Source organism: Mustelus asterias, chromosome 24 (genome assembly GCF_964213995.1).
Source record: "Mustelus asterias chromosome 24, sMusAst1.hap1.1, whole genome shotgun sequence".
NCBI lineage: Eukaryota > Metazoa > Chordata > Chondrichthyes > Carcharhiniformes > Triakidae > Mustelus > Mustelus asterias.
In genome coordinates, this window is record NC_135824.1 from 58,118,482 (window position 1) to 58,406,839 (window position 288,358).

General features: G+C 49.0%; 5 protein-coding genes across 18 annotated transcripts in view; 1 reads left to right on the top strand and 4 right to left on the bottom strand.

Moving 5' to 3' along the window:
• Positions 1-55,361, bottom strand: part of sipa1l3 (signal-induced proliferation-associated 1 like 3) — a 254,121-nt gene extending 198,760 nt beyond the window's left edge. Inside the window, exon 1 of one of the 3 annotated variants that reach the window (XM_078241797.1) lies at positions 55,092-55,361. The gene's annotated coding sequence lies outside the window, so the exon portion shown is untranslated. Of the gene's footprint in view, positions 1-54,173; positions 54,417-55,091 lie in introns of those variants that run through there. The other 2 variants (XM_078241799.1, XM_078241798.1) reach the window with 2 other exon arrangements.
• A 31,522-nt stretch (positions 55,362-86,883) lies between these two features.
• On the top strand, positions 86,884-167,867 carry map3k10 (mitogen-activated protein kinase kinase kinase 10). Its single transcript, XM_078241802.1, has 10 exons — positions 86,884-88,505; positions 144,666-144,846; positions 146,649-146,797; positions 146,920-147,095; positions 151,186-151,426; positions 152,980-153,102; positions 157,625-157,763; positions 159,963-160,075; positions 163,353-164,069; positions 165,082-167,867. Exons 1-10 carry the CDS (start codon positions 87,338-87,340, stop codon positions 165,498-165,500), a joined length of 3,426 nt encoding a protein of 1,141 aa, XP_078097928.1. The 5' UTR covers positions 86,884-87,337; the 3' UTR covers positions 165,501-167,867.
• Positions 167,868-192,955: 25,088 nt separating this feature from the next.
• LOC144511112 (tetratricopeptide repeat protein 9B-like) lies at positions 192,956-221,979 on the bottom strand. Its single transcript, XM_078241088.1, has 3 exons — positions 221,595-221,979; positions 197,854-198,036; positions 192,956-193,050 (listed from the first exon to the last, which is right to left on the bottom strand). The coding sequence occupies exons 1-3, from the start codon at positions 221,977-221,979 to the stop codon at positions 192,956-192,958; spliced, it is 663 nt and encodes a 220-aa protein (XP_078097214.1).
• A 13,864-nt stretch (positions 221,980-235,843) lies between these two features.
• c24h19orf47 (chromosome 24 C19orf47 homolog) lies at positions 235,844-276,006 on the bottom strand. Of its 12 annotated transcripts, none has more exons than XR_013500808.1 (10): positions 275,931-275,997; positions 269,702-269,789; positions 259,131-259,245; positions 249,379-249,460; positions 247,404-247,532; positions 245,267-245,338; positions 244,790-244,860; positions 238,672-239,575; positions 236,996-238,103; positions 235,844-236,404 (listed from the first exon to the last, which is right to left on the bottom strand). XR_013500808.1 is itself a non-coding variant. In XM_078241726.1 (8 exons), exons 1-8 carry the CDS (start codon positions 275,947-275,949, stop codon positions 239,030-239,032), a joined length of 1,122 nt encoding a protein of 373 aa, XP_078097852.1. In that variant the 5' UTR covers positions 275,950-275,997; the 3' UTR covers positions 235,844-239,029. The 12 variants fall into 12 exon arrangements, 2 of the variants coding, with proteins under 2 accessions (XP_078097852.1, XP_078097851.1); XR_013500807.1 differs by having other exon boundaries at positions 236,996-238,087; positions 238,569-239,575; XR_013500804.1 differs by having other exon boundaries at positions 245,192-245,338.
• A 6,150-nt stretch (positions 276,007-282,156) lies between these two features.
• The window catches only part of ccdc97 (coiled-coil domain containing 97), a 15,300-nt gene continuing 9,098 nt past the window's right edge, over positions 282,157-288,358 (bottom strand). Inside the window, exons 3-4 of the mRNA XM_078241089.1 lie at positions 288,158-288,287; positions 282,157-284,468 (exon numbers count right to left, since the gene is read on the bottom strand). Of these exons, the coding sequence (XP_078097215.1) occupies positions 284,348-284,468; positions 288,158-288,287 (251 nt within the window). The 3' untranslated portion in view covers positions 282,157-284,347. The remainder of the gene's footprint in view (positions 284,469-288,157; positions 288,288-288,358) is intronic.

Below are 288,358 nucleotides of genomic sequence, written 5' to 3' on the forward strand. Positions count from 1 at the left end.
TACATTTGACTAGTTAATCCATTTTTGGAACAATAGGATTATCCAGCTAATTGGGAGAACTCTCCGCTCCACTTTCAGTCGAGTAGCAGGTTGTTTAATGTCCCCGAGCCATCAGAATCTCAGATTACCTTGTGTTCTGATCAAAAGATCATTGACCTGAAACACCAACTCTTGTTTTTCTCTCTCTACAGATGCTGCCAGACCGGATGAACATTTCCAGAGCTGTTTTTATCTCAGCTCATCCACTCATCTGTAAACTCGCAACTCTAACAAAGTAGCACTTCCTCAGTCCTGCACTGAGGCATCGGCCTGGACCAGGCACTGCAGTACGTCATAAATAGTTTCCAAATGTCACTACATTCAACTTGGTTACAGTGCACCCAACTCATTTTCACTTTTAAATGAGTCATTTTCTGACTTTACACCTTCAACAAGATGCACCCACTGATGCAGCAGAAAGCAGTCAGAAAAACATAGTAGCCCACGTATGAACTCAGGTGGTGCAATCCGACACACGAATTGGAAAATTATCCTCCACATTCCATCCTTTCAGATTATCCTTGGATGAACCTTCATGAAAGGCTCTAACACATTTCACAATTGAACAGCAGAGGACCACATATCCCCAGCCTCCCTCTATTCCTACCCTTTTCACATCCAATTCTTCAAGTAAATTGATAAAAGCATGTCTAATTTAAATAAACCGTTTGAATATGCAAAATTGAAACGGCTTGACTGGTCAGGCCTTTAGCAACACGAACAATTGGCGCAGAAACTGACGATTTCTATAAATGGAAACTAAGTTGTCCTATTGAGTTTAGTTCAATACAATAAAATATAATTCCTGTTTTTAATTTTACAAAAGTCAGTTTCCAGATAACCATCCTCAGCTCTTCATACTTAACATTTGTAGTTTAGAGGCACCAAGCAGATGCTGAGGTCATACAACTTTTTTTTTTTAAAAAACAAAAAGTTTGCACATTCTCCCCGTGTCTGCGTGGGTTTCCTCCGGGTGCTCCGGTTTCCTCCCACAATCCAAAGATGTGCAGGTTCGGTGGATTAGCCATAATAAATTGCCCCTTAGTGTCAGGGAGATGAGCAGGGTAACTATGTGGGATTACGGGGATCGGGCCTGGGTGGAAATGTGGTCAGTGCAGACTCGATGGGCCGAATGGCCTCCTTTGGCACTGTAGGGATTCTATAAAAATGACTTGTGCATTGGCAAGTCAAAAAAATCAGCACCAGTGCTAACGATAACTGTCTTATATCATGGACACTATTACTTTTATGAATAGAACAGTAATAAATGCTCAAGCTATTGATACGCCCTAAACAGAAAGACCTGAAACTTGCAAGATCACATGAAGTGCCAAAGTTTTATCAGCTTTAAAATAACATAAAATTAAGGCTACTGCTTTGTTCAAGCCCAATTTTACAACTCAAAACATAGGACAAAAACATGACTAGAAAAACAAAAATCAATTAGTGCCCAAGTTATGTTAACAGTCAGACATAACCAAACTCCACCCTTCCAATTACTGAGCAAAGGAGGGAGGACAGAGACCACTCAAATTACAAATTTCAGCATGGTGTTCAATCCATTCATAATTCTTCACATAACGAAACAGGCCACAAATACATGCAGCAAGATCTCTACAGCATGCAGACATGAACTGATAGAAACTACAGTAAGGTATCTCACAACACCAGGTTCAAGTCCAACAGGTTTATTTGGTAGCATGACCTTTTGGAGCACTACCCCTTCATCAGGCGAGTGCAGGGTTTGGTTCACAAACAGGGCATATATAGACACAAACTCAATGACAAGATAAATGGTTGGAATGTAAGTCTAAACAGGTAATCAAGTCTTTACAGGTGCAGACAACGAGAGTGGAAAGAGGGTTAAGCACAGGTTAAAGAGGTGTGAATCGTCTCCAGCCAGGACAGTTAGTGAGATTTTGCAAGCCCAGGCAAGTCGTGGGGGTTACAGATAGTGTGACATGAACCCAAGATCCCAGTTGAGGCCGTCCTCATGTGTGCGGAACTTGACTATCAGTTTCTGCTCAGCGATTCTGCGTTGTCGTGTGTCGCGAAGGCTGCCTTGGAGAACACTTACCCGAAGATCAGAGGCTGAATGCCCTTGACTGCTGAAGTGTTCCCCAACAGGAAGAGAACACTCCTGCCTGGTGATTGTCGAGCGGTGTCCATTCATCCGGTGTCAGAGCGTCTGCATGGTCTCGCCAATGTACCATGCCTCGGGACATCCTTTCCTGCAGCGTATCAGGTAGACAACTTTGGCCGAGTCACAAGAGTATGTACCATGTACCTGGTGGATGGTGTTCTCACGTGTGATGATGGCATCCGTGTCGGTGATCCGGCACATCTTGTAGAAGTTGCTGTGGCAGGGTTGTGTGGTGTCATGGTCACTGTTCTCCTGAAGGCTGGGTAGTCTGCTGTGTACAATGGTCTGTTTAAGGTTGCGCGGTTGTTTGAAGGCAAGTAGTGGTGGTGTGGGGATAGTCTTGATGAGATGTTCGTCTTCATCGATGACATGTTGAAGGCTCTCGAGAAGATGTCATAGCTTCTCCACTCCAGGGAAATACTGGACGACGAAGGGTGCTCTGTCCGCCATGTCCCGTGTTTGTCTTCTGAGGAGGTCGGTGCGGTTTTTCACTGTGGCGCGTCGGAACTGTCGATCGATGAGTCGAGCGCCATATCCTGTTCTTACGAGGGCATCTTTCAGCGTCTGTTGCAATCCTCCTCATCTGAGCAGATCCTATGTATGCGGAAGACTTGTCCGTAAGGGATGGCTTCTTTAACATGTTTAGGGTGGAAGCAATGATAAAAAGCAATTCTTATTTGCACCACACGAGACAACATCCATCGCCAACATGAGAAAGTCTAATCAGTGTCCTTGAACAGCCATTGTTGAATCCATCCTCAACATTCTGGTCCACTGACCAGAAACTGATCGGCTAAAGATCCTGTGGCGACAAGAGCAGGTCAGAGGCTGGGCACTCCATGGTGATTGATGCACCACCTGATTTCCCAAAGCCTGCTCTCCACCTACAAGGCACAAGTCGGGAGTGTGATGGAATACCCTCCCAGTTGTCGAGATGGGTGCAGCTCCAATAGCACTCAAGCAGCTCAACACCATCAAGACGAAACAGCCCATCCACATTTCAAGAGTTAAATATTTACGACACCAGCCCAGCGCTTGTGCCATCCACAAGATGCAGCGAATCGCCATGTCGTGACCTCTGCCACCTTGAAGGACAAGGGACGTGGGAACACCACCTCCTCTCAGTCACATGCCACCCTAACCTGGAAATGCATCGCCATTCCTTAATCACTCTGGGTCAAAATTCTGGAACTACTTACCTAACAGCTCCATGACAGCATCTTCACCACAGGTAGAAGCAGTTCAAGGCAGCAGATCATCACCACCTCCTCGAGGACAATTTCGGATGGGGGAATGAATGCTGGCGTTGCCAGTAACACCCACATCCCATGCAAGAATAAACGTTAAAAAAAAAAGACTGGCAGAACATATTTTACTCACCGGGAAGCTAGTTTTTGGAGGAGGTCCAGATGAGTCTGTTCTTACTGTTAATAAGATTCTCTTGAAGTTCAATTACATTGCTGCTGGGCAGGTTCCTCCCACACCCACAACAAAGCGTAGATTTCTTCTCCCCCCCCTTTTGTAAGGCTTTTAATTGCAACTTGATCCACTCTGTCAATGAGAGCTGGCTTTATAAACTTCAGATATGGGATAGTGAATTTGCCAGTTACTTTATCCTTGAACTGCTTTCCAAGTCCCCTCAACTTCAAAGGTTTTTCACTCAAACATGAGCACAGAAGAAATAACCATAACCATAGAAACCCTACAGTGCAGGAGGCAGCCATTCGGCCCATCGAGCCTGCACCGACTGCAATCCCACCCAGGGCCCTATCCCCGTAACCCCACATATTTACCCCGCTAATACCTCTAACCTATGCATCCCGGGACACTAACGGGAAATTTAGCACGGTCAATGAACCCAACCCACACAAGCTTATATCAAATCACTTGGGAAGATTTAGAAAGGGATGGCAGTATGCAGCGCCAAGCAGCTAATGGACCAAGTCTAACCGGAATTCATTTCCTCGCAGTCAACATGGCCACGCACGCAAAAATTACAATTTTTAAATAAAAATCAAAGCTACAACAGCTCAGACGATCAGCAAGAAGTGGCACAGTGATTAGCACTGCTGCCTCACTGCGCCAAGGGCCCCACCCGAGTTCAATTCCGGTCTCTGGTCACTGCCTGCGTGAAGTTTGCACATTCCCCCCGGGTGCTCCGGTTTCCACCCACATTCCAAAGATGTGCAGGTTAGGCGGATTGGCCATAGTAAATTACCTCTTAGTGTCCCAAAATAGAATCATAGAATCCCTGCAGTGCAGGAAGTGGCCATTCGGCCCATCGAGCCTGCACCGATAACGATCTCACCCAGACCCTATCCTTATAACCCCATATTTTTACCCTGCTAATCCCCCCGACACCGATGGACAATTTAGCATGGCCAAATCAACCTAACACGCACATCTTTGGAATGTGGGAGGAAACTCACGCAGACACAGGGGAAGACACAGACTGTAACTAGAGGCTGGAATTGAACCCGAGTCCCTGGCGCTGTGAGGCAGCAGTGCTAACCACTGTGCCACCGAGCTGCCCAGATGTGTAGGTTAAGGGGATCTGCGAGGTAATTGTGTGAATACTGGGATAGAGCCTGCGTGGGATTGTCATCAGTGCAGGCTCAATGGGCTGAATAGCCTTCTTCTGCACTGTGGGGATTCTATGACTCTTGAAAGCAGAGCAAATCCATCCACAATGCAGTACAACATTCTGCCTCATGCCCATTTCAACAGGGTGCTCAGCAGAATACCTCAAATATATTTATCTTTGGAAAAGAAGGTTTAATAAGAGTTTGAAATCTGCACAAGGAAATGTATGAAGATGAATCCTTCCACAAAAGGTACATTACAACTCTTCCAAAACAGCAATTGCCAAGTGTAAATCATGGCTTGTAGATCCTAATTTGAGAACGTGTTCTGTGCTAACTTGCTGATTTCAGGCAGTCAAGGGAAGAGGTAGACTGATCCATCATAATACTTGCTGATCACTATCCATTATCCCAGACATTTATATGCACGAAATGGCTGCAATGTTCACCTGATGTTCACTGTGTGTTCACAGGTGAAGCCTGGATATGTGGGCAGCGAGCACCAAAGGACCCCTAATAGAGAAACCATAGTTAGTCCAGCATAGCATTTTGCAGAGTTAGCTAGCCTCGTCAGGAAATAAAGAGCAGGAAGACAAAATTTAAAAAGCTGTCACTCTGTGCCAAACTACAGAGCATTAGGTGAAGGCAGTGTTGTCAGTAACATTTCAGTTAGGTGTCAAGGTGGGCGTGTCAACTTTTCACTGTTGAACAGAGGTGTCAAGCAGTCCAATTATAGGTTTTGTCTTACCATTATTGTGTTGCATCTGGAGAGAACATACGGAATTGTATAATAGCACACGGACTGGTGGTTACACAGGTGCTGATTAATAGAAGGAGCATTCTAAGATATTGATTTAGGAGAACATTCAAACATTTGGGCATTAGCTACCATTGTTCCTCTAGGTACCAACTGATTAAATACATCTGTGGGTAATATTGCAATGGAGGGTGTCCATGTGAGACTTGGGATAAATATAACTGGATATTCATACCTTTCTGAAACAAAGAATTCTGCTAATTCCCACAGTAAAAAAACAAAGACCAGCCACAAAGATAAATAAATCATGATTCATCATAATAAAATTCTACAGGGCAGAGAAAATAGATAAGAAGTCCTGATACCCTATTAAAGTTAAAGTTTATTTATTAGCGTTACAACTAAGGCTTACATTAACACTGCAATGAAGTTACTGTGAAATTCCCCTAGTCGCCACACTCCGGCGTCTGTTCGGGTCAATGCACCCTAACCAGCACGTCTTTCAGGATGTGGGAGGAAACCGGAGCACCCGGAGGTAATCTACCAGACATGGGGAGAACGTGCAAACTCCATACAGACACTGACCCAAGCCAAGATTTGAACCCGGGACCCTGGCGCAGTGAAGCAGCAGTGCTAACCACCGTGCTGCCCCCATCCTCAATATCCATTGATAAGCGGGTAGTATTGAAAGATAGTAAAATGCGATAAATGGACTGGTGTAGAAGACCAAAGTGTGTGACTTTAACACTGCAGGTTTCATAAAGACATGGAAACTGCTTTCTCAAAGCATCATTTTAAACGTTGCATTACAGTTAAAAGCATTCAGCTGCTTTTTATAAAATTATAAGTTAAAAGTGAATTGAAAACCTTAAAATTAGGCTTTGTCCTGATGGTTTAAGCAAGTAGCTGATATCAATCTGAAGGTCTGTGAAGTCAGACCTCAGCCTAGATACTCATCCTGCTGTATGTACTGTGAAACTTTTTAAAGGTTAATCAGAGCAGAAATGATTCATACCACAAACCCCAGCTTACCCACAGGAAACGGTTCGGTCAAACTTCATAACACTCCATTAATCTGCTTGGGGTTAGAAAGAGGAAGGAACAGAACACAGACTCTCACCACATCAGTTTCTTGTTAAAATGGCAGGCAACGCGCAGTCCTCCCTACACCGTGATATCAGCGGTCTGGCGATTCCACACCTTTTTCAAGGTGTCATGAAAACATCCCCCGGGGTGGCACAGTAGTTAGCACTGCTGCCTCACAGCACAGTAAGAAGTCTCACGACACCAGGTTAAAGTCCAACAGGTTTATTTGGTAGCACGAGCTTTCGGAGTGTCAGGCTCCTTCTTCAGGTGAGCGACACTCCGAAAGCTTGTGCTACCAAATACACCTGCTGGACTTTAACCTGGTGTTGAGAGACTTCTTACTGTGCTTATCCCAGTCCAAAGCTGGCATCTCCACATCATGGCCTCACAGCACCAGGGAACCGGGTTCGATTCCTGGCTTGGGTCACTGTCTGTGCGGAGACTGCACATTCTCCTCGTGTCTGCGTGGATTTCCTCCGGGTGCTCCGGTTTTCTCCCACAATCCGAAAGACATGCTGGTTAGGTGCATTGGCCATGCTAAATTCTCCATCAGTGTATCCAAACAGGCGCCGGAGTGTGGCGACTAGGGGATTTTCACAGTAACTTCATTGCAGTGTTAATGTAAGCCTTACTTGTGACATTAATAAATAAACTTTGACCTTAAAGGCTGTGAGCATGCCTGACACCAAATGGCAGTCACCTTCCTAGGAAACACAGTCAGGATGAGGCAACAGGGAACTTCTGGAGTTGCAGTGCACGCAATACAACACGCCTGACAACCAAAGCTGAGAACACTGCATGAGACTCAGCAATTCAATATCCTAACCAGTTGTAATGCACAGTTCACGAGTGACTAACTAATCTGGTTCACTTCTGGAACCCAAAAGGTTGACCGATCATTGGAGACTATGGTAGCCCCACAGAGAATTCTACAGGTCAGAGCGTCACTTGGCACAGTGGTCCTGACAAGAAATGCAGAGAGTATAAAAGTTCCACATACTGGCAATGTGTGATGATTAAATGGCAACAGTAACATTGGTGCTTGCAGGTCCACAAGCCTCAGCTTTGCCAATGTGGATCAGTTAACCAAATGGGGAGACACCCCTTGGGAAGGGAGCACTCACGATCAAGAAAAGCGTGCACAGATATCTAGATTCTCTGCTCAGAGACTATACCGTTAACTGCTTGAGTTAGTCAACCAGCCAGCCACCGTCTCTTTATCGGTGCTATGCGGATTTACGAAATGTAAAAAGCTGTTCCTTTCATGAAGGAAACAAAAAATAAACATTGCTGCAGTCTGACCAAAGTGTTTTCGTCCACGCCCTCATATCAGGCGAGAGGAGTTTCAGGATCACAAAGGAAGGTGAAACAAGACATTTCATCCAAGATTGTCATACAGGTCAGCATAAGTTCCTCCGCTATCAATACACATCACATTTCAAATTACAATATGCAGATATCTCAACTGCTCAGTAAAAATGATGGTGGAGCTGCCGGTGTTGGACTGGGGTAAACACAGTAAGAAGTTTAACACCAGGTTAAAGTCCAACAGGTTTATTTGGCAGCAAAAGCCACTAGCTTTCGGAACAGGCTGTCCCTTCGAAGGGACAGCCTGTTCCGAAAGCTAGTGGCTTTTGCTGCCAAATAAACCTGTTGGACTTCTTACAGTAAAAATGACACAGACACTCAAGTATTTATGTCCCAAAGACTCCCAGTGAGTCAGTAACGATCATATCCGGGTGCATTCCCACATTCCAATTGGTTCTGAATCACCCTTTCACACTTTACAACGAGTGCTCCAAGAACAGGGGCTGTATCTCACACTGCACTTCCCCAAAGCACTTTTCTTTTTGGAAAAAAAAAAGTATTTTTCAGTCTTTCAAGTACAGAAACAGTACAAATTGTGGGGTCATGAAGTATTCAAAGGTCAGCTGGTTGAAAGATTCCACTAACCGTCATTCAGTGCTTAATTTCATGGTCTAGCATGGTGCATGCATGGTGATTTCATGTAATGGTATATACTTACTCTTTGCAGTTGAAATCGAAAACAAACGCCACAATCTTCAAAATCTAAGAGTAGGCAGGTTACACTAGTGTTGGATATGATTGTACTGGAGAAGATAAAGGAGAGACTTGGGATGTTGCTGGAAATGGAGAATGCCAGCGACAAAGAAAGATTGGACAAGCTGTGGCTGTTTGCTTTGGAAAAGAGGTTGCGGGGAGCTTTTTTCCCCACCCAAACATGGGCAACACAGTGGCACTGCTGCCTCACAGCCCCAGAGACCCGGGTTCAATTCCGGCTTTGGGTGACTGCGTGTGGAATTTGCACGTTCTCCCAGTGTCCGCGTGGGTTTCCTCCGACAATCCAAAGATATACAGGTTAGGCAGACTGGCCATGGTACATTGCGCCTTAGTGCCCAAGATGTGTAGGTTAAGGGGATTGGTCGTGGGAAATGTGGCGGGTTACTGGGACAGAGCAGGGGGTGGGCCTGTGTAAGATACTCCGTCAGAGGCGGTGCAGACTCACTCAATGGGCTGAGTGGCCTCTTCTGCATTGCAGGGATTCTATGGGGTTCTGGAATAAAGTGTGACAGAGGCAGAAACCACCATCACATTTTGTTTGGCTATGAACTTGGGAGTACCAAGAAGAAAGAAAGAGAGATTAGGCTGGACAGCTCTTTTTAGTTCAGCACAGATAATTAATTTAATGGGCTCTCTCTGTGCCCAAAGTTTTCTATTTTTAAACGAACAGTTGAGAACCGGATGTGCATCATCATGAATGCACAATTTAGTTTACGGAGGCATCGGAGCATCGAAAAACAGCTCCTGATGTCCTCCAGACATAAGTTGAGAGTGGTCAGAAACATGGAAGTCAAAAAACACACAATAAAGAGGGATTTAAAAGACTAATATGGACCACTGCAGGGTGCTATTCTGCCAGCCTGGGCTTGAACATAATTCACTCCGAATCATGGATGGCCAATTAGTTACAATTTCTAAAAATTGTAATTATCATCGAACAGAATCATAGAATCCCTACAGTACAGAAGGAGGACATTCATCCCATCGAGCCTGCACTGACAACAATCCCACCCTATCTCCGCAGCCCCACATATTTACACTGTTAATCCCTGCACATCTTTGGACTGTGGGAGGAAACCAGAGCACCCAGAGGAAACCCACGCAGACACGGGGAGAACATGCAAACTCCACACAGTGACCCAAGCCAGGAATCGAATCCAGGTTACTGGCGCTGTGAGGCAGTAGTGCCATTCCAATGTATTATAAAACATGGTAAATATAATTGTATAACTGTCTCAGCACAGTTACACCAGAAATGGGGGAAATCTAAGTTTAACAATGCATTTGTTCAGTTTCCTGAGTCTATCTTAATTTTGCCAGATTTGTCCCCTCCAATCATGAACGTGTTTGGTGGCCTCATGTTTGTTAAACCATTCCCAAAGAACTGGGAGCCCTTCAGTAACTCCCTGCTTGAGAATAGAGCAATTGTGTCATTGCCAAAATATGCTGTGTTTGTGAAACCTACCTCTCCACTCACCTGATGAAGGAGCAGCGCTCCGAAAGCTCGTGATTCCAAATAACGTTGGACTTGAACCTGGTGTTGAGAGACTTCTTACTGTACCCAACTCCCAAATAGTCATTATTGAGGTATGGATTGCGACAGTAAATGCTAAAGGCCACTGAACTACAACTGAGCCAAATCCTATGCTGACATTATACCCTCTCACACGTTTTCCCAGCAGAGTGCGGCAGTGATAACACTAGCCCCAAAACACTTCTGCTAATCGCCAGGGTGCTCAGACCAGAAGTACCAACCAACATCACCCAACTCAAAGACCAGAGATTAAACCTTCGATCGCCCTGGGCTGTCAGCTCATCTACAAAATGGATACACTCAAATATTCATCTGTCCACGCAATTTATTCATGAATACTGGTAATCCTGCAGTTCTGCTCATTTTCAGTATGATATATTAAATGTTACCTTTCACGGGATTACTCAGCCTCAATACGCATTAGGAGTAGATCCAGTTGCTTTTTTCCGACAAAGTGTATCGCAGACTTGAATGTTGAACGCATACGCATTACAAGCTCTGCGTCATTAGAAAACATTTAAAATCTCATAGATCAACTAGATTGTAAAGCAATCTGCAATAATACCACTACTCTCGTATCAGATACTTCAACAACACTGGGCGCGCAATGCAAATCTGAGTTGCTCCTTGGTAAAAGGCAAGATGGGGTATTGAGCTGGAGATTTGGGGGGTGGGTGCAAACAGCGCGACCCATGGCATGCTGCATTTCAGCTGAAAGCCTTCTCACTTCTTGGTCAGAAGGCCATGGGTTCCAGTTCTATTCTGGAATGCAATACAAGACCTGGCATTATTGTGTTTCAAGTTAAACCATTTTTCTCCCAAGAGCAAGGAATGCTCCCTTTGGCTTGGCCAATATTCCATACTCAAAACTATCACCACCAAAACAGGATTAACTCGTCCAATGGCTCATCTGAGTGGTGTTCAAATTTGCTGATGCATTTGTCAATGTAAGATTAGTCACCCGACATTAGGTCTAATTTGTTGCGGAATATTTTAGGGATTTGATATGAAAAGGTTCTATTTAAACACAAGTCTTTCAATTAGACATTGCTAATTGACATTCAAATGCCAAGAAAGAAATCTGTTGCGCACATCCCGACAGTACAGAAGTGGGTGAACTCGAACCTTCTCTGATTTCTGAATTTATGCTTGAATGCACTAGGATTTTTATATATAATTCTTATTCTACTGACCTCGTGAATGGGCCCTGTTGCGCACCCCACACACACATTTCAGGCACAGTCATGGCTATCTTGCATTTTTGTTAACCTTGTCACATGATTTCTAAAAATTTCTATGTTGATAATATATAAACAGTTCCTGCTCAGAATATATCGCGTGACATTCAGACATTGCACTGTTTCCTTATTCCACAAGTGATAACCCATACCAATTCAGTGTTTACACTGTTCTTTGAAAGGGAGGGTTCAGTATCCCAAAATTGCAACCCAATAGTCAAATATTTGCAGGACTGTGATGCAATTGTTCACCCAATACTTGCAGGGCCCTGGCAGAATCATAGAACTGTAAGAAGTCTCACAACATCAGGTTAAAGTCCAACAGGTTTATTTGGTAGCACAAGCCACTAACTTTTGGAGCACTGCTCCTTCATCAGGTGAATCCCTTAAACACGGAAAACAGCCATTTGGCCCATTGAGCCTGCACTGACAACAATCCCATCCAAGCCCAATCCCCATAACTCCACGTATTTACCCTGCTTAATCTCCCTGACATTAAGGGGCAATTGAGTATGGCCAATCAACCCAACCTGCACATCTTTAGAACGCAGGAGGAAACCAGAGCACCCGGAGGAAACCCATACAGACACAGTGAGAATGTGCAAACTCCGCACAGACAGGTGACCCTGTCGAATCTGGGTCCCTGGTGCTGTGAGGCAGCAGCGCGAACCACTGTGCCACCGTTCTGCCCATAAAGATGAATATTTTGCACACAGCTCACACAGCATAGAAACAAGCGGATAATGCTTTTTGCCAAAGAATTCAGTTCATGGACAGCCTTCGTAAGCCACCCACGCTTGCTCACCACTTAGAAATATTCAAGTGGCTGGGATTCAAAGCAAGAATCCAAAGACCCTAAACCAAAGATTTGCGCAGTCACAAAGTCATGCATTCTTTCTCGAAAATGGAATTGATTTGTTTGCATTTCATTAGTCATCAGGGTTGTGCTCATTTAGACAATGAGCAAGGGGAATGGATGTAAAATGGAGATTCGAGTTGGTCTTCCAGAAAATTAAATCTTGGGAAGGAAAGAGATTGAGGAAATGAATGGAGAATCATGTCAAACAGGAATATCTTGGGTCTTAGCAACCTTGGAGAGCTTACTTTTAAGCTGGAATTTTATATAAACTTTTATTCTATTTCTCATCCCTGTAGGCTTAATGCTGGCGAAAGCTGAACTGAAATGAATGGTTACTAAGGAACAAATAAGAAGTCAATCTACGCAACAAAGGTATTTCCAAAGCCTTGCAAAGATTTTGATAAATTCCTACAGAGATTAAGATCTGTAGGAGGCAGTTTGGTATCTACACATCTGACCTTCACCCACAAATCGAAGAGTCAAGGACATGATGGAATCATGCACATGTTCAGAAAACGACTGAGCGAGCAAATGCATCATTTCAGAACCCTTGCCCCAGCACGAGGGGCAGCACAGTAGCACAGTGGTTAACACTGCTGCTTCACAGCGCCAGGGACCAGGGTTCGATCTCCGGCTCGGGTCACTGTCTGTGTGGAGTCTGCACGTTCTCTCCGTGTCTGCATGGGTTTCCTCCGGGTGCTCCGGTTTCCTCCCACATCACCAAAGACGTGCTGGTTAGGTTCATTGGCCCGAACAGGCGTCGGAGTGCGGCGACTAGGGGAATTTCACAGTAACTTCATTGCAGTGTTAATGCAAGTCTGACTTATAATTAATAATTTGGATACAAAAATATTTAGCAATGATTTTTAAATGAAAACCAAAGATACTGAGCAGGGCAGGCAGCAGATATGGAGAGAGAAACAGTTAGTGGTTCAGATGCATGATGACCCTGCAGAGTTCTGACGAACAGGTCACAGGCCTGAAATGTTAACTCTTTCTCTTCACAGATGCTGCCTGATCTGCTGAGTATTACCTGCATTTTCTGTTTCTAACCCAGATTTCCAGCATCCACAGTATTTTTGCTTTTTGAAGCTTTTTTTTTTACTTTGACCCTCTGAGCTTTAATCGTAAAAGCACATTTGCATTGCCAAAATTGTATCTTTGAGGCAAGAACAAGAGCGTGTTGAGGACTTGCTTCCATCACTCATACTAATGGGAGAGTGAGCGAGGGAGAAAAGTCAGATGTCTGCCTCAGGGACTCCGAGAGCATCTCTCCTTATTCAATACGAACCCTACAATTTCTGCCTCCATTGAGAAATATGCACTCGCCTTTCAACACCATCAAGGTGGAAGGTAGCCGAGAGGCTGCTTTCAAGATTCAAGGACTAGTGCAACCAAGTGGGAAATGTTATTTCCAGGACTCAGATCCAGCCATGTTTCCAAAAAGTGACCAACCATTGGGTTATTGATAAAGGAATGGCCATTCAGCCCATCAAGCCTGCTCCATCACCATTCAATAAGATCATGGCCTGGACTCAATAACGCTCAACTCCAAAAATCTGTCCAACTCAGCTTTGAATATATTCAACGGCCCAGCCACCACTGCCCTCTGGGGATGAGAATGCAACAGACCAACAGACCCTCAGCACCATCTTAAATGGGGGACCCCTTATTCTGAAATTGTGCCCCCTAGTTCTAGATTCCCCCAGAGAGGATACATCCTAACTAGTCAAGTCCCTTTACAATCTTATACTTGTTTCAATAAAATCATCTCTCGTTCTTTTGAACTCTGAGTACAAGCCCAACCTTTCTGCACAAGATAAACCCCTCAAACCAGGCGTCAGCCGAGTGAACCTTTGCTGAACTGCTTCGGATAAAAGTATATTCTTCCTTAAGTAAGGAGACCAAAGCTGTACACAGCACATCAGGTGTGGTCTAACCACTATCCAAAACAGTTATAGCAAGCCTTTCCTTCTCTTCCGTCCCCTGCAATAGAGGCCAACTTACCATTTGCTTGTCCAATTACAAAGAAGGCAGTCACATCGATTGGTTGGAGACAGATAATGGAAAAATTGATGGCTCTCTGTAAAATGACACTATTAATCAGACAATGTCAGAGCTTTATGGGCGGCACGGTAGCACAGTGGTTAGCACTGCTGCTTCACAGCTCCAGGGTCCCGGGTTCGATTCCCGGCTCAGGTCACTGTCTGTGTAGAGTTTGCACATTCTCCTCGTGTCTGCGTGGGTTTCCTCCGGGTGCTCCGGTTTCCTCCCACAGTCCAAAGGTGTGCGGGTTAGGTTGATTGGCCAGGTTAAAAAAAAAAAAATTGCCCCTTAGAGTCCTGGGATGCGTAGGTTAGAGGGATTAGCGGGTAAAATATGTGGGGGTAGGGCCTGGGTGGGATTGTGGTCGGTGCAGACTCGATGGGCCGAATGGCCTCCTTCTGCACTGTAGGGTTTCTATGATTTCTATGATTCTTTATAGCGTTGTGACAGTTGAGTGTCTCATGCTTGATGTAGCATGCAGAATTTCTACAAAGTGCTCCAATGTGAGAATGCTCACAACGGAACAAATGTGTGATGACAGCAAGTTTATTTTGCAGTTAGTGGCCTACATAGCTTGGTAAATGATGCCACCTTCCCGCTGTTCCAAACCCCTTCTCCCGACCAAGAACACAAGATCTTATTCTTTAACACGAGCAGTGGGTTGGCCATTGGCTTAGCAATTTACAGATTGAGAGTTCAAATCCCACCATGCCAAGTTACAAAAGTGAACACAAAAAATGGGCAGGAACTTGGGCATAAACACAGCTGATCACCGGTGCACTTCAGGAAGGGGAACCTGCTGCGTGTGACTGGTCTGCTTCACATATGCATCTGATTCCGTCTCCTATGAAACAGTCCAGACATTCAGTGTCAGTTAAACTGGACAACCAAGGATAGAGAATAAAATGTAGCCAAGCTGATGCTGAACAGGTAGTTCATGACTTTGGTGAGTTAGCTACACCTTCTACAAATGGGGAAGGCAGTTAACCTCGTTTCACTTAATCACCTGTGTCAAAATTCTCTTCTCGGACTTGTACTGAACGCTGGTCCGTGCGCCTTTGGGCACCAATCAAAAGAGGATACTCAGTGTCTAGACATGTTGAACTTTTCGGAAGAGGCAATTCTGGAGAATGCAAAGCTTGTGTACTCTCACCTCTGACCTCTCACCCCAACATTTCCCCAGCATTCCCACCAGACAACTGGAACATACTCGGAGGAAAGTTTAGACCAGGAGGCGGCCAGTCCAACTGCCAGCTACCGTAATCCTGGACTGCACCAAAATCTTTCTGTAACGTTTAAAATCTAATCCCCCATAAATACAATGTCTGATTTGGCTCCAACAAGCACCAATGGACTCCATATTCAAAATAACTTTTTCTGTAAGCATTTCATCTGACCTTTCTCTTTGTGCTTTCCGTAGAAATACTGGATTGATGGCCCTTTGTTACACATTCAAAACAGAAATCACTTCAACCCAAAAGCCCTTTGCTAGTTTTGAATACTTGTACTGGAATAAATCCCTTTATACTACACTGCTCACATACCCTGGCTTCCTTACCCACCTCACACCAGGAATCCTCCAACTACATAGTCTCATGTTGAAGCAAGGAAGAAAGGTCACAACTGCTGGCCAATCTTCCGAGTACCATAGAAACCCTACAGTGCAGCAGGAGGCCATTCCGTCCATTGAGTCTGCACCGACTCTGCAAAAGAGCATCTTACCCACGCCCACCCCTCCGCCCTATCCCCATAACCCCACCATGGCTGATCCACCGAACTTACACATTTGGGGACACAAAGGGACAATTTAGCATGGCCAATCCACCTAACCTGCACATCTTTCGACTGTGGGAGGAAACTGGAGCACCCGGAGGAAACCCCCAAACACGGGCATAACAGGCAAACTCCACAGGCGTCACACAAGGCCAGAATCGAACCCAGGTCTCTGGCACTGTGAGGCAGCAGTGCTAACCACTGTGCCACCGTATTTTCTGTTTTAATTGTAAAATTCTCATGCCGTGGTCAACATTTATTGCAATTTTTCAAAACATTTCAATATCCTTTCTATATTGGACACCCAAGACTGCGAAGAATGATCTAATCACTGGCCACGATCACATTGCTGTTTGAGGGAGATTGACAAACTGGCTGATGTGTTTCCTACAGTGGCCATGCTGTGAAGCACTTTGGGACGATCAGAAGTTGTAAAAGGCACTTTATAAAGTTGAAGTTTATTTATTAGTGACATAAGGAGGCTTACATTAACATTGCAATGAAGTTACTGTGGAAAATCCCCGAGTCGCCACACTCCGGCGCCTGTTCGGGTACACTGAGGGAGAATTTAGCACGGCCAATGCACCCTAACCAGCACGTCTTTCGGACTGTGGGAGGAAACCGGAGCACCCAGAGGAAATCCGCACAGAAATGGGGAGAATGTGTAGACTCCACAGGGACAGTGACACAAGCCGGGAATTGTACCCAGGTCCCTGGTGCTGTGAGACAGCAGTGCTAACCACTGTGCCACCGTGCAAAGTTTAAATGAAAGTTTACTTTCTGTGACCCAACTGGAGTTTATACATTTTCTTCAGCACCGTAGCTTTATACAGAGGGGCACAGAGTAGAAAAAGAAAGACTATTCTTTGACCGAGTGGTTCCATCTGCAATCCTGCTTTCAAAGACGTTGGGCTTTGATCGACCATTGACAGTTGCAGGTAACATTAAACACTCTTAAGTTTTCATTTACAGGCTGATCGTTCAACAGTTTCATAAATTGCCAGGATGCTCAGTGCTGCATCAGCCTCTTCAACTGATGATAGCTATACTCAATGTGCTGCCTCAGCCTCCTCCACCCACCGCCATGCAGCAAGAGGAAAGTAGGCTAGCTTTTATGTGGCAGTACATTTTAGCTGATTTAAACTTTCACCTCCCACCACCGAGCCCCGGTGAGAATTGTGATGAGTCGACGGAAACAGCGCATTAAGAGCTTGGTCTCACCGCTGCAATGTGGAGCTAAAGATGTGAAACCAAACCCTTGGTTAAGTTGGTCACAATTATTGCAGCTCATAAAGTCTCCAAGGGCTGAACTGTCACTCAAATTAGATCAACAGAGGATCATCATGGTGCTGATAGATGTATAACTGTCCAAGCAAATTAATACCTTCAGGAGGCATAACAGGATTAGCCCTCTGTACAGGTCGCTGCAACTGGCTGATCTGACTTCAGACGATTCAGCTATCAGTTGACAGATACCCCAGCAGAGGATCCATAATTTAGTCTACAGAGTTCAAAGCAAGCCTAGCAAATCCAAAATCCCAGTATACATTAAAAAATATACAATACAGAAGTGAAACTGAGCAGATCATCTTTCCACATAGGATTACAATGGCGTACTTTTTGCTTTAAAGTAATAAAACTGGGCGTGGGGGGGTGGAAATATTTGAAGAAACAGGGTGGCACAGTGGATAGCACTGCTGCCTCACAACGCAAGGGACCCGGGTTCGATTCCCAGCTTGGGTCACTGTCTGTGTGGAGTTTGCACATTCTCCCCGTGTCTGCGTGGGTTTCCTCCGGGTGCTCCGGTTTCCTCCCACAGTGCAAAGATGTGCTGGTTAGGTGGACTGGCCATGCTAAATTGCCCCTTAGTGTCAGGGGTACTAGCATTGGGTTTTGGGGATAAGGGCCTGGGTGGGATTGTGGTCGGTGCAGACTCGATGGGCCGAATGGCCTCCTTCTGCACTATAGAATTCTATGATTCTAGGAAACACTTTCCAACGCCTACTCACAAAAGACAAACCCAACTGTCCATTCTCCAGAGATATAAACATTCAAGGCACTAACTATTAAATAAAACCATTCAAACTCCACCAATTCTACTGAAATATTACTCAGAATAAGACCAGTGATACGAGCAAAGGATTCCTCTTTTTCATACTATCTTTTGCCGCAGAATAAATCTTGGATAGGCTGTCTTAAAACAATGCATATTAATTACATTATTAACTTGAATGTTGCATAAATTGAAGTCAGCCAGGAATACTATAACAACAGTTTAAAACTATTTTTTGATCTTATTTAATGCCTGGGTGCTGTGAAAACAGAGGTGCACATTAAATACTGTACAAGGTGCCAATTTTTCAAATCCAAATATAGGTTTGAGCTTGCTGGAGGCTTAACAAGGTACACAGTTTGGCTTCCAGGTAACGTCAGCTACAAGCTTAATTTTGGAAATAACGATCATATCGCAAACTAACAACCTGCCATTAAAGGCGCCAGGAATGCTGGTTTGCCAAGACAGACAACTTTTAAACACTCCTACACTGAACACCACCTCACGAAAAGACAGCCATCGCTCATCTTGAATGCTCTCCCAAAGAAACTGCATCATAAATCATAAAAACCCTCTAGTGCTGAAGGAGGCCATTCAGTCCGTGGAGCCTGAACTGACAACAATCCCACCCAGACCTGATCCCCGTAACCCTACGTATTTACCCCACTATCCCCCCGACACCAAGGGGCAATTTTGCATGGCCAATCGACCTAACCCGCACATCTTTTGAGTGTGGGAGGAAACCCGCGCAGACACGGGGGAGAACGTGCAAACTCCCCACAGTCACACAAGGCGAGTGACTCACCACTGTGCCGCCCTCAGTCATCAATAGGTGGACACTGCCATGGACTTGCAAACCATAGAGAGAATACTTTTCTACAAGTATTAAACAAGTATACAACTGCTCTGAAGGGGTTCAGCACATCCAGAGGTTATGAAAGGCTATGTATACTGTAAACTGTGTTATCCAGCACTCTTAACTGGCACCACCTATGCTGGAAAAAGATTTTACTGTACAAATGCCAGTTACTCTGTTTTATTTTAATCAGTTCAGGTTCTGGATTAGCATTTGGCCAATATTCACAAATACTGGGGCGGCACAGTGGCAAGCACTGCTGCCTCACAGCGCCACGGACCCAGGTTCAATTCCAGCCTTGGGTCACTGTCTGTGTGGAGTCTGCACGGGTTTCCTCCGGGTGCTCTGGTTTGTCCCCACACTCCAAAAGATGTGCGGGTTAGGTGGATTGGTTCTGTTAAACTGCCCCTTAGTGTCCCAAGATGTGTTGGTTGAATATGTGGGGTTACAGGGATAAGGCCTGGGTGAACGCTTTGTCAGAGAGCTGGCGCAGATTTGATGGCCCGAATGGCCTCCTTCTTGCACTGTTGGGATTCTATGATTCTCTCAATGCTGCCACTTCCCAATTCATTCAAAGAAACGCTTTCCATTTTAAACATCAATGATTACACTTACACATTTTAACTCTCAATCAATGCTAAGTATTTGGAGCAACACAATTTAACAAATGGCCAAATGGTCAGATTTGCCATTCTCCGGCAGAGAATCCCCTATTTTGGCCACATCGCAGGAGGGAACCTACAAAACAGAGGGCAGGCACACTCAGTCAAGAGGACAGTACAAGGATTAATTCCACTGTTATTTTGTACTTTTGAAGCTGCTATCTTGTACTACTATGTGCCATTTGCCAACATGCAAAAAACTTGTGAAGCCAGCTGCAGCCGAAAATAAACTTCTCACGGCAATTCGTTAAATATAGTTCTTTCCAACTTCAGGCTGCAACAAATCTTCACAGGTTTACTTTCAGATTGAAGCCAAGAGACACATATTGAAAGTCAGTGCCACTAGCAGTTTATAGGGCAGTAACAATGCATCTAACTTTGCAGTTAGAGAGGCAACAGTCTGGGTGCAGTTTAATCTGGAAAACAGAAAGAAACAGAAAAAAGGGAAGAAACGCCAAAATAAGATTATAAACAGAATAGCCAAAGCAAAATTTCCGACTAAGTGAGAGAGGTGCACTCAACCTGCTGTCTGACAAAAGGATTAAAATGACAACTGGTTACTAAAATAAAGACCAATTTTAGAAACATATACTGCAGTGTGGTACGTACAGCAACAGTTCCCGTGGCATCCAAATGCTGCTGACAGTTATGTTTTTGTGCCCAGTTGGTTCATGCCAATTAAAGTGCCTTCCTTCCCCTGCCATCCTATTAGCATACGCTGCAGTGCACTTGACAAAACCGGTCTGAATTATACGCAAAGCCCACTTTCATTATTTACAGCGGCAAGAAGGGCAATTTAAAAAAAGGACTGCAGTTTGATCAATATGTTTAATACTACCCTGTAACTTGCTAGCCAAAAGAAGTATTACAACACAAAATTCCTGGATAACTTAATTATACTTTATTAAGCCTCGAGTCTTCAAGGGCAGCAGTGGTTAGCACTGCTGCCTCACACGACCAGGGAACCGGGTTCAATTCCCAGCTTCGGTCACAGTCTGTGCGGAGTCTGCACCTTCTCCCCGTGTCTGTGTGGGTTTCCTCCGGGTGCTCCGGTTTCCTCCCACAGTCCGAAAGATGTGCTGGTTAAGTGCATTGGCTGTGCTAAATTCTCCCTCAGTGTAGCCGAACAGGCGCCGGAGTGTGGCGACTAGGGGATTTTCATAGTAACTTGATTGCAGTTCATAGAATCCCTACAGTGCAGGAGGAGGCCGTTCAGCCCATTGAGTCTGCACCGACCACAATTCCACCCAGGCCTTATCCCTTTAATCCCATGTATTTATCCTGCTAGTCTGCTTGACACTCTGGGGCATTTTACCATGGCCAATCCACCTAACCTGTACATCTTTGGACTGAATGTAAGCCTACTTGTGACACTAATAAATAAACCTTAAACAGTCATGAAAAACATATGCAAAGACTTCTTTAAAAGAGAGAGGAAGTACCAAGCGAGAAAGAAACAATGAGGGGGACAAAGGAAAAAAATTTAGACGGTAGTAAAAGCAGACAAAAACACAGGTATTGTTTTCGACATTATTCGGGGAAAGATCTTGGTGGTTTTTGGTTCAAATAAACTATAAATCACCAAAGGTAGCTTTCACCAGAAAGACTTTTCCAAGGGAAACTGGAAGAAATACAGATGAATTTTAAACACAATTTATTGCTGTGTTAGTACATTTATTGTACTCTATTAATTGAGAATGAACCTAGAAAACACTTCAATCTCACAATTTTGATTTGATTTATTATTGTCACATGTATTAACAGTGAAAAGTATTATTTCTTGCGCGCTATACAGACAAAACATACCGTTCATAGAGAAGGAAAGGAGAGTGCGCAGAATGTCGTGTTACAGTCACTGCTAGGATGTAGAGAAAGATCAACTTAATGCGAGGCAAGTCCATTCAAAAGTCTGACAGCAGCAGGGAAGAAGCTGTTCTTGAGTCGGTTGGTATGTGACCTCAGACTTTTGTATCTTTTTTCCGAAGGAAGAAGGTGGAAGAGAGAATGACCGGGGTGTGTGGGTGTCCTTGATTATGCTGGCTGCTTTGCCGAGGCAGCGGGAAGTGTAGACAGAGTCAATGGATGGGAGGCTGGTTTGCGTGATGGACTGGGCCACTTCAGTTGTAATACCGTTACCTTTGAGTCAGTCAGAAGGCTTCTGCTGTAGTTCCACTCAAGGGACTGAGCATATAATGGAGGTTGGTGCCAACACATTGCAGAGGTGCCATCTTTCAGATGAGACATTAAACCAAGGGCCAATCTGCCTGTTCAGTGAGGCATAGATAATTCCCTGCATAATTTTCAGAGAAAAGGAATATTCCAAATGCCCGTGTCAACATTTCACCCTCCCACACCAAAGAGGTTTAACAGGCTATTTGTCTCCTGGGTGTTTGAGGGACACTGCTGTTTGCGTATCGACTGTTTACCTACAAAACAATAACAGTTCAAACATCACTCACAGGCTGGAAACAGCAGCCAGAGTGGAATCGATAAAGCATCTTTTGATTTGATTTGTCACATGTACTAATATACAGTGAAAAGTATTGTTTCTCACACACTATACAGACAAAGCATACCGTTCATAGAGAAGGAAACGAGAGAGTGCAGAATGTAGTGTTACAGTCATAGCTAGGGTGTAGAGAAAGATCAACTTAGTGCAAGGTAGGTCCATTCAAAAGTCTGACGGCAGCAGGGAAGAAGCTGTTCTCGAGTCGGTTGGTTCGTGACCTCAGACTTTTGTATCTTTTTCCCAACGGTAGAAGGTGGAAGAGAGAATGTCCGGGGTGCGTGGGGTCCTTAATTATGCTGGCTGCTTTGCCGAGGCAGCGGGAAGTGTAGACAGAGTCAATGGATGGGAGGCTGGTTTGCGCGATGGACTGGGCTACATTCACGACCTTTTGTAGTTCCTTGCGGTCTTGGGCAGAGCAGGAGCCATACCAAGCTGTGATACACCCAGAAAGAATGCTTCCGATGGTGCATCTGTAAAAGTTGGAGAGAGTTGTAGCAGACATGCCAAATTTCCTTAGTCTTCTGAGAAAGTAGAGGCGCTGGTGGGCTTTCTTAATTATAGTGTCGGCATGTTGGGGGGAAACCATGAGAGCTTCACACACAGTAAAGTACTTCTGAAGTGTAGTCACTGTTGCACATTTGGAAACATGGGTCAATTCGCACAGTGCCAAACTCCCAAAGTGCAGAGCAGTTGGATTAACTGATTAGCCCGGCCAAAGAGCAGACATAATAGGCTGTATGATACAGCAAAGGAGGAAGCTATTCTATAATTCCACAAGCAGCCATGTGATAACAGCTAGATAATCTGTATTTTTGAGTAATGTTGATGAGGGATAAATATTTTTCAAAGCACCGGGGAGAACACTGCCCCTCTTCTTCAGAATAGCACGGTGGGATTTTTTTAAAAATTGACCCGAGGGGGTAAAGTGCCCCTCAGTTTAATGTCTCATCTGAAACTAAAGCAGTTTGTGACGCCCCAAAGGACATGAAGAGAGAGTTATATAAATGTTAGTTACTTGACTCGTGGAAGGCAATTAGGGAAGATTGCACACCATTTTAAACAGTGTTGGCAAGTACAGCACTTTATCAGCAGAATGTATAATCCTTAAGCCCTGCATTTTCACTTAACCTTGATACTGGTGTTTGTGCTGCTGGATTCCCAAATGTCTTTTCAAACAGTAAAATAAACCCATGATAAACTTTTATTGTTAAATACCAGTCTCAATCCTGTGGGATTTTGTTGTCTTTTAAACATCCAGATCGGAAGAACTCAATGTTCAGGAAGTTAAAAAGATAGAGAGAATACGAGGCAAATCAAAACATAAATTTATCTGGACGACTCGAAGCTGGAGGCTCGGGAAGACACTCAAGTCCTGGGAAAGAATAAATGAGAGCAGGAGACTGCAGAGAATTCAATTCCATAGGGATGAAAAAGGGAATTACAGCTTGCGGAAGAATGTAATTGGAATTCAGGAGGAACCAGGAGAACAATTCAAACCATAATGGCAAATACGAGAAAGATTCCAAACAGAGTTTGCAGCTTTGGCAGGGACAAGGAAGGATTGCCCATCTGTGTTGTGTCCATAAATCAGACAGTGGCCACATTGCACTGATTTCGGATTTACAAAGAGCAACAAGGCATCAAGTGGACTCTTGTGACTCGGCCAACATTGTCTATCTGATAGGATAAGAAAGGATGTCCCGAGGCATGGTACATTGGCGAGGCCATGCAGACGCTACGACAAAGTTGTTCCTTCCACGAGTCAAGTAACTAACATTTGTATAACTCTCTTTTCATGTCCTAAGGGGCATCACAAACTGCTTTCGTTTCAGATGAGACATAGAACATAGAACATAGAAAGCCACTGCACAAACAGGCCCTTCGGCCCACAAGTTGCGCCGATCACATCCCCACCTCTAGGCCTATCTATAGCCCTCAATTCCATTAAATCCCATGTACTCATCCAGAAGTCTCTTAAAAGACCCCAACGAGTTTGCCTCCACCACCACCGACGTCAGCCGATTCCACTCACCCACCACCCTCTGAGTGAAAAACTTACCCCTGACATCTCCTCTGTACCTACCCCCCAGCACGTTAAACTGAGGGGCAGTTTGCCCCCTCGGGTCAATTTTTAACAAAATCCCACCATGCTATTCTGAAGAAGAGAGGCAGTGTTCTTCCCCAGTGCTTTGAAAAATATTACCAACATAACTCAAAAATACAGATTATCTAGCTGTTATCACATGGCTGCTTGTGGAATTATAGAATAGCTTCCTCCTTTGCTGTATCATACAGCCTATTATGTCTGCTCTTTGGCCGGGCTAATCAATGAATGGACACCGCTCCACAATCATCAGGCTGGAGTGTTCCCTTACTGTTGGGGAACACTTCAGCAGTCAAGGACATTCAGCCTCTGATCTTCGGGTCAGCGTTCTCCAAGGCGGCCTTCACGACAACGCAGAATCGCTGAGCAGAAACTGATAGCCAAGTTCCGCACACATGAGGACGGCTTCAACTGGGATCTTGGGTTCATGTCACACTATCTGTAACCCCCACGACTTGCCTGTGCTTGCAAAATCTCACTAACTGTCCTGGCTGGAGACAATTCACACCTCTTTAACCTGTCCTTAACCCACTCTCCACTCATTGTCTGTACCTGTAAAGACTTGATTACCTGTTAAGACTCACATTCCAACCATTATCTTGTAAGTAAGTTTGTGTCTATATATGTTTTGTTTGCAAACCAAACTCTTCACCCACCTGATGAAGGGGCAACGCTCCGAAAGCTCGTGCTACCAAATAAACCTGTTGGACTTTAACCTGGTGTTGTGAAACTATTTACTGTGCCCACCCCAGTCCAACGCCGGCAACTCCACATCATCAAGTGGAAAGGTAGTGTCCGGCATAGATCAGAAACGGAGCTTACTGGATGCAGCTTTTGCAAAAGAGGAGATAATGGGAGGTCCAACAAGTTGGAAGACATATCAGAAATTCTGTTGTGTGAAGGAGGACCCAGGTTGGGGCCAAAGGCATGACAGCTGTACTGTAAGAGGTCAGAAAGAAAAAGAGGATGGGGAGAGAGAGATTTCCCTCATTCTGACGAAGAGCATGAACAAAATGGTCTGGATAGAGTGCCAATGAATGGAGTGTAGAACCCTGACAAGTGATGATATTAAAGCTGGCAAATAAAAGTAAAGTTTATTTATTAGTCACAAATAAGGCTTACAATAACACTGCAATGAAGTTACTGTGAAATTCGCCTGATCGCCACATTCCGGCGCCTGTTCGGGTCTAGCACGTCTTTCAGACTGTGGGAGGAAACCCATGCAGACAAGGGGAGAATGTGCAAACTCCACACAGTGACCCAAGCGGGAACTGAACCTGCGTCCCTGGCACTGATGCAGCAGTGCTACACACTGTACTACCGTGCCGCCCCCAAATGATCGCAGTTCAGCGATTATGAAGGAGAAACGGAATGGCAGAGAAGATGACGCCTGTGAAATACAAGCTATAGAGTCTCAGCACAGAAAATGGCCCATTTGGAAAGTTCATGTCAAAGGAAGAGAGTGAGGCATTAACAGATAGAAACATAACCATCCAATATAACACGAGATAAAATGCAAGTTTGGTGGGAGCCAGGTTAATTTGATGCCAGGAGAAAATGGTGGCAAAATAATGGCAGATGATTATTTAGAGAACACGGTAGCACGGCGGCACGGTAGCACAGTGGTTAGCACTGCTGCTTCACAGCTCCAGGGACCTGGGTTCGATTCCCGGCTTGGGTCACTGTCTGTGTGGAGTTTGCACATTCTCCTCGTGTCTGCGTGGGTTTCCTCCGGGCGCTCCGGTTTCCTCCCACAGTCCAAAGATGTGCGGGTTAGGTTGATTGGCCATGCTAAAAATTGCCCCTTAGTGTCCTGAGATGTGTAGGTTAGAGGGATTAGTGGGTAAATATGTAGGGATATAGGGGTAGGGCCTGGGTGGGATTGTGGTCGGTGCAGACTCGATGGGCCGAATGGCCTCCTTCTGCACTGTAGGGTTTCTATGATTCTATGATTCTATGAATTGTAACCTCAGTAATACAAGAGTATTCCTCCTCTCCTACCTAATGGTCAGTTTGGATTTCCAGTTTGCTTTTACTGGCCAAGTCTTTGAATATTTCATATGGATCCTGGTCTAAAAATAGTATTAATGCCTCAGGCGAGCCAAGGTGCCTCACCACGACTCAAAAACAACCACCCATTTTAAATATTTAAAGTTCTATCTATTACTCCCATTTAGTAGCCAATGAATTTTAAATCACCTGCAAACCTAACACTGAGCCTACAGAACATCTTGTACACTTTCATTGTGGTTTAGCAGGTTCAATTCTCTCGTGTGTACGAGCCTTACAAAGAAACATTCACAAAAGATTCCAGTACGTTATTTACATGGGTATTCACGACTGGTTAGCAACCAGAAATTGCTGTACAAAAAGATCAAATTGGTGGCTGGTTGACTGGCCCAATACAAATCTGAACCTCAAATCCTGAAGGATTGAACCGTAAGAAATAGGAACAGGAGTAGACCATTCAGTCCCTCGAGCCTGTTCCACCATTCAATAGGATCATGACTGATCCGACATTCCTCACATCCACATTCCTGCCCTTTCCCCGTAACCCTCGATTCCCTTACTGATCAAAAATCTATCTCAGCCTTAAATATACACAAGAACTCTGCCCCCACAGCTCTCCATGGCAAGGAGTTCCAAAGGCACAATCCGCAGAAGAAATTCCACCTCATCTCATTCTTAAATTGGTGCTCCTTTAGTCCGAGACTACACCGTCTGGTCCTAGACTCTTCCACGAGGGGAGTCCCAACCTGTTTAATCTTTCCTCATAAGACAATCCCTCCGTACCAGGGATGATCCTACTGAACCTTTCCTGAACTGCCTCCAAAGAAATAATTCCTTTCCTTAAATATGGGGACCAAAACTGCTCTCGGTACTCCAGATGTGATCTCGCAAGTACTTTATACAGTTGCAGCAAGACTTCCCGACTCTTAGATTCCAACCCCCTTGAAATAAGGGCCAACATTCCATTCGCCTTCCTGAATACCTGTTGCACTTGTGGGTGAGCTGTGTGTTTCATGCACAAATAACGCCCCCACCCTTCCCGTGTTGCAGCTTTCTGTAGTTTTTTTCTCCCCCCATTTAAACACTGTTCTTTTGTTCTCCCTTCCAAAATGAACGTCACATTTTGCCGCATTAAACTCCATTTGCCAACTTTTTGCCCCCTTACTTAACCAATCTCTTTGTAAACCGTTTGTATCCCTCTCACAACTTGCCTTTCCACCAAATCCCTTCCTGACTTGACGTCTACAAATATAACCTGAACAGTATACCTTCATATTTAATTAATTTAGAGTTTAAAAAGCTTTTACTTTGAGAAAAACAGTTCCACATCCCAGGTTAATTTGGGACTCCCCATTTGCCCAGTTATTTGATAGAACCCCTACAGTGCAGAACAAGCCCATTCAGCCCATCGGGCTTTCACCAACAACAATCCCACCCAGGCCCTATCCCCGCAACCCCACGTATTTACCCTGCTAATCCCCCTGACACTAAGGGTCAGTTCAGCATGGCCAATCCACCTAACCCGCACATGTGTGGACTGTGGGAGGAAACCGGAACACCTGGAGGAAACCTACGCAGACACGGGGAGAACGTGCAAACTCCACACAGACAAACACAAGGCCGGAATTGGACCGGTGTCTCCTGCACTGCGAGGTAGCAGTGCTAACCACTGTGCCACCGTGCTGCCACGGTGTTCACTTTGAACTAATTATCCCATGATGGAGTATTCTGCCTGTGTATTGGTTTAGAAAGGGATGGAGGAAAACAGAGCAAGGGATTGAGAGAACTGGTCAGGCCAGTGGACTGCATATCCTTCCATACAACAAGGTTTGTATTTATGTAGCATCTTGCACATACTCAATGGACTAAAGTCTCTGACTGTTCCAATCCACTGCTGGTTAGCCTCCTACACACTGCCCTCCACAAACATGAGGTCAACCAAAACTCTGCCCCCCCCATGTCCTTTTTTAAAATTCCTTAATGGGACATGGGTGTTGCGGGCTGGCCAGTGTTGCTGCAACGGCCTCAGTGCTCAGCGCCAACAACTGCCAGTTTCCAGATGCAATTTTACATCTCATCCGCTTCATCCTGGACCACAATATCTTCACCTTCAACAACCAGTTCTTCATCCAGACACACGGAACAGCCATGGGGACCAAATTTGCACCTCAATATGCCAACATCTTCATGCACAGGTTCGAACAAGACTTCTTCACCGCACGGGACCTTCAACCGGTGCTATACACTAGATACATCGATGACATTTTCTTCCTTTGGACTCATGGTGAACAATCACTGAAACAACTCTATGATGACATCAACAAGTTCCATCCCACCATCAGGCTCACCATAGACTACTCTCCGGAATCGGTTGCATTCTTGGACACGCGCATCTCCATTAAGGACGGTCACCTCAGCACCTCACTGTACCGCAAGCCCACGGATAACCTCACGATGCTCCACTTCTCCAGCTTCCACCCTAAACACGTTAAAGAAGCCATCCCCTACGGACAAGCCCTCCGTATACACAGGATCTGCTCGGATGAGGAGGATCGCAACAGACACCTCCAGACGCTGAAAGATGCCCTCATAAGAACAGGATATGGCGCTAGACTCATTGATCAACAGTTCCAACGCGCCACAGCGAAAAACCGCACCGACCTCCTCAGAAGACAAACACGGGACACAGTGGACAGAGTACCCTTCGTTGTCCAGTACTTCCCCGGAGCGGAGAAGCTACGGCATCTCCTCCGGAGCCTTCAACATGTCATTGATGAAGACGAACATCTCGCCAAGGCCATCCCCACACCCCCACTTCTTGCCTTCAAACAACCGCACAACCTCAAACAGACCATTGTCCGCAGCAAACTACCCAGCCTTCAGGAGAACAGTGACCAAGACACCACACAACCCTGCCACAGCAACCTCTGCAAGACGTGCCGGATCATCGACACAGATGCCATCATCTCACGTGAGAACACCATCCACCAGGTACACGGTACATACTCTTGCAACTCGGCCAACGTTGTCTACCTGATACGCTGCAAGAAAGGATGTCCCGAGGCATGGTACATTGGGGAAACTATGCAGACGCTGCGACAACGGATGAATGAACACCGCTCGACAATCACCAGGCAAGACTGTTCTCTTCCTGTTGGGGAGCACTTCAGCGGTCACGGGCATTCGGCCTCTGATATTCGGGTAAGCGTTCTCCAAGGCGGCCTTCGCGACACACGACAGCGCAGAGTCGCGGAGCAGAAACTGATAGCCAGGTTCCGCACACACAAGGACGGCCTCAACCGGGATATTGGGTTTATGTCACACTATTTCACATAAATATTTCTGCTTTTTTCCTCCTGAGTCTTTATCATGCGATCCTAGAATCAGAATTTATGTCACACTATTTGTAACTCCCACAGTTGCGTGGACCTGCAGAGTTTCACTGGCTGTCTTGTCTGGAGACAATACACATCTTTTTAGCCTGTCTTGATGCTCTCTCCACTCCCATTGTTTTGTTTCTTAAAGACTGGATTAGTTGTAAGTATTCGCATTCCAACCATTATTCATGTAAATTGAGTCTGTGTCTTATAAGTTCTGTTTGTGAACAGAATTCCCACTCACCTGAAGAAGGGGCTCAGAGCCTCGAAAGCTTGTGTGGCTTTTGCTACCAAATAAACCTGTTGGACTTTAACCTGGTGTTGTTAAACTTCTTACTGTGTTTACCCCAGTCCAACGCCGGCATCTCCACATCAGTGTTTATTGCCCATCCCTACTTGTCCCTTGAGAAGGTGGTGGTGTGTTGCCTTCTTGAAGCGCTAGAGTGATGTTCCCATGTATCTCACACATACTCTCTTCCACCTTCTTCCGTCGGGAAAAAGATACAAAAGTCTGAGGTCACGTACCAACCAATTCGAGAACAGCTTCTTCCCTGCTGCTGTTAGACTTTTGAATGGACCTGCCTTGCATTAAGTTGATCTTTCTCTACACCCTAACTATGACTGTAACACTACATTCTGCACCCTCTCCTTTCAGGGGGACTCAGTTTAGGACAGAGTTGAGGAGGAACTTCTTCTCTCAGAGGGTAGTGAATCTCTAGAATTCTCTGCCCATTAAAGCAGTGGAGGCTACCTCGTTAAATATGTTTAAGTCACAGGTAGATAGATTTATGATCAATAAGGGAATTAAGGGTTATGGGGAGCAGGCGGATAGATTTGAATGGCTCCACCATTGGTTCGTATAGGCTTCAAATGTCAAGGCCCTAGGCTCTGGTTCTTTCACATCTCATCTGAAAGACAGCATCCCTGACAGTGCTGTACACCCTCAGTGCTGCACTAGATTTGTGCCTTCCACTCTCGCTCGAGTGGTACTTGAACATACTCTTCTGTATTGGGGAGAGGGCTTATCATGGCTGGTATTCTTGTGACGCACATACAGCTAAACACATTTGAAATGCAGGCAGGTCACTAAAAGTCAAGCAAAATACTGCCGGTGCTGGAAAAGCTGAAATAGAAACAGCAGGTCTGGCAGCATCTGTGGAGAGTGGAACAGAGTTAACGTGACTCTGAAGAGGTTCATATTGGACCCTTAACATTTCTCTGTCCACAGATGCTGCCACACCTGTGCGTTTCTCCAGCACCGTTTATTTTCAGTCAGTCAATAACATTGACTTCGATACGCCGTCTTTCCGCACAGCATCGCACTAACTCTTCGCCAAGTGATGCATATTGTCTAAATATTGACAATGATGAGTCCACTATTACTCCCACATCCTTTCTACAACTTAATGTGCTGCTTGCAGCACACAATCTAGCTGCTGAGGAAACTCTGCGCTGTTGGAGACGTCAGCTTTCAGATGGATATTGAGGCTTCTCGCGTGGAAGTAAAAAATGAGAAAGTTATGGCGAGTTCCCGTGTGCTGGTTCATTCCGATTGCACAACCGACATCAGGAAAGCAGATGCTCTGGCCATTGTTTTAGGGGAATTGCGTGCAAATTATGGTGCATTTCCGACAGTACAGCACTGACTACACTTGTAAACAATTTGCAGTTATACTGTGCCTTCAACACGGTTTAGGAACTTCACTGACCGGAAAGCATTCTTGTGGGCCTCTAGTGGAACGGACTATATAGCTTTAAAAAGAAAGCAATGATCAGGCTCTGCTGTAATACTCCATAACTGAATCGTGCACCAGCACTTTAACTGAGCAGTAAAGAGCAGGGCAGCCCAGCGAACAACGCTTTCAAATCAGGAAGAGGAGAAAAGTCAGGGAAAGAAAAATGCTCTTAACATTTCAGACTGCAACAGAAATACAACACACAGCGTCTGACTGTCCAGAAGCAACACTCAGCATTTATATGGGCGGCACAGTGGTTAGCACGGCTGCCTCACAGCGCCAGGGACCTGGGTTTGATTCCCTTCTGTGTGGAGTCTGCACGTCCTCCCCTTGTCTGCGTGGGTTTCCTCCGGGGGCTCCGGTTTCCTCCCACAGTCTGAAAGACGTGCTGGTTAGGGTGCATCGACTCGAACAGGCGCCGGAGTGTGGCGACTAGGGGAATTTCACATTAACTTCATTGCAGTGTTAATGTAAGCCTTACTTCTGACTAATAAATACATTTTAGAAAGACTTTTGTACCCATCAAGAAACAAGTAAACTCCAAGTCACAAGTCATTCATAACAATATCACGCTTAATCAAATGTTACTTCCCAAATTTCAGAAAGCAGAAGGTTTTTAAACAACTCCCACAGTACAGTTTGTCCTGAATTATTTTTCTCATCTACCCAAATACTGTATTCTAAAGCCAGCACAACAAAAACACCAAGTTACATGCAGTCTACAATAGGGAGTGCATTTCACTGAGAATTTAACATCAATCCATCTAATGTCGGAGACAGTCATAGTTTCACTTTGCAGACACCAATACAAGGGCAGGAAGATCTCCAAGTCAATCACAAAACATAATCTCACATGTGGAGTTATTTTAGCATCTTTACAAGATATTCTCATTCCTGACCCCATCCTGTCACAAACCGTTGTCGAGATTAATGCTCCTCTTACCTCAGTCCTCCTAGCTGGACGGACAGAACATAAAGGCACAAAATTTGATGCTGTGCAAGGGTACCACTTCTGCAGGGCTCCTGTTCAATTTGCCAGCCGCCCACTTCCCTGCACAGAATACTGATGAGTGACAATAGCAAACCATCATTGTCACTCAACTCCCACGCCAACACCTACAGCACTTAATCCAAGACAATTGCTGCATCCTGACATTCCAGGGCTCAGCTGAGTACTGTTCTCCTTTTCCCTTCTTCTCTCACCAGCACCTCTCCGCCCCCCTCCCCCTCCTTCCAACCTTCCAACAGTTTGACGCAATCATTACACAAACTATCCTCAGCCTAATAGCATAAGTGACATCTAAAAAACATTGGAGGTGGAGAATGTGAACCAAAATGACACATTTGATACTGCACAAAATATCACAGCATCAGGTTAATTACCAATTGGTTCACATTCCCTGAAGAAAATTCTCAAATCAGGAGAATCAGCACTATAAAATCTCAACTGACAAAGTCAGTATTTTTTTTAATAAAAAGGAGCAAGGAATTATAGTTTAAAAATCCTTGGATTTGCACTGGAATGCAGCAACCTGTAGGGCTAACGGAGTTGGAAAATAGGATTTGGCATATTTCTTTTTCAGTAAGAAGTCTCACAACACCAGGTTAAAGTCCAACAGGTTTATTTGGAATCACAAGCTTTCAGAGGTGAGCGATGAAGGAGCAGCGCTCCGAAAACATGCGATTCCTGATAAACCTGTTGGACTTTAACCTGGTGTTGTGAGACTTTACTGTGCCCACCCCAGTCCAACGCTGGCATCTCCACATCATTTCTTTTTCAGGCAGCACAGACATGGTGGGCTGAATGGCCTCCTTCTCTGCTGTCAACTTCTTTTATTTTCCAAGCTTCCCTCGACTATGAACATACAAATGAGGAGGTATGGGCCATTCAGACCTCAAGCCTGCTTGAGGTCCACATGGCCCACACGGGAGAAACATCCTTTCAGCATCCACCTCGTCATGTCCTCACATGATCTTACAAGTTTTATGAAGATCACCTCTCAAAGTCCAACGGATACAGATTTGACTTGTCCAACCTTTGCTCACAAGATAAACCCTTCATCCCAGGAATCAGTCGCGAAAACATTCTCAGCACTACTTTTAATGCAATTATATCACTCACAGGAAATCAAAACTATACCCAATACTTTTGATATAGTCTCACCAACATCCTGTGCAACTGCAGCAAAACCAACCCCTTTTTATATTTTTCTTTCTCTTTGCACTAAATAAGATCCGGTTTGCCTTCCTGATCAATTGCTGCATCGGACCTGGGCATCCAGATAGCTCCCTTTGTACCAATGGACATGTTACCACCTTATACCCCATTTGCCAAATTTTTGCTTACTCACTTAACATATCTGTATCCCTCTGGAGACTCCTCATCTTCTTCACAAGTTACTTTCCTCCCTATCTTTTTGTCGTCAGCAAATTTTGCAAACGTACACGTTTGGTCACTTCATCCAAGTCGCTGAAAATAATTCAGGTTCTCACCATGGCATGCCACTCATGACATCTTGCCAACCTGAAAATGACCCTTTTATGCCAACTGTGCTCCCTGTTAACTAACATATGAACATATTCATAATGTTTCCCCTTACATCATGAGCCCTTATTTTGCAGTCTCCTTTGTGGCATCTTGTCAAAAGTCTTCTGGAAATCTACACATCTATATCCACAATGGAGTTCAGTCAAACACAATTTCCCTTTCACAAAACCATGTCGACTCTGCCTGATTACCACAAGATTTACAAAGTGACCAATTATAACTACCAGAATGATAGATTCCAACGTTTTCCCAGTGCTAGGCTAACCGGCCCATAGTTTCCTGCTTTTCGTCTCCCTCCTTTCATGAATTGAGGAATGATATTCACTATTTTCCTAAACAAATTCAGACCTTCTGCAGAATCTAAGGAATATTGGAAAATCAAAACCAACGCATTTACTATCTTAGCAGCCACTTCTTTTCAGACCCTGGGATGCAATCCATCAGGAACAGGGAACTTGTCAACTTTTACTTCTAATAATTTTCTCAGTATACTTTCTCCAATGATTGCAACTAAGTTCCCCTTCCACCTCTTGATTTATTTCTGAGTTTGTACCCTCTACAGTGATGACAGATGACAAAATAAATGCCATTTCCTTATTTTCCATTATTAATTCCCCTGACAGTCTCTCTAGGGAACCACTGCTCATTTGAGTTATTCTCTTTTTTAAACAGTTGTAGAAATTCTTAGCACCTTCTTTTTAAAGCATACTTGTCTCGTCCTCATTCTGTTAGCTTTTAATTCTTTGCTGTTTTTATACATTTGGCCATTCTTCTGATCGGCCACGAGGCTTCATGGAATTGTATGCAGTTTTTAAAAATTTGATACTCTCGAACTGCCTTAGCCACAGACGATACATCCATCTCCTCGATTATTTCTCTTACTAAAATGCACCCTGATTATTCTGAAAATATCTCCTTAAATGCCTTCCACTGCATCTTTACTGACCTACTCCTGATCTGAATTTCCCAGTTCACTTTAGCCAGTTGTCTTTATGCCCTCATAATTGCCTCTTACTCAAGTTTAAAAATATTAACCTTAAATCTACTCATCTCTCCCTAAAAATGAACGCAAAACTGCAGCATGTTATGATCATAGAATCCCTATAGTGCAAAAGGAGGCCATTCGGCCCATCGAGTCTGCACCGGCCACAATCCCACTCAGGCCCTATTCCTGTAACCTCATATATTCACCCTGCTAATCCCCCTAGGGTCAATTTAGCATGGCAAATCAACCTAACCCGCACATCGTTGGACTGTGGGAGGAAACCGGAGTACCCGGAGGAAACCCACGCAGAAACGGGAGAAAGCGTGCAGACTCCACACAGACAGTGACCTGAGGCCGGAATCGAACCCGGGTCCCTGGCGCTGTGTGGCAACAGTGCTAACCACTGTACCACCGTGCCAAAAGCAACTTTCCCAAAAGATTAATTAATACTGTCTCGTTGCACATCACCATATCCAGAATATCCTGCTCTCTGGTTGGCTCTAAAACATGCTGCTCCAAGAAACTGTCACAAAAACCTTATGAAATCACCACCCAGGCTACCTTGGCCAATATGCAAATTAAAATCACCCTCGGTTAGCACCATACCTTTCTCACAAGTCCCATTTCTCCTCTCAATCATGTTCTGTAGTGTGCTTACCATTAGGAAGCCTATAAACAACTAGCACAAGTGACTTCTTACTTTTGCTATTTCTTTTCTTGACCAAAACTGATTTGACGTTTTGAATCAAGGTCATCTCTCACTATTGCACTGTCATCCTCAATTTGCAGATCTCCTGTTCCACCTTTTCCGAGCTCACTTTCTTCTGGAATATCAATAATCTTTGAGCATTCAAGTCCCAGCCCTGGTCACCTTGGGGCCACATCTCTTTAATGGTTATATGGGCTGATAATTCATCCATTTTGTTATGAATGCTGTGCATTCAGTTACAGAGCCTTTAGTTCTGTTTTTTTTTAAATAACCTCTGGTCTTAATAACTGTTATAGTCATAGAGGTTTACAGCATGGAAACAGGCCCTTTGGCCCAACTTGTCCATGTCACCCACTTATTAACCATTAAGCTAGTCCCAATTGCCTGTGTTTGGCCCATATCCTTCTATACCAATCTTACTATGCAACTATCTAAATGCTTTTTAAAAGACAAAATTATACCTGCCTCTTGCAGCTTGTTGCAGACACTCACCACCCTCTGGACCCTTTTTTATCTCTCCCCTCTCACCTGAAACCTATGCCCTCTAGTTTTAGACTCCCCTACCTTTGGGAAAAGATATTGATTATCTAGCTGATCTATGCCCCTCATTATTATATAGACCTCTACAAGATCACCCCTAAGCCATCCATCACACAAACCAGCCTCCAATCCATTGACTCTATCTACACTTGCGGCTGCCTCGGCAAAGCAGCCAGCATAATTAAGGACCTCACGCACCCAGGACATTCTCTCTTCCACCTTCTTCCGTCAGGACAACGATGCAAAAGTCTGAGGTCACGAACCAACCAACTCAAGAACAGCTTCTTCCCTGCTGCTGTCAGACTTTTGAATGGACTTACCTTGCATTAAGTTGATCTTTCTTTACACCCTAGCTATGACTGTAACACTACATTCTGCACCCTCTCCTTTCCTTCTCTATGAATGGTATGCTTTGTCTGTATAGCACGCAAGAAACAATACTTTTCACTATCTTAATACATGTGACAATAATAAATCAAATTAAAAGCCCCCTATGCTCCAGGGAATAAAGTCCCAGTCCATCCAGCCTCTCCTTAGATATAACTCAATCCATCAAGTCCTGGGAGCATCCCAGTAAATCTTTTCTGCACTCTTTCTAGTTTAATATCCTTTCCATAATAGGGTGATCAGAACTGTGCACAGTATTCCAAGTATGGCCTTACCAATGTCTTGTACAACTTCAACAAGACGTCCCAACTCCTGTATTCAATGTTCTGATGTGGAGATGCCGGCGTTGGACTGAGGTAACACAGTAAGAAGTTTAACAACACCAGGTTAAAGTCCAACAGGTTTATTTGGTAGCAAAAGCCACACTTTGTGTGGCTTTTGCTACCAAATAAACCTGTTGGACTTTAACCTGGTGTTGTTAAACTTCTTTCAATGTTCTGACCAATGAAACCAAGCATGCTGAATGCCTTCTTCACCACTCTGTCCACCTGTGACTCCACTTTCAAGGAGCTATGAACATGTACCCCTAGATCTCTTTGTTCTGTAACTCTCCCCAATGCCCTACAATTAACTGAGTAAGCCTGGCCCTAGTTCAATCAAAGTGCATCACCTCGCATTTATCCAAATTAAACTCCATCTGCCATTCATCTGGCTCACTGGCCCAACTGATTAAGATCCCACTGCAATCCTGGAAACCTTCTTCACTGCCCATTATGCCATCAATCTTGGTGTCATCTGCAAACTTACTAACCATGCCTCCTAAATTCTCACCCAAATCATTAATATAAATGACAAATAGCAGGGTCGCAGCACTGATTGCTGAGGTACACCGCTGGTCACAGGCCTCCAGTTTGAAAAACAATCCTCTACAACTACCCTCTGGCTTCTGTCATCAAGCCAGTTTTGTATCCAATTGGCTACCTCACCCTGGATCTCGTGGGTTTTAACCTTATGCAACAACCTACCATCTTGAACTCTTCGTACACGGTCCCTTCCTGCCACACTCTGGTTATCATTACTCTTAGTGTTAACTTGCTCTCCAGCCTTGTCCTCTCCCTTTAAGGTATCACAACTTCCCTCACTTGATCCTTTGCAGCCACTATTTAGTTTGAAATTTGCTGTTATATCCAGGTCAGAAACTCCAGTGTTTTATGGAGCCCGTCTGGATCACAAGTTTTGAATTTGGCTAGGATAAGCATGATAGGTTTCACCTCAGATATGATTCAAATGACCCACTAGGGAGCTTTTACCAAACAAGGTTTATTTAAGAATATAGCTAACATGTATGGAAAGAAAATTAGAAGTAACTTTCAACAATTACAAACAAAACATCCACGATAATGTATTTAGCAAATATATCCAAGATGTCCCAATCAAACAAAAACTTTGGCAAAAAACAAACCCTTTTCACAGGTTTAACACAGCAAAGACTAATGCTCACGTGACACTGGAACCGAGTCCTTTGGTTGGAGAATTGAAACTCCTGACTTCTCAGTTTGTAACTTCTAGCAGGCCTCTGGATACACCCAGAACAGTTTGAAGTCAGAACAGCTTCCCAGAACACCAAGCAGTCAAGTCACCAACAGCAGATTTTCTAGTGCAGGAAGGCAAGATGTCTTGCTTTCAGCTAACCGGCAGAATTTCCCAAAACCAGGGAGAGAGAGAAAGACATTGCTTTCAGACTGATATCCCTTCTAAAACTAAAACCTGTTGCTCAGAACTGAAAATGAAAGAGTTCTTGTCACCTGACCTGCAAACATTGTTCCTCCTGACAATGCAGAGTCATAAAACTAATTCAACAAGTAAAAATAAACAACTGCCATTTGAGCCACTTAAAAGCAACAACGGACTGCTCGGAGACAGCTTGGCAACAGTTACATCAGCAAAGAGTTAGAGAATATGATATTTTTCAAAACTCAAACGTCACATCTCTCTATCGCCCTAATTATACGACTCACCAGAACACAGGTTCCTGCACAGTTTCGGTGAAGATGGTCCCAACGGTACAGCTTCCACTTTCCCCAGTACAGGTGCCAGCGCGCCAGCGATTATGTACCAACTTGCTTCCAACCAAAGATTTAGGAGGAGATGATCGATTTAACATTGGAGCCCATGTTGTATCAGCAAGGTTTTAGGAACAACTCTTGAAGCAGGATGACACAGTGGTTGGCATTGCTGCCTCAGAGTGCCAAGGACCCCCGGTTCGATTCCGACCTCGGGTCACTGTGCGGAGTCTGCACGTTCTCCCTGTGTCTGTGCGGATTTCCTTCTGTGCTCTGGTTTCCTCCCACAGTCCAAAGATGTACATGTTAGGTGGATTGGCCATGCTAAATCTGCCCTTAGTGTCCAAAGATGTGGTTAGGTGGATTAGGCATGGTAAATGCATGGGGCTACGGGGATAGGGTGAGGGTGCACCTGGTAAGATGCTCTTTCAAAGAATCAATGCAGACTCCGAGTCAAATGGCCTCCTTCGGCACTGTAGGGATTCTATGGTTCCAAGTCATGACGAAATGGCACAGAACTCACATCCTTGGGTGGTAAATGCACATTAGAGAAAGTTAAACAATTTTGCATGATGTTAACCAACAATTTGACTCGGGTGTGTCTCAGCTTAATTTGATAAATTGCTGCAATGCTTGTAAATTGGAGAGAGAGTAAGGGCATCGGTATATAAATTAACATTAGCTGAACCAGTACTTACATAATTGACTGCTGACGAAAAACAAATTCGCAAAGTTTTGCCCAGCAAAGACGCAACATGAAGAAAGTAACTTGCAACAAGAAGCTGGTTAAGATTAACAACTGCTAAGTTAATACTATGCTTCACTTGTTCGACTGTTCCAAGCTCACTGGCAAAAGAAGCAAAGACACAAGGAGGCACTTCTTCACACACAGTATGATTGGGATCTGGAATACACTGCCCGAGAGTGTGGTGGAGGCAGGTTCAATTGAGGTATTGGAGGGGCAATTGGATTGTTATCTGAAAAGGAAGAACGAGCAGGGCTACGGGAATGGCCCCAGGTAAATTGGAGAGCCGGAGCAGGACAGGCCGAACAGCCTCTTGTGGTATTATTTTGAATCAATATATTTGACAGTTCAAACTCTAAACAAGCATTACAGTAGCATTATTCATTTGTGTCTCAACAACAAGCATGGATGCCAAGGAGAGCATCAGTTTCTTTAAGAATAAATCTTGCATTGGCAGCTTAGGATCTTACCCAGGTATACCAAATGATGCAAAAGCTGGGACTCATCTCCAAGGGCCATCTGAAAGTAGCGGCTAGTGTAAATAGGGTAAGTGAACCCCACGAAACAACAATTCACCAGGACAAACCATGCACAGTGGACTCTCGAGAGGTCTGATGGGCTGATTAGCCTTTCCTCATTCTCAGGATTGCTGATTTGCAATGACTGAAGAAATTGAATTCCTCTATCTTGCACGAAAGCCCAAGAGTTTATATTGAAGCACATTTACATTCCACTTTTTTTTTTGTCTGTCATGCAATAACAAACAAAAACTACTGGCCTTTGTCATTCTAAATTGCTTACGTGTTTTAAATGCCATTTTGACTTCATATATTACAATGTGCTCACAGGCTTTGAGGCACAGTGGCACGCACCGCTGCTTCACAGCACCAGTCACCCGGGTTCGATTCCCGGCTTGGGTCACTGTGTGCAGTTTGCACATTCTCCCTCCGGAGGCAACCCACCCTCTCTGCTTGGGTTGCCTCCGGGTGCTCCGGTTTCCTCCCACATTCTAAAAGACGTGCTGGTTAGGGTGCATTGACCCGAACAGGCGCCAGAGTGTGGCGACTAGGGGAATTTCACTGCATTGTTAATGTAAGCCTTACTTGTGACTAATAAATAAGCTTTACTTGACACTTGTAACGAAGGAGGATTGTGGGCATCAGGAGGCAGTGAGTGAGAGGAATAAATGAGAAATTAATCTGGAGAAGGGACCATTACCACCTGAGGAACAGTATGCAGCAAAAAAACTAATGAAAAACCTCAATTTTTAAATCAAATTTCAAAATATTTTGATGGTTACAATTCTGTGGGTTAGAAAAAGACATTCCTGAAGTTCGCTTTTTTTAAATAACGTTCTAATTTTTATGCTGCTAACTCTTCCTGATCCAGGAGTATTCAATTTGCATAACAGTCATTCTACCAGAGTAGATGTACTGGGTTGGCTGCATTATAGATAATTATACACTCACACCCTCTAATAACTAGGGTCCCTAATTCTGCGTCTCAAACACACATGCACATGCTTCAGCAACAAATAGCAAAATGGAAAGGTACTTGTCTGACTCACGGTACACTGATATTAAGACTCTTCTACAGTGAAGTACTTGAGAGTCACCAGCACACCATTGTTATTGCTCACTTGCTAACAACCTCCTTCATTACAGCAACCATTTGATTTAGAGATCTCTTGAAACGTTACCAGCCATGGCCCAAGAGTGGAACAACAAACTAAATTATACGGCTGGATGCTTTTCACAGTTCAACTGGACACAGGAGAGCAAGACGCTTTGTACTATTATCCTTTAGTGACATCTTAACCCAGACTCCACAAGAGGAGCAGGAGGCAAAGCCCAGATCCCTTCCTTCCAGGGAGAAAGCTTCTGCTCGCCATTCTCGAACATGGCATACAAGAAAATGGGATAACGGATCACACCCAAAAACAGAAAAATGTTGGAAAACCTCAGCAGGTCTGACAGCATCTGTGGAGAGTGAACAGAGCTAACGTTGTGAGTCTTATCGTGATCCTGACATGAAACTCATACAAACCTAGCCACCAATGAGCTGACTGCAAGATGACAGTGTTTAAAAAGTACATGAGTCATTTTCTGAACCATTATTTTCAAAATGGATGGAGCATTATGTCTGAAAGATTAAAATCATTTTTTTTTATTTGTTCGTGGGACATGGGCGTCGCTGGCTGGACCAGCATTTATTGCCAATGCCTAGTTGCTCGAGGACAGTTGAGAGTCAACCACATTGCTGCGGCTCTGGAGTCACATGTAGGCCAGACCGGGTAAGGACGGCAGATTTCCTTCCCGAAAAGGACATTGAATTCAAACTATAAGAGCCACTTCAACAGAACATAAAAGGTACATATCCCTCCTGATAGCAGCACCAAGTGACAAACATTCCAAGGGATCAGGTATTCTATATTTAGCTGGCACTCCTTAGAACTTGAACCTTAATGACTGCACAGCGAATAATCCTTTTCACGTGGTAGCAAAAAATAAAATGGTACTTGTGACCAATTAAGTTGATCTCGCTTGCCCACCTCAAGGGCCTCTAACAGTTTGGTATAACACAACCTGTGTGGCACAGTGGTTTGTCCTGCTGCCTCACAGCACTAGGTTCGATTCCGGCCTTGGGTGCCTGTCTGTGTGGAGCTTGCAAGTGCTCCCCATACTTGTGTGGGTTTCCTCGGGGTGCTCTGGTTTCCTCCCTACTCCCAAAATGTGCACATTAGGTGGACTGGCCATGCTAAATTGCCCCTTAGTGTTCCAAGATGTGTAGGCTAGATGGATTGGCCATGGTGAATGTTTGGGGTTATGAGGATAGGGCAGGAGAGGGGGCCTGGATCAGACACACTGTCAGAGATTCAGTGCAGACTCAATGGGCCGAATGGCCTCCTTCTGCACTGTGGAGATTCTATGATCTGGTTTTATAAACACAAACTATCCAATACTGTGTGAGCATATAGGGCGGCACCGTGATTAGCACTGCTGCCTCACAGCGCCAGGGACCCGGGTTCGATTCCCAGCTTGGGTGACTGTGTGGAGTTTGCACGTTCTCCCCGTGTCTGCATGGGTTTCCTCCGGGTGCTCCGGTTTCCTCCCACACTCCAAAGATGTGCAGGTTAGGTGGATTGGCCGTGATAAATTGCCCAATCGTGTCAGGGGGACTATCTAAGGTAAATGCATGGGGTTATGGGGGATAGGGTGTGGGTGGGATTGTGGTCAGTACAGACTCGATGGGCCGAATGGCTTCCTTCTACACTGGAGGATTCTGTGATGTGTAAGCAATGTTGCTTCAACACTCTCAAAGCAGCCACTCCTCTTTCATCCAACCTCTCAAATATAACGCAACATTAGAACAACCCTCTCACCAGAATGTAGTCTGAAGTTTGGACACCCAAAATGTTTTGTACAACTTTCCAAAAAAACTCATTCTATACTTGTAAATTTTAGCTGGAATGTACAATTTACAACAAACAGAAATAATTACACCCTTTGCTGGGCGCGATAAGTTGACAAATATATCGCAATGAACAGCTACTGCCACGGTGTACCAGCAATGTATTGGATGACTTTGAAACCCGAATTCAATAAATAGTCAAACAAGCCAAGTTATTATTCATTTCTAGACCAAGTCAAAGTGGCCGCAGTCACTCGCTCAGGTGACAGGAATGTTCCTTTGACTTTGAACAGTATCAATAGCGACAAGACTGAACTTGGATCTTATTTTATCATCAAGAGCAATAAACAACTGCACTGTTGGGAGCTGCAAAGATATATTCGGTGAAGAATGAAAAGCTTTGTATGGCAGTTTACAGAACGTGTTTTACAATGCGCTCTTTATGCACAGACACGACAAAAGCTCCGGTTTCCTCCCACAGTCCAAAGATGTGGGCATTAGGTTAGCCATACTAAATTGCCCCTTAGTGCCAGGGAGATTAGCAGGGTAAATATGTGGGGTTACGGAGATAGGACCTGGGTGGGATTATTCTCGGTGCAGGCTCGATGGGCTGAATGGCCTCTTTCCGCACTTGTAGGGTTTCTATGATTCTATGAATCAGCTTGTACCATGAAAACAACCCGACACTGTGGTTAGGGCTGCAACAGAATTCAAAGCAGCACACCAGACAACAAAATCAAATTAGTCTCAGGTGTCAGATCAACTGAGAAAAGAGCTCGCAGGGTGCTATGTGTGGAAACTGGCACTTTGCTTCAAACCACCAAGGCAATGTCTACAATTTAAAGTAAAGTAAGTTTCAGCATGTATTCCAAGAGCGCACATTGTCCTCCATGTGTGTTTTGAGGGTCATTGACCCTGGAAGTCACTCCATGCTGCAGTATTTAGAAACTGAATCAAGGTGGTGCATTATTTAGACCATAAGACAGGAGCAGAATGAGGCCACTCGGCCCATCGAGTCTGCTCCGCCATTCAATCATGGCTAACATTTTTCTCATCCCCATTCTCCTTGCCTTTCCCGCATAACCCCTGATCCCCTTATTAATCAAGAACCTATCTATCTCTGTCTTAAAGACACTCAATGACCTGGCCTCCACAGCCTTCTGCAGCAAAGAGTTCCACAGATTCACCACTCTCTGGCTGAAGAAATTCCTCCTCATCTCTGTTTTCAAGGATCGTCCCTTTAGCCTGAGGTTGTGCCCTCGGGTTCTAGTCTTTCCTACTAGTGGAAACATCCTCTCCACGTCCACTCTGTCCCGACCTCGCAGTATCCTGTAAGTTTCAATAAGATCCCCCCTCATCCTTCTAAACTCCAACGAGTACAGACCCAGAGTCCTCAACCGATAAATCACTGGTGCAAACTGGGAATACAAGAGAATGCTTCCTGTTTTTGAATCACACCAGGGGCGGAGCACATTTCGCAAGGGGATGTATTCGTTGGTCTGCATGGTCACTCACACCCCTGCATTCCCACGGTTACAGGTTCATTACTCAATTTACTTCAATCCACAAAAATCAATTCCTATCTGCTTCACAAAGCAATGGTTCAAGCCCCAGCCACAACATATTTGACCCATCACCCACAAGGGAAGAATTCTACTACTTCAGTCATTCAACTCACAGAGACAAGCTAACACACGCGAGTGGATGTCTCCTAACATCTTGATGCTCGCTGTGAAACGCGCTCTCTGCCCTGAGCTGGGAATGGAGGAGGAGTAGATCTGTCAAACCTCTTGGAGAAAGGAGGTCAGCATCTTTTGATTTTTTTTTTGGGGGGGGGAGGCAGAGAGGAAAATTCCATGCCCGACTAAATGTCACCAGTTACCCAATTCACTCGACACTGCGAAATCATAACTAGCGATTAAAAATCACGATTTTTAAAAAGAATTGCTGTTTTGTTGAGAGTTGATGTATGCCAAGTCTTAAAAAGAGACTCAATTCTCACGAGACAGTGAGAATGAATGCATCACAGTCTAATCATAAAATATACAAACAGTACTCCTTTGAAGCAGTCATCATTTGCTGGATCTTTTGGTGTGTGTGGACCAGATGTCAGGAAGCTCTTTTGTTAGAAGTACTGTATGCATCACAGATTTGAACTTGAATGGTTTAGTAACCCACCCAAACACCCCCCCCGCCCCACCTCCTCCGCCCCTCACCCACCACCATCTTGAATCTCCCCAACCTTTTCTGGGAATTTCAAGTATGTTTTTAAAAGAAAGCAGATATTGCTTGCTCACAGCCAGAAAATCCCCCTCCAGCTTGTCCTGAATTACCCCAGTTCAACAAGTTGGCAAAAAGCATGCGATCAGTGACCTCAGTGCTTCTCAGCCCTTTGTTGTGACCCGATACGGTTTTGGTAGAGGAGACAGAGAGAAAGAAATTCCCTCAGATGAGTAGGTTCATAACTGGAGATCATAGATTTAAAATCATTGGCAGAGAGAGCAAAAAAAAAAAAAATCAGACCAGAGGTCAGGTGCAACATTTCCACTCCGGTGCTTGGAATGCTCAACTTGGAAAAGATGGTGGAAGCAGATTCCAAAAACAATTTTCAAAAGGGAGTTGGACAGGAGGAGGAATTTATACGCAATGTGTGGGAGTGTGGTTGCGACTGCTCTTTCAAAGAATCAGTACAGGCCGAATATCATCCTCCTTTCCTGCAGGTTTCCATGACTCCAGCTGGAAGGAGAGGACAATCAGGGAATATAGACAGCATAGAAGGGGGGAGTCGGCCAGTAGATCCTTCGAGCCTGCTCTACCACCCAATGAGATCACAGCAGATCCACCTTTCCGCACTCTCTCAATGTCCTGCAACACCCCAAAATCTGGCAGTCTGTATCTGGGAAATAAACAGGAGGAGAGGTACAAGCTTGGCTCAGGTTCCCTCAGAGATTCAGTGCCCCACACAAAAATATCAGCTGTCTAGCTTACAGATGGAGGATGTTACTGAACTCTACCAACTAACTTAAGATTCTCTGGAGAGGTAGGAAAAAAAAAAGACACATTTTGAAGTGGGGGTAGGGAGAGAGAGAAGCGCTCTGGTGGAAGGTGGTGCCTGAAAGCTTACTGGATTCTGATCTTTCACACCATAGCCACAAGATTCTGAAACTTCAGCAATTCAAGAAGGAAGCCCACTGCCATCTCAGGAAAATAATGGGTGGACAGTAACTTTATAAGGGGCACGGTGGGCATGTTGTCCGACTAGTAATCCAGAGACCTGGGCTAACGCTCTGGGTTCAAACCCCACCACGGCACTGGTGGAATTAAAAATTCAGTTAACTACTAAATCTGGAATTTGAAGCTAGTCTCCGTGGTAACCATGACGATCATTGTCAGTTGTAAAAACCTATCTGGTTCACTCATCATAGAATCCTACAGTGCAGAAAGAGGCCATTCGGCCCATCGAGTCTGCACCAACCACAATCCCACCCAGGCCCTATTCCCATATCCCTACATATTTACCCTGCTAATCCCTCTAACCGATGCATCCTGGGACACCAAGGGGCAATTTAGAATGGCCAATCAACCTAGTCCGCACATCTTTGGACTGTGGGAGGAAACCCACGCAGACACAGGGAGAATGTGCAAACTCCACACAGACAGTGACCCCGAGCCGGGATTCGAACCCAGGTCTCTGGAGCCGTGAAGCAGCAGTGCTAACCACTGTGCTACCGTGCCGCCCTTTCCCTTTCGGGAAGGAAATCTGCCGTCCTTATCTGGGTCTGGCCTACATGTGACTCCAGGGCCACAGCAATGTGGTTAACTGCTCTCTGAAATGGACTAGCAAAGGCAATTTGGGACGGGAAACCAATGCTGACCTTGGCACTGACGCCCACATCCCATGAAAGAATAAAACACAACTGTGGCTTTGCCAGTAGTGTGCACATTCCAAAAATAAATGTGCAGAACTGCTTGGGAAAGCGTCAGAAGTTCAGCTTGCATTTTACACAACTACAACTTTTACAATCATCACGTGCCTGGGTGTATTGCCAGAAATCAAGATCATGATTTAAAACAAATGTCACTGTCATAGGGCCCCTCCAATCTCCCCGGCTGGCTAACCCACCAGCACAGCAAACCAGCAACCTCAGTGCTCCACAGAGACAAGACGTGATTGTTTAAACCAATTTACGTTCAAACCCTTGAGAATCGGGGCGAGAAATATTTGATATTAATGACAAATCTTTGGCTGAAAGGAGGGCAGTTCAAGGTAGTTATTATATCCTGCAGTCTATAGTAAGCGTCTAAGAGGCCAGTTTGATGCCAATCACTGCTGCTGGCTTATTTATTCATTTGAAATCCCAACGGGGGCACCTTTCAATCAACACCATGTGCAGAGCTATATTATTTTTGTTTTATAAAGGAGGAACCTGATGGAGCCAATATATAGCCATCAATCACTCGGCAGGTACCACAGGAAAGTGATAAACATAGACTCGACCAAGACTCTTGAAGAATGCCAGCCAAACACTGCTCAGCAGCCGTGAAATTCCCCTGTGTGAAGCTTCTGTAAAACAGTCGGGTCAAATCCTCTTTAAATTACAGAGCAGCAGGGGTTAGGCACCCCAACCGAGGGGGGGGGGGGGGGGGGGGGGGGGGGGGGGGGGTTACCATCCATACAAAGGCAAAATGGTGCGGATGCTGGAAATGACACCATCTATCACTGCTTGTAACTGCAGAGTAAGAAATGCTGTGTTGGCAGGTGCAACTGTGCAAACAGCATGCCATTTGTACTTGGTTTTAAAAGAAATCTTTGCAATTCATCCGTTGCCCCTTTCCTGCTTCACCAAAGCACAAGCCCCACCACAATTCGGAGGGGTGCAAGCAGATCTTCAGTTCTCAAACCAGCAGCGGTGCTGCATACTAACCGAACATCTGCAACCTCCCTGCGTCATCCTTACTCAGCACCTTCTGAGCAACCAGTAAATCAATCTTGTGTTATTAAAAGCTCTGGCCACAGAACTGAAGCCTGCTGTACAAATTCATTTTCATAAATTACCCATCATTTACTTAAAGGGATGTCAGGAGCTTGGAATAAATACCACAATGTCAACACTCGCAGCTTATATATGGCATGGGTTAAACGCAGAGCGAAGCCTTCTCACTTTGTCCTACAACATGTCTCAACCCCAACCTCAAAAGTACATCATTTGCTGCCCGCAAATGGTTTCCATTTCCCACACTGGCCATCCTTGGTGTGCTCCATGAATGATGGTACAACGTCAACTGCGCAAAGCGATTCCTTATAGGTCAAAAATCATGGTGATTACAAAGCTTGTCTCATAATCAAAATGCTCCTTTTCCAGAATGAACTGATTCTCTCCATACCTGCAGCAAGAGGCAAGCTAACGAGCCCACCGGACCAAAGAATCCCCAAGAAATAGGGCTCAAGCGCAAGAAATCAGCTCAGCTTATCCACACAGTCACGGCTATCAAAAAATGTATCCATGGACTTTTAATTTTATCCCCAAAACACATTTTTTCATTCATTCCTTGGACCAACGCAGTAGCTGAACCCAACCTCACAAACCAAAGAGCCTCAGCACCCAGCAAGAGAACAGGGTTTGATGTACAACACCATTAGGGTGCACTAAGCAAGGATGCAGCATGCTGCTGTGCAGAGGGACCTGGGTGTCCTTGTGCAAGAATCAGAAGGAGTTGGCTTGCAGATGCAGCAGGTAATTAAGGCGGCAAATGGAATTTTGCCCTGCATTCCTAGAGGGATGGAGTTTAAAAACAGCGAGGTTATGTTGCAGCTGTATAAGGTGCTGGTGAGGCCACACCTAGAGTACTGTGTACACTTTTGGTCTCCTTACTTGAGAAAGGATATACTGGCACTGGAAGGGTGCAGAGGAGATATACTAGGTTGATTCCAGAGTTGAGAGGGTTGGCTTATGAGGAGAGACTGAGTAGACTGGGGCTATACTCATTGGAATTCAGAAGAATGAGGGGAGACCTTATAGAAACATATAAGATTATGAAGAGAATAGGCAAGATAGAAACAGGGAGGTTGTTTCCACTGGGCAGGTGAAACTAGAACTAGGGGACATGGCCTCAAAATAAGGGGGAGCAGATTTAGGACTGAGTTGAGGAGGAACTTCTTCACCCAAAGGGTTGTGAATCTGTGGAATTCCCTGCCCAGTGAAGCAGTTGAGGCTACCTCATTGAATGTTTTTAAGGAAAGGATAGATAAATTTTTGAACAGCAAAGGAATTAAGGGTTATTGTGAGCGGGCGGGTAAGTGGAGCTGAGTCCACGAAAAGATCAGCCATGATCTTATTGAATGGCGAAGCAGGCTCGAGGGGCCAGATGGCCTACTCCTGCTCCTAGTTCCTATGTTCTTATGAATTTTCTTCCCCTCTTTTAAATGCTCTGCTTCTTTGTTCAATCGATCATCCACACAAGTCAAGAAGCAAATAAGAGACAACGGGATGGGAGGAGAAAACTACATCAAAGCCTAAAGGTACTCCTCACCCAATTTCCAACATCACTCACTAAATCTGGTCGACTTTACGTCTTCTGAACCCAAGGGCTTGAGAGCTAACTGTAGCATTGCGGCTGCTGTGAATGCTACTCGTATGCAGGCCTTGTCAAACTGGCAGCCCAACCTGCAAGGGTGAGCAAGGGGACCCCACAAGACATGCCCATTGCCCCACTCCAACCCCACCAAAGTCAGCAGCATGTCATGCATTATCTTTGCTACACTGGCTCTTGTTCAAAGCAAGAAGTCTCACAACACCAGGTTAAAGTCCAACAGGTTTATTTGGTAGCAAATACCATAAGCTTTCGGAGCGCTGCCCCTTGTTCAAAGTCCCACACCTCCAATGCCTCAGCTCTACTTGCTTAAAATCCCTTCACACCCTCCCTTTCTCTAATCCCCTCTTGCATCGCTAACCCTCTCCCAAACCCTCCCCTCATCTAACTCCGCCACTGACAGCAGCCACCTCAGCTCCTTAAACCTGTCCATCTTCACATTTCCACAGGGCCGCCTTCTCCACCTTGCCCTTCACCTGATCCTCAGGTTAAACACCACAGTCGGCTCTCCCCTGCTCAAAGGGGACAGCAGCCCTTTGGTCATCTGGGATTGTGGTGACTTTTACATATCTTTTGCTTCAACATTTGCAAGGATGTCCCAGAGCCCAGCCCTGCACAAAATACTCACTCAGTTTCAATGCTGGAGTATGTCCTCCAGACAGTGACAGCTGGAGAGGATTGGAAGGGAGAGAGATTTCAACACCCTTAGAGACAAAGCCAGTACTAAACAGAAACAACTTCAGCTTTCAGGTGAATTCCTTGTGTTAATAATTAACTATTGTAGCATAAATGCACTGAACCTTAGGGTTGCAATAATTCAGATATAACCAGTACACACTGAAACCAGTACAGTCCAACTTTGGGTAATGCAGCAAGATATTTAAAGACAACCTTTCAAGGAAGCGTCAGAAAATTATCCACATAACTCTTTAAAATGGCTAGACAGCAAGATGGTGCCTCTAAAGCAGGACAAGGTAACAAACAGATGGTCCTCCTACACCTCATAAGCAGCTCCTGAAATGGGGTCCGAGGCTGTTAACGTTCCTGTTCAAACAGGTCATAAATCACAGATCCTCTGAAACATGAAAAGCTTCAGGATATGAAACCATTTGAAGGTGGCAGAGTGAAACTCCTTTCACATTTAATAATCCTATCAGATGATTGCACCGTTCCCTCCTTTTGAAAGAAAGCGACGGCTATTCAATTTGTCGGCATGTTTTGGTGGGCTAGATGTTCAGTAGTTCAGGCCGAGATGTTTGCCTGAATGTATTACATGTCCAGTCAAATCTTTTTTTTAAAAAAACACAAATGTCTAATACTCCTTTGGCATTTAAACCATAGTCAAAATATCTGAGCAAGATGACGCTAATAGGATAATCCTGCACCTGAAGCAAGGTTACAAGGCAGAGTAACCTTGATTTGATTTATTATTGTCACATCTATTAACATAGTGAAAAGTATTGTTTCTTGCGTGCTATACAGACAAAGCATACCGTTCACAGAGAAGGAAAGGAGAGAGTGCAGAATGTAGTGTTACAGTCATAGCTAGGGTGTAGAGAAAGCTCAACTTAATGCGAGGTAGGTCCATTCAGAAGTCTGACAGCAGCAGGGAAGAAGCTGTTCTTGAGTCGGTTGGTACGTGACCTCAGATTTTTGTATCTTTTTCCCGAAGGAAGGTGGTGGAAGAGAGAATGTCAGGAGTGTGTGGGTCCTTGATTATGCTGGCTGCTTTTCCGAGGCAGCGAGAAGTGTAGACAGAGTCAATGGATGGGGGGCTGGTTTACGTGATGGGATTCCCAGCTCAGTTAGAAAACCCAGCAAGTAGCTGGCCTAAACAGAATACAAAGGCATCATGCCCAGCCACCAATCTACTCGGAATGAAAAAACCTGCATTAACAGCGCCTTCCACAATCTTGTGCCATCTCAAAACACTTTACAGCCAAATGAAGTACTTCTGAAGTGTAGGTACTGTTCCAATGTGGGGAAACGCAGCAGACAATTTGCACACAACAAGATCCCATATAAAACAATAAGATAATGAGTTTTAGTAAAACGGGTTGAGGGATAAACATTGACCAGGACAGCTGGGAGAACTCCTCTGCTTTTCATTGAATAAAGTTTATTTATTAGTCACAAGTAGATTTACATTTTACTGTGAAAATCCCCTCGTCGCCACACTCCAGCACCTGTTCAGGTACACTGAGGGAGAATTTAGCACGGCCAATGCATCTAACCAGCACGTCTTTCAGATTATGGGAGGAAACCCACGCAGACACGGGGAGAACGTGCAAACTCCGCACAGACAGTGACCCAAGCCGGGAATCGAACCTGGGTCCCTGGTGCTGTGAGGCAGCAGGGCGAACCACTGTGCCACCATGACCATAATAGTGTTATGGGATCTGGAATTCAGCTCTTGTTCCATTTAGGATTCACACAGGAGGCTGGGAAAGTGCAAAATCACAGACTTGCAATGATAGCAGTGGACAAGCATGGGTGGTGCTCATCTCGGAGACCTGGGCAGAACAAATCACTCAACTGATATATTGAACATTACACTCTCTCCATAGATGGTGCTGGTCTGAGCAGTATTTCCTATTTTTATTTAGGATCGCTATTGACTGCGTAGTAACGTTTTTCACTGTCAGTTCAGCTCAATTGGTCACACTCTTGCCTTTAGACAATACAAAATTTAGACTGGCAGTGCAAAACGCAGTGGATCAAGTGATTCATTCCTGCAGATGAGACGTCAAATCGCTATCCTAGTTGAAGGGTGAAGAATCTTGTTGCATAACTACGAGAGCAAGGAATGCCGTGGCAAACATTCTTCTACCAACAGCACCAAGAAAAACAGATTCAATCACATTCCTGATTGTTGGGTCTTGCTGTGCATAGAATAAATGGCCTTTTTCCCGACATTATAGTCACTGCACTCCAAAGAAATGTTATTGACACAAGTGGAGGCGAACTTTGGAGTCTTGCTACAACCTCACTTATGCACATCTTTTCTTTAAACAAGATCATGTCACGTCACTATCCAGGTGAATGAGGGGAACACAGCTGCCTTGCCCTCTCCAAGTTCCCTACCTCCAAGCCAAGCTCCTGGTTGGTGCTTCTCCCCAATAATGAGCATCTCAGATCAGGAAGCAGCGTGCGTGATCGTTCATTGTGCGCACACTAGCATAATGTGAAAAATTTAAAACTAATCTTTGAAACTGAGTCTAAATCAATCATTAAGTTTATAAACACCAAGTTCAAATTCTCAAACATAGCAGTGAACAAATAAATCTATATGGGTGACGTTTACTTTGCTTCTACACCAAAAGATACAAGTCTGAAAATATTTACCCACACCTTATCCTTGAGTTGTGTAATAAAGGCAAGGCTGAAGTTTTCGAGCTCTCATGTTAGATTACACAATAAGTGTATTGCTGGGACAGGCAACTTGATGTAACAAGCAAAAAGAAACATTTCAAAAGTGATACTTTCCGACTACTGTAAGAAAAATAGTTTGCCACAACCGACCAGGGTCAGTGATCTCAGGCATATTTCCTTTTGTTTATTTCCTACACTACAACAGTGACTACACTTCAAAAGTAGTTAATTGGCTGTAAAGGGTTTTGAAATTCCTGAGGCTGTGAGAACTTCTATAAATAAACAGAGAACTTGTATTTATATGCCAGTGAATAATTCACACTGACATTTTCTGGCTTTGAAATCTTTTAGCTTTTGAAGGGACTTCTAAAGCAAATTAATTTACTTGGTCAACTCTGTAATAAAAGCTTTACAAAAGTGCGCAATAATGGGAAAAGGTGAAGCTACAAGTTACTGCAGCAGTTGTAAAAAGATGAGCAGTGTTTGTTAAACACAGCTTCAAACAAAAAAAGACCACTACCCTAAATGCAAGTCTAAACCAGAGGTGGAATTTCAAAATTATTTTCTCAGCTGTTTTACCCTAATATTAATCCCAAGTCTATTATTTTTCACTGTCGCTACTTAGTCTCCAACAAAAAGGTATATTCCCAGTGATTTTCAAAAACATAGCTAAGCAATCTTAGAAAAATATTAATCTTCAATGTGTGCATATTCTTTTGTAATTGCTTTTACAATTACAAAATTGTAATTGCTTTTGTAAGATTAGAATCCAGACAATGAGTTCGATACCCCAGAGTTAAAGGGAAAGCCCATTTATTAATTCTAACAACAATATATCCTCTTCAAATTTTACCACTCTGCACAAAAGCCGGAACCACAAATCGGCACACGTCAAATTGCCAGGCAGCATAAACGGAAAGAGAATTTAATTGCTTCCCCCAGAATTATGTAATAAGTTAGTGATGAAGGTCCCATCCCACTCATTTGACACCACCTCCCTGTTTATGCCTTTAGGAATATCAGATGTGTTGTGCTTAAACAAAAAACAACAAAATTGACAACAATTTCGATAAAGTTAAAACAGTTTGGGGTTGCTTCAAAAGGTTATCCTTTAGCAAGGTTATAAAAATCACACACACATGTATGTGTGTGGCAAGCAGAATAAAACACATGGAAACAAACTTTACATGTGCAACAGTTCCTGGGTTGAGTTCATTGCCACAGGAGTTGGGAATTTTGAGTTAAGTTAACTTTTAAAGAAAGGTTGAAGTGGTGACTTTTATATTATTTTGGGTTTTATGTTCATTGTGGCTGTCTTTGGGATTATGGAGAGTTTGCAGCAGCAGGGACTGAGGGATGAAGGTTTCCCTTCTTACCTTCGCCTGTCACCACCCGAGGCGACAACCACCACAAGCTCTGGACCAAGGGAGCTGCTCCCTTCCACAGGCCCCAAACCAGGGACCTCCACCTTTTACACGGCGCCGCCAAACACTGGAAACTCTATGGGAGAAACTTGCTCACCTCCAACCGCCCCGTCTCAGCCGTTTTCGGGACTCTCCGCCGTACCTCAGCAACAGACCGCCTCCTCTCAATGTCACTCCTCACCCGCCTCCAACTGAGCCCTCCTGTTGTTCGACGGCTCCACCTCATCGCCCGGCCGCCCAAGGCAGCCCGGGGTTTGTAGTCCAGCGCGCCTCCGCCCGCCCATCAGAATACGCCGCCCATGGCGGGGAATAAACTACAACTCCCGGCAGCCCGCGCGGCGGAGGCAAGGACGGACGGCCCGCAAAGATGGCGCCGCCCACACAGGGAGGATGTCGGGTTTTGTAGTGCAGCGCGTCTCCGCCGCCCATCCGAACATGGCGGCCATGGAAGGTAACGAACTACAACTCCCGACAGGCCGCATGGAACATGGCTGGGGGAGACAAACGACAACTCCCGGCAGCCCGCGCGACGAAGACCAGTTTCCCCCCAACTAACGGCTCATGATGGCGCCGGCCACGCCCGGAGGATGCCGGGAGTTGTAGTGCGTGGACTGGTCAGACACCACTCTGTAACAGGGAGGCGGGACTACAACCCCCAGAGTACACCGCGCCTGACCGCAGGGGCGCAGGCGCACTCTCACTCGCTCCTTGGAGACGACGGGCAAGCTCGAGTGGGAAGAGGGGCCGTCAATATTTCCACATGAATTGAAAACTCTTCAACCTGACCAAACGAAAATACTTTGAACATGATGATCACCGACAATGATATATTATGATCATTTTTTTAACTACAATACCATTACCACATACCTTTTGTACCACAACACTGACAATAGGCGTCCAGACCAATGCGGGAATATCATTCACTGGGGCCTTGTCGGAGGGTTTAAGGTAAATCCCAAATATTTTTTGTGTGGATGTGAAGCTGGGAATGCGCGCGCAGCTTTTTCAAACGTCTCCCCTCTTGCGTCCTGCGTCATTACGTCAGTCCCCGCCCCTTTCCTGGCCCCGCCCATTCGGTTGCTAACAATACATCGGTTACCTAGCAACCCAGGAGCTGCGCCAGGCCACTGCCTGTGTCCAATGCTGTAACAAAGGGAATCCCCCTGGGGGTGTGTGTCAGTATTTACAGGGGGTCCCCGGGGGGAGTGTGTCAGTATTTACAGGGGGTCCCCGGGGGGAGTGTGTCAGTATTTACAGGGGGTCCCCGGGGGGAGTGTGTCAGTATTTACAGGGAACCCCCTGGAGGGAGTGTGTCAGTATTTACAGGGGGTCCCCAGGGGAGTGTGTCAGTATTTACAGGGGGTCCCCAGGAGGAGTGTGTCACTATTTACAGGGGGTTCTCAGGGGGGAGTGTGTCACTATTTACAGGGGGTCCCCAGGGGAGTGTGTCAGTATTTACAGGGTGTCCCCAGGGAGAGTGTGTCAGTATTTACAGGGGGTTCTCAGGGGGGAGTGTGTCAGTATTTACAGGGGGTCCCCAGGGGGAGTGCGTCAGTATTTACAGGGGGTCCCCAGGGGAGTGTGTCAGTATTTACAGGGAGTCCCCAGGGAGAGTGTGTCAGTATTTACAGGGTGTTCTCAGGGGGGAGTGTGTCAGTATTTACAAGGGGTCCCCAGGGGGAGTGTGTCAGTATTTACAGGGAGTCCCCAGGGAGAGTGTGTCAGTATTTACAGGGAGTCCCCAGGGGGAGTGTGTCAGTATTTACAGGGGGTCCCCAGAGGGCAGTGTGTCAGTATTTACAGGGGGTCCCCAGGGGGAGTGTGTCACTATTTACAGGGGGTCCCTGGGTCCCTTTAGTGTCCAGATATGCGAAGGTTAGAGTGATTAGCGGGTAAATATGTTGGGGTATTGGGGTAGGGCCTGGGTGGGATTGTGGTCGGTGCAGACCCGATGGGCCAAATGGCCTCTTTCTGCACTGCAGGGATTCTATGATTCTTTCTATGATTCGATGAAAATTTGGGTGTCAACTCACAAGGTGTGGGTTCCAAATCCTCTTAACTTGCGTCCAGTGGGACAATGATGATATCAATCTTTTTGACCAACATAATAAACTAAATCAAATGAACTCAAGGGCAAATTAAAAGGGGCAGCCCCTAAAAGGAGGGGAACCATCTGAAACAAAGGACAAAGTAGAAAGGAAACTTAAAACATCAAATTAAAATGTGATTAAAGGGGTTGATTAAAGGTTTCTCTGCAGACGAAGGAAATTTGCCATGTCCGTTACGAATCTCACCAACTTTTACAGATGCACCATAGAAAGCATTCTTTCTGGTTGTATCACAGCTTGGTATGGGCTCCTGCTCTGCCCAAGACCGCAAGGTACTACAAAAGGTCGTGAATGTAGCCCAATCCATCACGCAAACCAGCCTCCCATCCATTGACTCTGTCTACACTTCCCGCTGCCTCGGCAAAGCAGCCAACACAATTAAGGACCCCACGCACCCCGGACATTCTCTCTTCCACCTTCTTCCATCGGGAAAACGATACAAAAGTCTGAGGTCACGTACCAACCGACTCAAGAACAGCTTCTTCCCTGCTGCTGCCATTAGGCTTTTGAATGGACTTACCTCGCACTAAGTTGATCTTTCTCGACACCCTAGCTATGACTGTAACACTACATTCCACACCCTCTCCTTTCCTTCTCTATGAACGGTATGCTTTGTCTGTATAGTGCGCAAGAAACAATACTTTTCACTGTATGCCAATACATGTGACAATAAATCAAATCAAATCAAAATCAAAAGATAATGCACCCCAGCCCCTGCGGTGCCCAGCGGGCACGGAAACTGTTAACAGTACCCTCGGAGACAATGATGATTTCTGGGAGAGAGATTACATGGCACGGTGGCACAGTGGGTTAGCACTGCTGCCTCACAGCGCCAGGGTCCCAGGTTCGATTCCCGGCTTGGGTCACTGTCTGTGCGGAGTCTGCACATTCTCCCCGTGTCTGCGTGGGTTTCCTCCCACAGTCTGAAAGACGTGCTGGTTAGGGTGCATTGACCCGAACAGGCCCGGAGTGTGGCGATTAGGGGAATTTCACAGTAACTTCATTGCAGTGTTAATGTAAGCCTGACTTGTGACTAATAAATAAACTTTTTTAAAAAACTTTTACACTCCGAAATTGTATGTCAGAAATACTGAAACATATTGGGGGCTGCAGAGTTCGCACGGCATGTTGGCTTTTCCAGCTCACAGCTTGTTCACACAATTAAACAAGAAGTGTTCGTTCAAGGATGTGAAGTTCTCGCAATGTGCAGAAGCGCAGGGGCATTGTGAAACACAGTAAGCTTCCCAATGTCCGTGTCACGCAGGCGAAGGTGGTTCATTAGGCAAGTGTTGACCGGATTTTAAAACTCCGAATTGTTTCAACTCAGGAGGTGTTTCTGACGAGTGAGGCACCGGGAAAGTGGCTGGGTATTTTCGAGTGGGAAGGAGGGAAGCAGGTCTGAGCATGCGTCCCAGACACAGCCGCTGCACCAATTAACGTTCTGAGCGGACTCCCCCAGACACCACACTGCCAGACTATCAGACACAGGGGGTGGAAACTGGTGTGTGCGGCACCCATTTTCCTGGGGAGGGAGGGCTGGGGGGGGGGTGGTGACACATTGCCAGTTAATGGTTCAAAGTTTATTTATTAGTGTCACAATTAGGCTTACTTTAACACTGCAATGAAGTTACTGTGAAAATCCGCTAGTCGCCACACTCCTGTTCGGGTAACACTGAGGGAGAATTTAGCACGGCCAATGCACCCTAACCAGCACGTTTTTCGCATTGTGGGAGGAAACCGGAGCACCCGGAGGAAATCCACGCAGACACGGGGAGAAGGTGCAGACTCCACACAGGCGGTGACCCAAACCGGGATTCGAACCCAGGTACCAGGTGCTGTGAGGCAGCAGTGCTAACCACCGTGCCACCCCATCCTGCACTCAGTCTTGTACAGGCATTCACTCACAGGACCAATGGAAATCTGGGACAAGATTCACTCAGTTCCAAAGGTAATTGAGATCCCACCCAGATAAGCAGAAAGACACTCATAACAACTTGGTTGTAAAGCAGGATTAGGCTATTGAGTTGGATGATCAGCCATGATGGTGATGAATGGCGGAGCGGGCTCGAAGGGCCGAATGGCCTCCTCCTGCTCCGAGTTCTTATGTTCTTATTAGATCGGGAATCGCGGATGGCTCATTTTGCCCCCTCAAAGCACCATAGTCAATTGGAGCAATTCTTTTGGACTATAGTTCATTGAATTCATCACCACAGGAAGTAGTTGAAGCCAAAACATTGAACATATTCAAGAGGCGGCTGGATACAGCACTTGGGGTGAATGGGATCAAGGGTTATGGGGAGAAAGCAGGATTAAGCCACTGAGTTGGACAATCAGCCACGATCGTGATGAATGGCGGAGCAGGCTCGAAGGGCCGAATGGCCTCCTCCTGCTCCTATCTTCTATGTTTCTGTGTAATTTTACGAGGCTCTGCTGCTGAATTTAGGGAGGACACACATTGCAACATCAGTCTGCCGGTGGTGTAACTTTTCCGATCCATCTAACAAGAAATTAAAACAGAGAATGCTGAATCCACTCAGAGGGTCTGGCGGTGTCTGCGGAGAGAGAGAAGCTCCCTGAAACCGCTGGGCGTATCATTCTTTCAGATTTCCAACATCCGCAGTATTTTGCTCTCGTCTAACAAGGCCACAACTCGCACCCCCCAACCTTCAGGTGGAGCCCCAAGGGAGACAATGGTTCAGCTTTCACTCAGTGAGGAATCACGCACTGAGGTGACACAATCTTCAAATGGTAGAGAATTCTGAAAGACGTGCTGGTTAGGGTGCATTGACCCGAACAGGCGCCGGAGTGTGTGGCGACTAGGGGACTTTCACAGTAACTTCATTGCAGTGTTAATGTAAGCCTTACTTGTGACTAATAAATAAACTTTAAAAAAAAACAGCAATCGCTGGATTACAGAGCAAGTCGCCCCGCTTTTCTTTCATTTCAAACGCTACATCCAATGCAACTATGAAGTAGTTTAAATGGGACAAAGGGTTAGAAAAGATTTCCACTTGCAAGGGAGACCGGAACTGAATAAATGTCAGTGCCTCGGGAATTCAGGAGAGACATTTTCACCCAGAGAATGCGGAGCTCACTACCACAGGATGTGGTCGAGGTGAATCATAGATCCCTACAGTGCAGAAGGAGGCCAGCTTGGTATGGGCTCCTGCCCTGCCCAAGACTGCAAGGAACTACAAAAGGTCACGAGTGTAGCCTAATCCATCACGCAAACCGGCTTCCCATCCATTGGCTCTGTCTACACTTCCCGCTGCCTCAGGAAAAGCAGCCAGCATAATTAAGGACCCCCACGCACCCCGGACATTCTCTCTTCCACCTTCTTCCTTCGGGAAAAAGATACAAAAGTCTGAGGTCACGTACCAACCGACTCAAGAACAGCTTCTTCCCAGCGGCCGTCAGACTTTTCAATGGACTTACCTCGCATTAAGTTGATCTTTCTCTACACCCTAGCTGTGACTGTAACACTACATTCTGCACTCTCTCCTTTCCTTCTCCATGAACGGTATGTTTTGTTTGTATAGCACGCATTCACTGTATGTTAACACATGTGACAATAATAAATGAAATCCAGCCCAATCAGTCTGCACCAACTCTTACCCAGGCCTTATCCCCATAATCCTATCTTGATAGTCACAAGTATTTTAGAATCCCTACAGTGCAGAAGTAGGCCATTCGGCCCATCGAATCTGCACCGACCACAATCCCACCCAGGTCCCATCCCCGCCACGCCACTAATCCCTCTAACCTACGTATCCCAGGATACTAAGGGGCAATTTCACACGACCAAACAACCTAACCCGCACATCTTTGGAGTGTGGGAGGAAACCAGAGCACCCGGAGGAAACCCACGCAGACATGGGGAGAACGTGCACACTCCACACAGACAGTGACCCGAGCCAGGAATTGAACCCGGGTCCCTGGCGCTGTGAGGCAGCAGTGCTAACCACTGGGCCGCCGTGCGGCCAACATTTCTACATACGGAGGGCGGTAGAGAGTTGGAACTCTGAGATAGATAAGGTGGCACAGTGGTTAACACTGCTGCCTCACAGCTCCAACGGATGAATGAACACCGCTTGACAATCACCAGGCAGGAGTGTTCTCTTCCTGTTGGGGAACACTTCAGCAGTCACGGGCATTCAGCCTCTGATCTTCAGGTAAGCGTTCTCCAAGGCGGCCTTCACGACACACGACAGCGCAGAGTCGCTGAGCAGAAACTGATAGCCAAGTTCCGCACACACGAGGACGGCCTCAACCGGGATTTTGGGTTCATGTCACACTATCTGTAACCCCCACAGCTTGCCTGGGCTTGCAAAATCTCACTAACTGTCCTGGCTGGAGACAATACACATCTCTTTAACCTGTGATTAACCCACTCTCCACTCACATTGTCTGTACCTATAAAGACTTGATTACCTGTAAAGACTCGCATTCCAACCATTATCTTGTAATTGAGTTTGTGTCTATATCTGCCCTGTTTGTGAAACAAACTCTTCACTCACCTGATGAAGGAGCAGCGCTCCAAAGGCTTGTGCCACCAAATAAACCTGTTGGACTTTAACCTGGTGTTGTGAGACTTCTTACTGTGTTTACCCCAGTCCAATGCCAGCATCTCCACATCATGGCCTCACAGCGTCAGGGACCCGGGTTCGATTCCCGGCTCGGGTCACTGTCTGTGTGGAGTTTGCACGTTCTCCCCGTGTCTGCGTGGGTTTCCTCCGGGTGCTCCAGTTTCCTCCCACAGTCCAGTGATGTGCTGGTTAGGTGGATTGGCCATGCTAAATTGCCCCGTAGTGTCCCGGGATGCGTAGGTTAGAGGGATTAGTGGGGTAAATATGTGGGGTTACGGGGATAGGGCCTGGGTGGGATTGTTGTCGGTGCAGGCTCGAAGGGCTGAATGGCCTCCTTCTGCACTGTAGGGATTCTATGATATGATCCTCTGCGATGATAAATTATTAAGCTAAGGTATTAAGGAATATGGGCCAAGGGCAGGTATATGGAGTGAAGCCACAGATCAGCCATGATCTTATTAAATGTTGGAACAGAATTGAGGGGCTGAATGGCCTCCTCCTGCTCCGACAATTACAAGTTCGCAAGGGGAAATCTGACAGTGTTCCTCTGTTCAGGTGCACGTAGTGTGACAGGTCTCTGGAAGGAACGCTGTCCCTTTCTCTCTCAGCAAAACTTTTTGTCTTCTGTTATTAGCTCGTCCCACAAATGAAAGGTTTGGAGCGAATGTTGCACCAGAAAGCAAACAATAAAAGACATCAATCAGGGTGCAAAAATAGTCCATCATTCAGCCATCACCTGCCTGAGTAACATGGGCCATGCTGAGGTCAATCATAATGTCTCTGACTGACTGATGGCATGTCCTGGGATTCTGGTTGGAAAACGCTCCCACGTACAATCCTGGCGTTGTGTGACATGCTGCCCTCTGCTGGTTCTCTTGCTAGTGACCTATTCTTCCCACACTCGGAAGGTGTGGGCAGGTTAGGGGGATTGGCCGTGCTAAATTGCCCCTTAGTGTCCAAAGATGTGCGGGTTAGGTGGATTGGCCATGCTAAATTGTCCCTTAGTGTCCAAAGATGTGCAGGTTAGGGGAATTAGTGGGGTAAATGCATGGGGTTGTGAGGATAGGTCTGGGGTTGGGACTGGGTGGGATCCTCTTTCGGAGAGTTGGTGCAGACCCAATGGGCTTCCTTCTGCACTGTAGGGATTCTCTGACCATCTTTTTCTTTCCCATTTGCAAGGAATATTTCGGAAGAAAAATAAAATCACCCAAAAAGTTCAACATTTCCATGAGTTTTCACTGGGGGCATCGACCCCGTCGCTTGATCATCTTCCATTGATAAAACGTCGACAAACATAGGAATAGGTCGAGGCCATTCAGCCCCTCAAGCCATGTTCTATCATTCACTGAGATCATGGCGGATTTGTATCTTAACTCCAACTCTCCAGCCTTGGTTCCATATCCTTTAATTCTCCCGAACCAACAGAAATTTATCAGTCTCAGTCCTGGAACTTTCAAACCATAGAATACCCACAGTGCAGAAACAGGCCATTCGGCCCATCGAGTCTGCACCAACAACAATCTCACCCGAGGCCCTATCCCCAAATCCCCACACATTTACCCCACTGATCCCTCTAACGTACACATCCTGGGACACTGAGGGGCAATTTAGCATGGCCAATCCACCTAACCAGCACACCTTTGGACACTAAGGAGCAGTCTGGGGTTGTGTCCTCTCTTGTTTAGAAGAGTGAGATGAGGGTGACTTTATTGTGCTGCACCCATTTTCCTGGGGAGGCACGGGGTCACACATAGTCAGTCAACAGTTTAAAGTTTATTTATTAGTGTCACAAGTCGGCTCACATTAACATTGCAATGAAGTTACTGTGAAAATTCCCCAGTCGCCACACTCCAGCGCCTGTTCGGGTACACTGAGGGAGAATTTAGCACGGCCAATGTATATCTTTGGAGTGTGGGAGGAATCCGGAGCACCCAGGGGAAACCCATGTAGACACGGGGAGAACGTGCAAACTCCACACAGTCAGTGACCCAAGCTGGGAATCGAACCTGGTCCCTGGCGCTGTGAGGCAGCAGTGCTAACCACTGTGCCACCCCACAATGGCACAACTGACCTCCCCCCAGCTTCAACAGCTTGTGGTGGGGGAAACAGTTACAGATTGTCACTAGTTGTTTGGAGGGAGGATGTACTGGCAGTTTTGAATAAACTGAAGGTCGATAAGTCCCCTGGGCCTGATGAAATATATCCTAGGATTCTTTGGGAGGCAAGGGATGAGATTGCAGAGCCTTTGGCTTTGATCTTTGGGTCCTCACTGTCCACGGGGATGGTAGTCATGATGTGGAGATGCCGGCGTTGGACTGGGGTAAGCACAGTAAGAAGTCTCACAACACCAGGTTAAAGTCCAACAGGTTTATTTACCTGGTGTTGTGAGACTTCTTACGGGGATGGTGCCAGAGGACTGGAGAGTGGCGAATGTTGTTCCTCTGTTTAAGAAAGGGAATAGAAATGACCCTGGTAATTATAGACCGGTTCGTCTTACTTCGGTGGTTGGTAAATTGATGGAAAAGGTCCTTAGGGATGGGATTTACGACCATTTAGAAAGATGCGGATTAATCCGGGATAGTCAGCACGGATTCGTGAAGGGCAAGTCGTGCCTCACAAATTTGATAGAATTTTTTGAGGAGGTAACTATGTGTGTTGATGAAGGTAGGGCAGTTGATGTCATATACATGGATTTTAGTAAGGCGTTTGATAAGGTCCCCCATGGTCGGCTTATGATGAAAGTAAAGAGGTGTGGGATAGAGGGAAATTTGGCAGATTGGATAGGTAACTGGCTATCTGATCGGAATTAAAGGATATGGAACCAGGTACACGGTACATACTCTTGCAATTCGGCCAACATTGTCTACCTGATACGCTGCAAGAAAGGATGTCCCGAGGCATGGTACATTGGGGAAACTATGCAGACGCTGCGACAACGGATGAATGAACACCGCTCGACAATCACCAGGCAAGACTGTTCTCTTCCTGTTGGGGAGCACTTCAGCGGTCACGGGCATTCGGCCTCTGATATTCGGGTAAGCGTTCTCCAAGGCGGCCTTCGCGACACACGACAGCGCAGAGTCGCTGAGCAGAAACTGATAGCCAAGTTCCGCACACACGAGGACGGCCTCAACCGGGATATTGGGTTCATGTCACACTATTTGTAACCCCCACAGTTGCCTAGACCTGCAGAGTTTCACTGGCTGTCTTGTCTGGAGACAATACACATCTTTTTAGCCTGTCTTGATGCTCTCTCCACTCACATTGTTTTGTTTCTTAAAGACTTGATTAGTTGTAAGTATTCGCATTCCAACCATTATTCATGTAAATTGAGTTTGTGTCTTTATATGCTCTGTTTGTGAACAGAATTCCCACTCACCTGAAGAAGGGGCTTAGAGCTCCGAAAGCTTGTGTGGCTTTTGCTACCAAATAAACCTGTTGGACTTTAACCTGGTGTTGTTAAACTTCTTACTGTGTTTACCCCAGTCCAACGCCGGCATCTCCACATCATATCTGATCGAAGACAGAGGGTGGTGGTGGATGGAAAATTTTCGGACTGGAGGCAGGTTGCTAGCGGAGTGCCACAGGAATCAGTGCTTGGTCCTCTGCTCTTTGTGATTTTTATTAATGACTTAGAGGAGGGGGCTGAAGGGTGGATCAGTACATTTGCTGATGACACCAAGATTGGTGGAGTAGTGGATGAGGTGGAGGGCTGTTGTAGGCTGCAAAAAGACATAGATAGGATGCCAAGCTGGGCTGAAAAATGGCAAATGGAGTTTAACCCTGAGAAATGTGAGGTGATTCATTTTGGTAGGACTAATTTAAATGTGGATTACAGGGTCAAAGGTAGGGTTCTGAAGACTGTGGAGGAACAGAGAGATCTTGGGGTCCATATCCACAGATCTCTAAAGGTTGCCACTCAAGTGGATAGAGCTGTGAAGAAGGCCTATCGTGTGTTAGCTTTTATTAACAGGGGGTTGGAGTTTAAGAGCCGTGGGGTTATGCTGCAACTGTACAGGACCTTGGTGAGACCACATTTGGAATATTGTGTGCAGTTCTGGTCACCTCACTATAAGAAGGATGTGGAAGCGCTGGAAAGAGTGCAGAGGAGATTTACCAGGATGCTGCCTGGTTTGGAGGGTAGGTCTTATGAGGAAAGGTTGAGGGAGCTAGGGCTGTACTCTCTGGAGCGGAGGAGGCTGAGGGGAGACTTAATAGAGGTTTATAAAATGATGAAGGGGATAGATAGAGTGAACGTTCAAAGACTATTTCCTCGGGTGGATGGAGCTATTACAAGGGGGCATAACTATAGGGTTCATGGTGGGAGATATAGGAAGGATATCAGAGGTAGGTTCTTCAGTCAGAGAGTGGTTGGGGTGTGGAATGGACTGCCTGCAGTGATAGTGGAGTCAGACACTTTAGGAACATTTAAGCGGTTATTGGATAGGCACATGGAGCACACCAGGATGATAGGGAGTGGGATAGCTTGATCTTGGTTTCAGATAAAGCTCGGCACAACATCGTGGGCCGAAGGGCCTATTCTGTGCTGTACTGTTCTATCTATGTTCTATGCACTTTACATGAAAAAGTGCTTCCCAATGTCTCCCCTCGAGTTGCCTGCCTCGGACCTTCAGTTCCTGCCCCCCCTTTATTGTGGACTCTCCCCTCAGAAGAAATTGTTTCTCTCCATTGCCCCAGTCCATTCCTTTAAAACACTTCTGCCAGATCACCGTTTAGTCTTCTGTATTGAAAGGGACGCAAGCTCAGTTTAATGTAACAAAAAAACTGATTGTTTCTGTTTGATCAGACCAGGGCAGCAATTCCACCTGAAAAGCATCCCCTCCAAAGCGAACACCGTTCCCATGAGGAGGTCAGAATCCGAGAATATCCTGCCTCCCTCCCTAACAGCGCTGTGTGACCACATTCCCCACACATCATCCCAGCATTTATTGCCCATCCCTAATTGCCCTTGAAAAATTGAATGAGCTGCTCTCTCTTGAACTGTTGTGGTCTCGTCCCTGCCACTGCAGAGGGCAGTAAGGTGTTCGTCACATTGCTGTGGGCACGTTTGTGTGAGTGCGTGTGCGAGCACGTTTGTGTGAGCATGCATGCGTGTGTGGGTGCATACGTGGGTGCATTTGCATATGTATGTGACGCGTATGAGTGCGAGCGCAGAGGGCGGCACGGTGGCATGGTGGTTAGCACTGCTGCCTCACAGCGCCAGGGACCCTGGTTCAATTCCGGCCTCGAATGACTGTGTGGTGTTTGCACATTCTCCCCATGTCCGCGTGGGTTTCCTCCGGGTGCTCCGGTTTCCTCCCACAGTCCAACGGTGGATTGGCCGTGCTAAATTGCCCCTCAGTGCCAGGGAGACGGGCAGGATTAATACGTGGGATTAAGGAGAAAGGACCTGGGTGAGATTTTTCAAAATCCATTGGGCATCGCTGGCTGGGCCAGCATTTATTGCCCATCCCTAGTTGCAGTTGAGAGCCAATCACATTGCTGTGGCTCTGGAGTCACGTGTAGGCCAGGCCGGTTAAGGACGGCAGATTTCCTTGTCGATGTTGTCAGTGCAGGCTTGATGGGCCAAATGGCCTCCTTCAGGAGTGTAGGGATTCTGTCATATGTGTGTGTGAGTGCATGTGCGTGTTTGAGTACATGTGTGCATGTGCAAATGTGCATGTGTGAGCACGCACATGCACACGCGTACACGTGTGTGGGTGAGTGCATGCGAATGTGTGCGTGTGCGCCTCTGAGAGTATGCTTGTGCATGTGTGTAATGCAAGCACGTGTGTGACTGCACACGCGTGTGTGTGTGTGTATGTGTATGTCAGTTGATGTCCTTGTTTCAGTCCTGATAGACCCTCCTTTTGCCAGTTTTAGCAATAATCTGCGCGAGGAGTGGGATTTATTCTCAGCGAGAGAGAGACCTCAGCAACAAGTTGTCAAACTTCAATGTTGTATCTCTGCAGCTTTTCTGAGGACACTAAATCGCCAGATTGTGTTCCAGAAATGGACTCGATGGGCCGAATGGCTTCCTTCTGCGCTGTCGTGGTGCTCTCTGACTCTATAAATCCTGCAGCAAGGTCGGGGGAGGGTGGGGTCAGTGAAGATTCTGCCTCTCACTCCCATCCCCACAGTCTGTGACTCACTGGACTGATCGCAGCGGGGGGGCACAGGGAGCTTTGTCGGCTGCTGGGTAAACATTGTCCCAGATCTGTGTTCTGGAGCCTCATTCTCATTGTGGCATTTGCTCGCAATCTGGAACCCCGCAATGTTCTCTCGTCCACATTCGCTAAACAGAGGTGTATTGCTGGAGAGAATGCTGCCCCTCCAACTCCACCCCTTCATTCCTGCCCCAACCCCCACCCCCCCCCCCCCCCCCGGATCCCCCAACCAGACCCCCAAACCCTGGGGTCTCACCTCACTCACAGGCAGGCGCCCTCACTGAAATAGCTCCTTGACACTTGCAGATGAACATTTCCCCTCCGTCTCACCAGGCTTTACTGTCACCCAGGGCGGGGGATTTGGCCTCTGATTTGTCCCCACCTTTGACCTGCCCCCCCAATTGTTGTGTCACCATCATCAGCGGACAAACAAAACTCTCGAGTACAAAGCCTGGCTATGAGTCTCATTCGAACTCCCTCTGCTTTAGCTCTGCCCCGGGATCAGAGGCCCCGGACTGGGAGACAAGTGGGTGCGACACTGCGGGTTCCTGTTTTTGAGACACCCCCCCCCCCCCGCATCCACCTGAAGATTTACCAATTCCACCCCCCCCCCCCCCCCCCCTCCGCCAACTCCAACCCAGAAGTGTCGGTCAGTGTTTCAGGAGAGGTTGAACAGTCTGGGGTTGTGTCTGCTGGTGTTAGGAACAAGTGAGGGTGACTTGATTGAAAGACTCTGAGGTTGAGAGATTGAACAAGGTGGACGTGGAAAGGATGCTTCCTCTTGTGGGTGAGTCTGGAACTGAGGGAGGTGTTTTCAAATTCAGGGTCACCCTTCTCGGACGGAGCTGGGGAATTTTCTTTTCCCTCTCAGAGGGGGCTGTGGAACTCTCCGTCTCAGAAGACGATGGAGGCTGGGGCCAGTGAATATTTTCAAGGTGTAGGTGGATGGATTGACCCGGGATCGATTCCCGGCTTGGGGTCACTGTCTGTGTGGAGTTCTCCCCGTGTCTGCGTGGGTTTCCTCCGGGTGCTCCGGTCTCCTCCCTCCCGCCCGAAAGACGTGCTGGTTAGGGTGCATTGGCCATGCTAAATTCTCCCTCAGTGTACCCGAACAGGCGCCAGAGTGTGGCGACCAGGGGATTTTCACAGTAACTTCATTGCAGTGTTAATGTAAGCCGACTTGTGACTAATAAATAAACGTTAACTTTTAGATCCTTGTTCAGCAAGGGAATCAAAGGTTATTTTATTTCCCCAGAGTTTTTCCGTGATTCTATTGCCCATCCCACGGAATTACAAGACTGCGGAGTGTAAGAGAGAGAGAGAGTGATGTGTCATGATGTTCTTGCTGTTGTGAAGTGCCCTTGCCTGGCAATGCCACATGTGCATTTGTGTAGCGCCCCCGAACCCTCCCGCCAACAATTCCCACTCTGTGTCTGAAAACCTCTACACAGTCACCGGGTGGTAGAGGTGGCAGGGTGTGGTTTTTCTGGGTCAGATGTTGTCACTGAGAGAACCAAATCCAGGTCACCAGATTCTGGGAAGTGACGGTGGGGGTGTGGAGGGGGGGCGGGGGGCGGGGGGGGGGCGGGGGGGCGGTGAGGAATTGAACGGAATTTATTTTCTCTTGCATCAATTTCTGTTCTATTTCCATTATCCGAGGAGGGTTTTATGTGAGGTTTCGATCGGATAGCTGCAGAGAGGGCGACCAGAACTAAGGAGCCCTAAACATAAGACAGCCATAAATAAATCCACTGGAGAATTCAGGAGAAAATTCCTTAACCCTGGGAGTGCTCGGTATGTGGAACTCACTAACACAGCTGGAGGTGTATGTAAGGGGGGAAGCTGGAGAAACACACGAGGGAGATAGGAACAGAAGGATATGGTGATCGGGGTGAGGTGGAGAAAGGGTGGGGGAGGAGGCTCATGTGGAGCAGAAACCAGCATGGAGAAGATGGGCCGAATGGCCTGTTCCTGCACTGTAAATGTTAGGAATGGGTTAACAGACGTTCCAATTAAGTCCTAATTTGATGTCAATTATCCAGAGGAAGTCACTGATATCCAAAGGGGCTGCAGGTGGCACCGCGTTGTTGATGGAGAATTGTACGCGGAGTTGGATCAAAGAAATAAAGGCAGTTACGAAGAAGCAGAACTCGTGTCTTCTTCACTGAACTGCAACCGGGAGGTTCTTACAGTAGATGCAATTTAATTCGAATTAACAGAAACGACTCAGTCTCAGGGAGTGGTATGGTGGCACAGTGGTTAGCACTGCTGTCTCACAGCGCCAGGGACCCAGGTTCAATTCCCGGCTCGGGTCACTGTCTGTGTGGAGTCTGCACATTCCCCCCGTGTCTGCGTGGGTTTCCTCCGGGTGCTCTGGTTTCCTCCCACAGTCCAAAGAGGTGTGGGTTAGTTGGATTGGCGATGCTTAAATGTGCTGCCCAAGGAGGTGGTGGAAGCTAGCACATTAGCAATACTTAAGAGGCATCTGGATGGGTCATTATTAAGGAGGGAATGGGGGGATATAGACTTAGTAATGGCAGAAGGTTTTTTTTTTAGTTAGGGCATCATGACGGGCTTGGAGGGCCGAAGGGCCATTTCCTGTGCTGTACGGTTCTTTGTTCTAAATTGCCCCTTAGTGTCCAAAGATGTGCAGGTTAAGTGGATTGGCCATGCTAAATTGCCCCTTAGTGTCCAAAGATGTGTAGGTTAGGTGGATTGGCCATGCTAAATTGCCCCTTAGTGTCCAAAGATGTGCAGGTTAGGTGGATTGGCCATGCTAAATTGCCCCTTAGTGTCCAAAGATGTGCAGGTTAAGTGGATTGGCCATGCTAAATTGCCCCTTAGTGTCCAAAGATGTGCAGGTTAAGTGGATTGGCCGTGCTAAATTGCCCCTTAGTGTCCAAAGATGTGCAGGTTAAGTGGATTGGCCGTGCTAAATTGCCCCTTAGTGTCCAAAGATGTGCAGGTTAAGTGGATTGGCCGTGCTAAATTGCCCCTTAGTGTCCAAAGATGTGCAGGTTCGGTGGATTGGCCATGCTAAATTGCCCCTTAGTGTCCAAAGATGTGCAGGTTAGGTGGATTGGCCATGCTAAAATTGCCCCTTAGTGTCCAAAGATGTGCAGGTTAGGTTGATTGGCCATGCTAAATTGCCCCTTAGTGTCCAAAGATGTGCAGGTTAGGTTGATTGGCCGTGCCAAATTGCCCTTTAGTGTCTCAAGATGTGCGAGTTCGTGGGATTGGCCATGGTAAATGTGCGGGGTTACAGGGATAGGGCAGGGGAAGAGTGCCTAGGTCTGTCAGAGAGTCATTGTGAATGGCCTTCTGCTCTGTCGGGATTCTATGATTCTGTGAGTCTTGTGTTGGTATTTATGCCCTATATGGGGTGAGGTCTGGGTGGCCCAGACTCCCTGTATTCGATATCACTGTCACCCCCCCCCGTGCTGTCTGCATCTTTTCAGGGCTGGATTGAAGTTGAAGGCCCAGTCGCAGGATCTGCCGGCTCCCTCTGCGACACCAGCCATGGAGAATTTGAAGGCCAGCGGGGCACACGGGAATACGGTCATGCTGATTCTGTTCACAGGCGACCCAGCCACTGCTGCCGACAATGCGGCCTCGCCCACTGAAACCAGCCACGAGGAACAAGGACGTGTCCATCCCTCCGTGACAAACAGCCCAGCAGCTGCAGGTATTCTAACAGTAAGGTCAGCAGTTTATCTTATCTGTGCTCCCCGAAAACTACACCAGGTCAGAAATTAGAAACTGAATTAGACTGTTTCCTCCTTTTACAGGATGTGGGCCATTGCTGGCCGGCCCAGTATTTATTGCCCATCGCTAATTGCCCCTTGAGAAGTTAGTGGGTGAGCCACCATCTTGAACCCGCCGCAGTCCCTGTGGTGTAGGTACACCTGCCTGGCTGTTAGGGAGGGAGTTCCAGTATTTTGCCCTTGAACTGAGTGGCTTAGAATCATAGAATCCCTACAGTGCAGAAGAAGGTTATTCGGCCCATCAAGCCTGCGCCGACAGCAGTCCCACCCAGGCCCTATCCCCACGTATTTGCCCTGTTAATCCCCCTGACACTAGGGGTATAATTTTAACATGGACAATCCACCTAACCCGCACATCTTTGGACTGGCTTGCTCGGCCATTTCATCAGGGCGGTTAAGAGTCAACAACATTGCTGTGGGTCTGGAGTCACATGTATCGTAGAATCCCTAAAGTGCAGAAGGAGGCCATTCGGCCCATCAAGTCTGCACTGACCACAATCCCACCCAGGCCCTATCCCCTTAACCCCATGTATTTACCCTGCTAATCCCCTGACACTAAGGGGCAATTAAGCACAGCCGATCCACCTAATCTGCACATCTTGAGACACCAAGGGGCAATTTAGCATGGCCAATCCACCTAACCTGCACATCTTTGAACTGTGGGAGGAAACCGGAGCACCCGGAAATCCTGCTGCTGCCAGACGTTTGAATGGACCTACCTCGCATTAAGCTAATCTTTCTCTGCACCCTAGCTATGACTGTAACACTACATTCTGCACTCTCTCCTTTCCTTCTCCGCGATGTACTCTATGAACGGTATGCCTTGTCTGTATAGCACGCAAGGAACAATACTTTGCACTGTATCCCAATACATGTGACAATAATAAATCAAATCAGACACGGGGAGAAACGTGCAGACTCCACACAGACAGTGACCTGAGGCCGGAATCGAACCCGAGTCCCTGGCGCTGTGAGGCAGCCGTGCGTGCCACCATGCCGCCGTGCCACCCCAGTTAGTGGGATGAAAGAGTGTAATAGGCCGGAACTCTACCACCTCGCCCGCCACAAAATCAGCGCGGGCGAGGGTCCGACAACGGGAATCTCCGTTGACCTCAGGCGGGAATTTCCAGTCTTGCCTGAGGGAGATCGGAAACCACCCCCCCAATAGTTTCTGCAGAACATCCTTCGCTGTGCTGAAATGTGATATGCCGCTGTATCCATTCATTTTCAAAAAAGAGTCTCACCCATCCCTTCTCCCTTCAACCTCAACTGAAACCAGCTCAAGACGTTCAGAAGCGGACAGCGACCGGCGAGAATAGAAAATCGCCCAAAGACCGGCGATTGAGGTGGTCCGCGGGTCTAACTACGGCCAGAAAGTCGTCCTCAGCCCCAGCGTTGCTGTCCGCGAAGAGTCCAGTTAGAGACGGTCGGAAGGAAATTTCGAGAGGCGGTCAGAGGAAGAATTTGAAGGAGATAGTGAGCACCAAGAAACCAAACCGTGAGTGGATGCCAAGCCCGCTTTTATTGAGGAGGGACAAAGTGCCTCATCGGGTTAGCCCGGTTGACGCAAAACCGTACATCATCGGCTCGAAGAATATTGGCAGCAAGTGTGGGCTTGGGCGCAGAACAAGTCAGCAGAACCTAGGAGACACAGACTTTAATGTTTTAAGCCTAATGAATAAACCTCTTTCAAAGGAACATCAAGGATACACGGTCAACATTGTTGACAGTCCAGTTGGCAGCGACAAGAATTTAACTTGTTCTCTGGTGGATTATGACGAAATCCAAGACAACTGGCGAGAATGTCTTTATGCCTTAATCAGATTTTATGGTTTCAGATCCCTCAAAGGGAGCAAAGCAGCGGCGAACACGGCTGCTCAGAGAGCCTTTGTCACGTCCAAAAGGCCCACCCATAACCGCGTCCAAAGGATCTCGCACGGACAGCGTGTCCTGAACACGATCGCCATCCGGAGCCCCAGGAAAGCACCGGATGAAAGGATCCGACACGTGTTCCCGATGCCATGGCAACAGAGCTTCCTGACCGTGACACCAGCCGGCGCGAGTCAGTTTGGCGCTTTGGAATTGAACTGGCTGGTCCTCTGAAGTAAGTACCGGGAGCCTGAGGATTGCAGAGCCTTGGTGGCCTAACCCCTTGCTCCAGCCACAGCAGAAGCAGTGAGATATTGTTAATAAAACACACACATTTAAAACCAAAACGGCCTGTTAAGATCCTGTGCTGGTTGAAGGGTTGTGGTTTGGGGAATTGGGACTCCTGTGGGGAAAACACTTCTCTTGTTAAACTGTCAACGGTCTCCTAAAGAGCTGTTATAAAGCTTTAATTTAAACACCTTCCAAGCATTCCAGTTTAATAAGGCAAACAAGGGCAATAATTCAATTATTTCTTTATTTAACACTTCCAGTCGCAACTCAAACACAAACAGTTGCAACTCATTAACTCTACTCAACTTTAACTCTTAAACGGAACATCAACTTTAACTTTTAAACTGCACATTAACTTTAATTAAACATCAACTTTAACCACTTAACAGAAAATAGATACTACCGAGTTTAGGATAACCTTGGCCAAGAAATATCCTCAATGTAGAATCTATCTTCTCCTTCTCTGAAGCATCCTTCAGGGCACAAGTCTTCTTGCGATGGTCGGTCTCTTCGAGTTATCGCCGCCAATCAAAGGACTTACATGTCTTTTTATCCACAATTCTCCACTTGCTTCAGGAAGATTCTCTGTCATCCAGCCAACTGTGTAACCAGAAATCGATCACATGGCTCCAACATCCAATGAAATTACTTGCGAACGACACCATTACACTTAGTTCATTTAACATGTCCCACACAAAGCAGCCATATAAATCGAAGTCACATTATCTTGGTTAATGTAAACAACTTCCCTTATCTGGGAAGCTTCAGATCACAGCTCCCAGATTAGAGCAACTTTACTCCCTGCATCTGGCTTTAGTCTATAAATTGACCAAAAATCCCAGCATGCTTAACTCTCAGTCAGAATAGCCATTTTAAAGCCACTATTGCCATTATTGTTGTTAAATTATTGTTGCAGCCGTTCTCTCTCCGTCCACAGAGCTTCATAGTTTTCCATACTGTGGTTTCAACAACAACTTGCATTTATATAGCAAGTTTATGTGGTGTTCTCTGGAGGCTAGGTATCGCCAATTCCAATAAGAAGACTCACGAAAGCCGGTGTCCCGATTAAAGACGTTTATTAACTAATAGTCGATGGGAGAATGAGCATTGGGTAGTCCAATGCCTTACTACAAGAAAAGACCTTGAGCATTCCAATAGCACTCTGAGGTTACAATGCATCGGACAGGTCTGTGTCTGTGTGGAGTTTGCACATTCTCCTCGTGTCTGCGTGGGTTTCCTCCGGGTGCTCCGGTTTCCTCCCACAGCCCAAAGATGTGCAGGTTAGGTTGATTGGCCATGCTAAAAAAATTGCCCTTAGTGTCCTGGGATGCGTAGGTTAGAGGGATTAGTGGGTAAATATGTAGGGATATGGGGGTAGGGCCTGGGTGGGATTGTGGTCGGTGCAGACTCGATGGGCCGAATGGCCTCTTTCTGTGCTGTAGGGTTTCTAAGATTTCTAAGGTCATTTATACATTTCTCAAGTTGACATTTCCTGCCTTCCGTTAGTTATGAACCAGTCATTTTCAATACAAATCAATCATTGTTAATACCTGTCATATACTTTAGCCAATTGCATTTTAGCTTCTGACATCATGGGATTTCATTGGTCCGTAGACTCCCGATGCTTCCTCCCCCTGTTGCCTAGCAACCCCTGATGCTTAGCTACAAAGGTGAAAGTTAATGTTCCCATCAACTCTTGCTTTCGTAAATGACCGAACCAGACAGATGTACATTCTTAGACCTGCTTATCTGGACAGTGTGAACAACCCTATTAGAAACATAGAAGATAGAGCAGGAGGAGGCCATTCGGCCCTTCGGGCCTGCCCCGCACTTCATCACGATTCATAAGGAGCTCTGAGAACCTATTGTTTGTAACTTTCGTTGATAAGAACTTGCACATTCTGTAGTTTCATTGTTCGAAAGAATGTGGTTCATTTCAATATGCCTCTTATCCCATTAGGCTTTGTGGTAACCTGCTTTTGGCTAAAGTGTACAGATTTCTTCAACATACAGCTAAAATACACAAAAAATCCAAAATACATGTTTAAATCAATTCAAATCTTGTACTTAGTTAAATCTCTTACTGTGTTAATATGTGTCTTCGTATAGACCATTCCCCTGTTGGCTTGTAAGTCTGACCTAAGGTCATTTCATTCATTGCTAGTATTTTATTCATGTTTTAAATCCCTGATTATTTGAAATTTCTCTGATCTACTATGAATTTCTCCAACACTTCCTGCACATGGTAAAACATTGCCAGATGCTTCATGTGCTCTGACAACAACATTATGTTAGGGACCAGATCAGAATCTCCAGGGTATGTTCACCTAGACCCCCAAATGTTTTTGATTTTGGCATTAGGGTGAGCATAAGATGTTTCACTCCAGGCGTGATTCAATTGACCCACTCGGAAGCTTTTATCAAAACAAACTTTATTTAATAACACAGTTAGAATATAACAAAAAGAATGACAAAATATAACACAAAGCATAAATTATAGCAATTGGAAATACTTAAACATGATAAGGTATAATTCTTAACAGCGAGCAAACTCTATAGTTCCAATGTCAGTAGTATCCCCATAGACATAAATTCCTCTGCAGAATAAGTTAGCACAAAACAAACATATCAGTTCACGCTAGATTTCCAGCCTTTTAACCCCTCTGGATAGACACAGAAAGTCACCTGTCTTTTGACTCCCATACAGCAGCCTCCAGTTTCTTTCCTGGCAGATCCCAGGTTTCCAAATCAGCACTTTCCTCTCACAATTCCAAGCAGCAACTGAGCTGATTTCTCTGGGTAAGTCTAGTTCCACCTAGTCACATAACTTTTCCTATCAATCAACCTAATCAAACCCTACTCTGAAAAACCCCATGGGAAAACACTAAACTAACAGAACTGCATTATTCCTGATTGAAACAAACATTCTAACAATTAGGACCAATTATGCTGCTGCAGTATCAACAGGGACTACCTGTTGCAGACAAAGCGGCACCAGTTAATAGAACAGACTGCTAAAAACAAACCTGCACAAGAAACATGACAGAAACACATTTCTTAAAGGCGATCGTCAAACAATTATCAAACAACATTTGACACTGAGTCACTTGAGGAGATCTTGGGGCAGGTCAAAGGGGTAGAGAGAGAGGTGGAGAGGTTTAGAGGAGGGGGGGAATTCCAGAATTTGGGGCCACAGACAGCTGAGGTTACAGCAAGTGGAGCAACAGAGATTGAGGATGCAGGAGAGAACAGCATTAGAAGCATTGCAGACATCACAGAGGGTTGTGGAACCGGAGGAGATTATATAGGGGAAGCAGAGTCCATGCAAGGATTTAAACACAACGGCCAGAACTCTCCCATGTTGTTCACCCCGTCACCCGCTGCTGCCAGTGAGAATGGAAAATTTGGCACTCAGCCAAAACTCAGTTCACTGCAGCGGGACTGGAGAATCCCAGCCGCAGGTGAGGTTGGGGATTTGTGGCCAACGTCAGCGAGCACACTGGTGACGATGAGGTTTTAGCCCCTCACCTGGACGACTTTGCTTTGATTAAAAAGCAGCGAGCTGTTCGATATGCGGTCTGACATTCAGCAAAGGCCAGCGACTAGGTTTCACATCAGGAGCGGAACTCACCTGTTTTAGTCCGTGCGGGATTCACGTTTGGGTCTCGCGGTATGCGTATCGCGCTCGCAGTAAATGCTGCCCTATCCTAGCCTGTCATAGCGTGGCCAATCCCAGATCCTCACACTGCACATTGACCTGTCAGACTGCTACCTCCGCTAATAGGAGGAGAATCTCGGTGTTAAAGGGCCTCTCGTTAGACAAATGTGGTCAGACATTGTCCCTGCACCCCCGCCATCCTCAACCTGCTCCCCTTCTCTCCCTCCCCACATTTTCTGTCTTCCTGTATCACCCGACACACTACTGCCTCCATTGCCTCCTCAGGATAAAGCCTCATGTCCACCGTGGCCAACCCTCCAGCGCTGGTCGAAGGAATGAAGATGAGCGACACTCACACTCATACACACACTCACACACACACTTTCACACACACACACTCTCACACTCACACACACTCACACACACTCTCAAACTCACTCACACTCACTCACACACACACTCTCACACACACTCTCACACTCACACACACTCTCACACACACATACACTCACACACTCTCACACTCGCACACACACACACTCACACACACACTCACACTCACTCACACACACACACTCTCACACACACACTCTCACACTCACACACACACTCTCACACACACACACACACACACACTCTCACACTCACACACACACTCTCACACACACACACGCACACTCTCTCACACACACACACTCTCACACTCACACACACTCGCACACTCTCACACTCACTCACACACACACACACTCACACACACACACTCTCACACTCACACACACACTCTCACACTCACACACACACACACACTCTCACACACACACATACACTCACACACACACACTCTCACACTCGCACACACACACACACTCTCACACTCACACACACACTCACACACTCACACTCACTCACTCACCCACCCACACACACTCACTCTCACACACACACTCACTCTCACACACACACACTCTCACACACACACACCTACACACACACACACACATACACACTCTCACACATGCTCAGACACACACTAACACACACTCACTCACACATTCACACATAGACACACACACACGCTCTCTCACACACACATTCACACATACACACACACATTCTCTCTCACACACACACACTGTCTCTCACATACACACACACGCTCACACTCACACACACGCACCCACACACACTCACTCACACACACACTCACACTAACACACACAAACACACACACACTAACACAAGACACTCACACATTCTCTCTCACAGACACAAATACACAAACACACACATACACACATACAGATACCCACAGCCACACACGTACAGATACATACAGACACACACACAAACGCACACACATACACACACTCTGTCTCACACACACAAGCACAGACACATACAGACACAATCTCACATACACAGATGTACACACACACGTTCAGGTGTGCACACAGACATGCACACAGACAGATACGCACACACAAATAGAGACACTCTCACACAAACACACACACACTCTCACACACAGACAGAGAGGCACACACATGCACACATGCACAGATACATGCACAATCACACACACACACACGCACAAATACAAGCACCACCCCACGGCATCCCCAATGAGATAACACAAATACATTTCTTATACGCCACAGTATCATCACAATTACCAAACAGCATTTGACACTGAGCCCATAAGGAGATATTGGGGCAGGTGATCAAAAGCTCAGTCAGAGAGGTAGGCCCCAGGCCTAAGAGAGGGAGAGAGAGAGAGGTGGAGAGATTTGAGGGGGGAGTCCAGAATTTGCGGGGCCCCAGGCAGCTGGAGACACAGCCGCCAAAAACGAAGTGATAGCAATTGAGGACGCGGGAGAGAGCTGCTCTGAGCTGTCAGGCAGGATGCTTCACAAGCCTGGGAATGCAGTATGAACCCACAGCCTGGCTCAGAGGCAAAGGGGCGGGGGGGGTTCGAGCCAAGCTGCCCCTCCGCCCATCAGGCCCCAGCATCGCGACAACATCAGCCATTGTTGATTTAGTTGGAGAACAAGGCTGAACTCTGTTCCCCGGCCTGTGGTGGGACTGAATGTTTTGCACAGTGATGCCTGGGGGCAGCTTTATACGTATCAGTGGAAGCTTTTAATATTTAAAAAAAACTATGCTGGTGTAAGGTTAGGATTGCAGCTCAACAGGGAAGAGGATTTTGACAGTTTGGACAACTCCAGCTCCTATTACAGGAACAATAATCTGTACTGTACGGTTCTGAAATATTAGACACATGTTAAAGATGCCCTTGTATTTCACAAAGGGCACAGAGTATTGAGGATGTACTGGAACAATTCATAGACTAACCACAGGGTGGGGCTGTTTATTAGATTCTGCTCCAGCCACAGAATAACATCTTGTCAAGCTTTAGAATGGGTGGGTTATTAACCTTCCAAAATTTATTTACTATCTTTCCGGGGAGAGAGAATTCCACAGTTTCACGCCTTCCAGCCCCAAAGACTGGCATTCCCAATCCAGCAACCACTCACCCGCTGATCCTTCGCCATTTGAGAGTGTCTGTGGGCTATCCGACTGTGGAAGGCAGCCTGTCGACACACAAGCAGGAATATGCCATGTGGGGACCTTGTCAAATGCCTTACCAAAGCCCATGTGGACAACACCCACTGCACTACCCTCATCGATCCTCCTTGTCACTTCCTCAAAGGTGGGTGGCACAGTGGTTAGCACTGCTGCCTCACAGAGGACTACGGCCTCACAGCACCAGGGTCGCGAGTTCGATTCCGGCCTCGGGTCACTGTCTGTGCGGAGTCTGCACGTTCTCCCCCGTGTCTGCATAGGTTTCCTCCCACAGTCCGAAAGATGTGCTGGTTAGGTGTTAAATTCTCCCTCAGTGTACCCGAACAGGCGCCGGAGCGTGGCAACTAGGGGATTTTTACAGTAATTTCATTGCAGTGTTAATGTAAGCCTTACTTGTGACAATAAATAAAATTTGTAGAGTATGACCTTCCCGTAACAAAGCTGCGCTGACTATCCCTGACCAGTCCATGTCTTTCTAAGTGACGGCTTATCCGATCTCCCAGGGTAGATTCTCACCATTTGCCCACCGCTGAAGTAAGACTAACCGGCCTATAATTGTTTGGCATTTCCTTCAATCCCTTTTTAAACCCCAGAACCACGTTTGCATTCCTCCAATCCCCTGGCACCTCCCCTGTGTCTCGTGAAGATTGGAAAATAATCCTCAGAGCATCTGCTATTTCCCCCGACTTCCTTCAACATCCTCGGGAATATTCCATCCGGCCCTGGCGACTTATCCACTCTCAAGTATTTCAACTCCTCTAACACTTCCTCTCTCGTCATGATTATTTGATCCAATATTTCACACTGTTCTTCTTGGATTACTATATCCGCATCATCCCTTTCCCTTGTGAATACAGAGACAAAAAAATCATTTAAAACTCTTCCCATATCCTCTGCATCTTCACACAAGTTCCTTTCTTCATCTCTGATAGGTCCCACTTTTTCTTTAACTGTTTGTCTGCCTGCGTGTATAGTTTTGTCTCTCTCCCTCTCTGTGTCTCTCTGTAATAATCTTTCTCTCAGTATATCTCTGATCTCCCTGTGTGACTGTTTCTCTCTCTCCCCCCCGTGTTTCTCTCTCTCTCTTTCTCTTTTCCTGTGTATCTAGTTCTCGCTCTATAACTCATAGTCTCGCTTTCTGTATATCTGTCTCTCTGTCCCGATGTATATCTCTCTTTCTCTCACTCTCCTTGTCGCTCTCTCAAACACTCTCCCTGTCTCTCTCTCACCGTCCCTCTCTCTCACTTTCCCTGTCTCTTTCTCTCTCAGTCTCCCTGTCTCCCTCTCACCATCTCTCTCTCTCTCACTCTCCCTTTATCTCTCACTCTCTCACGCTCCCTGTCTCTCTCTCACACTCTCCCTGTATCTCTCACTTTCTCATTCTCCCTATCTCTCTCTCTCTGTCTCTCTCTCTCTCTATCTCTCTCACTCTCCCTGTATCTCTCTCTCTCCCTCTGTGTATCTCACTCCTCATTCTCTCCTTTATGTATCTTGCTCTCTCTCTCTTCCTCTCTCTCCTTGCTTTCCTGTATCTCACTCCCTGAGCCTCTCTCTCAATCTGTCTCTCTCTCTCTCTCTGTCCTTCTCTCTCTCTCTCTGTCCGTCTCTCTCTCTCACACTCTCTGTCTCACTGTCTATCTCTCTCTCTATCTCTCTCTCTCTCATTGTCTATCTCTCTCTCTCTGTCTGTCTCACTCTCTCTTTCTCTGTCTCTCTCTGTCTCTGTCTCTCTCTCTCTGTCTCTCTCACTCTTTCACTGTTTCTAACGATATTTGTCTTAACAATAAGTTGATGCTTTGCGCTTCAGCCAATGTGTGAGAGCTCACTCCTGAAACGAAGACTCCTGTCATTGTCTGACCCTCGGGTACAACTCAGCATCTGCGCACATCTCAAGGTCCAAATGTTCCAAAATCAGCTTCAGCTGAGAATAACCAGGATGATTCCAGCTGTGCACTTGGTCCCGATCCTTGTGACGAAAGCCATTCTACTCCAAGGACAGTTTGCTGACTACACTCTTCCCTCGGGGTCACCACTTCCAGAGAATCTGCTTGTATTGACTCAGACTCGTTGGAAACTCAGCAATAAACCTATTCATCTACAAATGATGCCCGTTAATGAAGAGAAGGAATGTGGCTTTGTCATCGTCAGTAATAAATCTCCGACAATTATCCATGTTGTGTTGTAAATTCCCAATAGTCGGTTTTAATCTTGAGTTTTCCAAGCCATCAGAAATAGCAGCAGGAGTAACTATTTGCTCCATCGAGCTGTTCATGGAATCCCTGCAGTGCAGAAGGAGACCATTTGGCCCGTCATGTCTGCACCACCTCTCCAACAGATCATCCTACCCAGGTTCTATCCCTGTAACCCCACATATTTACCCCACTAATCACCCTAACCCGCACATCTTTGCACACTAAAGGGCAATTTAGCATGGCCAATCCACCTAACCTGCACATCTTTGGACACTAAGGGGCAATTTAGCATGGCCAATCCACCTAACCCGCACATCTTTGCACACTAAAGGGCAATTTAGCATGGCCAATCCCCCTAACATACACATCTTTGGACACTAAGGGGCAATTTAGCATGGCCAATCCACCTACCCCACATATCTTTGGACACTAAGGGGCAATTTAGCACGGCCAATCCACCTAACCTACACATCTTGGGACAGTAAGGGGCAATTTAGCATGGCCAATACACCTAACCTACAGAACTTGGGACACGAAGGGGCAATTTAGCATGGCCAATCCACCCAACCTACACATCTTTGGATGTGGGAGGAAACCGGAGCACCCGGAGGAAATCCACGCAGACACGGGGAGAACGTGCAAACTCCACGCAGGCAGTGACCCAAGCCAGGAATCGAACCCGGGTCCCTGGCGCTGTGAGGCAGCAGTGCTAACCACTGTGCCACCGTGCCACCCTGTGACCATTGTCACTGACAACTGTCACTCATCAACATTTAAATGTCTCATCCCAGGGATGGCACCTTCTGTCAACACAGTAAGAAGTTTAACGACACCAGGTTAAAGTCCAACAGGTTTATTTGGTAGCAAAAGCCACACAAGCTTTCGGATCTCTAAGCCCCTTCTTCAGGTGAAGAAGGGGCTTAGAGCTCCGAAAGCTTGTGTGGCTTTTGCTACCAAATAAACCTGTTGGACTTTAACCTGGTGTCGTTAAACTTCTTACTGTGTTTACCCCAGTCCAACGCCGGCATCTCCACATCATGACCTTCTGTCAAAGCAGCACTCCCACAGACTTGTTATGTGCTCACATCCTACTGTGAGAATCGAACCTACGGCCTTCTGACTCTGATCTTTTATCCATTCATGGGACATAAGTGTCACTGGCAAGGCAAGCCCCTCTGAGGGTAGCCTCTGTCAGTACCACGGCATCTAATGCCCATCTCTAATTGCCCTTGAGAGGTGGCAATGAGCCACTGATGACTGTGTGGTTGGCTGGGCCGGTTCAGAGAGCAGTTAAGAATCAACCACATTTAATTGGAAAGGAAATCAAGGGTCACGGGGATAAGGTGGGAAAGTGGACCTGAGGATTATGCCAGATCAGTCATGACCCCGTTGAATGGCGGAGAAGACTCGATGGGCCGAATGGCCTTCTCTGCACTGTATAACTCAAGGAGAGGGATTTTCCAGCCGCCCTTACCCCAAGACTGGAAAATCCCACCCGAGGTCAACGGACCTTTGCATGGACCGTGTCACGCCCGCTACGATTCCCGTGGTGGGCGGGACAGGAAAACTCCGCCCTATGACTCGATGAATTGAAGTTCCTCTCAGCTGCCATGGTGGGTTTTGCACTCTGGATCACTAAACCAGGCCTCCAGATCACTAGTCCAGCAACTTTGATGAGAATGCAGGGAATGCTGAGCAAACACTGTGTGTGTGCGTATGGAAGTGCTCCATACTCCCATTCCATCAGTAAAAGTTCTCACTTGTACCACAACATCTCCAGTCAGGAACGCACCCTGCACTCCACATTTAAGAACATAAGAACGTAAGAAATAGGAGCAGGAGTAGGCCATCTAGCCCCTCAAGCCTGCCCCGCCATTTAATAAGATCATGGCTGATCTGATGGTGGGTTCAGTTCCACTTACCCGCCCGCTCCCCATAACCCTTAATTCCCTTAATGGTTAAAAATCTATCTATCTGTGACTTAAACACATTTAACGAGGTAGCCTCTACTGCTTCATTGAGCATTTAAAAAGTAACAAACACTGACAGAACTTGGGGATAGCCCGTCTTTTGTTTAGGCACCTTCTGGACTGAGTTCAACAACCTTAGACCTTGAACTCACAAGAACACAAGAAATAGAAGCAGGAGTAGGCCATTCGGCCCTTCGAGCCTGCCCCGCCATTCAATATGATCCTGCTGATCTATGTCGACCTCAGCTCCCTCTCTGTGCCATTTCCCCCTGCCCCTCTATTCCTCGATCTATCAAATATTTATCCATCTCCACTTTAAATACTTCCAATGATCCGGCCTCCAGCAGCCTTTGGGACAGAGAATTCCAGAGATTCACCATCCTCTGTCAGAAGAAATTTCTACACACCTCGGTTTTAAATGACTGGCCCTTTATCTTGGAGTGATGTCCCCTTGTTCGAGACTCTCCCCCGGGTGAAAACATCTCACCATTTCCAGGTTTCACTTGCACCTCTTTCAATTTGGTCTATTGCATTCGCTGCTCCCAGTGTGGTCTCCTATATATCGGAGAGACCAAGCGTAGACTGGGTGATCACTTTGCTGAGCACCTTCAGTCTGTGCGCAATCAGGACCCTGACCTTCCGGTTGCTGCCATTTTAACCCACGATCCTGCTCCCCGTGCCCACATGTCTGTCCTTGGCCCTGCTGCAATGTTCCAGTGAAGCTCAACGCAAACTGGAGGAACAGCATCTCATCTTCCGGCTGGACACTTTACAGCCTTCCGGTCTCAACATCGAATTCAACAACTTCAGATGATTTGCTCGACCCCACCTTCACCCCTTTCTCTACCTTTCTGTTAACTGTTCTCTAACTTTTATTTCTTTGCTGTCTTTCTTCATTTTTCTTTCCCCCCCATTCTTTCCCCCACTTTATCTTATCTCCCCATTTGCTTCCTCTTTTCTAAATTTTACCTCTGTCCCATCCACCCACCCCCCCCCCCCCCTGCCATGCCACCCCCCTCACCCCAACATCTTCATTTTAGCTTCTCTGCCGTTTGGCCATTCACACCCTTTATTCTCTCTGTGGGCTGCCATTAGCAGCCTTTCCCTTGGTTTCTGTGGCTATGACTCATCTTTCATTCCCTCCCCCTGCAGTATAAATATCTCCCACTTTCTCTGCCTTTTAGCTTTGACAAAGGGTCATCCGGACTCGAAATGTCAGCTCTTTTCTCTCCTTACAGATGCTGCCAGACCTGCTGAGATTTTCCAGCATTTTCTCTTTTGGTTTCAGATTCCAGCATCCGCAGCAATTTGCTTTTATTTTTTCGCCCTGTCAAGCCCTCTCAGGATCTTATATGTTTGAATAAGGCCATCCCTCACTCTTCTAAACTCCAAGGAATAAGGACCCAGACTATTTTAACTCAGGACTCAGACCTCTATTTTTATTTTTTTCACCCCCTCCTCCCCCCACCCCCCTCCTTTTAACAATGATGTGGAGTTGTCGGCGTTGGACTGGGGTGGGCACAGTAAGAAGTCTCACAACACCAGGTTAAAGTGAGTCACCCGATGAAGGAGCAGCGCTCCGAAAGCTCGTGATTCCAAATAAACCAGTTGGACTTTAACCTGGTGTTTTGAGACTTCTTACTGTGCCATTAACAAGTTCTGCTATCTTGCTTTCAGACAGTGTTGACCTTTACACCGCTATTAACACCTGCTTTCATCTTTAATACTGTCACTTCCTTTGTCTTATGCCCATGACATCTTTGTCGTTTAATAACTCCTGATCTCCAACCAGTCCCTGACCTTCCATATTGTACCACCTGTTCCAAACTCTCCTTCCCCCCTCGCTGCCCAATTTCCAACAACAGAAAGCCCAGATTTCTCCCCTTTCTTTAGCTCTGAGGAAGAGTCATACAGACTCGGAACATTAACTCTGTTTCTCTTTCTCCACAGACGTTGCCAGATCTGCTGAGAGTTTTTTCCAGTGTTTTCCATCTTCTATTTCAGATTTCCAGCATCCGCAGTACTTTGATTTTATTCATTGTGATATCCCGGTTGGGTTTACTCCTAGATAGACATGACATTAGGAAGTTCTGAGTAATAAAGGAACCTTGACGTGTTTATCCAGAGATCTCTGAAGATGGAAGGGCATGTTAGTAGGATGGTGAAAAAGACATATGGGACACTTGACTTTTGAACGGACCTACCTCGCACTAGGTTGATCTTTCTCTGCACCCTAGCTATGACTGTAACACTACATTCTGCACTCTCTCCTTTCCTTCTCTATGAATGGTATGCTTTGTCTGTATAGCGCGCAAGAAACAATACTTTTCACTGTATGTTAATATATGTGACAATAATAAATCAAATCAAATCAAAATCAATCGAGGCATAGATTACAAAAGCAGGGAAGTCATGTTGGAGTTATACACAACTTTGGTGAGGCCACAGCTGGAGCACTGTGTGCAGTTCTGGTCGCCACATTATAGGAAGGATGTGAATGCACTGGAGGGGGTGCAGAGGAGATTCACCAGGATGCTGTCTGGGATGGAGCATTTAAGTTATGAATAGAGGTTGGGTAGGCTTGTGTTGTTTTTGTTGGAGCTGAAAATTCTGAGGGATGACATTGGCACGGTGGCACAGTGGTTAGCACTGCTGCCTCACAGCGCCAAGAACCCGGGTTCAATTCCCGGCTTGGGTCACTGTCTGTGTGGAGTTTGCACATTCTCCCCGTGTCTGCGTGGGTTTCCTCCGGTTCCCTCCGACACTCCAAAGATGTGTGGGTTAGGTGGATTGCCCATGCTAAATTGCCCCTTAGTGTCAGGGGGACTAGCTAGGGTTAACGCATGGGGTTATGGGGATAGGGGCTGGGTGGGATTATGGTCAGTGTAGACTTGATGGGCTGAATGGCCTCCTTCTGCACTGTAGGGAATCGATGATTCTATGATTTGATCAAAGTGTAGAAGATTATGAGGGACATGGAGAGAGTGGATAAGGAGCAGCTATTTCCCTTAGTTGAAGGGTCAGTGACAAGGGGACAAGGTTCAAGGTCTGCAAATCTGCAATTTACTGAAGCAGCACAGAATGTGAGATTTGCCATTTTATTCAGCAATGTAAAATATTAAACTGAAACCAATCTTTCCTAATATCTGAGCTAGAGGCACAATAACAATCAGTGTTTGATTCTGTTTTAATCATTGATTTTCCCCCCAGGCAGCAGAGTGCCCGCCCCCTTCCTCCTCCTCCTCTCCCATTGGCGGGCCGCGCAGGGGAATGGGATGTTCCTATTGGGCGGCGGGGTGTCAATCAGCGTGGCGCGCTGCAGTGTGGGAGTTGAAGTCCGGGGCGGGGCTCCGGCTCAGCGTGGGGGAGGGGGCGGGGACTACAACTCCCAGCGGGCACCGCGCGGCGGCGCACTGTATCCATTGGAACAGCTGAGAGAGAGAGAGACTGTGACAATCCCGGGGACCGGAGCCCAGAGAGCCCGGGGAGAGGGAGCAGCCGGAGCCCGAGGACAGAGACAGGGAGCCCGGGGAGAGGAGACCAGAGCCCGAGGAGAGTGAGCAGGAGCCCGGGGACAGGGAGCCCAGAACCCGGGGACAGGGACTGGGAGCCCGGGGAGAGGGACTGGGAACCCGGGGACAGGGAGCAGCCGGAGCCCGGGGAGAGGGACTGGGAGCCCGGGGACAGGGAGCAGCCGGAGCCCGGGGACAGGGACTGGGAGCCCGGCTGATCAAGGCGGCCCTGCCTCTCCGTCTCTGCCCGGGAGCGATGCTGTTGTGTGGGGAAGATGCAGGGGCGGGCGGGCAGCGGGCAGCCTGTTAGTGACTGCCGGGGAAGGCGAGCCCTCCGCCGGGCGATGGTGGCCACACGGGCAGCGGTGCCAGCCTCTCCCTGAGCCCGCAGCGGGCAGCCTGCTGCATGGATGCACAAGCCCGGCTTCTCTGCAATGGAGCCGCTCGGGGGCACCGAGGCTGCCGCTTGCAATGGGGGGCCTGGGGAGCCTGCCTCCATCCAGCCCCTTGGAGGCTGCCAGCTGCTGCTGCTGCCTCTCCCTCACCCTCCCTCATCCCCAACTCACCCTTCCTCAGCCTCAACCCAGACTCCCCCTCACCACCCTCCCTCATCCCCAACTCAGCCTGTCCTTCCTCACCCTCTTCACCCTCACCACTCTCCCTCATCCCGTCTTCACCCTGACCACCCTCACACTCTTCATTCTCCCTCATCCCCAACTCACCCTCAGCTTCCTCACCCTTCCTCGGCCCTAACCCAGCCTGCCCTTCCTCATCCTCTGTACCCTCCTCACCAACCCCCCTCACCCCCTCCTCACCCACCTCCCCCAGCCCCAACTCACCCTCACCTCCCTCCCCATCCTCTCCTCCTCCCTCAGCCTCTCCCAGCCCTCCCCCCGCTTGCCCCTCTCCCCCACCCTCCTGCCCCCGGCTGCCGCAGCTTCTGGACGGTGGTGTTTGATTACGAGTCGGCAGCGGACGAGGAGTTGAGCCTGCGGCGGGGCGAGCTGGTGGAACTGCTGTCCAAGGACTCTCAGGTTTCGGGGGACGAGGGCTGGTGGACGGGCAAGGTGCGGGACAAAGTGGGCATCTTCCCCAGTAACTATGTGAGCAGCAGCGGGGGCGGTGACGGGGGGGATGAGGGGCAGTGCCCTCAGCATCCCGCCCTGCCACTCATCCCCTTCACCGAGCTGCGGCTGGAGGAGATGATCGGAGTGGGCGGTTTCGGCAAAGTGTACCGGGCCGTGTGGGGCCAGGACGTGGTGGCGGTGAAGGCGGCACGGCAAGATCCCGACCAGGACATCAGCGTGACGGCCGACAACGTGCAACGGGAGGCCCGGCTATTCGGCATGCTGAGGCATCCCAACATCATCCTGTTGAAGGGGGTTTGCCTGGAGGAGCCCAACCTGTGCCTGGTCATGGAGTACGCCCGGGGGGGAGCCTTAAACCGAGCCCTGGCCGGCAGGAAGGTACCCCCCCACGTCCTGGTCAACTGGGCAGTGCAGATCGCCAGGGGTATGAACTACCTCCACAACGAAGCGTTGGTGCCAGTCATCCACCGGGACCTCAAATCCAGCAACAGTGAGTAGGCAGCACCCGCACCCACCTCACACACAGCCCACTTCAAAACTACCCTTCGAAAAGTACTCAGTTGCTTGTTTGGAGTGCTTTGGAATGCCCTGGAAAGTAAAACATAAATTATATCTATTAGTGTCACAAACCGGCTTATATTAACACTGCAATGAAGTTACTGTGAAAATCCCCCAGTCGCCACATACCGGCACCTGTTCCAGGAACGTGTGTTCGATTTGGGTCACTGTGAAGTTTGCACGTTCTCCCCATGTCTGCGTGGGTTTGCTCCGGTTTCCTCCCATAGTCCAAAGATGTGCAGGTTAGGTTGATTGGCCAATGCTAAAATGCCCTTTAGTATCCAAGACGTGCTGGTTAGGTGGGTTGGCCGTACTAAATGCCACTTAGTGTCCAAAGATGTGCGGGTTAGGTTGAGTGGCCATGCTAAATTGCCTTTGTGTCAGGGGGATTAGCAGAGTAAATATGTGGGATTACGGAGATGGGGCCTGGGTGGGATTGTTGTCGGTGCAGGCTCGATGGGCCGAATGGCCGCCTTCTGCCCTGTAGGGATACTATGCTATTCAGGTGCACTGAGGGAGAACTTAGCACGGCCAATGCACCCTAACCAGCACGTCTTTCGGACTGTGGGAGGAAACCGGAGCACCCGGAGGAAACCCACGCAGACACGGGGAGAACGTGCAGATTCCACACAGACAGTGACCCAAGGACAGGAATTGAACACGGGTCCCTGGCGCAGTGAGGCAGCAGAGCTAACCCACTGTGTTGCCTCGGCTGCACTGTCAGTTGGGAAAGAGACTCTAATTGTCATTGGGTATACCCAGCTAGCAACACTGGTGAAATCACGTCATTAGCTGGACAAAAGGGTGGGCACGGTGACACAGCGGTTAGCACTGCTGCCTCACAGCACCAGGAACCTGGGTTCAAATCTGGCCTTGGGTCACTGTCTGTGCGGAGTTTGCACGTGCTACCCGTGTAGGCGTGGGTTTCCTCTGGGTGCTCCGGTTTCCTCCCACGTCCAAAGATGTGCGGGTTAGAGTCAGAGGTTTACAGCATGGAAACAGGCCCTTCGGCCCAACTTGTCCATGCTGCCCTTTTTTAAACCCCTAAGCTAATCCCAATTGCCTGCATTTGGTCCATATCCCTCTATACCCATCTCACCCATGTAACTGTCTAAATGCTTTTTAAAAGACAAAATTGTACCCACCTCTACTACTACCTCTGGCAGCTTGTTCCAGACACTCACCACCCTCTGTGAAAAAATTGCCCCTCTGGACACTTTTGTATCTCTTCCCCTCTCACCTTAAACCTATGCCCTCAGGTTTTAGACTCCCCTATCTTTGGGAAAAGATATTGACTATCTAGCTGATCTGTGCCCCTCATTATTTTATAGACCTCTGTAAGATCACCCCTCAGCCTTCTATGCTCCAGAGAAAAAAGTCCCAGTCTATCCAGCCTCTCCTTATAACTCAATCCATCAAGTCCCGGTAGCATCCGAGTAAAACTTTTCTGCACTCTTTCCAGTTTAATAATATTCTTTCTATAATAGGGTGACCAGAATTGCACACAGTATTCCAAGTGTGGCCTTACCAATGTCTTGTACAACTTCAACAGGACGTCCCAACTCCTGTATTCAATGTTCTGACCGATGAAACCAAGCATGCTGAATGCCTTCTTCACCACTCTGTCCACCTGTGACTCCACTTTCAAGGAACTATGAACATATACCCCGAGATCTCTTTGTTCTGTAACTCTCCCCAACGCCCTACCATTAACTGAGTAAGTCCTGCCCTGGTTCAGTCTACCAAAATGCATCACCTCGCATTTGTCTAAATTAAGCTCCATCTGCCATTCGTCAGCCCACTGGCCCAATTGATCAAGGTCCCGTTGCAATTGGAGATAACTTTCTTCACTGTCCACTATGCCACTACCTTGGTGTTATCTGCAAACTTACTAACCATGCCTCCTATATTCTCATCCAAATCAATAATATGAATGACAAATAACAGTGGGCCAGCACTGATCCCTGAGGCACACCACTGGTCACAGGCCTCCAGTTTGAACAACAACCCTCTGGCTTCTGTCAAGAAGTCAATTTTGTATCCATTTATCCCGGGCTATGCTAAATTGCCCATTAGTGTCAGGGGGATTGCAGGGTAAATACATGGGGTTACTGGGATTTTATTTTATTTTATTATTGTTACATGTATCGGGATACAGTTAAAAGTATTGCTTCTTTCGCGCTAGACAGGCAAAGCATACTGTTCATAGAATACATGGGGGAGAAGCAGAGGGTGTAGGATATCATGTTACAGAGATAGCTAGGGTGTAAAGAAAGATCAGCTTAATATATGGTAGGTCCATTCAAAAGTCTGATGGCAACAGGAAAGAAGCTGTTTTCCCCGTGTCTGTGTGGGTTTCCTCCGGGTGCTCCGAGTCGATTGGAACGTGACCTCAGACTTTTGTATCTCCTTCCCATTGGAAGATGGAAGAGAGTATGCCCGGGGTGCCTGAGGTCCCTGATTATGCTGGCTGCTTTTCTGAGACAGTGGGAAGTGTAGACAGAGTCAGTGGATGGGAGGCTGGTTTGTGTGATGGATTGGGCTACATTCGCAACCTTTTGTAGTTCCTTGCAGTCTTGGGCAGAGCAGGAGCCCATACCAAGCTGTGATACAACCAGAAAGAATGCTTTCTATGGTGCATCTGTAAAGGCTGGTGAGAGTTATAGCTGACATGACAAATTTCCTTAGCCTTCTGAGAAAGTAGAGGCGTTGGTGGGATTTCGGTATGGGGGGGACCAGGACAGGTTGTTGGTGATCTGGACACCTAAAAACTTGAAGCTGTCGACCATTTCCACTTCATCTCCGCTGATGTAGACAGGGGCATGTTCTCCTTTACGCGTCCTGAAGTCGATGACAACCTCCTTCGTTTTGTTGACATTGAGGAAGAGATTATTGTCATCACGCCAGTTCACCAGATTCTCTATCTTATCCCTGTAATTCATCTCATATTGTTTGTGACCTGACCCACTGCGGTGGTGTCCTCGGCAATCCTGAAAATCGCATTGGAGGGGAATTTGGCCACACAGTCAGAGGTGTACAAGGAGTATAGTAGGGGGCTGAGGACACAGCCTTGTGGGGCACCGGTGTTGAGGATGACCGTGGAGGAGGTGTTGTTGCCTATCCTTACTGATTGCAGCCTGTGGGTTAGGAAGTCTCGGATCCAGTCCCAGAGGGAGGAGCCGAGTCCCGGGCCATAGAGTTTGGAGATGAGTTTTGTAGGCATAATGGTGTTGAATTGGAAATGGGCTGGGTGGGATTGTTGTCGGTGCAGGCTCGATGGGCTGAGTGGCCTTTGCACTGTAGGGATTCTATGATCTAAGACATAGAAACATAGAAGCATGAGTTGACCATTCGGCCCATCGAACCTGCTCCACCATTCAATATCCTGATCCCACCACCTTACCCCCTCCCCATATCCCTTAACCTTTAGCCCTGAGAGACAAATCTAATTTCCTCTTGAAATCGCACATTATTCCTTTTTTTTTTTAACATTTGGTCTTGGGGTACACAGGAATTAGGAACAGGCCGTTCAGCCCCTCGAGCCTGCTCCGCCATTCCTAAGATCATGGCGTTGTGGTCTCTCAACTGCACTTCCTGGTCTGCCTGCCCCCTCCTCCCTCACCCCATCACTTTTATCAATCAAAAATCTGTCTAACTCAACCTTGAATGCATTCAATGACACCCCCCCGCCTCACTGATCTCTCGGGGTTGGGGGAGGGGGGGAATTTCAAAAAACTGATAACCTTCAGAGAAAAATGTCTCCTCATCTCCCTATTGGGCAATCCTTTATTTTTAAACTGGCCCCTCTCCGCATCCACCCTATCAAATCCCCTCGGACTTCTATATTTCAATAAGATGAAATAAGACTTGTCTTTCTCAGTCAGGACATTGGGTACAGGAGTTGGGACATTCTGTTACAATTGTACAACACAGTAAGAAGTTTAACAACACCAGGTTAAAGTCCAACAGGTTTATTTGGTAGCAAAAGCCACACAAGCTTTCGGAGCTCTAAGCCCCTTCAGGTGAGTGGGAATTCTGTTCACAAACAGAGCTTATAAAGACACAGACTCAATTTACATGAATAATGGTTGAAATGCGAATACTTACAACTAATCAAGTCTTGAAGAAACGAAACAATGTGAGTGGAGAGAGCATCAAGACAGGCTGAAAAGATGTGTATTGTCTCCAGACAAGACAGCCAGTGAAACTCTGTAGGTCCACGCAACTGTGGGAGTTACAAATAGTGTGACATGAACCCAATATCCCGGTTGAGGCCGTCCTCGTGTGTGCGGAACTTGGGTTCATGTCACACTATTTGTAACTCCCACAGTTGCGTGGACCTGCAGAGTTTCACTGGCTGTCTTGTCTGGAGACAATACACATCTTTTCAGCCTGTCTTGATGCTCTCTCCACTCACATTGTTTCGTTTCTTCAAGACTTGATTAGTTGTAAGTATTCGCATTCCAACCATTATTCATGTAAATTGAGTCTGTGTCTTTATAAGCTCTGTTTGTGAACAGAATTCCCACTCACCTGAAGAAGGGGCTTAGAGCTCCGAAAGCTTGTGTGGCTTTTGCTACCAAATAAACCTGTTGGACTTTAACCTGGTGTTGTTAAACTTCTTACTGTGTTTACCCCAGTCCAACGCCGGCATCTCCACATCACAATTGTACAAGACATTGATAAGGCGACATTTTGAGCACTGCGTACAATTCTGGTCGCCCTGCCATAGGAAGGATGTTATTAAACTGGAAAGGGGGCAAAAAAAGATTTACAAGGATGTTACTGGGACTGGAAGGTTTGAATTATAAGGAGAGGCTGGATGGGCTGGGCCTTTTTTATTCCCTGGAGCGTCGGAGGACGAGGGGTGACCTTATAGAGGTTTACAAAATCATGAGGGGCATCGATAAGGTGAGTAGCCAAGGGCTTTTCCCTCGGAGGGGGGGGTCCAAAACTAGAGGGCATAGGTTAAAGGTGAGAGGGGAAAGATTTAAAAGGGGCCTGAGGGGCAACTTTTTCACACAGAGGGTGGTACGTATATTTTTATTCAACCGTGGGATATGGCTGGGCCAGCATTGATTGCCCATCCCGACTTGCCCAAGGGCAGTTGAGTCAATCTCATTGCTGTGGCTCTGGAGTCACATGTAGGCCAGACTGGGTAAGGACGGCAGATTTCCTTCCCTAAAGGACATTAGTGAACCAGATGGATTTTTCTGACAATCGACAATGGTCATCAGTAGATTCTTCATGCCGGGTATTTTTTATTGAATTTCAATTCCACCATCCGCCGTGGTGGGATTTGAACCCGAGTCCCCAGAGCATTATCTGAGTTGCTGGATTAATAGTCTAATGTTAATACCACGAGGCCATCGTCTATCCTATATGGAATGAGCTGCCAGAGGAGGTGGTAGAGGTGGGTACAATTACAACATTGAAAAGACATGTGGACATGGATGGGAAAGGTTTAGAGGGATATGGGCCAAACGTAGGCAAATGGGACCAGTTCAGTTTAGGAAACCTGGTCGGCATGGACGAGTTGGGCCGAAGGGCCTGTTTCTGTGCTGTGTATCTCTGTGACTCTTGTTCTTGTAAACTCCAGTGAGTACATACCCCACCTGCTCAACCTTTCCTCATCAGAAAATCCTTTTGTTGTTGTGTCAGATAGAAGCATTTGATGTCTGTCCAAAGATGTCTTGATTCTGGCTGGCTGGGTTTGTGAGCCGTAGCAGTCAGCATGAAGTGTTAAATGTGTCGTGTTGATCAAATACATATGGACCGGACAGGGAAGAATGTCAATACGGCCTTGATTGGGTCTGAGCAGCTCCATGGTCACATTCCCTCGTGCGTGTGGCCAGGTTGTTGGGGGTGAAGGAGTTCAGTTTGGTGGAGAGATTGGAGAAACTGGATCGTTCTCCTCAGAAGAGAATAGATTCACGTTTTGTGGTTTGGATAGACAGAAGCTTTCCACAGGCAGGAGGGGCAGGAACTCGATGAGATTATCGACCAGAGAACTATAGAGAGAGATGAAGGTAAATATTTTTAACGCAGCGAGTTGTTGTGATCGGAGAGGCGCTGTCTGAAAGGGCGGTGGAAGCAGATTCAACAGGAACTTTCAAAAGGGAACTTGGAGAAAGACTTGAAAAGGGAACATGTGGCGACAGGGGAAGAGCATGGGGAGTGAGATTCATTGAATAGGTCTTTCAAAGAGCTAGCACAATGGGCCGAATGGCCTTCCTTGGACTGCAATATTCTGTTTCTCCTCCAATTCAGGGAGCCGGGTTCAATTCCGTCCTTTGGTCACTGCGTGGAGTTTGCACGTTCTCCCTGTGTCTGCGTGGAGTTTGCACGTTCTCCCTGTGTCTGCGTGGAGTTTGCACGTTCTCCCTGTGTCTGCGTGGGTTTCCTCCCACACTCCCAAGACACGCTGGTTAGGTGCATTGGCTGTGCTAAATTGACCCTTAGTGTGTGTCAGGGCAATTAGCAGGGTAAATATGTGGGGTTACGGGAATAGGGCCTGGGTGGGATTGTGGTCGGTGCAGACTCGATGGGCCAAATGGTCTCCTCCTGCACCGCAGGGATTCTACGATTCAGTTGCCATTCTATTCTGATCAGTCAACTGTCCACTCGAACAGTAGAAAGTGTCTTAAAATAGTCACCCTTCCCGCGAAGGAAGTATTTGACACCCTTTCCGAGCATCAAACTCGAGACCAAATAAGCCTGACAAGTGGTCACATATCAGAGTTCCATCCAACTACTGTTTTGGAAAGAAATGTAAATACTTCCCAAACCAGCAAGCTCTACCACCTAGATGGACAAGGGGAGGCAGCGGACTCCTGGGGAACACCACCGCCTGCAAGTTCCCCCTCCCAAGCCACTCACCATCCTGATTTGTAAATATATCGGCCGTTCCTTCACTGTCGCTGGATCAAAATCCTGGAATTGCCTCCCTAACAGCACTGTGGGTGTAGCTACACCACAGGGACCGCAGCGGGTTCAAGAAGGGGGCACTCCACCATCTTCTCAATGGGCAATTAGGGATGGGCAATAAGTGCTGAGCTAGCCAGGGCACCCGCTTCCCGTCAAAGAATAAATGTTTTTAGCATTTTTGAGCTCAGTATATGGCACAGTGGTTAGCACCGCTGCCTCACAGCGCCAGGGACCTGGGTTCGATTCCCGGCTTGGGTCACTGTCTGTGTGGAGTCTGCACGTTCTTCCCATGTCTGCATGGGTTTCCTCGAGATACTCCGGTTTCCTCCCACAGTCTGAAAGACGTGTTGGTTAGGTGCATTGGCCGTGCTAAGTTCTCCCTCTGTGTACCCGAACAGGCACAGGAGTGTGGCGACTCGGGGATTTTCACAGTAACTTCGTTGCTGTGTTAATGCAAGCCTACTTGTGACAAATAAAATAAACTTTAACTTCATTTAGCGTGGGACTCCACTCCTGAAAGCGCAGGGTTTGAAATTAACCCTGGTTTGGTTCCTTCTCATCACTATGGTCCCAGGGTAAGAGACATGAGTATCTGGAATATAGCGGGGCAGAGGAGGATTGGATTGACGATTGTAGCAATTTAAAGTTCTTTGATAACATGAGTAGAAACAGTTTGTTTGTGGCAGAGCCTCGGACAAGGCGTTGAAATCAGAGCCAAAGCATTCGGAAGTGAAATTAGGAAACACTTCATCACACAACAGGCAATGGAATTGTGGAATTTTCCCACAAAACAGCATAGACTCGAGCCCGGTTTCCTCCGGGTGCTCCGGTTTCCTCCCACAGTCCCAAGATGTGCAGGTTAGGTGGATTGGCCGTGCTAAATGGCCCCTTAATGTCCCAGGATGAGTAGGTTAGAGGGATTAGCAGGTAAAATATGTGCAGTTACAGGAATAGGTGGGATCGTTGTCAGTGCAGACCCGATGGGCTGAATGGCCTCCTTCAGCACTGCAGGGATTCTATGAAATCCGAGATCAATAATTTTTCTTTTTCTCTAGACAAGGGTATAGATAATTTCTTTTGAAAAGACTTGCATTTTTCTAACACCTTTCACAATCCCAGAACATTCCAAGGTGCTTTCCAATCCATTTTAAGGCTTTCCTGAAGTTTCGTCAGTGTCGTAATGGAGGAAATGTGGCAGTCATTTTGAGCACAGCAAGATCCCACCAACAGCAATGTGGTAATGGCCAGGTCAGCTGTCAGTGTGATGTTGACTGAGGGACTAAACATTAGCCGGGGCACCGGAGAGAACCTTCCTTTGAAATTGTGACCATAACATCCATCTGAAAGGGGGGGCCTCACATCAGCATCTCACCCTCACCTCCCCTGGTGCTCCCTCAAAACCACACAGTGTCACGTTTGGGCTTTGTACTCGAGGCCTTCAGTGGGATTTGAACCTTCTGACTCGGAGGTGAGAGATGCTACCCGCTGAGCTGCGGTTGACATATTGATTTTATAATATTTGATTTATTGTCGTCACATGTATTAACATACAGTGTAAAGTATTGTTTCTTGCGTGCTATACAGACAAAGCATACCGTTCATAGAGAAGGAAAGGAGAGAGTGCAGAATGTAGTGTTACAGTCATAGCTAGGGTGTAGAGAAAGATCAACTTAATGCGAGGTAGGTCCAATGATTTCTATTATAGCGGGTTATAGGTAAGCCTAGTCATCGCTAATGTAGGGACATGTTCGGCACAACTTTGTGGGCTGAAGGGCCTGTATTGTGCTGTAGTTTTTCTATGTTTCTAAAAGTCTGACAGCAGCAGGGAAGAAGCTGTTCTTGAGTCGGTTGGTACGTGACCTCAGACTTTTGCATCGTTTTCCCGACGGAAGAAAGTGGAAGAGAGAATATCCGGGGTGCGTGGGGTCCTTAATTATGCTGGCTGCTTTTCCGAGGCAGCGGGAAGTGTAGACAGAGTCAATGGATGGGAGGCTGGTTTGCGTGATGGATTCATGACCTTTTGATTTGATTTATTATTGTCACATGTATTAGTATACAGTGAAAAGTATTGTTTCTTGCATGCGATACAAACATAGCATACCGTTCATAGAGAAGGAAAGGAGAGGGACATGATGAGTTTGGATAAAGTTTAAAGTTAAAAGTTTTATTTATTAGTCGCAAGTAAGGCTTACATTAACACTGCAATGAAGTTGCTCTGAAATTCCCCTCGTCACCACACTAGGGTCTGTTCGGGTCAATGCACCCTAACCGGCATGTTTTTGGACTGTGGGAGGAAACCGGAGCACCCAGAGGAAACCCACGCAGACACGGGGAGAATGTACAGACTCCGCACAGACAGTGACCCAAGCCGGGAATCGAACCCGGGTCCCTGGCGCTGAGAGGCAGCAGTGCTTGCCGCCGTGCTGGCCACAAGCCTTCATCTCATTGAAGGCAGGATGGGCTGGGTAGGCCTTCCCTGATCGCGGTGTGATGGGAAAGCAGGAGACAGAGAGATTTTGTCTGCCGACCCTTTGATTTTCAATGGAACCACGATCAGCACTGCATCCGGAGAGCGTTCAGACAGATGACCTGTGGGAGTCTCCTGCTTTCTCTGCAGTTTTACTTCACCGTGCGGAAACTTGCTTCAGAGCACAGGAAGGAGGCTCAATTGGGATGGTTGCTGCCCTTTGGGGTTTAGGACCTGGAGGATGTGTCACTCAGTGTTTGCATCAAGCACTCCCAGGTCAGACGGAGCTCCGATAATAACCCTCCAACCTGATCTCGGAAAACTGCCTGATGCCATTGCCACATTTCGATACCTTGGAGCATCTCCTAGTTGTCAAATTGGTGCCAAATTATCGTGTGCTTTAGGTGACAGACACAAAAAAAACTGGGCCAACGCTGTCCTCAACACACTTTGCCCAGAATCCTGAGATAAAACTCAAGTCAACAATTCCCGGCTTTGGTCACTGTCTGTGTGGAGTCTGCGCGTTCTCCCCATGTCTGCGTGGGTTTACTCCGGGTGCTCCAGTTTCCTCCCACGTTCCGAAAGAGGTGCTGGTTAGGTTTCTCTAAGTGCTGACAAGTGGGATTAGGTGGGCAGGTCAGGGCCTTCCATGCGTCAGTGCAGATTCGATGGGTCGAAGGGCCTCTTCTGCACTGTAGTATTCTGTGATTGGCCATGCTAAATCGCCCGTCAGTGTCAGAGGGACTAGCTGGGGTAAATGGGGTTACGGGGATGGGGTCTGGGTGGGATTGTGGTCCGTGCAGTCTCTCAGAATCATAGAATCCCTACAGCGCAGAAGGAGGCCATTTGGCCCATCGAGTCTGCACCGACCACAATCCCACCCAGGCCATAATCCCTTAACCCCATGTATTTACCCTGCTCATCCCCCTGACTCATGGGGCAATTTTAGCATGGCCAATCAACCTAACCTGCACATCTTTGGACTGTGGGAGGAAACCGGAACACCCGGAGGAAACCCACGCAGAGACGGCGAGAATGTGCAAACTCCACACAGGCAGTGACCCGAGGCTGGACTTGAACCCAGGTCCCTGGCACTGTGAGGTAGCAGTGCTAACCACTGTGCTGACCTCGAGGGCCAAATGGCCTCCTTCTGCACTGTAGAGATCCTATGATTCTATGAACGTGCAGTTCCTGGTAAGTACAGTATCCTTGAGTACGTATAGTTTCTAATGTTACACTCGACTAGATTATAATCAAATCATATTTAATGTAAGTTACAAACTCTTAGCTTCCCCACGCTGCACATATTTTGACTCACAACACAGGTTATGTTGTCCTTTGCAAGCTGCCGCCTCCTCCTGCTCTGACAGTGGATAAAACTCAGACTCATCAACAACTTGCATTTCAGGAGCATAGTGCTGAAGTAATACATGGCATTTACAGCACAGGAACAGGCCATTCAGCCCATCTGGTTTGTACTGGTGTTTATGCCTCACACGAGCCTCCTCCCACTCTTCTTCATTTTCACCTAGCAATCCTTCAATCCCTTCTCCCTGGTTTAAACCCTTTGTACTGTTCACCTCAGCCAGTCCCTGTGGGAGCGGGTTCCACACAGAGGTTACTCCTGAAATTGTTACTGGATTTCTGAGTGACTATCGTATACCTTCTTGTTCTGGTCTCTCGACACGAGTGGAAACATCTTCTCTACGTCTACTCTGAAACCCTTTCATCTTACAACCCCTTACAGGCCACCCTTCAGTATTCCCTTTTAGAACCATAGAATCCCTGCAGTGCAGAAAGAGGCCATTCAGCCCATCGAGTCTGCACCGACTGTTTCTACACCACAGAATGTAGTTGAGGCCAAAACGTTGTGTGACTTCAAAAAGAAACTAGATATAGCTCTAGGGGCTAAAGGGATCATAGGATATTGGTGGGGAGGGAATCAGGGTGGCACAGTGGTTGGCACTGCTGCCTCACAGTGCCAGGGACGCGGGTTCAGTTCCGGCCTTGGGTCACTGTCTGTGTGGAGTCTGCACGTTCTCCCTGTGTCTGCGTGGGTTTCCTCCGGGTGCTCCCAGACTCTGAAAGGTGTGTGGGTTAGGTTGATTGGTCATGGTAAATTGCCCCTTAATGCCAGGGGGATTAGCAGAGTAAATATGTGGGGTTATGGGAATAGGGCCTGGTCGGGATTGTGGTTGGTGCAGACTCGATGGGCCGAATGGCCTCTTTCTGCATTGTAGCGATTCTGTGATATTGAATTCGATGATCAGCCGCGATCGTGATGAATGGCGGAGCAGACTCGAAGGGCCGAATGGCCTCCTCCTGCTTCTAGTTTCTATGTTTCTAACTTTCAGAAAGAGCATCCCACCCAGGCTGCCCAGCTTTACTGCCCTATCCCGGTAAGGCTGCAGCATTTAGCACGGCCAATCCACCTAACCTGCATATATTTGGAGCGTGGGAGGAAACTGGAGCACCCGGAGGAAACCCACGCAGACACGGGGAGAAAGTGCAAACTCCACACAGATAGCGAACCGAGGCCGGAATTGAACCCGGGTCCCTGGCACTGTGAGGCCGCAGTGCTAACCCACTGGCTGTCTGAGTTGAATGAGGCCTGTCCGAGACTTGTGGGCAGGATAAGGCACTGAGTGAAGAAAGACGTTAGAAGGGTTTGATGAAAGATGTGAAGTTTGAGCAGAGTCTTAAAGGAGGAGAGAGGGCTGGAGGGTTACAGCACAGAAGGAGACTGTTCGGCCCATCTCGTCCATGCCAGCCCGAGAAAACTGAAAGACCTGGATAGAATGGACGTGGGAAAGATGTTTCCATTAGTCGTAGAGATTGGGATCCGAGGGCACAACCTCAGGCTAAAGGGACGATCCTTTAAAACAGAGATGAGGAGGAATTTTTTCAGCCAGAGAGTGGTGAATCTGTGGAACTCTTTGCCGCAGAAGGCTGTGGAGGCCAGGTCATTGAGTGTCTTTAAGACAGAGATAGATAGGTTCTTGATTGGTGAGGTGATCAAAGATTACGGGGAAAAGGTGGAAGAATGGGGATGAGAAACATATCAACCAGGATTGAATGGCGGAGCAGAAGCGATGGGCAGAATGGCCTCATTCTGCTACTTTAGAAACATAGAAGATTGTCCAACTCAATAGCCTAATCCTGCTTTGTCCCCATAACCTTCGATCCCATTCGCCCCAATGCTATATCCAGCAACCTCTTGAATACGTTCAATGTTTTGGCATCAACTACTTCCTGTGGTAAGTCCACAGGCTCACCACTCTTTGGTTGAAGAAATGTCTCCTCATCTCCGTCCCAAATGGTTTACCCCGAATCCTCAGACTGTGACCCCTGGTTCTGGACACCCCCACCATCGGGAATATCCTCCCTGCATCTACCCTGTCTAGTCCTGTTAGAATTTTATAAGTCTCTATGAGACCCCCCCTCATTCATCAGAACTCCGGCGAAAACAATCCTAACCGAGTCAATCTCTCCTCATACATCAGTCCCACCATCCCCGGAATCAGCCTGGTAAACCTTCCATCGAGAGCAAGAACATCCTTCCTCAGAAAAGGAGACCAAAACTGCACGCAATATTCTAGGTGTGGCCTCACCAAGGCCCTGTATAATTGCAACAACACATCCCTGTACTCAAAACCTCTCGCAATGAAGACCAACATGCCATTTGCCGCCTTTACCGCCTGCTGCACCTGCATGCTTACCTTCAGCGACTGGTGCACAAGGACACCCAGGTCCCGCTGCACACTCCCCTCTCCCAATTTACAACCATTCAGGTAGCAATCTGCCTTGATGTTGCTTCCAAAGTGAATAACCTCACATTTATCCAAATTATACTGCATCTGCCATTGATTTGAGCACTCACCCGACCTGTCCAAATCATGCTGATATCTTATGGATACCAAGGTGCCCTTTCCAGGAAATATGGGTGTGGTTGCTGAAGGCATGACTGCTGAGGAAGGAATGAAGAGGCGGCCTTGATAAGGCCAGAGTTGTTGGACTGCGAGAGGTCAAAGTCGGTTGAAGGGATGGGGGGTGGTGGGGGTGAGGAGGAGGAGGAGTGAAGGTACATCGAGGAATTGATTTTTGATTGATTTATTATTGTCACATGTATTAACATACAGTGAAAAGTATTGTTTTTTGCGCACTATACAGACAAAGCATACCGTTCATAGAGAAGGAAAGGAGAGAGTGCAGAATGTAGTGTTACAGTCATAGCTAGGGTGTAAGAAAAGATCAACTTAATGCGAGGTAAGTCCATTCAAAAGTCTGACAGCAGCAGGGAAGAAGCTGTTCTTGAGTCAGTTGGTACGTGACCTCAGACTTTTGTATCTTTTTCCCGAAGGAAGAAGATGGAAGAGAGAATGTCCGGGATGCATGGGGTCCTTAATTATGCTGGCTGCTTTGCCGAGGCAGCAGCGGGAAGTGTAGACAGAGTCAGTGAATGGGAGGCTGGTTTGCGTGATGGATTGGGCTACATTCATGATCTTTTGTAGTTCCTTGTGGTCTTGGGCAGAGCAGGAGCCATATCAAGCTGTGATACAACCAGAAAGAATGCTTTCTATGGTGCATCTGTAAAAGTTGGTGAGAGTCGTGACGGACATGCCAAATTTCCTTAGTCTTCTGAGAAAGTAGAGGTGTTGGTGGGGCTTTCTTAACTATAGTGTTGGCATGGGGGGGCCAGGACAAGTTGGTGATCTGGACACCTAAAAACTTGAAGCTCTCGACCCTTTCTACTTCGTCCCCATTGATGTAGACAGGGGCGTGTTCTCCTTTAAGCTTCCTGAAGTCGATGATAATCTCCTTCATTTTGTTGACATTGAGGGAGAGATTTTTGTTGCCGCACCAGATTCTCCATCTCATTCCTGTACTCTGTCTTGTCATTGTTTGAGATCCGACCCACTATGGTGGAGTTGTCAGCAAACTTCAAAATCGAATTGGAGGGGAATTTGGCCGCACAGTCATAGGTGTATAAGGGATATCGTAAGGGCTGAGAACACAGCATTGTGGGGCACCGGTGTTGAGGATTATTGTGGAGGAGGTGTTGTTGCCTATCCTTACTGACTGTGGTCTGTGAGTTAGGAAGTTCAGGATCCAGTCGCAGAGGGAGGTGCCGAGGCCATAATAAACCAACCTTTGCATTGCCATTTTAGTTGGATCCGGTTGCGTGGAGCAGGAAAGTATAACTGGTGGCATGGCGGTTCGCACTGCTGCCACAACCCGGGTTCCCGGCTTGGGTCACTGTCTGTGCAGAGTTTGCACGTTCTCCCCGTGTCTGCGTGGGTTTCCTCTGGGTACTCTGGTTTCAACCCACCGTCGGGAAGACGTGCTGGTTAGGTGCATTGGCACAGTAACTTCATTGCAGTGTTAATGTAAGCCTACTTGTGACGCTAAACTTTAGTTCTCAGGGTGAAATTTACACAGGAACGTTATGGTTGATTGTAATGTTACACCATTAAATATCTCAGTTAAAAGCTGAACTTGGATAAAATGCAGAAATATAACTCAAATGTACAACTTTAATGCACAACATTAAAGGTGAAACATCCCAGGTTTGTTCACATTATCAAACCGAATCTGTCACCGAGACTCACAAGATGACATTAGGACAGGTTTCGGATTACAGGAGCAAGTCTGTGTTGTTGCAATTACAGTAAGAGTTTTAACAACACCAGGTTCAAGTCCAACAGTCCTGTTGGACTTTAACCTGGTGTTGTTAAAACTCTTACTGTGTTTACCCCAGTCCAACGCCGGCATCTCCACATCATTGTTGCAATTATACAGGGCCTTGGTGAGGCCACACCTAGAGTATTGTGTGCAGTTTTGGCCTCTTTTTCTGAGGAAGGATGTTCTTGCCCTCGATGGAAGGTTTACCAGGCTGATTCTGGAGATGGTGGGACTGATGTGTGAGGAGAGATTGACTAGGTTAAGTTTGTTTTCGCTGGAGTTCAGATGAATGAGGGGGAATCTCATAGAGACTTATAAAAGTCTAACAGGACTAGACGGGGTAGATGCAGGGAGGATATTCCTGATGGTGAGGGGAGTCCAGAACCAGGGGTCACAGTCTGAGGATTCGGGGTAGACCATTTAGGACGGAGGTGAGAAGACATTCCTTCACCCAAAGAGTGGTGAGCCTGTGGAATTCATTACCACAGGAAGTAGTTGATGCCAAAACATTGGATGTATTCAAGAGGCGGCTGGATATAGCACTTGGGGCGAATGGGATCAAAGGTTATGGGGAGAAAGCAGGATTAGGCTATTGAGTTGGATGATCAGCCTTGATTGTGATGAATGGGGGAGCAGGCTCGAAGGGCCGAATGGCCTCATCCTGCTCCGATCTTCTATGTTTCTGATCAATAAGTCTGTTTTAAAAAGCATCTTGAAGGAGGAGAACAACATGGAGAGGTTTTAGGAGGGAATTTCAGAGCTTTCTGAATAACAAGAATGTAAAGGGTTATGAGGAGAAGAGATTGAAGCATCCAATCAGCCATGGTGATATTGAATGGAGGAGCAGGCTCAACGGGCCGAATGTTCCTCTGTTCGGGCCCAGGCAACCAATGGTGGAGTGATTGAGGCTTAGCCAATCAAAGAAGCACAGAACACCCAGGGGAAACACACGCAGACACTGGGAGAATGTGCGGATTCCACACAGACAGTGACCCAAGCCGGGAATCGAACCCGGGTCCCTGGCGCTGTGAGGCATCAGTGCTAACCACTGTGCCACCGTGCGTATACTTACATCAGCATTGCAATGAAGTTACTGTGAAAATCCCCGAGTCGCCACACTCCAGCGCCTGTTCGGTTACACTGAGGGAGTATTTAGCATGGCCAATGCACCTCTTTCGGACTGTGGGAGGAAACCGGAGCACCCGAAGGAAACCCACGCAGACACGGGGAGAATGTGCAGACTCCGCACAGACAGTGACCCGAGCCTGGAATCGAACCCGGGTCCCTGGTGCTGTGAGGCAGCAGTGCTAACCACTGTGCCACCATGTGACTCGGAGCCAGTATAGTTCAGCAAGCACAGAGTGAACTGGACAAGGTGTGAGTGCATGATATTTGATAAATACACCGGGAAATTGACACCTGGTAAATGAGTGTGCTTTCAGTGAAGGGTTCCAGCCTTTAAACTGTCTCCATTAATTGTGTTTCACTCCTGACCCTGCCGTGTGGAATCCAGTAAGAGTTTTAACAACACCAGGTTAAAGTCCAACAGGTTCATTTGGTAGCAAATGCCATTAGTTTTCGGAGCCCTGCTCCTTCGTCAGATGGAGTGGAAATCTGGTCCAGGTCAGTGCTTGGGGTGAGGTCAATGCTTTTCTGCTTTGGATTGACGTTGTTTTCACTCCCACACTCGTGCCTGCCCCAGAGGTGCCTGTGAATATCAGGATGTCGAAACAGTGGGAGGCCATTCCGCCATCATGCCTGTGCTTTGGAAAATATTAGTCCCACCACCTCTTGCCCCATACCCCTGCAAAATTTCCCCTTGTGCAAGTTCCTCTCGAATCTGCTTCCACCGCTTTTCCGAATCACAGCAACTCGCTGCACTCTTCAATGTTGGAGTTCAGTCTCCAGGCGGCACAGTGGTTAGCACTGCTGCCTCACAGCGCTAGGGTCCCAGGTTCGATTCCGGCCTCGGGTCACTGTGCAGAGTCTGCACGTTCTCCCCCGTGTCTGCGTGGGTTTCCTCCCACAGTCCAAAGATGTTGATTTGATTTATTATTGTCACATGTAGTGGGATCGTGAAAAGTATTGTTTCTTGCGCGCTATACAGACCAAGCATACCGTTCATAGAGAAGGAAAGGAGCGAGTGCAGAAGATAGTGTTACAGTCATAGTGTAGAGCTACAGCTAGAGCGTAGAGAAAGATCAACTTAACGCGCGGTAGGTCCATTCAAAAGTCTGACGGCAGCAGGGAAGAAGCTTTCGTGGAGTCGGTTGTGTAGGTTCGGTGGATTGGCCATGCTAAATTGCCCCTTAGTGTCAGGGGGACCAGCGAGGGTAAATGCATGGGGTTATGGGGATAGGGCCTGGGTTAGATTGTGGCCGGTGCAGACTCGATGGGCTGAATGGCCTCCTTCTGTACTGTAGGATTCTAAGAGACACACACACACACTTCCCATCTTTGTTGTCTTGTTGTCAGCTCATACGATCTGCAGGATTTGATGGCTGCTGCCAATACCCTACAGAGTGTTTCGGGTGAGCTGTGTTTGGGTCTGAGTGCGTGTTTACCTGCCTCGTTAATGAAAGAAATAAATTAATGGAATATTTGACGGCCAGCTGTGTGGGGCGTTGCATTGAAACATGATCCTTCCAATGTTTACATACAAGCAGCCTCTTGCTGCCAAATGCCCAGGCCACATCACCAACCCGTTCACTGCTTCACCCGCTGCTGCGATTGCCTCCCGCCGCCTTCGATCACATCCCTCGCTTTGCCAAGTTTGCCCACCGTTTGTCGGCTGCTGCAGAATGAATCTTCCACCAGGCGCATTCGCCGCCGCGTTTGGGGGTTAAACGTTTTCGCGAAACAGCGACGAGTCCCATCCGAGCTTCCCGCAACGATAATCATTAACCACTAATTGTCCATTAACCGAGTGCCATTTCCCACTCGCGATTACACTCTGCCGAGAGGTGAAGGTCAGGTTAATCACTTACTGTCGCATAGTTATAGAATCATAGAATCCCTGCAGTGCAGCAGGAGGCCCATCGAGTCTGCACCAACCACAATCCCACCCAGGCCCTATCTCCATAACCCAATGTAATTGCCCTAGCTAGTCCCCCTGACACTAAGGGGCAATTTAGCATGGCCAATCCACCTAACCCACACATTTACCATTTATGATGTGGAGAGACCAGCGATGGACTGGGGCGGGCACAGTAAGAAGTCTCTCAATACCTGTGGACTTTAACCTGGTGTTGTGAGACTTCTTCCCTTGCATTTACCCGAGCTAGTCCCCCTGACACTAAGAGGCAATTTAATATAGCCAATCCACCTAACCCACACACCTTTGGGCTGTGGGAGGAAACCGGGGCACCCGGAGGAAACCCACGCAGACACGGGGAGAACGTGCAGACTCCGCACAGACAGTGACCCAAGCCGGGAATGGAACCCGGGTCCCTGGCGCTGTGAGGCAGCTGTGCTAACCACTGTGCCTCCGTGCCGCCTATTACTTTATCCCCTGGTCATTATAACACAGTGCATGGCTTGATGTATAATGGGATATTCTGCGACTTTCCATTGGCTAAGAGGTGGTAGCCATGGCTCAGTGGGTAGCGCACTTTCCTGTTCATAAGAAGACTCTGGGTTTGAATCCCACTCGAGCCTTGAACGCAGATTCCGGCCTAACACTCCCTAATGCCATGAGGGAGTGTAACACTGTCTGAGGCGAGGAATTACAGTAGCATCATGGGGAAGGTCATGGCTGAGTGGTATTATCGCTAGACTGTTAATCCAGACACTCAGCTAATGCTCTGGGGACCCGGGTTCGAATCCCACCACGGCACCTGGTGAAATGTGAGTTCAATAAAAGAAATCTGGAATTAAGAATCTACTGATGACCATGAAACCATTGTCGGAAAAACCCATCTGGTTCACTAATGTCCTTCAGGGAAGGAAATCTGCCGTCCTTACCCGGTCTGGCCTACGTGACTCCAGAGCCACAGCAATGTGGTTGATTCTCCACTGCCCTCCAAGGGGAACTAGGGATGGGCAATAAATGCTGGCCCAGCCAGCGACGCCCATGTCCCAGGAATGAATTTTTAAAAAAAGGATCTGTCCTCGGGGCAGATATAAATGATCCCATTGTTATTTCAAAGAAGAATTTGTCCCTCAACTAACATCACTAATGAGACAAAAGCAAATTACTATGTATGCTGTAATGAGTGCCACTAATGAGTGGTACCATGCTGCCTCACAGCGCCAGGGACCCAAGTTGTCCCCGTGTCTGCATGGGTTTCCTCCGGGTGCTCCGGTTTCCTCCCACAGTCTGAAAGACGTGCTGGTTAGGGTGCATTGGCCGTGCTAAATTCTCCCTCAGTGTTACCCGAACAGGCGTCGGAGTGTGGGCGACCAGGGGATTTTCACAGTAACTTCATTACAGTGTTGATGTAAGCCTACTTGTGACACTAATAAATAAACTTAAACATAAACTCAAGCTTAATTAAAAGCCTTGATTTCAGAATTAAATTTGAATCTGTGATGGTGCTTTAAGGCATTGGATTTCCGATTAAACCCAGTCGGGGGATCGATAAATAGGCAGGGAATTTATAGTAGGGCGTTGTAACTCAGACTGCTGCTTGGCTGGGGTATTTTAAAAAAAAAATCCCAAGGCACTACTCGAAGAAGAGCAAGAGTGTTCTCTCCCTGGTGTCCCGACCAATATTTATCCATCAAACACAAGGTCAATACTTGTCATCCATCGCCTCGCTCTCCAGGGAGCCCTGCCGCTGCTGACTGTCTGCACATTTAATTTTCTTATGGGTCAGCATTTTGACCTCTTGAATGAGTTGAAGTCCTCCTCCAGGGACAGTTGTGGGCGGCACAGTGGTTAGCACTGCTGCCTCACAGCGCCAGGGACCCGGGTTCGATTCCCGGCTTGGGCCACTGTCTGTGTGGAGCCTGCACCTTCTCCAAGTGTCTGCGTGGGTTTCCTCCCACAGTCCGAAAGATGTGCTGGTTAGATACATTGGCCGTGCCAAATTCTCCCTCAGTGTTACCCGAACAGGCGGCGGAGTGAGGCGACTGGGGGATTTTCACAGCAACTTCATTAGACATAGAATCATATAGAGCAGAAGGAGGCTATTCGGCCCATCGAGTCTGCACCGACCACAATCCCACCCAGGCCCTATCCCCATAACCCCAAGCATTTACTCTAGGGAGTCCTCATGACACTATGGGGCGATTTAATATGGCTGATCCACCTAACCTGCACATCTTTGGACAGTGGCAGGAAACCACATTGCAGTGTTAAAAAAGCCTACTTGTGGCAATAATAAAATAAGTAAATACGTAGTACACGCTGACATTCCCGCCACAGGACTGAGGGAGCGCCGCACTGTCAGAGGGTCGGCGCTGAGGGAGCGCCGCACTGAGGGAGCGCCGCTCTGTCAGAGGGTCAGTGCTGAGGGAGCGCCGCTCTGTCAGAGGGTCAGTGCTGAGGGAGCGCCGCTCTGTCAGAGGGTCGGCGCTGAGGGAGCGCCGCACTGAGGGAGCGCCGCACTGTCAGAGGGTCAGTGCTGAGGGAGTGCCGCACTGTCAGAGGGTCAGTGCTGAGGGAGTGCCGCACTGTCAGAGGGTCAGTGCTGTGGGAGTGCCGCACTGTCAGAGGGTCAGTGCTGTGGGAGTGCTGCACTGTCAGAGGGTCAGTACTGAGGGAGTGCCGCACTGTCAGAGGGTCAGTGCTGAGGGAGTGCCGCACTGTCAGAGGGGTCAGTACTGAGGGAGTGCCGCACTGTCAGAGGGTCAGTGCCGAGGGAGTGCCGCACTGTCAGAGGGTCAGTGCTGAGGGAGTGCCGCACTGTCAGAGGGTCAGTACTGAGGGAGTGCCGCACTGTCAGAGGGTCAGTGCTGAGGGAGCACCGCACTGTCAGAGGGTCGGTGCTGAGGGAGTGCCGCACTGTCAGAGGGTCAGTGCTGAGGGAGTGCCGCACTGTCAGAGGGTCAGTACTGAGGGAGTGCCGCACTGTCAGAGGGTCAGTGCTGAGGGAGCACCGCACTGTCAGAGGGTCGGCGCTGAGGGAGTGCCGCACTGAGGGAGTGCCGCACTGTCAGAGGGTATTGTCTTCCCAATGAGGCCTTAAATTAAGGCCTCGTCTGCCCCTTCGGGTGCGTGTGACAGATTCTATGGCATTATGTTACAGAGCTGCAGGACGAGTTCTCCCGGGTGTCCTGGCCAAAATTTGTCCCTCAATCCGCAGCACTATCACGAGATTAATACAGAAAATGCTGGAAAATCTCAGCAGGTCTGACAGCATCTGTGGAGAGAGAGAATAGAGCCAGTGTTTCGAGTCCGGATACCCCCAAAAGGATTTGAGTATAGGGATAGGGATGTTTTACTGCAGTTGTACAGGGCGTTGGTGAGGCCACACCTGGAATATTGTGTGCAGTTTTGTTGTCCTTATCTGAGGAAGGATGTCCTCGCTATAGATGGAGTGCAGCGAAGGTTTACCAGGTTGATCCCTGGGATGGCAGGTCTGTCTTATGAGGAGAGACTGAGTCGGTTAGGATTATATTCATTGGAGTTTAGAAGAGTGAGAGGGGATCTCATAGAAACTTATAAAATTCTAACAGGGTTAGACAGGGTAGATTCAGAAAGAATGTTCCCGATGGTGGGGGAGTCCAGAACTAGGGGGTCATAGTTTGAGGATAAGGGGTAAACCTTTTAGGACTGAGGTGAGGAGAAATTTCTTCACCCAGAGGGTGGTGAATGTGTGGAATTCACTCCCACAGAAAGTAGTTGAGGCCAAAACATTGTGTGATTTCAAGAAGGAACTAGATAGAGCTCTTGGGGCTAAAGGGTTGAGGGATATGGGGGGGGCGGGGAGTGGGGAATCAGGATATTAATTTTGATGAGAATGAATGGCGGAGCAGGCTCGAAGGGCCAAATGGCCTCCTGCTTCTAGTTTCTCTGAGACATTTGGCTCTATTCTGTCTCTGCAGACGCTGCCAGACCTGCTGAGATTTTCCAGCATTTTCTGTTTTTGTTACAGATTCCAGCATCCGCAGTATTTTGCTTTTATGCTATCGCAAGGTGACCTGGTTGTTATCACGTTGCTGGTTGTGGGAGTTTGCTGTGCGCAAGCTGGCACCCACACTTCCTACATTCCCACAGTGACGACACAAACACACCTCACTGGTTTTGAAATTGTTTAGGATGTCCCGACATTGTGAGAGGTGCTATATAAATGCAAGTCATTCTTTCTGCCAAAGGTGCCATACATTATCGATGAGGGTTTAAGATAGGATAGAAAGATGCCTCCAAGGATTTAAGATGTTCTCTCATTACAGCTGCCTTCATTCTGACCAGCTAAGTGAGTAATTTCTCTGTCAGCAGCCTGGGAGATGCGGACTTGTAATTTAATATTAATAATGAAACATTAAACAGCTCCCTTTCTCATTAGACTGAAACCGAGAACCTTTGCTCGACTCCTCCTGTAACCCGTTCATCCCCAGGAGTTTGGAGCTCCGAAGTTAACATGGGTGGCGGAGTGGCACAGTGGTTAGCACCGCTGCCTCACAGCGCCAGAGACCCGGGTTCGATTCCCAGCTTGGGTAACCGTCTGTGTGGAGTCTGCACGTTCTCCCCGTGTCTGCGTGGGTTTCCTCCGGGTGCTCCGGTTTCCTCCCACTGTCCGAAAGACGTGCTGGTTAGGGTGCATTGGCCATGCTAAATTCTCCCTCAGTGTACCCGAACAGGCGCCAGAGTGTGGTGACTAGGGGATTTTCACAGTAACTTTATTGCAGTGTTAATGTAAGCCGACTCGTGACACTAATAAATAAACTTAAAAAAAAAAGGTCTGTCGGGTAAGGAGACTGGCACAGTGGGTTAGCACTGCTGCCTCTCAGCGCCAGGGACCCGGGTTCAATTCTGGCCTCTGGTTACTGTCTGTGTGGAGTTTGCACCTTCTCCCCGTGTCTGCGTGGGTTTCCTCTGGGTGCTCTGATTTCCTCCCACACTCCAAAGATGTGCAGGTTAGGTGGATTGGCAGGGTAAATAAGTGGGGTTACGTGGATAGGGCCTGGGTAAGGATGCTCTGTCGGAGAGTCAGTGCGGACCTGATGGGCCGAATGGCCTCCCTCTACACTGGATATCCTATGATTTGGTGGTTTATCTTTCCGCGTATCATGTGTGGCCATGGGTCTTGGGTCGTTTGTCTATCGGGTGGAAGTAAAGGATCCCAAGGTAAAGAAGAGAAAGGGAGTTCTCCCCGGTGTCTCAGCCAATTGTATTCCTCAACTAACACCACATAAAGAAAGTACCCAGTCATTATCATGTTGCTCTGTGTGGGATCTTGCTGTGCACAGATAGGCTGCCATGTTTCCTACATTGCAATAGTGACTGCACTTGCAACAAAAAAAAATCCCAGTTAATTGACTGTAAAGGACTTTGGGACATCCAGTGACCGTGAAAGGCAAGGCTTTCTTTTCTTAATCTTTTAAGATTAGGATGTTTGGGTGGGTCTAAGGTGCGACACATCAAAGCAGGGTGGAGGCAGAGATTAGATAAAAGCTGGGGAGCTGGCTTCAATTTTACATTGCAAAACCTCAGCGACTGTGATAAGCGGTTATGGCTCCGTCCATAAGCACTCGCTGACGTGGAATGTACATTGTTCAGGGTAATTCCTGGCCGCAGAGGTTCTGGGGGATGATTGTGAGCGACTCGCTCACGGTCAGGAAGGCAATCGATGGGGAAAAATGGGAGAGATGTTCAGATGAAATGGAAACAGTGGTCAAAGCATTTAAAAAATGTTTCATTTTGATTTGATTTATTATTGTCACGTGTATTAGTATACAGTGAAAAGTATTGTTTAAAAGCAAATTACTGCGGATGCTGGAATCTGAAACCAAAAGAGGAAACACTGGAAAATCTCAGCGGGTCTGGCAGCATCTGTAAGGAGAGAAAAGAGCTGACGTTTCGAGTCCAAACGACCCTTTGTCAAAGCTTTGACATCTGGACTCGAAACGTCAGCTCTTTTCTCTCCTTACAGATGCTGCCAGACCTGCTGAGATTTTCCAGCATTTTCTCTTTTGAAAAGTATTGTTTCTTGCGAGCTCTACAGACAAAACATACCGTTCATAGAGTACATAGGGGAGAAGGAAAGGAGAGGGTGCAGAATGTAGTGTTACAGTCGTAGCTAGGGTGTAGAGAAAGATCAACTTAATGCGAGGTAGGTCCATTCAAAAGTCTGACGGCAGCAGGGAAGAAGCTGTTCTTGAGTCGGTTGGTACGTGACCTCAGTCTTTTGTATCGTTTTCCCGACGGAAGAAGGCGGAAGAGAGAATGTCTGGGGTGCGTGGGATCCTTAATGATGCCGGCTGCTTTGCTGAGGCAGCGGGAAGTGTAGACAGAGTCAATGGATGGGAGGCTGGTTTCTGTAAAATCTCAGCAGGTCTGGCAGCATCTGTAAGGAGAGGAAAGGGCTGACATTTCGAGTCCAGATGTCAAAGCTTTGACAAAGGGTAATCTGGACTCGAAACGTCAGCTCTTTTCTCTCCTTACAGATGCTGCCAGACCTGCTGAGATTTTCCGGCATTTTCTCTTTTGGTTTCAGATTCCAGCATCCGCAGTAATTTGCTTTTATGGCTGGTTTGCCTGATGGACTGGGCTACATTCACAACGCTTTGTGGTTTCTTGCGGTCTTGGGCAGAGCAGGAGCCATACCAAGCTGTGATACAACCAGAAAGAATTATTTCTATGGAGCATCTGTAAAAGTTGGTGAGAGTCGTAGCGGACATGCCAAATTTCCTTAGTCTTCTGAGAAAGTAGAGGCGTTGGTGGGCTTTCTTAACTATAGCATCGGCGTGGAGGGACCAGGACAGGTTGTTGGTGATCTGGACACCTAGAAGCTTTCGACCATTTCCACTTTGTCCCCGTTGATGTAGACAGGGGCATGCCCTTCACTGCACTCCCTGAAGTCGATGATTATCTCCTTTGCTTTATTGACATTGAGGGAGAGATGTGGGCATTGCTGACAAGGCCAGCGTTTGCTGCCCATCCCTAATTGTCCTTGAACAGAGGGGTTTGTGCAACGATTTCAGAGGGGCAGTTGAGAGTCTGGCCTACATGTGGCTCTGGAGTCGCATGTAGGCCAGACCGGGTAAGGACGGCAGATTTCCTCAGTGAACCAGATGGGTTTTTCCTTGACTTGACGATAGTTTCACGGCCGCCATTACTGAGACTGGATTTCAATTCCAGATTTTATTCACACAATGACGGAATTGTCACTCTGCAGAAGGAGGCAATTTGGGCCCTGATTTCTGTCCTGGCTCTCCAAATAAGCATCGTGACTTAGTGCCATTCCCCTGCCTTTCCCCCAGTATCCCTGCACATTGTTTCTACTCGAATAATCATCTACCGTCCTCTTGAATGCCTCGATTGAACCTGCCTCCACCACACGCAAGCTCTCGCTGGGTGAAAAAGTTTTTTTTTCCACACATCACCTTTGCTTCTTTCGCAAATTGCTTTATATCTGTATCCCTCTCGTACTCCATCGTTTTTACAATGTGGAGATGCCGGTGTTGGACTGGGGTGGGCACGGTAAGGAGTCTCACAACACCAGGTTAAAGTCCAACAGGTTTATTTGGAATCACGAGCTTTCGGAGCTCACCTGATGAAGGAGCAGCGCTCCAAAAGCTCGTGATTCCAAATAAACCTGTTGGACTTGAACCTGGTGTTGTGTGAATTCTTACTGTGCGTATCCTTTTTTGGGAGTGGGAACAGTTTCTCCCTGGCACTGTGAGGCAGCAGGGCTAATCTCCTAAGGAATTATTTTGCTTTTCCCAGTTTCGGACGGGATTGTTTTTATCACTGAAGCATCCGGCTTGTATCTTTGAACTTGCCCTTTTCATTGAGTCGTCTCGGGGCTTTCAGGTGTGAGGGGTTCAGGACCTGCCTGAGGGAGAATTTGCGCTTGTCCAATACCCTTGACCACTCACCACATCTGGCCGCCTGGGCAAGCCAGATGTGGAAAATCACCGCTGATATTAGTAAGTTCATAAGATTTAAGAGCAGAATTAGGCCATTCAGCCCATCGAGTCTGCTCCGCCATTCGATCATGGCTGATATGCTCCTCATCCCCATTTCCCTGCCCCCTCCCCATAACCCTTCAACCCATTCCCAATTAAAAATCTGTCTAACTCCTTAAATTTACTCACTGTCCCAGCACCCACCGCACTTTGGGGCAGCAAATTTCACAGATTCACAGCCCTTTGGGAGAAGTAGTTTCTCCTCAACTCTGGTTTAAGCCCACCAACTTTCTCAGGAGACGAAGGAAATTTGGCATGTCCGCTCTGACTCTCCCCAACTTTTACAGATGCACCATAGAAAGCATTCTTTCTGGTTGTATCACAGCTTGGTATGGGCTCCTGCTCTGCCCAAGACCCGCAAGAAACTACAAAAGGTCGTGAATGTAGCCCAGTCCATCACGCAAACCAGCCTCCCATCCATTGACTCTGTCTACACTTCCCACTGCCTCGGCAAAGCAGCCAGCATAATTAAGGACCCCACGCACCCCGAACATTCTCTCTTCCACCTTCTTCCGTCGGGAAAAAGATACAAAAGTCTGAGGTCACGTACCGACCGACTCAACAACAGCTTCTTCCCTGCTGCCATCAGACTTTTGAATGGACCTACCTTGCACTAAGTTGATCTTTCTCTACACCCTAGCTATGACTGTAACACTACATTCTGCACTCTCTCGTTTCCTTCCCTATGAACGGTATGCTCTGTATAGCGCGCAAGAAACAATTCTTTTCACTGTATCCCAATACATGTGACAATAATAAATCAAATCAAATCAAATAAATTTGCCAGTCCTTATCCTGAGACTATGACCTCTCGTCCTAGAATGCCCCACAAGAGGAAGCGTCCGCTCCACGGATGCTCCAATAAATCTAAGCAGTGAACAATGGACAGCACTGAGGGTGTGCTTGTGAACATTAACCTTTGTCCGATGTTTGTGAGTGAGATAAAAGACGGGGTGGTTTTTTTGATTTGGTGTGAGTTGTTTGGTTACTGAATAGTGGATGTTTGTGAAGTAAATGTCCACCGGTTAAGCACATTTAGCTGCTACTGTGAGAGTGCACGGAGACATGTTCCACTGAAATGAGCCGTTGTAGCCAAGGTGACACCATTTTAACCACATCTGTCCATGGGCTAGCTGGCGCTTCCTATTGGACAATGCTGCTTTAAACAATGCTGCAACTCGGGAATCTGCCCAAAACGTGAAAACTTTCGGCAGTGGAACAGTAACAGTTAGCCGTTAGTGACTTGTGCGGTTAAATCAAGGCCTCTTGCTAGGGTGTGGGCCAGATCCTGGCCATCTGCGTTGCTCAGAACCGGGTATTTGAAAGGGGTGGGGGTGGTGCAGGAACAGTGGCACAGTGAAGGGCAGCACAGTGGGTTAGCACTGCTGCATCACAGCGCCAGGGACCCGGGTTCGATTCCCGGCTTGGGTCACTGTCTGTGTGGAGTCTGCACGTTCTCCCCGTGTCTGCGTGGGTTTCCTCCGGGTGCTCCGGTTTCCAAAGATGTGCGGGTTAGGTGGATTGGCCGTGCTAAATTGCCCCTTAGTGTCAGGGGGACTAACTGGAGAAATGTATGGGGATCGGGCCTGGGTGGGATTGTGGTCGTGCAGACTCGATGGGCCAAATGGCCTGTAGGAGTCTGTGATTCTCTGAACATTGGAATTAGGAGCAGGAGGAGGCAAATTCAGCCCTTCGAGACTGCTCCGCCATTCAATCTGATCATGGCTGATCTCTCCCTGGGCTCAAATCCACCTCCCCACCTGTTCCCCATATCCCCTTAACCCATTTTGTATCAGAAATATATCCATCTCCTCCTTGAAACCATTCAATGATTCAGACTCCACCGCGCGATGGGGCAGCGAGTTCCACAAATTCACCACCCTCTGCGAGAAGTAGTTCCTCCTCATCTCAGTTTTAAATCTACCGCCTCTCGACCTATACCTGTGACCTCTTGTTCCAGATTGCCCCACAAGAGGAAACATTTAGTCTACATTTACTTTATCAATCCCTGTTAGAATTTTATATACCTCGATCAGATCCCCCCCTCATCGTCCTAAACTCCAGTGAGTACAAACCCAAACTGTTTAATCTCTCCTCATACGTCAACCCCTTCATAGAATCCCTGCGGTGCAGAAGGAGGCCATTCAGCCCATCGAGTCTGCACCGACCACAATCCCACCCAGGCCCTATCTCCGTGATCCCACATATTTACCCTGCTAATCCCCTGACACTCGGGTCAATTTTTAGCATGGCCAATCCACCTAACCTGCACATCTTTGGACTGTTGGGGGGGGGAAACCGGAGCACCCGGAGGAAACCCATGCAGGCACTGGGAGAGCGTGCAGACTCCGCACAGACGGTGACCCAAGCCGGGAATCGAACCCGGGTCCCTGGCGCTGTGAGGCAGCAGTGCTAACCCACTGTGCCAGCCTGGAATCAATCTGGTGAACCTCCTCTGAACTGCCTCCAATGCCACCACATCCTTGCTCAAATAAGGAGACCCAAACTGGACGCAATACTCCAGATGTGGTCTCACCAACACCCTGTACAATCGCAACAACACTTCTCTACTTTTATACTGACACCCGATAGCATCATTGAAGCGCATGGAGCCTGCAAGGGCTGAGGGTAGATTAGTGTGACCGATGGGATAGAGAGGGGAGGAACCCACAGAGAGTGGTAGCGCTGGGGAAGGAGGGGGTGCGGGGGGAGAGAGGGAGGCGGGGAGTGAAGGTGCCACAGACGTACAGTATGGACCCGTACCTCAAATAGACGCACAGTGGGATAATCTGAGACAAGAGATTCCCAGCTTGAGGAAAAATACATCATAACTGAGCTCCTTAAACAGAGAGAGAGTTGCTTCTGCTTGTTCTTCGTGGAGTGGGGCAGGGGAGCCGGGTTCCCCGGTCGGTTTAACACATTCCACTTGGGCTTGCAGTGTGCCGACCTGTCACATGTTAGGCACGGTGCTTTGCACTGCTGCCTCACAGCGCCAGGGACCCAGGTTCGATTCCCGGCTTGGGTCACTGTCTGTGTGGAGTCTGCACGCTCTCCCCGTGTCTGCGTGGGTCTCCTCCGGGTGCTCTGGTTTCCTCCCACAGTCCAAAAATGTGCGGGTTAGGTGGATTAGCGGGGTAAATGTGTGGGGTTACGGGGATAGGACAGGGGGTGCTCTGTCTGAGAGTCCAGACATGATGGGCTGAATGGCCTCCTCCTGCACAGTAGCGATTCTATGCTTCTATCTGTGGACAGAGAATTATAGAGTTAATGTTTTGAGTCGGTCTGACTTCCTCAGAGACTAAGCTTGATTCACTGGTGTTAATCGCGTTGCTGTTTGTGGGAGCTGCCACATTTCAGACATTCCAACAGGGACTCCACTTCAGAAAGTAGAGTATTGGCTGTCAGGCACCTTGGGGCATCCCCCGTGAAAGAGGCTGTAGAAATGTAAGTATTTGTGGGGTTTCTTTCCCCCCCTCTGAAGGTGTAAATCTTTTATCAAGCGTTTGGTCTGAATGCTGGGACTGTAGAGGGTTTACATTGGGGTAATTGGATCCTGTATTGGATATGCTGTGTGACTCCCTGCCAACCCCCCCCCCCCCACACACACACACACACACACACACACACACACACACACACACACACACACACACACACACACACGGACTCGACACCGTTCCCGCTCATTGCGTTCTCAGTACAAACTCCCATTGGCCGCCTTACTTTCCATTCAAAATCGATTGGCCGCCTCACACCCAATAACTCTCTCAGAACCGTACGATGACCTCGAGTGAGGAACGCACACTTGTGCACAAGATTCTAGCTGGCAGCGTTCCCACCTTCCTCAAGACCTGGGCAGCTGCCAACGTGACTGGCGATCGCAGGAATTTTCTGAATTCTCCGCCTCGGTGCCAGGGCTCGGTGACCTCTGTCCCCAAAGGTCGTGGGTTCAAGTTTTTTTTAAATTCATTCGTGGGACATGGGCGTCGCTGGCTGGGCCAGCATTTATTGCCCATCCCTAGTTGCCTTTGGAGGGCAGTTGAGAGTCAACCACATTGCTGTGGCTCTGGAGTCACATGTAGGCCAGACCGGGTAAGGACGGCAGATTTCCTTCCCTAAAGGACATTAGTGACCCAGATGCGTTTTTCCGACAATCGGCAATGGTTTCATGGTCATCAGTAGATTCTTAATTCCAGATTTTTTTTATTGAATTCAAATTCCACCGCCTGCCGAGGCGGGATTCGAACCCGGGTCCCCAGAACATTAGCTGAGTTTCTTCTGGATTAATAGTCTAGCGATAGTACTAGGCTATCGCCTCTCCAAGTCCTGCCTCTGGAGACTGGATCTGACCCTGGTGTATATGGTATCTTGATATGCTGCGTGCAAATTGGTCACTCTGGAGGCATCCTGAGGTCGTGTTAGGTGCTATAGAAATGCAAGTCTGTCTTCTTCTCTCGGTTTTCTTTTCCGTCCCCCCCCCCCCCCCCCTCTCCCACAGACGTCAGTCGCTCCCGATATCTTTATGATATCAGGACCCCGAGTGCCATCAGGCTATTCGACTGTAGCAGCATCCATTCTGTGCTCACTATCCACATGCCCGCACCTTGGGCTAATATTGCCCCGCCCTTCCCCTCCACAATGAGGGGCAATGAAGACCATTGGCAGCATCCCAGCTGTCCTGGTGAGGTCAACAAACAGAGGGTCATGTCGCTGCACTGGGAATCTTCAAATCGGGAACTAATCTTGGTCAGCGAACACAGGAATGATGGACGAACAGGACTTCATAGGATCCCTACAGTGCAGAAGGAGACCATTCAGCCCTTCGGGTCTGCACTGACCACAATCCCACCCAGGCCCTATTCCCATAACCCCATGCATTTACCCTGCTAATACCCTTACACTAAGGGGTACTTGCGCATTGGCCAGTCAACCTAACCCGCACGTCTTTGGAGTGTGGGAGGAAACTGGAGCACCCGGAGGAAACCCACGCAGACACGAGGAGAATGTGCAGACTCTGCATAGACCGAGGCCGGAATCGAACCCGGGTCCCTGGCGCTGTGAGGCAGTAGTGCTAACCACTGTGCCACCGTGCCAGCCCTATAACCTAGTGTGAGGATACAGTCATGCAGAGTTTTGGGGATCTCCTGTTTGTAGAATATGGGAGGCCAGCAAGGTGTGTGTCAATGAGTAACAAAGGTATGAGGGGGGTTTCAGACATAGAGATGGAGGTTCTGACGTGGGAAGCAAATGGGGATTGGGAGAGAGAAACAGACACATTAGGAGCGAAAGAGAGTTGTGGAGAGATTTTCATCCAGTGATGAATTTCTTTAGCCAGTCCCTTAGGATAGCACGGTGGCACAGTGGTTAGCACTGCTGCCTCACAGCACCAGGGACCCGGGTTCGATTCCTGGCTTGGGTCACTGTCTGTGTGGAGTTTGCATGTTCTCCCCGTGTCTGCGTGGGTTTCCTCCGGGCGCTCCGGTTTCCTCCCACAGTCCCGAAAGACGTGCTGGTTAGGGTGCATTGGCCATGCTAAATTCTCCCTCCGTGTACCCGAACAGGCGCCGGAGTGTGGCGACTCGGGGATTTTCACAGTAACTTCTTTGCAGTGTGAATGTAAGCCTCCCCGTGAGACTAATAACTAAACTCAAACTGGTAAATAAGTTTGAGTTTAGTCATTAGTGTCACGGGGAGGCTTACATTGACACTGCAAAGAAGTTACTGTGAAAATCCCCGAGTCGCCACACTCCGGCGCCTGTTCGGGTACACTGAGGGAGAATTTAGCACGGCCAATGTACCCTAACCTGCACATCTTTTGGACAGTGGGAGGAAACCGGAGCACCCAGAGAAAACCCACACAGGGAGAATGTTGCAGACTCCACACTGACAGTGACCCAAGGCAGGAATCGAACCCAGGTCCCTGGCACTGAGAGGTAGCAGTGGTTCGTACTGCTACCATGCCACCTATGTGGGGTTAAGGGGATAGGGTGGGATTGTGGTCAGTGCAGACTCGATGGGCCAAATGGTCTCCTTCTGCACTGTGGGGATTCTATGATTTATCACATTGCTGTTAGTGGGATCTTGCTGTGTCCGGCTGGCAGCTGCGTTTCCCACGTTGCAATCCAAAAGTGCAAAGCACTTGCAGGTGGCCTGAAGCCGTGGAAAGTGCAATGGAAATACAAGGTTGTTCCTACTCTTGTTTTCTCCTTTATCCTTGAGGGTCCTTCAGCGCCCTACCCCTGGGCCGTCTCGCTGTGATGCCCGGAGGTATTGGAGAATTCTTTCTGCTCTTCTTAATTGCGATGAGCTTCCTGTGCTACAATCAGTTCCTCATCAAAAGCAAGGCCTGCATTTTTGTAGCGCCTTCCCAACAGCACTGTGGGTGTACCTACACCACACGGAGTGCAGCGGGTTCAAGAAGACAGCTCACCACCACCACTACGTCAAGGGGCAACTCTGGGTGGGTGATAAATGCTGGACCTGGCCAGTGGCGCCCACATACTGTGGGGAAAAAATAACGAGTGGTATAGGATCTGGAATATCTGCCCGCTGTGAGGAGGCAGTTTCAACTGAGGCTTTCAGAGGAGAATTGGATCATTATTTGGAGAGAAAAGATTGCAGGGCTAATTTGGCCAAGCGGAACAAGGTACGTTGCAGGGAGCTGGTTGGGAACTAATGGGCCGAGTGGCCTCAGTCTGTGCTTCAACCACTCTGTCATTCCCTTCTATAAATATTTGAGGGTGGCACAGTGGTTAGCACTGCTGCCTCACAGCTCCAGGGACCTGGGTTCGATTCCCGGTTTGGGGCACTGTCTGTGTGGAGTCTGCACATTCTCCCCGTGTCTGCGTGGGTTTCCTCCGGGTGCTCCGCTTTCCTCCCACAGTCCAAAGATGTGCGGGTTAGGTGGATTGGCTGTGCTAAATTGCCCCTTAGTGTCCCGCAATGCGTAGGTTAGAGGGATTAGCAGGGTGAATATGTGGGGTTACGGGGATAGGGCCTGGGTGGGATTGTGGTCGGTGCAGACTCGATGGGCTGAATGGCCTCCTCCTGCTCTGTAGGGATTCTATGAAAATGTTGAGCAGGTTTGCGTGTGCAGGTGAGCTTTGGCAGATGAGGCCTAGCTGCGGAGGCTTGTCTGTTACAGACATGGGTTGGGCATTTTGTAACCAGGAACTCGGGGCCGCAGTTTTGGTTGAGTGTGACAGGAATTTTCATACCTCCTGGAATTGATCCAACTCACTTGAATGTGGCACTTGATCCCCGAAGCCAATTTGCATGAATACAAACGTGTGCAGCCTGGAGTGTTCTTTGCGAGACAAACATTGTATTTGTTTAGTGCAGTGTGTAGGGGGTTTTGTCTTTTATTTCTGTGCTGGCCTTTGCTAAGTTGTACTCGCAACCAAACAATATACACACACACAAGAAGAAAAAAAGCTTAACCCTTCCTCCCCCGACACCCTCTCCAGCCAGATTCTGGCATCTGCTGTGACCAAAGTTCAAATTCACTTGGGCGAGATGCCGTTGGGGTGCAAGGCACAGGGAGCAGGATGTAGCATCCTGTGCACGCACCCAAATGGGAGTTAGTCACGGTATCGGAGAACAAGTTAGGATCATGTGATAATGGGCATTGTGATGTTTTTGGGTAGGTTTCTTTCCTCTAAGTTCACGGGTTGAGAACGTCACTGATTGTCCCTTTAAGGCGGTGGCGAGCTGCCTTCTTGAGTCGCCGCAGGCCCGGTGGTGTGAGGATGCACCCACACTGCTTCATTTTCTGCCGTGGTTTGGGGATCTGGTGAGGATATTTCAGAGGGGCAGTTGAGAGAGAAGCACGTGATGTGGGGGCGATTGGGGTGGGGGGGGATCTGGGGAGGGGAGGCAGGGCTAATATGGCCAAGTGGAACAAGGGTACGTTGTCGGCCAGGCCGGGCAAGGATGGCAGATTTTTTTCCCTCGAGGGCCCTTGGTGACAACATTGGAGGGCGGCACAGTGGTTAGCACTGCTGCCTCGCAGCGCCAGGGAGCCGGGTTCGATTCCCGCCCTCTGGTCATAAGACATAAGAACATAAGAAATAGGAGCAGGAGTAGGCCATCTAGCCCCTCGAGCCTGCCCCGCCATTCAATAAGATCATGGCTGATCTGATGGTGGTTTTGTTCCACTTACCCGCCCGCTCCCCATAACCCTTAATTCCCTTATTGATCAGAGATCTATCTACCTGTGATGTAAACATATTTAACGAGTAGCCTCGGTCACCGTCTGTGTGGAGTCTGCACGTTCTCCCCGTGTCTGCGTGGGTTTCCTCCGGGTGCTCCGGTTTCCTCCCACAGTCCAAAAATATGTAAGTTAGGGAGATTCGTCATGGTAAATTGCCCCTTAGTGTCAGGGGAATAACAGTTTCAGTTTGTTTATTAGTGTCACAAGTCGGCTTACATTAACGCTGCAATGAAGTTGCTGTGAAAGTCCCCTAGTCGCCACACCCCAGCGCCTGTTCGGGCACACTGAGGGAGAATTTAGCACGGCCAATGCACCCTAACCAGCACGTCTTTTGGACTGTGGGAGGAAACCGGAGCACCCGGAGGAAACCCACGCAGACACGGGGAGAACGTGCAAACTCCACACAGACAGTGACCCAAGCCGGGAATGGAACCCGGGTCCCTGGCGCTGTGAGGCAGCAGTGCTAACCACTGTGCCACCGTGCCGCCCTTAAATGCCTTAAACAGAGCAGAAATGTGGGGTTACGGGGATAGGATCGGGGTGAGATTGTTATTGGTGCAGGCTCGATGGGCCGAATGGCCTCCTGCTGTATTGAAGGGATTCTACGATTCACGTAGAGCTGTCCCAGCATTTACTGAGGTGACCAGATTCTGGACAGATTTGATTGGCGTGCTTGTTGCTGTCTGTATTATCCTTCCAGAGGTAAATAGCAACTGTTGGTAGGAGTTTTGTGTCCGTGTCTTTACCAGGACGTTGTCGGGGTGTGTGCTTCTGACGTAGACTAGCCGGCACTGAAATAGATAAGCAGAGAATGCTGGGAGGAAGGCTGACCCCATCTGTGGAGGGAGAAAGACACGGGGTTAACGTGTGAGGTTGCATCAAAACTAAGACAGTGGATTGACTTCAAAGGGGAGGTAGTAACAACACTGGTTAATGGTGTGGAGGATGACAAGCACTCTCCTCACTCGTCTGTTCCAAATCGGGGCTAGTATTGAGTGAGATAAACCATAATGTTCCCAGAATTATTCTACACAGCCCAGTGTCTCACACCCGCTGTGGCACTTCATCCCCAGAGGTTGCTCAGACTTGGGTAGTTTTGTGTCCTGAGCCAGGATGAAGGGATGACAAGTTCTCCTGCTGCTCATCAAAATACTGGGACGTGGCATCCACCCTATCCTCCCATTTTCCTTAAGACAGCACCTTCCAAAATCCGGGATCGCTTCCATCTAGAAGGACAAGGGTAGCAGATACATGGGAACACCACCACCACTGCAAGTTCCCCTCCGAGCCACTCGCCCATCCTGACTGAGCAGAAGGAGGCCATTTGGCCCATCGAGTCTGCACTGACTACAATCCCACCCAGGCCCAATCCCCCATGACCCCATGCATTTACCCTAGCTAGTTCCCCTGACACTCGGGCAATTTAGCACAGCCAATCCACCTAACCCGCACATTTTTGGACTGTGGGAGGAAACCGGAGCACCCGGACTGCAGCGGGTTCAAGAAGAGAGATTGAATAAACTGGGATTATTCTCCTTGAAAAGACTGAGGCTGAGCGGCAACCTCATAGAATCCCTACAGTGCAGGCAGAAGGAGGCCATTTGGTCCATCGAGCCTGCCCCGACAACCCTCCAATCCCTCTAACCACCAATCCCTCTAACCTACGCCTCCCGGGACACTAAGGGCAATTTAGCATGGCCAATCAACCGAACCCGCACATTTTTCGAGTGTGGGGGGAAACCGGAGCACCCGGAGGAAACCCACGCAGACACGGGGAGAACGTGCAAACTCCACACAGACAGTGACCCGAGCCGGGAATCGAACCCGGGTTCCTGGCAGCAGTGTTAACCACTGCGCCACCGTGCCACCTGATAGAAGTTGATAAAATTATGAGGGGCATAGGGTGAACAGTTGGAATCTTTTTCCCAGGGCAGAAATGACAATTACAAGGGGGCACAAGTTCAAGGCGAGGGGGGGGGGAAGGTTCAGTGGAGATGTGTGGGGGAAGTTTTTTTTACACAGAGGGTGGTGGGGGCCTGGAATGCGCTGCCAAATGGTTGAAGCAGTTACGTTAGTGACATTTATGACTTACCTGGATAGGCACATGAACTGATGGGGAATAGAATACAGGCGGTTGGTCTAGGTAGGACAACATGATTGGTGCAGGCATGGTGGGCCGAAGGGCCTGTTCCTGTGCTGTACTGTTCTTTGTTTATTGGCAGCTCACCACCACCTTCTCGAGGGGCAATTAGGAATGGGTAATAAATGGTGACCGAGCCAGCAACACCCACACCCTTTGAAATATTTGTTAATCCAGTTGGTCCATGGAGTGAATCCAAACCTCGCTCCCACAGTGGCAGCTCCGTGATCTAACTCGCATTGACAGCAGCTCCAGAGGTGAAAGGGTCCATTAGCTCCGAAGCCACAATGTCCACGTTTTCCGCATCACTCATTGACTGTAAAATGCTTCAGGACATTCTGAAGATGCGAAAGATGTCTGATGGGAAAAAGAGAAATTTGTAAACAGAGAAACTAGAAACAGGAGGAGGCCATTCGGCCCTTCGAGTCTACTGCGTCCATTCACTCTGATCATGGCTAATCATCAAATTCAATATCCTGATCCCCACCTTCTCCCCATTTCCCGAGATCCCTTTAGCCCCAAGAGCGATATCTAATTTCTTCTTGAAATCACACCATGTTTTGGCCTCAACTACTTTCTGTGGGAGTGAATTCCACACATTCACCACCCTCTCATAGAATCCCAACAGTACAGAAGGAGGCCATTCAGCCCATCGAGTCCGTACCGACCACAATCCCACCCAGACCCTATTCCCATCACCCCGCTAATCCCCCTAACACTGGGGGCAATTTAGCACGGCCAATCAACCTAACCCGCACATCTTTCGGACTGTGGGGGGGAACCAGAGCACCCGGAGGAAACCCACGCAGACACTGGGAGAATGTGCAAACTCCACACAGGCAGTGACCGTTCATAGAGAAGGAAAGGAGAGGGTGCAGAATGTAGTGTTACAGTCATAGCTAGGGGGTTGGGGGAACAGGACTGGGTGTCTGGTAGCTAGGGTGTAGAGAAAGATCAACTTAATACAAGGTAGGTCCATTCAGAAGTCTGACAGCAGCAGGGAAGAAGTTGTTCTCGAGTCGGTTGGTACGTGACCTCAGACTTTTGTATCTATTTCCCGACGGAAGAAGGTGGAAGAGTGAATGTCCAGGGTGCGTGGGGTCCTTAATTATGCTGGCTGCTTTGCCGAGGCAGTGGGAAGTGTAGACAGAGTCAATGGATGGGAGGCTGGTTTGCGTGATGAATTGGGCTACATTCACGACCTTTTGTAGTTCCTTGTGGTCTTGGGCAGAGCAGGAGCCCCAGACCAAGCTGTGATACAACCAGAAAGAATGCTTTCTATGATGCGTCTGTAAAAGTTGGTGAGAGTTGTAGCGGACATGCCAAATTTCCTTCGTCTCCTTAGAAAGTAGAATGTAGTGACATTACAAGGAAAACACAACAGCTATGAACAGTGAAGAAAATGAACGGAATGAAAATAAATATTTTATATAAGTTCACCTCCTGGCCCCTCCGTGTAGGTGCAGTGACGTAAATGCAAAACTGAGGGGTGGCTGAACTGGGCGCCGCGGTGGGTCAGCAGGTACGTTTGGGTGGAGTGGGGATCGAGGTGGGGGTTGGGGGAACAGGACTGGGTGTCTGGTAGCAGCTGCCAGAACAAAGGCAGAGACGGTGTCACGTTACACGACGCACTGTTCCTTTGATAGTTCGAAATAAAGAGGGGGATGATTCGAGAGACAAAACGAGGACAGAAGTGTTCAAATAAATGGAATTGTCGGATCTCATACCCACCATTTAAATGGCACAGTGGTTAGCACTGCTGCCTCGCAGTGTCGGGGACCCGGGTTCGATTCCCGGCTTGGGTCACTGTGTGGAGTCTGCGTGGGTTTCCTCCGGGTGCTCCGATTTCCTCCCGTGGTCCGAAAACCGTGCTGGTTAGGGTGCATTAGCCGTGCTAAATTCTCCCTCAGTGTACCCGAACAGGCGCCCGAGTGTGGTGACTAGGGGATTTACACAATAACTTCATTGCAGTGTGAATCGTAGAAATCATAAAATCCCTACACCTAACCTGCACATCTTTGGACACTAAGGGACAATTTAGCATAGCCAATCCACCTAACCTGCACATCTTTGGACACTAAGGGACAATTTAGCATGGCCAATCCACCTAACCTGCATCTTTGGACACTAAGGGGCAATTCAGCATGGCCAATCCACCTAACCTGCATCTTTGGACACTAAGGGGCAATTCAGCATGGCCAATCCACCTAACCTGCACATCTTTGGACACTAAGGGACAATTTAGCATGGCCAATCCACCTAACCTGCACATCTTTGGACACTAAGGGACAATTTAGCATGGCCAATCCACCTAACCTGCACATCTTTGGAGTGTGGGAGGAAACCCACGCAGACACGGGGAGAACGTGCAGACTCCGCACAGACAGTGACCCAAGCCGGGAATCAGACCGGGGTCCTTGGAGCTGTGAGGCAGCAGCGCTCACCACCGTGCCGCCCACACGGGAAAGGGTGGAGTGAGATGAAGCCCACAGCTGTTGGTGTCATTCTGATTTCTGACCTAGTTCCTCTGTGATTTCAGTTTTATTTGGATGGATTCTTCTCACTCTATGTGTTCATTTATCTGGGCGCCCGCACCAGTCCCAGGCTAATTAATGTGGCATTTTAAAAGTCAACACTCAAATTTGATGCATCAACTACAGTTTTTGGACAGGGATCAGTGTGGGTTTCTGCGCAGTCAGCACATACTCCACATGACCCTGTTGTCCTGCAGGAACACACAGCCCAGCGCTCGACCGCAGATCCAGCAAGCACTTAAAGTTAAAATTCACCTCTGTGTTTTACACACACTCCATGCCCTCGATCCCTCTCTCTGATCCCCCAGCCACGCACTCCTCCGAGATCTTGGTGCTCCTCCAATCCTGGCCTCTTGCACATCCCTGATTTCCATCGTTCTGCTGTGCCTGATCCCTCTGGTTCTCTCTCCGTACCTCTCTGCTCAAACCCCTGTCTAAACCTCTCTGCTCTCTCTCTCTCTCCCTTCCTTTAACCGGCTCCTTCAAACCCACTAACAGGTGCTGCAGTTAAAAATCACTTTTAATTTTCAGCATGTGGGCATCACTGGCTGGACCCAGCATCTATTGCCCACCCCTAACTGCCCTTTGGGGGGGGGTGGGTGGCACGGTGGTTAGCACTGCTGCCTCACAGCGCCAGGGACCCGGGTTCAATTCTGGCGTCAGGTGACTGTGTGGAATCTGCACGTTCTCCCCATGTCTGCATGGGTTTCCACTGGGTGCTCCAGTTTCCTCCCACAGTCCAAAGATGTGTAGGTTAGGTGGATTGGCCATGCTAAATTGCCCCTTAGTGACCCAAGATGTAGTTTAGGTGGATTGGCCATGCTAAATTGCCCCTTAGCGTCAGGGGGATTAGCAGGGTAAATATGTGGGGTTACAGGGATAGGGCCTGGGTGGGATTGTGATCAGTGCAAGCTTGAAGGGACTTAGCAGGCTTCCTTCTGCACTGTCGGGACTCTATGATTCTTGAGAAGGTGGTGGATGAGCCACCATCTTGAACCGCTGCAGTCTCCAAGGTGCAGGTACTCCCATGGTGCTGTTAGGGAGGGAGTTCCAGGATTTTGACCCAGCCACAGTGAAGAAACGGCCGCTATATTTCCGAGTCAGGATGGTGTGCGGTGGTCTTCCCGTGCTCCTGCTGCCCTTGTCCTTCTGGACGGTAGCAGTCGTGGGTTTCGAAGGTGCCTTGTTGAGTTGCTGCAGTGCATCCTGCAGTTGGTGTACACTGCTGCCGCTGTGCGTCGGTGGTGGAGGGAGTGAATGTTTGTGGATGGGGTGACCATTCTAGCGGGGCTGCTTTGTCCTGGATGCTATTGAGGTCCTTGTGTTGTTGGAGCCGCACCCATCCGGGCAAGTGGGGAATATTCCATCACTGACTTGTGTCCTTGTAGATGGTGGACAGGCTTTGGGGGGAGTCAGGAGGTGAGTTACTCACTGCAGGATTCCCAGCCTCTGACCTGCTCTTGGAGCCACTGTGTTTATGTAGCGAGGGCAGTTCAGTCATTGGTCATTGCCAGGATGCTGATTTATCAATTATTGGTCATCATGACATGGTCATCATTAGACTTTGAATTGTGCAATCTGGGGTGGTGGGATTCGAACCCGGGCCCTTGGAGCATGGCCCGAAGTCTCTGAATCACTCGTCTGGTGACAGTTCCACTGTGCCACTGCCTTCCCGACTTGATGAGGTGTTGAAAGCTTTAGTAACACGTTGTGTTTACAGTCCATCTTCCTCCTGTCTGGCTGCTATCGTTCTTCTACTTTTAACAGGGGGTCTTTGCTTCCCCGGGAAAAATGGGTATATAATTTCTAGGGAGCAAAGGCAGAGACGTCACGTCAGGATCCATGGAAGTGTGCAATCAGAGAGCTGAGGCAGGAAATCATGCCCTTTCCCAACAGATTGATGCCTACTGCAGTCAAATAGCCCCGCTGCGGTGTCGAATGACTGCCACTTGGGTGGGAGGTGCCTGCCACGCAGGTGAGGGAGGCGGCACCTTTAGTAATGGGGGGCAGGAATTGGGAATGCTGGGCTTTGGCAGGCAGAGGGTTAAGGTGCCTGGTCCCAGGCTGAAACTGGACAATGAAAGCTTTGTCTGCTTCCCTGCATTTGGTTCCAGGGAGGGACTGATCCTTATCGGGTGACCTTGACAGTTGTTGGATGCTGGAGCAAGTGTTGGCTTAACATTGCCTTTTCCACTCTCTCAGCCCTGCTATATCTGTCGCTCTCTCTCTCTCTGTCGCTCTCTCTCTCTCTGTCGCTCTCTCTCTCTCTGTCGCTCTCTCTCTCTCTGTCGCTCTCTCTCTCTCTGTCGCTCTCTCTCTCTCTCTGTCTCTCTCTCTCTCTGTCGCTCTCTCTCTCTCTGTCGCTCTCGCTCTCTCTCTGTCGCTCTCTCTCTCTCTGTCGCTCTCTCTCTCTCTCTGTCGCTCTCTCTCTCTCTCTGTCGCTCTCTCTCTCTCTGTCGCTCTCTCTCTCTCTGTCGCTCTCTCTCTCTCTGTCGCTCTCTCTCTCTCTGTCGCTCTCTCTCTCTCTGTCGCTCTCTCTCTCTCTGTCGCTCTCTCTCTCTCTGTCGCTCTCTCTCTCTCTGTCGCTCTCCTCTCTCTCTGTCGCTCTCTCTCTCTCTGTCGCTCTCTCTCTCTCTGTCGCTCTCTCTCTCTCTGTCGCTCTCTCTCTCTCTGTCGCTCTCTCTCTCTCTGTCGCTCTCTCTCTCTCTGTCGCTCTCTCTCCTCTGTCGCTCTCTCTCTCTCTGTCGCTCTCTCTCTCTGTCGCTCTCTCTCTCTCTGTCGCTCTCTCTCTCTCTGTCGCTCTCTCTCTCTCTGTCGCTCTCTCTCTCTCTGTCGCTCTCTCTCTCTCTGTCGCTCTCTCTCTCTCTGTCGCTCTCTCTCTCTCTGTCGCTCTCTCTCTCTCTGTCGCTCTCTCTCTCTCTGTCGCTCTCTCTCTCTGTCGCTCTCTTCTCTCTGTCGCTCTCTCTCTCTCTGTCGCTCTCTCTCTCTCTGTCGCTCTCTCTCTCTCTGTCGCTCTCTCTCTCTCTGTCGCTCTCTCTCTCTCTGTCGCTCTCTCTCTCTCTGTCGCTCTCTCTCTCTCTGTCGCTCTCTCTCTCTCTGTCGCTCTCTCTCTCTGTCGCTCTCTCTCTCTCTGTCGCTCTCTCTCTCTCTGTCGCTCTCTCTCTCTCTGTCGCTCTCTCTCTCTCTGTCGCTCTCTCTCTCTCTGTCGCTCTCTCTCTCTCTGTCGCTCTCTCTCTCTCTGTCGCTCTCTCTCTCTCTGTCGCTCTCTCTCTCTCTGTCGCTCTCTCTCTCTCTGTCGCTCTCTCTCTCTCTGTCGCTCTCTCTCTCTCTGTCGCTCTCTCTCTCTCGCGCTCTCTCTCTCTCGTCGCTCTCTCTCTCTCTGGCGCTCTCTCTCTCTCTGTCGCTCTCTCTCTCTCTGTCGCTCTCTCTCTCTCTGGCGCTCCCTCTCCCTCTCTCTGGCGCTCCCTCTCCCTCTCTCTGGCGCTCCCTCTCCCTCTCTCTGGCGCTCCCTCTCCCTCTCTCTGGCGCTCCCTCTCCCTCTCTCTGGCGCTCCCTCTCCCTCTCTCTGGCGCTCCCTCTCCCTCTCTCTGGCGCTCCCTCTCCCTCTCTCTGGCGCTCCCTCTCCCTCTCTCTGGCGCTCCCTCTCTCCCTCTCCTCTCTCTGGCGCTCCCTCTCTCCTTCTCTCTGGCGCTCCCTCTCTCCCTCTCTCTGTCTGGCGCTCCCTCTCTCCCTCTCTCTCTCTGGCGCTCCCTCTCTCCCTCTCTCTCTCTGGCGCTCCCTCTCTCCCTCTCTCTCTCTGGCGCTCCCTCTCTCTCTCTCTCTCTCTCTCTCTGGCGCTCCTTCTCTCTCTCTCTCTCTCTCTGGCGCTCCTTCTCTCTCTCTCTCTCTCTCTGGCGCTCCCTCTCTCTCCTCTCTCTGGCGCTCCTTCTCTCTCTCTCTCTGGCGCTCCCTCTCTCTCTCTCTCTCTCTCTCTGGCGCTCCCTCTCTCTCTCTCTCTCTCTCTCTGGCGCTCCCTCTATCTCTCTCTCTCTCTGGCGCTCCCTCTATCTCTCTCTCTCTCTGGCGCTCCCTCTATCTCTCTCTCTGGCGCTCCCTCTCTCTCTCTCTCTCTGGCGCTCCCTCTCTCTCTCTCTCTGGCGCTCCTTCTCTCTCTCTCTCTGGCGCTCCCTCTCTCTCTCTCTGCCTGGCGCTCTCTCTCTCTCTCTCTCTCTCTCTCTGCCTGGCGCGCTCTCTCTCTCTCTCTCGCTCTCTCTGCCTGGTGCTCTCTCTCTCGCTCTCTTTCTCTGGCTCTCCCTCTCTCTCTCTTTCCCTGGCTCTCTCTCTCTCTCTTTCTCTGGCTCTCTCTCTCTCTTCACTTGTAAATAACCAATCCCTGCTGTCTGCTCCCTATCACAGCTGAGTTCAGGGCAGCAGTGCTGACCTTTCTGGAGGTCACCGGGAGATGGAGGTGATCTCAGTCCGAGGGGTGGGCCTGTTTCCCCCGGTCACCCCTCAGGCCTCACCCCAAGGGAGGTTGTTATTTGTGCATGAGGATTTGACCGTGAACCTTCAGTGTGTAGTTTGACCTCAGCTAATGTTCTGGGGACCCGGGTTCGAATCTCGCCACGGCAGATGGTGGAATTTGAATTCAATGAAAAAAAATCTGGAATTAAGAATCTACTGATGACCATGGAACCATTGTCGGAAAAACCCATCTGGTTCACTAATGTCCTTTAGGGAAGGAAATCTGCCGTCCTCACCCGGTCTGGCCTACATGTGGGTCCAGAGCCACAGCAATGTGGTTGACTTTCAACTGCCCTCAAAGGGCAACTAGGGATGGGCAATAAATACTGGCCCAGCCAGTGACGCCCGTGTCCCACGAATGAATAAAATAAACCTCTTGGCAAAGACCAGCTCACAGCAAACAAGGCACTGACTCTGGGATCTTCCTATTCCGAACAGCTCGCACTGCACTTGGAAGGCTTGCATTCCCACAATGCCGATGGAGGTAACCGTAAAGTTGGCAGCTCCCTCCCTCCCGAGGCAAGAGGTTGAGTTCAAGTCCCACTCCAGTGATTTGTGAGCCAAATCTAGGCTGACATTCCACAGAGCGAGACTGAGGGAGTGCCGTACTGTCAGAGGGTCAGTGCTGAGGGAGTGCCGCACTGTCAGAGGGTCAGTGCTGAGGGAGTGCCGCACTGTCAGAGGGTCAGTGCTGAGGGAGTGCCGCACTGTCAGAGGGTCAGTACTGAGGGAGTGCCGCACTGTCAGAGGGTCAGTGCTGAGGGAGTGCCGCACTGTCAGAGGGTCAGTGCTGAGGGAGTGCCGCACTGTCAGAGGGTCAGTGCTGAGGGAGTGCCGCACTGTCAGAGGGTCAGTACTGAGGGAGTGCCGCACTGTCAGAGGGTCAGTACTGAGGGAGCGCCGCACTGTCAGTGGGTCAGTGCTGAGGGAGCGCCGCACTGTCAGAGGGTCAGTGCTGAGGGAGTGCCGCACTGTCAGAGGGTCAGTACTGAGGGAGGGCCACACTGTCAAAGGGTCAGTGCTGAGGGAGTGCCACACTGTCAGAGGGTCAGTGCTGAGGGAGCGCCGCACTGTCAGAGGGTCAGTGATGAGGGAGCGCTGCACTGTCAGAGGGTCAGTGATGAGGGAGGGCCACAGTGCCACCCCCCGCATGAGATACTGAACCCAAATTAAAGTTTATTTATTAGTGTCACAAGCAGGCTTACATTAACACTGCAATGAAGTTACTGTGAAAATTCCCTAGTCGCCACACTTCAGCGTCTGTTTGGGTACACTGAGGCAGAATTTAGCATGGCCAATCCACCCTAACCAGCACATCTTTCAGACTGTGGGAGGAAACCGGAGCACCCGGAGGAAACCCACGCAGACACGGGGAGGACGTGCAAACTCCGCACAGACAGTGATCCAAGCTGGAAATCGAACCCGGGTTCCTGGCGCTGTGAGGCAGCAGTGTTAGCCACTGTGCCGCCCTGCTAAACCCAGTACCCATCCACCCCAAGTTCCCAAAGCTCACGCTGCACTGTTGAAGGGCACAAGGTGTTGGTTAGACGGTGTTGGAGTACAGATCCGTGGGCATCATTAGGCCATCAATATCTGGCTAAAATGGCGGATATTGTACATATCCAGATGGTCAGTGTCACCACTGCGCTACAAGACAGATCAGGACTGGAGACAAAGAAAATTACAGCACAGGAACAGACCCGTCAGCTCCCCAAGCCTGCACCGACCATGCTGCCTGTGTGAACTAAAAACCCCTACCCTTCCGGTGGAGTTGAACCTAAACGGTTCAGTGGTGACCCATGACGATAAAGGGACGATCCTTTAAAACAGAGATGAGGAGGAATTTCTTCAGCCAGAGAGTGGTGAGTCTGAGGAACTCTTTGCCGCAGAAGGCTGTGGAGGCCAGGTCATTGAGTGTCTTTAAGACAGAGATAGATAGGTTCTTGATTAATAAGGGGATCAGGGGTTACGGGGAAAAGGCAGGAGAATGAGGATGAGAAAAATATCAGCCATGATTGAATGGTGCAGCAGACTCGATGGGCCGAGTGGCCTAATTCTGCTCCTATGTCTTATGGTCTTATGACTATATCCACATGTGGGCACACAGTCACGATGCCAGCTCCTTCCCAACTCTACCATCGTCTACTAGCATGTGACTGTCCACATCAAATCATGGGCAGTTCTCTTTTTCCAGCCTCTCATTAACCCTTGCTCTGCTGACCACGCTCTCACTACAAGGACATACTGCTTTCCCTCAAGGCCAGTAACAAGAGGTCTATCTTCACTCGCTCTGCGATTACGTGGTCCAATAGGCAACAGTCAGTGTTGGTTAAATTCCCACTTGCTAATCCTTAGGGCTGTGAAATTTTTTTTCCATTCATTTGTGGGACATGGGTGTCGCTGGGCCAGCATTTATTGCCCATACCTCGTTGCCCGAGGGCAGTTGAGAGTCAACCACATTGCTGTGACTCTGGAGTCACATGTAGGCCAGACCGGGTAAGGACGGCAGATTTCCTTCCCTGAAGGACATTAGTGACCCAGATGGCTTTTTCCAACATTGGTTTCATGGTCATCAGTAGATTCTTAATTCCAGATTTTTTATTTAATTCAAGTTTCCCCCATCTGCTGTGGCGGGATTCGAACCCGGGTCTCCAAAACATTAGCTGAGTTCTGGATTAATAGTCTAGCGATAATACCTCGAGGCCACCGCCTAGTTGTCCTGCTGAGATCAGCTGACATTGGACTGACCTGGGTGGCGATTGAGCACTTTCCGGGGCACGGGTTTGTAGTCGGATCAATTTCCCCCCTCCAATGAATTAGGGATGGCGGATCTCAGCAGGGCTGACAGCATCTGTGGAGGGACCATAAGATGTAGGAGCAGAATAAGACCATTCGGCCCATCGATTATCTGCCTACATGCTCCGCCATTCGATCATGGCTGATACGTTTCTCAACTCCATTCTCCTGCCTTTTCCCCAGAACCTTTGACCCCCCTTACCAATCGGGAACCTATCTATCTCGGTCTTAAACACACTCAATGACCCGGCCTCCTCTGTGGTGATGAATTCCACAGATTCACCACCCTCTGGCTGAAGAAATTCCTCCTCATCTCGGTTCTAAAGGGTCGTCCCTTTACTCCGAGGCTGTGCCCTCGGATCCGAGTCTCTCCGACTCTCTTCCCCACGTCCACTCTATCCAGGCCTCTCAGTATCCTGTAAGTTTCACTGAGATCCTCCTCATCTTTCTAAGCTCCATCGAGAGAATAGAACATTTCACTGAAGCGATGTCATTTCTAAATAGAATAGGGCCAATGTTTCCATCCTGACTCCAAACGTGGGCTCTATTCTCTCTCCCCACGGATGCTGTCAGACCTGCTGAGATTTTCCAGCATTTTGTCTTTTTTGTTTCAGATTCCAGCGCCCGCAGTCTTTCGCTTTTATCTTCAGGTTGGCGGATCTCGTTGGCGCAAAATGGCCACCAGCTTTGCAGACAAAAATTCACAAATATTGTTGCTTTCTTGTATGCTTTCCAACGCTCTGTAGCACTCCAAGTGATTTGCAGTGTTGCCTCTTATCTGCCGCACAGTCTGTTTTAACCCTTATACAGCGGACAAATAACTACGAGTAGACATCTTATTAGTACAACCAATATTTATTTAAACCCACACAATCCATAATCACCCACCCAACCAACGATAAGTTATCTTAGAGGAAAATACTAGAGTTCAAGTCCAATACAAGACCTTAATTCAACTTTGTGTGACTGGCGCGTACCCAGGCAGATATTGGCCTTTATCTGTGCGCTGGTCTCGGTCGTCCTCTGCGTGGTCTGGTCCTTTGGCCTGGTCTGGCACTCTGGCTCTGGTCTTCCTTCCTTCTCGGGTGTGGTGGCTCTCCTCGTGCTGGTCGTCGCTGGCGACGGTCACCGGTGTTGTAGCTCGTTCGTGGGGTCAGAGAGAGAGACAGCGAGAGAGATTCCAGGTTGCGCAGCGCCCTTTATACCCCGTTGGGTTTCGCGCCCCTTTTGGCCATTGCCAATCAATCGATCAGGGCTTGATCACCCTGATCGATAAGAGTCCAATCAGGTGCTGCCACACCGATCTCTGGGCGTGTCCCCAGCGGCCATGTCTGTAGGTGCTGGAGGCACATAGGTCACATACCTTCCTCCTAAATAAGGGGTCACGGTGCCCTTATATCTGGTAAACAACCCAGTGTGACCAGAAAGTCTCTTTCATCCTGGAGATGAAACATATCCTGTGTATTCACTCCTCAGGGTTGCAGCCGTTTTATCTCTGTCTTTTAAACTGAAGCCGGTCATTTTATTTCTTGCCCAATTGTCCCAGAGTGCTTTGCAAATCGCCATTTTAGATGGCCCATTTGGCCACAGCAGCGATGAATTAGTCTTTCTTGTAATCGTTGCTAAGTGTGTCTTGTGCAGCAAGAATATGCTTTGTGTCTGATTTTGTTTTTAAATGCATTCATTCTTGGGATCTGTGCATTGCTGGCTAGGCCAGCAGTTATTGCCCATCACTAATTGCCCCTTGAAGGTGGTGTTGAATTGCCGCCTTAAACTGCTGCGGTCCTTGTGGTGTAGGTACACCCCACAAGGTTACATCAGGCCTGTTAGAGGGAGGAATGTTGGCCAGGACTCTTGGAGAACTCTAGTTTATTTATTAGTGTCACAACTGGGCTTACATTAACACCGCAATGAAGTGACTGTGAAAGTCCCCTAGTCGCCACACTCCGGTGCCTGTTCGGGTTACACTGAGGGAGAATTTAGCGCGGCCAATGCACCCCTAACCAACACGTCTTTCGGACAAAAGCAAATTACTGCGGATGCTGGAATCTGAAACCAAAAGAGAAAATGCTGGAAAATCTCAGCAGGTCTGGCAGCGTCTGTAAGGAGTTGACGTTTCGAGTCCAGACGACCCTTTGTCAAAGCTTGTCAAAGGACTGTGGGAGGAAACGGGAGCACCCGGAGGAAACCCACGCAGACACAGGAAAAACATGCAAACTCCACACATACAGTGATCCAAGCCGGGAATCGAACCCGGGTCCCTGGCGTTGTGAGGCAGCGGTGCTAACCCACTGTGCCACCGTGACCCCTCTGTGAACAGGTGACAGCACTGTTCAAATCAGGACAGCACTCCCTTGGGCAGGGACTAGGTTTGATGCCTCATCGAAAGACGGCACCTCTGACAGTGCAGCACTGCCTTAATGGATGGGAATGGAGGGATACGGTCCCCGGAAGGGTAGGGGGTTTTAGTTCAGACGGGCGGTATGGTCGGTGCAGGCTTGGAGGGCCGAAGGGCCTGTCCCTGTGCTGTAATTTTCTTTGTTCTTAATACTGGGCTTTCGGCCTAGACTTTGTGCTCAAGTCGCCAGAGTTGGAGTTGATTGAACCCATGGTGTGGCTCTTGGAGGGGGTGGGGGGGTTGGGTTGCCACTCACTTGAGGCATATACAGACCCACTCCATTTATAAAACTTCCATCGACCTTCGGTTCACTGGGTGAAGTTCAGGAAGGTGTACTTGACGAGGTGTCACCTCAACTCCAGCGTTACATTTGACGGGTATTCCACTGAAGTGGGGCTGTTTTTAAATGTGAAAGATAAGCAAACGCGCACACACAAAGCTTCCCGTCGGCCCAAGGGCACCTTTAGCTCAGTCAGGTGTGCCCCAGCCTGAGAGAACCGGTTTGAAAATGGAGCAAAGTTTACACCCAGCAGGAAGTAGGGAGTGTTTTGGAATGAAGAGTGTGGATTTGGCAGGTGGGGCCTTGTTCTCCCCCCTCCACCTGTCCTGTTTCCACAGCAACCTCAGCCAGCCGTCCCGGCAACACGATCCCAGTCAACTGGTCGCAGGCCGGGCAGTTTTGCTGTACACCAGGAAGAAGCTGCACGGAAACAACTGAATGCCATTCAGCCCATCTACTCGGTGCTAATGTATACGCTTCACACGAACCTTCTCCCGGGCCTTTCCGTCCCTGTGTCGTATCATCAAATCCCCACAGTGCAGAAGGAGGCCATTCGGCCCATCGAGTCTGCACCGACCACAATCCCACCCAGGCCCTATCTCCGTAACCCCGTGCATTTATCATGTGGAGATGCTGGCGATGGACTGGGGTGGGCGCAGTAAGAAGTCTCACGACACCTGTTGGACTTGAACCTGGTGTTGTGAGACTTCTTCCCAAGCATTTACCCCAGCTAGTTCCCCCTGACACTAAGGGGCAATTTATCACGGCCAATCCCCCTAACCAGTACATCTTTCGGACTGTGGGAGGAAACCGGAGCACCCGGAGGAAACCCACGCAGACACGGGGAGAACGTGCAGACTCCGCACAGACAGTGACCCGAGGCCGGAATTGAACCCGGGTCCCTGGCGCTGTGAGGCAGCAGCGCTAACCACCGTGTCACCCCCTATCTGTCCTATGGTGACGGCTTCCACGTTCTCACCAGTCTCTGGATGAAGCAGTTTCTCCTGAATTCACTCTCGGAATCAACAGAAGCGTTCTTTCTATTCAGGACGCTTAATTTTGGACCCCCCCTCCGCCCCCGGTCCCACAAGCCAAACACAGGAACAGGAGGAGGCCATTCAGCCCCTCAAATTGGTTAGGGCATTCAACAAGATCAGGGCTGATCTGCAGGATGGCACAGTGGGTTAGCACTGCTGCCTCACAGCGCCAGGGACCCGGATTCGATTCCCGGCTTGGGGTCACTGTCTGTGTGGAGTTTGCACGTTCTCCCCGTGTCTGTGTGGGTTTCCTCCGGGTGCTCGGGTTTCCTCCCACAGTCCAAAGTTGTGTAGGTTGGGGGAATTGGCCATGCTAAACTGCCCCTTGGTGTCCAAAGATGTGCAGTTCAAGTGGATTGGCCATGCTAAATTGCCCCTTAGTGAGCAAAGACGTGTCGGTTGGGGGATTGGCGGGGTAAATACGTGGAGTTACGGGAAAGGGCCTGGGTGTGATTTCCCGTTAGAGAGTCAGTGCAGACTCGATGGGCTGAATGGCCTCCTTCTGTACTGCTGGGATTCTATGATCCAATCATTAAACGGGGAAATGTCAAACGTATGAAGAAAATAAATGCAGCTAATTTACTATTGATAGTTCTGATCTTTTATAACCTGGCTTTTTCCCAAAAATGAAAGGTTTTGATAATCCACTGCTGATCTAACGCAAGTTCCCTGAGTAATCAGCCTCCACCTGATAGGATGATTTGATTTGATTTATTATTGTCACATGAATTAGCATACAGTGAAAAGTATTGTTTCTTGCGCGCTAGGATAAAGCAAACCGTTCATAGAGAAGGAAAGGAGAGAGTGCAGAATGTAGTGTTACAATCATAGCTAGGGTGTAGAGAAAGATCAACTTAATGCAAGGTAGGTCCATTCAAAAGTCTGACAGCAGTAGGGAAGAAGCTGTTCTTGAGTCGGTTGGTACGTGACCTCAGACTTTTGTATCTTTTTCCCTGTGGAAGAGAGAATGTCCAGGGTGCGTGGGATCCTTAATTATGCTGGCTGCTTTGACGAGGCAGCGGGAAGTATAGACAGAGTCAATGGATGGGAGGCTGGTTTGCGTGATGGACTGGGCTACATTCACAACCTTTTGCAGTTCCTTGTGGTCTTGGGCAGAGCAGGAGCCCCATACCAAGCTGTGATACAACCAGAAAGAATGCTTTCTATGATGCATCTGTAAAAGTTGGTGAGAGTTGTAGCTGACATGCCAAATTTCCTTAGCCTTCTGAGAAAGTAGAGGTGTTGGTGGGGCTTTCTTAACTATAGTGTCGGCATGGGGGGGACCAGGACAGGTTGTTGGTGATCTGGACACCTAAAAACCTGAAGCTCTCGACCATTTCCACTTTATCCTCGTTGATGTAGACAGGGGCATGTTCTCCACTACGCTTCCTGAAGTCGATGACTATCTCCTTCGTTGTGCTGACATTGAGGGTAATATTTGCCCTAATTGCCCCTCTGAGGGAGTAACTAAGCGGTCAGGTTAGACAGAACTCTGACCTAAGCAACAACGCAGGCAGTTCCGACACAAATATCCCAAACTCTCCTTGGGAGCGTCACCAAGGAAGATCGGCAACGCAGAACATCTGGATTTATTTCATCACCTCTTCCCTGACAGTTGTGGGATACTTCCATGGGGGTGATACAGGAACAGACAGCCAGGGAAACCGGGACAAGGCCCAGATAAATCTGACCAGCTGGCCTTTGAAATCTCAGTGGAATGTGTCTGATCAGGGTCACGTGTCAGTGGCTTTGTTTGGAACAATGCGGAGCGTGGACTTGGCAGCAGCCACTGACCTGTGGGGACTACCCTGCTTTGTGCTTTTATCTTTTTTTCGAAAACTTTCCCATCGGTGATCTTTGTAAACAATCTCCTCGACTGCAAATAAACCCCACAGAGTTTCTACCCTCTCCTGTGTTCTGTCGTTATCGAAACTAGAAACAGGAGGAGGCCATTCAGCCCTTCGAGCCTGCTCCGCCATTCATTTTGATCATGGCTGATCACCAAATTCAATATCCTGATCCCTCCCTTTCCCCCCCATATCCCTCGATCCCTTTAGCCCCAAGAGCTATATCTAATTTCTTCTTGAAATCACACAACGTTTTGGCCTCAACTACTTTCTGTGGGAGTGAATTCCACACATTCACCACCCTCTGGGTGAAGAAATTTCTCCTCACCTCAGTCCTAAAAGGTTTATCCCTTGTCCTCAAACTATGACCCCTAGTTCTGGACTCCCCCCACCATCGGGAACATTCTTTCTGAATCTACCCTGTCTAACCCTGTTAGAATTTTATAAGTTTCTATGAGATCCCCTCTCACTCTTCTAAACTCCAGTGAATATAATCCTAACCGACTCAGTCTCTCCTCATATGACAGACCTGCCATCCCAGGAATCAGCCTGGTAAACCTTCGCTGCGCTCCCTCTATAGCAAGGACATCCTTCCTCTGATAAGGACACCAAAACTGCACACAATACTCCAGGTTTGACCTCACCAACACCCGATATAATTGCAGCAAAACATCCCCCTCCCTATACTCAAATCCTCTCGCTATGAAGGCCAACATACCATTTGCCGTCTTTACTGCCTGCTGTACCTGCACGCTTACTCTCAGCGACTGATGCACAAAGACTCCAATGTCTATCAATTGTAGCTTTATCCCTCAGCCCAGCATGAGTGAACACAGGTGACTTGAGTATCGTATTGCTGTTGGTGGGATCTTGCTGTGCACAAAATGGCCACCGTGCTTCCTTACCTGAGGAGAACGACGGCACTTCTAACATAATTAATTGGCTGTAAAGTGCTTTGGGCAATTCCATTGTTGTGAGCGGCGCTATGTCAATGCAATTCTCCATTTGTACTTCAATCTCTAGTTTTCCGAAGTTTCTTCTCCCTCAGTGGGGGTGTGATGAGGTGGGAGAATTGGGATTCCTGAGGTGGGGTGCGGGGTGAGGGGGTGGGGTGTGTTCACTTGCAGGGTAAATGCTGAGAAACTCTCTTTCTCCTGGCTGGACAACTCGGAATAAAGGCCTCGTTCTGGGAATGAGGAAGCGGCCGTTTTGGGCTGAGATCATAGAATCCCTACAGTGCAGAAGGAGGCCATTCGGCCCATCGAGTCTGCACCGACCACAATCCCAGCCAGGCCCTATCCCCACAACCCCATGCATTTACCCCTAGCTAGCCCCCCTGACACTAAGGGTCAATTTAGCACGGCCAATCAACTTAACCTGCACGTCTTTGGACTGTGGGAGGAAACCGGAGCACCCGGAGGAAACCCACGCAGACACGGGGAGAACGTGCAAACTCCTCACAGACAGTGACCCGAGCCGGGAATCGAACCCGGGTCCCTGGCGCTGTGAGGCAGCAGTGCTAACCCGCTGTGCCACCGTGCTGTCCTGTGAGAAATTTCCTCGCTCGGAAAGTTATGAATTTTTGGAATTCTCCCCCCCAGGGAGCGGTGGACACTCAATCAAGGGGTTTATTGGAGGCTGAGACAGATTCTTGGATGCGACGGGAATTGAGGGATATGGGGAGAGCGTGGGACGGCGAGATTGAGGGAGATCGGCCATGAGGAAATCAGGATTTCAGTTCAAACACAGCGAGTGGTTGGGATTTTGGATTGTACTGCTTATACAGCAGAACTGTATAAATGGAAGGAAGACTTGCATTTGTAGAGCGCCTTTCATTAGCACTGGATGTTTTGCAGTGCTTTACTGTCAATGAAATATTTCATTATGAAGAATAAAGCGACCACAGTCCCAGGTGACCTTAGGCTGCTTTCCCCTTTGAGGGGGAGAGATGACTGGTCTTAATTTACCCGAGGGTCACCACACCTCAGGCGGGGCGGGGGGGGGGCAAGTTTGAGAAGGTGGGGCCTTCATGGGTCACCTCAGCCAGTGCGGGATTTGAACCCTTGCTGTTGGAGTCACTCTGCATCACTAACCAACCGTCCCGCCAACTGAGCTAAACTACCCACCTCCCCCATTTTTGAAGAGTAGCCATTGTGGTAATTCAGGGAATTCGGCAGCCATTTGCGCAGAGTAAGATCCCACAGACAGCAGTGTGATAATGACCAGATCTCTTGACCATTGACTCTGTCTACACTTCCCGCTGCCTCGGCAAAGCAGCCAGCATAATCAAGGACCCCACGCACCCCGGACATTCTCTCTTCCACCTTCTTCTGTCGGGAAAAAGATACAAAAGTCTGAGGTCACGTACCAACCGACTCAAGAACAGCTTCTTCCCTGCTGCTGTCAGACTTTTGAATGGACCCCTACCTCATATTAAGTGGATCTTTCTCTACACCCTGGCTGTGACTGTAACACTACATTCTGCACTCCTTTCCTTCTCTATGAACGGTATGCTTTGTATAGCTCGCAAGAAACAATACTTTTCGCTGTATACTAATACATGTGACAATAATAAATCAAATTATCTGTTCATGTGATGTTGATTGAGGGATAAATTATGAACCAGGACACCCAGTGTGGGGAGGGGAAGGGGAAGAGCTCCCCAGTGGCCACGGGATTGACCCAATCACCTGCCAAGAGCTGGAAGGGGCCATCCACTGTCCAGCTGCACTTACTCAGCACTGACCTGGGAATCCACGCACTCGTTCTTGTACGAAGTTCCGGACTTGGCACTACTGGCTGAAACGAAGCTCTGCCCAGTGGCTGTGTCCAGTGTTTGGACATTCCCATCTCTGGAGCGTCTGATAATGAAGATGAGAGAGTTGGGAAGACCATCAGTCCCAAAAGCCCAGTTCAGGCCGTCCTCCCGTGGGATGAGTTTCTCCGGGAAGGGAAACATCCGTTTGGTTATTAATAGAAACAAGTCTTGATCTCAAAGATAAGGGAGGGTGAAGATCGCATTGAGCAGGACCATGCCAGAGTTCAGGAGAGCGATTTATCCGTCCTGGCATGGCGGGACTGGGTGGTCATGATGTGGGGATGCCGACGTTGGACTGGGGTAAACACAGTAAGAAGTTTAACATTGGGTGGCACAGTGGTTAGCACTGCTGCCTCTCAGCGCCAGGGGCCCGGGTTCGATTCCCGGCTTGGGTCACTAGCTGTGCGGAGTTTGCACATTCTCCCCGTGTCTGCGTGGGTTTCCTCCGGGTGCTCCGGTTTCCTCCCACACTCCAAAGATGTGCAGGTTAGGCGTATTGGCCGTGGTAAGTTGTCCCTTGGTGTCCTGGGATGCATAGGTTAGAGGGACTAGTGGGGTAAGTATGTGGGGTTAGGGGGATAGGGCCTAGGTGGGATTGTGGTCGGTGCAGACTCGATAGACCGAATGGCCTTCTTCTGCACTGTAGAGTTTCTATGACTGACGTGTGAGGAGAGATTGAGACAGTTGGTATTGTATTCGCTGGAGTTCAGAAGAATGAGGGAGGAATCTCATAGAAACCTATAAAATTCTAACAGTACTCGGCAGGATAGATGCAGGGAAGATGTTCCCGATGATGGGGGTGTCCAGAACCAGGGGTCACAGTCTGAGGATTCGGGGTAGACCATTTAGGGCAGAGGTGAGGAGACATTTCTTCACCCAGAGAGTGGTGAGCCTGTGGGATTCATTACCACAGGGAGTAGTTTTTTTTTGAAACCCTACAGTACAGAAAGAGGCCATTCGGCCCATCGAGTCTGCACCGACCACAATCCCACCCAGGCCCTACCCCCATATCCCTACATTTTCTACCTATTAATCCCTCTAACCTATGCATCTCAGGACACTAAGGGGCAATTTTAGCATGGCCAATCAACCTAACCCGCACATCTTTGGACTTGATGCCAGAACATTGAATGTTTTCAAGAAGCAGTTAGATATCGCTCTTGGGTTGAAGGGGTTCAAAGGATATGGGGGGAAGCGGGATCAGGCTATTGAGTTAGATGATCGGCCATGATCATGATGAATGGCGGAACAGACTTGAAGGGCCGAATGGCCTCCTCCTAGTTTCTATGTTTCTCTGTGATCTGATTGCCCACCTCCAGTGACATTCATGACAATTACTTTCTCTTTCTCAATGAACCGTTCTTTGTATTTTCAGTATTGATTCTCGAGAAGGCAGAAGGCGATGACCTGGCCAACAAAACGTTGAAGATCACAGACTTTGGGTTGGCGCGGGAGTGGCACTGCACCACGAAGATGAGCGCCGCCGGGACCTACGCCTGGATGGCCCCGGAAGTCATTAAATCGTCCCTGTTTTCCAAGAGCAGTGACGTGTGGAGGTAACGGGAACGCCGCGAATGGAGCCGGACCTCACCTCGGCTAACGCTCAGCAAAGGCCTAAATATTCCGGCTATCCCGGGGGAACAAACCCCCTCCGTCACCCAGTCTGCAGCCACTTCCAACTCCCTAATGTCGCCCGGCTTCCCATCACTTTCCCCGCCCCCATCTCGGGAATTGGGCATTTCAGTTCTTCCATGGGTGGTCTCCCACCTTCCCGTAAATGTCAACCCCACTGCCCAAACTTTGACCTGTGCCCAGTCCTGTTCTCCCCAACCGCCCCCTAACTCTCCTTGTGTTCGCTGGCCCAGGTTGGCCAGCAATGTCTTAATTATAGAATTTCCATCCCTGTTTGCAAACCCCCACCCCCCCCCCCTCCTGGGACTCGTTCCCCCGTCCCCCCCGTCTACCCTCCCCCCAGGGACTCTTCCCCCCCCCCCCCCCCCCCGCCTCCTGGGACTCGTTCCCCCGTCCCCCCCGTCTACCCTCCCCCCAGGGACTCTCCTCCCCCCCCCCCCCAACCCCCGGCCCCCCTGGGACTCTTCCCCCTCCCCTGGGACTCCCCCTCCCCTCCAAATAACTCTACCCCCGGGACTCTTCCCTCCTTTCCCCGCCCCTCCCAGGGGCTCTTACCCCCCCCCCGGGACTCTTCCCTGCTCCCCTCCATCCTCCCCAGGGGCTCTTCCCTCCTCACCCCTCCCCCCCAGGGGCTCTTCCACACACACACCCCCCCCCCCCCCCCCAGCCCCCCCAGGGGCTCTTCCCTCCTCCCCCTCCCCCACCTCCAGGAACTCCCCGCCCCCCCTTCTTGAGAGACCTCACTTCAGCATTACTGGCCGTCCTTTCAGCTGCCGAGACCTGGGATTTCCTTCCCAAATCTCTTACCCCTCTCCCTCCGTCTTTGAGACGCTCCTTAAACTCCACCGCTGGCTCCATGTTTAGTCACCTGTCCTTGTACCCTCACCTTCTGGGCTGGTCTTTTATCTATTTGCTAACGTTCCCATGAAGCACTATTAGGATGTTTACCTACATTAAGTCTGCTTGTTCACCTCAGGGGGCGGGCCAATGGCCTCGTGGTATTATCGCTAGGTTATTAATCCAGAAACTCAGCTGGTGTTCTGGGGGACCCCGGGTTCGAATCCCGCCTCGGCAGGTGGTGGAATTTGAATTCAATAAAAAATATCTGGAATTAAGAATCTACTGATGACCATGAAACCATTGCCAATTGTTGGAAAAACCCATCTGGTTCACTGATGTCCCTTTAGGGAAGGAAATCTGCCGTCCTTACCCGGTCTGGCCTACATGTGACTCCAGAGCCACAGCAATGTGGTTGACTCTCAACTGCCCTCGGGCAACTAGGGATGGGCAATAAATGCTGGCCCAGCCAGCGACACCCATGTCCCATGAATGGATTTTTAAAAAATGTTCTCCCCGTGTCTGCATGGGTTTCCTCCGGATGCTCCAGTTTCCTCCCACAGTCCAAAGATGTGCGGGTTAGGTGGGTTGGCCTTGCTAAATTGTCCCTTAGTGTCAGGGATTAGCAGGGTAAATAAATGGGGTTGAGGGATTATGGCCTTGGTGGGATTGTGGTTGGTGCAGATTTGATGGGCTGAACGGCCTCAATTGTAGGGATTCTATGATTCTCAATTGTAGGGATTCTACAATTCTCTGATTAAAGGTGCTATATGAATGCAAGTGGCTGCTGTTGTAGTTTGGTCAGTAAATGTAGTTATTGAGTGTGAGAGATTCAGAGTGAGAGAATGTTCTGTGGCCACGTTAACTCGCGTTTCACTCTGCTGCTCAGTTTTGGTGTCTTGCTGTGGGAGTTACTGACGGGTGAGGCACCGTATCGGGAGATCGATGGACTGGCCGTAGCTTACGGAGTGGCTGTGAATAAACTGACCCTCCCCATCCCGTCGACCTGCCCCGAGCCCTTTGGGAAACTCATGGAAGGTAAGCACGCTGCAGTCACGGTCTGGTGACGATGCACCTGAAACGTTTCCCGCAGAGGACGGCTTTAAACTCTGCCGTGATGTGGCCCTGAGTTCACTGACTGTAAATGTGCTTGGTGACAGATTGCTGGAACTCGGACGCACACGGCCGACCTTCGTTCACCTCCATCCTGGACCAACTGGTCACCATCGAGCAGTCCTCCCTCTTCGAGATGCCGCTGGAGTCTTTCCATTCCCTCCAGGAGGACTGGAGGCTGGAGATCCAGGAGATGTTTAATGAGCTGCGGACAAAAGAGAAGGTAAGCGAGTTGGGGTCGTAGGGTCGTGGCCGCCCAAGGCCAACCGTCCCGCGCCGAGGCCAACCGTCCCTCGCCGAGGCCAACCGTCCCGCGCCGAGGCCAACCGTCCCGCGCCGAGGCCAACCGCCCCGCGCCGAGGCCAACCGTCCCTCGCCGAGGCCAACCGTCCCGCGCCGAGGCCAACCGTCCCGCGCCGAGGCCAACCGTCCCTCGCCGAGGCCAACCGCCCCGCGCCGAGGCCAACCGTCCCGCGCCGAGGCCAACCGTCCCTCGCCGAGGGCGGTGAACTGGGACAGAACGTTAGGGAGAGACCTTCTCACACTGCCTTCGCTGACGACTATCATTGATTATCTCTAGACTATTAATCTAGAAACTCAACGGGAGACCCGGGTTCGAATCTCGCCACGGCAGCTGGTGGAATTTGAATTCAATTAAAAATATATAATCCTTATGGTACAGAGGGAGGCCATTTGGCCCATCGGGTCTGTACCGACCACAATCCCACCCAGGCCCTATCCCCATAACCACACACATTTACCCCGCTAATCCCCCTGACACTAGGGTCAATTTAGCATGGCCAATCCACCTAACCCGCACATCGTTCGGACTGTGGGAGGAAACCCACGCAGACACAGGGAGAACGTGCAAACGCCACACAGTGACCCGAGGCCGGGAATCGAACCTGTGAAGCAGCAGTGCGAACCACTGTGCTGCCCGAATTTGAAATCAATTAAAAAATATCTAGAATTAAGAATCTACTGATGACCATGAAACCATTGTTGGAAAAACCCATCTGGTTCACTGATGTCCTTTAGGGAAGGAAATCTGCCGTCCTTACCCGGTCTGGCCTACATGTGACTCCAGAGCCACAGCAATGTGGTTGACTGTTACAAAGAACAGTACAGCACAGGAACAGGCCCTTCGGCCCACCAAGTCTGTGCCGACACAAATGCCTCTCTAATCTATTATTTTCTTGCCTCTACGTGGTCCATATCCCTCTATTCGCTGCCTATTCATGTATCTATCCAGATGCCTCTTGAACGTTGTTATGGAATCTGCTTCCACCACCTCCTCCGGCAGCGCGATCCAGGCATTCACCACCCTCTGTGTGAAAAACCTGCCCCTTACATCTCTTTTAAACTTTCCCCCTCTCACTTTCAACCTATACCCCCGAGTAATTGACCCTTCAACCCTGGGAAAAAGACTCTGACTATCCACTCAGTCCAAGCCTGTTATTATCTCGTAAACCTCTATCAGCTCCCGCCCCCCCATCCTCCAATGGAAACAAATCCAAGTTCAAAATCAGAGACTGCTGGAAAATCTCGGCAGGTCTGACGGCGTCTGTGGAGAGAGAATCGAGCCAACATTTCGAGTCTGGGTGACCCTTCGTCAGTGCCTGACTCGAAACGTTGGCTCGATTCTCTCCCCACAGACGCTGTCAGACCTGCTGAGGTTTTCCAGCATTTTCTGTTCTTGTTTCAGATTCCAACATCCGCAGTCTTTCGCTTTTATCTGGTTGACTATTAATTAATTGCCCCTCTGAAACGTCCAAGCAAGCCACTGAGTTCCAGGGGGCAGTTAGGGATGGCAACAAATGCAGGAAGAGTCTTAACAACACCAGGTTAAAGTCCAACAGGTTTATTTGGTAGCAAATGCCATTAGCTTTCGGAGCGCTGCTCCTTCGTCAGATGGAGTGGAAAGAGCAGCGCTCCGAAAGCTAATGGTATTTGCTACCAAATAAACCTGTTGGACTTTAACCTGGTGTTGTTAAAACTCTTACTGTGTTCACCCCAGTCCAACGCCGGCATCTCCACATCACAAACACAGGCCCAGCCAGCGACGCCCACATCCCATGAAACAATAAATAAAAAAGTAAGAACATCAGTCTTAAATCCAAAAGGCGCCATCAGGCCAGGTCTCCTGGGTGAGGGAACAATGGGATTACTAATAGACTGGCAGATCTATGAGAAGTCAGAGATCAAAACAATCAAATGGAACGGAGATGGATTGAGTTGGCAAATGCCCCTCTCTATCGCCGGAATGTGGAGTAAATTCATAGAATCCCTACGGTGCAGAAAGAGGCCATTCAGCCCGTCGAACCTGCACCGACAACAATCCCACCCAGGCCCTATCCCCGTCACCCCACATATTTACCCCGCTAATCCCTCTAAGCGATGCATCCCGGGACACTAATGGGCAATTTTAGCACGGCCAATGCACCTAACCCGCACATCTTCGGACTGTGGGAGGAAACCGGGGCACCCGGAGGAAACCCACGCAGACACGGGGAGAACGCGCAAACTCCACACAGACAGTGACCCGAAGCCGGGAATCGAACCCGGGTTCCTGGCGCTGTGAGGCAGTTGTGCTAACCACTGTGCCACCACAAAGACATTTGGCAGCGGTGGGATTCGAACCCACACTCCACAGAGATTGGAGAATGAATCCAGCTCTTTAGAACACTCATTAGTACTAAGTTGTGATGTGATGTAGACAGACATATGTAGGGCCACTCCAAACAATTTTAGCCGCCCACGGCAATTTTTATTGTGAATTTTTTAAAAAATCTATTCATGGGATAAGGGCATTGCTGGCTGGGCCAGCACTAAATTCCCCATCCTTGATTTGATTCGATTTATTATTGTCACATGTATTGGTATACAGTGAAAAGTATTGTTTCCTGCGCACTATACAGACAAAGCATACCGTTCATAGAGAAGGAAAGGAGAGAGTGCAGAATGTAGTGTTACAGTCATAGCTAGGGTGTAGAGAAAGATCAACTTAATGCGTGGTAGGTCCATTCAAAAGTCTGACAGCAGCAGGGAAGGAGCTGTTCTTGAGTTGGTTGGTAGGTGACCTCAGACTTTTGTATCTTTTTCCCGATGGAAGAAGGTGGAAGAGAGAATGTCCGGGGTGCGTGGGGTCCTTGATTATGCTGGCTGCTTTGCCGAGGCAGCGGGAAGTGTAGACAGAGTCAATGGATGGGAGGTTGGTTTGCGTGATGGATTGGGCTACATTCACGACCTTTTGTAGTTTCTTGCGGTCTTGGGCAGAGCAGGAGCCCATACCAAGCTGTGATACAATCAGAAAGAATGCTTTCTATGGTGCATCTGTAAAAGTTGGTGAGAGTCGTAGCTGACATGCCAAATTTCCTTAGCCTCTTGAGAAAGTAGAGGCGTCGGTGGGGCTTTCTTAACTACAGCGTCAACATGGAGGGACCAGGACAGGTTGTTGGTGATCTGGACACCTAGAAACTTGAAGCTCTCGACCATTTCTACTTCGTCCCCATTGATGTAGACAGGGGCATGTTCTCCTTTACGCTTCCTGAAGTCGATGACGATCTCCTTCGTTTTGTTGACATTGAGGGAGAGATTATTGTTGCCGCACCAGTTCACCAGATTCTCTATCTCATCCCTGTACTCCGTCTCGTCATTGTTTGAGATCCGACCCACTACGGTGGTGTCATCAGCAAACTTGAAAATCGAATTGATGGGGAATTGCCCTTGAGTTGCATGCTAGGCCATTTCAGAGGGCAGTTAAGAGTCAACCACATTGCTGTGGCTCTGGGGTCACATGTAGGCCAGACCAGGTAAGGACGGCAGATTTCCTTCCCGAATGGACATCAGTGACCCAGGTGGGTTTTTCTGACAATGGGTTCATGGTTATCATAGAATCCCTACAGTGCAGAAGGAAGCCATTCGGCCCCTCACGTCTGCACCGACAGCAATCCCAACAAGGCCCTATCCCCATAAACCTGCTACGGTGGCACAGTGGTTAGCACTGCTGCCTCACAACGTCAGGGACCCGGGTTCAATTCCCGGCTTGGGTCACTGTCTGTGTGGAGTTTGCACGTTCTCTCCGTGTTTGCGTGGGTTTCCTCCGGGTGCTCCGGTTTCCTCCCACAGTCCGAAAGACGTGCTGGTTAGGGTGCATCGGCCGTGCTAAATTCTCCCTCGGTGTATTCTCCGACAGTGAGAGTCGAGGCCAGAGGTAACATTGGGACGGTTGAGAGTTTCAGCGGGTAAACAGGAACTGAGACTGGGGGAAATTGGGGGATATTACAGCAACTCGCAATGTCTGATCCCTGCAGGAATTGCGGAGCTGGGAGGAGGAACTGAGCAGAGCTGCCGTGCAGCAGAGGAACCACGAGGAAATCCTCCGGAAACGGGAGCAGGAGTTGGCGGAACGGGAGATTGACATTGTGGAACGCGAACTCAACATCATCATGAGGCAGCTGTACCAGGAGAAACCCAAAGTCAAGAAACGCAAAGGGAATTTCAAGAAGAGTCGCTTAAAGCTCAAGGATGGGAATCGGATCAGTCTGCCTTCCGGTACGCGCTGGGTCTGTGCGGGCCTTCCGGTACGCGCTGGGTCTGTGCGGGCCTTCCGGTACGCGCTGGGTCTGTGCGGGCCCTCCAGTACGCGCTGGGTCTGTGCGGGCCCTCCAGTACGCACTGGGTCTGTGCGGGCCCTCCGGTACGCGCTGGGTCTGCGCGGGCCTTCCGGTACGCGCTGGGTCTGCGCGGGCCTTCCGGTACGCGCTGGGTCTGTGCGGGCCTTCCGGTACGCGCTGGGTCTGTGCGGGCTCTCTGGTACGCGCTGGGTCTGTGCGGGCCTTCCGGTACGCGCTGGGTCTGTGCGGGCCCTCCGGTACGCGCTGGGTCTGTGCGGGCCCTCCGGTACGCGCTGGGTCTGTGCGGGCCCTCCGGTACGCGCTGGGTCTGTGCGGGCCCTCTGGTACGCGCTGGGTCTGTGCGGGCCCTCCGGTACGCGCTGGGTCTGTGCGGGCCCTCCGGTACACGCTGGGTCTGTGCGGGCCCTCCGGTACGCGCTGGGTCTGTGCGGGCCCTCCGGTACGCGCTGGGTCTCTGCGGGCCCTCCGGTACGCGCTGGGTCTGTGCGGGCCCTCCGGTACGCGCTGGGTCTGCGCGGGCCTTCCGGTACGCGCTGGGTCTGTGCGGGCTCTCTGGTACGCGCTGGGTCTGCGCGGGCCCTCCGGTACACGCTGGGTCTGCGCGGGCCGTCCGATACGCACTGGGTCTGCGCAGTACGTGCTGGGTCTGCGCGGGCCGTCCGGTACGTGCTAGGTCTGCGCGGGCCGTCCAGTACGTGCTGGGTCTGCGCGGGCCGTCCGATACGCACTGGGTCTGCGCGGTATGTGCTGGGTCTGCGCGGGCCGTCCAATACGCATTGGGTCTGCGCGGGCCGTCCAGTACGTGTTGGGTCTGCACGGGCTCTCCGATACACGCTGGGTCTGCGCGGGCCGTCCGGTATGCGCTGGGTCTGCGTGGGCCCTCCAGTACACGCTGTGTCTGCGCGGGCCCTCCGGTACGCGCTGGATCTGTGCGGGCCCTCCGGTACGCGCTGGATCTGTGCGGGCCCTCCGGTACGCGCTGGGTCTGCGCGGGCCCTCCGGTACGTGTACAGGCCCAACAGGGTTGATGCTCAGAGTTATTTCCCCTCAATGGGGGGAATGTAGAAAAGGAGGCGGGGGCAGGGGGGGGGACACAGTTTCAAAGCGAGGGGTCTCCTGTTTAGGGTGGAGATGGGGAGGGACTTCTTCTCTGAGGGTGGCTAGTCTATTGAATTCCCAACCCCAGAGTGCGGGGGAAGGGGGGGGGCTGTTGGTCACTGAATATATTCAAGGCTGGGTTACACAGACTTGTCACCGACATGGGGGGGGTCGGAGGTCATGGAGATGGGGAGGGGGAGGCGGCTGACAAGGGAAAGGGGAGCTGAGGCCACAGTTAGATCAGCCATGATTTTATTGAATGTTGGAGCAGGCTTGATGGGCCGAATGGCCTGTTCCTGCTCCTATTTCTCACGATCCTACGGCTATACCTGGTGCTGGGCGATAACACGAGGATTTCTGTTTGTTCCAAAGGGTTTGAACACAAGATCACAGTTCAGGCCTCACCAAACGTGGACAAGAGGAAGGGTCCAGTGATGGACGGATCCAGCCCCCCAGCAAGTCCCATCGTCATCCCCAGGCTGAGGGCCATTCGCTGTAAGTTGTTTTCTGTCTCTCTGCACGAGCTCAGTGAATCCAGGATCCTAATCATCGCACAAGGAGGCCATTCAGCCCATCGAGCCTGCGGTGACAACAATCCCACCCAGGCCCAATCCCCGTAACCCCACATATTTACCCTAGCTAGTCCCCCAACACTAAGGGGCAATTTACCACGGCCAATCCGCCTAACCTACACATCTTTGGACAGTAAGTAGTCTCACAACACCAGGTTAAAGTCCAACAGGTTTATTAGGTAACACGAGCTTTCGGAGTGTCACTCCTTCATCAGGTGCCCCTCACCTGATGAAGGAGCGGCGCTCCGAAAGCTCGTGCTACCAAATAAACCTGTTGGACTTCAACCTGGTGTTGTGAGACTACTGACTGTGCCCCACCCCAGTCCAAAGCTGGCATCTCCGCATCATCTTTGGACGCTAAGGGGCAATTTAGCATGGCCAATCCAACTAACCTGCACATCTTTGGACACTAAGGGGCAATTTAGCATGGCCAATCCAACTAACCTGCACATCTTTGGACACTAAGGGACAATTTAGCATGGCCAATCCCCTAACCTAAACGTCTTTGGAGTGTGGGAGGAAACCGGAGCTCCCGGAGGAAACCCACGCAGACACGGGGAGAACATGCAGTCTCCGCACAGACAGTGACCCGAGCCGGGAATTGAACCCGGGTCCCTGGCGCTGTGAGGCAGCAGTGCTAACCACTGCGCCACCCTCTAATGATCGAGGAGCAGGTATAAGTGACGAGTTAAAATCAGGTCACGTGCAGTTTGGTGGATTTGTGTATTTAATTTTTGACTATATTCAGTGATATCTCCTCAGCCTTGTGATTTACTGAAGCAGATACGTTCCTCACTCTCAGCACTCTAACTTGAGGTACATTATCAGACCTGCCATCGTTTTAAAGATTCCTATCAGGTTGTCCCTCTTTTCTAGAGAAAACAAAAGCCCCATTCCAGCCTGGACGTTAGCACCAGATGGTTGTAACCTCTCCGTCTTGGTGTCCTCAGTTGGGCCGCATGGTGGCACAGTGGTTAGCATTGCTGCCTCACAGCGCCAGGGACCCGGGTTCGATTCCCGGCTTGGGAATTGAACCTGACCCTCTGACAATGCGGCCCTCCCTCAGCACTGACCCTCTGACAGTGCGGCCCTCCCTCAGCACTGACCCTCCGACAGTGCGGCACTCCCTCAGCACTGACCCTCTGACAATGCGGCACTCCCTCAGCACTGACCCTCTGACAGTGCAACACTCCCTCAGTACTGAACCTCTGACAGTGCGTCACTCCCTCAGCACTGACCCTCTGACAGTGCGGCACTCCCTCAGTACTGAACCTCTGACAGTGCGGCACTCCCTGAGCACTGACCCCTCTGACAGTGCGGCACTCCCTCAGCACTGACCCTCTGACAGTGCGGCACTCCCTCAGTCCTGAACCTCTGACAGTGCGTCACTCCCTCAGCACTGACCCTCTGACAGTGCGGCACTCCCTCAGCACTGACCCTCTGACAGTGCGTCACTCCCCCAGCACTGAACCTCTGACAGTGCGTCACTCCCTCAGCACTGACCCTCTGACAGTGCGTCACTCCCTCAGTCCTGAACCTCTGACAGTGCGTCACTCCCCCAGCACTGAACCTCTGACAGTGCGGCACTCCCTCAGTCCTGAACCTCTGACAGTGCGTCACTCGCTCAGTACTGAACCTCTGACAATGCGGCACTCCCTCAGTACTGAACCTCTGACAGTGCAGTCCTCCCTCAGTACTGACCCTCTGACAGTGCGGCACTCCCTCAGCACTGACTCAGATCCAATTCCAGGCTTGGGTCACTGTCTGTGTGGAGTCTGCACGTTCTCCCCGTGTCTGTGTGGGTTTCCTCCAGGTGGTCCGGTTTCCTCCCACAGTCTGAAAGACGTGCTGGTTAGGGCGCATTGGCCGTGCTAAATTCTCCCTCAGTGTTACCCGAACAGGCGCCGGAGTGTGGCAACTAGGGGATTTTCACAGTAACTTCATTGCAGTGTTAATGTAAGCCTTACTTGTGACACTAATAAATAAAATTAATGAACTTTAAACTTGGTGAGACCACACCTGGAGAATTGTGTGCAGTTTTGGTCTTCTTACCCCAATGGAAGGATAGACTTTTCGCAGAGGGAGAGCGACTAAATTGATCCCTGGGACGGGTGGGTTTCCGATGAGGAAAGATTAAATAGGCTGGATAAAAGAAAATTACTGCGGATGCTGGAATCTGAAACCAAAAGAGAAAATGCTGGAAAATCTCAGCCAGTCTGACAGCATCTGTAAGGAGGGAAAAGAGCTGACGTTTCGAGTCCAGATGACCCCTTGTCAAAGCTTTGACCTGCTGAGATTTTGCAGCATTTTCTCTTTTGGTTTTAAATAGGCTGGGCCTTTCTTAAAAAGATAAGAGGTTTCTCATTCCTGCCACGGCCCAAAGATGTGCGGGATAGGTTTAAAGTAAGGGCGGCATGGTAGCACAGTGGGTTAGCACTGCTGCTTCACAGCTCCAGCGACCTGGGTTCGATTCCCGGCTTGGGTCACTGTCCGTGTGGAGTCTGCACATTCTCCCCGTGTCTGCGTGGGTTTCCTCCCACAGTCCAAAGATGTGCGGGTTAGGTTGATTGGCTAAAATTGCCCCTTAGTGTCCCGGGATGCGTAGGTTAGAGGGATTAGCGGGTAAATATGTAGGGATATGGGGGTAGGGCCTGGGTGGGATTGTGGTCGGTGCAGACTCGATGGGCCAAATGGCCTCTTTCTGCACTCTAGGGATTCTATGATTTCTAGGAGTGGGCTCCGGTGGGACCAGAATCCCGGGAATCGAGTCCTCAACGCCCCGGAAACACCAATCCCATTGTTGTTCTTGGGATCTCGCTTTCCTTTCCGGTTTGCGTTTCGAGTCTGCGGGTTTGGAAAAGGGCTGTTGTTGAGGGGAGGGAGAAATCCGCAGTCAGGGAGCATCAAAGCTCTGTTACTGCCTGCAACGCCTGGGGCACTGGGCAGGATGACACGGTCAGAGAGACAGAAAGCACTGACCTCAAATCCTCTGGTGTGGAATGGAGAATGTGACAATACTGCCCCCCTGTGGAGTTTACACATACAGCTTTAAATTGCAGGATTCTGGATCCCAGGAAGTCCCAAAGCATTTTAAAGTTTATTTTAAGTCATAAGTAAGGCTTATATTAACACTGCTGTGAAGTTACTGAGAAAATCCCCTAGTCGCCACACTCCGGCCCCTGTTCGGGTACACTGAGGGAGAATTTACCACGGCCAATCCACCTAACCAGCACGTCTTTCGGACTGTGGGAGGAAACCGGAGCACTCGGAGGAAACCCACGCAGACACGGGGAGAACGTGTAGACTCCGCACAGACATTGACCCAAGCCGGGGATCGAACCCAAGTCCCTGGCGCTGTGAGGCAGCAGTGCTAACGACTGTGCAGCCTTATTTTTTTTAATTCATTCGTGGGACATGGGCGTCGCTGGCTGGGCCAGCATTTATTGCCCATCCCTAGTTACCCTTGGAGGGCAGTTGAGAGTCACCCACATTGCTGTGGCTCTGGAGTCACATGTAGGCCAGACCGGGTAAGGACAAAGAACAATACAGCACAGGAACAGGCCCTTTGGCCCTCCAAGCCCGCGCCGCTCCCCGGTCCAGGATTGAATCCTGAATCCAGGATCCCCGCCCAATTTTCCAGCCTATCTACATCCTAATATCCTATCCACCGAGCTGTCCCTCACAGCTACGGCAGATTTCCTTCCCTAAAGGACATTAGTGAACCAGATGGGTTTTTCCGACAATGGTTTCATGGTCATCAGTAGATTCTTAATTCCAGATATTTTTTATTGAATTCAAATTCCACCAGTTGCCGTGGCGGGATTCGAACCCAGGTCCCCAGAACATTAGCTGAGTTTCTGGATTAATAGTGATAGTACCACCAATCCATTGTGATGAGGCAAACATGACAGCCAATTTGGGCACAGCAAGATCCCACTGGTTTGATAGCCAATTAGGTAAGTTTCTGCAGGTGTAGCCAATGTGGGAAATGTCCCAGCTGATTTGTGCACAGCAAGATCCCACAATCAGCCGTGTGATACTGACCAGATCTACTTTAGTCGTGTTGACTAAAGGATAAATACTGGTCCCTTGTCCCTTTGTGAAATAATGCCTTGGCATCCTTTCGACCCAGTCGAGAGCAGACTGGGCCTTGTTTCGATGTCTCAATTGAAAGACAGCATCTCCGACAATGCAGCAGCCCCTCGGCACTGCAGAGGGAGAGGCGGCATGGATTGTTTGCTCCGGTCCTCGAGAGTGGGACTCGAACCCCCAACCCCCGAGACAAGAGTGTTATCCACAGCCGACACGGAACGGGATCCGTGCGGAGCCTCGATCAGCGCTTGTGCAGTTGGGAAGGTCGGGAGCAGGATGGAGCCGCCGACTGTGCGGTGGCGGCTAAAACGTGACAGTCGACGGTTTAATCGAACCGCCGTTTCCCCCCACAGTGACCCCTGGCGACGGCAGCCAGACGTGGGGGCGGAGCGCCGTGTACAAACGGGAAGAGTTTGAGGGCCACAAGAAGAAAGGGCGGACATGGGGCCCAAGCTCGACGCAGCAGAAGGAGCGTCTGGGCGGAGAGGACAGGTGAGAACCTTTCGGAATGTTGTGGCCCGTCCGCCCACTCCCCAACACCCCTGACAGCAAGAGGCAACTGCTTCCCATGATGCCTGGGATAGGTGGGAGATGAAATGTCAGGCCGAAATCATAGAATCCCTACAGTGCTGAAGGAGGCCATTCGGCCCACTGAGTCTGCACCGACCACAATCCCACCCAGGCCCTATCCCCATAACCCCACATATTTACCCTACTGGTCACCCTGACACTAAGGGGCAATTTAGCACGGCCAATCCACCTAACCCGCACATCTTTGGAGTGTGGGAGGAAACCGGAAGCACCCGGAGGAAACCCACACAGACACGGGGAGAATGTGCAAACTCCACAGAGACAGTGACCCGAGGCCGGGAATCGAACCCGGGTCCCTGGAGCTGTGAGGCAGCAGTGCTAACCACCGTTCTGTCCACCCCAGTGATAGGTGGCTAGGAGCGGGGAACCTGTTTGTGAGCACAGCTCTTAAACATAAACTCAGTCAGCAGCGGGGATTAACACCAGGACCAACCCTGGCTAAAAAAAAACACGCAAGGACAGGTTCCAGAGATTGAGTTTGTCACACCTCGAGTTTGGGAGATTAAGGAGTGATCGAGTTGAGGTGCTTTAGAAATTAAAGAATTTATTCGGATGGATAAAGAAAGGGGATGGGTGGGGAGGCGGGAACGGCGCTGGGATAGATATTGAGGAGTTGGTGAAATCCATAACGGGCAGCTGGGGGGTGCAGAATCTTCAAATCGGAGGCAGTCCATTGAGGGGTAATGTCAGGAAGCACTTGCTCACCCACAGGGGGGAGTGGAAGTCGGGAACCCCCTCTCCCCCCAACACCCCCCCCCCCCCCCTCCCCTCAACCCCCCATCCAGAAAGCTGGGGCTAGTTGGGGGGGCGATTGAAGTGTAAAGGCTGTGATAATCTTTGTGCTGAGTCAGGGCCTCAGGGAGCCAGGGTGAGTGACTGGTTACCAGGTTACAGGTCAGTCGCGACTTATTTGAATGGTAGAACGGATTCGAGGGGCTGAATGGCCTCCTCCAGTTCTTGTGTACAACAGAACCACTCACATCATAGCAGCACGTGGCCCAGGGAGTGAATGTCTGAAAGCTGCACTTGCTCAGAATGAGATGTTATTATTAGCATCTTATCGACAACACATCCTGCTTCTGTTTAAAACTATATTTTACACTGTTCCTCATCAAACACTCCCAGGACGGGAGGGCGGCACGGTAGCACAGTGGTTAGCACTGCTGCTTCACAGCTCCAGGGTCCCGGGTTCGATTCCCGGCTCGGGTCACTGTCTGTGTGGAATTTGCACATTCTCCTCGTGTCTGCATGGGTTTCCTCCGGGTGCTCCGGTTTCCTCCCACAGTCCAAAGATGTGCGGGTTAGGTTGATTGGCCAGGTTAAAAATTGCCCCTTAGAATCCTAAAATGTGTAGGTTAGAGGGATTAGTGGGTAAATATGTGGGGGTAGGGCCTGGGTGGGATTGTGGTCGGTGCAGACTCGATGGGCCGAATGGCCTCCTTCTGCACTGTAGGGTTTCTATGATTTCTAGGACAGGTACAGCGTGGGGTTAGATACAGAGTAAAGCTCCTTCTACACTGTCCCCATCAAACACTCCCAGGACAGGTACAGCACGGGGTTAGATACAGAGTAAAGCTCCCTGCACTGTCCCCCATCAAACACTCCCAGGACAGGTACAGCACGGGGTAGATACAGAGTAAAGCTCCCTCTAAACTGTCCCCATCAAACACTCCCAGGACAGGTGCAGCACGGGGTTAGATACAGAGTAAAGCTCCCTCTACACTGTCCCCATCAAACACTCCCAGGACAGGTGCAGCACGGGGTTAGATACAGAGTAAAGCTCCCTCTACACTGTCCCCATCAAACACTCCCAGGACAGGTATAGCACAGGGTTAGATACAGAGTAAAGCTCCCTCTACACTGTCCCCCATCAAACACTCCCAGGACAGGTACAGCACGGGGTTAGATACAGGGTAAAGCTCCCTCTACACTGTCCCCCCATCAAACACTCCCAGGACAGGTACAGCACGGGGTTAGGGTAGTTGGGCAGGGTTGGCGAGGTAACAGTGTGGGCAGTGAGATTTGGTGTTGCTAGGAGCCGGGTTCAATGGGCTGAATTCCCGCTCTGTTTCTGACCCTGTCCCTCTGTTGTGTCCACAGGCTGAGGTCACTGGGAGACGGCAGCAAGTTCTGGTCTTCGAGCGCTCCCAGTCTGGGGAAAACCCCACGGCACGTTCCCATAACGATGGGATTTGCCAGCCTCACCGAGATGGGTAGGTGCTGAATCTCCATTGGGAATATCTGTGAGGGGGGGTGGGGGGACGGTGGCGGCAGTGGGAAGGGGTGTATAAACCTCCCTCGCCCCACAGGGGCACTGAGAACCGCGTTTAATCTCAACAAACACGGTTATGGGGGAAAAAATACAATTGAATTGGAGCGTCCGTCTGCTCCGGGGGCCGGGGAGGGTGGGGGGGGGGTGGCGTTGAGGGAGAATTGGGGGAAGGGTCACCCAGATATTGACAATCCAGGTTCACTCTCTCAACCTGCATTTATATAGCACCTTTCACCACCTCAGGACGTCCCAAGCCCTTCATACCAGCCGTAAGGTATGAAGCGTGGTTATTGTTGGAATGCAGGAAACTCAGTGCATAGCACGATCCCACAAACAGCAATCTGATAATGGCCGGATTCCCTGTCTTTGTGACGTGGGGTGAGGGATAGTTTACCGGTCTGGCCCCGGCCAGTGAATCCCCTGCAATTCACCAAAATATCACAATTTGTTCGTCCACTTCAGAAGCCCAGACATGGACTCTGACAGTGCGGCACTCCCTCAGCGCTGACCCTCTGACAGTGCGGCACTCCCTCAGCACTGACCCTCTGACAGTGCGGCACTCCCTCAGCACTGACCCTCTGACAGTGCGGCACTCCCTCAGCACTGACCCTCTGACAGTGCGGCACTCCCTCAGCACTGACCCTCTGACAGTGCGGCACTCCCTCAGCACTGACCCTCTGACAGTGCGGCACTCCCTCAGCACTGACCCTCTGACAGTGCGGCACTCCCTCAGCACTGACCCTCTGACAGTGCGGCACTCCCTCAGCACTGACCCTCTGACAGTGTGGCACTCCCTCAGCACTGACCCTCTGACAGTGCGGCACTCCCTCAGTACTGACCCTCTGACAGTGCGGCACTTCCTCAGCACTGACCCTCTGACAGTGCGGCACTCCCTCAGTACTGACCCTCTGACAGTGCAGCACTCCCTCAGCACTGACCCTCTGACAGTGCGGCACTCCCTCAGCACTGACCCTCTGACAGTGCGGCACTCCCTCAGCACTGACCCTCTGACAGTGCGGCACTCCCTCAGCACTGACCCTCTGACAGTGTGGCACTCCCTCAGTATGGACCCTCTGACAGTGCAGCACTCCCTCAGCACTGACCCTCTGACAGTGCGGCACTCCCTCAGCACTGACCCTCTGACAGTGCGGCACTCCCTCAGCACTGACCCTCTGACAGTGCGGCACTCCCTCGACCCTCTGACAGTGCGGCACTCCCTCAGCACTGACCTTCTGACAGTGCGGCACTCCCTCAGCACTGACCCTCTGACAGTGCGGCACTCCCTCAGCACTGACCCTCTGACAGTGCGGCACTCCCTCAGCACTGACCCTCTGACAGTGCGGCACTCCCTCAGCACTGACCTTCTGACAGTGCGGCACTCCCTCAGCACTGACCCTCTGACAGTGCGGCACTCCCTCGACCCTCTGACAGTGCGGCACTCCCTCAGCACTGACCCTCTGACAGTGCGGCACTCCCTCGACCCTCTGACAGTGCGGCACTCTGGTGGGGGGGGATGTTTTGAGGTCACGAAAGGTGCTATAGAAACGCACGACGTTTGGTTTTTGGGGTGGCACAGGGAGGGAGGCTGTGTCCCCTTTTCCTGCTCTGCCCCCTTTTGGCCCACATCCAACCCTTGTTGTCCCCTGTGACGCCTTGTCCTTATCTTGTGGCTTGTTGTCTTCTCCTTTCCCTTATATATTGTTACTCCTGTTAGTTTTTTCTTGTGCAGGGTGGTGAATGGGGGGGAGGTGAATGGGGGGGTGGTGAATGGGGGGGAGGGGGTGTACCCTCGTGTGGCGGAAGAAAAAGGAGGGGGGAAAAGAGGAAAACAGGGTGATGGTCCACATGTGCTGTATTTTAGGTGGTTGTGGGGTGGAGGTGGTTGTTGAGGTGGTGTGTGTTAGACGGAGGGAGCTGTTAGGTTGGGGGTTTATGTGTTTCGGGGGGTTGAGGTGGATGCCAAGGTGGTGTGTGTGCGTTGGAGCGTGTGTGTGCGTTGGAGCGTGTGTGTGCGGGGGAGCGTGTGTGTGCGGGGGAGCGTGTGTGTGCGGGGGAGCGTGTGTGTGCGGGGGAGCGTGTGTGTGCGGGGGAGCGTGTGTGTGCGGGGGAGCGTGTGTGTGCGGGGGAGCGTGTGTGTGCGGGGGAGCGTGTGTGTGCGGGGGAGCGTGTGTGTGCGGGGGAGCGTGTGTGTGCGGGGGAGCGTGTGTGTGCGGGGGAGCGTGTGTGTGCGTTGGAGCGTGTGTGCGTGTGGGGGAGCGTGTGTGTGGGGGAGCCTGTGCGTTGTGGGGGGGTTTTGTGTCTGTTGCTGAGTCTGTCTCCGTTTTTTTCGCGGTGGGGGGGTTATTAGGTGGGCTACTGGGGGGAGGTCAGGCGGTGGGGGGAAAAATGTCCTGGGGGTTTCTTGATAGGGATGTTGGTGGGTGGGTTGTGGGTTGAAGGGTGGTTTGCTGTCTTCCTGTGTCTTGGCTCTTTTGCCTTCCGTCTGTTAGGGTGGGTGGGGTGAGGGGGCTCCCGGAGCTGGTGTGATGGGGCGACCTTTTATCTGTGGGTGTTTTATGTTGTGTTGTGCAGGACGGTGCTGTGTGGATTTGGGTAGTATGTATTCATCGCTTTGCGGAGAGTTTGCCGGGGGTTGTGACGTTGAGAGCGCCACTCTACCTGCTCCTGGAATGAATGATCCCTGGAATGAAGAGCTTGTCGTATGAGGAACGGTTGAGGAGCGTGTGTGTGTTGGAGTTTAGAAGGATGAGGGGGGATCTTATTGAAACTTACAGGATACTGCGAGGCCTGGATAGAGTGGACGTGGAGAGGATGTTTCCACGGGTAGGAAAAACTAGAACCAGAGGGCACCACCTCAGGCTAAAGGGGGGGTGGGGGGCTACTGGGGGGAGGTCAGGCAGTGGGGGGATGAAGTCCTGGGGGTTTCCTGATAGGGATGCTTCTAAACAGAGATGAGGAGGAATTTCTTCAGCCAGAGAATGGTGAATCTGTGGAACTCTTTGCCACAGAAGGTTGTGGAGGCCGGGTCACTGAGTGTCTTTAAGACAGAGATAGATAGGTTCTTGATTAATAATGGGGAAAACGTAGGAGGATGGGGAATGAGAAAAATATCAGCCATGATTGAATGGTGGGGCAGACTCGATGGGCCGAGTGGCCTAATTCTGCCCCTATGTCTTATGGTGGGAGTGAAGGCTGATTCTTACTCCATCTTTCTGCAGAGGGTCCAAACCTCCAGACTCCAAACCAGTCGCCCTTTGTCATCACTTTCCCAGATGGTGAGGCCAGCGTCTCGGACGAGAGTTCCCCCGTCACCCACACCCCGAGCAACAAGCACAGCTCCCCGTGCAGGAGGGGTGACCTCGTCTTCCTGGGCTGTGCCAACATCCTGAGCTCGGTGGCCCTGAGCTGTGACCTGCTGATGCTGGGACGCCAGCAGGCTCTGCAGGAGGGCAGGGAGGAGCGGAGAAGACGGGACGGGAACCTCCTGCGCTCCGGCCGCTTCTGCGGCTCCAACAGCCCCCCCAGCCGCCTGCTGCCCCGGCGGGACGAGTCCGTGCTCCCTTCCCTCGAGGGCTCATCCTCCGTCACCCTGCTCTCGCTCTCCTCCGTCTCCGACTGCACCTCCACCCGCTCGCTCCTGCAGTCCGACAGCGACGAGGCGACTGCCCACGAGACGCCGGACGGGGCCGAGGTCCCCCCGGGGCTGCCCCCGCCCCGGGCCCCCGAAGCAGCCAACCCCCTGGTCGACCTGACGGTGGAGACATTCAAGAAGGACCCCAGGCAGTCGCTCACCCCCACCCACGTCAGCGCAGCGTCCGCCGTGAAGAGGGGGCACCGGCGCGTCCCGTCAGACAGCGCCATCCGGCAGCAGACGCAGACCCAGACGCACAGACGGACTCCGTCAGACGGCAGTGCCCAAAGTCTCGTGGACCCAGGTAAAACTTACAATGAGGCTGAAAATCAGCTTTAAATTTCACACAACTTTATAATTCAATATCTTTCTCAAATGTTGGCACGGTGGTTCGCGCTGCTGCCTCTCAGCGCCAGGGACCTGGGTTCGATTCCCGGCCTGGGTCACTGTCTGTGCGGAGTTTGCACATTCTCCTCGTGTCTGCGTGGGTTTCCTCCCACAGTCCAAAGATGTGTAGTTTAGGTGGATTGGCCATAAGGGCCTCATCAGACAGTCTAAGGTTTCAACCAGCCCCCCGCACTAAAATAGGACGGCGCGGTGGCAGTGGTTAGCACTGCTGCCTCTCAGCGCCAGGGACCCGGGTTCGATTCTAGGCTTGGGTCACTGTCTGTGCGGAGTCTGCACGTTCTCCCCGTGTCTGCGTGGGTTTCCTCCGGGTGCTCCGGTTTCCTCCCACATTCCAAAGATGTGCAGGTTAGGTGGATTGGCCATGCTAAATTGTCCCTTAGTGTCAGGGGGGTGAGCAGGGTAAATATGTGGGGTTATGGATACAGGACCTGGGTGGGATCGTGGTCGGTGCAGACTCTCGATGGGCTGAATGGCCTCTTTCTGCGCTGTCGGGATTCTATGATTCTAAATCTGTTTGAGCTTTGAGTAAATTGTGAAGATTTTCTTCTTAATACAACCTTTTTGACTTGAGTCTTTTAATTACTTAAAAATGGACTAATCTCATGTCACCCTTTCCCTGTGGTTCCAGTTTCAATACGGCCCCTGGCTTTACTATTGACATTATTGTCTCCCGCCAACCACCGCCCCCCCCCCCCCCTCCTCTCCAACCCCTCCCTTATAAAGTTGTAAAGAGAACATATAGGATGAAGGACTGGACAACGCAGTCCAGGAAAAGCCCCGAAGCATAAAGTCCCCACGGTGCAGAAGGAGGCCATTCGGCCCATCACGTCTGTACTGACTCCCCACCAGCCAGGCCCTATCCCCGTAACCCATCTGCTTTCACTCGTTTTCTTCCTCCTCTTTGCAAGGTATTCCCAAGGATTCCATCGAGACCCCACCCCGGCCGGACTCCGCCTCCTTCCTGCCTCCAATCCTGCGGCGGAAAAGCTCGGGGAGGGACGCCACGCCGGAGAGGCCCAAGACTCTGGAGTTTGCGCCGAGGCCCCGGCCGTTGTCCAGCCGTCCGCGGATTGACCCCTGGCGGTTCGTCTCTTTCACCAGGACTCACAGCGCCTCGCCCGGCAGCGGGGCGGAGACTCCCAGCAACACCGGCGATGAGCGCCTCGGCAACTCCTGCCCGTCCGCCCTGGACAGCGGCTGCGTCCAGAGCTTGCTGGACATCGACCTCGAGGGACAGACGGCTGACGGGACGGTGCCGCTCTGCCGTCCCGACCTGGCCCTCCACAAGGAATCGATCTACAGCGTGGAGGAGGGTCACATGCGCTGAAACCACTAGGCCGCAAGCCTGTTGCCCCCGGCAACCGACCACTTGACCCACACGCACTTGGCTCTTTGACCATGGCTCATCAAGTCCCAGTGTTCTAATTGGATGGTTTGAAATTTGAACTGTCCAATCCGAATGCAGGACCAAAAATCCAACTGCCTGATTGGATGAGAGTCAACCAATGACGGGGTTCAGCACTCAGACATATTCAGCCCCAAAGTTGCAGAAATGACCTGGATTTGTGCAATAATGAACTCTGTGACCTCCTCCAGCCACTGGGGCGGGCGGGGCAATATTTAAGCACAATAGTTTTTCAAACACAGTTCATAATTGTGGTGGATTTAGGGTTGCCAACTCTCATCGGGCCTAGTCCTGGAGGCTTCATCCCATGAAATCCAACCGCTCCATCCAGTCGAAACAGCCTTTTCCCCACGTCCAACATTCCCAGAATGTTTAAAACGAATGAATAAAAGAGTTGATAGGAAATTAAAAACTTTTTTTTCTTAAACATTGCATCGATTTTTCTCTCGGAGGGGGGGGGGGGGGGGGGAGTGGTTTTACTGCGGCACCCCCTGAAACGCATCTTCAATTCCTGTAGACTCCAGGCTAGTCCTGGAGGGTTGGCAACCCTGTGTATGATGATAACCTCTCTATCTCCATTTTGCTGCATGCATATTGTGGGGACGGGGGGGGGGGGGGGGGGGGAGAACCTAAGAACGATGTGGAACTTGGTTTTGGTAGCGTTACTTCATTGAGTTGACAGACGGAAGCCAAACTTTGCTTCTTCATCCTATAAGTGTTCAGCCTCGGTGAGAGAGGAGAAGTTTGGGACGAGGGGGAGGGGGTGGGGGTGGTTTCCCCTTTCGTTGAAAACCAAACAAGGGGCGATATTGTGAGGAAGCCATATTGCTTTATCTACGGTGTCCTCCCACCAGTCAGATACTCAGTATTTCAGATTACCTCTCTCTCTCCCTTATTTGTTCCTTCACGGGATGGTTGTTGGGGCTGGCAAAGGGGGCCAACGTTTGTTGCCCCCTTCCTTCCCTCATTGTCCCCTTGAGAAGATGCAGCCCACTCACCTCGGAGGTACCCATCGAACTGTATCACTGTTTCTGGGCAGGGGTGGAGGGTTTGGGGAGAGGTCATTGAGTGAGGAAGAGGGTGGGAAGCTATTTGGTGTTGCACACATCTCAGCGGGAGAGGGGACAATTAACTGCGCGCGCGCGGTTTTGAGAAGTCACTGGGGGCTTTTCACAGTAACTTCATTGCGGTGTTAATGTAAGCCTACTTGTGACGCTAATAAATAAGTACGTCACGGGAAAGAACCCCGATCGATGCGCTTGAAATCCAGGTTTTAGAATCTGTTGGACTCCAGATCATTCACATCATTTAATCCAAATGTCTTCCAATCAGAGCGAGGGAGGGGATGCACCTACGTTTCCACTTGGGGCTCAACCACCCAGTCTACATCTGTAAAGTGCCAAGTCTTTCGAAAGCTCAGGGTCAGACCACCTTGGCGGCCATCTTCTGAGTGGTGCCATTTCCAGTTGGTCAACTCTTCTCCGATGGCCACAGACTGTAGCGTGAATCGGGTTCGTTCCGAAGTGGGGAGGGGGAGAGCTTTCTTTGGTGGCTGTTGGAGAGGGACACTGCTCCCTTTAACCAAAGCCTCCGGCCCATGTTTGCGTGTCAGGCTGTTGTCCAGAGCAGCTGCTTTCCGGGATAGATTGTGTCGGATTTCCTCCGGACCGAAGTCCCGATTTCTGCGAACGAGAACAGAGCAGGAACGATGGAGAACGGGGGACAGAAAGCAGAGACGGGAAAATGAAATGAGAGGAACAGAGAGACCGGAGGAAGAAAGGGTGACCCAAGGTCTTCTATAAACATAGAAGGAGCAAACAAATGTTCAGATACAGGGGCGGCACAGTGGTTAGCACTGCTGCCTCACAGCGCCAGGGACCCGGGTTCAATTCCGGCCTCGGGACCCTATGTGGAGTTTGCACATTCTCCCCGTGTCTGCATGGGTTTCCTCCGGGTGCTCCGGTTTCCTCCCCACACTCCAAAGGTGTGCAAGTTGGGTGGATTGGCCATTCTAAATTGCCCCTTAGTGTCCAGAGATGTGTAGGTTAGGTGGATTGGCCATGGTGAATGTGTGGGATTACAGGAATAGGACGGGGGGAGAGGGCCAGGGTAAGTTACTCTGTCAGAGAGTCTGCACTGCGGGGATTCTAGGATTTGAAGGAGGGGGTGGGAGCTATCGTGCGTGGGGCAAAAATCAAAGCTGAGACGTTGACTTCACAATAGAGAATGTGACCAATTGGGTCACAGTGACAGAGGTTCCAGGAATGATACGGCAGAGTGACCCTGGGTAACGGGAGCGACACGGGGCAGAGTGACCCTGGGTAACGGGAGCGACACGGGCAGAGTGACCCTGGGTAACGGGAGCGACACGGGGCAGAGTGACCCTGGGTAACGGGAGCGACGGGCAGAGTGACCCTGGGTAACGGGAGCGACGGGGCAGAGTGACCCTGGGTAACGGGAGCGACACGGGGCAGAGTGACCCTGGGTAACGGGAGCGACACGGGGCAGAGTGACCCTGGGTAACGGGAGCGACACGGGGCAGAGTGACCCTGGGTAACGGGAGCGACACGGGGCAGAGTGACCCTGGGTAACGGGAGCGACGGGGCAGAGTGACCCTGGGTAACGGGAGCGACGGGGCAGAGTGACCCTGGGTAACGGAAGCGACGGGGCAGAGTGACCCTGGGTAACGGGAGCGACGGGGCAGAGTGACCCTGGGTAACGGGAGCGACGGGGCAGAGTGACCCTGGGTAACGGGAGCGACAGGGCAGAGTGACCCTGGGTAACGGGAGCGACGGGGCAGAGTGACCCTGGGTAACGGGAGCGACGGGGCAGAGTGACCCTGGGTAACGGGAGCGACGGGGCAGAGTGACCCTGGGTAACGGGAGCGACGGGGCAGAGTGACCCTGGGTAACGGGAGCGACGGGGCAGAGTGACCCTGGGTAACGGGAGCGACGGGGCAGAGTGACCCTGGGTAACGGGAGCGACGGGGCAGAGTGACCCTGGGTAACGGGAGCGACGGGGCAGAGTGACCCTGGGTAACGGGAGCGACGGGGCAGAGTGACCCTGGGTAACGGGAGCGACGGGGCAGAGTGACCCTGGGTAACGGGAGCGACGGGGCAGAGTGACCCTGGGTAACGGGAGCGACGGGGCAGAGTGACCCTGGGTAACGGGAGCGACGGGGCAGAGTGACCCTGGGTAACGGGAGCGACGGGGCAGAGTGACCCTGGGTAACGGGAGCGACGGGGCAGAGTGACCCTGGGTAACGGGAGCGACGGGGCAGAGTGACCCTGGGTAACGGGAGCGACGGGGCAGAGTGACCCTGGGTAACGGGAGCGACGGGGCAGAGTGACCCTGGGTAACGGGAGCGACGGGGCAGAGTGACCCTGGGTAACGGGAGCGACGGGGCAGAGTGACCCTGGGTAACGGGAGCGACGGGGCAGAGTGACCCTGGGTAACGGGAGCGACGGGGCAGAGTGACCCTGGGTAACGGGAGCGACGGGGCAGAGTGACCCTGGGTAACGGGAGCGACGGGGCAGAGTGACCCTGGGTAACGGGAGCGACGGGGCAGAGTGACCCTGGGTAACGGGAGCGACGGGGCAGAGTGACCCTGGGTAACGGGAGCGACACGGGGCAGAGTGACCCTGGGTAACGGGAGCGACACGGGGCAGAGTGACCCTGGGTAACGGGAGCGACACGGGGCAGAGTGACCCTGGGTAACGGGAGCGACACGGGGCAGAGTGACCCTGGGTAACGGGAGCGACACGGGGCAGAGTGACCCTGGGTAACGGGAGCGACACGGGGCAGAGTGACCCTGGGTAACGGGAGCGACGGGGCAGAGTGACCCTGGGTAATGGGAGGAGGTTAGCACATTGGCAACGTATAAAATCACTCTTGCCAGATGGCCGCTGAGGGGATTAAGAGCATAATTATTTTCTTTCTGGCCAATAGCCCCGCAGTGTCAAGGCGGAGCCAGAGAACCAGAGAGTCGTAAAGACTCCACTGTGTTCAGGAACGTGAGTGTGTGATCAACTCCCGTATACGAGAGGCCAATCAGGTGGGTGGAAAACGGCTGGTCACAATTATCCTGGACAATATTCACTTCCACTTGGCGAATCGTGGCTTAATTCCTGACCGAGTGTGTGTCAGATGAGGCTGATTGCATTCTTTGATGAAATAATAGATGGAGGTGAATGCAGCAAAGGTGTTTGTTGCAGAATTGTCCTGGGAGTCAGACTGTGGGCAGTGGTCCCAGGCGAGGATTATGCTTCATCAGGTCCTCCTACAGAGCAGCAAGGCAATGATGTCGATGTTTACAGGTGGCAGTGTTTGCAAATGTGCTAAACAATACGGAAAGTGGTAACAGGGCAGAGACAGAGGCATAATTATGTCACCAGAACAAGTAATCCACGGTCCCCGGCCAGGATTCTCCAGTCCCGCCCGTGGCCGGGATTCTCCAGACTTGCCCATGGCTGAGATTCTCCAGTCCCGCCCGTGGCCGGGGTTTCCAGTCCCACCCGCTGCCGGGCTTCTCCAGTTTCACACGCGGTTGGGGTTCTCCAGTCCCACCCACTGCTGGGGTTCCCCAGTCCTGCTCACTATTGGATTTCTCCAGTCCTGCCCAGGGCCAGGATTCTCCAGTCCTGCCCACAGCCAGGTTTCTCCAGTCCCGCCCGCGGCCGGTGTTCTCCAGTCCCGCCCGCGGCCGGTGTTCTCCAGTCCCGCCCGCGGCCGGGGTTCTCCAGTCCCGCCCGCGGCCGGGGTTCTCCAGTCCCGCCCACGGCCGGGGTTCTCCAGTCGCGGCCGAGGTTCTCCAGTCCCGCCCGCGACCGAGGTTCTCCAGTCCCGTCCGCGGCCGGGGTTCTCCAGTCCCGCCCGCGGCCGGGGTTCTCCAGTCCCGCCCGCGGCCGGGGTTCTCCAGTCCCGCCCGCGGCCGGTGTTCTCCAGTCCCGCCCGCGGCCGGTGTTCTCCAGTCCCGCCCGCAGCCGGTGTTCTCCAGTCCCGCCCGCGGCCGGGGTTCTCCAGTCCCGCTGCAGTGAATGGAGATTTGGCTGAGCACCAATTTTGCCATCCTCGCTGGCAGCGACAGCAGAGATCGGAGAATTCCGGCCCCAGACTATTGTTCTGGGGGGACACGGGTTCAAATCCCACCACGGCAGCTGGTGGAATTTAAATTCAATTAATAAAATCTGGAATTAAAAGCTAGTCTCAGTAACAGTGACCGTGAAACTATCATCGATTGTCGTAAAAACCCATCTGGTTCAGTAACGTCCTTGAGGGTAATCTGCCGTCCTTATCCTTGATACATGGATAGGAAAGGTTTAGAGGGATATGGGCCAAACGCAGGCAAGTGGGGTTAGCTTAGATGGGCCTTTTGGTCGGCATGGACCAGTTTGGGCTGAAGGACCTGTCTCCCTGCCGTAGATTCTATGATTCTTACCCGGTCTGGCCCACATGTGACTCCAGAGCCACAGCAATGTGGTTGACTCTCAACTGCCCTCTGAAATGGCCGAGCGAGACTCTCAGTTCAAGGGGCAGTTAGGGATGGGCAATAAACGCTGGCCCAGCCAGCGACACCCATGTCCCATGAAATAATTTTTTTTTAAATGACTTCAGGAGACGTCTCGGTGAAAAATGCCGGCAGCTGGCAGATGATATTCAACAGGAAAGTGTTGCATTTTTGGAGGGGGAATGAGGAAGGACAATACAAACTAAAGGTACGAGGCGCAAGCGGGAATAGGGATAGAGCGAGTGGGGTACGAATCTAGGATCGGGTTGGCAAAACTGTACAGAGGATTATAGGATCTACAAGGCAGGCTTCATAAACGGGAGGAGATTACAAAACCAAGGAAGTTCCTCTCGATCTTTGATAAAACCTGGGGTGGGGGTGCTGGGCATCGCACTTTAGGAAGGATGTGTAGGCCCGGAAGTTTCAGATTCACCAGGCGGAGGGCGGCTCGATCGGTGTGGCAAAGCCGGGATGGTTTCCCCCTCGAGAGCAGAGACGGTTTAAAGGGGAGATTGGACGGAGGCGCTCAAAATGGTGAAGGGTTTTGACGCAAAATAGATCAGGAGAAACTGGTTACCATCGGTGACGGGGTTGGTCGCGGAGGAGGTAGATTTGAAGTATTTGGCGAAAGGGAGAGAGTGATAATCTCTCAAACTGGGGTTGGGATGGGCTGAGGTAGAATCGGAACGTGGACGTATAGCCCTTTGTATCTGATCTTTGGAGTCAGTGTGGAAAGGTTTGTAGGGAGACGGGAGGAGCGGAACGGATTGGAGAAGTCAGGATGTAGAGAATGGGGGTTGGGGGGAAAACTATCAGATTAGAGGCAATATGATCCCACATCGGAAAGGGGAAGTGGCCCCCATGAGGGCATTAATCATGCGGGATATCACTGCTTAATGCTCTAAAAAGGAGATACTTCCTCCACACCGAGACTAAACTCACTCCCCCTCAGTGGAGCTGTACTCATTTCTGCAGTGGGGCCCCTCATTCCAGCCCCACAGCCCCTCCTGCTGCTCAGTGGCAGCACTGCGACTGTATCGGGGAGGCAGCTGGTGAGACTATGAAGGATTTCTCGACCTGCTACCTGTGCAACCTCAAGTCAGGAAACTGCATTTTTGCTTCTGTAAATGATTATAAATAGTGTGGCCGTTCATTTACTGAGCGAGGGCAGCTCGTGGACGCAAATCAGTCTAACAGGTGTAATAAACTGTCATAAAAGATGTTTAAACTTCCATCTGGATGTAAATAGGTGTAAATTATATAAAGAATTTGCCAGGTTTTAATGGCTGATTTATCCTTAAGTTATACAGTGAGGAGAATTGGTGATTCTGTGATTTGTAGAAGAAATTAAACCTATTTGTCAATGTTTGGTTCTGATTTATTTTTGAAAAAACACTTTGCACCTGGGTTTTATTAATCGAGAGGTCGCTGGGCTGATCCTGTCCAGTTTGGGGGGGCGCTGGGGGTTGGGGGGGGGGGAATTGTTCCATCATCAAAGAACAAAACGCAAACCAGCCTCCCCCATCCATTGACTTTGTCTACACTTCCCGCTGCCTCGACAAAGCAGCCGGCATAATTAAGGACCCCACGCATCCCGGATACAGTGGTTAGCACTGCTGCCTCACAGCGCCAGGGTCCCGGGTTCGAATCCGGCCTCGGGTCACTGTCTGTGTGGAGTTTGCACATTCTCCCCGTGTCTGCGTGGGTTTCCTCCGGGTGTTCCGGTTTCCTCCCACACTCCAAAGATGTGCAGGTGAGGTGGATTGGCCATGCTAAATTGCCCCTTAGTGATCCAGGATGAGTAGGTTAGAGGGATTAGCAGGGTGAATGCATGGGGTTATGGGGATAGAGCCTGGGTGGGATTGTGGTCGGTGCAGACTCGATGGGCCGAATGGCCTCCTTCTACACTGTTGGATTCTATGATTCTGCATTCTCTCTTCCACCTTCTTCCGTCGGGAAAAAGATACAAAAGTCTGAGGTTACGTACCGACCAACTCAAGAACAGCTTCTTCCCTGCTGCCGTCAGACTTTTGAATGGACCTCCCTTGCATTAAGTTGATCTTTCTCTACACCCTAGCTATGGCTGTAACACTACATCCTGCACTCTCTCCTTTCCTTCTCTATGAACTGTACGCTTTGTCTGTATAGCGCGCAAGAAACAATACTTTTCACTGTATGCTAATACATGTGACAACAATAAATCAAATCAAAAGAACAGTCCAGCACAGGAATAGGCCCTTCGGCCCTCCAAGCCTGTGCCGATCATGATGCCTAAACTAAAACCGTATGGACTTACAGAGTCCGTATCCTTCCATTCCCATCATATTCATGTATTCGTCTAGTTGCCCCTTAAATGCCGCTATCGTACCCGCTCCCACCACCTCCCCGGGCAGCGCCTTCCAGACATTCACCACCCTCTGTGTAAAAAACTTGCCTCACACATCTCCTCTAAACTTTTCCTCACACACCTTAAACCGATGTCCCCGAGTACTTGACTTTTCTGCCCTACCCTGTGTCAGCACAGAATGACTCAACCTTTTATTTTGATTTGATTTATTGAGATCATAGAATCCCGACAGGGTAGAATGAGGCCATTCGGCCCATTGAGCTTGCACCAACAACAATCCCACCCAGACCCTATTCCTGCAACCCTACATAATTATCCTGCGAATTGTGGCTACAGGAGCAGGTCAGAGGCTAGGAGTCCTGCGGCAAGGAACTCACCTCCTGACTCCCCAAAGCCTGTCCACCATCTACAAGGCACAAGTCAGGAGTGTGATGGAATACTCCCCACTTGCCTGGATGGGTGCAGCTCCAACAACACTCAAGAAGCTCGACACCATCCAGGACAAAGCAACCCCGCTTGATTGGCACCCCATCCACAAACACCCACTCCCTCCACCACCGACGCTCAGTAGCAGCAGTGTGTACCATCTACAAGATGCACTGCAGCAACTCACCAAAGATCCTTAGACAGCACCTTCCAAACCCACCACCACTTCCATCTAGAAGGATAAGGGCAGCAGATACATGGGGAACACCACCACCTGCAAGTTCCCCTCCAAGTCACTCACCATCCTGACTTGGGAATATATCGGCCGTTCCTTCAATGTCGCTGGGTCACAATCCTGGAATTCCCTCCCTAACGGCATTGTGGGTCAACCCACAGCACGTGGACGGCAGCGATTCAAGATGGCGGCTCACCACCACCTTCTCAAGGGGCAACTAGGGATGGGCAATAAATGCTGGGCCCAGCCAGCGACGCCCATGTCCCATGAATGAATAAAAAAAATCTCCCTGACACTAAGGAGCAATTTAGCATGGCCAACCCACCTAACCTGCACATCTTTGGACTGTGGGAGGAAACCGGAGCACCCGGAGGAAACCCATGCAGACACGGGGAGAACTTGCAAATGCCACACAGACAGTGACCCAAGCCGGGAATCGAACCTGGGTCCCTGACACTGTGAGGCAGCAGTGCTAACCACTGGGCCACCGTGCTGCCTCACAGATAGTGTAAAGTATTGTTCCTTGCGCGCTATACAGGCAAAACATACCGTTCATAGAGAAGGAAAGGAGAGGGTGCAGAATCTAGTGTTACAGTCATAGCTAGGGTGTAGAGAAAGATCAACTTAATATAAGATAGGTCCATTCAAAAGTCTGAAGGCAGCAGGGAGACAGAATATCAGCATCACATCTGGATCAGGGGAGTTCGATCTATGACGCCTCTCTCTCAGTCCCTCTTGCCCCCAGAGCCTGGGAGTTGCCTCTTGTGGGCCTGTGGAGGTTTCAGAATTTCAGCATCGATGTTGGTGCTTGGGGGAAAATCCCACATTGGCCACAAGGTGGGGGTGTGGAGCCAGAGCCTGTGTTTCCTCAACTATGATGTGGAGATGCCGGCGTTGGACTGGGGTAAACACAGTAAGAAGTTTAACAACACCAGGTTAAAGTCCAACAGGTTTATTTGGTAGCAAATGCCACAAGCTTTCGGAGCCTCAAGCTCCTTCACCTGAAGAAGGAGCTTAAGGCTCCGAAAGCTAGTGGCATTTGCTCCCAAATAAACCTGTTGGACTTTAATCTGGTGTTGTTAAACTTCTTACTGTGTTTCCCTCAACCATGCAATGCAATAAAGACTTGCATTTCTGTAGCACCTTTTGTCACCTCAGGACGTCCCAAAGCATTTTAAAGCGAATGAACTTTTTAAAAATCTTGCAGTCCTGTGTTGCGTTGTGGGTAAAACCGCAGCCATTTGCCTGCACAGCAAGATCCCATAAACAGCTGTGAGACAATGGGGTGGCACGGCGGCTAGTACAGCCGCCTCACAGCGCCAGGGACCTGGGTTCGATTCCCGGCTTGGGTCACTGTCTGTGTGGAGTTCGCACATTCCCCCCGTGTCTGCGTGGGTTTCCTCCCACAATCCAAAAGATGTGTTGGTTAGGGTTCATTGGCCGTGCTAAATTCTCCCTCAGTGTACCCAAACAGGAGCCGGAGTGTGGCGACTAGGGGATTTTCACAGTAACTTCACTGCAGTGTTAATGTGAGCCGACTTGTGACAATAGTAAATAAACTTTAAAAAAAAAACTTTTAACATTGTCTTTGTTTAAGGTTGAGCAATAAATACTGGCTCGGACACTAGGGAGCGCTCTCCCACTGTTCCTCGACACAGCAGCTGTTAATGCCAATCCGCCCCCCACCGTGCTGACTAACGTCCTGGGTAGCACCTTCACCGGGGTTGCCGGGAGTGTCAGGCTGGCTTGGCTCGGAGGTGCGGCCCACCGATGCACTGGCAGCAGTTTGGCCCCTCACACCAGAGGGCAAAGGGCACAGATTCCAGATCTGACAAACACACACAGCAGCTCTGAATTAGCCACACTATTGAATCTGGCCACAGGCTCTCTCTAAGCTGGAGTCGGAGGATAAGGGATATAATCCTTAAAGGGCCGAGGTTTGGAGTGTAAGAATCATAGAAGAATCCCTGCAGTGCAGAAGGAGGCCATTCGGCCCATCGAGTCTGCACCGACCACAATCCCACCCAACCCCCATCCCTGTAACCCCACACATTTACCCTGCTAATCCCCCTGACACTAAGGGGCAATTTACCATGGCCAATCTACCTAACCCGCACATCTTTGGAGTGTGGGAGGAAACCGGCGCGCCCGGAGGAAACCCACGCAGACACGGGGAGAACATGCAGACTCCGCACAGTGACCCCAAGCCGGGAATTGAACCCGGGTCCCTGGCACTGTGAGGCAGCAGTGCTAACCACTCTGCCGCGTGCTGCTCAGAGTTGGGAAGTTAGGCTAAATGTGGCCAAGAACAATATAGCACAGGAAAAGGCCCTTCGGCCCACCTAGCCTACATCAATACGTGGTTTCTATCCCTCTGTTCATTTCCCATTCATGTGTCTATCAAGATATGGTTTGAACGTTGTTGTTGTACCCGATTCCACCACCTCCACTGGCAGTGCGTTCCTGGCACTCACCACCCTCTGTGTGAGAACCTTCCCTGCACATCTCCCCTAAACTTACCCCCTCTCACCTTAAACCTGTGCCTCTTGTGGTCCACCCTTCCACCCTGGGGAAAAAGCCTCTGACCGTCCATGCCGAATAGTGATAGCACAGAAGGAGGCCATTCTGCCCATCTTGTCTGCACCGGCTCTCTGAATGAGCAATTCATCGAGTGCCACTCCCTGGTCTCCTCCACATACCCCTGCACATTCTTCCTTCACAGGGAACGATCTAATTCCCTCTTCAAGGAGATAGTCATCGACTTCAGGAAGCTTCGTGGAGAACATGCCCCTGTCTACATCAACAGGGATGAAGTGGAGATGGTCGAGAGCTTCAAGTTTTTAGGTGTCCGGATCACCAACAACCTGTCCTGGTCCCCTCATGCCGACACTATAGTTAAGAAAGCCCCACCAACACCTCTACTTTCTCAGAAGACGAAGGAAATTTGGCATGTCAGCTACGACTCTCACCAACTTTTACAGATGCACCATAGAAAGCATTCTTTCTGGTTGTATCACAGCTTGGTAGGGCTCCTGCTCTGCCCAAGACCGTAAGGAACTACAAAGGTCATGAATGTAGCCCAATCCATCACACAAACCAGCCTCCCATCCATTGACTCTGTCTACACTTCCCGCTGCCTCGGAAAGCAGCCAGCATAATTAAGGACCCCACGCACCCCGGACATTCTCTCTTCCACCTTCTTCCATCGGGAAAAAGATACAAAAGTCTGAGATCACGTACGACTCAAGAACAGCTTCTTCCCTGCTGCCGTCAGACACTTTTGAATGGACCTACCTCGCACTAAGTTGACCACAAGGAAGGACACTGCGGAGATTTGCGAAACTGTTGACAGACATTTGGTGATATTCTGGGATTGTTTTCAATAGAATCGAGGTGGCTGAGGGGGCGATTTAACGGGAGGCGTATAAAATTATGAGGGTTCGGGATGGAGTGGATAGGAAGGACCTGTTTTCCCTCGGCAGAGAGCTCAGTAACCAGGGCGCCGAGATTTAAAATAATTGGGAGAAGGGTAAGAGGGGAGTTGAGGAGAATTCTTTCCACCCAGAGGCTGGGGTTGGGGTGGGGTGGGGAGGGGGAGGCCGGAACTCACTTTCTGGAGGGCGGTCGAGGCAGGAACCCTCATCATATTTATAAAAACACTCGGATACGGACTTGAAGCGTCGTAACTTACAGAGTAAGAGTTGGAAAGGGGAACTTGGGACTTTTTTGGCTGGCATAAACTTAATGGGCTGAATGGCCTCCTTCAGCGCAGGTAATTGTTCAACATTTCAATGATGGACTCACTTATAATTTGCCTCATATAATCATAATATTCAGTATTAGCCATTGCGGATCTATTAATCACACAAGTTATGTTATTCAGATATGTTTTTACCACCGGCCCCTGGGGTTGTCACCTCTGGTCATAATCTGGGGGTTCCCATACGGGATGTTATATAACATAGGAGCAAAAAAAGACCATTCGGCCCATCGAACATGCTCTGCCATTCAATAAGATCATAGCCGATCTTTTATTTATTATTGTCACAAGTAAGGCTGACATTAACACTGCAATGAACTTACTGTGAAAATCCCCTAGTTGCCACACTCCGACGCCTCTTCGGGTACACTGAGGGAGAATTTAGCACGGCCAATGCACCCTAACCAGCATGTCCTTCGGACTGCGGGAGGAAACCGGAGCACCCGGAGGAAACCCACGCAGACACGGGGAGAATGTGCAAACTCCACACAGACAGTGACCCGAGCCGGGAATCGAACCCGGGTCCCTGGCGCTGTGAGGCAGCAGTGTTGCCCTGCTGGGGATCTCACCTCCACTTTCCTGAATGCGATGACCGAGTGGTATTATCACTTGACTGTTAATCCAGAAACTCAGCTAATGTTCTGGGGACCCGGGTTCGAATCCCGCCACGGCAGATGGTGGAATTTGAATTCCATAAAAAGTCTGGAATTAAGAATCTACTGATGACCATGAAACCATTGTCGATTGTCGGAAAAATCCATCTGGGTCACTAATGTCCTTTAGAGATTGAAATCTGCCGTCCTTACCCGGTCTGGCCTACATGTGACTCCAGAGCCACAGCAATGTGGTTGACTCTCAACTGCCCTCCAAGGGCAACTAGGGATGGGCAATAAATGCTGGCCAGCGAGTGACACCCATGTCCCAGGAATGAATAAAATAAACCCTCAATCCCTTTGTCAGACCAAAACTCGGCCTTGAATGTATTCAAGTCCCCACTGCTCCCTGAGGAAGAGAATTCCAAACACTTAAGACCCTCTGAGAGAAAAACTTCCTCCTCATCTCCATCGTAAGTGGGAGAATCCGGATTGTTTAAACTGTACCCCCCAAGTTTTATATTCTCCAATGAGGGGAAATATCCTCTCTCCATCCACCATGTTGAGCCCCCTCAGAATTTCATCCATCTCAACACGGTCATCTCTTAATTAACCTCAATTAAGTATCGGCCTGACTGGCTCTAACCTTCCTCATAAGGCAAATGTCTGGAACTGAATCTCTAATATCTCCATCCTCCATTTCCCCAGGTATCCTGGATCAATATTTATCCCTCACCCCAGCCTCACCAACAATACATTATCTGGGTCATTCTCACATTGCTGCCTGTGGGATCTTGCTGTGTGCAAATTGGCCGCTGTGCTTCCTTTGCCACAACGGGGCAGCACGGTGGTTAGCACCGCTGCCTCACAGCGCCAGGGACTTGGGTTCAATTCTGGCCTCGGGTCACTGTCTGTGTGGAGTTTGCACATTCGCCCCGTGTCAGCGTGGGTTTCCTCCGGGTGCTCCAGTTTCCTCCCACAGTCCAAAGATGTGCGGGTTAGGTGGATTGGCCATGCTAAATTGCCCTTTAGTGTCTAAAGATGTGTAGGTTAGGTGGATTGGCCGTGCTAAATTGCCCCTTAGTATCCAAAGATGTGCGGGTTAGGTGGATTGGCCGTGCTAAATTGCCCCTTAGTATCCAAAGATGTGCGGGTTAGGTGGATTGGCCATGCTAAATTGCCCCTTAGTGTCCAAAGATGTGTAGGTTAGGTGGATTGGCCGTGCTAAATTGCCCCTTAGTATCCAAAGATGTGCGGGTTAGGTGGATTGGCCATGCTAAATTGCCCCTTAGTGTCCAAAGATGTGTAGGTAAGGTGGATTGGCCATGCTAAATTAACCCTTAGTGTCCAAAGATGTGCGGGTTAGATGGATTGGCCATGCTAAATTGCCCCTTAGTGTCCAAAGATGTGCGGGTTAGATGGATTGGCCATGCTAAATTGCCCCTTAGTGTCCAAAGGTGTGTAGGTAAGGTGAATTGGCCATGCTAAATTGCCCCTTAGTGTCCAAAGATGTGCGGGTTAGATGGATTGGCCATGCTAAATTGCCCCTTAGTATCCTAAGGTCAGACGGATTGGCATAGTAAATGCCAGGGAGTCAGTGCAGACTTGATGGGCCGAATGGCCTCTTCTGCACTGTCGGGATTGTGTGACCAACTTCACAAAGTACCCCTTGGGTTTTAAACACTTTGGGGTGTCCTGGAGGGTGGTGGAAGATGCGACAGGAATTTCCGGTCTCCCTCCTCTGTTGTAAGCTGCATTCTGCGGTCCGGCCTTGCATCCCAGGCTTCCCAGAAGGAAACCGGCCGGGCGACCGGAAAACGGGATCAAATACAGGTTCCCGGGGAGCAGCCACGGCATGGAAAATTCCCCAAGGCTGTGCAGTGCTGCGTTACACGCTGGGCAAAGACACATTGACACCAACCAATCAAGCACGCTTTCCAGCCCCTCCGTAACCTAGCAACACAACCAGTGCTATTTTTGGAGAGAATCACAATTGCTCGTGGATTTAAAAATATGGAGTTTGAATCTTGTAGCTGCGCTGCTTCCAAAATGGACGCTTCAGAGTGGTCACTGCTCTGCCTTTATGGAATTAGCAGTGAGATGGCCTACTCTTAATCTGCGCGTTCAATCCCTCCTAACGTCATGGTGCTTTGCTCTTTATTCGGCCTCCCTATGATCTGGCCTCTTTAAGTAAACGAACAGCCTGTTGAAGGAAAACTCCAAAGATTCCCGGCACTGGTCTTTCGGAATATCCAACAAACCCTCCCGTCAGCTCCATCCCATTCCTGAAGACCCCCCCCCCCCCCCCCCCCCCCGCCCACCTCATCGCCTTCCAATTCAAACCTCCTGCACCCCCCACCCCCCCATCCAGAAACTGTCACCCACTCCCTCCTCACCAGTCCCACCCCCACACTTACAGAACCCCTGCACTGCAGCAAGAGGCCATTTGGTCCGTCGGGTCTGCACCGACTCACTGAGAAAGCTCAGGCCCCCCTCTCCACCCTAACCCTGTAACCCCGTGCATTTAGCCTGGCCAATCCCCCTAACCCGCACATCTTTGGACACTAAGGGGCAACTTAGCCTGGCCAATCCCCCTAACCTGCACATCTTTGGACACTAAGGGATAATTTAGCATGGCCAATCCACCTAACCTGCACATCTTTGGACACTAAGGGGCAATTTAGCACGGCCAATCCACCTAACCTGCACATCTTTGGACACTAAGGGGCAATTTAGCATGGCCAATCCACCTAACCTGCACATCTTTGGACACTAAGGGGCAATTTAGCACGGCCAATCCACCTAACCTGCACATCTTTGGACACTAAGGGGCAATTTAGCACGGCCAATCCACCTAACCTGCACATCTTTGGACACTAAGGGGCAATTTAGCACGGCCAATCCACCTAACCTACACATCTTTGGACACTAAGGGGCAATTTAGCATGGCCAATCCACCTAACCTACACATCTTTGGACACTAAGGGGCAATTTAGCATGGCCAATCCCCTAACCCGCACATCTTTGGACACTAAGGGATAATTTAGCACGGCCAATCCACCTAACCTGCACATCTTTGGACACTAAGGGATAATTTAGCACGGCCAATCCACCTAACCTGCACATCTTTGGCCACTAAGGGACAATTTAGCATGGCCAATCCACCTAACCTGCACATCTTTGGCCACTAAGGGACTATTTAGCATGGCCAATCCCCCTAACCCGCACATCTTTGGACACTAAGGGACAATTTAGCATGGCCAATCCCCCTAACCCGCACATCTTTGGACACTAAGGGGCAATTTAGCATGGCCAATCCCCCTCACCTACACATCTTTGGACACTAAGGGACAATTTAGCATGGCCAATCCCCCTAACCTGCACATATTTGGACACTAAGGGGCAATTTAGCATGGCCAATCCCCCTAACCTGCACATCTTTGGCCACTAAGGGGCAATTTAGCATGGCCAATCCACCTAACCTGCACATCTTTGGCCACTAAGGGACAATTTAGCACGGCCAATCCACCTAACTTGCACATCTTTGGCCACTAAGGGGCAATTTAGCATGGCCAATCCCCCTAACCCGCACATCTTTGGACACTAAGGGGCAATTTAGCCTGGCCAATCCACCCAACCTGCACATCTTTGGACACTAAAGATACAACAAAGAATAGTGCAGCATAGGAACAGGCCATTCAGCCCATCAAGTCTGTGCCGACACAAATCCCTCTCTAATCTAATATTTTCTTGCCTCTACGTGGTCCATATCCCTCTATTCGCTGCCTATTCATGTATCTATCCAGATGCCTCTTGAACGTTGTTATAGAATCTGCTTCCACCACCTCCTCCGGCAGCGCGATCCAGGCATTCACCACCCTCTGTGTGAAAAACCTGCCCCTTACATCTCTTTTAAACTTTCCCCCCCTCACTCTCAACCTCTGCCTCCAAGTAATTGACCTTTCGACCCTGGGAAAAAGACTCTGATTGTCCACCCTATTCAAGCCTGTCATCATCTTGTAAACCTCTATCAGGTCCCCCCTCATCCTCCGAGGCTCCAGTGAAAACAATCCAAGTTTGTTCAACCTTTCTTCATAGTCCAAACCAGGCAACGTCCTGGTAAATCTCTTCAGGACTCCAGAGACCCAAGGCAATGCTGTGAGGACCCGGGTTCGAATCTCACCACGGCAGATGGTGAAATCTGAATCCAATAAAATCTGGAATTAAAAGTCTACTGATGACCAGGAAAACATTGTCGATTGTCGGAAAAACCCATCTGGTTCACTAATGTCCCTTAGGGAAGGAAATCTGCCGTCCTTACCCGGTCTGGCCTACGTGTGACTCCAGAGCCACAGACCCTCAGGGGTGGGCAATAAATGTTGGCCCCACCATAGAGTCATCGAGGTTTACAGCATGGAAACAGGCCCTTTGGCCCAACTTGTCCATGCTGCCCAGTTTTAACCACTAAGCTAGTCCCAATTGCCCGTGTTTGGCCCATATCCCTCTATACCCATCTTACCCATGTAACTATCTAAACACTTTTTTTAAAAGACAAAATTGTACCCGCCTCTGCTACTACCTCTGGCAGCTTGTTCCAGACAATCACCAACCTCTGTGTGAAATAATTGCCCCCTCTGGACCCTTTTGTAACTCTCCCCTCTCACCTTAAACCTATGCCCTCTCGCTTTAGACTCCCCTACCTTTGGGAAAAGATGTTGACTATCTAGCTGATCTGTGCCCCTCATTATTTTATAGACCTCTATAAGATCACCCCTCAGCCTCCTACGCTCCAGGGAAAAAAGTCCCAGTCTATCCAGCCTCTCCTTATAACTCAAACCATCAAATCCTGGTAACATCCTTGTAAATCTTTTCTGCACTCTTTCTAGTTTAAAATTTTTTTAAAAATTGAATTCAATTTCACCATCTGCTGTGGTGGGATTTGAACCAGGGTTCCCAGCGCGACACTCATATCTCATGGATTAAAACAAAACTCACCAATAACATTGCCCTTGTTCGGCCATTTCAGAGGGCATTTGAGAGTCAACCACATTGCTGTGGCTCTGGAGTCACATGTAGGCCAGACCGGGTAATGATGGGGAGGCGATGGTCTAGTGGTATTATTGCCAGACTCTTCATCCAGAAACTTAGCTAATGTTCTGGGGACCTGGGTTCGAATCCCGCCACAGCAGGTGGTGGAATTTGAATTCAATAAAAAATATCTGGAATTAAGAATCAACTGATGACCATGAAACCATTGTCGGAAAAACCCATCTGGTTCTAGCTTTCAATTCCAGATTTTATGAATTGAAGTTAGATTCTACCAGCTACCGTGGTGGGATTTGAACTTGTGTCCTCCAGGATTCATGTTTCAGTGACGTTATTTGATTTGATTTGATTTATTATTGTCACATGTATTCGTATACAGTGAAAAGTATTGTTTCTTGCGCGCTATACAGACAAAGCATACCGTTCATAGAGAAGGAAACGAGAGAGGGCAGAATGTAGTGTTACAGTCATAGCTAGGGTGTAGAGAAAGATCAACTTAATGCGAGCGAGGTCCATTCAAAAGTCTGACAGCAGCAGGGAAGAAGCTGTTCTTGAGTTGGTCGGTACGTGACCTCAGACTTTTGTATCTTTGTCCCGACGGAAGAAGGTGGAAGAGAGAATGTCCGGGGTGCGTGGGGTCCTTAATTATGCTGGCTGCTTTGCCGAGGCAGCGGGAAGTGTAGACAGAGTCAATGGATGGGAGGCTGGTTTGCGTGATGGATTGGGCTACATTCACGACCTTTCGTAGTTCCATTATCATTGGGACATCTCAGCCACCTGCCCTCGTGGTCATATCTGTTTGCTATCGAGTGGAAGCCATGTTCTGAGGTCTTTGTCTGGCGTTGAGGAACATTCTAGAAGCTGCTTTGGAAGCGATGACATATCGGACAGTTACATCGTTAACATTTTCCACCTTCCCTCCTCTAATTTAGGATTCATTTATTTTTTGCCCTGATTCAAATTCATGACAGAAGATTCCCAAATTACCTCGGGCAGATGCACCGTTACCATGGTGACCGTCTTTATGGTAAACAACACTCCTAATGCCTTCCCTGCGACTAAGTCTAATCAGCTTCAATAGTTATCATTTAATAAAAAATTCTGATCCGCAAGGTTTTTAGAAAGCCGATATATTTGGGGGGGCGGTGGAGGGAGGAATTTTCTGTTTGTTCCAGTGGGATTCTCCAGTCCCGCTGCAGTGAACGGAGAATTGGCTGAGCGCCAAATTCCCCGTCCTTGCTGGCAGCGACTGCGGGACAAGATCGAACCCACTGGATAAAAGCAAATTACTACAGATGCCGGAACCACAGAGAATCACACAATTACAGAATACTACAGTGCAGAAGAGGCCCTTCGGCCCATCGAGTCTGCACCGACGCATGAAAGGCCCCAACCTGCCCACCTAATCCCACTTGCCAGCACTGGGCCCATAGCCCTGAATGTTATGATGCGCCAAGTACTCATCCAGGTACTTTTTAAAGGATGTGAGGCATCCCGCCTCCACCACCCTCCCAGGCAGCGCATTCCAGACCCTCACCACCCTCTGGGGTAACAAAGATTTTCCTCAAATCCCCCCTAAACCTCCCACCCCTCACTTTTAACTTGTGTCCCCTCGTGACTGACCCTTGAACTAAGGGGAACAGCTGCTCCCTATCCACCCTGTCCAAGCCCCTCATAATCCTTTACACCTCAATCAAGTCGCCCCTCAGTCTTCTCTGCTCCAGAGAAAACAACCCAAGCCTATCCAATCTCTCTTTATAACTTAAATGTTCCATCCCAGGCAGCATCCTGGTGAATCTCCTCTGCACCCCCTCCAGTGCAATCACATCCTTCAAAGAACAAAGAACAAAGAGCAAAGAACAATACAGCACAGGAACAGGCCCTTCGGCCCTCCAAGCCCGCGCCGCTCCCCGGTCCAGGATTGAATCCCGAATCCAGGATCCCCACCCAATTTTCCAGCCTATCTACACACCAATATCCCATCCACCGAGCTGTCCCTCACAGCTACGATGCTTCGTTCATCACAACCTATTAACTTACCCCCACCCCCCCATTCCAGACCATGTGATCTCCAGGGAGAGGCGAAAACCCAGAGTGAAAAACCCCAGGGCCAATATGGGGAAAAAAAAATCTGGGAAATTCCTCTCCGACCCCCTGAGGCGATCGAAACGAGTCCAGGAGATCACAATGGCCCCGATCGGAAAATGCTTCCCAACCCTAGTCATTTCCACTTCCACGAACACCATATGAATCCCCTGCCCCCGAGACAGGTTCCTATAATGTGGCGACCAGAACTGCACACAGTGCTCCAGCTGTGGCCTCATCAAAGTTCTACACAACTCCTGCTTTTGTAATCTATGCCTCGATTAATAAAGGAATCTGAAACCAAAACGAAAATGCTGGAAAATCTCAGCAGGTCTGGCAGCACCTGTAAGGAGAGGAAAGAGCTGACGTTTCGAGTCCAGATGACCCTTTGTCAAAGCATCAACTGGACAAAGGGTCTTTGACAAAGGGTCACCTGGACTCGAAACCTCAGCCCTTTTCTCTCCTTACAGATGCTGCCAGACCTGCTGAGATTTTCCAGCGTTTTCTGTGAAGATTAAGCCCATGTTCTCTTAGTCCAGCAGGCCTTGGGGAGAACCTCTATGTGGCGCCATTTTCAACCCTTAGGGCAGGGACGGGTCTGAGTTGGGTCCAGGCTAAAATTCAAACACGCTTCAGTAAACATATGCCCTCTCCCAGAATTCCAGAAAGTTCCAACAGCAGCCACATTGCCAGGAGACGGTGGCGCAGTGGTTTTGTCACTGGGCTAGCTGTGCTAATGATCCAGAGATCCAGGGTTAATGTTCTGGGAACCCAGGTTCGAATCCCGCCACGGCAGATGGTGGAATTTAAATTCAATAAAAAATCTCTGGAATTAACAATCTACTGATGACCATGAAACCATTGTCAGAAAACCCATCTGGTTCACTAACGTCCCTTTCGGGAAGGAAATCTGCCGTCCTTACCCGGTCTGGCCTACATGTGACTCCAGAGCCACAGCAATGTGGTTGACTCTCAACTGCCCTCTGAAATGGCCGAGCAAGACACTCAGGGGCAATTAGGGATGGGTAATAAATGTGGGCCCAGCCAGCGATGCCCCCATCCTATCAGGGAATTAAAAGAAAAATATTGGAAAAAGACACATGGGAACACCACCACCTGCAAGTTCCCCTCCAATCCACTCACCATCCTGACTTGGAAATATATCGGCCGTTCCTTCATAGTCGCTGGGTCAAAATCCTGGAATTCCCTCCCTAACGGCATTGTGGGTCAACCCACAGAACATGGACTGCAGCGATTCAAGAAGGCGGCTCACCACCACCTTCTCAAGGGGCAACTAGGGATGGGCAATAAATGCTGGACCCAGCCAGCGACACCCATGTCCCCCGAATGAATAAAAAATTATTCTCACTGGAAGAACCAGGGGGAAATTGGAAGAATCCTTTTCCCAGATGCTGGTTTTGATGTAACTGAGATCAGTTCAGCTCCAACATCCGAGGAAGAACAAAGATGTGCAGGTTAGGTGGATTGGCCAGGCTAAATTGCCCCTTAGTGTCCAAAGATGTGTAGGTTAGGTGGATTGGCCATGGTAAATTGCCCCTTAGTGTCCAAAGAGTTCCAGGTGAGGTGAATTGGCCATGCTAAATTGCCTCTTAGTGTCTCAAGATGTAAAGGTTAGGTGGATTGGCCGTGTTAAATTGCCCCTTCGTGTTGGGGGGATTAGCAGGGTAAATATGTGGGGCTATGGGGATAGGGCCTAGGTGGGATTGTTGTTGGCACAGGATTGATGGACCGAATGGCCTCCATCTGCACTGTGGGATTCTATGATAAGAATAACTAAACATTTGTACGGGAAATGGGATTGTAGGAGGTTTCAGTAACAAGGGGCTGAATGGCCTCCTGTGTTGAAACTGCTCCATGATCGGGAAACCCCAGTTGTGGATTAACCTCTGCAAGTTTCTCACAGTAAATCCTCCCAACCAATTGGTTAACACTGCTGCCTCGCAGCGCCAGGGACCCGGGTTCGATTCCCGGCTCGGGTCACTGTCTGTGTGGAGTCTGCACCTTCTCCCCGTGTCTGCGTGGGTTTCCTCCGGGTGCTCCGGTTTCCTCCGAAAGACGTGCTGGTTCGGGTGCATTGGCCGTGCTAAATTCTCCCTCAGTGTACCCGAACAGGCGCCAGAGTGTGGCGACTAGGAGATTTTCACAATAACTTCATTGCAGTGTTAATGTAAGCCAACTTGTGACACTAATAAATAAACTTTAAATCACATCTGAGGGTCGCTCAAAAAATAATCAAAGCTAAATTATCGACGCAAAATCATCAGTACTGATAGATTTTGGATGCTTTATTAAAAGTATAACACTTACGGATGTCCCATTCTGAATATAAACCTTTCAATCCACAGCCAGCCTCCTGTTGGTCCACCTTCCCTCAACACTGACAGATCCAGTGATGTCGGCGTTGAGTTGATACTCACCATTCACCTCCCATTGTCCACTTGACCTATGACATCGCTTGACCTTTGACATTGTTCGACCTACGGCATCATTTGACCTCTGACATCATTTGGCGAGATGGCCCACTTTCTTTAAAATTAAGAGCTGGCGGGGGTGGGAGGTTGGAGTGGGGGGGGGGGGGGGGGGGGGGGGGAGTCTGAATTCCCAAATGTCAAACTCTTGGCTTCCGTGAAACACATCAATTATTAAACTCTTTAAAAGTACGTCATGGTACTTGAATGTTGCTTAAAAAAAAAGAGAAACGTGCTGCCAAAGTTTTACTACTCGGACTCATCAGAACTGATTGCAAAATTGCCAACAGCAAAGGGGACCACAATGCCTGATGAGAGAGTGGTGATTGGTTGGCAAGCGGGCTCTGATTGGCGGAGGCATTGCCGTGGAGAATGCAGCAGGGGACAGTTAACTGCCAAATTATTGCTCAAGTTCAAACCAGGCAGCACAACTCTGATTGGTCAGGGTGTCATGTTGCTTTATAAAACTTTGGTTAGGTCGCACTTTGCGTTCAGTTCTGGTCGCCACATTACAGGAAGGATGTGGAGGCTTTGGAGAGGGTGTAGAAGAGGTTTACCAGGATGCTGCCTGGATTGGAGGGTTTGAGTTATAAGGAGCGGCTGGACAAACTCGGGTTGTTTTCTCTGGAGCGGCGGAGGCTGAGGGGAGACCTGATAGAAGTCCGTAAAATGATGAGAGGCAGAGATAGGTTTGACAGTCAGAATCTTTGTCCACTAGTTTAACACTAGGGACACGCACTTAAGGTGAGAGGGGGAAAGTTCAAAGAAGATGTGAGGGGTAAGTTTCTTTACACAGAGAGCAGTAGGTGTCTGGAACATGGGTGCCAGGGGTGGTGGTGGAGGCAGATACGATCGGGGCGTTTAAGGGGCTTTTAGATAAGCACAGGAATATGCAAGGGATAGAGGGGTATGGAGCAAGGGATTAGTTTAATTTGGAGTCATGTTCAGCACAACATTGTGGGCCGAAGGGCCTGATCCTGTGCTGTACTGTTCTATGTTCTAAGGCAGTGCCATGAGGGATCAACCAGGGAATGGCTGTCCTCCAAGCTTTTGTTCAGTTGAAATGGGTGCAATGCCCGAACAGGAGAGGGGCTCTGTGCGTGAATATCTGTGGCTTCCAGCAGACGTAAGTAAGCCATGCTGGAATTCTTGGCACAATCGGAATGGTTTAGCAAGTGCTGCTTCAGCACGGAACCATATCTAAGGTTGGACGGTACGTTCTGAGTTTTGCAAGCACGGGTTTCATAAGATATAGGAGCGGAATAAGGCCATTCGGCCCATCGAGTCCACTCCGTCATTCGATCACGGCTGATATGTTCCTCATCCCCATTTTCCTGCCTTCTCCCCATAACCCTTCAACCCCATTCCCAATTAAAAATCTGTCTAACTCCTCCTTAAATTTACTCACTGTCCCAGCACCCACCGCACTTTGGGGCAGCGAATTCCACAGATTCACAACCCTTTGGGAGAAGTAGTTTCTCCTCAACTCTGTTTTAGATTTGCGACCCCTTATCCTCAGACTATGACCTCTCGTCCGAGAATGTCCCACAAGAGGAAGCATCTGCTCCACGTCTACTTTATCCACACCTTTTATCATCTTGTATACCTCAATTTGACCTCCCCTTATCCTTCTATGGCCTTGCCTGATTTGAATTTTGAACAAGGCTTAGCAGTTAACTGTGCCCTGCTGCATCCTCCGTGGCAAAGCCTGTGCCAATCAGAGTCCACTGGCCAACCAGTCAGCACTCTCTCCCCATGCAGTGCGAATTGTTATTCCTTCCAAGAAACTTGGTTTGTCCTCACTGGAACGATGGAGGTTGAGGGGCGACCTGATAGAAGTCTACAAGGTTATGAGGGGCATGGACAGAGTGGATAGTCAGAAGCTTTTTCCCAGGGTGGAAGAGTCAATTACTAGGGGGGATAGGTTTAAGGTGCGAGGAACAAGGTTTAAAGGAGATATACGAGGTAAGTTTTTGACACAGAGGGTGGTGGGTGCCTGGAACTCGCTGCCGGGGGAGGTAGTGGAAGCGGATACGATAGTGACTTTTAAGGGGCGTCTGGACAAATACATGAATAGGATGGGAACAGAGGGATATGGTCCCCAGAAGGGTTTTTGTTCAGTCGGGCAGCATGGTCGGTGCAGGCTTGGAGGGCCGAAGAGCCTGTTCCTGTGCTGTGATTTTCTTTGTTCTTTTTTCACTGTGGGCATTCTGGGTGACCTGCCGCCTGATGAGTACAAGCTGGAAAGTTTTGACAGCATGTCCCTTTGTTTTGTCCTTCATTCAGCGGGGTTGTGGGGGTGGGGGGTTATTTCGGGACATGTTAGGGATTGTTTTCCGAGGGTGATGGGAAACATGGCGGCCGGGCGCACAAAATCGCGTGGGATTCTGTCGCCAGCGATTTAGTTGGAGCTGGGGGAAAGGACTGATGGCCACAACTCACCCTTGCAATGGATTATCGTTTAGGCTCATTAATGGATGCGGACTCTCCCGTATCATCTGAATGTTACCCAGCAAACTCTGTTGGGTTCACCTTTGGCCGTAGGGAGGGCATGACCTCAGTCATAGAAACTCTGCCCGATCAGGGGACCTGGCATTTTGGGAGGGGTTTGGGGGGGTGTTTGCTGAAAGTCCACTTTCCTACCCTTGCCTCCAAGCTCCTATCCCCCCCTCCTCCCCGCCCTCCAGTGACCCCCTCCCCACATCCCCCATCCTGCCTCACTCAAGCCAGTGTTGGTGATCGGACTGTCCCTGGGGGGGGGCGGGGTCATTGTTACCGACCATTTCCCGTGCCGGCCTCTGATTGGTCATTGAGGGGGGAGGGCGCTCTTTCTGGCGCTGGGGTCCTCAATCCCAGGGAAAGCCCGAAGCTGGCCAGCTTAAATGCCTGACGGGCACTCAATGTGGTTGGGCCTCCCCCTGCCACAGGAGTGACGCAGAGACCCCGCTGTTCCCCCGACAGGTGGCTGAGACCCTCGTCACCGACATTTAACCCTGGGCATCATCAGCGGCTGATTGGTGGGCCGGCTTCAAGGGAATGGCGCCTTGCCCCTCCTTCCAGGGTAATTGGTCGCTTCAGGAGACCCTGCCATTCGCAGCTTTTTAAAGTTTGTTTTTCCCGCTCCGATTTCTTCTTCCTGCTACTGGCCGGAATAGAACAGGCTCCGGGATAGAGAATAGAACAGGCTCCGGGATAGAGGGAGAAAACAGGCTGCAAAAATAACGGTCAGATTGTCAGCGGCTTGAGATTCGGGAGGGGTGGGGGATGGAGGGGGTGTCGAGGTTGAGGGTTAGGGGCTTGGGGTTAAGGGTTGAAGTATGGGGGTTAGGAGTTAAGGTTTGAGAGTTAGGAGTTGAGGGCTAAAGGTTAAGGATTAGGGGTTAGGTGTTGAGGACCAGGAGTTAGAGATTAAGGGTGAGGGGTTAGGGGCTAAGGGTTGAGGGTTAGGGGCTAAGGGTTAGGTGTTGAAAGTTAGGGGTTGAGGGTTAGGGGTCGAGGGTTAGGGGTTAAGAATGAGAGGGTTGAGGGTTTGGGGTTAGGGGATAAGGATTAAGGGTTAAGGGTTAGGGGTTACGGGTGAGGGGTTAGGGGTTAAGGGTTGATGATTGGGGTTAAGGGTCAGGGGTTAGGATTTAAGGGTGAGGGTTGGGGGTTACGTATTGAAGGTTGGGGGTTAAGTGTTGAGGGTTAGGGGTTAAGGGTTGGGGTTAAGGATGAGGAGTTAGAGGTTGAGGGTTAGATTTAAGGGTTGGGGTTAAGGGTTAGGGATTACAGGTGAGGGGTTAGGGGTTAAGTATTGAGGGTTAGCAGTTAAGGGTGAGGGTTAGGGGTTGAGGGTTAGGGGTTAAGGGTGAGGATTAGGGATTAAGGGGTTGAGGGTGAGGTTGAGGGTGGAAAAAATCCATGTTGACTTTGTTTTTGAAATGAGGAGTCTTCACCATTGGGCACCAGCCTCCATTTTGGCCCATTCCCAGGGATCTCGGGACTCGCAGCCAATGGGTGAGCTGCTGCATGCGGAGGGAGCGCAGCGACGCATTCGGAACATGCAGAGAAGCTGCCAATCGCATGGGGAACTTTGTACTTCACCCCCAATCTGCTGGTGAAACGCCGAGGGGTGCAGGGCTGTCTTGATTAGGCTGGGAAAAAAGGCTTGCATTTATATAGCGTCTTTGATAAAGGCCGCAAAGCGCTTCACAGCCAATGACGTTCTTCTTTTGAAGGACAGTCACTATCGGAATGTAGGAAAGGCAGCAGCCAATTTGTGCACAGCAAGATCCCACAGACAGCGATGAGATCATGATCAGATAACCTGTTCATCCTCAGGTTGGGCGAGGGATAAAGATCAGTCAGGAAGGTTTCCCCTTCTCATCTTCAAAATGGCGGCAGTGGGTTCTTTCGCACTCACCCGAGAGGGGCTTCGATCTGGAACCGCATCAGAAACGCGGCACCTCTGACACTGCGGCACTCCCTCAGTACCGCAATCGGGAGCGCGGGCCTAGATTTTGGGCTGAGGTCCCTACAGCGGGACTTGAACCCACAACCTACAGGACAGAGTGTCCTCCACCTTCCTGGATCCAAGTTTAAGGAATCGTCTCCCCCAGGGGTTGGGGGTGGGGGTGGGGGGGTGGGGGGGGGAGGTTGGGGAGATCCTTGACAATAACATGCAGCTGCGTTGCCAGGATGGAGAGGTCTCTGATCAAAACCGCAAGCCCTGCTTCATTCACTGGTTAATAATCTCTGCGTGTAACCCTCAGACCACCCCACCGTTCCCCAGGAACATAGATCTGTCCGTTGGCTCTGAACATAACACCCAAACATCGATGCTTTCGGTAACATTAAGCTCCGCTCTGCACTGGAGGAGGACTTGTCCATGGGCACATGTCCTTCTTATTAACCAATCATCTCCTTGGAACCCTCTTGCTCCCTCTGATTGGATCGATTCATCTTAATCTCTGTCAGTTGGATGTATCTGAACACGTTTGTGTCTGAGGAAAAAACGGAGGGAAAATAGTCAATGCAGCAAAGATCCACAGCAACTAATCTGAAAAGTGGAAGGCAATGGCCGAGTGGGATTATCACCAGACAATTAATGCAGAAACTCAGCTAATATTGGAGTTTGCACATTCTCCTCGTGTCTGCGTGGGTTTCCTCCGGGTGCTCCGGTTTCCTCCCACAGTCCAAAGATGTGCGGGTTAAGTTGATTGGCCATGCTAAAAATTGCCCTTAGTGTCCTGGGATGCGTAGGTTAGAGGGATTAGTGGGTAAATATGTAGGGATATGGGGGTAGGGCCTGGGTGGGATTGTGGTCGGTGCAGACTCGATGGGCCGAATGGCCTCTTTCTGTGCTGTAGGGTTTCTAAGTTTCTAAGTTTCTAAATCTACACTCACCCTGTTTCTCTTAACACTCACCTGATGAAGGGGCAGCGCTCCGAAAACTCATGCTACCAAATAAACCTGTTGGACTTTAACCTGTTGTTGTGAAACTACTTACTGTTTCTCTTAATGCAACTTTCATCTCCCTTTGTGTTTCTTTTAAACTCATTTTTTCTTCCCTCCCTCAGAATGACGATGTTTTGGGACACGCGTCATGTGAGGCACAGGAAGAAAGCATAGAAACCCTACAGCGCAGAAGGAGGCCATTCGGCCCATCGAGTCTGCACCGACCACAATCCCACCCAGGGCCCTATCCCCACAACCCCGTACATTTGCTCCACTAATCCCTCTAACCTACGCATCCCGGGACAATAATGGGCAATTTAGCACGGCCAGTCAACCTAACCCGCGCATCTTTGGAGTGTGGGAGGAAACCGGAGCACCCGGCGGAAACCCACGCAGACACGGGGAGAACGTGCAAACTTCGCACAGACAGTGACCCGAGGCCGGGAATCGAACCCGGGTCCCTGGAGCTGTGAGGCAGCGGTGCTAACCCACTGTGCCGCCGTGTCGCCCAGGCGTGGTGTGTATGTGTCTCAGGAGGGACAGAGGACACGGGGCCAATGGTTTCCAAATCTCTCCACCACCGGACGTTGTTCTCTCCTCGTGTCTGGGGCGGTTCTAGTTCAATTGGTGGAGGTGAATAGCCACGATTGGTCAATAATTCCATTATTATTGTACCATGCGAGTGCCAGGGTGGCCTCCAATGTGTCAACACAACCAGCAGCCAACTGAGGAAGTGCATTGATTGATTGATTTGATTTGATTTATTATTGTCCCATGTATTAACATACAGTGAAAAGTATTGTTTCTTGCGCCCTATACAGATAAAGCATACCGTTCATAGAGAAGGAAAGGAGAGAGTGCAGAATGTAGTGTCACAGTCATAGCTAGGGTGTAGAGAAAGATCAACTTAGTGCGAGGATTCAAAAGTCTGACAGCAGCAGGGAAGAAGCTGTTCTTGAATCGGTTGGACTTTTGTGTCTTTTTTTTATTCATTCGTGGGACATGGGCGTCGCTGGCTGGGCCAGCATTTATTGCCCATCCCTAGTTGCCCCTTGAGAAGGTGGTGGTGAGCCGCCATCTTGAATCGCTGCAGTCCACATGCTGTGGGTTGACCCACAATGCCGTTAGGGAGGGAATTCCAGGATTTTGACCCAGCGACTGCGAAAGAACGGCCGATATATTTCCAAGTCAGGATGGTGAGTGGATCGGAGGGGAACTTGCAGGTGGGGGTGTTCCCATGTATCTGCTGCCCTTGTCCTTCTAGATGGAAGTGGCCGTGGGTTTGGAAGGTGCTGTCTAAGGATCTTTGGTGAGTTGCTGCAGTGCATCTTGTAGATGGTACACACTGCTGCTACTGAGCGTCGGTGGTGGAGGGAGTGGGTGTTTGTGGATGTGCTGCCAATCAAGCGGGGCTGCTTTGTCCTGGATGGTGTCGAGCTTCTTGAGTGTTGTTGGAGCTGCACCCATCCAGGCAAGTGGGGAGTATTCCATCACACTCCTGACTTGTGCCTTGTAGATGGTGGACAGGCTTTGGGGAGTCAGGAGGTGAGTTACTCGCTGCCACCTTTTTCCCAATGGAAGAAGGTGGAAGAGAGAATGCTCGGGGTGTGTGGGGTCCTTGATTATGCCGGCTGCTTTTCCAAGGCAGCGAGAAGTGTAGACAGAGTCAATGGATGGGAGGCTGGTTTGCGTGATGGATTGGGCTACATTCGCAACCTTTTATAGTTCCTTGCAGTCTTGGGCACAGCAGGAGCCATACCAAGCTGTGATACAACCAGAAAGAATGCTTTCTATGGTGCATCTGTAAAAGTTGGTGAGAGTCGTAGCTGACATGCCAAATTTCCTTAGTCTTCTGAGAAAGTAGAGGCGTTGGTGGGGCTTTCTTAACTATAGTGTCGGCATGGGGGGGACCAGGACAGGTTGATGGTGATCTGGGCACTAGAAACCTGAAGCTCTCGACCATTTCTACTTTATCCTCTTTGATGTAGACAGGGGCATGCTCTCCTTTACACTTCCTGAAGTCGATGACTATCTCCTTCGTTTTATTGATCTCAAATCCAAGACGAAAACCCTGGTTTCTTGGGTAGCACTGATCCCCACGTTCCACTGAGTCTCAAAGACTTGGACAACTTACAGAGGGCATCTCAAAGCACTGGGGAAACACCACCAGCTTTCACAAGATCCTCCCAAATTCTGTGACCAGAATGGCAATCCCACCTCTGTGTCCTTACCCAAACCAACCCGTCCAACGTTGAGGAAGTAATTCCGTTCCGCTGGCCGGGACATCTCGATCGAATCCCTTGCCACCAGATTCCTGACGTGATGGTTCGCCTCGGGACTCAGTCATGGCAGGGGACTCCCAGGAGGAGAGGGAAATGGGATCCCCCCCCCGCCCCCCCAAACATCCCTGAAGAGGCCAAAGGTCCCTGCTTTGCCGTGGGAGAGCTTGACTCCTGACAGTCCAAAATGGAGAAGGTCCGTTCGGAAAAGTCCACCGGACTCATCCAGAGACCTCATTGGGAACGCGCGGAGGTGAAGTTGAGGTGAGGGAGGGAGCGCACAAACTTCCAAACAACTCCTCCACCTGAACCTTCACCTGCCCCCACTGGCGGCAGTGTCTGGGGATCACGCACTGGACGGAGCGGCCATCTTGGAGCCCATCGGTCCAGAGTGGAGGCGACTCACCTTCAATCCCGAGGGATTGCCTCAGAGAGAGAGGGCCAGAGGATGAGTTAGATGGATTTTGGTCTTCAAGCTTTCACCAAGTCCCATGTAATGGAGGACAATAACATTCCAGATGCTCTCAATAACATCTACTGAACATTAACACGGAGGGAATGTTTGTGGAATGGCACTGATCATTACCCCGTCCGCATACAGCCCAATAGGGAGGGAGCTCCCTATTGGGGAGTCACACTCTATGAATCATAGAATCGTAGAATCCCTACAGTGCAGGAGGCGGCCATTCGGCCCATCGAGTCTGCACCGACCACAATCCCACCCAGACCCTATCCCCATAATCCTATGCATTTACCCTAACTAGTCCCCCTGACACTAAGGGGCAATTTAGCCTGGCCAATCCACCTAACCCGCACATCTTTTTGATTTGATTTGATTTATTATTGTCACATATATTAACACACAGTGAAAAGTATTGTCTCTTGCGCGCTATACAGACAAAGCATACTGTTCATAGAGAAGGAAAGGAGAGGGTGCAGAATGTGGTGTTACAGTCACAGCTGGGGTGTAGAGAAAGATCAACTCAATGCAAGATAGGTCCATTCAAAAGTCTGACGGCAGCAGGGAAGAAGCTGTTCTTGAGTCGGTTGGTACGTGACCTCAGACTTTTGTATCTTTTTCCCGACGGAAGAAGGTGGAAGAGAGAATGTCCGGGGTGCTTGGGGTCCTTAATTACGCTGGCTGCGTTGCTGAGGCAGCGGGAAGTGTAGACAGAGTCAATGGATGGGAGGCTGGTTTGCGTAATGGATTGGGCACAGAATGAGAGTAAAAGATAGAAATTTAGCATGGCCAATCCACCTAACCGACACATCTTTGGACACTAAGGGGCAATTTAGCACGGCCAATCCACCTAAACTACACAGCTTTGGATACTAAGAGGCAATTTAACACAGCCAATCCACCTAAACTACACATCTTTGGACACTAAGAGGCAATTTAGCATGGCCAATCCACCTAACCTGCACATCTTTGGACACTAAGGGGCAATTTAGCACGGCCAATCCACCTAAACTACACAGCTTTGGATACTAAGGGGCAATTTAACACGGCCAATCCACCTAAACTACACATCTTTGGACATTAAAAGGCAATTTAGCATGGCCAATCCACCTAACCTGCACATCTTTGGACACTAAGGGGCAATTTAGCATGGCCAATCCACCTAAACTACACATCTTTGGACACTAAGAGGCAATTTAGCATGGCCAATCCATCTAACCGACACATCTTTGGACACTAAGGGGCAATTTAGCACAGCCAATCCACCTAAACTACACATATGTGGACACTAAGAGGCAATTTAGCATGGCCAATCCACCTAAACTACACATCTTTGGACACTAAGAGGCAATTTAGCATGGCCAATCCACCTAAACTACACATCTTTGGACACTAAGGGGCAATTTAGCATGGCCAATCCACCTAACCTGCACATCTTTGGACACTAAGGGGGCAATTTAGCATGGCCAATACACCAAACCTGCTCATCCTTTGGAGTGTGGGAGGAAACCGGAGCACCCGGACGAAACCCACGCAGACACGGGGAGAACGTGCAGACTCCGCACAGACGGGTCTGAGTTGTCTGGGTGTAAGTTGTTGTGCAGCCTCACCTGTCGGCTCCTGATCTTTCGCTTCTTTTAAGTACTGCAGGGCGCTCTGACAATCTCCCAGGTGATAGAAGGCGATGCCTGCTCTGTACATGGCTTTGAAATTGTCCTTGTGCTTTGCAAGAATTTTCAAACAGTAATCTTTGACCCTCTCGTAGTTCACCAGCTCCGACTGTAGAAGGCATGCTGGAGGAGGGGGAGAGAGAGGGAGAGAGAGAGAGAGTCAGATCGCGAGAAGCTTATATCGACATACCGAGGTAGGAGGGAGGGTTCTCAGTCCCACACAACCCCTCCCCTCCGACAGCAACAACCCTGCCTTTACCTAGCGCCTTTAACGTGACGACTTCATGGGAATGGTGTGACCAAATAAGATCTGACACCGAGCGACATCAGGAGATAATTGGTTAGGTGATGTAGGATTGTGCCAATGATAGAGGGCAAGACCTTCTGGTCCAGCCAATGGTGACCCCCTCCCCCGGACCCCGGACATTCTCTCTTCCACCTTCTTCCTTCGGGGAAAAAGATACAAAAGTCTGAGCTCAAGTACCGACCGACTCAAGAACAGCTTCTTCCCTGCTGCTGTCAGTCTTTTGAATGGACCTACCTTGCATTAAGTTGATCTTTCTCTACACCCTAGCTATGACCGTAACACTACATTCTGCACTCTCTCCTTTCCTTCTCTATGAACGGTATGCTTTGTCTGTACACCGCGCAAGAAACGATACTTTTCACTGTATGTTAATACATGTGACAATAATAAATCAAATCAAATCAGATTATGTAGGAAGCTCGGCAACCAATATGTGCCAGACAAGATCTCACATTAAACAAGGTGATAACGATCAGAGACCGGGTCTTTTATTGCAATGGTTTCTGTAGAATAATCATAGAACAGTATTCCGACAGTGCAGAAGGAGGCCATTCGGCCCATCGAGTTTGCACCAACCACAATCCCACCCAGGCCCTATCCCCGTAACACCACATATTTACCCTGCTAACCCCCCTGACACTAAGGGGCAATTTTAGCATGGCCAATCTACCTAACCCATGCATCTTTGGACTGTGGGAGGAAACCGGGGCACCTGGAGGAAACCCACGCAGACACGGGGAGAATGTGCAAACTCTGCACAGACAGTGACCCCCCAAGCTGGGAATCGAACCCGGGTCCCTGGTGCTGTGAGGCAGCAGCGCTAACCACTGTGCCACCCAGGCTGATGATTGAACAAAGAACAAAGGAAAATATAACACAGGAACAGGCCCTTCGGCCCTCCAAGCCTGTGCCGATCATGATGCCCTAACTAAACTAAAATAAAACCTTCTGCCCTTACTCGGTCCCTATCCCTCTATTCCCACCTGTACCCATCCGGATGCCTCTTAAATGTTGCTAATGTGCCTGCTCCCACCTGCTTGGCTTGGTCACCAGAGACAACTCCCCGTTCTTCAATGAATCTTTTACACAGGCCTTGCTTTCATGTCCTATCCTAGAGGTAGCGCCTCCAACAGTGCGGCACTCCCTCCACAGCGCAACGGGCGTGTCAGGCGGGAAATGTGCTCAAGTCTCTGCCTGACCTGGAAGGAGAGGTTCTGCCTTAAATCTATCAGTGCTACGCGCCTGGGCCAGTGTGTGTGTGAGTAATCTTCCTCCTCCCCAGTGTGTTGTCAGAAATCTGGATTCACCGAGACACGCTTGCTGAATTCTATTTTTCTGGATATTGGACAGGACCCAGTGCTGAGGATTTAACAGAAATCCCAGTCCCCCCCCCCCACCTCCCCCCTCACATCATTGTCTACATTCAGTCAGTCTATTTTCTGACATTTCCTTTACTCAGTCGACTCCGTAAGGAATAATTCCTCTCACCGTCTCCACAGCAACACACACTTTTGTCTCGCCTCGCCCCACACCTCTGTCATTTCGCCGAATCCCGTTCTCGTGTTTTTTGAGAGGTGTTTTGAGATGGAGATTTCCGATCGCCGGAATCGTTATTTATCGTGACGGTCCTTTCCCCCACCTGAGGGGGATTGGGCCGTGCTAAATTGCCCCTTAGGTGTCAGGGGGATTAGCAGGGTAAATATGTGGGGTTGCGGGGATGGGGCCTGGGTGGGATTGTGGTCATAGAATCATAGAATCCCTACAGTGCAGAAGGAGGCCATTCAGCCCATCGAGTCTACACCAACCACAATCACACCCAGACCGCATCCCTGTAACCCCACATATTTACCCTGCTAATCCCCCAGACGCTAAGCGGCAATTTAGTACGGCCAATCCACCTAACCCGCACATTTTTGGACACTAAGGGACAATTTAGCATGGCCAATCCACCTAACCCGCACATTTTTGGACACTAAGGGACAATTTAGCATGGCCAATCCACCTAACCCGCACATCTTTGGACACTAAGGGGCAATTTAGCATGGCCAATCCACCCAACCTGCAGATCTTTGGACACTAAGGGGCAATTTAGCATGGCCAATCCACCTAACCTGCACATCTTTGGACTGTGGGAGGAAACCGGAGCACCCGGAGGAAACCCACACAGACACGAGGAGAATGTGCAAATTCCACACAGCTAGTGACCCAAGACGGGTTGGTGCAGACCCGATGGGCCGAATGGCCTCCTTCTGCACTGTGGAGATTTTATGGTTCTTTTCCGACCTTTAGCATCAAGGGAAGTTGATGCAGTCTTTACAATTGAGACCCAAATGAATAACATCAAATCTGAATTAATTAACACAGGGACCGGAGTTTCCCGTCCCGCTGCCATGGGAATTGTAACGGGAAGGGGGAGGGGGCGGACCGTGCAAATGTCCGTTGACTTCAGGCGGGATTTTCCGGTTTTGGGGTGAGAGCGGCCGGAAAATCCCGCCCAACAATTCACTCGTGGGGCATTATGTCATCTTCCTGTAAGGAATACATTACGTTAAAGATGTGAAGTGAATATAATTTGTTGTTGATTTGTTTTACCGAGGGGGAAACTCCCAACATTATGTATAAATCTTGTAGCCGGTAACTGAATATTAATGTGACAGCACAGTGCCTAATAACAGATTTAATTATCATACAGCAGACACAACCACCATGAGGAATTTCTAACTGCAGAGAGCTTTCCACCCATTCTGTGCCCACGTTTGTTTTAATCGCTGCGTTTTCAGCAATTTTCTCATTAAGGCATTCATTTCTCAATAAATATTTTGGTCTTTTATTAGTCAGAGCTGGGCAAATATCCAATAGAGAGACACAAACACACTCCAAAAACATACTCCAATGCACACCGACAGTACACACACACACACTCTCTCTCACACACACACACACACACACTCTCACACACTCTCACACACACACACAATCTCTCACATACACACACACACACTCTCTCACATACACTCTCTCACTCACACACACACACTCTCACATACACTCTCTCACACACTCACTCTCTCTCTCACACACACACACACTCTCACACACACACACACTCACTCTCTCACACACACACACACACTCTCTCACATACACTCTCTCACACGCACACACACTCTCTCACACACACACACACTCTCTCACACACACATTCTCTCTTGCACACACACTCTCACAAACGCACACAAACTCTCACACACTCCCACACACCCACTCTCTCTCGCACACACACACAGACACACACTCTCTCACACGCACTGTCTCTCACACAAAATCTCTCTCACTCACGCAAACTCTTTCTCACACACACAAACTCGCTCTCACACACTCACGCACTCTCTCTCTCTCTCTCACACACACTTTCTCTCTCACACACACACACTCTCACACACACTCACACTCTCTCACACACACCCACTCTCTCTCGCACACACACACAGACACACACTCTCTCACACACACTGTCTCTCACACAAAATCTCTCTCACTCACGCAAACTCTTTCTCACACACACAAACTCGCTCTCACACACTCACGCACTCTCTCTCTCTCACACACACTTTCTCTCTCACACACACTCACACTCTCTCACACACCCTCTCATACACACCCTCTCACACACACACACACACTCACAGGCGTTTCAGCAGCTGCAGCTTTGGCAAGTGGAAAATCCACATCAGAAGCTGTAAGAAGCAGAAACCCCAGGGACTGATCCACAGGCTCTCAGTAAATAAACACAGGTCCTGCCTTGAGATGTGAACGTGTGCCTGGATAGGACTTCCATCACCGAGCAATCATAAACCAGGGCTGTTTACAATTGTGCATCAAGATCATTACAGCAAAAAGCGGCATAAGAGATTGTGAGAACCGATCAAGGAGAGGCGATGGCCTAGTGGTATTAACGCTGGACTATTTATCCAGAAACTCAGCTAATGTTCTGGGGAGCCGGGTTCGAATCCCGCCACGGCAATTTGAATTCAATAAAAAATATCTGGATTTAAGAATCTACTGATGACCATGAAACCATTGTCGGAAAAACCCATCTGGTTCGCTAATGTCCTTTAGGGAAGGAAATCTGCCGTCCTTACCCGGTCTGGCCTACATGTGACTCCAGAGCCACAGCAACGTGGTTGACTCTGAAATGTCCTCTGAGCAAGGGCAACTAGGGATGGGTAATAAATGCTGGTCAGCCAGCGACGCCCATGTCCCACAAATGAATAAAGCAAAAGATCATAGAATCCCTACAGTGCCGAGGGGGCCATTCAGCCCATCGAATCTGTACCCACTCTCCGACAGAGCATCTTCCTGTCTGGGGATGGGGATTGGGGGGCTGGCTCTTTTATTTTAGATGATGCCCAGAGCTGCTAAAATAAACACTAACATTGCTAACACTAACAAAACTCCACAAATAGTATTATCAATGAATGAAAAGAGATAATGTTGGGAATACTGGATTGTCAGTCTGAGAGAGACAGAGAAATGTTGGGGGTGTTAAGAATCCAAATGAAAGGTTGCAGTCGGAAATGTTAACTCGCTCCTCCTCAAAAGCTGCCTCACTCGCGCCACACACATGCCAGGCAATGACCATCACCAATAAGAGACACCCTAACCACCGCCCCTTGACATTCAATGGTGTCACCGTCACTGAATCCCCCACTGTCAACATCCTTGGGTTCCCGTTGACCAGGAACTCAACTGGACTCACCACGTAAACACAGTATCTCACCTCCTGACTCCCCAAAGCCTGTCCACCATCAAGGCACAAGTCAGGAGTGTGATGGAATACTCCCCACTTGCTTGGATGGGTACGGCTCCAACAACACTCAAGAAGCTCGACACCATCCAGGACAAAGCAGCCCCGCTTGATTGGCACCCCATCCACAAACACCCACTCCCTCCACCACCAACGCTCAGTAGCAGCAGTGTGTACTATCTACAAGATGCACTGCAGCAATTCACCAAAGATCCTTAGACAGCACCTTCCAATCCCAAGACCACTTCCATCTAGAAGGACAAGGGCAGCAGATACATGGGGAACACCACCACCTGCAAGTTCCCCTCCAAGCCACTCACCATCCTGACTTGGAAATATATCGGCCGTTCCTTCGCAGTCGCTGGGTCAAAATCCTGGAATTCCCTCCCTAACAGCATTGTGGGTCAACCCACAGAACATGGCCATGCTAAATTGCCCCTTAGTGTCAGGAGGACTAGCCACGAGATAAATGCATGGGGTTACGGGGATAGGGCCTGGGTGGGATTGTGGTCGGTGCAGACTCGACGGGCAGAATGGCCTCCTTCTGCACTGTAGGGATTCTATGACTGCAGCGATTCAAGAAGGCAGCTCATCACCACCTTCTCAAGGGCAACTAGGGATGGGCAATAAATGCTGGCCAGCCAGCGACGCCCATGTCCCGTGAATGAATTTAAAAACTGCTGTTGAAGGTATGCTGTCCTTCATGGCTGGAGGGATGGAGTTTAAAAACAGCGAGGTTATGTTGCAGCTGTATAAGGTGCTGGTGAGACCACACCTAGAGTACTGTGTACAGTTTTGGTGTTCTTACTTGAGAAAGGATATACTGGCACTGGAGGGGGTGCAGAGGAGATTCACTAGGTTGATTCCAGAGTTGAGAGGGTTGGCTTATCAGGAGAGACTGAGTAGACTGGGGCTATACTCATTGGAATTCAGAAGAATGAGGGGAGATCTTATAGAAACATATAAGATTATGAAGGGAATAGATAAGATAGAAGCAGGGAAGTTGTTTCCACTGGCGGGTGAAACTAGAACTCGGGGACATAGCCTCAAAATAAGGGGGAGCAGATTTAGTTTTGAGTTGAGGAGGAACTTCTTCACACAAAGGGTTGTGAATGTGTGGAATTCCCTGCCCAGTGAAGCAGTTGAGGCTACCTCATTGAATGTTTTTAACGCAAGGATAGATACATTTTTGAACAGTAAAGGAATTAAGGGTTACGGTGAGCGGGCGGGTAAGTGGAGCTGACTCCACGAAAAGATCAGCCATGATCTTATTGAATGGCGGGGCAGGCTCGAGGGGCCAGATGGCCTACTCCTGCTTCTAGTTCTTATGTTCTCATGTTCCTATGTTCTTATATTTTTACCCCATTTCATATTTTGCAACTAATCCCATCAGCATCACGGTGTAATAGTGGAGGTCGTTTGCTGTAGGGGATCGTGGTTTTGGTTTAAGACTCCTGGGTGCAAACACAGAGTGTGCTGTCAGCTCACACCATGGTAACAAACTGATACAACACAGGAGGGAGCCATTCAGCCCATCGTGTGCTGGCTGTTCACCGTATTCCCAATTTGCTCTGTTAATTACGGAAAATTATTCCACCTTTTATGAGTCGGATGGTGCATCTTCCTTCACTCTTTTGCTTTCCACTCCCCCTCTGTTCAAGCGAATGTTATCCTGCGCGAAAGACCCGTTGCCACCCTCAATAGAAAGTGAACAACAGTGGCAACATGGAATGTTGATGGTTTTATTGATTGGAAAGCACTTTGCGATCGATTGGCCAGCACTCCCAACAGAGAGACTTCGAACTTAGAATCCCTACAGTGCAGAAGGAGGCCATTCGGCCCATCGAGTCTGCACCGACTCTCTGACAGAGCATCTTACCCAGGCCCTATCCCCTTTACTCCAGATATTTACCATGCCTGATCCATTTAACTTGCACATCTTGAGACACTAAGGGGCAATTTAGCATGGCCAATCCACCTAACACGCACATCAAGGTGCAACTTAGCATGGCAAATCCAGCCAACCTGCACAACTTGGGACACCAAGGGACAATTTACCATGGCTAATCCACCCAACATGCACATCTTGGGACACTAAGGGCCAATTTAGCACGGCCAATTCACCTAACCTGTACATCTTTGGACACTAAGGGGCAATTTAGCATGGCCAATCCACCTAGCTGGCACATCTTTGGAGCGTGGGAGGAAACCAGAGCACCCGGAGAAAACCCACGCAGACACGGGGAGAACGTGCAAACTCCACACAGACAGCGCCCCGAGGCCGGGAATCGAACCCAGGTCCCTGGCGACATGAGGCAGCAGTGCTAACCACAGTGCCACCGTGCCGCCCAGCACAAAGAAGTATTCTTTTGAAGTATAGTCACTGGTTCTAATGCAGGAAACAGGGCAGCCAATTTGCGCACAGCAAGATCCCACAAACAGCAATGGGAAAATGGTGAGACCATTTGGGTTTTAGTGATTTTTGGTTGAGGGATAGATATTGGTCACCGCACTGGGGAGCAGTCCCCCCTTCTCTCCCTCTGAACGGGGCAGGTACAAATTTGCTGCTGTCTTTCACACGTTACCATGGTGACTGCCCCTCAAAAGTGGCTGCAAAGAATTTTGGGACAGTCTGAGGTTGTGAAAGGCAATTAAAAAATGTGAGTTCTTATCCCTTTCCCATCTCCTTGTGTGGGAGTAGCACGGATATAAGGATCTACCATCTCACTGCGTGTCAAACGCGGTGGGGTGGCGCAGTGGTTAGCACTGCTGCCTCACAGCACCGAGGACCCAGGTTCAATTCCCGACTTGGGACACTGTCTGTGCGGAGTCTGCACGTTCTCCCCGTGTCTGCATGGGTTTCCTCCCACAGTCCAAAACACGTGCTGGTTAGGGTGCATTGGCCGTGCTAAATTCTCCCTCAGTGTAACCCGAACAGGCGCTGAAGTGTGGCGACCAGGGGAATTTCACAGTAACTTCATTGCAGTGTTAATGTACGCCTACTTGTGACATTAATAAATAAACTTTAGACCAACAGCACCCATTGCCGTCCCCATACTCTCTCCATCCCTATTGGTTAAGCATCAATCTTTCCTTATGTTATGATTGACATGTATCTAAATGAGACATTGATTGTGGTGGATAATAAAGAGTTTCCCGTCTCACGCTGAATTAATGTGTAGATCGCTGAGTAGATAAAACGTTCAGATCAGTAAAATTGATAGAATCTGGGATATTGCAGGAACTGTAAACTTCTTGCTAGAATTATGCCGAACATTGATTTTTGAATTATTTATTCACCTCATACTCCACTGTGCAAGCAACAGTGCAACTTCCATTAGGAATTAAAGCACTTCCCCCTCTCCATTCATTTCCCACTCTCCCAGAGCACAATCCGGTGGTGTACATGGTCCATGTTGCTTCCATCCCATCCACTGGCTGATCTGCTCTGCCAGTCCCCGCGTCCTCAGGAGTTCAGCAGAACTTCTCCAGGCTTCACATTCTCCAGTGTCCAAGACAAAAATCCGCATTGTGCAATAAGCAGTCCAGATCATAGAATCCCTGCAACGGAGGCCATTTGGCCCATCGAGTCTGCACCAGGTCTCCAACAGAGCATCTTACCTCGGCACTCTCCCTTCCCATGTGCCAGCCCATAAATTCCACCTAATCTATACATTTTGAGACACTTAAGGGGCAATTTAGCATGGCCAATCCCCTAACCTGCACATCTTTGGGTACTAAGGGGCAATTTACCATGGCCAATCCCCTAACCTGCACATCTTTGGACACTAAGGGACAATTTAGCATGGCCAATCCACCTAACCTACACATCTTTGGACACTAAGGGGTAATTTAGCATGGCCAATCCCCTAACCTGCACATCTTTGGACACTAAGGGGCAATTTAGCACGGCCAATCCCCTAACCTGCACATCTTTGGACACTAAGGGGAAATTTAGCATGGCCAATCCCCTAACCTACACATCTTTGGACACTAAGGGGCTATTTAGCATGGCCAATCCCCTAACCTGCACATCTTTGGACACTAAGGGGCAATTTACCATGGCCAATCCACCTAATCTGCACAGCTAGACTATTAATCCAGAAAACCAGCTAATGTTCTGGGGACCCGGGTTCGAATCCCGCCATGGCAGGTGGGGGCATTTGAATTTTTTTTAAAATACCTGGAATTAAGAATCTACTGATGACCATGAAACCATTGTCGATTGTCGGAAAATCCCATCTGGTTCACTAATATCCCTTTAGGGAAGGAAATCTGCCGTCCTTACCCGGTCTGGCCTACATGTGACTCCAGAGCCACAGCAATGTGGTTGACTCTCAAATGCCCTCGGGCAACTAGGGATGGGCAATAAATGCTGGCCAGCCAGCGACGCCCATGTCCCACAAACAAACTTTAAAATGTGGGAGGAAACCGGGGCACCCGGAGGAAACCCACGCATAGTCTCCCTCCCCTCACTTGGAGCTGATTCTCTGAAATCAGTCGAGTGATTCTGGGATCTTGTTCCGTACCGTTCAGTATAACACTAGCTGATGCCTTTAATGACTGAGTCACTGGGGCAGTTTAAGCAAAACCGTTGCATTATCCTTATTTATGTAAACAGTAAAGAGAGTGTGTAATTAAATGGCAATCAGGAAGGAGTTTCTGTACAATCATGAATTGTGCCTTTTTGCTGCTGATTTGGGAAAAACACCTTGTTTTACAGTTGCCTAGAAGATGGTTGGTAGTTTTCAGATAATCGGAGAGGCAGGAATGTTACTGTCCCGCCCGCCACGGGAATTGGAGCGGCCGAGGGGCCGACAATGGAAAGGTCATTGACCTCGTGCGGGATTTTCCTGTTTTGGGATGAGCGAGCTGTAAAACCCTGCCCAGAATCTCTACAGTGCAGAAGGAAGCCATTCGGCCCCTCAAGCCTACTCCGACAACAATCCCACCCAGACCCTATCCCTGTAACCCCCATTGTATTTACCCTGCTAATCTCCCGGGACACTAAGGGGCAATTTAGCACGACCAATCCACCTAACCCACACATCTTTGGACTGTGGCAGGAAACTGGAGCACCCGGAGGAAACCCACGCAGACACAAGGAGAACGTGCAGATTCCACACAGTCACCCGAGGCTGGAATCGAATCCGGGTCCCTGGTGCCGTGAGGCAGCAGTGCTAACCACCGTGCCGCCCAAAAATACAACACAGCAACACAAATGGAGTGGTCACATTTGTACAAAGACTGGAATTCACCTATAAAACATAAAGAAAACTCCCAAAATCTATGAAACCGGAACTGGACTAGTTTATAAATGCTGACTTTATATTTCATTGAGATAATAGAATCCCTACAGTGCAGAAGGAGGCCATTCAGCCCATCAAGTTTGCACCAACAACAACAACCCCACCTAGCCCCTATCCCCGTAACCCAGATATTTACCCCGCTAATCCCTCTAACCTATTTATCCTGGGACACTAAGGGGCAATTTAGCACGGCCAATGCTCCTAACCCGCACATCTTTCAGACTGTGGGAGGAAACCGGAGCACCCGGAGGAAACCCACGCAGACACAGGGACAATGTGCAGACTCTGCACACAGACAGTGACCCAAGCCAGGAATCGAACCCGGGTCCCTGGCGCTGTGAGGCAGCGGTGCTAACCACTGTGCCACCGTGCCACACATAAATGCAATATTCAATAAATATACATTTGTATAAAACTTTGCAATAAAATTGTTTACTGATTCTTCAATGGGTAAATGGATTGTCGATTCGATTAATGAAGGCAGTGGCGCAGTGGACTGTCCCTGGACTAGTAACCTAGAGACCAAGTGTAATGCTCTGAGGACCCGGGTTCAAATCCCACCACGGCAGACTCCACCCCGTCAATAAATTCAGTAGAAAATTTGGAATTAAAAATCTCTGTGAAACGATTGTGATAAAAGCCCATCTGGTTCACTCATGACCCTCAGTCTGGTCTATACGTGACTCCAGGCCCACAGCAATGTGGTTGACTCTTAAATGCCCTCTGGGGCGGGCAATAAACGCTGGCCCAACCAGCGAGTCCCACATCCCCATGAACAATTTAAAAAAACTCTAAGCTTCACAAGCCTGGCTGCTCTGAGACTCAGGGCTTGGTTGGTTCTGAATTGGTAATCGCAGACGGGAGCTGGAATGGGATCACTGGAGGAAGTCTCCAAACCTTTGGGACAAGGAGGTGAATCAATCACCGGGATGGTCACTCCAGATGCGTGTTGCGTGTCAGCGTTGTCTTGGCTTGGATTAGGTTCAGTTGTGATAACTCCACCTCACAGCAGCCAATGACTGGGCCAACACATGAAGAATTGGCACTTACGTCACATATGTTGCGAAGTTATAAAGATGTAAACAATGTTTGTAAAGAATGTAAAATACCAGAAGGAGAACAACAGTGCGTGGTCCCTTTAAAAAAACTGGTTTTGGGTTCAATGCTGGAATGTTTAAAATGCAGGCATGCAGAGTACACAGATGGCAACATTTGTTGCAGAGACCAAGCATCGGGGTTGCCTTGGTAACAGACTTTGCAGGCAGTTGCATTTTGATAGCCTATCAGATTAAAGAAGACACTCAGCTAAAAGGAACCTATCGGATTTAAATTTGCTGTTGTTGTCAGTATTTAACCAATCCTGATGTAAAAAAATGCATAGGTCATCAGGAATGTAAATATAGGAACTCAACTGCCTGCCGGCAGTTCAGTTAGTGAGTTCAGTTGAGAGCCAGCACAGAAGGCCATCTCTGGAGCGGTTCTCCACCCTGCCAGCTAAAAGAACTATCTCTGAAGAGAATTCTCCATCTATCTAACAACAGGGTATCAAGCCAGAAAGACCTTACAGACAGAGAAATCACCAGAAAGAAAAACTCCAAAGCTTCCGGAAGCCATCAGACCTGGTTGTATATATATTTTTGAGATTGGCTAAAATTCTGTTATTACTGTTTTGGCACTGAATGGTCCTTGTCTTTATTTGAACAGCATTTCAGTCGATCCATCCTTTAACTAAAATGTTACTTGTTTAGTTAAAGTTCCTGGTTGGTGAAATAAAATAACATGTTAATTATTCACTCAAAGCGAGTGTCAGGTCCGCATATTAATGAACCACTAAACATTAACATAGAACAGTTCACACCTTCCCAAACACTTTTACCATATTACGAAGTGAGGTAAAGGGGATTAACCTCTCTGTCGTAACACATAGGAACAGGAATAGATCATTCGACCCCTTGAAGCTGCTCCACCACTCAATTAGATCAGTTTCCTCCCACAGTTCAAAAGATGTCCTGGTTAGGTGCATTGGCTGTGCTAAATGGTAGACATGATGTGGAGATGCCGGCGTTGGACTGGGGTGAACACGGTAAGAAGTCTCACAACACCAGGTTAAAGTCCAACAGGTTTATTTGGTAGCAAATGCCATAAGCTTTCGGAGTGCTGCTCCTTCGTCAGATGGAGTGGAAATGTGCTCTCAAACAGGGCACAGACACAAAATCAAGTTGCAGAATACTGATTAGAATGTGAATCCCTAAAGCCAGCCAGGTCTTAAAGGTACAGACAATGTGGGTGGAGGGAGCATTAAACACAGGTTAAAGAGATGTGTATTGTCTCCAGACAGAACAGCTAGTGAGATTCTACAAGCCCAGGAGTAACCCCCACAGCTTGCCTCCTGGGCTTGTAGAATCTCACCAGCTGTTCTGTCTGGAGACAATACACATTTCTTTAACCTGTGTTTAATGTTCCCTCCACCCACATTGTCTGTACCTTTAAGACCTGGTTGGCTGTAGGATTCGCATTCTAATCAGTATTCTGCAACTTGATTTTGTCTGTTTGCACTGTTTGAGAGCACATTTCCACTCCATCTGACGAAGGAGCAGTGCTCCGAAAGCTTATGGTATTTGCTACCAAATAAACCTGTTGGACTTTAACCTGGTGTTGTGAGACTTCTTACTAAATGGTAGATGCAGGGAGGATGTTCCCGATGGTGGGGGGGAGTCCAGAACCAGGGGTCACAGTCTGAGGATTCGGGGTAGACCATTTAGGAAGGAGGTGAGGAGACATTTCTTCACCCAAAGAGTGGTGAGCCTGTGGAATTCATTACCACAGGAAGTAGTTGATGCCAAAACAGTGAATATATTCAAGAGGCGGCTGGATATAGCACTTGGGGCGAATGGGATCGAAGGTTATGGGGAGAAAGCAGGATTAGGCTATTGAGTTGGATGATCAGCCATGATCGTGACGAATGGCGGAGCAGGCTCGAAGGGCCGAATGGCCTCCTCCTGCTCCTATCCTCTATGTTTCTATGTTCTTAAATTCTCCCTCAGTGTTACCCGAACAGGCGCTGGTGTGTGGCGGCTAGGGGATTTTCACAGTAACTTCATTGCAGTGTTAATGTAAGCCTACTTGTGACACTAATAAATTAACCTTAAAAATATCAACACCATTTCCCGCACTATCTCCACATCGCTTTTTGTCATTAGCACCTATCAATGTCAATCTTGAACATACTCAATGATTGAACTCCCACTGGGGTTGAACGTTCCAATGATTCATCACAATCTGAGTGAAGAAATTCCTCCTCGTCTTGGCTTTAAATGGTTTCCCTCTTATTCTGAAAGGGAGGGTCTGAGTTAGGTCTCTCAGGCGAGCAGGAGGTAGGATTGCAAGTGGTAATTTCTAAATAATTTCCCCTGTAGGATATTATAGCACTTTGTGATATCATTGTCACAGATATATCAGGGTGGGACACAATGAGGTCGACACATCAGATGGGAATTTATACAAGGTAACAGATTAGAAGACAATAACACACAAGCCCCAGATGATAATCATCTGTCACTCATCTTCAGAGCAGACCCGAACTCCTCGAAGACTCCCCAAAGCCTGTCCACCATCTACAAGGCACAAGTCAGGAGTGTGATGGAATACTCCCCACTTGCCTGGATGGGTGCAGCTCCAACAACACTCAAGAAGCTCAACACCATCCAGGACAAAGCAGCCCCGCTTGATTGGCACCACATCCACAAACATCCACTCCCTCCACCACCGACGCTCAGTAGCAGCAGTGTGTACCATCTACAAGATGCACTGCAGCAACTCACCAAAGATCCTTAGACAGCACCTTCTAAACCCACAACCACTTCTATCTAGAAGGACAAGGGCAGCAGATACATGGGAACACCACCACCTGCAAGTTCCCCTCCGAGCCACTCACCATCCCGACTTGGAAATATATTGGCCGTTCCTTCGCAGTCGCTGGGTCAAAATCCTGGAATTCCCTCCCTAACGGCATTGTGGGTCAACCCACAGCACGTGGACTGCAGCGATTCAAGAAGGCAGCTCACCACCACCTTCCCAAGGGGCAACTAGGGATGGGCAATAAATGCTGGCCCAGCTAGCGGCACCCATGTCCCACAAATGAATAAAAAGAAGAACCCAGTTATTCAGGTGGAGTCTGTGGCAGTTTAATCGTATTGTCAAGGTTTTGTTTCCTGCTGAGTGCAATAATGAATAGCAGAAAACACTGAGGTTTAAACACTGCAGAAGGTGATGTGAAATGCTAATGCAGTGATATGAGATTTCACTCAATTCTATGTGACGGGGATATTATATAACCAGCTGTATTGTCCTGATGTGACACTATAGAATCCATAGAAGAATCAGAGAATCCCCACAGTGGAGAAGGAGGCTGTTCGGCCCATCAAGTCTGCACCAACTCTCCAAAACAGCATCCGACCCAGGCCCATTCCCACCCTATCCCAATAACCCCACACATTTACCATGGCCAATCCACCTAGCCTACACACCTCTGGATACTAAGGGGCAGTTTAGCATGGCCAATCCACCTAACCTGCACATCTTTGGACACCAGGGACAGCACGGTGGCACAGTGGTTAGCATCACTGCCTCACAGCCCCAGGGATTGGGGTTCGATTCCCGACTTGGGTCACTGTCTGTATGGAGTTTGCACGTTCTCCCCCGTGTCTGCGTGGGTTTCCTCCGGGTGCTCCGGTTTCCTCCCACAGTCCAAAGATGTGCTGGTTAGTGAATTGGTCATGATAAATTCTCCCTCAGTGTACCCGAACAGGTGCCGGACTGTGGCAACCAGAGGAAATTCACAGTAACTTCATTGCAGTGTGAATGTAAGCCTACTTGTGACACTAATAAATAAACTTTACTTTACTTTATTAAGGGGCAATTTATCATGGCCAACCCGCCTAACTTGCACATCTTTGGACACTAAGGGGCAATTTAGCATGGCCAATCCCCCTAACCTACACATCTTTGGACACTAAGGGGCAATTTAGCATGGCCAATCCGCCTAACCTGCACATCTTTGGACACTAAGGGGCAATTTAGCACGGCCAATCCACCTAACCTGCACATCTTTGGACACTAAGGGGCAATTTAGCACGGCCAATTCATCTAACCTGCACATCTTTGGACAGTGGGATGAAACCCACGCAGACACGGGGAGAACGTGCAAACTCCACACAGACAATGACCCAAGCCGGGAATCGACCCCGGGTCCCTGGCGCCGTAAGGAAGCAGTGCTAACCACTGTGCCGCCGTGCTGCATAAACTCACAACTCAGGCCAATAGGTTTGTGGTGCCATTCTCATCCTTCTCATATACAATGAGAGTCTTATTGGGCATATTTCACAGTGAATAAATTTTCTAAATGATGGACTGGGGCACTGAAGGGTTCAAAGGAGGGACATTGGCCTTTCAAAGGGTAGAACCTCTCGAAGCGGATGTCTTTATGAAAATATCCCACATATTGTAACATCAAAAACAAAATTGCTGGAAATACTCAGCAGGTCAGGCAGCAACTGCGGAGAGAGAGAAACAGGGTTCACGTTTCCGGCTGATGACCTTTCATCAATTTAGCATGGCCAATCTACCTAACCTGCACATCTTGGGACACTAAGGGGCAAATAAGTGTCCACTCACCTGATGAAGGAGCAGCGCTCCGAAAGCTCATGATTCCCAATAAACCTGTTGGACTTTAACCTTATCTGTGATTTCAAATTTGACGGTGTCCTTTCCTGAATTACACAAGTTACCCGAGATAGAAAGAGGGATGAGGTCCTGCATCAAGATTTCAGGGAGTTAGGCGGTAGGCTAAAAAGCAAGACCCTTCAGATTGTAATCTCAGGATTACTCCCAGTGCCGCGTGCTAGTGAGCACAGAAATAGGATTGTGCAGATGACTGTGTGGCTTTTGGTGCTGGAGGGAGAGCTTTAGATTCCGGGATCACTGGGACCCTTTCTGGGGAAGGTGGGACCTGTACAAGCGGGATGGTCTACATCTGAATCAGAGCGGGGCTCACGTCCTTCCGGGACATTTTGCTCGTGCTGCTGGGAGGAGTTTAAACTAATTTGGCAGGAGGAGGGGGACACAGACTGTCAGCAGAATAAGGGCACGGGATCATACAGCAAGACAAACAAGTCAGAGAGAGTACCGCTGTATGAAGTACCGCTGAGTCAGAGGGAGTACCGCTGACTCAGGTACAAACAAGTCAGAGGGAGTACCGCTGTGTTTCAAGGGAGAAAGACCAGACGGGATGGCCTTTACGTTAACGCCAGGAGTATTGCAGGTAAAACGGATGTATAAGGGCGATGATTGACACGTGGAATTATGATATAGTCACCATCACAGAGACATGGTTGAGGGAGAGGCAGGATTGGCCACTCAACATTCCAGGATATAGAATCTTCAGACGAGACAGGGAGGGGTAAACGAGGAGGAGGCAGTGCATTATTGGTTAAGGAGTCAGTTACTGCAGTAAGGAGAGATTATATCATAGAATCATAGAATCCCTACAGCGCAGAAGGAGGCCATTCGGCCCATCGAGTCTGCACCGACCACAATCCCACCCAGCCCCCATCCCCACATGTTTACCCTGCTAGTCCCCCTGACACTAAGAGGCAATTTAGCACGGCCAATCAACCTAACCCGCATATCTTCCGACTGTGGGAGGAAACCGGAGCACCCGGAGGAAACCCACGCAGACACGGGGAGAACGTGCAGACTCCGCACAGACAGTGACCCGAGGCCGGAATTGAACCCGAGTCCCTGGCGCTGTGAGGCAGCAGTGCTGACCACTGTGCCACCGTGGAGGGAGCATCAAATGAAGCTTTGTGGGCAGTGCTTCGGAATAAAAAAGGGGCGACCACATTGCTAGGTATTTATTGTAGACCCACAGATAGTCAGCGGGATATTGAGGAGGGTAATTATATTTGGTGATTTTAACTTTCCCAATATTAATTGGGATAGACATGGTGTTAAGGGCATGGATGGAATGGATGTCTTGAAATGTGTACAGGAGAACTTTTTAGATCAATACGTAGAGAGTCCAGCAAGGGCAGGAGCTGTGTTGGACCTAATTCTGGGGAATGAAGCCGGACAGGTGGTTGAGGTGGTGGTGGGGGAGCATTTTAGTGACAGCGATCACAACACGGTACAATTTAAGCTTGTTATAGACAAAGAAATAAACAAGGTGCAAAAAAAGTTTTGGATTGGGGGAGAGCGGATTTTAGTAAAATAAGGCAGGATCTGGCCAAGGTAGAACGGGAACAGCCACTGACGGGAAAATCTACAGAAGGGCAGTGGAGGGCATTCACAAAGGAAATGGAGAGGATGCAAGCCCAGTATGTTCCCTCTAGGATGATAGGAAGGAATAACAAGCCCAGAGAACCATTGACTGCCAGAGATATTCAGGATACGATAAGAAGGAAAAGAAAGGCTTTTAACAAGTACAAGGGGAGCAAATCAGTGGAGGCATTAAGGAGGTATAGAAAGCGCTGCGTGGAGCTTAAGAAAGCAATTAGGAATGCAAAGAGGGGATATGAGAAAGCTCTGGCTGGTAAAAGTAGGGAAAATCCCAAGATATTCTATAAGTATATCAATGGGAAGAGGGTAACCAGAGAAAGAGTGGGGACCATTAGGTACCATGGGGGGCAATCTGAGGGTGGAGCCAGAGGACATTGGCAGAGTGTTGAATGAATACTTCACATCCATCTTCACCCAAGAGAATGAGAATGATGGTACGGGATTCAGGGAGGCTGTGAGGTTCTTGAGCAAATTGACACAGGGAAGGACAAGGTATTGGAAGTGTTGACAAGCTTAAAAGTGGACAAATATCCAGGTCCAGATGAATTGTGCCCTAGGCTGCCGTGGGAGGCGAGGGAGGAGATTGTAGGGGCTCTGACCTAAATTTTCAATTCCTCTCCGGCCACGGGGGAGGTGCCAAACGACTGGAGAACAGCTAATGTGGTTCCGCTATTTAAGAAGGGTTGTAGAGATAAACCAGGGAACTACAGACCAGTGAGTCTCACGTCAGTGGTGGAAACTATTGGAGAAACTTCTGAAGGAGAGAATCAATCTCCACTTGGAGAGGCAAAGCTTGATCAGGGAGAGTAAGCGCGGCTTCGTCAGAGGGAGGTCATGCCTAACAAATTTGATTGAATTTTTTGAGGAGGTGTGTAGATGAGGGTGGTGCAGTCGATGTAGGTTGGGAGATTTATAAAGAAGGTAAATGCACATGGGAGAAAGGATAATTTGATAAGATGGATTCAAAATGAGCTCAGTTGTGACAGAAGGCTGCTTTAGTGACTGGAATGATGTGGAGATGCCGGCGTTGGACTGGGTTAAACACAGTAAGAAGTCTAACAACACCAGGTTAAAGTCCAACAGGTTTATTTGGGAGCAAATGCCACTAGCTTTCGGAGCGCTGCTCCTTCGTCAGGTGGAGTGGGAGATGTGCTCACAAACAGGCCATACAGAGACACAAACTCAATTTACAGAATAATGATTGGAATGCTAATCAGGCTAATCAATGCTAATCAAGTCTTAAAGGTACAGACAATGTGAGTGACTGGAAGCCAGTGTCCAGTGGCGTACCATAGGGATCTGTGTTGCGCCCCCTATTATTTATCATTTATATCAGTGACATTGATGACTATGTGGGGGATTGGATTAGTAAATTTGCAGATGACACAAAGATTGGCCGGGTGGTTCACAGTGAGGCGGAGTGTCTTGGGCTACAAGAAGATATAGACGGAACGGTCAAATGGGCAGATAAGTGGCAGATGGAATTTAACCCTGAAAAATGATACATTTTGGAAGGAGTAATTTGATATTAAGTATTTGCCAAAGAAGTACTCAATGAATGGTAGGACACTAGGAAGTTCTGTGGAACAAAGGGACCTTGGCGTGTTTGTCCACAGATCTCTGAAGGCGGAAGGGCATGTTAGTAGGGTGGTAGAAAAGGCATATGGGACACGCGCCTTTATCAATCGAGGCAAAGATTACAAAAGCAGGGCAGTCATGTTGGAGTTGTATAGAACTTTGGTGAGGCCACAGCTGGAGCACTGTGTGCAGTTCTGGTCACCACATTATAGGAAGGATGTGATTGCACTGGAGGGGGTGCAGAGGAGATTCACCAGGATGCTGCCTGGGATGGAACATTTAAGTTATGAAGAGAAGTTGGATAGGCTTGGGTTGTTTTCATTGGGGCAGAGAAGACTGAGGGGCGGCCTGATCGAGGTGTACAAGATTATGAGAGACATGGACAGAGTGGATAAGGAGCAGCTGTTCCCCTTAGTTGAAGGGTCAGTCACGAGGGGACATGGGTTCAAGGTGAGGGGCAGGAGGTTTAGGGGGGATTTGAGGAAAAACCTTTTTATTCAGAGGGTGGTGAGGGTCTGAAATGCGCTGCCTGGGAGGGTGGTGGAGACGGGATGCCTCACATCCTTTAAAAAGTACCTGGATGAGTACTTGGCGCATCATAACATTCAGGGCTATGGGCCAAATGCCAATGGGATTAGGTGGGTAGATCTGGTGTTTCCTCATGTGTCAGTGCTGACTTGATGGGCCGAAGGGCCTCTTCTGCATTCTGTGGTCCAGTTAAAAAAATAGACCCACAAAATAAAGCCAGTGATTTTAAGAGGGTGGGTGGGTATTGTGTTTAATGTACAAAAAGCCCCCTTTAAACCGACATATTCATGGGGGTGAGGGGGAGATGGAGAGGGTTGTAGTGGAACGTAAAAACTGTGATTGTTACAAGAATGAGCCCAGAATCTTCATCAACTCCAGGGACTTGGGTTCGATTCCCGGCTTGGGTCACTGTCTGTGTGGAGGTTGCACATTCTCCTCGTGTCTGCGTGGCTTTCCTCCGGGTGCTCCGGTTTCCTCCCACAGTCCAAAGATGTGCGGGTTAGGTTGATTGGCCATGCTAAAATTGCCCCTTAGTATCCTGGGATGTGTAGGTTAGAGGGATTAGTGGGTAAATATGTAGGGATGTGGGGGTAGGGCCTGGGTGGGATTGTGGTCGGTGCAGACTCGATGGGCCGAATGGCCTCCTTCTGCACTGTAGGGTTTCTAAAATTCTATGAACTCATGGAGATAAAAGCAAGTTTAGTAGGAGGCACAGTGGCACAGTGGTTAGCACTGCTGCCTCACAGCGCCAGGGACCTGGGTTCAATTCTGGCCTCGGGTGGCTGTCTGTGCGTAGTTTGCACATTCTCCCCGTGTCTGCATGGGTTCCAGGTACTCCGGTTTCCTCCCACACTCCAAAGATGTGCGGTTTAGGTGGATTGGCCATGCTAAATTGCCCCTTAGTGTCAGGTAGATTGGCAGGGTAAACACATGGGGGGTTACCGGTATAGGACCTGAGTGGGATTGTTGTCAGTGCAGACTCGATGAGCTGAATGGCCTCCTTCTGCACTGTAGGGATTCTATGAAATTACTGCAGGTGCTGGAATCTGGAAAAAAAATGGAAGATGCTGGAAAATCTCAGCAGGTCTGGCAGCATCTGTGGAGAGGGAATGCAGCTTGGGTCATCCAGACTCAAAACGTTGGCTCTATTCTCTCTCCGCGGACACTGTCAGACCTGCTAAGATTTTCCAGCATTTTCTGTTTTTGTTTCAGATTCCAGCACCCGCAATAATTTGTTTTTATCTCTATGAGTTGATGAAGTTTCTGGACTCATTCTTGTGACAATCACAGTTTTTACATTCCACTACATAGCAACATAGAAGATAGGAGCAAGAGGAGGCCATTCAGCCCTTCTAGCCTGCTCCACCATTCATCACGATCATGGCTGATCATCCAACTCAATAGCCTAATCCTGCTTTCTCCCCATAACCTTTGATCCCGTTCGCCCCAAGTGCTATATCCAGCCGCCTCTTCAATACATTCAATGTTTTGGCATCAACTACTTCCTGTGGTAATGAATTCCACAGGCTCACCACTCTTTGGGTGAAGAAATGTCTCCTCACCTCCTTCCTAAATGGTCTACCCCGAATCCTCAGACTGTGACCCCTGGTTCTGGACTTCCCCACCATCGGGAACATCCTCCCTGCATCTACTACAACCCTCTCCATCCCCCCTTCTCACCTCTAAGGGACATAGAACAGTACAGCACAGAACAGGCCCTTCGGCCCACGATATTGTGCTGAGCTTTATCTGAAACATTGCTCTATTCTCTCTCCAGAGATGCTGTCAGACCTGCTGAGATTTTCCAGCATTTTCAGTTGGGTTGAGGGTTGGAGGTGAGAGGGGGGATGGAGAGGGTTGTAGTAGAATGTAAAAGCTTTGATAGTCACTAGAATTGAGCCCAGAACCTGCATCAACTTATAGAGATAAAAGCAAATTACTGTAGATGCTGGAATCATAGAACAGAATCATAGAATCCCTACCGTGCCGAAGGAGGCCATTCGGCCCATCAAGTCTGCACCGACCACAATCCCACCCAGACCCTATCCCCACAACCGTACTTATTTACCCTAGGGGGCAGCACGGTAGCACAGTGGTTAGCACTGCTGCTTCACAGCTCCAGGGACCTGGGTTCGATTCCCGGCTTGGGTCACTGTCTGTGTGGAGTTTGCACATTCTCCTCGTGTCTGCGTGGGTTTCCTCCGGGTGCTCCGGTTTCCTCCCACAGTCCAAAGATGTGCGGGTTAGGTTGATTGACCATGCTAAAATTGCCCCTTAGTGTCCTGGGATGCGTAGATTAGAGGGTAAAATATGTAGGGATATGGGGGTAGGACCTGGGTGGGATTGTGGTCGGGGCAGACTCGATGGGCTGAATGGCCTCCTTCTGCACTGTAGGGTTTCTAATCTGTTCTAATCTGTTCTAATCTAACGCCCTGACACTAAGGGGCAATTTACCATGGTCAATCAATCTAACCCGCACATCTTTGGACTGTAGGAGGAAACCAGAGCACCCGGAGGAAACTTCCACAGACACAGGGAGAACGTGCAAACTCAACACAGACAGTGACCCAAGCCGGGAATCGAACCTGGTCCCTGGCGCTGTGAGACAGCAGTGCCAACCACTGTGCCGCCGTGCCACCCAGTCTGAAACACAAAACAGAAAATGCTGGAAAATCTCAGCAGGTCTGACAGCCTCTGTGGAGAGAGAATAGAGGCAACGTTTCTGGATGTCCCATGGAGGTGAGAGGGGATGGAGAGGGGGGGATGGAGAGGGAGGGATGGAGAGGGGAGGGGGGGATGGAGGGGGGGGATGGAGGGGGGGGATGGAGGGGGGGGATGGAGGGGGGGGATGGAGGGGGGGAATGGAGAGGGAGGGGTGGAGAGGGGGGATGGAGAGGGGGGGATGGAGAGGGGGGGATGGAGAGGGAGGGATGGAGAGGGGGGGATGGAGAGGGGGGATGGAGAGTGAGGGATGGAGAGGGGGGGATGGAGAAGGGGGATGGAGAAGGGGGATGGAGAAGGGGGATGGAGAAGGGGGATGGAGAGGGGAGAGCGGGATGGAGAGGGGGTGAAGAGGGGGGATGAAGGGGGGGATGGAGAAGGGGGGAATGGAGCTGGGGGTGGGTGAGAGGGGGATGGAGAGAGGGGGCATGGTGCGGGGGGATGGAGTGGGGGGATGGGAGAGCGGGGTTGGTGCAGGGGGGGTTGGAGTGGGGTTGGGGAGAGGGGAGATGAAGAGGGGGGTGGAGAGGGGGATGAAGGAGGGGATGGAGAGGGAGGGGGGGATGAAGAGGGGGGATAGAGGGGGGGATGGAGAGGGGGTTGGAGAGGGGGGATGAAGAGGCAGGATGGAGAGGGGGTGGAGAGGGGGGGATGAAGAGGGCAGTGGAGGGGGGGGATGGAGAGGGGGGATGGGGGGGATGGAGAGGGGGGATGGAGAGGGGGGATAGGGGGGATGGAGAGGGGGTGGAGAGGGGGGGATGGAGAGGGGGTGGAGAGGGGGGGATGAAGAGGGGGTTGGAGAGGGGGGGATGAAGGAGGGGATGGAGAGGGGGGATGGAGAGGGAGTGGAGAGAGGGGGATGAAGAGGGGGTTGGAGAGGGGGGTTGGAGAGGGGGGATGGAGAGGGGGTTGGAGAGGGGGGGATGGAGAGGGGGGATGAAGAGAGGGATGGAGAGGGGGATGGAGAGGGGGGAATGGAGAGGGGGTGGAGAGGGGGGATGGAGAGGGTTGTAATTGAATGTAAAAGCTTTGATTGTCACCGGGGGGCAATTCACTGGGATGTGGGATTGATCCAGTCAATAGCTGTGCCACTCACCTGCTAAGCTGTCGTAACAGTCTATCTCGGTGCTCTCAATGAGTCGCTTCTGTTCCTCTGTGAGCCGAAGGTGCCTCTTGCTGAGTGCAGCGACCTCCCCCCCGGCTGCCTCGCCGACCCGGACCCCCTTGAGCTGCAGCAGCGCCCGGTGATATTTCCCGATCGCCTCCCGGAATTTCTTCTCCTTGTAACACTGGTTTCCCTCCGCCTTGAAGCTGACCGCCCTCTGGATCTTGCAGGCGCTCTCGCCTTCCCCCTCTCCCCTCTGCTGAGCTGGGGGAGCTGCCCACAGCGGCTCCCGGCTGCCGGCTGCCAGCTGCCCGCCTCCCCTCGCCCCTGTCCCGGGCACCCTCCTGGCCAGACCCTGGGGATTCTTGGCTTCCATCTCCCCTACAGGCAGCCCATTCCTCACCAGATCCGAAACCTGTCGCCTCGTGATGGTCTGGAGCAGTTTGCTGTGCATAAAGGAGGGCCTTTTCTCCCCCAGCCTGTGCTTCAACCCCAGCAGCTGGAGAGCAGCTTTGGAGACCCAGCCTGTCCTCCAGTACCCTGGACAGCGCACACTCTCAGCGCGGAGAGCTGGTACTGCAGCAATGCCACACTCCCAACGCTTAACCCCTTCAGGCACTTCCAATTAACCCCAATTCCACACAAACCAACACACAGTTTTACTGGTTCATTCATGGGACATGGGCATCACCGACTGGTCAGCACTTTATTCATTCCCGAGACGCGGGCATCGCTGACTGGCCAACATTGCAAGGGGCAGCACGGTGGCTCAGTGGGTGGGGTGGCTCAGTGGTTAGCACTGCTGCCTCACAGCGCCAGGGACCCGGGTTCAATTCCCAGCCTCGGGTCACTGCCTGTGCGGAGTCTGCACGTTCTCCCTGTGTCCGCGTGGGCTTCCTCCGGGTGCTCCAGTTTCCTCCCACGGGTCGAAAGATGTGCGGGTTAGGGTGCATTGGCCGTGCTAAATTGCTCCTTGGTATCTGGTGGATTGGCAGGTTAAATATGTGGGGTGACGGGGATAGGGTCTGGGCGGGATTGTTATCGTGCAGGCTCAATTCCAGGGGCCTGGAATGCGCTGCCGGGCAAGGTGGTGGAGGCAGACACACTGGGAACGTTTAAGACTTATCTAGACAGCCACATGAACGGAGTGGGAATGGAGGGATACAAAAGAATGGTCTAGTTTGGACCAGGGAGCGGCACGGCTTGGAGGGCCGAAGGGCCTGTTCCTGTGCTGTATTGTTCTTTGTTCTTTGTTCAATGGGCTGAATGGCCTCCTCCTGCACTGTATGGGATTCTATGATTCTATTCTATGATTATTTCATTCATTCGTGGGACACGGGCATGGTGCCGGAGGTGGTGACTTCTTGCAAGCTGTCTAACACCATAATTTTACCGTCCCGCCCACCACGGGAATCGCAGCGGGCGAGGGGCGGACCTTGGAAAGGTTCGTTGACCTTGGGCGGGATTTTATGGTCTCGGGGTGAGCGAGCCCATAAAATCCCACCCTACATTCTGCACCCTCTCCTTTCCCTCTCTCCTCTGTACTCTATGAATGGTATGCTTTGTCTGTATAGTGCGCAAGAAACAATACTTTTCGTTGTATGCTAATACATGTGACAATAATAAATCAAATCAAATTTTATTCATTCATGGGACACAGGCATGGCACTGGAGCGTGGTGACTTCTTGCAAGCTGTCAAAACACTATAACTTTACCGTTCTGCCTGCTACGGGAATCGGAGCGGGTGAGGGGCGGACCACGCAAAGACCTGTCAACCTCAGGAAGAATTTTATGTTCTCGGGATGAGCGCGGGCGTAAAATCCCGCCCCATATTCAGCACCCTCTCCTTTCCCTCTCCTTTCCCTCTCCTTTCCCTCTCCCTATGTTTGATTTGATTTGATTTATTATTGTCACATGTATTAACATACAGTGAAAAGTATTGTTTCTTGCGCGCTATACAGACAAAGCATACCGTTCATAGAGAAGGAAACGAGAGAGTGCAGAATGTAGTGTTACAGTCATAGCTAGGGTGTAGAGAAAGATCAACTTAATGCGCGGTAGGTCCATTCAAAAGTCTGACAGCAGCAGGGAAGAAGCTGTTCTACTCTATGAACAGTATGCTTTGTCTGTATAGCGCGCAAGAAACAATACTTTTCATTGTATCCCAATACATGTGACAATAATAAATAGAATCAAGTCAAATAATATATAAAATCAAATTTTATTCATTCATGGGCCATGGGTGTCGCTGGCTGCCCATCCCTAGTTACCCTTCGAGGGCAGTTGAGAGTCAACCACATTGCTGTGGCTCTGGAGTCACATGTAGGCCAGACCGGGTAAGGACAGCAGATTTCCTTCCCTAAAGGAGCATTAGAAACATAGAAACTAGAAGCAGGAGGAGGCCATTCGGCCCTTCGAACCTGCTCTACTATTCATTATGATCATGGCTGATCATCAAATTCAAAATCCTGATTCCGCCCTTCCCCCCCATATCCCTTGATCCCTTTAGCCGCAAGAGCGAAATCTAATTTCTTCTTGGAATCACACAATAGGTGGGATTTGCCGGCTGTGCTTGCCCCAAGACCGGAAAATCCCACTTGAGGTCAACAGGCCTTTGCGTGGTCCACCCCTTGCTTGCTCTGATTCCCGTGGCAGGCAGGACAGTAAAATTCCACCCAATGTTTTGGCCTCGACTACTTTCTGTGGGAGTGAATTCCACACATTCACCACCCTCTGGGTGAAGAAATTTCTCCTCGCCTCAGTTCTAAAAGGTTTATCCCTTATCCTCAAACTATGACCCCTAGTTCTGGACTCCCCATCGGGAACATTCTTTCTGAATCTACCCTGTTGAACCCTGTTAGAATTTGATAAGTTTCTATGAGATCCCCTCTCACTCTTCTAAACTCCAGTGAATATAATCCTAACCGACTTAGTCTCTCCTCATAGGACAGACCTGCCATCCCAGGAATCAGCCTGGTAAACCTTCGCTGCGCTCCCTCTATAGCAAGGACATCCTTCCTCAGATACGGACACCAAAACTGCACACAATACTCCAGGTGTGGCCTCACCAATGCCCTGTACAACTGCAGTAAGACATTTGATCCAGATGGGTTTTTCTGACAATCGATGATAGTTTCAAGGTCACCGTTACTGAGACTAGTTTTCAATTCCAAATTTAATTAATTGAATTTAAATTCCACCAGCTGCCGTGGTGGGATTTGAACCCGTGTCCCCCAGAGCATTAGCCCGGGGTCTCTGGATTACTAATCCAGAGACATCACCATGAATGCCACCATCTCCCTGGACAATTAATTTAAAGTAAAAATCATAGAATGGATCATAGAATCCCTACAGTGCAGAAGGAGGCCATTTGGCCCATCGAGTCTGCATCCAACAGCAATCCCACCCAGGCCCTATTCCTGTAATCCCACATATGTACCCTGCAAGTCCTCCTGACATTAAGGGGCAATTTAGCATGGCCAATCCACCTAACCTGCACATCTTTGGACTGTGGGAGGAAACCGGGGCACTCGGAGGAAACCCACGCAGACACGGGGAGAACGTGCAGACTCCGCACAGTCACCAGAGGCCGGAATTGAACCCAGGTCCCTGGCGCTGTGAGGCAGCAGTGCTGACCACTATGCTGCTGTGGCTCTATGACTTACTGACATCCCCTGCTGAATCTTCTCCTGAACAAAGAACAAAGAACAATACAGCACAGGAACAGGCCCTTCGGCCCTCCAAGCCCATGCCGCTCCCTGGTCCAAACTAGACCATTCTTTTGTATCCCTCCATTCCCACTCCGTTCATATGGCTGTCTAGATAAGTCTTAAACGTTCCCAGTGTGTCCGCCTCCACCACCTTGCCTGGCAGCGCATTCCAGGCCCCCATCACCTTCTGTGTAAAATACGTCCTTCTGATATCTGTGTTAAACCTCCCCCCCTTCACCTTGAGCCTGTGACCCCTCGTGAACGTCACCACCGACCTGGGGAAAAGCTTCCCACCGTTCACCCTATCTACGCCTTTCATAATTTTATACACCCCTATTAAGTCTCCCCTCATTCTCCGTCTTTCCAGGGAGAACAACCCCAGTTTACCCAATCTCTCCTCATAACTAAGCCCCTCCATACCAGGCAACATCCTGGTAAACCTCCTCTGTACTCTCTCTAAAGCCTCCACGTCCTTCTGGTAGTGTGGCGACCAGAACTGGACGCCACACTACCTGGAACTGAGTTTGGCCAACAGTAGGAGTTTAACCTTTAACCCGGGGAAGCTCCAGGACAGTTCTGGAGGGGTTTGTGACCCCCGTGTGTGGGCAATTACACAAGAGTAGGGTAGTGGGGGTCTCAAAGCAGCACTCACTGTCGAAACCCACTCCTCAAGAACTTTTTTTTCATTCATTTGTGGGATGCGGGTGTTGCTGGCTGGGCCAGCATTCCTAGTTGCCTGAGGGCAGTTGAGAGTCAACCACATTCATAGAATCATAGAGTCCCTACAGTGCAGAAAGAGGCCATTTGGCCCATCGAGTCTGCACCGACCACAATCCCACCCAGACCCTATTCCCATAACCCCACTTATTTACCCTGCTAATCCCCCTGACACTAAGGGGCAATGATGTGGAGATGCCGGCGTTGGACTGGGTCAAACACAGTAAGAAGTCTCACAACACCAGGTTAAAGTCCAACTCTAGTGGCTTGTGCTACCAAATAAACCTGTTGGATTTTAACCTGGTGTTGTGAGACTTCTTACTAAGGGGCAACTCAGCATGGCCAATCCACCTAACCCGCACATCTTTGGGCTGTGGGAGGAAACCAGAGCACCCAGAGGAAACCCACGCAGACACAGGAAGAACGTGCAAACTCCACACAGACAGTGACCCAAGCCAGGAACTGAACCCAGGTCCCTGGCACTCTGAGGCAGCAGTGCTAATCACTGTGCTGCCATTGCTGTGGCTCTGGAGTCACATGTAGGCCAGACCGGGTCAAGACGGCAGATTTCCTTCCCCAAAGGACATTAGTGAACCAGATGGGTTTTTTCCGACAATCGACAATGGTTTCATGGTCATCAGTAGATTCTTAATTCCAGATTTAAAAAAAATAAAATTCAAATTCAAAGATGAGTGGGTTAGGTGCATGCTAAATTGCCCCTTTGTGTCCCAGGATGCCTAGGTTAGAGAGATCAGCAGGGTAAATATGTGGGATTATGTGGATAGTGCCTGGGTAGGATTGTTGTTGGTACAGACTCGATGGGTCAAATGGCCTCCTTCTGCAGTGTAGCGTTTCTATGATTCTATGAAGTTCCACCTCCTGCCGTGGCGGGATTCGAACCCGGGTCCCCAGAACATTAGCCGAGTTTCTGGATTAATAGTCTAGCGATAATACCACGAGGTCATCGCCTCCCCAGGGAACGTTGGCTGGGATCGGTTTGGAAATTTGCAACAGTGACCCTCAGTTTACAGGTAAACTGCACAAAGGCACTATCTGCAGTGGCAAGGTTGATTTCCCCCTCCTGCAGTGTGTGATCCTGCAATGGATATAGCAGCAAAGGTTCATAGCTGGTGCTCGTCTGCATTTTGTCACAGGTTCGTAGCACAGGGCCAGTCGGGTGGGATCACTAAACCCAATGTCGCTGAGTTCCACATTGGGAATTCTTTCGAGTTGGATATACAACTGCAGTTTGACGTTTGTTTGGAAATAGCAGGAGCGAGGCTGCCTGTTGTGTGGTATCCCCGTGGGCTGATGCAAGAATGTAACACACGAGTAATAGAGGCCATTCAGCCCTTCGAGCCTGCCCCACCATTCAATATGATCATGTATTCAAGAGGCGGCTGGATATAGCACTTGGGGGCGAATGGGATCAAAGGTTACGGGGAGAAAGCAGGATGAGGCTATTGAGTTGGACGATCAGCCATGATCGCGATGAATGGCGGAGCAGGCTCGAAGGGCCGAATGGCCTCCTCCTGCTCCTATCTTCTATGTCTATCGTGATTGTGGGATCTTGCTCTGTGCAAATTGGCCGCCTATTTCCTACATTATCACAGTGATTACATTTCAGAACTACTCCATTGGTTAGAAACATAGAAAAAGGAAAAAGGAGTAGGCCATTCGGCCCTTCGAGCCTGCTCCACCATTCCTTTGGCATTGGATAAATATTTCTTTATATTCCATGGGGAGGGTGTAGGAGAGTGGCTGCTAATTGGAGCAAGTGGGCATGGTGGCATCCATCATTCAGATCAATGGTTCCCAAAGTGAGGGTTGTGACCCCAATTGGGGTTATGGAAACAGCAAATGGAGTCATGAAAAATAAATTCACACTAATCACCTACCGTTTCATGTTGTCCTGGTCGTGGGAAGCAACCAATCACAAGGCAGACTCTTGGACGTGGACAGTGATTGGTTGTGGCAGCGCTGATGTAACGATGTAAACATGCCAGATGTTCCTTGAATCAGCTTGTTGGAGTGACGGAGGCGGATGCAGTGTTCGAGACCGACCCAGTCATTGAAGGTCTGGGATTTCCTTATTGATATATTTTGCTTTGTTCTTTAATGGGGTGTGGGCGTTGCTGGGTAGACCAGCATTTATTGCTCATCCCAAATTTCCCTTGGGAAGGAGGTGGTGAGCCACCATCTTGAACGACTGCACTCCCTGTAGTATAGGTAGCTCCTGGACCTGCAGAGTCTCACTGGCTGTCTTGTCTGGAGACAATACACATCTTTTTAACCTGTCTTGATGCTCTCTCCACTCACGTTCTTTGTATCTTAAAGACTTGATTAGCTGTAAGTATTCGCATTCCAACCATTATTCATGTAAATTGAGTTTGTGTCTTTATATGCCCTGTTTGTGAACAGAATTCCCACTCACCTGAAGAAAGGGCTTGGCGCTCCGAAAGCTTGTGTGGCTTTTGCTACCAAATAAACCTGTTGGACTTTAACCTGGTGGTGTTAAACTTCTTACTGTATAGGTAGCTCCACAGTGCTGTTAGGGAGGCGAGTTCCAGGATGTTGACCAAGTGACAGTGAAGGACTGATCTAATTAATATATGTTCATCTATAATCGATGAACTTGAACAATTATATACTCAACATTACAATGCTGTTTTACTATTATCTTGTTTTTAATTTTGAAGTGTTAAAATTGGGTTATTTTGGAAAATAATTTGGGAAGCATTGACCTAGAAGGACAAGGGCAGCAGGTGTAGGAGAACATGTTCCCTCCAAGTGACAAAACATCATGACTTGAACATGTATTGGCAGCTGCTCCATCATTGCTGTGTCAAAGTCCTGGTATATTAACACCTCTACTTTCTCAGGAGGCTAAGGAAATTCAGTATGTCCGCTAAGAATCTCATCAATTTTTACAGATGCACCATAGAAAGCATTCTTTCTGGTTGTATCACAGCTTGGTATGGCTCCTGCTCTGCCCAAGACCACAAGAAACTACAAAGGATTGTGAATGTAGCCCAATCCATCACGCAAACCAGCCTCCCATCCATTGACTCTGTCAACGCTTCCCACGGCCTTGGAAAAGCAGCCAGCATAATTAAGGACCCCCACGCACCCCGGACATTCTCTCTTCCACCTTCTTCCGTCGGGAAAAAGATACAAAAGTCTGAGGTCGCGTACCAACCGACTCAAGAACAGCTTCTTCCCTGCTGCTGTCAGACTTTTGAATGGACCTACCTTACATTAAGTTGATCTTTCTCTACACCCTAGCTATGACTGTAACACTACATTCTGCACTCTCTCCTTTCCTTCTCTATGAACAGTATGCTTTGTCTGTATAGCGCGCAAGAAACAATACTTTTCACTGGTGAGATTAGCATTGGAGCAACTCTGCTGGGTGAGGGATGGGGCTGATGGATGTAATTGCAGTGGGATGAATTTAGGGTTTCCATAATAAATGTGGAAACAAGAATTTATAATAGAAGCAGCTGAAAAGTGCACACAGGTGCAAGATTTGAAGCTATAATATGCACTCACCTTTTAGTTGTTGCACTTATTCTGCAGTGCATGACAATCGGATGCCTCAATACCGTATGGTACATGAGTGTGGTTTTCACAGCACATGTACAACTTGCTGGGAAATCTAGCAGCTGTTAATTAGGCAGGTGTAACACATTTTAATTGAAAAGTCTTCCTTTAACATTGATTTGTCCAACTAGAGTTTTAGGATCATAAAATGGTTACAGCACAGGAGGCCATTCTACCATCATGTCCATGCAGATCTTCTTCAAAAGCGACTCAACCTGTTCTCCCCACCCCGCCCCTCCCCCCGTCCTTTCCCCATAGCCCACGGTGGCACAATGTGCCTCACAGTGCCAGGGACCCGGGTTCGATTCCCGGCTTGGGTCAAATGCGGAGTTTGCACATTCTCCCCGTGTCTGCGTGGGTTCCCCCCCCCCAACTGTCCGAAAGACGTACTGGTTAGTTAAAGAACAGTTTTGGGCCCCGTATCTAAGGATGGATGTGCTGGCCTTGGAAAGGGTCCAGAGGAGGTTCACAAGAATGATCCCTGGAATGAAGAGCTTGTCGTATGAGGAACGATTGAGGACTCTGGGTCTGTACTCATTGGAGTTTAGAAGGATGAGGGGGGGAGCTTATTGAAACTTACAGGACACTGCGAGGCCTGGATAGAGTGGACGTGGAGAGGATGTTTCCACTAGTAGGAAAAACTGGAACCAGAAGGCACAACCTCAGGCTAAAGGGACGATCCTTTAAAACAGAGATGAGGAGGAATTTCTTCAGTCAGAGAGTGTGGAACTCTTTGCCACAGAAGGCTGTGGAGGCCGGGTCATTGAGTGTCTTTAAGACAGAGATAAATAGGTTCTTGATTAATAAGGGGATCAGGGGTTATGGGAAAAAGGCAGGAGAATGGGAATGAGAAAAATATCAGCCATGATTGAATGGCGGGGCAGACTCGATGGGCCGAGTGGCCTAATTCTGTCTTATGGTCTTCTGATCTTAGGTGCATCAGCTATGCTAAATTCTTCCTCGATGTACCCGAACAGGCGCCGGAGTGTGATGACTAGAGGATTTTCACAGTAACTGCATTGCAGTGTTAATGTAAGCCTACTTGTGACTAATAAATAAACTTTAAAACTTATTTCTTCTCTTCTCTTATCCAATTCCCTCTGAAAGCCCCGATTGAATCTACCTCCTCCCCGATCTCGGGCAGTGTATCAGAGATCTTATAATCACTCGCATGATGTAGAACTTTGTTTGGGTGGGGTCACACGAGGGTCTGGGGTATGGTTAGGTTACCGACCTTCTCCGACTCCCCAGCACACAGCGGAGAGGGGAATTCTATGAAAGATGGAATTCTCTCGCCGAATAAGACTTCCTCATCACTTATAAGATAATGCGGGGGCTGGATAGGGTGGAGGCGGAGAGATTCTTTCCACTTAGTAAGGAAGTTAAAACTAGAGGACACAGCCTCAAAATAAAGGGGGGTCGGTTTAAGACAGAGTTGAGGAGGAACTTCTTCTCCCAGAGGGTGGTGAATCTCTGGAATTCCCTGCCCACTGAGGTGGTGGAGGCTACCTCGCTGAATATATTTAAAGCGCGGATGGATGGATTCCTGAGCGGTAAGGGAATTAAGGGTTATGGGGATCAGGCGGGTAAGTGGTACTGATCCACGTCAGATCAGCCATGATCTTATTGAATGGCGGGGCAGGCTCGAGGGGCTAGATGGCCTACTCCTGCTCCTATTTCTTATGTTCTTATGTTCTTATTTACTCAGAATGAGCAAATATCCTTTTTTTAGTGAGTTAAGTGCGAAAAATTTAAATATATCTCATGTCTGTCTGTCTCCCTTACCATTGTTGATACATTGTCTGTTTCGCAGTAACGTTTAGCAGACAGGCTGTACCATCTCGAAGACAGATCAGGTAATCCCCGTGGCAAAGATCTTTTCAAAGGGATGGTTTTCTTCAATGTAAAGATGTATCTGAACAATAATGAGGTCAGGCTGTGCAAAATGGAAAACTAAAGGTAGCCCAGTCTCAAAGAGGAATTACTTGATTTGTTTTTTCTTGGTGTCCCCCTGGATAATCTTGGGTCTGGAAAGCAATCACAGACTCCTAGAATCCTTACAGTGCAGAAGGAGGCCATTCAGCCCATCGAGTCCAGCACCCACCACAATCCCACCCAGGCCCTATTCCCACAACCCCATGCATTTACCGGGGTAGCACGGTGGCACAGTGGTTAGCACTGCTGCCTCACAGTGGTTAGCACTGCTGCCTCACAGCGCTAGGGACCCGGGTTCGATTCCCGGCTTGGGTCACCCTGTGTGTGGCGCCTGCACGTTCTCCCCGTGTCTGCGTGGGTTTCCTCCGGGTGCCCCGGTTTCCTCCCACAGTCTGAAAGACGTGCTGGTTAGGGTGGATTGAGCCGAACAGGCACCGGAGTGTGTGGCGACCGGGGGGAATTTCACTAACTTCATTGCAGTATTAATGTAAGCCTTACTTGTGACTAATAAATAAACTTTAACTTTACCCTAGTTAGTCCCCTTCACACTAAGGGGCAATTTAGCACGGCCAATCCGCCTAACCCGCACACCTTTGGACTGTGGGAGGAAACCGGAGCACCCGGAGGAAACCCACGCAGACACAGGGAGAACGTGCAAACTCCACATAGACAGTGACCCAAGCTGGGTCCCTGGTGCTGTGAGACAGCAGTGCTAACCAGTGTGCCACCATGCCTCACCCTAAGCAGGGAGCTGGCAACCAGGAAACTAATTCCCACTGGAAACACAGTCACCTGAAGGAGAGGCTCACTTTCGCTCGTCCCTTTTCACGATTAGGAGACACTTTATCCTCTAATTTGCACCTTATGTCCCATGATGTGAGAGATATTGACCTGATATCCCCTCACATAGTCCCTGGCAGAGGAAACAAACTGATTAATCAATGGTCATCTATCCAAGGAAATGACTGTTCAGAATCACTGCTCCTAACAGCGAGGGAGACTATCAGGAGATGCAGCAAAACCATTTATATTATCCTGCCTTGACCTATCAGGCTTCATATCTCTATGCCAGCACTCCACAAAGTCACCAGCAGTACAAAAATAGCATTGAAGGGAGGGAGGGTACAGTTACACTATGTATCGCTACTCCTTGTACTATTTAAATCCATTTAGTCTGACTTAAACGGAGTTAAACTGTAAAGAATAATTCAGAGGCATGAGATAGTTAAGGAAACAACACCCCTTTTGTAATGGGTACACATCGCACTCATCCTTTCCCGAGACTTCCTCTTACACAAAATAATTTGAGCCGGCCAAGTTTGAACTTGTGACTGACACACATTCTCTAACCCTATCTCATAGTCATAGAGGTTTACAGCAGGGAAACAGGCCCTTCGGCTCAACTTGTCCATGCCGCCTTTTTTTTAAACCACGAAGCTAGTCCCAGTTGCTTACGTTTGGCCAATATCCCTCTATACCCATCCCACCCATGTAACTGTCTAAATGCTTTTTAAAAGACAAAATTGTACCCGCCTCTACTACTGCCTCTGGCAGCTTGTTCCAGACACTCACCATCCTCTGTATGAAACAATTGCCCCTCTGGATACTTTTGTATCTCTTCCCCTCTCACCTCAAACCTATGCCTGCCAGTTTTAGACTCTCCTACCTTTGGGAAAAGATGTTGACTATCTAGCTGATCTATGTCCCTCATTATTTTATAGACCTCTATAAGATCACCCCTAAACCTCCTACGCTCCAGGGAACAGTCTATCCAGCCTCTCCTTATAATTCAAACCATCAAGTCCCGGTAGCATCCTAGTAAATCTTTTCTGCACTCTTTCTAGTTTAATAATATCCTTTCTAGGGTGACCACGGTAGCACAGTGGTTAGCACTGCTGCTTCACAGCTCCAGGATCCCGGGTTCGATTCCCGGCTCGGGTCACTGTCTGTGTGGAGTTTGCACATTCTCCTCGTGTCTGCGTGGGTTTCCTCCGGGTGCTCCGGTTTCCTCCCACAGTCCAAAGATGTGTGGGTTAGGTTGATTGGCCAGGTTAAAAATTGTCCCTTAGAGTCCTGGGATGCGTAGGTTAGAGGGATTAGCGGGTAAATTATGTGGGGGGAGGGCCTGGGTGGGATTGTGGTCGGTGCAGACTCGATGGGCCGAATGGCCTCCTTCTGCACTGTAGGGTTTCTATGTACACAGTATTCCAAGTGTGGCCTTAACAACGTCTTGTACAACTTCAACAAGACGTCCCAACTCCTGTATTCAATGTTCTGACCGATGAAACCAAGCATGCCGAATGCCTTCTTCACCACTCTGTCCACCTGTGACTCCACTTTCAAGCAGCTATGAACGTGTACCCCTAGATCTCTTTGTTCTAAGTTTTTTAAGTAAGTTTTAAGTTTATTTATTCGTCACAAGTCAGCTTACGTTAACACTGCAATGAAGTTACTGTGAAAATCCCTTAGTTGCCACACTCCGGCACCTGTTTGTGTACACTGAGGGAGAATGTAGCATGGCCAATTCACCCAACCTGCACATCTTTCGAGTGCGGGAGGAAACTGGAGCACCCGGAGGAAACCCACTCAGACACGGGGAGAATGTGCAAACTCCACAGTCACCCAAGTCGAGAATCGAACCCAGGTCCCTGGCGCTGTGAGGCAGCAGTGCTAACCAGTGTGCCATCCCTGTAACAGACACGGGGAGAACGTGCAAACTCCGCACAGACAGTGATCCAAGCCGGGAATCCCTGTGAGGCAGCAGCGCTAACCACTGTTGTGAAGTTAGCACTTCTAAAATTATAAAAGTTTCTAAAATGCTAAGAATTGTAAACTTTGGTGATTGTTAGAAAAGGTAGCTTTTTTCAGTACTGAAGGGAAACAGGTGCAAGAAGTACACAGATAAACCCAAGTGAAAACTGCATTGCCAGGCTAAGCAGTAATTAAGACAAGCTGCTTCAATTTGAAATAGGCATTGGAATAGCGGCAGCCTATCGGACTTGAATTTGAGGTTTTGATAACCTGTAAACTAATCCTATTGTGGGGGGGTTTTGGTATGTCATCGGGGGGTTTAAAGGCTCCCAGCTCCAAACAGCCAGAAGACCGCCAGCCACCTGCCGAGTAACAGCTTAGTTCAGCTCAGAGAGAGACACAGACAGCAGCTTTCTCCCAGCACAACAGCCACATTGATGTCATAAAAGAAAGCCTTATCTCAATCGTAAAGGTAACAACAGAGGGCGGAAGAAATCAGCAAAGAAGAACGAACATTCCGGAAGATTCAAACCCGATTGCATTTTGAGTGTGACTAAAAATTCTATTTTTTTTGTGAATAAGTGGGAATTGTAATTATCGTAACAGCATTCCATTAGAATAGTATTTTATTGGATTTGTTAATAGTTTAGTTAACCTGTTCAGTTAGTTAGCAAAATAAAGTGTTACTTGTTGATTTTAGAGTGTGTCAGGGAGTTATTTTGATTGAACCAATAAAAGCTGTTGAACAGCAGATATTCCCTCTTCTCATACTCACTTTGACAAATTATGAAGAGAGGTACTTCCCTTTGAGTGGTTGAGTGCTAGTTCTGAGAGAGATCAATCTTCCCTTTGTAACAATTAGTAATCCAGAAACTCACCTAATGTTCTGAGGCCCTGTCTGCTCTCACAAAGTTGTACCTGAACTCCTACAACTCTCCTTTTATTGGAGGTGAGCTGAGTTAATGGCTGCTCCTCCTTGCTCCATACAGGGGTGGCCTGGTGGCACAGTGGTTAGCACTGTTGCCTCACAGCGCCAGCGACCTGGGTTCGATTCCGGCCTCAGGAGGGATACAAACGAATGGTCTAGTTGGACCAATGAGCGGCACAGGCTTGGAAGGCCGAAGGGCCTGTTTCCTGTGCTGTACTGTTCTTTGTTCTCAGGTCACTGTTTGTGTGGAGTTTGCACACTCTCCCCGCGTCTGCGTGGGTTTTCTCCCACAGTCCAAAGATGTGGGGGTTAGGTTATTTGGTTATGCTAAATTGTCCATAGTGTCTGGGGATGTGTAGGGGTTAGAGGGATTAGCAGTGTAAAATGTGTGGGGTTGTGGGATAGGGCCTGGGGTGGGATTGTGGTCGGTGCAGACTCGATGGGCCGAATGGCCTCCTTCTTCACTGTAGGGTTTCTATGATTTTCCAGTCAGAATTTCCATCTAAATTCCTTGCCTTACAGCGGCTAAGTTTAAATGATAGACGGTGGGAGCCATGCCACAAATACCATTCCAGGCTAATTCAACCCTGAGGAATTAAAATTTCACGCATCAGATTTTAATTTTCATTTAAAATTAAAGCTCACATTTAAAATCATGAAACAATGTAACATTACACGTTCAATTAAATAAAAACTTCGATCTGTCATCAATCCTCTAGACCAAGAGGGTGAAGACTCAATCTTTTCAACGCGTTTCCCACTGATATCAAATTTCCAAAAAAAGGGTGTCGCAGAGGAAGTGGGAACCGGCTAAGCTTGCTAAAAAAAAAGACAATTCTCTTCAATCGCGCCGAGAAAGTTTGCACATTTTAAACAAAAAGCAAAGATGTATGCGTAACGGAGATGTAACTTCTCTAAAACTGTGTAGTCAACAAAATAAGTAACGCAGGCTTATGCAATATGTTAGTGAAACTATCTGTCATTGGCTGTGCCTTTGGCTGCCTCTAAGCCTTAAGCTCCCTCCCTAAATCAATCTCTCCCTTTAAGATTCTCTTTAAAACCTACCGGTCTGACTAAGAATTTCACTATCTGTCCTGGTAGCTGATGTGGCTTGATGCCGGTTTTATCTGACAACGCACTCAAAATCTCAGCAGATCTGACAGCATCTGTGGGGAGAGAATAGAGCTAACGTTTTGAGTCTGGATGGAAACATTGGCTCTATTCGCTTTAAAAATGACATTGCTCGAGTGAAATGTTCTATTCTCTCGATGGGAGTTTAGAAAGATGAGGGGAGGGGTACAACTCATCTCATCGAGAGACTCGGATCAGAGGGCACAGCTTCAGAGTAAAGGGACGACCCTTTAGAACTGAGACGAGGAGGAATTTTGGGCCCCCGTGTCTAAGGGAGGATGCGCCGGCCTTGGAGAGGGTCCAGAGGAGGTTCACGAGAACGATCCCGGGAAGGAAAAGCTTGACAGATGAGGAGCGTTTGAGGACTCTGCGTCTGTACTCGATGGAGTTGAGGGGAGGAGGCCGGGTCACTGGGTGTATTTAAGACAGAGATAGATAGGTCCTTGATTGGTAAGGGGGGTCAAAGGTTACGGAGAAAAGGCAGGAGAATGGGGTTGACAAACATATCAGCCACGATCGAATGGCGGAAGAGACGTAATGGTCCGAACGGCTTTTTCTGCCCGTATATCTTATGACCTCCCCACAGATGCTGTCAGACCTGCTGAGATTTTCCAGCATTTTCTGTTTTTGCTTCAGCTTCCAGCATCCACAGTATTTTGCTTTTATCTGATAAATCTCCCGTGAAGCTTAACGGGGGAACATGTTGCTGTTAAAAGCGTGTATGACTGAATATTGCTCAGTGGCTTCTATATAACGGTGAACAAACTGAATGGTTAAAAAAAACTCCACTGTAATTTAAATCATGGCTCCCAAAATATTGATTACAATTTGGTAAACTGCGAATCGTGACAAAACCAACTGGGTTTTATTCCTTTTAACGTAATCAGACCACCTGATTTTTAAGTATTTATGGGTATCTATAAAGTTTTTTTAAAAAGTTTAATATATCACAAGTTGGCTTACATTAACACTGCAATGAAGTTACTGTGAAAATCTGCCACACTCCGGCACCTGTTTGGGTACACCGAGGGAGAATTTAGCATGGCCAATGCACTTAACCGGCACGTCGTTCAGACTGTGGGAGGAAACCGGAGCACCCGGAGGAAACCCACACAGACACGGGGAGAATGTGCAGATTCCGCACAGACAGTGACCCAAGCCGGGGATCGAACCCGGGTCCCTGGCGCTGAGAGGCAGCAGTGCTAACCACTGTGCCGCCCATAAGGACGGTCAACAAAAGTTGGGGGAAATTAGCTGGCAGCAAACCTGCTTTCCTTGGGATAAAACTAACAAAGACGCACTCGTCAATGCGACAGGTGAGTGATGAACAGCATCAGTGAGCAACAGGGGTGTTTCACGGAGCAAGGCAGCTAGCTGGAGGTTAGCCTGCTGTACTGTTCTTTGTTCTCAGGTCACTTTGTGTGGAGTTTGCACACTCTCCTGCTGAAGGAGGTTGGGCAGGGGTAGAATTCTGAAACACTTCTTTCCCAGGTTATTACCAGACTGACAAGAATGTTTACTAGGATCTTTCATGCTCTGGGGAAAACATCGTCTAAGGCCAAAACGTTGTGAGATTTCGGGCAGAAATTTGATTTAGCTCTTGGGGTTAAAGGGATATGAGGGGGAAGGCAGGATCAGGATATTAAATTTAATGATCAGCCAAGTGAATGGTGGAGCAGGCTCGAAGGGAATGGCCTACTCCTGCTAGCTAGGGGGGGGGGGGGCTAGCTAGGGTAAATGCATGGAGATATGGGGATAGGGCCTGGGTGGGATTGTGATCGGTGCAGACTCGATGGGCCGAATGGCCTCCTCCTGCACTGTAGAATTCTATGAATTACTTTGATTACCCAGGGTTCGCGGCCAAACTAGCTATCAGTCAAATCTCCACCGCAACTCAAATCATGGTAACCAGAGTGGAATTAAGATGATTTTATACCTTCTAGGAATCATGGGGAAACAAACAGTTGGGAAGGAACTGAGCGTGCATACAGAGGGTTCGATATAAAACACTCAAAATGCATAAAATAGTCTTGTGAAAGCATCGTGCTTTGAATAGTTTTGCATCCATCAGTTCTTTAGGGCTGAGATATCCCAAAACCACAAAAACCCATCAATAACAACAGCTCTGTTGTAAACAGAGCAACTAGACCTGTCCGAGTCTCCCCCCCCCCCCCCCCCCCCAACCTCACCAAGGGTTCATTGAATTAGTGACTGCAATCGGATATACTGCACCCAGTGAAGTAGCAAAACGAAAGATCACACAGTGGCAATGGTTGAGGTTTGACAGGAGGCTTTGAGACTCGTGACAAGGCAAGGCAGTAACCCAAGGTGCAAAATATCCAGATCTATTTTAGCACAACGTTAAACAGAGACCTAACCCCTCCCACGTAAAAACTGGGGTATCTAATATATTGCAAGAAAATTGGTGAGTCAATTTAAATTTTGTCCGGTCAACTATTGTCTCTCAAAAGGATTATTGTGTTATCACTTCATCCTGGGTGACTTTTGGCTCGAAAGAGGTATTTGGGAGTCACCTAAACCACAGTGCTTCAGTCAATGCTAAAAGTGGTCATTTTCCATGTCTAACGAGGCACCTCTTATACATACAAAAATAAAGTATTGTGTGCGCGTGGCCCTGGGTGAAATCTCACTAGTTTAACTTCTTCCCCAGCCTTTCAAACACACTGACAGTCCCTGTGGAGTCCATCTGAGCAAGGCGTCCTTCAGAGCTGCTGGTCACTTTGGCGCTGACCGCAGTCCGTGCAGTGTTCTTGATGGTCACGGTGAACTCGGGGCTGCCTCGGCTTTTGGTGCTGGTGACTTTGTTGTCCTGCGTGTCTGCCTCGGCGGCAATGGGCTTCCCCAGTCTCTGCCTGATGCTGACCTTGGCTTTGGTCACTGGCTGCAGTCGGAGGGCGGGGGCTGTCGCCGTGGCCTGACCGCCAACGCTCGGGACTGTCCTGCCGCTGGCTTTGGGGATGGACAGCCGCCTAATGGTGGTAACCGTGTTCTTGGCCTTGGCGGCTGAAGCTTTCTCCTTGGTCGTGAGTGTGATCTTGGTACTCTCCTTTGCGGCTGCGCTTGGGGCTCTCTTCAAGACCCCAGCGTATTGAAGCACGGAACCAGCGTCATCCTCGTCACTGCTCTCCTTCTTCTGATCGACAACTTCACCGAGACGGCTGAAAACTCCTGTCGGCTAAAAGAGACGCAGAACTTCAGTAAAGGTACAGCAGCCGCTGAATGCGCTTCATGTTTAATCCAACCGTCTGGCTGAAATAGCGATGCATGTTCGAATTACGAGACCAGACCAGAGAGTTTGAGGCTTTTCGTTAGAACAAAGATTAAGAGATCAGATAGAAAGGTTCCAAGTGATAAAAGGCTCAGATAAAGTAAAATAGAAAACAATATTTCAGCCCAGAGTGTATAAATTTATCATAAGCGAGGGATTAAGGAATCTTTTTAATGCAGAGAGTTCTTTCGACATGAAATACATCACAAGAAAACACGACCAGAACAGAATTCATCTGAAATCAGAGCTTCTTAAAGCACAGACGGCAGCCATTCGGCTAATCACGCCTGTGTTCACTCAAGCTATTTATCCCACTTCCTCTCCCCTCTCTCAGAGCTTTGGAGACAGTACAGAAAAGGTTTACCAGGATGTTGCCTGGTGTGGAGGGTATTAGCTATGAGGAGAGATTGAATAAACTGGGATTGTTCTTCCTGGAAAGATGGAGGCTGAGGGGCGACCTGACAGAGGTTTATAAAATTATGAGGGGTATAGATAGGGTGAACAGTTGGAAGCTTTTCCCCAGGGCAGAAATGACAATTAAGAAGGGGGCACAAGTTCAAGGTGAGGGGGGAAAGGTTCAGTGGAGATGTGCGGGGGAAGTTTTTTTACACAGAGGGTGGTGGGGGCCTGGAATGCGCTGCCAAGTGAGGTGGTTGAGGGAGACACATTAGCCACATTTAAGACTTATCTGGATGGACACATGAACAGATGGGGATTAGAGGGATACAGGCGGTTGATCTAGATAGGACAATGTGATCTGTGCAGGCTTGGAGGGCCGAAGGGCCTGTTCCTGTGCTGTGCTGTACTTTGAAAATGGATAAATATTTGAATAATAAAAAATTAACAGGATCTGTGCAAAGGGCAGGAGAATGGGGCTAAATGGTTCACTCTTCCTGCAAGCTGCCACAAGCACGATGGGCCAAATGGCCTCCACAGCGGTGTATTTCCCAGTGTTGCTCGACATAACCCCAAAATCCCAGGGAATAAATTGTCAAATATGGAACCAATTGAGAGAGGCCACTCTCCCACAATCTGTGCTTTAATTATAATGAGGAGACGGCTTTGGAAGATTCTCTAGATGACACCATTTACGTGGAGAATGAGGGACCCACTGACATCCATATATACTGAGAATCTTGATTCGAGTTGCAACTGCTACCAACGTATTAACTTATAACTGATAAGTCTGCATTTATATTGGGATCTGTCAATATAAATGCTGCCACTGCACCCCCACCATTTGTTGGAGGGTTCAGGTGGGGGACGGGGTTAGGAACCGGCATGTAACGCTGGGAGGGAAATGGTGGCATGGGAAGGGTGGCATGGGAAGGATGGCATGAGGAGGGTGGAGATTCAAATAAATATTTTTGCACTAGAGAGATGTGCGGGTTAGGTTGATTGGCCATGCTAATTTGTCCCTTAGCATCAGGGGGAGTAGCAGGGTAAATATGTGGGGATACAGGGATAGGACCTGGATGGGGTTGTTGTTGGTGCAGACTCGATGGGCCTCCTTCTGCCGGCTTGGGCCAGTGCGTGGAGTTTGCACATTCTCCTCGTGTCTGCGTGGGTTTCCTCCGGGTGCTCCGGTTTCCTCCCACAGTCCAAAGATGTGCAGGTTAGGTGGATTGGCCACGCTGAATTGCCCCTTAGTGTCCCGGGATGCCCCTAGTTAGAGGGGTAAATGTGTGGGGTGACGGGGATAGGACCAGGGTGGGATTGTTGTCGGTGCAGACTCGATGGGCCGAATGGTCTCCTTCTGCACTGTAGCGATTCTAAAGATACCAATTTCAACACTAGTATTTTGCCGGTTGCTGCTGGTACAATAACGCACGTTGTGCCATTCCTGTAATAACTGGATCATCTTTCATAATGGTCTGGGTTTGATGGATTTGTGAGGTGGGTCAGGCAGCGATACTCAGGGCTACAATGCTCATGCACAGGGAGCAGCTATTCCAGGCTTGCGTACTGTTGTTTTCTCCCCCATCAGATACACACTGCTTTGAATTTATGAGTAGCGCGCCATATTTCACTGCAACAGCAGACAGACAACCGAAGGCTTGCCCTTAATGGTTTTATAAAGTGGTAATTCGATCAGGCAATGCTGGCAATGTCAGCAGAACACAGTGTGAAATACTGCTTCCAAATTCCCCATCATTTTGCTTTTATTACAGAGCATAATTTCCTTTACTTACAAGATTGTGTAAAGGGGGCAGTGCAGTGAGAGAGAGAACGGTGACTCAGAGACCGAAGATGCATAACTTCTGCCAACAGATATTTCCAGAAAACATCTCACGGATTAATTTAGTGTTGCAAAACTGACACCAGAAGATCCCTCGTAATAAAAAAAAAATCCTCTCCCATAATCTGCACAAAGATCTTCAAGGGTGAAAATACCTAGACAGCCAAAAGCCACATTTCATAAGACCATAAGACATAGGAGCAGAATTAGGCCACTCGGCCCATCGAGTCTGCTCCGTCATTCAATCATGGCTGATATTTTTCTCATCCCCATTCTCCTGCCTTTTCCCCTGATCCCCTTATTAATCAAGAACCCATCTATCTCTGTCTTAAAGACACTCAATGACCTGGCCTCCACAGCCTTCTGTGGCAAAGAGTTCCACAGATTCACCACTCTCTGGCTGAAGAAATTCCTCCTCATCTCTGTTTTAATGGATCGTCCCTTTAGCCTGAGGTTGTGCCCCCTGGTTCTAGTTTTTCCGACTAGTGGAAACATCCTCTCCACGTCCACTCTATCCAGGCCTCGCAGTATCCTGTAAGATCCCCCCTCATCCTTCTAAACTCCAACGAGTACAGACCCAGAGTCCTCAACCGTTCCTCATACGACAAGCTCTTCATTCCAGGGATCATTCTTGTGAACCTCCTTTGGACCCTTTCCAAGGCCAGCACATTGTTCCTTAGATACGGGGCCCAAAACTGCTCACAATACTCCAAATGGGGTTCTGACCAGAGCCTTATGCAGCCTTGTATTCTAACCCTCTCGACACGAATGCTAACATTGCCTTTGTCTTCTTAACTGCCGAATGAACCTGCACGTTAACCTTCACGAACAAGGTGCCAAAATTTCCCTGCCGATGACAAACAGAATAATTGCGAACATGGTTCTCAATTCACATTAAGGGCACTCAGTAGCTCCTTTAAGGAATCTGACTCAGTCATCATTAATCTGTGTCCCTGTTAATCCCACAAACACAAAAGTAAATACTGATCGCTTGGGCCCCTGAATGGGAAACCGGAAACTGACAGCTCAGGTTAGACCCTGTATTGGAATTCTCACCACTTCTGACAAAGGCCTTCACTTTAAAATACTTCCCCCTTCAGAAACTGACTGACTAGCTGTGTATTCTCAGCATTATCCCTTTACCGTTCGCAAGGACAGCGACACACTTCATTTGTATTCCACATAATGCGTTTGGTCGGAAGAGAAGGAACATTATTGCCCAGTGGGAAACGAGCAAGGGGAACCATGAAGAATACTTCAGCACCATTCAGCCATTTCAATACTTGTGAGATTTGCGATTTAGTAACTTCAATTAATTAGCACAGGCTTCGAAGTCACTCCAGCTGTGAATTAATCCCGATCCTCCAACTCTGTCATCCCTTGAATTCCGAAGCTCCCACCTTGCTCTTCAGGAAGAGGAACTCTGGTTACCTCCCCTAATGTGGAGATGCCGGCGTTGGACTGAGGTAAACACAGTAAGAGTTTTAACAACACCAGGTTAAAGTCCAACAGGTTTATTTGGTAGCAAATACCATTAGCTTTCGGAGCGCTGCTCCTTCGTCAGATGGAGGGGAAGAAAGAAAGAATCGGGAGGTGTTTGCCCCAGGATTCCTAGTCTTTGACCAGCTCTGGTACCCCATGGGATGTTGATAGTGGGGGATTCAGTGACGGTAATGCCATTGAATGTCAAGGGATGATGGTTGGATCCTCTCTCATTGGATTTCAACTCACATCTCAGGATCATTAATCCAGGCCTCTGGATTCCTCGCCCAGTAGCACAACCACTACTGTGTCCCTTCTCAAAATGCAGGTGAGGCTATTTAAATAATATTTTTAAATCCGAGGTGGATAAGATTTCTAGTAGCTATGAGTATAAAAAGGTAATGGAGACAAGGCAGCTGGGGGCAGTTAGGATATAGGTTGGTTATTAATTCACTGAATGGTGGAACAGACTCAAAGGCTGAATGGCCTTCACCTGCCATTGAGTTTAAAAATTGGCAAGTCATGTTGATGCTTTATAGAACCTTAGTTAGGCCGCACTTGGAATATAGCGTTCAATTCTGGTCGCCACACTACCAGACGGATGTGGAGGCTTTGGAGAGGGTTACAGAAAAGATTTACCAGGATGTTGCCTGGTAAGGAGGGCATTAGCTATGAGGAGAGGTTGGAGAAACTTGGTTTGTTCTCACTGGAACGACAGAGGTTGAGGGGCGACCTGATAGAAGTCTACAAGATTATGAGGGGCATGGACAGAGTGGATAGTCAGAAGCTTTTTCCCAAGGGTGGAAGAATCAGGGGGCTTAGGTTTAAGGTGTGAGGGGCAAGGTTTAAAGGAGATGTACGAGACAAGGTTTTTTACACAGAGGGTGGTGGGTGCCCGGAACTCGGGGGAGGTAGTGGAAGCGGATATGATAGTGACTTTTAACAGGGGTCTGGACAAATAAATGAATAGGATGGAAATAGAGGGATATGGTCCCCGGAAGGGTAGGGGGTTTTAGTTCAGTCGGTGCAGGCTTGGAGGGCCGAAGGGCCTGTTCCTGTGCTGTAATTTTCTTTGTTCTTCGTTGTCTCGAGTAGATGGCTGTCTCTCTAATCGCAACTGTTTCTGCGACCAAGTGGCTCACTGGGCATTATGAATCGTTAGGTAGTGTGGAGTTGAAGTGAACAAGACTGAATCGAGTTGGTAGCTCCCCCTTTGGAGATTAATGAACCAATTCGGTCATCTTGGTGTCAACAAATCATCTCAATTTGGCAACCAGCAACGGTGTGATTTGATCTCAAAGTTTAGGGATCTGCAGCTTATCCGGATCTGCTCACCGAAAACAACATGAAGCAATCTGCTTTTTAAAAAATTAATACATTCCAGTTCATTCAGGCCTCACCTTACTCCCAGTGGTTGTGTCTGCTTTTGCCTCTGCACCAAGCCTATCAAAAACAGACATTCGCGGCACACCTGGGGTTAGAACAAGAAAATGATTACAGCACTGGCATCAGTTCAGTCATTTCCAAAATACAGGAGAGAGATTGAAACCTGAAGGGTTGGGATTTCGTTTCAGTATGAAGTGTTAGTATATCGAGAATTTGAAGCTTTCTGGTGTCTAAAGTGGAAAGGCACAAACTGCGCGTCTGCACATCAGCAACATCCCGTTCGGAACAAAAATTGGCAGCCCGTGTTTATTAGCGCTAAGATATTTACAGGCTTAGTCTGTACTACAAGACAAGGAGTACTTGCTGTGTTAGCATGCTGCAATCACCCAACAGTAAGCACTGCGTGATCACTTTACCTTTCGAGGCTTGCTGCTCCAGGATTTTCTTAGTTTTTGCAGTTGTCCCTTTTGGCATACTGATTATGTATTTACCTTCCATTTCCGCAGTCACACGGCGTCGCTTTGCAGAGGTTTCGGGACCTGGGTCGGCCGGTCTGGTGAGAACTGAACAACAGAATGACGACGGTCAACTTAAGGTGTGATGGAGGAAACAGCGCGAAAGGTACTGAGCAAGGAAAACACACCTCGCACCAACTTCTGAGGCCCAGATCCTAACCAACTCCGCTACAGTTTATTGCCAACTCTGAAGTTGCTTACCTCAAATTATTTCACAATTCAATTTTATAAGCACGAATTATCCTGCACATTTATTCAGTTGCATTAAAATGATTGAATAATTTGTATCATTGATGAGATTTGTCCGAATTAACAATAAACTGTAGATTAAAACTCCCAAGTACAATGGCGACGACTGTGACAGCCACCACTGCTTTTTTGCCGTCACAATTACCTCTTTTTGAGTCAGTTGTACTCTGCAGCCACATGCAGAAGACGCACGCTGTCAAAACAGCCATTTTGTTCTTCCCGAGAGCAGGACAGAGTGGGAGCAAACGCGTTCAGCTCGCAAGATTCTTTAGCAGAAAGTTAGGAGGCACCACGGAGAATTTTCTTTTGTTGCTGGGAGTCAAATTGGGAATTGTATTCCTACACTTCAGTAAATTCTGTCCACACAAGCAAAATATTACTCTGCTCAGCTGGTCACGGGTAATATTTTGCAGGCCTAGCTGTACGATCAGCCAAAAAATACATGCTGAAAACACAGTCGTTGACATCATATATTAAAGATCAAAGTACAATCTTGTTCCTCTCATTGGGGCGGGGCAGGAGAGGACTTTAATAGATAAACTTAAACTTGTCTCACAAGCAGGCTTACATTAACACTGCAATGAAGTTACTGTGAAAATCTACTAGTCGCCACACTCTAGGCACCTGTTCGGGTTACACTGAGGGAGAATTTAGCACGGCCAATCCACCCTAACCAGCATGTCTTTCGGAGGAAACCGGAGCCTGCGGAGGAAACCCACGCAGACACGGGGAAAACGTGCAGACTCCGGCACAGACAGTGACCCAAGCCAGGAATTGAATCCGGGTCCCTGGCGGCAGCAGTGCTAACCACTGTGCCGCCAGTTCCCAATCCTATTTGTTATCCTGTGACTTGTCGATTATCATATGCCTGCCCTTGCAAAGAATAACTCCTTCCTAAAGTTCTCCCAAAACAAACTCACCATCCCAGTTGGCCTGGCTAGGAAAGTCCCAGGATCACCGGCTGCCGGGAGCAGGAATAGTGGGCTGGGGGTTGCCACAGTTATCCCTCAGCACTCCAAGCTGGAGAGTATGGAGGTGCAGCCACGGGTCCTGGCGTGGTTTACAATGATATACTCAGGCTGGCTAAAGTGATTTAAAACGGTAAACGGGATCACTCGAGTAGGCGTAGTGAGGAATGTCACCTTTTGGTCAGGCTAGGGTAAGCGGATGGCTGATCGGAAAGGGCTGCCTGACCTCAGGGTCAGGCTAAGATAAAGGGGTCGACGGGGCAGTGTCAGGCTGGAGAAGGCGAGCTTGTGTTTTTGAACTACCGTTGTGTTGAAGGACAGACCACACCTCGACCTTTTTGCGGCTACACCTGTAATCATGGACGTACAGAACTAGACATGTGATAAGAACAATGAGAGTCAGTGATGAAGGGTTGATAGGATGGTATAAACGTATGGAAGAAACTGTGCGACTCTGAGCAGCCTCCCAGAGCAATCTCAGAGCGCTATCCTGCATTGAATGAACTGCTGTCTGATCCACCTACAGCTGATTCTCCACATCAGTTCCCAATCCGATTTGTTATCCTGAGGTGCTAGAACTGCCAGAACCTGGGGAACAATATTCCAGCGTGGTACCAAATCCCCCTCATATTCCGTGACCCCACCGATCGTTACCGAGAGTAAGCAAAGGGAGACAATGGTGCGGGAGCAGGGAGATGATCAACTGTTGCAGTGAGACTTAATTTTGCCTTAAACCCAGCCAGAGAAGAAAGGGACACCAGACCACGGGAACAGGTAAAAGGGACGTAAACAAAACAAACTCTAAGCATGCATCACACAGGGCGTACAGCCTCAAGCGCTAGGGTAACAGGAAAATGGTGACCAGGTTTCAAGGAGGTCTCATTCCCCTTTCATACCTGCTTTCTTTGTGGCAAGTTTGTTGGCCACAGTGACGGATATCTTGGAAGTGCTTGTTTCAGGCCTCCGGACAGGAGTAGAAGGTGGGGAATCTCTGCTCAAACTGTTAGCAATCATTCTAGAGGCAGCTGAAGGGGGGAAAAAAGAGAGGACAGACCCAGACACTAATTAACTTCGCAACAGGAGTAGTTACAGCCGCTTGGGCAGAATCAATCCCATTTCTTCAGTGTCATATAAACAATCTGGCTTGTTTCATAGGAAAAAGCCCTGAACATCCTGGCTTATAACCACTCCGATAACGTGGTGAAGAATAAGCTACCTGTGTTTTTCATTGATGAACGTACTTGGATGAAGTATTCCCCAACGACCCCATAAGCTCAATGACTCGTTATGCTTTAGCTGGATGTCTGGTTCTCAGTGTCAGTGCTGCTGCGTGTGTGGAGATACTTTCGGCAAATCACCCTCTTTGTGTCCACCACAAATGTGTGTGTGTGTGTGTGGCCCAAAGTGGTCCCACAGCAAACAGCAACATTCATGTCCCAAATCAACAGAGCTGTGCCACCCACGGCCATCACACAGTGAATCGTGTACAGACCGAGAGATACGGTAACCCAAACGACAGACTGGAGATGCACATTATTGTGCAGCATGGTGTGTTTGACCCCAGTCTGCCTGTTAGTTCACACGTGCCTCAAGTAGATTCTGAATTTTTAAAAAATTAATTCATGGGACATGGGTGTCGCTGGCTGGGCCAGCATTTATTGCCCATCCCTAGTTGCCCCTTGAGAAGGTGGTGGTGAGCTGCCTTCTTGAATCGCTGCAGTCCACGTGCTGTGGGTTGACCCACAATGCCGTTAGGGAGGGAATTCCAGGATTTTGACCCAGCGACTGCGAAGGAACGGTGATATATTTCCGAGTCAGGATGGTGAGTGGCTCGGAGGGGAACTTGCAGGTGGGGGTGTTCCCATGTATCTGCTGCCCTTGTCCTTCTAGATGGAAGTGGTCGTGGGTTTGGAAGGTGCTGTCTGAGGATCTTTGGTGAGTTGCTGCAGTGCATCTTGTAGATGGTACACACTGCTGCTACTGAGCGTCGGTGGTGGAGGGGGTGGATGTTTGTGGATGTGGTGCCAATCAAGCGGGGCTGCTTTGTCCTGGATGGTGTCGAGCTTCTTGTGTGTTGTTGGAGCTGCACCCATCCAGGCAAGTGGGGAGTATTCCATCACACTCCTGACTTGTGCCTTGTAGATGGTGGACAGGGTTTGGGGAGACAGGAGGCAAGTTACTCGCCGCAGTATTCCTAGCCTCTGTTAAGTACTCTGTTAAGAGTATGAGAAATACCTTGTAAATAGTTTTATTTTTGAGGCTGTAGAGTAAATTTTACTTTTGTTTGTTCAAAACCTCTGGAATCTTGTGGCTTTATTCCAAAAGCAGCTGTCTTTAATCCAACCTATTTAAACAAAATGTTACAGGACCCTAACCAGACACCCCCTCACATCCCCGGGTCTGGCCAAGGATCGGAACAATTCTGATGTGCGAAAGAGACGCAGCGCATTTATTTTAAGAGTGACGACACTTTGAAAGTAACCGATTGGAATACTATAGAACGGAAGTGAGAGACGTTTCCCTTTTAACCTACCTCAGGAAACCCTTCTTGCACGAGTTGTACTCAACACTGCAGCGTAATCTCAGGCTGCTCTCAGAACTCTGACATTTACTGGGGATGCCACGTGCACTGAAATTTGCCTACACAGCTCTCTGCTGACGTCCAAGTGTCGCACTCGGCAACTACAGACTAACTGCAGCGTGGGATACACAGCATAGGAACCATTAAGGCTACAAGCTTATACAGATAAACAGTTAAAAGAAAGACACTTGGGAAGAAGTCGTGGCAAATCGATTATGTAAGCGCACAACAAAAAGTTTTGAAAATTATCCACCACTTACAGAATAAATCCGCAAACGCGGTTTACTTACGCGATTTGGCTGTTCTTTTTAACTCGAATTGCACATTTCCGTGACTGGTGCTTATAGACTCAGTGGCCACCTTAGCGAGTTCCTAGAAGAAGTAGATTCAGTTTAAGAAACTGCGCAGTGCTGCATGTGATGAGATGCTTCACCAGTCGTCATAAAACGGCTGGGGTTTAGGCAGACAAGGGCAGACAGAAGATAATTTGAGAATGCTCTCAATCGTGCTTCAGTAGTGAAAGGGACAAGTATGGTAATAAATTCAACATTTCTAAAAGATATCATTGCGGTCAACACACCCATAACTATAATTGTGACAGTAATTTCAACAGAAAGTAATCAGTAAAATTTGTGTCACACGGAAAATCAAACACCGAGGGTTGGGTGCTTCAGTATTCGGTGACCACAGAGAGCAGGGAAACATGGAACAGTGCAGTACAGGAGGTCCATCGAGTCTGTGCCAGTTCTTGCAGGAAGCAATCCAGTTAGTCCCACTCCCCAGCCCTTTCCTCATACCCCTGCATTTTTTTTTCTTCAAGTATTTATCCAGTTCCATTCCGAAGGCTATTATTTCATCCATGGCCACTGCTCTATCGGGCTGTGTGTTTCAAACCCTAACCCATTGATTGGATACAGTAGGTTTCCCTCAAGTTGCCTTTATCCTTCTTGCCGATCACCTGAAATCCGTGGAGGGATAAAGAGAGTGAAATGTTACAGGTCGATGACCTTTCGGCAGATTTGTTGGAAGCTCTGCGACCTGGAAACAGTAACCCTGTTTCTCTCGCCAGAGATGTTGCCTGATTAGCGAAGGATTTCCAGCACCTTGCTTGTTTTATTTCAGATTCCCAGCCTGCGCACTATTTTGCTTTTGCATCTCAACTCTCTAGTCTCTCTGGTTATCGACATGAGCCTCTGCAATGTATCGGTGGCGGTGATGTGGAGATGCCAGCGTTGGACTAGGGTGGGCACAGTAAGAAGTCTCACAACACCAGGTCATAGTCCAACAGGTTTATTTGGTAGCACGAGCTTTCGGAGTGTCAGGCTCCTTCTTCACTCACCTGAAGGAGCGACACTCTGAAAGTTTGTGCTACCGAATACACCTGTTGGATTTTAACCTGGTGTCGTGAGATTTCTTAATGTATCGGTGGCACAGTGGTTAGCACTGCTGCCTCACAGTGCCAGGGACCTGGGTTCGAATCCAACCTTGGGTGACTGTTCATGTAGAGTCTGCACATTCTCCCCGTGAATGCGTGGGTTTCCTCCGGGTGCTCCGGCTTCATAGAATCTACAGTACAGAAGGAGGCCATTTGGCCCATCGAGCCGGCACTAACAATCCCACCCAGGTCCTATCCCCGCAACCCCACATATTTACCCTCTTAATCCCCCTGACATTAAGGGGCAATTTATCATGGCCAATCAACCTAGCCTGCATATCTTTGGACTGTGGGAGGAAGCTGGAGCACATGGTCCCACACACCAAAGATGTGCAGGTTAGGTAGATTGGCCGTGTTAAATTGTTCCTTAAGGTCAGGGAGATTGACAGGTAAATATGTGGGGTTACAGGGATAGGGTCTGGGTGGGATTGTTGTCGGAGTAGGCTCGATGGGCCGAATGGCCTTCTTCTGCACTGTAGGGATTCTACGATTATCTGAAAACTACCAACCATCTTCTAGGCAACTGTAAAACAAGGTGTTTTTCCTAAATCAGCAGCAAAAAGGCACAATTCATGATTGTACAGAAATCCTTCCTGATTGCCATTTAATTACACACTCTCTTTACTGTTTACATAAATAAGGATAATTCAACGGTTTTGCTTAAACTGCTCCAGTGACTCAGTCATTAAAGGCATCAGCTGGTGTTATACTGAACGATACGGAACAAGATCCCAGATTCACTCGACTGATTTCAGAGAATCAGCCTGGATGCTGCAAGTGAGGGGAGGGATACTATGCGTGCGTTTCCTCCGGGTGCTCCAGTTTCCTCCCACATTGGCCATGGTAAATTGCCCCTTAGTGTCTCAAGATGTGCAGTTTAGGGGGATTAGTGGGTTAAATACAGGGGGTTATGGGGATAGGGCCTGGGTGGGATGCTTTGTCTGAGAGTTGGTGCAGACTTGGTGGGCTGAATGGCCTCCTTCTGCACTGTAGGGATTCGATGATTCTATGATCTCTTTATTCTCTCTGTACAAAGGGTTAGGGGAGAAGGCAGGTGGAGCATGTAGCACATTCCAATAAGATCATAACCGAACTTCAACATCAGTTCCATTTTCCCACCCAATCCCCACACCCCTCGATTCCCCTGTGGTTAAAAATCTATCGATCTCAGTCCTGAATACACTTAATGACTCAACATCCGCCCCCTTTGGGGTAGGGAATTCCAAAGATTCGCAATCCTCTGAGTGAAGAAGTTTCACCTCACCTCCGTTCTAAATGGTTGGTGCCTTACTCTGAGACTGCGACTCCATGTTCTAGACTCCCTGGCCAGGGGAAACAACCCTGGCAAACCCTCTAGAATGAGGACACCTTTCAGTCTTTTAAACTTCAGCGAATGCAGGCCTATTCTGCTCAATCTCTCCTCTTAGAGCACCCTGCTCATTCCATGAATCAATCTCGCTCTTTGTTGGTGGCGGCCATGATGTGGAGTTGCCGGCGTTGGACAGGGATGGGCACAGTAAGTAGTCTCACAACACCAGGTTAAAGTCCAACAGGTTTATCTGGTAGCACAAGCTTTCAGAGCGCTGCTCCTTCATCGGGTGTTCCGAAAGCTCGTGCTACCAGATAAACCTGTTGGGATTTTAACCTGGTGTTGTGACATTACTTACTGCTCTTTGTTGCACTCATAGAATCCCTACAGTGCAGGAGGCCATTCAGTCCATCGAGTTGGCACCGACCACAATCCCACCAAGGCCCGATTCCCTGTAACTCCACCCGTTAACCTGCTGGTCCCCTGACACTAAGGGGCAATTTCACATGGCCAATCAACCTAACCTGCACATCTTTGGACTGTGGGAGGAAACCGGAGCACCCGGAGGAAACCCACGCAGACACGGGGAGGACGTGCAGACTCCGCACAGACAGTGACCCGAGGCTGGAATTGAACCCGGGTCCCTGGCGCTGCGAGGCAGCAGTGCTAACCACTGTGCCGCCCACTCCTTCTAAGAGAAGTATACCCGCTCCTTACATAAGGAGGCCAAAACTGTACACTGTGCCCCAGGTATGATTGCACCAAAGCTGCATAGTATGTTCCCTAAAAGTTATTGCTAAAAATTCAGCACTCATTTTCACCTGGTGCAGCACGGTTAACCAGACTGTGAAAGTGTTAAAGTGCTCTCGAAATCCAGGCTATTTAGGTCAGTGTCAATAGCCAGCGGGCCAGAAGAATAATCAAGCTCTGTGCTGCCCAACCATTTTTCACTCTGGGTTTTCGCCTCTCCCTGGAGATCACATGGTCTGGAATGGGGGGGTGGGGGTGAGTTAATAGGTTGTAATGAACAAAGCATCGTAGCTGTGAGGGACAGCTCGGTGGATAGGATATTGGTATGTAGATAGGCTGTGTGGGTAGAGTTGAGGAACCACAAAGGCAAAAAAACCATAATGGGAGTTATGTACAGGCCTCCTGACAGTGGTCAGGACCAGGGGCACAAAATGCACCACGAAATAGAAAGGGCATGTCAGAAAGGCAAGGTCACAGTGATCATGGGGGATTTCAATATGCAGGTGGACTGGGTAAATAATGTTGCCAGTGCACCCAAAGAAAGGGAATTCATTGAATGTTTACAGGATGGCTTTTTGGAACAGCTTGTGATGGAGCCCACGAGGGAACAGGCTATTCTGGACTTAGTGTTATGTAATGAGCCAGACGTGATAAAAGATCTTAAAGTAAGGGAACACTTAGGAAGCAGTGATCATAATATGGTAGAATTCAGTCTGCAATTTGAAAGAAGGAAGGCAGAATCAGATGTGAAGGTTCTACAGTTAAATAAAGGTAATTACAGGCGCATGAGGGAGGAACTGACAAAAATCGACTGGAAGCAGAGCCTAATGGGAAAGACAGTAGAACAGCAATGGCAGGAGTTTCTGGGAGTAATTGAGGACACAGTGCAGAGGTTCATCCCAAACAAAAGAAAGGTTATCAGAGGGGGGATTAGGCAGCCATGGCTGACAAAGGAAGTCAGGGAATGCATCAAGGCAAAAGAGAGAGCCTATAATGTGGCAAAGAGTAGTGGGAAGTCAGAAGATTGGGAAGGCTATAAAAACAAACAGAGGATAACAAAGAGAGAAATAAGGAAGGAGAGGATCAAATATGAAGGTAGGCTAGCCAGTAACATTAGGAATGATAGTAAAAGTTTCTTTAAATACATTAAAAACAAACGGGAGGCAAAAGTAGACATTGGGCCGCTCCAAAATGACGCTGGTAATCTAGTGATGGGAGACAAGGAAATAGCTGAGGAACTTAATAAGTACTTTGCGTCAGTCTTCACAGTAGAAGACATGAGTAATATCCCAACAATTCAGGAAAGTCAGGGGGCAGAGTTGAATATGGTTGCCATCACAAAGGAGAAAGTGCTAGAGAAACTAAAAGGTCTGAAAATTGATAAATCTCCGGGCCCAGATGGGCTACATCCTAGAGTTCTAAAGGAGATAGCTGAAGAAATAGTGGAGGCGTTAGTTATGATCTTTCAAAAGTCACTGGAGTCAGGGAAAGTCCCAGAGGATTGGAAAATCGCTGTTGTAACCCCACTGTTCAAGAAGGGAACAAGAAAAAAGATGGAAAATTATAGGCCAATTAGCCTAACCTCAGTTGTTGGCAAAATTCTAGAATCCATCGTTAAGGATGAGATTTCTAAATTCTTGGAAGTGCAGGGTCGGATTAAGACAAGTCAGCATGGATTTAGTAAGGGGAGGTCGTGCCTGACAAACCTGTTAGAGTTCTTTGAAGAGATAACAAATAGGTTAGACCAAGGAGAGCCAATGGATGTTATCTATCTTGACTTCCAAAAGGCCTTTGACAAGGTGCCTCACGGGAGACTGCTGAGTAAAATAAGGGCCCATGGTATTCGAGGCAAGGTACTAACATGGATTGACGATTGGCTGTCAGACAGAAGGCAGAGAGTTGGGATAAAAGGTTCTTTCTCAGAATGGCAACCGGTGACAAGTGGTGTCCCGCAGGGTTCAGTGTTGGGGCCACAGCTGTTCTCTTTATATATTAACGATCTAGATGACGGGACTGGGAGCATTCTGGCCAAGTTTGCCGATGATACAAAGATAGGTGGAGGGGCAGGTAGTATTGAGGAGGTGGGGAGGCTGCAGAAAGATTTAGACAGTTTAGGAGAGTGGTCCAAGAAGTGGCTGATGAAATTCAACGTGGGCAAGTGCGAGGTCGTACACTTTGGAAAAAAGAATAGAGGCATGGACTATTTTCTAAACGGTGACAAAATTCATAATGCTAAAGTGCAAAGGGACTTGGGAGTCCTAGTCCAGGATTCTCTAAAGGTAAACTTGCAGGTTGAGTCCGTAATTAAGAAAGCAAATGTAATGTTGTCATTTATCTCAAGAGGCTTGGAATACAAAAGCAGGGATGTACTTCTGAGGCTTTATAAAGCACTGGTTAGGCCCCATTTGGAGTACTGTGAGCAATTTTGGGCCCCACACCTCAGGAAGGACATACTGGCACTGGAGCGGGTCCAGCGGAGATTCACACGGATGATCCCAGGAATGGTAGGCCTGACATACGATGAACGTCTGAGGATCGTGGGATTATATTCATTGGAGTTTAGGAGGTTGAGGGGAGATCTGATAGAAACTTACAAGATAATGAACGGCTTAGATAGGATGGACGTAGGGAAGTTGTTTCCATTAGCAGGGGAGACTAGGACGCGGGGGCACAGCCTTAGAATAAAAGGGAGTCACTTTAGAACAGAGATGAGGAGAAATTTCTTCAGCCAGAGAGTGGTGGGTCTGTGGAATTCATTGCCACAGAGGGCTGTGGAGGCCGAGACGTTGAGCGTCTTCAAGACAGAAATTGATAAATTCTTGATTTCTCGAGGAATTAAGGGCTATGGGGAGAGAGCGGGTAAATGGAGTTGAAATCAACCATGATTGAATGGTGGAGTGGACTCGATGGGCCGAATGGCCTTACTTCCGCTCCTATGTCTTATGGTCTTATGGTCTTATGGCTGGAAAATTGGGCGGGGATCCTGGATTCAGGATTCAATCCTGGACCGGGGAGCGGCGCGGGCTTGGAGGGCCGAAGGGCCTGTTCCTGTGCTGTATTGTTCTTTGTTCTTTGTTTATTACTTCACCAGTTATTTTGCTTTCCCTCTCGCAAGGCTCTTCAATCTCGATGGTGTTACGGACCTTGGCGCTTCATCAAAGGTTTCTGAATTTAAGGAGGCATTCTGAGCTGCTGCCAACGCAGGGTCAACAAATTCACAGCACCGTAACTATTTTAACACAATGCAGTGTACCTTCATTAGGGTCGCTGCGTGCTACATGTTGGCACTGACCAACTGCAAAGTGCTGCAGCCACTCCTCTGGACGCCGTGTCAGATTTCTCGTGCGGCCTAGTTTGAAGTGGATGTATAACTGGCCAGAGGGCAGAACTTACAACGTCCGGCCCTAAACCTGCAGGAGTTGAGAGTCCTTTCTGTCTTCGGATCTCGGATAAACCAAGTTGCCTTGTGAAAATTGGGTCCTGTATAAATTTTGCAGCTTTTAAGAACTCTCTCTAAAATAATCCTGCTTTACTCATGGAGGTTGATAACCGTTGTAACTTCGTCACCACCTCACTATACGGGGTAATTAAATGCTTTACTGTTGAATGTACTTGTTAATCGATTTATGTTGCTCTGTTTATGCCCATGGCCTCAATAAGGAACAAATTGGATACTGCACTGATCTTACACAAAGACACAGCCAAACAACTCTCAATAATTATTATTTCCCTAACCTAGGAATCTCGCACTGCCATGGTCGACAGGGTCCTCGAACATGCCTGGCCCATTTCCCACACTTCTCCTCTCACCCCTCCTCCCATTCCCAGAACTATGATAGGGTTCCCTTGTCCTCGCCGACCACCTCATCAGCCTTCATATTCAATAGAGTATGGGCGGCACAGTGGGTTAGCACTGCTGCCTCACAGCGCCAGGGTCCCAGGTTCAATCCTGGCCTTGGGTCACTGTGTGTGTGTGGAGTTTGCACTTTCTCAGGTCTGCGTGGGTTTCCTCCGGGTGCTCCAGTTTCCCCCCCCACAGTCCGAAAGATGTGCTGGTTAGGGTGCATTGGCCATGCTAAATTACCCCTTAGTGTCAGGGGGATTAGCGGGGTAAATACGTGGGGTTACGGGGATAGGGCCTGGGTGGAACAAAAATAGAAAATGCTGGAAAATCTCAGCAGGTCTGACAGCATCTGTGGGGAGAGAATAGAGCCAACGTTTCGAGTCTGGATCAGAGGAACAAAGGGCATCCAGACTCGAAACGTTGGCTCTATTCTCTCCCCACAGATGCTGTCAGACCTGCCGAGGTTTTCCAGCATTTTTTATTTTTGTTTTAGATTCCAGCAGCCGCAGTATTTTGCTTTTATCTTAGGGCCTGGGTGGGATTGTGGTCGGTGCAGACTCGATGGGCCGAATGCCCACCTTCTGCACTGTCGGGATTCTGTGAACAGGTGTGTGTTGGGGGAAGGTAAAGGCCGTCTGTGCTTGTGTCCACTGGGTTTTGTGAATAAACCGATGTTGAGGAAAGACTGGCTCCAGGTTCCTCTTTTACTGAGTCAATGAACAGCCAACTACGACACACATCCTCTGGACACGTCTTCTGTTCCTTTGAATGTTTCATTATCACTCCCTTCAGCCTCACACCACCAATTCTTTTGTCATTTAATCTCTCCTGTCCTCCCACAGATCTTACTTTAGTGCTTTTGCCTCCCTGCCCACCTTTCACTTGCTTAAAACCTGTTACATTTTTAACATTTCCCACTTCTGATGAAAGGTCATCGACCTGAAACGTTCGCTTTGTTTCTCTGTCCACAAGGCTGACCAACTAAATATTTCCAAAAGTCTCTGTTTTGATTTCAGCTTTCCACTGTCTGCAGCTTTGCACCTTTGAACTAAATCCTCCACCTCCCCACCTGTTCCAGATGCTAATCCACCAGATAAGAAAACTTGGTTGGTGTGAATTGTCCCGTTTTTCTTTACCTTAAAGACAGGACCCCATAAAAACAATGGTCTTATGGATTGATTTTGCAATCTCGAGGTCACACTTAGAGGATTCTTCCATATTAACTTCCTTACTGAACCTCATTCAATCCCTCAATTGGGTGGCACAGTGGGTTAGCACTGCTGCCTCACAGCGCCAGGGACCCGGGTTCGATTCCCGGCTCGGGTCACTGTCTGTGCGGAGTCTGCACATTCTCCCCGTGTCCACATGGGTTTCCTCCGGGTGCTCCGGTTTCCTCCCACAGTCCGAAAGACGTGCTGGTTAGGGTGCATCGGCCATGCTAAATTCTCCCTCAGTGTAACCCAAACAGGTGCCAGAGTGTGGCAACTAGGGGATTTTCAGTGGTTTCATTGCGGTGTTATTGTAAGCCTACTTGTGACACCAATAAACAAACTTAAACTTAATTCTGAGACGGATACACCTGCCAAATAAATAATTTGGGAAATGTATAAAGCTATATACAGATTAATGCCGCACCAAAGGGAGTTAGTTCAAAACATTATTTTTTTATTGCCTAATGCAGGTTGAATAGCAAATAACAGCTGGGATAGAGCAGAAACTGAAAGGCTAAATGTTGAGTGCTGAAAGGAGCATAAAACTGCTATTCAGCCTCATTATTTAATATGCTAACGTTTTGTGCTATTTGCGACTATTAGCAGGGTAATGCAGTCAAACAGATTCAATGGGATAGCATGTAACGCCAAATAAAATGCACCTCAAGCTTTCGGTTCGTGAAAGGGAGACACATGGAGATTCGAGTCACTTCAACTGTTTCCTATCACTATAGACACAAATAGGTGGCATAGTGGTTAGCACTGCTGCCTCACAGCACCAGGGACTCGGGTTCAATTCCAGCCTCAGGCGACTGCCTGTGTGGAATCTGCACATTCTTCCGTGTCTGCGTAGGTTTCCTCCCACACTCCAAAGATGTGCAGGTTAGGTGGATTGGCCATGCTAAATTGCCCCTTGGTGTCCAAAGATGTGCAGGTTAGGTGGATTGGCTATGCTAAATTGCCCCTTAGTGTCCAAAGATGTATAGGTTAGGTGGATTGGCTATGCTAAATTGCCCCTTAGTGTCCCAAGAAGTGTAGGTTAGGTGGATTGGCCATGCTAAATTGCCCCTTGGTGTCCAAAGATGTGCAGGTTAGGTGGATTGGCCATGCTAAATTGCCCCTTAGTGTCCAAAGATGTGCAGGTTAGGTGGATTGGCCTTGCTAAATTGCCCCTTAGTGTCCCAAGAAGTGTAGGTTAGGTGGATTGGCCATGCTAAATTTCCCCTTGGTGTCCAAAATGGTGTAGGTTAGGTGGATTGGCCATGCTAAATTGCCCCTTGGTGTCCAAAGGTGTGCAGGTTAGGGGGATTGGCCATACTAAACGTGTGGGTTACGTGGATAGGGCCTGGGTAAGATTCTGTGTCAGAGAGTTGATGCAGACTTGATGGAACTCTTCTGCACTGTAGGGATTCTGTGAACAACAATTGTGCAAAACTGAAGTAAGAGGCCAGTTCCACTGTTCAGCTTACGGGAATAAGTTTACCAGTCCTCACCTGCTTGTACACCACTTTGGCATGTTTGAGAATGGCAATAATATCCCCAACGACAGAGATGCCCAGTTCGTTCATGATATCCTTGGTGAGGTCCATGAGCATATTCTTCTGTATCCTGCGGGAACAAAGACAGGTTACTGTAAAATGCCTTGCATGACAACTGGTGCAGCGGTCAGGAACTGTGAGGGGCAGTCGGTCAAACATAGAACCATAGAGCATTACAGCACAGACACAGGCCTTTTGGCCCTTCTTGGCTGTACCGAACCATTTTTCTGCCTAGTCCCACTGACCTGCACCTGGACCATATCCCTCCACACCCCTCTCATCCATGTACCCGTCCAAGTTTTTCTTAAATGTTAAAAGTGAGCCCGCATTCACCACTTCATCCGGCAGCTCATTCCACACTCCCACCACACTGTGTGTGAAGAAGCCCCCCCTAATATTCCCTTTAAACTTTTCACCCTTCGCCCTTAACCCATGTCCTCTAGTTTTTTTCTCCCCTAGCCTCAGTGGAAAAAGCCTGCTTGCATTCACTCTATCTATACCCATCATAATTTTATACACTTCTATCAAATCTCCCCTCATTCTTCTACGCTCCAGGGAATAAAGTCCTAACCTATTCAACCTTTCTCTGTAACTCAGTTTCTCAAGTCCCAGCAACATCCTTGTAAACCTTCTCTGCACTCTTTCAACCTTATTAATATCCTTCCTGTAATTAGGTGACCAAAGCTGCACACAATACTCTAAATTCAGCCTCACCAATGTCTTATAAAACCTCACCATAACATTCCAACTCTTATACTCAATACTTTGATTTATAAAGGCCAATGTACCAAAAGCACTCTTTACGACCCTATCGTCCTGTGACGCCACTTTTAGGGAATTATGTATCTATTCCCAGATCCCTCTGTTCTACTGCACTCTTCAGGTGTCCTACCATTTACCTTGTATGTTCTACCTTGGTTTGTCCTTCCAAAGTGCAATACCTCACACTTGTCTGCATTAAACTCCATCTGCCATTTTTCAGCCCATTTTTCTAGCTGGTCCAAATCACTCTGCAAGCTTTGAAAACCTTCCTCACTGTCCACTACACCTCCAATCTTTGTATCATCAGCAAATTTGCTGATCCAATTTACCACATTATCATCCAGATCATTGATATAGATGACAAACAACAATGGACCCATGGTCCCGTTATTTAAGAAGGGTAGGAAGGATAACCCGGGAAATTATAGGCCGGTGAGCTTGACGTCCGTGGTAGGGAAGTTGTTGGAGAGGATTCTTATAGATAGGATGTATGCGCATTTAGAAAGGAATAAACTCATTAACGATAGTCAGCATGGTTTTGTGAGAGGAAGGTCATGCCTCACTAACCTGGTGGAGTTTTTTGAAGAAGTGACTAGAATGCTTGACGAGGGAAGGGCCGTGGATGTCGTCTATATGGACTTTAGTAAAGCGTTTGACAAAGTCCCTCATGGTAGGTTGGTGCAAAAGGTTGGATCTCATGGGATAAAGGGGGAGGTGGCTAGATGGGTGGAGAACTGGCTTGGTCACAGAAGACAGAGGGTGGTAGTGGAAGGGTCTTTTTGGATGCCTGTGACTAGTGGTGTTCCGCAGGGCTCTGTATTGGGACCTCTGCTGTTTGTGATTTATATAAACGATCTGGAAGAAGGTGTAACTGGGGTGATCAGTAAATTTGCGGACAACACGAAAATGGCTGGACTTGCAGATAGTGAGGAACATTGTCAGAGGCTACAGAAGGATATAGATAGGCTGGAAATTTGGGCAAAGAAATGGCAGATGGAGTTCAATCCAGATAAATGCGAAGTGATGCATTTTGGTAGAACTAACGTAGGGGGGAGCTATACAATAAATGGCAGAACCATAAAGGGTGTAGATATGCAGAGGGACCTGGGTGTGCAAGTCCACAGATCCTTGAAGGTGACGTCACAGGTGGAGAAGGTAGTGAATAAGGCATATGGCATGCTTGCCTTTATAGGATGGGGCATAGAGTATAAAAGTTGGGGTCTGATGTTGCAGTTGTATAGAACATTGGTTCGGCCGCATTTGGAATACTGCACCCAGTTACGTATTTTACACAGAGGGTGGTGGGGGCCTGGAATGCGCTGCCAGGCAAGGTGGTGGAGGCGGACACACTGGGAACGTTTAAGACTCATCTAGATTGCCACATGAATGGAGTGGGAATGGAGGGATACAAAAGAATGGTCTAGCTTGGACCAGGGAGCGGCGCGGGCTTGGAGGGCCGAAGGGCCTGTTCCTGTGCTGTATTGTTCATTGTTCTTTTGTTCACTGATCCCTGCGGCACACCACTAATCACAGGCCTCCACTCAGAAGCAATCCTCCACTACCACTCTCTGGCTTCTTCCATTGAGCCAGTGTCTTATCCAATTTACTACCTCTCCATGTATACCCAGCGACTGAACCTTCCTAACCAACCTCCCATGCTTTTTCACCTCTGGGATGCTGCGTCAAATTTAGCCACATATCCATGTTTTAATTGTATTTATTATTAGTGTCACAAGTAGGCTTACATTAACACTGCAATGAAGTTACTGTGAAAATCCCCTAGTCGCCACACTCTGTTCGGGTACACGAAGGGAGAATTTAGCATGGCCCATGCACCCTAACCAGCACGTCCTCCAGAGGAAACCGGAGCACCCGGAGGAAACCCACGCAGTCACAGGGAGAACGTGCAAACTCCGCATAGACAGTGACCCAAGCTGGGAATCGAACCCAGGTCCCTGGCGCTGTGAGGCAGCAGTGCTAACCACTGGGCCACCGTGCAGAGGTCCTACAGGAGATAAGCCTGAGTATTCTCAATCCAGACCCTAGTCCACATTAGTCTTTCAGGCAGCAATCCCCAAATCCAGCACCAACTGTTGGCCTTACTTTGAAGAAAGTAATTAAATGATTACAGAATTTGGATTTTATTTTTCCGTCACAACTGTACAACTTTATACCTGTGAACTGAAAGCTGTACCTCTTTCTGTACTCTGCATTTATAAACAACATGAATCCTGAACGTTTAGTCTCCTTATCCAAGGAAGGATGCACTTAGAAAGGGTGCACAAAGGTTCACTCAATAGCTTTCTCAGGTGAGTGGGTTGCCTATGAGGAAGGATTGCATAGAATGGGGCCATAATCACTGGCGTGTAGAAGAATGAGAATTGATCAAAATGTGCAACATCCTTAAGAGGGCTTAACAGAAAACATGCAGAAATTCAAAGATCCTTAGACAGCCGCCCAAACCCATGACCACTTCCATCTAGAAGGACAAGGGCAACAGATACATGGGAACACCACCACCTGCAAGCTCCCCTCCGAGCCACTCACCATCCTAACCTGAAAACATGTTGGCCATTCCTTCACCGTCACTGGGTCAAAATCCTGGAATTCCCTCCCTAACGGCATTGTGGGTCAACCCACAGAACATGGACTGCAGCGATTCAAGACGACAGCTCACCACCACCTTCTCAAGGGGCAACTAGGGATGGGCAATAAATGCTGGCCCAGCCAGCGATGCCCGTGTCCCACGAATGAATAAGAAAATTGCTGAGGGGTTGTTTACTCCAGTCGGAGTGTCTGGAACATGGGGTCATAGTCACATGATAAGAGGTCAGCCATTTTAGGACTGAGGAGGAGGAGAAATTTCTTCACTCAGATGGTTGTAGATCTTTGGAATCGTCTCCCCAGACTGCTATGGGTGTTCAGTTTGAGAATATATTTGAGATGGCAATCCATAGGTTTTTGTTGGACAATAAGGGAAACAATGGATATGGGGCGGGAAAGTGGTGTTGAGTTGGAAAATCAGCCATGATCTTACTGAATAGTGGAACGGGCATAGGGACCATGTGGCCTACACACGCTCCCATTTCTTATTTTCATGATACCCATAGCAAGGAAAGCAGCTATCTGTCAATAAGCAAAAATGTTGTAAATGTGGTGTGAATTCAGCCTGCCTTTGACCACTAGTTTGAGGCTTTGTTTGCGAGAATTGCTATTTGTACCTATTAGTTTTCCAAAGATCGCTGGCTGTTTTCTCCAGACTGCTGGCATTCAAACATTTGGATCTCAGATGTACGGGCTCTCCAACAAGTTGGAGCAGTTTAACAGCGAAGACTGCTAAAATCATTCCTGATCATATCAAATAATACTTGATGAATTTAAAGACAGATTGTGACATTTCTTCACCCAGAGGGTGGTGAATGTGTGGGATTCGCTACCACAGAAAGTAGCTGAGGCCAAAATGTTGTGTGATTTCAAGAAGAAATTAGACGTAGCTCTGGGGGCTAAAGGAATATGAGAGGAAGGTGGAATCAGGAAATTGAATTTCATGATCAGCCATGATCAGAATGAATGGCGGGGCTGACTTGAAGGGCCGAATGGCCTCCTCCTGCTCCTATTTTCTATGTTTCTGTGGGCAGCACAGTGGTTAGCACTGCTGCCTCACAGCGCCAGGGACCCAGGCTCGATTTCCAGCTTGGGTCACTGTGTGTGTGGGGAGTCTGCACATTCTCCCCGTCTCTGCATGGGTTTCCTCCGGGTGCTCCGGTTTCCTCCCACAGTCCAAAGATGTGCGGGTTAGCATGGATTGGCCATGCTAAATTGCCACTTAGTGTCAGGGGGACTAGCTAGGGTAAATGCATGGGGTTATGGGGATGGGGCCTGGGTGGGATTGTGGTCGGTGCGGACTCAGTGGGCCGAGTGTCCTCCTTCTGCACTGTAGGATTCTATGATTCTATGTAACTCTAGCCTACTTAGAGGTGGAAATTGCTTTCTTGTGCAGCGTTGTTTGCTAATTAATGAGTTCAACGTCTTCTTCATTGAACAAGACAGTTTTTATAATCACAGGACGCCCCCAGTAATTAAATCCATGAAGCCATCTGTTAGTTAACTCAGAGGCACTATTAGAATGCCCCCAGAGAATGGGGACAGAACAGGAAAAGTGTCTGCAGAGAGAGTGTTACACAATGGAATGTCAGTCACAGGACAAGACCGGAGCAGAGATCAACGCATTTTTAAGGGAAGATTGGATAAAATATTTGAAGCAATGAAAGATTCAGGGCAATGGAAAGAGGTCAGTTTTGAATTGCAGAAGGAGAGAACCGAGATGTGACAGGCTAAACACTCTCCTTCCGTGCGAGAGACCTTCATGGCTCAACAGAGAAGTCAACGCAAAACCTGGAGTGGGAACCGAGGTGTCACACTGGTGTAGCAGGAAGTATTTGGATTTGGTTTGATTTGATTTATTATTGTCATATGTATTAGTATATAGTAAAAAGTATTGATTCTTGCGCGCTATTCAGACAAAACGTACCATTCATAGAGCAGGAAAGGAGAGAGAGCAGAATGTAGTGTTACAGTCATAACTGGGGTGTAGAGAAAGATCAACTTAGTGCGAAGTAGGTCCATTCAAAAAAGTTTAAAGTTTTATTTATTAATCACAAGTTTTACATTAACACTGCAATGTAGTTACTGTGAAATTCCCCTAGTTGCCACAGTCCGGTGTACGTTCGGGTCAATGCACCCTAACCAGCACGTCTTTCAGAATGTGGGAGGAAACCGGAGCACCCGGAGGAAACCCACGCAGACACGGGGAGAACGTGCAAACTCCACACAGACAGTGACCCAAGTCGGGAATTGAACCCGGGTCCCTGGTGCTGTGAGGCAGCAGTGCTGACCACTGGCACTCTAATGGCAGCAGGGAAGAAGCTGTTCTGGAGTCGGTTGGACCTCAGACTTTAGTATCTTTTTCCCGACGGAAGAAGGTGGAAGAGAGAATGTCCGGGGTGCGTGGGCGTCCTTAATTATGCTGGCTGCTTTTCTGAGGCAGCAGGAAGTGTAGACAGAGTCAATGGATGGGAGGCTGGTTTGCGTGATGGGCTTGGGGGATAGAGGAAGCTTTCCAACCTGCGCTATATCCAATTTAGGAAGTGCTTGGTGCACTCGTGTGATGTCTGAGATGGGGAAATATGATTATATTGGCCTTGGAAAGAGTGCAGCGTAGGTTTATTTGAACGGTATCTGAGCCCTAAGGGTTAAATTATGAGGCACGATTACACAAACGAGGCTGTTACTTACTGGAGTTTAGAAGGTTCGGGGTAAATGGGTCAGTTTTCAAGGTAAAGAGGGCAGATGGAGAGAAACTACTTTCCCTGGCTGGAGATTCTAGAACGAAGGGGCAGAGTCTTAAAATTACAGCCAGACCTTCCAACAGTGAAGCTGGGAAACATTTCTACACACACAGGGTGCCGAAAGCAAAAACAGAACATGCTGGAAAATCTCAGCAGGCCTGACAGCATCTGTGGAGAGAGAACAGAGCCAACGTTTCGAGTCTGGATGTCCAGCTCTGACGAAGGGTCATCCAGACTCGAAACTTTGGCTCTATCCTCTCTCCACAGATGCTGTCCAGACCTGCTGAGATTTTCCAGCATTTTCTGTTTTTGTTTCAGATTCCAGCATCCGCAGTATTTTGTCTTTATCCAGCGTGCCAGAAGGTTGGTACTGTCTCCCGCATGCAGCAATTAATTCTAAAGTGACTGTAATTTGAAAGTGGAGATTGACAGACTGTTCTTAACCGAAGGTATTAAAGGGAAATGGGACAAATGCAAGGGTATATGCAGTTAGGCTGCAAATAAACCATCATCTACTCTGAATGATTGGGGGGGGGGGGCTAAATGAACTCCTCCTGCTCCTGTCGCTGCTATTAACCGAATAGCTTGGAGACCTCGCATAGAATCACTAGTGTGCAGGAGGCCATTCGGCCCATCGAGCCTGCACCAACAGCAATCCCACCCAGGCCCTATCCCCACAGCCCCGCCCATTTACCTGAGCTAGTGCCCCTGACACTAAGGGGCAATTTAGCACGGCCAATCCACCTAACCAGCATGTCTTTCGGACTGTGGGAGGAAACCAGAGCACCCGGAGGAAACCCACGCAGACACGGGGAGAACGTCCACACAAACCGTGACCCGAGGCTGGTATCAAACCCGGGTCCCTGGCGCTGTGCCACCATGCCGCCTCTGCAGAACTCCAACTACATCCCTAGCTCAGAGTACCTTGTTCCGTTCAAACAGGAAATAAAATCTAGACCTTTCTTTGCTATTATGGCTTAGGAATTAACTTGGCAGGCACTCAAGGTTTCAAACCGACTGGATCCCTGGATCACATGGCGGGATTACAGTTGGGGGTGGGGAGAGGGATCGAAGATGCAAGCAGCTTTCTTTCTGACATCACTCGATCTCTCAGCTACTTTGAAGCGTATCTAATTAGAATGAGCAATGGGCAGCTTCTTCTCTCGAGTGGAAACAGGAGTGAAACTGCAGGACAGAATCTGCTCTGACCGAGACTGCAAGAAACTACAAAAGGTCGTGAATGAAGCCCAGTCCATCGCGCAAACCAGCCTCCCATCCATTGACTCTGTCTACACTTCCCGCTGCCTCGGAAAAGCAGCCAGCATAATTAAGGATCCCACGCACCCCGGACATTCTCTCTTCCACCTTCTTCCGTCTAGGAAAAAGATACAAAAGTCTGAGGTCACGTACTGACTCGAGAACAGCTTCTTCCCTGCTGCTGTCAGACTTTTGAATGGACCTCGCTCGCATTAAGTTGATCTTTCTCTACACCCTAGCTATGCCTGTAACACTACATTCTGCACTCTCTCCTTTCCTTCTCTATGAACGGCATGCTTTGTCTGTATAATACGCAAAAAACAATACTTTTCACTGGTGGGATCAGCACTGCAGCATCTCTGCTGGCTGAGGGATGGGGCTGAGGGATGTAATTGAAGTGTGATAAATTTAGATGGGCGGTTTCCATAATATTAAGTTGATCTTTCTCTACACCCTAGCTATGACTGTAACACTACATTCTGCACTCTCTCCTTTCCTTCTCTGTGGACGGTATGTTTTGTCTGTATAGCGCGCAAGAAACAATACTTTTCACTGAATCCCAGTACATGTGACAATAATAAATCAGATCACAGGTTTTGTTTTGCGGGGAAGTGGGATACAGATTCATGGCCACAACACACCAAAGTTCCCACCCTGGTCTATCACCAAAATAAAATGATTTGCTCATATCAATCTCTGGATGACATTAACGAAATAACAGTGGGGGCTCAAACATGGAAATCTTTGACGCGAGGTATGCATACCTTGAGGGTTCTTCAGTAAGGAATCACTGGCAGAAGCTCACAGCAGGAATATATTAGATCATCTGCCAGCAGCAACACATTTTCTAAGTGCAAGCTAAATTTAGCTTTATGAAGGAGGCAATTATGGGAACTGATGCTTGTGAGGTGAAAGCAATTATCTGTAACTCCTAAATTTTTCATCCATACCCTGTGTCTGTACATTACCACATAGTTAGCATTGGAAATTTGTAACCAGTTTTTCCCAGATGTCGCATACTGCGATTTGAAAAGGTTGGTGCATCAATGGACTGCATCAGAAAAGCAACGCTTAGATCACCATCCCTACAGTGCAGGAGGTGGCCATTCGGCCCATTGAGTCTGTACCAACTCTCCTACACAGCATCTTACCCAGGTCCTATCCACATAACCCCATGTATTTACCCCACTATTCCCCTTAACCTACATACCTTGGGGCACCAAGGGGCAATTTATCACCTAACCCGCACATGTTTAGAGTGTGGGAGGAAACCGGAGCACCCGGAGGAAACCCACGCAGACACGAGGAGACTGTGCGAACTCCACACAGACAGTCACCTGAGGCTGGAATTGAACCCAGGTCCCTGGCGCTGTGAGGCAGCAGTGCTAACCACTGTGCCACCGTGCTCCATCACAGCACCAGGGATCTGGGTTCAACTCCAGCCTTGGGTGACTGTGTGGAGTTTGCACAGGGTTTCCCACGAACAAATTCAGATTTTGTTTAAATTGCAGGAAGCAAGATCATAGAATCCCTACAGTGCAGAAGGCGGCCATTCAGCCCTTCGAGTCTGCACCGACCACAATCCCATCCAGGCCCTAATCCTGTAACCCCACGCATTTACCCTGCTAATCCCCCTGACACTAGGGTCAATTTAACATGGCCAATCCACCTAACCCACACATCTTCGGACTGCGGGAGGAAACCGGAGCACCCGGAGGAAACCCACACAGACACGGGAAGAATGTGCAAACTCCACACAGACAGTGACCCGAAGCTGGAATTGAACCCGGGACCCTTGCACTGTGAGTCAGCAGTGCCAACCACTGTGCCACCGTGCCATCCCCTTGCTTTTCCTTGCTGCCTCGCAGTAAAACATAAATGCTCTCCCCAGGCAGTGTTCGGTATGGGAGCTGCCATTTTGTTCTGACGGACCTCACCCCTCACACAGACCAGCCCAGTGGTATTGTTAAGTTGCTGTCTTGCATGGACGGAAGCTAGGTTTGCTACTCTATGACTGCATTCATGCATAGCGAATTTAAAACACTGGCAGCTGTAATGCTGAGGTGGACGGACAAGGTACAGTGGGGTCCTTGATTATGCCGACTGCTTTTCTGAGGCAGCGGGAAGTGCAGTCAGAGTCAATGGATGGGAGGCTGGTTTGCGCGATGGATTGGGCTACTTTCACGACCCTTTGTAGTTTCTTGCAGTCTCGGTCAGAGCAAATTCTGTCCTGCAATTTCACTCCTGTTTCCACGCGAGAGGAGAAGGCGCCCATTGCTCATTTTAATTCGATACGCTTCAAAAGTGGCTGAGAGATCAAATGACGACAGAAAGAGAGGAGTTTGCACATTCTCCCCGTGTCTGCGTGGGTTTCCTCCGGGTGCTCTGGTTTCCTCCCACACTCCGAAGATGTGCAGGTTAGGTGGATTGGCCACGCTAAATCGTCCCTTAGTATCCCAACATCTGTAGGTTAGGGGGGTTAGCGGGATAAATGTGTGGGGTTACAGGGATAGGGCGCGGTGGCTCTGGGTAAAATGCTCTGCAGTGGAGTTGGTGCAGACTCGATGGGTCGAATAGCCTCATTCTGTACTGGAGGGACTCTAGGGAGAAGTTTGGCCTCAGTTTCTTCGATGTCTCCTGACAGATGCTTATATCTGAATAGCATGGGGACAGTTTGACAAAATCACAAATAGAATCAAAAGCTATGACATTTATACAGCTGAACTTTATAGAACAGAGAAAACCATCCAGGTAGTCTCAGGTTCTTTTCAGCTAATTCATAGAAATCATAGAAACCCTACAGTGCAGAAGGAGGCCATTCGGCCCATCGAGTCTGCACCGACCACAATCCCACCCAGGCCCTACCCCCACATATTTTACCCGCTAATCCCTCTAACCTACACATCCCAGGACTCTAAGGGGCAATTTTTTAACCTGGCCAATCAACCTAACCCGCACATCTTTGGACTGTGGGAGGAAACCGGAGCACCCGGAGGAAACCCACGCAGACACGAGGAGAATGTGCAAACTCCACACAGACAGTGACCCGAGCCGGGAATCGAACCCGGGACCCTGGAGCTGTGAGGCAGCAATGCTAACCACTGTGCTACCGTGCCGCCCTTTGTACAAGGGTAATTGTACAAGGGTTAAGAAACCTACCTGTTGTCCACGAAGCTAACAGCATAGTTAACAGCTGGTCCTGCTGGAATTCCTGCATCTTTAAAAAACTGAATCCACTCCGATGTTGCTGCAAAACAGAAAAAGGTTTCAGTCTTTGAAGTGTGTCAACACAGATCATTTCTCTTAAAGAGCACAGTTATCCTAAACGCAACCGGGCTGAAACACCAGTCTAACCGGCTGCTGCAGAGGGGGGCCTGGGTGGGCTGTTTCCTTGGCGAGTCGGTGCAGACTCGATGGGATGGAAGGCCTCTTTCTGAGGGTGCACGGTGGCACTGCTGCCTCACAGCGCCAGGGGGAACCAGAGTTTAATTCTGGCCTTGGGTAACTGAGCTGGTGCAACCTCCTTCTGCGCTGGAGGGGTTATATGGTTCTACTAGCCAGGGGCAGGGGCTGGAGAGAGACCTGCGAATGATAATGGACCCAGCACTGACCATATCTTTACAGAGTGACAATTAACAAAGCAGGCCAGCATTTAAATCTGAAGCTGTACAGCATTGATGAGTGCCCAGCTTCAGTCGCTCAGACAAGAAACAAACTTGTAAACCTAATAACAGGCCCAGAGATGGGCAATGAAGCTGATTCCTGCTGTCAGTTCACTCACATTCTTGAAAGGCAGCATCTGACAGTAAGGGGTGGAACCCCTGTCCATCCCTATAAGGCAAATATCGTTGTAGATTTAGAGTCAGAGTGGGGAGCTCCATCTAACACGAATTGCAGCTCCAATGGAAAAGTCAGGGCTCAGCATGTTTCTGGAACTCCGAGCACCAAGTGACTGAGGGGTGTCAGGCACGAGGTGGGTGAAAGGAAATTCAAACTGTTTTTTTGTTTAATCAGCCCCCTCCCTGACTGAGCAAGGGGACGTGGCCAGTGCACGTCCGAACAATCCATGCTATTTAGGCAACGGAGGGTGCAAAGGAGATCATTAATACATTGCAAACATGTACGTCACACAGCAATTAGCAACAAAAACTGCGGAAAAACAATTACAATACTGTCTGTGTGGAGTTTGCACGTTCCCCCCCGTGTCTGCGTGGGTTTCCTTCGGGTCCTCCGGTTTCCTCCCACAGTCCAAAGATGTGTGGGTTAGGTTGATTGGTCATGCTAAATTGCCCCTTAGTGTCCCGGGATGTATAGATTAGCGGGGTAAATGTGTGGGGTTGTGGGGATAGGGCCTGGGGTGGGATTGTGGTGGGTGCAGACTCGATGGGCCGAATGGCCTCCTTCTGCACTGCAGGGATTCTATGATTTCTAAACAAAACTCGATCTGTTTTAGCAAATGAACATACGAATTAGAAGTCGGCCACTCGGCCCCTCAAGCCTGCTACACCATTCTATGAGATCATGGCTGATCTGATTGTAACCACATTCCCACCTACCCCCCCCGATAATCTTTCACTCCCTTGCTTATCAAGAATCTATCTAGCTGTGCCTTAAAAATATTCAAAGACTCTCAACCCTCAAGAAACAAAATCTCCTCATCTCGGTTTTAAATGGGCGAACCCTTGTTTTTAAACACTAACCCCTAGTTCTAGGTTCTCTTGCAAGAGGAAACATCCTTTCCACATCCATCTAAAGAGTGGTGAGCCTGTGGAATTCATTACCACAAGAAGTAGTTGATGCCAAAACACTGAATGTATTCAAGAGGCGGCTGGATATAGCACTTGGGGCGAATGGGATCAAAGGTTATGGGGAAAAGGCTCCTTTGGCTAGGGATAGGGATAGGGATTCTAGGCTTTTGAGTTAGATGACCAGCCACGATCGAGATGAATGGCGGCGTGGCTCGAAGGGCCTCCTCCTATCTTCTGCGTATCTATCCCACAGGATCTTGCGTTTCAATCAAGTTCCCTTCAATTCTTCTAAACTTCGGCGAGTACAAGACTAGTTTGTCCAAGCTTTCCTCAGGAGAAATATTTGCTGTGTGACATACATGTTTGCAATGTATTAATGATCTCCTTTGCACCCTCCGTTGCCTAAATAGCATGGATTGTTCGGACGTGCACTGGCCATGTCCCCTTGCAGCAAGACAACTTCAAGCAATGTGACAAGGGCAGCCTTTACCCCCACACAAGCTTTGCTATCCGAGTTAACACCGGGATTTGCCATCTGCTTTCGAGAGGATGATTTCTCAATTTCAGCAACTGTGACGTAATCGACAGCTTGATCTTGGACATTTAGTAACTGAAGGTCAAAGGGACAACTGGGACTCAAAGACAAGCCGAGAGACCAAAATAGCACCATTCGCATAACTGAGAGCACGGACTACAGAATAGTTTGCATGCTCGAGATAGATTCCTTTTCAACATCATTGCAAACCAGTAGATTCTTTAAAATGTTTTAAAAACTAGCCCTCACGTTAAACGCTCACTCCTACAGTTACTGTTACAACCCACCAAGGTTCCTTCAACAGCCCACAACCTCTGCTACCAAGAATGACAAGAGGCAGCAGATGTATGGTTGTGTCACACACCGTGCTGACTTGGGATACATACTGATGTGCCTTTGGCGCTGCTGGGTCAAAATCCTGGCGACAGTGGTGTGGGAACTCCTTCACTGCACAGACCATGGAGGTTTAAGGGGGGGGGCTTCACAATCACCTTCTCCAAGGCTGTTAGGCACAGTTAACGAAGACTGGCTCGTCAGTGACATCCGCATTGCGTGATCGAATTAAAGAAACTCATATTTACACAGAACTAATACCACAGAGAGAGCAGCTGCAAAAATCAGGATTGAGTGAATGCTAAGCTCCTTTTCTCCAGAACAAAGGGTGCAAGATGGCCTAATCGAGGTCTACAGCATGGAAACAGGCCCTTTGGCTCAACTTGCAGTGGTCAGTTAGCTCAGATGGTTAAAGCGTGGTGCTAATAACGCCAAGGTGGCAGGTTCGATCCCCGTACAGACCAGCAAAGTTGGGGGCGGCACGGTGGCACAGTGGTTAGCACAGCTGCCTCACAGTGCCAGGGAACTGGGTTCAATTCCAGCCTTGGGTCACATGAACAAGAATAGAATAAAATCCCTACGTTCGGCCCATCGAGTCTACATCGACCACAATCCCACCCAAACCTTATTCCCATAACACTCACGTATTTACCCCTCTAACCCCCTGACACTTGGGTCAATTTAGCACGGCTAATCCACCTAACCTGCACACCTTTGGACTGTGGGAGGAAACCGGAGCACCCGGAGGAAACCCATGCAGACATGGGGAGAATGTGCAAACTCCACACAGACAGTGACCCGAGACCGGGAATCGAACCCAGGTCCCTGGAGCTGTGAGGCAGCAGCGCTAACCACTGTGCCGGCCCCTACGGTCAACCAATCAGCGCCTGTTTCTCTTCTGGAGAGATCATTGCGATTGGTTGAAATTTGGTATTCTTGCATTTGTCCTGATGAGTGCAAGATAGGATTGGGAACTGGCGGCATGGTGGCACAGTGGTTAGCACTGCTGCCTCACAGCGCCAGGGACCCGGGTTCAATTCCCAGCTTGGGTCACTATCTGCGTGGAGTTTGCACATTCTCCCCGTGTCTGTGTGGGTTTCCTCCGGGTGCTCCAGTTTCCTCCCACAGTCCAAAAGACGTGCTGGTTAGATGCAATGGGCGTGCTAAATTCTCCCTGTGTACCCGAACAGGCGCTGGAGTGTGGCAACTAGGGGATTTTCACAGTAACTTCATTGCAGTGTTAATGTACGCTTACTTGTGACACTAATAAATAAACTTCAAAGTCAGGGTGGTGTGAAGCTTGGAGAGAAACCTCCACTTGCTGGTGTTCCCAGGTATCTGCTGCTCTTGTCATTTTAAGTGGGCTGTGGGTTTGGAAGGTACTACTGAAGGAGCCTTGGCGAGTTCTGCAGTGCACCTTGTAGATGGAACATGTGGCTGCCACTGTGCATCAAAGGTGGAGAGACTGAATGTCGAAGGTGGTGGATGGGGTGTCAATCAAGCGGGGCTGCTTTGTCCTGGATGGTGTCGAGCTTCTTGAGTGTTGTTGGAGCTGCACCCATCCAGGCAAGTGGGGAGTATTCCATCACACTCCTGACTTGTGCCTTGTAGATGGTGGACAGGCTTTGGGGTGTCAGGAGGAGAGTTGCTTTTGATTTGCCTTGTTGCAGCTATTTTGCATACAGCAAAATGTCACAAACAGCAATAAGACAGGTGATCAGTCGGTCTACTTTTGGTGGGGCTGGTTCTTCAGAATATTTTGCTATTTTTTTTTCCAAATACCGCCACCGGGTTATTTACATGCACCCGATGAGGCACAGGAACTGGCCATTCAGCCCCTTGAACCTGTTCCGTCATTTACTCTCTTAACACCATCTTTCAACCTGCCTTAGATCCTCAACTCTTAACTGACAAAAAGCAGTTTTGAATTTTCGAGTCAGCCTAGATAAGAGCTGCACCTTATTTTCTAAAAGACACTGGCAATGTAATGTTTTATACTTAAACAGCTCCTTTAACACAGCAAAGGGCTCTCTAGCTGACAGTAAGGCACACCAACCCCCCCCCCCCCCCCCACCCCACACCCCTCCTTGATATTTCTTCCCACAATTAAGCCCCAAGGGGGGCTTTAACCCAAGATCTTCTGACTCTCAGAATGGAATAATCCTTACAATGCAGAAGAGGCCATTCAGCCCATCTGCACCACCTCTGTCAGAGTACTTTACCCAAGCACTCTCCCTCACCCTACCGCTGTAACTGCAACATTTACCATGGCCAATCCACCTAACCTGCACATTTTTAGACTGTAGGAAGAAACCCACACAGACACGAAGAGAGCATGCAAACTGCACGCAGTCAGTCACCCAAGGCCAGAATTGAACCCGGGTCCCTGGAGTTGTGAGGCAGCAGTGCTAACCCACTGTGCCACCGTGCTGGCTCTTGAAACCCACTGATAGAGGTTCCGAATGTAAAAATAATATACATGTTTAAATAATATCAGATCATGAGTTGTCCCTTAGTGCTTTACAACCCAGTTAATCATGGGGTTGTGAGATGTTGGTTGTGGGATAAATATTGGGCAGGACAGCAGGTATAATTCCCAGCTGCTCTTCAGAATATGCCACTGGATCTTTTAGATGACCCTCTGACAGTGCGGCACTCCCTCAGCACTGACCCTCTGACAGTGCGGCATCCCTCAGCACTGACCCTCTGACAGTGCGGGGCTCCCTCAGCACTGACCCTCTGACAGTGCGGGGCTCCCTCAGCACTGACCCTCTGACAGTGCGGGGCTCCCTCAGCACTGACCCTCTGACAGTGCGGCACTCCCTCAGCACTGACCCTCTGACAGTGCGGCACTCCCTCAGCACTGACCCTCTGACAGTGCGGCACTCCCTCAGCACTGACCCTCTGACAGTGCGGCACTCCCTCAGCACTGACCCTCTGACAGTGCGGCACTCCCTCAGTACTGACCCTCTGACAGTGCGGCGCTCCCTCAGCACTGACCCTCTGACAGTGCGGCACTCCCTCAGCACTGACCCTCTGACAGTGCGGCACTCCCTCAGCATTGACCCCTCTGACAGTGCGGCACTCCCTCAGTACTGACCCTCTGACAGTGCGGCACTCCCTCAGCACTGACCCTCTGACAGTGCGGCACTCCCTCAGCACTGACCCTCTGACAGTGCGGCACTCCCTCAGCATTGACCCCTCTGACAGTGCGGCACTCCCTCAGTACTGACCCTCTGACAGTGCGGCACTCCCTCAGCACTGACCCTCTGACAGTGCGGCACTCCCTCAGTACTGACCCTCTGACAGTGCAGCACTCCCTCAGCACTGACCCTCTGACAGTGCGGGGCTCCCTCAGCACTGACCCTCTGACAGTGCGGCACTCCCTCAGCACTGACCCTCTGACAGTGCGGGGCTCCCTCAGCACTGACCCTCTGACAGTGCGGGGCTCCCGCAGCGCTGCGCTGGGAGGCTGTGTGGGGATTGGGCTGGAATGGGTGCCGCTGTGACTCAGTGTCTGTCAGGAGCTGCCGGAGTTCCAGCTGGAATTCACTCCCAGTCCCGAGCTTCAATCCGAGCCCGGGGCTCCCCGGCGGGGAGGCCGCTTCCCACAGGCCCGGGGCCCTGAGGCTGAGGCTCCGGCCGCGGGCCCACACCCCAGCGCCCTCCACCCCCGGGGCGCAGAGGCCCAGTCCCCCGGGGGTCTGAGCACCGAGGCCTCCCCCCGGCTCTCTCTCTCTCCCCGCGGCTCGGCCGCTTTTTACCAACTCACCCAGAGTCACCGACACCATCTTGGCCGCGGCTCCGCGGAGCGCCTGACGTCATGTCCGGGAGCCCGACCGGAAAGGAGCGACCCAACCTGGCAACCGGAACCTGGCAACCAGCCCCTAGCAACCGGAACCTGGCAACCACCCCCTAGCAACCGGAACCTGGCAACCAGCCCCTAGCAACTGGACCCTAATGACCAGACCCAAGTAACCAGTCCCAAGTAGCCAGACCCTAGTAACCAACCCCTAGCAACCGGAACCTGGCAATTGGACCCTAATAACCAGACTCTAGCAACGAGACCTTAGTAATCAGACCCTAGCAACCAAACTCTAGTAACCAGGCCCTAGCAACCAGACCAGACCCTAGTAACTAGACCAGACCCCAGTAACCAGACCAGACCCTAGCAACCAGACCAGACCCTAGTAACCAGACCCTAGTAACCAGACCAGGCTCTAGCAACCAGACCCTAGCAACCAGACCAGGCCCTAGCAACCATACCCTCGTAACCAGACCAGAGCCTAGCAACCAGACCCTAGTAACTAGACCAGACCCTAGTAACCAGGCCAGACCCTAGCAACCAGACCCTAGTAACCAGACGGGGCGGCACGGTAGCACAGTGGTTAGCACTGCTGCTTCACAGCTCCAGGGACCTGGATTCGAATCCTGGCTCGGGTCACTGTCTGTGCGGAGTTTGCACGTTCTCCCCGTGACTGCGTGGGTTTCCTCCGGGTGCTCCGGTTTCCTCCCACAGTCCAAAGATGTGCGGGTTAGGTTGATTGGCCATTCTAAATTGCTCTTAGTGTCCCGGGATGCATAAGTTAGAGGGGTTAGTGGGTAAATATGTAGGGATATGTGGATAGAGCCTGGGTGGGATTGTGGTTGGCGCAGACTTGATGGGCCGAATGGCCTCTTTCTGCACTGTAGGATTCTATGATCTATGATTCTATGATCTATGATCTATGAACCAGACCAGACCCTAGCAACCAGTCCCAAGTAGCCAGGCCCGAGCAACCAAACCCTAGTAACCAGACCCTAGCAACCAAAACAGACCCTAGTAACCAGATCCTAGTAACCAGTCCCTAACAACCAGGCTCTGGCAAACAGACCAATGTGTCGAGCAATCACGTCAGTGAGCTTGGCAACCAGCCAGGCCCTATCAACCTGACCCTAACAACCTGACCCTAGCAACCAGACCCTAGCGACCAGACCCTAGCAACCTGACCCTGGCAACCAGACCCTAGCAACCAGACCCTAGAAAGCTGACCCTAGCAACCTGACCCTAGCAACCTGACCCGAGCAACCAGACCAGGCCCCAGCAACAGCGAACAAAACAGCAAATGCTGGAAAATCTTAGCTCCAATGAAGGGTCACCCAGACTGGAATCGTTGATTCTGTTCCCTCCCCACAGACGCTGTCCGACCCGCTGAGATTTTCCAGCACTTTCTGTTTTTGATTCAGATTCCAGCATCCGCAGGATTTTGCTTTTATCCCAGCAGCAGAGTAACCGGGAACAGTAATTGGGAACGGGCGACCATTCAGCCAGTAAAACCGTTCTGCAACTCCATCAGATCGTGCTTCTTAAATCTATCTCCCTCCCCACCTCGGTTCCGCCTCTCTTCCCCTTACTCAACCCTTGCTCCACACAAAGCTGCCGGTCTCAGCAGCCTCCGGCAGAGTGAGCTCCAGATTTCCGTGTTTCGGACGTGTCAGCTGTAACTCAGAAAGCACTTTCTTTGATTTGTAATGTTGTGAGTTCAAATCCTACTCCAGAGACTCAAAGCAGGAGATTGAAGTTGTTCATAATGCCATTTGAATGAGATGTGTTCATTTTGAGTCCCTACGGTGCAGGAGGAGGCCATTCAGCCCATTAAGTCCACACCGACTCTCCGAAAGAGCATCTTACCTATCCCCTGTAAGATGGTAAATTATATTTCCTGGCTTTAAAAAAAACTATGCGTGTAACTCGATATTGTTTGTGTAAAAATTCAGTCAAAATCTAAACATTATAAGTTGAAATTTAAATTTTCTGTTGTTGCCCTCTCTTTCTCTGTGTCTGGATAACTCCACAAACCAGCTACATAGACACATTGGCTGGAATTTTACTGGCACGTCCGCCCCGATTCTGGGGGCAGGCGAGGCTCGGAGAATGACATTCTCCGTTTGCCTTGGGTGGGATCGTACGAACCTCGGACGGACATGCCGGTAAAATTCCGCCCACTGTCTGAACCACTCTCATGCTTCACCCTCAGCCTTCTGAAGTTCATCATGTAACACCACAGATCACTAGGATAAACAGACCGGTGGTACAGTGGGTTAGCACTGCTGCCTCACAACGCCAGGGACCCGGGTTCAATTCCAGCCTCGGGTGACTGTCTGTATGGAATTTGCACGTCCTCTCCATGCAAGTGTGGGTTTCCTCCGGGTGCTCCGGTTTCCTCCCACAGTCCAAAGATATGCAGGTTAGGTGGATTGGCTATGCTAAACTGTCCCTTAGTGTCCAAAGATACATAGGTTAGGTGGATCAGTCATGCTAAATTGTCCCTCAGTGTCCTAGTGTAGGTTAGGGGGATTGGCCATGCTAAATTGCCCCTTAGTGTCCAAAGATGTATAGGTTAGGTCAATTGGCCATGCTAAATTGCCCCTTAGTATCCCGAGATGTGTAGGTTAGGTCAATTGGTCATGCTAAATTGCCCCTTACATGTCCAAAGATGTACAGGTTAGGTGGATCAGTCATGCTAAATTGCTCCTTAGTGTCCTGAGATGTGTAGGTTAGGTGGATTAGCAGAGTAAATACGTGGGGTTACAGGGAGAGGGTGGGATGTGTGGGCCTGGTTAAGATGCTCTTGTGGAGAGTCGGTACAGACTCAATGGGCCGACTGGCCTCCTGCACTGTAGGGATTACATAGATTCTATGATTCTACCTTCTTATTTGACAGAAAAGGTATGTTTGAAGTGTACTTGTGCAGGATTATAATCAGGTGCTTTGTCTTTTCATGAAACAGCAAGTGGAATCCCTAAAATATAATTAAATTCTAGGAATACAATGAAACTTAGATTGGATTTATTTGGTCACTGTAAATCATCTTTTAAAAGATGTCGCTGGAAGTGTCAGCATTCCTTACCCATTCCTATTGGCCTTGAGAAGGTGGAGGCCACTGAGGGGCTTTCTGGACAATTTCCGAGGGCAGTTGGGAGTCAACCACATTGCTGTGGTTCTGGAGTATCAAAAGGGCCAGAATGGGTGAATATGGCAGATTTCCTTCCCAAAAAGACATTAGGGAGTGGCACAGTGGTTAGCACTGTTGCCTCACAGCGCCAGGGACCTGGATTCGATTCCCGGCTTGGGTCACTGTCTGTGTGGAGTCTGCACGTTCTCCCCGTGTCTGCATGGGTTTCCTCCGGGTGCTCCGGTTTCCTCCCAGTCTGAAAAATGTGCATTGACCCGAACAGGCGCCGGACTGTGGCGACTAGGGGATTTTCACAGTAAGTTCATTGCAGTGTTAATGTAAGCCTTACTTGTGACTAATAAATACATTTTAACTTTAATTTTTTAGTGAACCAGATGGTTTTTAATGACGACCTGGCAGTTACATGGTCAACATTACTGAGACTGGCTTTTATTCAGGATTTATTTAATTAACTGGATCTAAATTCCCCAACTGCCCTGGTTGAGTTTAAACTTTTGTCTCATTAGTCCACGCTCTTTAATTACCAGTCTTGCAACCTAACCACTATGCTACTATTCCCAGTAATCAGTGCCCTTGACTGTGGGGATTAGAAGTCCATTGGCATGTCATGGGGTTGGCGACCAGTTATTTTTACACATATCATGGAATCACAGCACAAAAACCTCAAAAGAAATCTATAATCCAACATAATAACAGAAGTTGATCTTTTTACTGGCTACAATAACGTACCCTGAAATGTCTATTTTCCAATGATCTGCTATCCGGAGAACAATTTGGCATTACCTAGGTACATAGGAACTAGGAACAGAAGTAGGTAAATTCAGCCCTTCGAGCCTGCTCCGCCATTCAATCAGATCATGGCTGATCTCTCCCTGGTCTCAAACCCACCTCCCCACCTGTTCCCCTTATCCCTTTTTTATCAGAAATATATCTATCTCCTTCTTGAAACCATTCAATGATTCAGACTCCACCGCGCGATGGGGCAGCGAGTTCCACAAATTCACCACCCTCTGCGAGAAGTAGTTCCTCTTCATCTTAGTTTTAAATCTACCGCCTCTCAACCTATACCTGTGACCTCTTGTTCCAGATTGCCCCACAAGGGGAAACACTTGGTCTACATTTTCTTTATCAATCCCTTTTAGAATTTTATATACCTCGATCAGATCCCCTCTCATCCTTCTAAACTCCAGCGAGTATAAGCCCAAACTGTTTAATCTCTCCTCATACGTCAACCCTTTCATCCCTGGAATCAATCTGGGGAACCTCCTCTGAACTGCCTCCAATGTCCCCACATCCTTCCTCAAATAAGGAGACCAAAACTGAACACACAACTCCAGATGTGGTCTCACCAACACCCTATACAATTGCGACAACTTACTTACAAACATAGAAAGATTTACAGCACAAAGTTTATTAATTATTATCACAAGTAGGCTTACATTAACACTGCAACGAAGTTACTGTGAAAATCCCCTAGTCGCCACACTCCGGCACCTGTTCGGGCACACTGAGGGAGAATTTAGCACGGCCAATGCACCCTAACCAGCACGTCTTTTGGACTGTGGGAGGAAGCCGGAGCACCTGGAGGAAACCCACGCAGACATGGGGAGGATGTGCAGGCTCCACACAGATAGTGACCTAAGCTGGGAATTGAACCCGGGTCCCTGGCGCTGTGAGGCAGCAGTGCTAACCACTGTGCCACCCCACAGGAGGCCATTTGGACTGTTGTGTCCGTGCTAGCTGTAATAGAGCTATCAACCTAGTCCTACTTTTCAGTTTCTGCAATCCTGTAGATTACAGCACTTCAAAGTTTATATTGAAGTATCTTTCATGCACTTGAAATATCACAATGCTAATTGTCAGTTTACCGAACTTGATTTGATTTATTATTGTACAGTGAAAAGTTTTGTTTCTTGCGTGCTATACAAAGCATACCGTTCATAGAGAAGGAAACGAGAGAGTGCAGAATGTAGTGTTACAGTCATAGCTAGGGTGTAGAGAAAGATCAACTTAATGCGAGGTAGGTCCATTCAAAAGTCTGACAGCAGCAGGGAAGAAGCTGTTCTTGAGTCGGTTGGTTCGTAACCTCAGACTTTTGTACTTTTTTCCCAATGGAAGAAGGTGGAAGAGAGAATGTCCGGGGTGCATGGGGCCCTTAATTATGCTGGCTGCTTTGCCAAGGCAGCGGGAAGTGTAAACAGAGTTAATGGATGGGAGGCTGGTTTGTGACATGGATTGGGCTACATTCATGACCTTTTGTAGTTTCTTGCGGTCTTGGGCAGAGCAGGAGCCATACCAAGCTGTGATACAACCAGAAAGAATTCTTTCTATGGTGCATCTATAAATGTTGGTGAGAGTCGTAGTGGACATGCCAAATTTCCTTAGTCTTCTGAGAATGTAGAGGCGTTGGTGGGCTTTCTTAACTATAGTGGCGGCATGGGGGGACCAGAGAGGGGTTGTTGGTGGTCTGGACACCTAAAAGCTTGAAGCTCTCGACCCTTTCTACTTTGTCCCCGTTGCTGTAGACAGGAGCATGTTCTCCTTTATGCTTCCTGAAGTCGATGACCATCTCCTTCATTTTGTTGACATGAACTTGAAAATTGCTGAAAATAAAGACATGTTTCCAACCTTCTTTATCTTGTACTCCATAATAAATCAAATCAAATCTCCAGGACAAATGCAAGAATGCCAAATCTTTGAGGAATTTGGGGATCTATTGCTTTCTCCAATGGCAACAACTCAGCCAGAGTCAACTTGCCAACCAATCAGCACCCTTTCTCCTGTAATATAAGTTGTTGTGATTGTTTGAAATTTGGCATTTTTGCATTTGTTCTGATGAGTGCAGAACAAAAAAGTTTGGCAACATGTCTCTTTTTTTTCAGTACGAATCATGGATGATGCAGTTATACTTTACAAACCGATACATCACCACTGCTGATGGATATTTGACTCTGGGATCTGTGGAGTTTCCATCCAGGGGTGCAGTACAAAACTGTCTTCAAATTCCCAAAATAAATATATAAACAAAACAAACACAAGAGACAACTTTGGAAGAGTTTTAATGATTCCTGCGTGTTCAGTAAAGCAGCGAATGCAGAAGTCTTCTGGTCCAAAGTAAATGAAGAAAGATACAAGCAGGAGGACTGAGAAATGGCTCTTTCGGAAAGCTTTTCATTTTAATCTCTGGAAATTGGTTTGTGCGTAAAACAACAGCCCAGATTTCTTCAACATGAGGAGGGAAAAAAAACAACTTTAACTTTGTGAAGCTCTGCAAGGATCAAATATACTAAAGCCCCAATTATATCTCTGCAGAAGGCAATGTATTTTCATAGAATCATATAATCTCTACAGTGCAGAAGCAGACTATTTGGCCCATCGAGTCTGCACCGACACGTCGAGGGAGCATCCCACCCAGACCCTATCCATGTAACCCCACGTATTTACCCCGCTAATCCCCCTATACTACACATCTTTGGACTCTAAGGGGCAATTAGCATGGCCAATCCACTTAACCCGTGCATCTTTGGACTGTGGGAGAAAACCAGAGCGCCCGGAGGAAACCCATGCAGACCCTCAGTGCGTTACGGTATCACTGTGCGGCCTGACCCTCAGTCCGTCTCTCGTGGCCTGTTAGTAAGTCCACACTCAATATTGTACTAAGCTATTAAGCAGGGGAAATATGTGGGACCCTCGGTGAAAAAAAGATTTATGAGGATGCTACTAGGATTTGATGATTTGAGTTATAACGAGAGGCTGGATAGATGGGACTTTCTTCCCTGGAGCGTAGGAGGCTTAGGGGTGATCTTATAGAGGTCTATAAAATATTGAGGGGCATAGATCAGCTAGATAGTCAGCATGTTTTCCCAAAGGTAGGGGAGTCTAAGACTCAAGGCCGTAGATTTGAGAGAGGAAAGACACAAAAGGGTCTAGAGGGGCAGTTTTTTCACTCAGAGGGTGGTGAGTGTCTGGAACGAGCTGTCAGAGGCAGTAGTAGAGGCGGGTACAATTTTGTCTTTTAAAATGCGTTTAAACAGTTACATGGGTAAGATGGGTATAGAGGGATATGGGTCAAACGCAGGCAATTGGGACTAGCTTAGTTGTTTAAAAAAAAGGATGGCACGGACATGTTGGGCCGAAGGGCCTCTTTCCGTGCTGTAAACCTCTACGATTCGGTTCAATCCTCAGACCAAGCCAAGTTAGTAGGCCTCAGCCGAGTTAGCAGTCGATCCATCAATGAAAAGAAAGATCAAAACCCAGCCAGCATTTTCGATTCTGACCAATGATCCCTGCTGAAAAAACTGCACCTACAAACTTGGGGTCAGGGCACCCGTGGTCAGGCTGTCAGAATGGAGATAGCCCTGAGGACAGCAGATACCCACGCGACTGTACCCCAACACAAGCCAGTGCCTTCAGGAGAGCAATACGTGGATATTTCTGTCTTTCTCCCGACAGGAGAAAGATGTGCAGGTTAGGAGGATTGGCCATGTTAAATTGCCCCTTAGTGTCAGAGGGTTTAGCAGGGTAAATATGTGGGGTTACGGGGATAGGGCCTGGGTGGGATTGTTGTCAGTGCAGACTCGATGGGCCGAATTGCTTCCTTCTGCACTGTAGGGATTCTCCTATGATAGAGGAGGAAAATAAACCTTTGTGGGAACTGGCTTAGCGAAGCCATTAAGCTCAGCAGGGTCAAAGAGATGGTCTCGTTTTGCGGTGTAGATCAATTTTATGATTACACGTGCTTGCGACTCAGGCACCATGTAGATGGGATATTCAACTGTGGCGGGCCTCACGAAACATTCACACGGAACAAACACTGAGGCAACCAGGAACAGGGTAAGCTGCTTGATTTTAGCACCCCAACGCTCTAGGTTCAGGGGGCAATTCTTCCCCCGGCTACCTCCTCACGACTCAAGAATGAAAGCCAGGAGCAAGGCTCCATTGCTTCCCTGGGTGGTGCAGTTCCCTACTGAACCACCAGGGGAGTCTGTTACTTGTTGGTTGACAGTTTCACCCTCTATACAATAAAAAAAAACCCCAATAAAACTGAATCCAGCACAACAGAAACTTTGGTCAATTAAAAGAGTTATCAAGGATAGGGAGAAGAAATTGATTCGGTGAAACGATGTACACAAAACTAACCCTGATCTTCACTAACAGTCACTGAGTCAGGAAATGTCGAATCTAAAACTGTTTAAAAAATATACATATGAATCAAAGAGACTGTTTAATCTGGTCATTCTCGGTCCATCTCCATATCTTCAGCTTCCAAAGGCTCCTCCTCGTCGAAGTATCGCTCCTCCGCATCACGGCTCACGATGTCAAGATTGTCAAAGTCTGGGTTGTCGTCCACAGCACTGAAAGCAGAACGGGTTTTAAACAGCGGGAAGTGTTGCGGAGGTTTGCTAATCAGAGCTTGCAGTTCCTCTGCAGTTCCTAGATTCCGGGGCCAAAGTCCCGTGAGTGCCAGCAGCTCTCTGCCGGCTAGCCCTAACGGCTACTCATCTTGTGTGAACCCGTACAGCGAATAATGGGAAAGGGCGGAAAGAGAGGACTTGCATTTTAAACCAAAAGAGGAAATGCTGGAAAATCTCAGCGGGTCTGGCAGCATCTGTAAGGAGGAAAAAGAGCTGACGTTTCGAGTTCCAGACTACCCTTTGTCAAAGCTTTGACATCTGGACTCGAAACGTCAGCTCGTTTCTCTCCTTACAGATGCTGCCAGACCTGCTGAGATTTTCCAGTGTATTCCCTTTTGGTTTCAGATTCTAGCATCTGCAGTAATTTGCTTTTATACTTGCATTTTAAGGCCTGGATAGAGTAGATGTGGGGAAGATGTTTCCATTAGTAGGAGACACGAGTATCCGAGGGCACAGCCTCAGAGTGGGCAGCACGGTGGCACAGCAGTTAGCACTGCTGTCTCACAGCGCCAGGGACCCGGGTTCGATTCCCAGCTTGGGTCACTGTCTGTGTGGAGTTTGCACATTCTCCCCCGTGTCTGCGTGGGTTTCCTCCGGGTGCTCCCGTTTCCTCTCACACTCCAAAGATGTGCGATTTGGTGCATTGGCCGTGCTAAATTGACCCTAGTGGCCGGGGGATTAGCTGGGTAAATAAGTGGGATTGCAGGAATAGGCCCTGGGTGGGATTGTGGTCGGTGCAGACCCGATGGGCCGAATGGCCTCCTTCTGCTCTGCAGGGATTCTACGATTCTAAAGGGACGACCCTTTAGAAGAGATGAGGAGGAATTTTGGGACCCGTATCTAAGGAAGGATATGTTGGCCTGGGCGAGGGGCCAGAGGAGGTTCACCAGAACGATCCTGGGAATGACATATGAGGAGCATTTGAGGACTCTGGGTCTGTACTGGATGGAGTTTAGAAGGACGAGGGAGGGGGGGGAAATCTCACTGAAACTTCCAGAATACTGAGAGGCCTGGATAGAGTGGATGTGGGGAAGATGTTTCCATTAGTCGGAAAGACTAGGATCCAAGGGCACAGCCTCAGAGTAAAGGGACGACCCTTTAGAACCGAGATGAGGAGGAATGTCTTCAGCCAGAGGGTGGTGAATCTGTGGAATTCATTGCCACAGAGGCGGCCAGGTCATTGAGTGTATTTAAGACAGAGATAGATAGGTTCTTGATTGGTAAGGGGGGTCAAAGGTTACGGGGAAAAGGTGGGAGAATGGGGTTGAGAAACTTATCAGCCATGATTGAGTAGCAGAGCAGACACGATGGGCCGAATGGCCTAATTCTGCTCCTATATCTTATGGTCTTATAGAGCAGGATACCCCCAAAGTGCTTTCCAGTCTTTGACTTCACCCTGTTGAAGTGTAGTCACTGTTGCAATGTAGGAAAAATGATAGCCAATTTGTGCACAGTAAGATCTCACAGACAATTGTCAAACAATCCACTGTCATCATTGAGGGTAAAATATCGGCCCTGGACGTGGAGGAGAACACACTTGCTCTGAATACTGTCATGGGATCTTTTCCACCACCCCCGCTCCCCTTCAGAAAACAGAAGGGGCCTTATTTCAACATTCTCAGCTAAAAAACAGCATCTCTGGCAGTGCAGCACACTCTGAGCACTGCAGCCAGTCTTGAACCCACAACCTTCTGCCTTGGGGGTGAGAGTGTTCCCCACTGACACTCTGCTGCTCACTTAACACAGAAACAACCGAACGTGCCTCAAAGACATGAGGAAAGCGAGCCAGATTATCAAATTACACTGTTGCTGCAGCTGCAAAACGATAAACAGTTTCCTTTTGGCTAATCTAAAAGATTCTTTTCAAGGTTCTAGACAAGAAGAAGAAAATCTGACAAGCAATTTTTTTTTACATAATAAATAGTGCACAGAGATAACGAATAATAATGTGTTTTTCAAAAAGAATAATGAGGTCAGGAGCCAGGCTGGATATTATTTTATGGAATGGTGGATGAGCTAGTGGAGGGCGGCACAGTGGTTAGCACTGCTGCCTCACAGCACCAGGGATCCGGGTTCGATTCCAGCCTCGGGTCACTGTCTGTGTGGAGTTCGCACGTTCTCCCCGTGTCTGCGTGGGTTTCCCCCCGGGTGCTCCGGTTTCCTCCCACAGTCCAAAGATGTGCGGGTTAGGTGGATTGGCCATGCTAAATTGCCCTTTAGTGTCAGGGGGGCTAGCTAGGGTTAATGCACGGGGTTACAGGGATAGAACCTGGGTGGGATTGTGGTTGGTGCAGACTCGATGGACTGAATGGCCTCCATCTGCACTGTAGGAGTCTATCATTCTATGATGCTAAATGGAGAATAACAGTAAGGAAACAACAAGTTTGGGTTTTGAAATCCTGCAGATGGTCGGAGAAATGAAAGACTTTTCAAGGAGGTAAAGAGTTGAACAATTTTGAAATCCAGGGATAGAATGAGGAGAGAGTGGCAGAGTGGTTGGCACTGCTGCCTCACAGCACCAGAGACCCCGGTTCCATTTCGGCTTCAGGTGGAGTTTGCACGTTCTCCCCGTGTCTGCGTGGGTTTCCTCCGGGTGCTCCGGTTTCCTCCCACAGTCCCAAAGATATACGGATTAGGCGGATTGGCCGTGCTAAATTGCCCCTTAGTGCCAGGGAGATTAACTGGGTAAATATTTGGGATTACGGGGATAGGGCATGGGTGGGATTGTGATCGGTGCAGACTCGATGGGCCAAATGGCCTCCTCCTGCACTGTAGGGACTCTAAATAGGTACGGTCATCTGTTGCAGGGGAGGGAGAATGTGGGAGGAAATGTGGAGGGATGAGCGATGGAGATGGGACAACCAGGAAGACCGGGTGGAAAGGTGTCCGGACGAGAGACTTCAACACAGTGGGATTGAAGAGGAATGGGTGACTGACCAGGGATGACCAAGGGTGATCAACTAGCATCGTGGTAGAACAGCATGAGGTGATGAACTGAATCGTGGTTTCAGTGCAAGATTGAGGGGGTTTAGATGTGGTCGATGCACAGAGGGAACAAGGGGGAAATTTTGGAGACATGTTAATCATCGTGGGATCAACAGAGAAAGAGAAAAATAGATATTGGAGCGAGAAGCTGACATAAAGTATAATTATGTAAAGTTTATTTATTAATGTCACAAGTTGGCTTATATTAACACTGCAATGAAGTTACTGTGAAAATCCCCTAGTCACCACACTCCGGCGCCTGTTTGGGTACACTGAGGGAGAATTTAGCATGGCCAATACACCCAACCAGCACGTCTTTCAGACTGTGGGAGGAAACTGGAGCACCCGGAGGAAACCCCCGCAGACACGGGGAGAACGTGCAGACTCCACACAGACAGTGACCCAAGTCGGGAATTGAACCCGGGTCCCTGGCGCTGTGAGGCAGCAGTGCTAACCACTGTGCCGCCCATCTTGGAAGAGGAATATTGTCTGGAAGGAGGAATCTGGATTAACATGGGAACGGTTAATATGGGAACGGGACGACTTGCATTGCTCTTTCAAAGAGCTATCGGAGACACAAGGGGATGAATGGTCGCCTTCTGTGCTGTATGATTCTATTCCCTATGTAGTTATATAGCGGTCACCTGTAATCAAAGTCTCGGTCTTCTCCATCCAGGAAACGTGCGTACATGCGACTCACAAACTCCTCCCTCAGCATGGTCCTCTCGTCGTCACTGGGTACCCAGTCTTCAGCTTTAGACTCTGGGTTATCATCTAGGTGGAATCAGGAACATCGATGTCACACAGCAAATCCACAGTAAAAAAAAAGTCATTCATTGGATGTG

Excerpts from the sequence above, each read along its gene's own strand:
- c24h19orf47 (XM_078241725.1), bottom strand. Across the intron at positions 259,246-269,701 it reads GTTAGCTTCGTGGACAACAG|GATACAGAAGAATATGCTCA; the intron begins GTAGGTTTCTTA and ends TTGTTCCCGCAG. Across the intron at positions 244,861-245,191 it reads GGAGCAGCAAGCCTCGAAAG|GTGTGCCGCGAATGTCTGTT; the intron begins GTAAAGTGATCA and ends TTCTAACCCCAG.
- LOC144511112 (XM_078241088.1), bottom strand. The coding sequence starts at position 221,979 with ATGGAAGCCAAGAATCCCCAGGGTCTGGCCAGGAGGGTGCCCGGGACA. Across the intron at positions 198,037-221,594 it reads CTGTTACGACAGCTTAGCAG|CATGCCTTCTACAGTCGGAG; the intron begins GTGAGTGGCACA and ends CCCCTCCTCCAG. Across the intron at positions 193,051-197,853 it reads GAAAGATCAGGAGCCGACAG|ACACAAACGTGTTCAGATAC; the intron begins GTGAGGCTGCAC and ends TTTTTTCCTCAG.
- map3k10 (XM_078241802.1), top strand. The coding sequence starts at position 87,338 with ATGCACAAGCCCGGCTTCTCTGCAATGGAGCCGCTCGGGGGCACCGAG. Across the intron at positions 157,764-159,962 it reads CGTCTGGGCGGAGAGGACAG|GCTGAGGTCACTGGGAGACG; the intron begins GTGAGAACCTTT and ends TTGTGTCCACAG. Across the intron at positions 164,070-165,081 it reads CCAAAGTCTCGTGGACCCAG|GTATTCCCAAGGATTCCATC; the intron begins GTAAAACTTACA and ends CCTCTTTGCAAG.